The 288,358-nt window shown below is 44.6% G+C and overlaps 2 protein-coding genes across 2 annotated transcripts; both read left to right on the top strand.

Moving 5' to 3' along the window:
- Window positions 1-59,183: 59,183 nt before the first annotated feature.
- LOC146796138 (uncharacterized) lies at window positions 59,184-93,312 on the top strand. Its single transcript, XM_085628525.1, has 3 exons — window positions 59,184-61,435; window positions 86,430-86,786; window positions 87,910-93,312. The coding sequence occupies exons 1-2, from the start codon at window positions 60,308-60,310 to the stop codon at window positions 86,508-86,510; spliced, it is 1,209 nt and encodes a 402-aa protein (XP_085484651.1). The 5' UTR covers window positions 59,184-60,307; the 3' UTR covers window positions 86,511-86,786; window positions 87,910-93,312.
- A 43,606-nt stretch (window positions 93,313-136,918) lies between these two features.
- On the top strand, window positions 136,919-261,179 carry LOC146796137 (GTPase IMAP family member 8-like). Its single transcript, XM_085630177.1, has 4 exons — window positions 136,919-136,993; window positions 214,836-215,734; window positions 218,109-218,157; window positions 259,933-261,179. Exons 2-4 carry the CDS (start codon window positions 214,844-214,846, stop codon window positions 260,583-260,585), a joined length of 1,593 nt encoding a protein of 530 aa, XP_085486303.1. The 5' UTR covers window positions 136,919-136,993; window positions 214,836-214,843; the 3' UTR covers window positions 260,586-261,179.
- The last annotated feature ends 27,179 nt before the right edge of the window (window positions 261,180-288,358 follow it).

The raw sequence follows: 288,358 nt of genomic DNA, 5'->3' as shown, positions 1-288,358 counted from the left end.
GCCTGGTGGACAGGTTCTGATGTCGAGGGATATCAGGATTTGACCAGTTATTTGCTTTTTAGCAATAACTCTATGTTATCAAAAAGAGAATTTGGGGGTGTATGATGCTTTCCCGTTAAATGTTGTCTCTTGTGAATAATCAACACCCCCTCAGCTGTCTGATCCAGTGTATTGCTTTATTTTTAAGTGATTCCTCACCCATGTGCCCGCTCTCGCTTGCCAATTTTGGTAAAAAGATGGTTTTATGCAGCCTGGTCTTAGGGCTTTCTTCCTGTGTGGCAAATTGGCTTCCAGTCTTACTTGGTACGGCACCCTTCCACTGGCTATAACTGTTCATCCCAGGAGTGTTTCAACCCAGTCTTGGGTTTAGTATAAAGTTTACTTTGGTATGTCTAATGTCAGGTACCCAATGGGTTCGGTCCTTATTTGCCTGAAAAAGTTCTGAACTAGAAGCTATAGAAAGGCCTATTGTGGCCTTAGGGGTGGCTGGAAGATCTGCATCATAACAATCAATTTACTAACCAGGCTTATACTACTCCCATAATTTTTGCAAGAACTACAACTGGCTTCCAAAAACTGTTTCATTAGTCCTGTGAGTTTGACTATCATAGACCTTTGGGCCCCATCTCTTCCCAGAGATTTTTGGGGATGATTGGCATGATGCTGAGCCTTGTGTTACATTTGACAAGGAGTGGCTTTTGTTGGGAGGAGGCAACATTTCTGGGTTCTAAGATATCCTCGCATTCGACAAGGAGATTGTCGATGCGATCAAGAACGCAATTACTACCAGCGTGCTCTACAATTTTCTTTGCTTTTTCCCTTTCCTAGTTGCCCCCTCCTCTCCACCTTCGAACGCTTTTTGTTTGCCCATCTGGCGGTTACTGGCGAATGACATACTCAAGATAAGACAATGAACACAAAAACTGTCTTTTTCTATACGGCCCAAGTTTTAAGTTTTAAGTTTCATCAGTAAACTTAATTCAGTACCTTAGTGTCCAGGCATGAAGGGCTTAGAGAGTTGTCTCAGCCCAGCCCAGCTGCTGACAGGCGCAGACGGGCCAGTTCTTGGCCTAGTCTTCGCCAGGCCAAACGCCTGCGTGTGTCCTGAGCAGTGGGAGCCCCGGGCCGGTTATGTAGGTGCCTCTGGGCAGAGGATAACTCGTGTAACAGCGGCGTCAGTAGGTGCAAGTGATGCTGGGGCGTGAAGTCCTGCCCCCACCTCCAACTGGATAAAGGCATCATGCGCAGCGGGAGCCCTGGGCTGAGTACATAGGTGCTTCCTGGTGCAGGATGGCTGGTGTAGCTGCGGCTGGGTCAGTAGCCGCAAATGATGCTGGGGCGTGAAGTCCTGCCCCCACCTCCAACTGGATACAGGCATTCCGCATACAATAGCAATGTAAACCCTTATGTGTGCACGCATAGCAGCAGAAGTATCAGTAAATGCAATACTGATCTACGCTGTAACCTATGCACGCAAAGTGATGTCAATACCTTAAATCCAATGTCTATGTACACCTTAACTTATGCCTGCATAATGACGTCAATATCAGTGAATGCGATGTAGATGTACGATTTAACAACAGAGCGTATAATAATGACAATATCGGTAAATATGATATCAATGACTGCCATGTTACACCTACACATACTTACGAACTTGTATCATTACTGTCAGATTCATCAAGCTGCAGTGGCCTCCTGAGAAGGGCCCTGATACATATTTTTTTTTACAAATGAAGCACTTAACCTGGCAACACCTAACAAAAAAAACATGATACCTTCAGCTTGAGTTTGTGCTATATAAAACTATAAAACAAAATGCACCCTACTTTAAACGATTCACTGGATTTTAGGCATTGGGGCTAAAATTACAACTTTAGGTTGTGATGTCGCTCCTTTTGCACTCATTCAGGCTGGCTTCTAGCACATGATAATTCATGCCCAATTCCCAACCGTTTCTTAGAATTTAGGAGGGACTCACATGGCTCGTGATCTTCTCCCTCGTAAATGGGTTTACGCCTGCCAGGTATCCCTTTGTGAAATCCTGTCAGTCATAACTAAGGTAAATTCAAACATAAACTCATATTTACAAATTAATGCCCTGTTTAAAGGGGGCAATTACAGGACAATATATACTATTTGATGTTCAGAATATCTCTCAGGGATCTGGCCCTTCTGGCACTAGCTTGGACAGCTCTTTGCAGATAGGTTTATTTTATCATTGTTCAAAATGGGAGTCTCTAGCTGGCAGAGGTAGGTACCTTTGTAGGGACCCTTGATGCTAGTCAGGGTAAGGGGGTACACACTTTGGATAACCCCTGCTCACAACCTTGGCAACTTCGCACAAGCAGACAGGCTTATCCCAAAGGCACTTTGTAAAGTACTTGTACTCAAAACACACTGTAATACAGTGATAACACCACAAATAGACACTACACCACGTAGGAAAATAAAGTATCTTTATCTAAACTCAACAAAACCAAAACGACAAAAATCCAACATACATGTAGTAAAATAGCACTTAAAAAATGTTACTTCCAAAATAAAGCTTGTAGAAAAAAATAGCTCCACCTGGGGCTATTGCAACGTCGTAACGGCAATAAATTCATATTACGGCACTGACCACGAGATGCGGAAGATCAAATAGCAGTTCTCTCTGTTCCCATTACTTGGGAGGAGATAGAAGGTGCTATATTGGGTTTGGCTTCTGGTAAAGCTGTAGGGCCTGATAATATTCCATTGGAATTTTATCGAACGTTCCGTAAAATTTTGAAACCTGAATTATTACAAAAAATTTATGAAGCATTTAATGGTCGGCCCCCTCCTTCTTGAACTTTTGCTACCATTGTCGTATTTAAAAAAAAAGGAAAAGAACCGTTGGATCTAGGGTCATACCGGCCAATTTCTCTAATTTCTTCTGACAGTAAGATTTTTTCCAAAATTCTAGCAAACAGATTAAATCATCTAATGCCTTATCTAGTGGCTAAAGTTCAGCATGGTTTTATTAAAAAAAGAGATACAACAGACCATGTTAGAAGAATTATTGCTCTTCTAGATTGGGCGCAGGCCTCGGGATCCCCAGTCGGGGTAGCCCTTTTGGACGCCGAGAAGGCGTTCGATAGGGTCGACTGGGGGTTCCTTTGGCAAACCCTTGCCTGGAAAAAATTTCCAGTAGAATTCATAACTGCTTTAAAAGCTTTATACGATAACCCTCAGGCTGTGATACGAATAGCCTCTGACATCTCTACTACATTATCAATAACCAGGGGCACTAGGCAAGGATGTCCTTGTTCTCCTTTATTATTTGCGCTCTACATAGAACCATATTTGCAGAAACTTATAAATCAAGAAAGCATTCCCCCAGTTATAATTCATCATATAGAATATAAAGTCCTTGCTTACGCTGATGATGTCGCGATTGTTACCTCAGACATTAAATTAGCTTATCCTAAGATTATAGAAGCGGCTCGAGACTTTGGAGCATATTCAGGGTACAAACTTAACATAACTAAAACTCAGCTAATCCATTCTACTACTGGCATCCCAGCCGATCTGACTTGTGCTATTACTGCCTCTTATCTAGGTGTAGAACTGTCTGCCAAGGTCGAAGATATTGTTAGGCTCAATCTTGATCCATTACTTGACTCTACTAATAGATCTCTTGAAAGATTAAATAATCTTCATCTCTCTCTGTATGGTCGGACTAATGTTATTAAGATGCTTTTTTTTCCGAAATTTCTTTATTTTTTTCGAACGATACCGTTATTGTTCCCCTCGATTCTATTTGCTAAAATAGATAGAATAATTTCAAGATTTATATGGGGTTATAAAAGAGCTAGACGGTCTTTTAAATGGCTTTCACTACCTATATGTAGAGGAGGCTGGGGATTACCGAATTTTCGTCTATATTATTTGGCGATATCACTAAGATACATGAGTGCGTTAATTTTTCATGAAACATCATTGGAGGAATTTTTGTATCCATCAATATACACAATGATTCTTGGTGGCCAGGCACGACAATATCTTGTACGCTTCTCTGAGCCTAGTTATTACAAAAGAACGAGATTCAAAACCATACTGACAGTTTATCAAATATGGAAGCAATTTAAGAAAAGATTTTGTTTTAATAGTAATCTTAGCTACTACACACCACTATTCGATAATATAACATTGCCATCAATATTCTCAGATCCAATAATTCAGCGCTGGCAAAGATCTAATAGATTCCGGCTAGGTGATCTTTATCAAGATGGACAATCTGTTTCATTCTTGTATCTACAGGAACAGTTTAAATTACCTAAAGCCGATTTTTTTAAATATCTACAAATACGCAGTTTTATAATCTCCAAAAATCTATTAAAAACTAAAAAGATGAAAAAGATCGACATACTTGACTGTTGCCAGAAACAAAATAGAATTGGTGTGATTCATCAGACTATGTTAAATCACAGAGAAGATAATCTTGAATCATTTAATACAAAATGGCAATCCGACATGGGGATAGAGAGTGTTAATGTTCTGATGCTCTAGCTTTGTCTGACTTAGTTTTACTCAATGGATCTCTAAAAAGTCTATATTTATGAGTCTATTTGATTTATATTATACTCCTGTTAAACTGTTGAAATGGAAGGCTAATAGAGGAGACAAATGTAGTCGATGTAATTTTGTTGGTGCAAATTCTGTTCATATGTTTTATTCCTGTCCCGGCCTAGTTCGATTTATTTCTGAAGTTCAGACTTTTTAAAATAATATCATGAGTTTTTCGGTAATAATTTCTCCTGAACTTGTTATTCTTGGTGTTCAATCAAATTGAGATAGGCTTCAAACGACTGCGGAAGATGGTTTCTTGTTTATATCCATGTCTATTTTTAGATATTGTATAACCTCGCATTGGCTTGATGTTGATCCTCCTTCTTTTTTGCAATGGCAAACAAAATTGTTAAACACGTATCAACTAGAAAAATCGGTGTATAGTCTAAAGGGACGGAAGAAGAAAGCCTTTAGTTTTAGTTTATGGACACCCATCCATAATTGGATTTAATTTTGAAAGCTTAATATGTGTACTTATTCAAATGTTATTGAAGTGTATAATTTGTAATGCTTGATCAGTCATTTTTTTGCTGCGAAAATAATAAAAAATAAATAAAAAAAAAAAAGACCACGAGATACGCAGCTTCGAGCACGGAGTCACATGGACCACCAAACAAGCAGTACGTTTGGATAACGAAGTCTATGATGATGTACGGCATCATGGAGGTGAGGCGTTGGTGCTGAGCTTGGGGCAGGCTCCCTGGCTGCCATAGGGGAGGCAAGGCGTCTTGTCCCTGAGGAGCCGAAGTGTTGAATCCAGGACAGGGCAAGTTCAGTTCCAGTGACAGTGCGAAGTCGGCAAGTTCATGGCGTCACCTATGGAGGTTTTCGGCGCTGCTATAACAGGATGTAGTCGCTGGCGATGAGGGAGTAGGTATGAGCACTGGCGTCAGGAGGCCGATAACTGCAGGTGTCAGCAGGCGTCGAATGGCATCAGAGCTGCAATGCAGCCTGGGCGGTGCGTCGTGCACCTCACGAGCAGTTATCATGGCCTTGGTGAAGGTTGAAGGGACAAGGCAGCGATGCTGATGGTAAGGTAGACAGGGTTTCTTGCTTCTTTCAAGTTGTTTCCAGCTCAGCAAGAACAACCTCCAGAAGCCCAACACTGGAATAGCCACCTCCTGGCAAGTCAGAACTCACTCTCAGCAAAAGAGTTCAGGGTATCTGGGGGTGAAGTCTTTCTGTCCCTGAAACTTCAGAACAGGAGGCCAGCACACACTGGCCCTTGAAGATTCTTCTTCAAGCAGGTTCACAGCAAGATTCTAGTCTTTGTCATTTCCTTGGCAGAAACAGCAACTGCAGGCCAACCCCACAAAGCACACAGGAAAGTGGCCGTACTACCCCTCACAGCTCTCCAGCTCTTCTCCTTGGCAAAGGTTCCTATTGAGTCCAAAATTGATCTAAAGTTCTGGGGTTTAAGCTCACAATACCCCATTTTGTCTATGTTCTTCTTTGTGCAAGGGTCTCTGAGCCCAGTCCAAACCAGTTCTGTTCTCACTGGTGCAATCTGACCACAGGGGGCAGAGACAGCATTTTACAAAGGACACAGGCCCAATTCAGGTGCAAGAAAAACTCCTCCCACTACCCTAAATGCAGCCAAGCCCCATTCATCTCAGCTCTGAGTCATCCAGGAAGGGCCAGGCACACCTCAGCCCCCCCAGTGGCTGTCTACAGTGAATGCACATCCCCATCCCTGTCACTCCAAAACCAGACAGTCAATACACAAACAGGCAGAGACACAGATTGGTTAAACAAGAAAGTGCCTACTTTCTAAAAGTGGCATCTTCAAACACACAATTCAAAAACCATTTTTACTAAAAGATGTGTTATTTATTAAATTGAGAGTTGAGAGAGCCAAAACTTTATTTTTCAATCTTGTCCCAATAGTAAGTTTTACTTGTAAAATGTTACAGAGCATCTCCCATGCTATCCAATGGGACAGATAGCCTTTCAGTAGTGAATAACGAAGTTAGAAGTATTTCACTATCAGGACATGTCACACACACCAGTACATGTCCTACCTTTCACATACACTGCACCCTGCCCTTGGGGGTACCTTGGGCATATCAGAGGGGTGTCTTACATGCAAGAAAAGGGAAGGTTAGGGCCTGGCAAGTTGGTGCAGTTGTCAGGTCAACATGGCAGTTTAAAACTGCACATGGACACTGCAGTAGCAGGTCTGAGATTCCTTTTTAGGGCTATGCAGTTGAGTGGCACAATCATTGCTGTAGACCCACTAGTAGCATTTGATTTACAGGCCCTGGCACACTCAGTGCACTTTAATTGGGATTTACCAGTAAATCAAATATACCAATCAGGGAGAACCAATTGGAAAAACAATATACACAGGGAGCACTTGTACTTTGACACTGATTAGCAGTGCACAAGTGCCCAAAGCATTTAAGCTAGCAAAAATGAAATCCTACAAATCATCAAAAATACAGGAGGTAGAGGCAAAAAGTCAGGGGAAACCACGCCAAGGTGTCCCCTCCAGCTAAAACGTGAGGACAACTACTCCCCCCTTGGGAGTTCCCATCACTAAGGCGGATAAATCTGTACAGACCATCAGCATTGGCGTGTTCTGTACCTGGGCGGTATTCCACGGTAAAGTCCATTCCCTAAATGGAGGTGGACTACCTCAATAGTTTTGGGTTCTCACCCCTCAATTGCATCAACCATCTGAGGTGCTTGTGATCTGTCCAAACCTGGATGAGTTTCCCAAACAAGTAGGGTCTTAGCTTCTTCAGAGCCCAGACCACAGCATAATCTTCTCTTTCAATTGCACTCCACCTCTGTTCCTTGGGAAGTAGCCTTCTCCTAATGAAAGCTACAGGTTGGTTCAAGCCCTTGTCATTCAACGGTGAGAGTACTGCTCCCACACCATGCTCTGAAGCATCTGTCTGAACAACAAATACTTGGGAGAGGTTGGGTGCCTTGAGCACGGGCGCCATGCACATGGCAGATTTCAGGATATCAAAAGGGATCTGACAGTGAGGTTTGAGGCGGTTCACGTGCAGGACCCTCAAAGGGTTCCTGGTAGTCTGCAAGTTAACCGAGTAGGTGACTTCACTCTTGTACTCTACCACCTCAAATAGACCAGTCAACTTGCCTTGGAGGGCACAAGGCTCCAATGGTGCCATCACCCACTCTTTTTGGCCAGGCTGAAACTCAACAAGATTGGTAGTTGGTCATACCATTGTTTCATCTCCTCTTGGGTAACTTCCAGGTTTGACTCAGCGATTTTCCTAAAGCATTAAGTCTGGTTCCTGAAGGCCAGCATATAGCTCAACATATCTTGGGGGGTCTTACCAGGAGTTTTTTCCCAGTCCTTTTCCACTAGACTCAGAAGTCTTCTCACAGGGTGCCAATACAGTAATTCAAAGGGACTGAACCCTAAAGACTGCAGCGGTACCACCCTATAGGCAAACAACAGGCATGGTAGGAAGATGTACCACTTATGTCTCATGGGTTCTGCAAGACCATTTATCATGCATTTCAGGGTTTGGTTGAATCTCTAAACCAACCCATTTCATTAGGGATTGGAAGGAGTGGTGACTTAGTACATTACACCCCACTCCTTTCACAATGACTTATATACCGAGATATGAAGTTTGTATCTCTGTCAGAGACCACCTCTCTGGGGAACCCCACATGAGCAAAAATCCTCATCAAAGCACAACTCACCACAGGAGCCATGATTGTCCTGAGAGGGACAGCTTCCGTGTACTGGGTTGCATGTTCCACCAAGACCAAGATAAATCTGTTGACTAAGGCTGTCTTTGGCTCCAGTGGCCCCCACAATGTCAATGCCCACCTGCTCAAAAGGGGTGCTCACCACAGGAAAGGGTTGGGGGAGAGCCTTACACTTCCCTCCATCCTTGAAACTTGCCTGGCAAGTCTGAAAAGACGGACAATGTGTGCTAATGACCCTTTGCACTTGGGGCCAGTAGAGGTAAGTGACAAGCCTGTGAGAAGTCTTGTTGCACCCCAAATGCCCTGCCAAAGGTACACCATGAGCCAGACCCAGTAGGAAGGTCCTGTACTACTCGGGTACCACCGGCACACGGGCTGCCCCAGGCTCAGCAACCTTGGGCTCGCTATATAGAAGACCATACTCCCAATAAATAAAATGTAATCTAGGCAGACCACCTGCTGCCTGGTCTGCAGCCTGTTGCCTCAAACCAACAAGAGTAGGGCACTCAATCTGTGCCTTGCAGAACTTCTCCCTAGAGGGACATCCTTCCTGCTGCCAATGGGTCAGCTGAGGCAGGTCTCCCAGTTTGGCCACTTGCCCCTCTGTAGGTTTGAGGACATCCCCCTCAGGGTCTCCCTCCTTCTGGACCATGGGAACTTCTGTGGTGGGTTTCCCACGTCTCCTGCCCCTTCTCTTTCTGGCAGACATCTGAGCCACTGTTACAGGCTCCACGTACTCTTGAGTACCCCTACTGGCTGCCATTCACAGAGTGGTCGCACAGGCCCACTCAGGAAAACCCAACATCTTTAAATGACCCTGTCGTTCCACGTCCTTCCAAGGGGAACTCTCCAGGTCATTGCTAAGCAGACATTCAACAGGCATGGACAGACTTACAACGACCTTCCATGGGACAGATAGCCTTTCAAAAGTGAAAAACGAAATTGGCAGTATTTCACTATCAGGACATGTCACACACACCAGTACATGTCCTACCTTTCACACACACTCCATCCTGCCTATAGTGGTACCTTCAGCCTACCTGGGGGGATGTCTTACATGTAAGAAAAGGGAAGGTTAGTGCCTGGCAAGTAGGTGCACTTGCCAGGTTGACATGGCAGTTTAAAACTGAGTATGGACACTGCAGTGGCAGGTCTGAGATACCTTTTCAGGGCTACTCAGGTGGGTGGCACAATCAGTGCTGCAGGCCCACTAGTCGCATTTGATTTACACGCCGTGGCACACTCAGGGCACTTTACTAGGGACTTACCAGTAAATCAAATATACCAATCGGGGAGAACCAATTGTAATAACAATTTACACAGGGAGCACTTGCATTTTGACACTGATCAGCAGTGGCAGAGTGCCCAAAGCATCTAAGCCAGTAAAAACAAAATCCATCACAGCATCAAAAATACAGGAGGTAGAGGCAAAAAATCTGGTGAAACCACACCAAGGATGGCAAGTCTACCAATCATTATCTCCATATTTAAAAGCCTTAAAGTATACTGAAGCACATTAAATTGTGTCCAAATGTACACAGACATTCAATTCAAGCTGCAGATAGTGAGATTCAATAACATTTTAGCCAACATATCTATAAAATGAACAATACATAAAAAGCATTACCAACTCAGTTTAAAAAGCTTCTTTTCCATGGATACCATGGATCGCCTTACAACCAGGTTATAGGCAAGACATGCCTTTCCTCACATCGCAGCACATTCAGAATGAGCAACTGTGTGAGAGCTAATAGTGCTCAATTGCAGATTTGAATGAAAGAAATTAAAAACAAATGCAAAGAAAAAAACAAATAATTTGCAAGACAGACACAAAAATGGCAACAACGTTTTAGTGAATGGTAACTTTTGCTTTCTTTTGCGGGACAAACATGTCTGGTTGTGAATGCAACATTCGGTAGGTAGGGCCCTGGGGTTATTCCTAAAGGCACATTGTGTCAGAGTGGCACACAGTGATCATTGTAACCATGAGCTACACACGCGAGTCACAGAAACAACGCTGCCTTAATTGTGAGCTGTGGTTATTAAGGATTTAATATCGGAGAGCTTGTTTTTACTAGACAGTAACTTTCGCTTTCTTTTGTGTGACAAACAGGTTGGTTCAATTGTGAACGTAGCATTCTGTAGGTAGGGCCCCGAGGCTATTGCTAAAGGCACGCTGTTTCTGAGTTGCACACACAGATCATTGTTACCATGAGCTACTCAGGCGAGTCACAGAAACAACGGCACCTCAAGTGCAAGTTATGGTTATTAAGGATTTAATATAGGAGAGCTTGTGTTTACTAGACAGTAACTTTTGCTTTCTTTTGCGTGACATACCGGCTCTTGCTAATGGCACGTTGTGTGTGAGTTGCACACACAGATCATTGTAACCATGAGCTAATCAGGCAAGTCACAGATTCAACGCTGCCTTAAGTGCAAGTTATAGTTATTAAGGATTTAATTCTAAGAGCTTGCAATTGTTGCGAGACTTCTACCTAACTCTTATTAACATTAAAATGCAGGGGAAATAGGTCACATAAATGCTCATTCTTTTTGCTGTATACTTAATATTACTACGTTTTTATCATCCAATTAGAACTGTGTCAGCTTATGAGCTGCAAGAATGTGCAAAAGTCCAACTGTACTTTAAATCCACCAGTCTTTGGAATCAACATGGTAGTAGCATAATATCCTCCCCTGTGCCATGACTATAGCAGAGGGCAAGAAATATGCAAATTATATGGTAAATTAAATTATGATTCTAAAATCTACAAAAGTTCAAAGAGCTTGATAAAGAAAAAGTCAGAGAACAACGCCTACAAGGTGTTACCAAAAAGAAGTTGACAGGCATTTTAAAATATTTGCACTGTTTTGAAGACTAAGCCAAGCAATTGTGAAAATCATAGTAAACATTGGGAGACACTTCAATATAGTAACTTATTGATGAGTATCTATAATCAGAAATGTATGATTGTACACACACACACAGGAGAAATCTTAAACATATGCTAATAAGAGCAGATTTTTCAAAAACATTGACCAGAAGTCTGATTTCAAATAATTGAAGTGGTTAGTAAGTCTACAGGAGCCGAAGGTATACCTAAAAAACTACTGCAGTTAAAGTTGTGGTTGATTGACTTCGTACAATCATACGCTCCCCAAGCATACAGTAGTTGATTTCTTTTTTTTCGATAAAGAATAATTAAGAAAGACCTATGAGTATAAACATCCTTCTGGAAGACAGACAAATGAGTAATCCTTATCTGAATCACAAAGGACATAAAGAAAAGGCTACTCCAAAGCAAACTAGCAACAAAAGGAAACCTCGCTGTTTCTACACACATATATGTAGGTTCTAGTAATACTAATTGACTGATGTAAATCTTTCTTAGTGGTTTGGAATTATTTATGTTTTCCAAGGCGCAAAGATCACATGACTGTGACATATCTGATAATATCGCCATATTAATGTAAATACATTTGAACTGAATTCGCTAAGCTACAGGCATGTGTCCTTGATTTTTAGCAGGATATCCACCAAAATGTTAATGCAGAACCAAATCCCATCAATGCGCAGGAATGTCTAATCACTGTGCCAATCTTCAGGGGTAACCCATCACTTTACAGAAATACCACATTACTACGATAACTTGGTTTCATAACCTCAAAATTTTCGTAAGAAACTATCAGATACTTTCCCTTGACAACAATATTACATAAACGACAGCCACAGATTACTCCAACATGCATTACAGTAAAAGCATAAATTAACCTCCCCTTGTCCTTATAGGAGATTAAAATGGATCATAATTGGGCTACTGTGCTGCCTTCAGTCTCTGCCGCTGGTTTCACATTTTCTTTAACGTTGAACATTTTAATCTTGGCCTGGAGTTGGCGAAGATAACCTTAATTGAACAAGTTATTATCTTAGCTACATAACAGCCCGTAAATGCTGTACCTTAGATCTGCATAGACTGAAACACATATTTCCTAGAATAATGAGAAGCAATTGTCACAGCAGGGCATTGCATTTGGCTGTTGTTCTGCTGCAGAGAAAGGGAGAAAACTGATGGAGCTCGTCTGCTCACCATCCTGAGCCATAGGGACCTAGAGATGCACTAACTCTCTGTTGAGCCTGTCGTTTGATGTGATCACTCTGGCTGAGGAACACAATAGAACAAGCTCAATGAGTGAAAGAGGCACAACTATGAAAGCAGTCTGGGTGTTGGAGGGAGGGTGAGGAGTGGCACTGACTGCCAAGGAGTGACTCGGGAAAGGGGAAGAGTCAACTGCAGCCCCTGAGAAGAAGGGTTGGGAAAATGTCTTTGAGATCAGATGTAGAGCTTTAGAGAAGAAACCTGGTATGGTAGGAGGCAGAGATAGCTGATGTGTTCCTATTTTATAATGTCCCCAGCAAAATCTGGACATGGCAAGAGGTGCAGGAGAGGTGTAAGGCCAAACAGGGTGTTTGTGGGACACCCTAACATATCACCAATGCAGCATGTTGGCTGCAGGAAAGAAGGGGACCAATGGGACTGGAGATAACAGGCAAGGAATGAAGAAAGACCACAAAGAGGACCCTGATATAGTCGCAGCTGGAGGACATTGCCCCCTTTTAACATGATGATCTCCAATTTTTGGATCACTGATAAAATATCGACTACAAAAACCTTGTCCTACAAAAATATTGAGGAAAAAATATCATAAACATAAATATCGACACCCTATACTTAAATAAGAAATTACACAGTCATCGATAAAAATATATTGTCTACAAAAATATCTATAACAAAAATATCGACAACATAAATATAGCTAACATAAATATCGATAACATTAAAAATAAAACACATACACCAAAAATATCGATATCGACTACACAAATATCGATAAAATACATACAAACAATATCAAAAATAAGATTTAAAATTAAAAAACAATATTTTAAATTATTACATTAAATTGCATATCTCAATTACTTAAAATAATCTCTAAAAAGACATATAAAACATATTTAATTATTTAAAACAAATACTATTATAATACTAACACAAATAAATAAATAAATTAACTATACAACAATAAATAAATATCCAACAAACTGAAAAGGAAATAAAATTAATATATATCAACTATAAATAATTTAAATTATATTTATTTGCAAATATATTTAAATAACAACTATAAATTACATAAATACAAACATTAAATAAACATTATGTATAAGTTAAACTAATTAAAAGGTAACTGCTAAAACATTCATAAAAGGTATCTTGACCATTATATTTAAACTAAACTAAAACAAACCAATAGAAAACGTGAACAATAAAATAAACACTATAAAAACAACAAATTAATTAACGCAATTTTACTGTATATCGGCCAAACAAGGGGGTCCATTAGGATGTAGGGCAGATCGCCACCGCCCGCATGGCAGCGGCGATCCGCCCTACATCCTTCCCCGCCTGCCACCCATTTCCCCCGCCATTTTAGTATGTCACACAGGTGACCGGGCAGAAAAGGGGCCTGCTATGGTGGTGGTGTCTGTTAAACACCGCCATCAATATTAGGAAGGCAGCGGGAAGCTGCCTTTCCTTGGAGGCAACGCCGCCATGGAGAGGCATGCAGATATTGACTTCGGGGGCCCGTTGCGGGCCCCCAGGGTATTGGGTGGGTGGGGTGTGCACATGGGGGGTACCTATGGTATCCCCCTACATTGTCACCACGCGGTGCCTGCCTCTGTGTGCATGACAATGCACATAGTGCATTCCCAGCATTGTGGCGGGCGGTGCTGTGAGCACCGCCCACCACAATGCTGGGAATGGAGGATGCCACCACCACGGTGGCAGTGGCATCCTAATTGCAGGTGCGGGACCGCCGCACCACTGATGGCCAGTCCCATCACCGCTAGGGTGGCGGGCGGACTAAAGTCCATCCGCCATCCTAATCACCACCAAGGAGTATATATATATTCACTTAAAAAACCATAGGTTTCACACACGTTATAGTTAGGAATTATCATTTAAAAAACCTTGAAAATTCACTTAAAAAACCATAGGTTTCACACAGGTTATAGTTAGGTGGTTATTTCTCTCGTAAAAAACCAATGAAATTCCCCCGTTATAGTTAGTTCAGATAACTATAACTCGCACGACCGCCACTCTATCACAAGGATGATGTCATCAGTGATGTCATGAGTGATGCCACTGACCATGTCATGAGTTATGTAATATGTGACGTCATCAGCAGTGGATTGCGGGCGCGCGAGTTATAGTTATCTGAACTAACTATAACGGGGGAATTTCATTGGTTTTTTACGAGAGAAATATCCACCTAACTATAACCTGTGTGAAACCTATGGTTTTTTAAGTGAATATATATATATATATTAGCTCCAAACCGGGTTCCTTGCATACGAATCAGGCACCGACTCCGTGGGATGATTTTTAAAGAAATGCTTTATTTCAAAAGCTGTGGCTCAGACGCGTTTCGGCGAACGAGTCCGCCTTGCTCACTGTGTCTGACCCAGTTCGCATACACTGCTTATAAGCTGATTATGTGCACAAAATACACACACCCCAATTACTTGGCAACCAATCAACAAACAATTAGCATGAAAGAAATACTTTTGTCAAACAAGTCTTTCCTCAGACAAGTGTCACTCGAAAAATATAGCGATATAAAATATTTACAAAAGAGGCACATCAGTACATCATTATTTAAATAAATGCAGGAAAAATTTCCAAAAAACAGTGCATTGTGCGTAAACATTTGAAATACAGCCCAAGTGGGCATTCATAAAGCACTGTATAAGGAATCTAATGTTGATGACCAAAAACAATGAAGCCACATAGTATTAGTCTATAGTTGCCATGTATTGGCATAGGGGGACTTACTGAGCACATATAAACCATTTAGCTGAATCAATAAACAAAAATAGACTGGATTAAGACTCAAAGGATTGTTACAAGGATTTTTGTGAAGAAGCAGTTTGAAAATTATAGATGAACACTTAATGCTTCGTCGGCATTCAAGCCATTAGGAATCTTACAATCTAATTGAATAATATATCGTGACTCCAACTTTCTTAGTGCAAGTTGTCTATTTCCACCCCTGACATTTTTCTTAATACTGTCAGCCACAAAATATACCAAATCTTCTGCTTTACCATCATGTACTCTGTTGATATGCCGAGCCACTGGATATGTTGGGTCTTTGTTATTAATTGCCCTTAAATGTTGCAGAATTCTGACATGTGCCGGGTGAATGGTGCTACCAACGTACATCTTATTGCATGTACACCGTAGCACGTACACCGCAAATTCAGTTTTGCACGTAAAGTGCTCCCTGATCTCAATGGGAGTTTTCCTAAGAGGGGTCACGATAGATTTAGTATTGATTCCGTACTGGCAGGCTTTGCACTTTGTACATTTAAAAAATCCTCTTTGGGTTTTTAGCCAGCTGGTACCTTTTTCAGATACAGGAGCATTTGATACAAGTTCCTGTTTCATGGACTTAGCTCTCCTGAAAGTTAACTGGGGGAACTTGGCACATGAAGGACCTATAACAGGGTCACATCTTACAATCGGCCAATGTCTGTACAGAATTTGTCTGAATCTCTGATGGAAACTGTTATAGCCAGTAATTAGCCTGGGTGTCTGTTGGGCTGTTTCCCCTAAGGTTGGTTTTTGGCCCTTATTCTTGAAAAGAAGATCTCTTCTTTCAATATTTTGACACTTTTCTTTGGCTGATTTGAGAGTTTTAACATTGTAGCCTCTATTCTTGAGTCTTGTACACAAATCATTTGTTGCTATAGTGAGACTCTCAGTGGTGCTACAGTTCCGCTTCATGCGGAGGCACTCGGCAAAGGGAATGCTTTCAATGAGTTTGACAGGTGAAAACTCTGAGCATGTAAAATGGCATTCCCTGATGTCAATTTGCGGTGTGTGCGTGTGTGTATACGGTTTTTCATGGTGTACAGTTCCAAATCAAGGAACACAATGGACTGTTTATCTATAGTGCCTGTGAACTTTATGTTTAAATCATTGATATTGATCATATTCACGAAATCAGTGGCACTCGACTCACTGCCCCTCCAAACAATAAAGATATCATCAATATAACGTTGATATAAAACAACATTATCACACATTTGAGTATTGCACTGAGTCATGAGTACCTGCTCCTCCCACCAGCCCATATGCAAATTCGCATAGCTGGGGGCGAAGCAAGTACCCATGGCTGTACCTTGAACCTGTTTGTAAACAAGCCTGTCAAACAAAAAAATGTTGTTAGTTAAACACCAATCCACCATATTTAACAACATCACTGTATGTTCGTGTAAACTTGAATCTCTTGTGTCCAAGTAATGTTTGGTTGCTCTCATGCCATCCTGATGTCGTATACTAGTATACAAACTCTGTACATCTAGTGTAACAAACAAATAATCCTCTTGCCATTTAAAATCAAAAATCTTGGCGAGAAAATCGCCAGTATCCTTGATATAAGCTGGTAAAGTACGTACAAAAGGCTGCAGAAAAAGTCTATGAACTTGCTGGTATTTTCAAATAAACTCCCAATGGCAGATATGATTGGCCTGCCGGGAGGACACTCTGCATTTTTATGAATTTTTGGTAGCAAATATAATGGCGGTGTCACAGGATAGTCATTTTTAAAAAAATCAAATTCATTTTTGGTTATTAACCCATTCCGTTTCCATTCATATAAACATCCATGGAATCGTTCTTTAGTGCTGATAATATTAGTCGCACTGATCCGTGTATAACAGTTCGTGTCTGATAATTGGTTCAAAGCTTCCTTGTTGTACATGTCAAGGGGCCAAAGTACGATATTCCCTCCTTTGTCGGACCAACGTACCACGATGTCAGAACGTGATTTGATTTTTTGCATTGTCTTTGAATATCCAGCTGGTTCTTTATTTTTCAACAAATTAAATGTATTGCTACTCTCAATTGCCAAGACTCTAAGTTCCTGAATCATTTTATCTGCAAAAATGTCAATATTGTCTCTTGGCATAAGAGGACTAAAAATAGATTTAGGCCGAAAAGGTGTTGACACAGATGTAGATACATTGTAATCCAGAATTGTTCCTGTTGCATCCGAGCTAGGTACCTGTGTTAAACATTCCTGCTCGAGTTCCGCCATGTCTTTTAAGAAGGCTGCTTCTGCTGCAGATAGATTTTCTGATTCTTGTTCAGTACTTGCTCCTTGGTTGATTATTTCCTCATATTTCAAAACGCGGTTCTTTATATCCGCTAGACCTTTATTGACTTCGTCTTGATTAACTACCTCTGCAAGCTCTTTGTATATCTCGTTAATCCGTGTAAGTATTTTCTCTCTGTCCGTTGTGGCAAATTTGATAAGGATTTGTAGCATGTTACGAGATGATTGAGCACTGTTATCAGCCCACTCCTGTAGCATGGCGGGATCTGGATTTTCGTAAGTTGGCGCTACTAAAATCCTTAAACCCCTTGGAATACGATTCACTTCGAGGTATTTTTTCAACGATGTGCATTCCCACCATTTGGCTATTTCATGTCTCCGAAGCTTTTCTAATTCACTAAGTAACTTTTTCGTATTGTTCGCACCTGTCGGCGATAGCGTTTTGCCGCTAGTTGACGGCGTTTCATCTTGGCTTTCTTTTTCACTGAAAATATCAAGGGCTGCCTCCTCGCGGTCCTTGATCCAATCCTCGGCCATTGCTTGTTGAAATAGTTAATGTCTTTAACACCCACAGCCCGTAGATAACAACCTACAGGACTACCTTTCCCATCAGCCACCTGTGAAAGTCTGAGAAACCGCAGTGAATCACACAATGGGCTCACCTGTATCCCGGTTTGCCCTCCGACATCCACGAGAAACAGGGCACTCCCACTGAAGCAATCCAACCGCGTACCAAACTCCGAGATTCCGGCTGCGGGGGGCTCTCCGTTTTCCTTGCACACAAAGATGCTCCAAACTTGACTCCGGCAGCGGGAAGCGCCAAACCAAGGTGGGTCGGTGTAAGAGGCACCGGAACGCCTCTAATATTAGCTCCAAACCGGGTTCCTTGCATACGAATCAGGCACCGACTCCGTGGGATGATTTTTAAAGAAATGCTTTATTTCAAAAGCTGTGGCTCAGACGCGTTTCGGCGAACGAGTCCGCCTTGCTCACTGTGTCTGACCCAGTTCGCATACACTGCTTATAAGCTGATTATGTGCACAAAATACACACCCCCCAATTACTTGGCAACCAATCAACAAACAATTAGCATGAAAGAAATACTTTTGTCAAACAAGTCTTTCCTCAGACAAGTGTCACTCGAAAAATATAGCGATATAAAATATTTACAAAAGAGGCACATCAGTACATCATTATTTAAATAAATGCAGGAAAAATTTCCAAAAAACAGTGCATTGTGCGTAAACATTTGAAATACAGCCCAAGTGGGCATTCATAAAGCACTGTATAAGGAATCTAATGTTGATGACCAAAAACAATGAAGCCACATAGTATTAGTCTATAGTTGCCATGTATTGGCATAGGGGGACTTACTGAGCACATATAAACCATTTAGCTGAATCAATAAACAAAAATAGACTGGATTAAGACTCAAAGGATTGTTACAAGGATTTTTGTGAAGAAGCAGTTTGAAAATTATAGATGAACACTTAATGCTTTGTCGGCATTCAAGCCATTAGGAATCTTACAATCTAATTGAATAATATATCGTGACTCCAACTTTCTTAGTGCAAGTTGTCTATTTCCACCCCTGACATTTTTCTTAATACTGTCAGCCACAAAATATACCAAATCTTCTGCTTTACCATCATGTACTCTGTTGATATGCCGAGCCACTGGATATGTTGGGTCTTTGTTATTAATTGCCCTTAAATGTTGCAGAATTCTGACATGTGCCGGGTGAATGGTGCTACCAACGTACATCTTATTGCATGTACACCGTAGTACGTACACCGCAAATTCCGTTTTGCACGTAAAGTGCTCCCTGATCTCAATGGGAGTTTTCCTAAGAGGGGTCACTATAGATTTAGTATTGATTCCGTACTGGCAGGCTTTGCACTTTGTACATTTAAAAAATCCTCTTTGGGTTTTTAGCCAGCTGGTACCTTTTTCAGATACAGGAGCATTTGATACAAGTTCCTGTTTCATGGACTTAGCTCTCCTGAAAGTTAACTGGGGGAACTTGGCACATGAAGGACCTATAACAGGGTCACATCTTACAATCGGCCAATGTCTGTACAGAATTTGTCTGAATCTCTGATGGAAACTGTTATAGCCAGTAATTAGCCTGGGTGTCTGTTGGGCTGTTTCCCCTAAGGTTGGTTTTTGGCCCTTATTCTTGAAAAAAAAAAAAAAAAAAAATATATATATATACATATATATATATATATATATATATATATTCACTGAAAAAACCATACGTTTCACACACGTTATAGTTAGGAATTAGCATTTAAAAAACCTTGCATATTCAGTGAAAAAACCATAGGTTTCACACATGTTATAGTTAGCTGGACATTTTACTGATAAAAAACCAATGAAATTCCCCCATTATAGTTAGTGCAGGGAACTATAACTCACGCGACCGCAATCCTCTGCTGATGACATATGTGTCTTTATGAAAAAAAAATATTTGTAATATATGTATAGCTAAAATTTAATGGAAGAAGACATGGGCAAATAATTGTCTAAATACAGTATTAGCATCAGCAGAGGATTGCGGTCGCGTGAGTTATAGTTGCCTGCACTAACTATAACGGGGGAATTTCATTGGTTTTTTATCAGTAAAATGTCCAGCTAACTATAACATGTGTGAAACCTATGGTTTTTTCACTGAATTTGTATATATAAAATTCACTGAAAAAACCATAGGTTTCACACATGTTATAGTTAGCGGAAATTTTACTGATAAAAAACCAATGTAATCGGCGAAATTAGCGAAAAAATAAAAATTCAGTTTTTGGCCTTGGGGGATCTTTGGGGACTCCCTGTACATGGCTATGTGTGTGGGAGCTGTCAAAACAGCCCCTTTAAATGTTTTTGTGCTTTGTTTGTTAATCATCTCTCTCAGTGCGAGAGAGAAAATGGCGGCCGCCGCTTCCTGGTTTCGGCCGATTCGAATGTTTACTAAGATCTAAGAGCCAATCATAATCGCGCTCGCGCACGCCACCGTACGCGTACGGTAAGCGTACCGTAAGCGCACCGTAAGCTGGCTCAGATATATATATTGATTTAAAGGCTATTTTCTCAGAATCTACTGAACAGATTTACACCAAACCTACAAAAGGCACTTCCTTGACCTGAGGACTACCTCTCTGCCAAATTTCTAGTAATTCTGTTCAGCCGTTCGGGCTGTAGCCCTGTCGAAAGGTCCTATGGAAAAATGCATGGGAAAAACGTGTTTTGGGACCCCCCTTTTATCTCAGCCCCCGCTTGACGAATCCCCTGAGACTTTCAGGGTAGGAGCGGAGCGTAGCGCCCCACCTATTTTGAAAAATTCGCGAGGATTCGTCGACCGGCGCCAAAGTTATTCAAAATAGAATGTTGCGGATTTCCTATGGAAACGTGGTCCTAACTATAACTACCTACTGGCGACCGCCAGTAGGTAATATATATATATATATATATATATATATATATTCACTGAAAAAACCATAGGTTTCAGGGGCGATATAGTTAGCTGGACTTTTCACTCGTACAAAACCATAGAAATTCCCCCGTTATAGTTAGTTCAGCTAACAATAACTCGCGCGCCCGCAATGCACTGCTGATGACATCACATATTACATCACTCATGACATGGTCAGTGACATCACTCATGACATCACTGATGACATCTCAAATGACATCACTGATGACATCATCCAGTGAATGTGTGTTTTTCTGGAAATTATATATGTTTTATATATGTATATCTCAAGGTCGATGGAAGAATAAATGGGTATATAAATGTCTAAATGGATGATTTGTTTTTGAAAAATTGATTGTATTACTGACTGATTAAGTGTATCTTAGTGAGTAATGTTTAAATATGTAAATATCTGTATCAGTCTCTCACTTTGTGTATAAGTGGCTGCATGGGTTGGTGAGTAGCTACATGAGTGTCTATATAGGTTATTAGTTGATTTTTTGAGTATCAGCATGAGAGTCTGATGTCTGTATGGTTCTGTGGGTGGTATTACGTAGTGCATAGGTGCATGAATGAGTGACTCACTGTTTGTATGTGTTGAAGACAGCATGTGTGCAGGACTGTATGGGTGGATGAGTGTGTGCATGGGTGTGTTAGTGAGTGAATGACTGTCTCAATAGTGTCTCTATGAGTAACTACATATGTTTTAAACTAGTATATGTGACTATTGGTGTATATAAGTGAGTATATGTGAGAGTGAGAGATTGAAAGAGTTCCTATATGAATAAGTATGTGTTTCTATAAGTGATTGTTTAAAAGACTAAGTATGTGTAAGTTTCTGTAGAAGTAAGTGTGGTGGTGTGTGTATAACTGAATATGCAGGTAAACGGATGTTTGATTCTTTATTAGCATGAGTGACTGACAACGTGTGTGAGAAACTTTATGGATGAGTGGCGTTGTGTAACAGAATGTATAGGCGTATGAATACATATGATGAGTGAGTGCATGTATGAGTGACTTTATAGGACTGTTGGTGAATGAGTGGATGTGTATGTGGATCTTACTGAATAGGTTGTTGTAACTGGTATTGGTATGTCCATTGTTTTGAAAATTTTAATTTCTATTTTTGAATGTGTGTATGAAAGGTTATATTAGGGGGAGAGGAGGTCTGCCACTCTATCACAAGGATGATGTCATCAGTGATGTCATGAGTGATGTCACTGACCATGTCATGAGTGATGTAATATGTGACGTCATCAGCAGTGCATTGCGGGCGCGCAAGTTATAGTTAGCTGAACTAACTTTAACGGGGGAATTTCTATGGTTTTGTACGAGTGAAAAGTCCAGCTAACTATATCGCCCCTGAAACCTATGGTTTTTTCAGTGAATTTCTAAGGTTTTTTAAATGCTAATTCCTAGCTATAACGTGCCTGAAACCTATGTTTTTTTCAGTGAATTTCAAAGGTTTTTTAAATGCTAATTTCTAACTATGCCTACAGAGATAGGACATGTGAAGAAAGAAGGAAAAACGTACAGAAAGAAAAATAAAGAAATGCAGAAAGAAGCAACAGAAGTCCTCAAAGACGAAGAAAAGTGCAGGAAGAAATATAACATGCAGAAAGAACAAACAGAAGAGCAGAAAGAAGCCTTGTTGCAAAATCATCCTGTACCCTCAACTTTTTCAGACGGATACTGGTGGTAACTGAGTCTGCCTAAGCAGTCCTAGAGCCAGTGCTATGTTAAAAGACACTCAGAATACAGTGAAAACACCTACATACACTAGGGCACACTATGCGTTAGGGTCCCCCTGTGATTAGCATGACATCCTCTGTAAGCCCCTAGTATATAATAGGCAGGGGATTAAAACTACATCTTAAAACGCACTACAGGGCGTGTTTGAACACGTCACCTCATGCCCCGTCCCCTCCCTTCCCCACTGTGTAAACACACTCTGTAGCCGTTCTGAGTTGAGAGATTAAGTCCCCTTGAATCCTAAGGGTCCCTAGGGTCAAACTAGCCCACTAGGTACCTCCAGTAAGCGCCACAGAGCTGCGTTGCATGGAGGTGTAAAAAGTGGCGTGGCCTCAGAACACCTGTCTGCAACGCAGCTCCCTGGCGCATACTGGAGATACCTGTTGGGCTAGTTGGCCCTCAGGGACCCTCAGTATTGAAGGGGAATTAATTCCTCAACTTACAACTGGCCAGGGGGCGCGTTTGCAGAGTGCTGCAAGGAGGGGGCATGGCCTCCGGCACGATGCCGGTCTTTTATTTATTTATTTTTAAGAAGGAGGGCTGTGTGGCCCCCTTTCTTTTTCTAATTTATTAGCCCTGGGGACCCCATCCCCCAGGGCCTGCACCCTAATTTTTTTTGTTGAAAAAAATTTATTTGGCCCTCCCAAGGCCTTAATCGGCCCGGGAGACCCCAACCCCCGGGTCATGGCCTTTTTTTTTTTTTATTCTTTAGGAGGGGGGCTGTGTTGCTGGACAAACCGTATGTACCTATCACCATGACGATTTGCGTGATATTCATTAAAAGGCGACTATGCATACAATTAATCCACGTAGAATGTATTCACACTGCTAGTGAAGCTCTGACATGTCTGACACCCTACCGTGCCTAATCCCGGTGCCCCCCGCTGGTGGGTACTCTCCAAGTAGACACCCTTGTCGTTTATTTATACAAACATGGGTAGCTATTGACGGGCACATTTAATACACATGCACACCAAGCCATTCAAAGGGGATTCGACAAAAATTCGACCAAACTATGCAATAAACCCCCTCACGGTTAATAAAACACACATCCACCGCCGGATGTGTAATACTTTTTATTTTACTCTCTGGAAAGGAGACAAACCTCACTTGAGAGTCACAGTGTGCTCCTGGCTGAGCCCAATGCTGTGTTACACCCACCATTGCCTGCCGAGTGTCACACACCTCTGTGTTGTATTCCACCATCTAGTGCTTATGCTATGACACTCTCTAGCCCATGTGCACTGTAACACCACCCCGTGAATATGTCATGCCACACTTGCCTTCGCACGGGTTATATTGCCCCATCTAACGTGCCTTCCTCGATGCCTATGTTATAAAGCACAGCGCTATGCCATACTTATTACAATCTGGGATCCATATCTTTGTCACAGTGCATATGCAATGTTACACTACCCAGCACATATTTTACATTACAACTTTAGAGACTACTTAGGTTACACAACACTGCCCTGTGCATATTACACTCCAAGGCGCATATCACATAGCAAGCGCTAGTGCCTGTGCTATCTCGCGCTCTCCAATGAATCTGTCATTACGCACAATGTATTGCATATTATATTTCACGCCCCGGTTCATTTTATATCACACTTTTTGGTGCATAGTTTATACCATATACTATATCTAGTTTTCATTTTCAATCGTGCTCTCAGGACTATGTTCTATATAACACTGCGTCCACCTACCCTTTTCACGGGCATTACATTTTGCGATGGGGGTGGAAGGTCAGGGGATGTTTCTGCCAAGTGAGCCCGGAGTCACAGTCCCAAACGTCCTCTTCTTCCTGAATAAAAGTGAGATTATGCTGCATACTTGTTCATATTTTAAGTAGTTCGCACAGACACACCTTTTAAAAACAATAAAGTTCCTAATACCCACCTTCTATGAACAGTTAGCTTGCTGCCCCATCCACCTCCTCCCTATCCTCTGTTGTCTGAATCCATGGACTAGCCTCCTCCCTCCTGCCATGCATGGTCTGATGTGCTGCCACTGCCCTCCATTTAGCATGAATGATGTACCAGTCCACTCCTCCTGCCCTCCATTGCCCAATTCTATGGGCAATCATTGACCTCCTGCTTAGCCTCTGTGCTTAGCTTGCTGCCCCTATTCTCCTTCCCCCTGCCCTCCGATGTCTTTGTGCATGCCCCTGCTCCATCCTTTTTGACCACCATGTTCCATGGACCTGCCACTCCTATTGACTCTGAGTGTTCTGTTGAGCTGCCACTCCCCTCCCACCTGCCTAGCATTGTCAGATGACTGCAACCTGTCCCTGCCACGTCCACCCTGCCTGTCCACATGCCATGCCCTATCCCCTTCCTCCTGTCCTTCATGGTCCATTTTACTGCCACACCCTTCTGCCCTCCCTGGTCTGTTGTGCTGCAACTGCTCCTCCTGCCTGCCCCGCGCGGTCTGTTGTGAGGCCCCTTCCCCTGAACTCTCTTGTCTGTGCCCAGGTCCTGACCCTCCCTTCTATCCTCCATGGTCCTTTGTGCATGCCCCTGCACCCTCCTTCTTGCCCATCATAGCCATTGTGCTGCCACTAACCCTCCCGCTTGCCATGCATGGTCTTCTGTGTTGCCATGGCCCCTCCCACCTTCCCTGTGTGGTCGGCTAGCTGCTCCTGAACCCCTCCCACCTTCCCTCCATGGTCTGTGTGTATGCAATCAGTCTCACTGTTGCTCTCCATGGTGTGTCTTGTTTCTAGTGCCCATCCTGCCTGACCTCCATGGTCATCTTGCTGCTCCTGCCCTGCCCCCTTGCCCCCAGCCGTCTGTTTCCATGTGCAGACCTCTATTCCCTCCTTCCTGGCTTGTCGGTTCCATTGTAATGCCCCTGATCCGTCCCTCCTGCCCTTTATGGTCTGTTATGCTGCAGCTTTCTCTCCTGTCTGTCCATTATGGTCAGCTAGCTACCATTGCCTCTTTCCCCTCTGTTGTCTGTTGTCCATGTGCATGGTCCTGTCCCCTCCCTATTGCTTTCTATGGATTGTTGTGCTGTACTCCCGTCCCGCATGCCCTGTGTGGTGTATTGTGCTGCTGCAAACCCTGATGCCTGCCCAGTAGGGTCAGTTTGGTGCACCTCTCAATGTCCCTCCTGTCCTCTGTTATCCGAGTCCATGTCCCTACCCCAATTCCTCCTGCCTACCATGATCCAATGTACCATACTTGCGAACATTTTGAACTTGGTAAGAGGGAGATTTTGAAATAAAACTGGGGTATTGATTTTCCCCTTTGAGTTACATTGAAAAAGAGAAGATTGTAGACAGGAACCAGATCAAGTAAAGCCCATTTGAGCTTAAAAACATTGGACGTTTCCTGGCTGAAACGGGTCTGTTGGCATGTATGGTTGTATGACCACTGCCTCTTCCTTCTGCCCACAATGGTCTATTACATCACCACAGCCTCTCTTGCCAGTCCTGTATTGTTGGTTTGTAGCCCCTGCCCCCCTTTCCACTGCCCTCCATAGTCTGTTGTGCTGCCACTGCCCTTCCTGCCTGCCTAGTGTGGTCAAATTGTTGCCTCTGCACTCTCCTACCTGCCTTCAATTTTCAGAGTCCGTGCCCCTGGCCTCTGCCTCTCAACAGTATCCCAATGAACAACTAGATTGCTAACATTCTATATTTATTACAAAAGTGTGGAACGCCTGACGTCATCTTGATGTAATCAAAACTGTAATGCCTAGAGCATTTCCTTTAGAAATTACATATATGAGATGGTCCTATTTGCATCAAAATTATGGTTAGTGCTCTAAAAAACTAAAATGAGGACATATTTTCTGAGTTTTCAAACAGCGACAAATAACTTTTAAATTATTTGCAATCTTAGTTTTTTTATCCAGTTGACCACTTGATTAAATGTTGCATCCAAGGGGAGAGGGTGTGGTGTTACTTCCAGAGCTGCAGACTTGGCAACTGGGGAACCAGGTTGGAGTTTCTGCTTCAGCACAACATTCTGTGATTCTGGTCAAATCACTTAATCTCCCCATGTCTACAACCAAAATGAATTTGATCTTGTGGGATGTAACCAATGCTCATGTAAAGCACTCCAATACCTGACAAGTCTGCACTATATAAAACTGCAAATACACAAAAAATAAGTGTTTTGCACACTTCTGTCATTGGGCTACATTTGGGCTACATGTGGGGGAAATTTGGGCTACATTTGGGCTACATTTGGGCTCTTTTGTCTCTGGTGGCCATTTTAGGAGATTTATTTGTTATGAATTTTCCTAATTTCCTCATTTACTGCAGTCTCCTCAGTAGGAAATGCTTTCAGTTTTTTACTTTGATTCCATCAAGAAGGTATTCAGATATGTCACACATTTGCCATAAATTCTGAATGTTAGCACTCTAGTTGCTCATTAGATCACTGTAGTAAAGCTACTGCTCACCACGGAAGTCTGCTGCTAGTATTAGAAGTGCATGTTTCAGTCTGCATATCAGAATTTTTTAATGAAATAGAAGAGGATTTGAGAAGTCACTCAAAATATGCCTTTATTTTTCTTTCTTCAGCACTAATCATAATTTCTATGGCAAAATGAACCCCCTCATTGTGTTCCTTTTTAAATTAAATGTTTTAAGTGTTACCAGTTTATTCCAATCAAGATGGCTTCAGGTATGCCATACTTTTGTCACAAGTAAGACAGTAAGCGCTCTAGTTGATCTTAAGAACACTCTGGGATGTTCTGTCATTGGGCTACAGTTGGGCTACATCTGGGTGATATTTGGGCTACATTTGGGCTACATTTGGGCTCTTTTGTCTCTGGTGGCCATCTTGGGAGATTTATTTGTTATGAAGTTACTAATTTCCTCATTTACTGCAGTCTCCTCAGTAGGAAATACTTTCAGTTTTTTACTTTGATTCCATCAAGAAGGCATTCAGATGTGTCACACATTTTCCATAAATTCTGAATGTTAGCACTCTAGTTGCTCATTAGATCACTGTAGTAAAGCTACTGCTCACCAGGCAAATCTGCTGCTGGTATTGAAAGTGCATGTCAGAATTTTTTTATGAAATAAAAGAGGATTTCAGAAGTCAAAATGTGTTTTTCTTTCTGCAGCACCAATCATAATTTATATGGCAAAATGAACCCCCTCATTTTGTTCCTTTGTAAATTAAATGTTTTAAGTGTTACCACTTTATTCCAATCAAGATGGCTTCAGGTGTGCCATACGTTTGTCATAAGTAAGACTGTTAGCGCTCTAGTTGTTCTTTAGAACACTCTGGGAAGCTGCAGTAGAACACAAAGGAATCAACTGACAGTCTCTGCCCTCGGTGGATGTACAGGTTTTACTGAGAATGTCAGACTTCATTCTCACATGACTGAGAAAGATAATGTGAATTTACAGAAAATATGCTCTCAGTTTAACTTATAGATCACCTTCCAAACCTCTGTGGGAAAAGCATGAGAAAATAGTTTTCTCTAAAACATGGTTCATGATACCACAGCAGAAGGCTTTTTCACATGGTAAAATCACCTTAGAACACACCACAATTCCTTAAATGAGTATGGTACCATCAACAAATGATTTATAATGTAACTAAAGTCTTAAAATACTCCCAAGAAAACTTCATATGCGCCATCCAGAAAGCGCAACTTCCGCATGCTATGGACAGTGATCAGGCGAATAATGAATTTAACCAGCTTGTGACTGCAACCCTGGATGAGATTGCCCCCATGAGTAAGGGTAAAGCAAGGGAAGGCAGACAACGTACTGCCCCATGGTTCACTCCAGAACTCCAGCAAATCAAGTCCAATTGTGAAAAACTTGAAAGAAGCTGGAGAAGGAACCCGAGCGAACAAGGTAAAAACAGGTATAGCCTAGCACACAAAAACTACCAGTATGCGGTGCGTAGAGCTAAAGCTAAATATTTCCAGACACGCATTGAGGTGGCCGAGAGCTCCTCACGCGAACTGTTCAAAATATACAAAGAAATATCTTTAGTCTCCAGCTCTAACACCCCCCTTAGGGCCACTGTGGAGGGATGCAATAGAGTTGCAAACTTTTTTTCCAACAAAGTTAAAGCTATTTATGCCTCCTTCACCCAACAACCAGATAAGGGCATAGATTTTACAGCAGGCTGCTCGCCTGTGGCCCTTGACGCCTCGTTGCAAACTTTCGTGGTTCCCGCCGCTGACAGGCTAATAAAGATCTGTGGCAGTGTGAAGTCCGGTTCCCCTAACGACCCGGCACCGGCCTGGGTCATCACAGAGGGCCTGGCTGCCCTGGAACCATACATTAGACATGTCCTACAGACCTCCTTTTCCACGCAACGAGTCCCTGAGGAGTGGAAGAAGGCCATAGTACTCCCAATAAGGAAAAAACCGAATGTAAGCATGGAAGTGCTGGAAAATCTCAGACCTATCTCCTTATTGCCGTATGTGGCGAAAGTGGCTGAGAAGGTGGTCAATGCTCAGCATACGGAGCACCTGGAGAGAGGGAACTTACTACATCCCTCACAATCCGGTTTTAGGGCGGGCTACTCCACGGAGACAGCTCTCTTACGGGCCTCTGAGACTCTAAGAGCTGGTGCGGATGCAGGACATACAATGGCCCTGATCATGCTCGACCTCAGCGCGGCTTTTGACACCGTAGCGCATTCCATCCTGCTACGATGTCTGAGCGAAGCTGGGGTCGTGGGCCCTGCGCTGTACTGGTTACAGTCGTTTCTCACTGATAGATGTTTCCAGGTACAGCAAGGGACATGTCGCTCGGTCGAGATGCCACTAGATCAGGGAGTGCCTCAGGGCTCAGCATTGAGCCCTACTCTTTTTAATCTCTATATGGCCTCCCTGGCGAAGGTTGTACAATCATTTGGGGTAGAATTGGTGTCTTACGCCGACGACACCCAGCTGCTGATTTCCCTATCACAGGACACCGCTAACACCCCCACCAACTTTAAGTCCTGTATGCAGGCACTAGCTGAGTGGATGGACTCACACTGCCTAAAACTCAATGGCTCTAAGACTGAGGTGTTGGTGGTGGGGGGGAAAAGCGAAAACTGGTCAGCCGAGTGGTGGCCTACATGCCTTGGCCCTACCCCCATACCTTGTGATGAGGCTAAGAATCTAGGAGTCTGGATGAATTCCTCTCTCTCCTATGATGGCCACATAAGGCGTCTAGTGGGCAAGTGTTTTGGAGTATTAAAGACTCTAAACAAAACCCTGGACCTCCTACCCATAGCGGCCAGAAGGACACTGACGCAGGCACTGGTAACCTCTCGGATGGACTATGGAAACGTATTGTTCCTAGGGGCCACCGAGGGCTGCCTGGGTCGCCTGCAAGTTATCCAGAATTCCGCCGCTAGATTGGTGCTAAGAAGACCTAGGAGGGCTAACTCGCAAATGGCACTGGATGCACTTCACTGGCTGCCTGTGAAGAAACGTGTGTGGTTCAAGTGCCTCCTCATCTGTCACCGTATTGTCTGGGGCAGGTCGCCCGCCTACCTTAGGGATCTAGTCAGTCGCTATGAACCAACAAGGACCCTTCGGTCGGAGGGTGCCGGGCTGCTGACAGTACCCAGAATTAGGAAGGCAAGAATGGGTGGACGATCCTTTGCGTGCCAAGCAGCTCAACACTGGAACAAACTTCCTCCTGCTCTGAGACTGGAGAGCAGTGAAGCACTGTTCAGGTCCAAGCTTAAAACACATCTATATACTGTGTAGGTCACAGGCTCTTGTGGCGATTGCTGGTAGCTCTAGCGCGGGGACACGCCGAGATGGCGTTACTGAGCGCTCTATAAGCTCTTTAATAATAATAATAATAATTAAAACCTTCTATTAACTGCAATGCTTTTTAATGAGGTGCTATCATGTATATTGGTCCCAAGATGGCTGCCAACACTTCTTGGATGAAGTGCTGACAGCCAATCAGATCTCAGGATGAGATGTGTGGTTAGGCTCCGCCCAGATACATATATGATTTTACTTTTGATTTTCTCAGGAACTACTGAACAGATTGACTCCATATATGCAAAAGGCACATCCCTGAGCTGAGGACTACCTCTGTGCCAAATTTCAAGTAATTCTGTTCAGCCGTTCGGGCTGTACCTTGGACTAAAGGTCCCTATGGAAAATTGCATGGGGAAAACGCGTTTTGGGACCCCCCTTTTTTCTCAGCCCCTGCTTGGCAAATCCCCCCGAGACTTTGAGAGTAGGAGCGGAGCGGAGCGCCCCACCTATTTTGAAAATTTCGCGAGGATTCGTCAACCGGCGCCAATGTTATTCCAAATAGAATGTTGCAGATTTCCTATGGAAACACGGTCCTAACTATAACTATCTACTGGCAACCGCCAGTAGATAATATATATATATATATATATATACCGAGTGCCCACAGCGCGCAAAAATTAAAATAAAATAAATACATAACTTAGCATTTAAAAAACCGTACAATTTCACTGAAAAAACCATAGGTTTCACACACGTTATAGTTAGGAATTAGCATTTAAAAAACCTTGCAAATTCACTTAAAAAACCATAGGTTTCACACAAGTTATAGTTAGCTGTACATTTCACTCGTAAAAAACCAATGAAATTCCACGTTATAGTTAGATCAGGTAACTATAACTTGCGCGACCGCAATGCACAATGTGTCATTTCAGATGTCATCATTGATGTCATGAGTGATGTCACTGACCATGTCATAAGTGATGTAATATGTGACGTCATCAGCAGTTTATTGTGGGCGCGCAAGTTATAGTTACCTGATCTAACTATAACGTGGAATTTCATTCGTTTTTTACGAGTGAAATGTACAGCTAACTATAACTTGTGTGAAACCTATGGTTTTTTAAGTGAATATATATATATATATATATATATATACATATATATATATAACGAATGGAATATGGGAGGTGTCTGACACACCTAAGACAGGCCCCAACTCGTGAGGTTGAGGCGCTACTGATTGTCAGACTCTCGTTTGATATAGATATGTATATATATATATATATATATATTCACTGAAAAAACCATAGGTTTCACACATGTTATAGTTAGCGGAAATTTTACTGATAAAAAACCAATGAAATTCCCCCGTTATAGTTAGTGCAGGCAACTATAACTCACGCGACCGCAATCCTCTGCTGATGCTAATACTGTATTTAGACACTTATTTGCCCATGTCTTCTTCCATACATTTTTAGCTATACATATATTACAAATATTTTTTTTTCAAAAAGACACATATGTCATCAGCAGAAGATTGCGGTCGCGTGAGTTATAGTTGCCTGCACTAACTATAACGGGGGAATTTCATTGGTTTTTTATCAGTAAAATTTCCGCTAACTATAACATGTGTGAAACCTATGGTTTTTTCAGTGAATTTGCAAGGTTTTTTAAATGCTAATTCCTAACTATAACGTGTGTGAAACCTATGGTTTTTTCAGTGAATTTGTACGGTTTTTTAAATGCTAAGTTACTTTACGCCATTCGTGGCGTGCGCGCCCACTTAACGCAGTTCGTTCCGTGCACGCACGGTGCGCTTCGCGCACCGTGCGCGCACAGTGAGCACGCGGTGCGCTTCGCGCCCCGCGCGCCCACTTTACGCAGTTAGTGCCGTGCACGCACGGTGGGCATGCGGTGCGCTACGCGCACCGCGTGCCCACGTTCCGCTAGATGGGCCATGTACGCACGATGCGCTTCGCGCACCGTGCGCACATGGAGGACATATGATGCACTTCGTTTTGAAAGGTAATATTTTAATTTTTCGTATATTTTATACACCATGCACAAATGGTGCCCTTCGGGCACCATTTGCACACGGGGTGGAGAGAGTGTGGATAATTTTTTTTTTTTTTTTATATTTTAGTTTATCTCATCGGTAATAAGCCATGCACAATTGGTGCCCTGCAGGCTCCAATTGCACACGGGGTGGAGAGAGTGTGGATAATTTTTTTTTTTTTTTTAATTTTTTACCGTACGCGTACGGTAAGCAAAATCGGCGAAATTACCGAAAAAATAAAAATTCCGTTTTTGGCCTTGGGGAATCTTTGGGGACTCCCTCAACATGGCTATGTGTGTGGGAGCTGTCTAAACAGCCCCTTTACATGTTTTTGGGATTTATATTTTAAAAATCACTCTCAGTGCGAGAGAGAAAATGGCGGCCGCCGCTTCCTGGTTTCGGCCAATTCGAATGTTTACTAAGATCTAAGAGCCAATCAGAATCGCGCTCGCGCACGCCACCGTACGCGTACGGTAAGCGTACCGTAAGCGCACCGTAAGCTGGCTCAGATATATATATTGATTTAAAGGCTATTTTCTCAAAATCTACTGAACAGATTTACACCAAACCTACAAAAGGCACTTCCTTGACCTGAGGACTACCTCTCTGCCAAATTTCTAGTAATTCTGTTCAGCCGTTCGGGCTGTAGCCCTGTCTAAAGGTCCTATGGAAAAATGCATGGGAAAAACGCGTTTTGGGACCCCCCTTTTATCTCAGCCCCCGCTTGACGAATCCCCCCGAGACTTTCAGGGTAGGAGCGGAGCGTAGTGCCCCACCTATTTTGAAAAATTCGCGAGGATTCGTCGACCGGCGCCAAAGTCATTCAAAATAGAATGTTGCGGATTTCCTATGGAAACGTGGTCCTAACTATAACTACCTACTGGCGAACGCCAGTAGGTAATATATATATATATATATATATATATATATATATATATATATATGTTCCATCAAATGCCACTCATAATGCCGAACTCCGTAGACGGGTGCCTCCGTTGCGTGTGAGTGGCTTGCACGCATAATATTTCACATCGATTTCACAAGGGAACGGATCACTCTGCGGGTTTCCTTGTAAAAGCACTTTTATTATCAATATTCCAGTAGACGCGTTTCAGCATTCAGCCCTTTTCAATACTGGTTTTTTATGTGAAGTCACATGCTTGATTTGAAATACACAGGCTTGTTGTCCCATTGGTTCCCCATTTCGTAACCATGGCAGCACAATGTTCAATCCACGCGTGCAGCCATCTTGGAGTGTATTGAGGTATAGTTCTCCAAAATAGGATTATTATGTCTATTTTTGCAGCATAAGTAGCTTTTTCCTCAGTGGTGTCTCGCCTATTGGCTGATTGTGTGGCACGCTGGTTGTTCATCGTAGACGCGATGTTCTCTGTGTTTCCGTGCTTCGTATCCCTCGTTGCCACAATCCTCATTTACAAAAGGCATGTATGAAGACGCCGGTCTTTGTAGCCAGAGTCTTGACATTTAGTAATGTCTCCATCACGGATTACATGCTTTTCATGGGTGCAGCGGTTCTGGCACAAGTAAGTATATGTTCCATCAAATGCCACTCATAATGCCGAACTCCGTAGACGGGTGCCTCCGTTGCATGTGAGTGGCTTGCACGCATAATATTTCACATCGATTTCCCAAGGGAACGGATCACTCTGCGGGTTTCCTTGTAAAAGCACTTTTATTATCAATATTCCAGTAGACGCGTTTCAGCATTCAGCCCTTTTCAATACTGGTTTTTTATGTGAAGTCACATGCTTGATTTGAAATACACAGGCTTGTTGTCCCATTGGTTCCCCATTTCGTAACCATGGCAGCACAATGTTCAATCCACGCGTGCAGCCATCTTGGAGTGTATTGAGGTATAGTTCTCCAAAATAGGATTATTATGTCTATTTTTGCAGCATAAGTAGCTTTTTCCTCAGTGGTGTCTCGCCTATTGGCTGATTGTGTGGCACGCTGGTTGTTCATCGTAGACGCGATGTTCTCTGTGTTTCCGTGCTTCGTATCCCTCGTTGCCACAATCCTCATTTACAAAAGGCATGTATGAAGACGCCGGTCTTTGTAGCCAGAGTCTTGACATTTAGTAATGTCTCCATCACGGATTACATGCTTTTCATGGGTGCAGCGGTTCTGGCACAAGTAAGTATATGTTCCATCAAATGCCACTCATAATGCCGAACTCCGTAGACGGGTGCCTCCGTTGCGTGTGAGTGGCTTGCACGCATAATATTTCACATCGATTTCCCAAGGGAACGGATCACTCTGCGGGTTTCCTTGTAAAAGCACTTTTATTATCAATATTCCAGTAGACGCGTTTCAGCATTCAGCCCTTTTCAATACTGGTTTTTTATGTGAAGTCACATGCTTGATTTGAAATACACAGGCTTGTTGTCCCATTGGTTCCCCATTTCGTAACCATGGCAGCACAATGTTCAATCCACGCGTGCAGCCATCTTGGAGTGTATTGAGGTATATCCAAAATAGGATTATTATGTCTATTTTTGCAGCATAAGTAGCTTTTTCCTCAGTGGTGTCTCGCCTATTGGCTGATTGTGTGGCACGCTGGTTGTTCATCGTAGACGCGATGTTCTCTGTGTTTCCGTGCTTCGTATCCCTCGTTGCCACAATCCTCATTTACAAAAGGCATGTATGAAGACGCCGGTCTTTGTAGCCAGAGTCTTGACATTTAGTAATGTCTCCATCACGGATTACATGCTTTTCATGGGTGCAGCGGTTCTGGCACAAGTAAGTATATGTTCCATCAAATGCCACTCATAATGCCGAACTCCGTAGACGGGTGCCTCCGTTGCGTGTGAGTGGCTTGCACGCATAATATTTCACATCGATTTCACAAGGGAACGGATCACTCTGCGGGTTTCCTTGTAAAAGCACTTTTATTATCAATATTCCAGTAGACGCGTTTCAGCATTCAGCCCTTTTCAATACTGGTTTTTTATGTGAAGTCACATGCTTGATTTGAAATACACAGGCTTGTTGTCCCATTGGTTCCCCATTTCGTAACCATGGCAGCACAATGTTCAATCCACGCGTGCAGCCATCTTGGAGTGTATTGAGGTATAGTTCTCCAAAATAGGATTATTATGTCTATTTTTGCAGCATAAGTAGCTTTTTCCTCAGTGGTGTCTCGCCTATTGGCTGATTGTGTGGCACGCTGGTTGTTCATCGTAGACGCGATGTTCTCTGTGTTTCCGTGCTTCGTATCCCTCGTTGCCACAATCCTCATTTACAAAAGGCATGTATGAAGACGCCGGTCTTTGTAGCCAGAGTCTTGACATTTAGTAATATCTCCATCACGGATTACATGCTTTTCATGGGTGCAGCGGTTCTGGCACAAGTAAGTATATGTCCCATCAAATGCCACTCATAATGCCGAACTCCGTAGACGGGTGCCTCCGTTGCGTGTGAGTGGCTTGCACGCATAATATTTCACATCGATTTCCCAAGGGAACGGATCACTCTGCGGGTTTCCTTGTAAAAGCACTTTTATTATCAATATTCCAGTAGACGCGTTTCAGCATTCAGCCCTTTTCAATACTGGTTTTTTATGTGAAGTCACATGCTTGATTTGAAATACACATGCTTGTTGTCCCATTGGTTCCCCATTTCGTAACCATGGCAGCACAATGTTCAATCCACGCGTGCAGCCATCTTGGAGTGTATTGAGGTATAGTTCTCCAAAATAGGATTATTATGTCTATTTTTGCAGCATAAGTAGCTTTTTCCTCAGTGGTGTCTCGCCTATTGGCTGATTGTGTGGCACGCTGGTTGTTCATCGTAGACGCGATGTTCTCTGTGTTTCCGTGCTTCGTATCCCTCGTTGCCACAATCCTCATTTACAAAAGGCATGTATGAAGACGCCGGTCTTTGTAGCCAGAGTCTTGACATTGTGCTGCCATGGTTACGAAATGGGGAACCAATGGGACAACAAGCCTGTGTATTTCAAATCAAGCATGTGACTTCACATAAAAAACCAGTATTGAAAAGGGCTGAATGCTGAAACGCGTCTACTGGAATATTGATAATAAAAGTGCTTTTACAAGGAAACCCGCAGAGTGATCCGTTCCCTTGGGAAATCGATGTGAAATATATATATATATATATATATATATATATATATATATATAAAACGAATGCACTAATGCTTTGCTTCATGGGTTACACTTATACCCAAGAAAAAGTTATTGAAGATATAACACATTGGAAATGTAGCAAATATTATTCCAATTCCTGTTATGGGAGAGCCACTACAATAGATACCAATGTTGTAAATATTAGAGAACACAACCAACCCCCCCAATGTAACTGAAGTTGAAGTGAGAAATGCCCTAGAGATAATAAGGGAAGCAAGCACAAGTTTCCACCAAACAAGCACCCAAATACTGAAAAATGTTTTGACTAGAGTGCCAGAACATGTCACAGGACAACTACCTTCTATCCCCAATTTGAAAAGACAGATAGCAAATAGTAAAAGAGCTACATCTCAAACTCCACCTATCCCCCAAACTTTTAGAGAAATTCAAATACTACCTGACCATACCATCACCCACAAAGAAGAAGAATTCTTTATTTATGACAACAAAAGTCATGAAAAAGAATTATTATGTTTTCAACTAATACAAATTTACAAAAACCTAAAAACTGTGCAACGTGGATGATGGATGGTACATTTAAAGTTTGTCCCAAACCATTCTATCAGCTGTATACCATCCATGGAGAATATGAAGAGACAAATATCCACTTTATTTACCCATTACTGCCTAATAAACAAAACACCACTTATGTAGAACTACTAACTATAATCAAACAATTTGCAGAAAATTACTGTTCCCAAAGAATCATAATAGACTTTGAGCAGGCAATGATTCAACCCATCCTCAAACTATATCCACACTCTGCAATACAAGGTTGCTATTAATCAGAGCTTATGAAGGCACCTACAGAAATCTACTATGAGCACAGATTATTCAACAAATAGCAACTTTGCTTATCAAATAAAAAAATTAATAGCCCTGGTCTATGTCCCAACTACTGCAGTAACAAATCACTACAACTTACTCATAGAAAGTCCTTTCTATCAAGCTAATGAATCTAAATTAAGTCCCTTCCTGGACTACTTCGAAGACACCTGGGTGGGAAGGTTACATAGGTCAGGGCAGAGTAAACAACCTACATTTCAGATTCCCTGGTGGAACATGTACGCCAGTACTGTGGCTCAAAAAGCCGAAACAAACAATGCAGCGAAAGGATGGCATAATGCCTTCAAAGCCACAATAGGAAGTGGACAACCAACACTATACAAACTAATTGAAGCAATTAAAAAAGAACAGAGCTACCAAGAACTCAGTCTAGAGCAATCACTAAGTAAAATAGACCCTAAACTAAGCAAACAAACTAAAACCATGTGTGAATACCTGCAACATAAAACTAAGGGCATATTAAGAAGGATCTATCGCAGAGTCAACGGCACTTTATCGCAGCCAAAGTAGCATTAAACTTATCGCCCCAATCACAACCACAGCACCAGTTTACCCGCGATAGCAGCCGCAAAACACATCGCCACAGATGACCCCTGCAACTATCGCTAATGAGATGCAGAGTAGACGCTCCCGTTCCAAAAGCTGCGACAAAACCACTCCATAGCATTCTCAATGACCAGCCAGATCTTCGAAGAACACAAAACAGGCGATTAGCAGCAAAATAACATCTTCTCTGACCTGGTGCAAAGTCGGACAACAGCCTGCACCACAAAAAAGAACCCCGCCCAGAGCCACACCTGAAGAACAACAGATGCACCCGGGCAACTGAACATGCAGCCCAGAGGGCCGAAAGGGCAACAACACCCGCTGCCACCATCCCCAGGACGCCCCCTCCCCGGCACCCCCCGACCAAAGAAATGCCACATCAGCTACACCCAAACATGTACAAAATAATCTGCATGATATCGCACAATCACATCTGGTGACATGCATGTGTCGTCACAAAAATGAGCATCAAACATTCACTTTCGAAGCAACAAATGAAACTTTATTCAAATGAACACTGAACTGAAATGAAGACACATGGCGACTCCCCTCGGGACAATCGTAAGTCACAGTCTCCAAGACAAAAATCATGATGAGAAGGTGTGTCCTGCGCACATCAAAGGACAGAGAAAGAGCAAAGGAGAGAGAGGAAGAGAGGGAGAGAGAGAGAGATAAGAAGAGAGGGAGAGAGTGAGAGAGAAGAAGGGAGGGGAGAGAGAGATAAAAAGAGAGGGGAGAGAGAGATAAGAAGAGAGGGGGAGAGAGAGAGAGAGAGAGAGAGAAGAAGAGAGGGGGAGAGAGGGAGAAGAAGAGAGGGGACAAAGGGAAGAAGAGAGGGGAGAGAGAGAAGAAGAGAGGGAGAGAGAGAGAGAGAGAGAGTGTCGCCCCTGCGCAACCAGGCCACACTGCTCACCTGCTGCCACCGGTGTGTCTCCAACCACTTGCCGGTATGTATTGCAGTTCACCAGGTCACACATATGAGACAGACCCGTCATCTGAAACAGAGTCCAGATACATGATTGGCACAGTACACACAATTGCACAAGACAACATCGCCTGCCCATGCACACCCAGGCAGAGGCACCCCAGCCCCTCCCGCCGCCCACTGGAGCATGCGCGCCCATGCACACCCAGGCAGAGGCACCCAAGCCCCTCTCTCTTCCCATCGGAGCATGCCCGTCCATGCACACCCAGGCCTCACTGCTCACCTTCCGCCACTGGTGTGCAGACAAGAGGTCCCACCACGTGCCACTACAAGCCACAAGCCCGGGCCTGCGGACATGGCACCCTCCACATCATGCAGCCCCACTCCGCAGGCCACCAGGTCTCACATTTGGTGCTGGGTCTTAATTACTCCATGGCAGAGGACATACCAGTGCACCAGGCCTCATCGCAGGCTGCACACCCGCTCAGTCCAATAGGTGCCACTAACTCAGTGATCCCGGAAGCGACGCCACGTGGCGGTAGGCCCACACTGTCCGCTGGCTCTGGCCTTTACTGTGGTCCAGCAGGGCACACAAAACCTGAGCTGTACAGACAGCCGGGACGGGGCATCATCGCAGGCTGCACACCCGCTCAGCACTTAAGGTGCCCCTACCTCAGTGCACCCAAAGTCACTGTCCCGTGGCGGGGTGCCTGTGCCAGCCGCAAAGCTTTGAGTGCCACTAACCCTGTGCAACCTCAGTCAGCACCACGTGGTGTTAGGCCCGTGACGGCCACAAGGCATTGGGTGCCACTAACCCTGTGCGCAACAACTCATGGACCCTTTATGATTGAGAACCGTGGAGCGTCCGTCATCCAGTCACCACCGGCAGAGGGAAATGTGACGTCATCGGCCCCTTATGTTGGTGGAATCACATGGCCTGTGATGCCTGTGCCGGGACCACTCTGGGGACAGCACTGACACCCACCGACCACGCACGCAATCTAGGATTCATCCTCGACTCCTCCCTCTCCATGTCCAAACAGGTCAACGCCGTCTCCTCCTCCTGCTACAACACCCTCCTCATGCTTCGCAGGATCTACAAGTGGGTCCCGACCGAAACAAGAAGAACGGTGACACAGGCCCTCGTCAGCAGCAGGCTGGACTACGGCAACGCACTCTACGCCGGAATCCCAGCCAAACACCTACGACGACTACAGCGCATCCAAAATGCCTCCGCCCGACTGATCGTCAACGTCCCCCGCCGCAGCCACATCACCCGCCACCTGACAAACCTACACTGGCTCCCCGTCGACAAGAGGATCACTTTCAAACTCCTCACCCATGCACACAAAGCACTCCACGACACCGGACCAGCCTACCTGAACAGCAGACTCAGCTTCCACACACCCACCCGCCAGCTCCGCTCCACCAGCCTTGCCCTCGCCGCCGTCCCCCGCATCCAACGAACAACCTCCGGCGGCAGATCCTTCTCCTACCTCGCCGCCAAGACCTGGAACACCCTACCTACCCACCTACGGCAGACCGAAGACCTACTCGCCTTCAGAAGATTCCTCAAGACCTGGCTCTTCAAGCAGTAGCAGAACTCCCCTCCCTCTCAGCGCCTTGAGACCCTCAAGGGTGAGTAGCGCGCTTTACAAATACTATGATTGATTGATTGATTGATGGGTGTGGTGTGTGTGCAAACCTGCCCTCAGGGAGTGGCTGTGACATGCTGACAACTAGACCAGTGACCTGCACACCACCAGTGAGTACGCCTGCGATGGGTAGCAATGAGAACCCCCCTCGGAGCGTAAGTGGAGGGGTCTGGCCTGCCATACGACGGACCAGCACAGGGCTTGCAACAATGACTCGTGGGCTCTGGGCGTGGTTCAGTCCATGTCCGGACATGGAAGTGACTGATGCGTGTGTCCCTGTTGTAGTGTCCACGGCACCCGGAACACAATATGCAATGTAGCGCCCTCTGACTGGCATCCCACATGATGAGCATCATTGACGCAAGGGAAATCACTGTCCTTACATTCATCCACACATTCATACATGAATGATGAAAGACATAACACAACAGTGCATTACTGGATGTTTATTGCACATCCAGTGCAGTTTTGCAGCTGGAGCGGTACAGGGCAATGCCAAGCATACTACACAATATGGGGCCCATGTAGGGTCAGCCAGAGTCCATCAGGGATGACAAGTACTGCGGGAGAGGAAGGGTACAGTCCACAGTCTGCTCGCCGTGTCATTGGTCATCAAACAGGATATGGCAGTCCATGTCGCTGTCCAAGGTGAGTGTATAGGAGTGTATCAGGGGTCAGTGGAAGGTCATGGGGCCATGTGTGGCACCAAGCAGAAAAGGCCAGGTGGCAGAAATGAATGCTAGTGCCTCCTTCTGATCACAAACCCATTCACTTCCTCATCCCCGGATGTGTGCTCTGCCCCACCTGTGGGTGTTGCAGTACCGCCTGAGGCACTGTGTGCCACTGATACATCAGCTGCCGGAGTGGAAACGTCTGCTGCACTGTGAGGCAATGGCCCACCAGGGGGCAGAGATGTGGATGGTGTGGTGGCAGCAGCATTCATCATCGCCACGCCTTGTGGCAGCAATGCCATGATGAGGATCTGCAGTGCATGGTAGATCCCAGATACATTTCGCTGGTGTGCAGCGGTGGCTGCCATCCTTTCTGCCTCCATCCGCACCATGTCCTCCATGAGACTCCACATGTATGCCAGTTCATGGCTGGTATCGCTGGAGCCTCTCTGAGTGGACAGGTGCTCTTCTCTCCGTGTCATGACTCCAGCGATGTCAGTCAGGGCTCGTTGGAGACCATGGAACGGGCCCAGACACCCATGGATGGCGTCCAGTTTGGTAGCCATGAGGTCGAACCCCACCGCACCTGCTCAGTCTACTCCCTCTGTCCATCCAGCACACGGTGTTGGAAGGCAGTGTGTTGTTCCTGGGGGTCTTGGGAGACTGCGGTGGCTATGGGTGCCTCCTGCTGGGTGTTTTGGGTGGTGGGTGGGGTCTCCTTGATGCAGCTGGGCAGCCCTGATCCTGGAGGTGAGTCACGGATGATGTCAATGATGTCTAGGAGGGCTTGTGCGTCGATGCTGGGGTTGTCCTCCTCGTCATCAGTGAAGAGTGGCTGGGACTGCTCTGCAGGGGGTCTTGACGGTGGCCCTACAATGTGAAGGGGAGATGGTGTATTACAATGTGTCCACATGTATGTAGCCGCATGGTACATGTTGACATTCAGACAGCATAGCATTGTACATTGTGACAGTCTATAGATAACAGATAACAGAGCTTATTTCTTCCATCAAATCAGGATCCCCCCTCGACCCTTGCCCCCCTTCCATTCTAAAACTCATCCCAGACTCCATAACCCCATCCTTACCAATATTTGCAATTCAATGTTCCTTACAGGCTCCTACCCCTCAGTCTGGAAAAAAGCCATCATCAAACCCCTACTGAAAAAATCCAATCTCGATCCATCAGAATCTAAACAGACCCATCGCATGCCTTCCCTTTCCATCAAAAATTTTCGAAAAAGTTATGAACATTCAACTATCTCAGTTCATTGACCACAACAATCTTTTGGATGACACCCAATTTGGGTTTAGGAAGGGCCATGGGACCGAGACGGTCCTCATTAAGGCATCTGACGAGATCAGGATGATCCTAGACCAAGGCGGCACGGCAGTCCTGATGCTACTGGATCTGTCTGCGGCCTTTGACACAGTCGATCACGCCATCCTGATCAACCGTGTCTCCTCCATCGGCATTCAGCATAAGGCCAGAGCCCTTCTAACCTCATTTCTCTCCAACGGCACGCAGTCAGTCAAACTCAGTGACTTCTACTCCCCTGTAAGTACATTTCCCTGTGGTGTTCCCCAAGGATCCTCCCTAAGTCCGACCTTATTTAACATCTATGTGTCGGACTTGGCCAGGGTCATTAAAGCACACGGGATGAGACTAACCTCGTACGCCGACGATACCCAACTGGTGCTGGCAGTGCACAATGATGGAGGAGCAGTTGCTGCCAGCTTCCAGGAGGGAATGCTAGCCATCAGCTCCTGGATGGCAAACAACTGCCTAAAATTAAACTCCTATAAAATAGAAGTAATGATTTTTGGCAGCCTAACCCCTGGTTGCTCCCCCACTTGGTGGCCAACCAATCTGGGATCTCCCCCAGGACCTGTCACCAAGGTCAGGAACCTGGGCGAAATGTTAAATGACAAGCTCTCGTTCATCCACCATGCAAATGCGATCATCTCTTCATCTTTCCACACCCTTAAAATGATAAGGAAACTCCTACCATTCCTCCCCCCAGTGCCGGCAAGACCCTCATGTGCACACTGTTTATGTCGAAAGATGACTACTGCAATGGACTCCTCCTAAACGCCCCGGAGAAAATCCTGTACAAATTGCAACTGGAACAGAACTCAGCTGCCAGAATTCTGTCTGGTACCTCCAAGTTCAAATCAATCTCTCCAGTCATATGTCATCTTCACTGGCTGCCTGTCAGAAGTCGAACCAAATTTAAAGCACTCTGCAACGCATATAAAGCGATTAACAACTCTGGACCTGATTTCCTAAAAAAAGTACTCTGCCCATGCACCCCCAACAGACCCTTGCGATCCTCCTCAGCTCACCTTCTTACCATTCCTCACACAAAGAAAACATCTTGGGGAGATAGACGATTCACAGTTGCCACAGCTAGGCTATGGAATACCCTCCCCCTTCACATTAAAATCAGTCCCACCCTCCTTACTTTTAGGAAGCTAGTAAAAACTTGGCTCTTCAACCAGTAGTCATCCATCTTAATTGCCCTTCTTTCACTCCACAGCGCCAAGACACCCTAGGGTATTTGTGCGCTATATAAATTGCATAAATAAATACAGATCTGGATGATGACCCAGACTCATTGAGGGTGTGCACTGTGCTCTGCTTGATTGTGCATGTGTGCCATCGTTGCCATCTCCACCCATCCCTCCAGTACCTGGTGGTCCCTCACCCTGTTGCGGTTGTGTTGTGTCCTGTCGAGCAGTGTCCGGTCCTCCAACTCCGGCCACAGTATCCACACTGATGACTGTCGACACCAGCTCCTCCATGTCATCCAGCATGAGATGTGGCGCTGGGCCCCCACCTCCAATCTGCATTGCTGCCTTCTGGCTGGCTGCGAGTTTCTCCTTGGTCTTTCGCTTGATGTCATTCCATCACCTCTTGACCTCGTCCATTGTCCACTTGTGCTCTCCGACGGCATTCACCTTGTCCACGATGTCCCGCCATATTCTATTTTTGGTGCCCAATGACATGTTGGAGGTGACGAACAGTTGTTGATGGTGTTCCATCACCTCCGTGACTGTGATCCTGGTCGCCTGTGGACTGAACTTTGTCTTCCGCTTCTTCTTGTCCTTGCCCTTCCCTGTCCCCGAGGTCCCCGGCTGGTCGTCCGGTGTGCTTGTGGGGCTGCGCTCATCTTCTGCACCTGCTCTGGCTGCATCCATGGTGCTTGGGTGTTGGTCAGTTTGTGTTTGGGTGTTTTTTTTATTTTTATGGTGATTTTTCATGCCTGCCAGGTGTGTGTTGCAGGCCTGGCACTGCTTAGCTCTGATTTCCTCATCGCGCTTTGGCCCATCGCAGGTTTTTTCATGTTGGGGATTGTGTTTTTATCTCCGTCGAGGTGGTTGTATCGCGGACATTGGCCGCGGTTTCGGCAAACTATCACATGGGACCACCTTGTTGTGAATTCCACGTTGACACAGGGTTATTTTCCTGCCATAGGCTGCGATGTGTAAAGTTGTGTTAATATTTTTGGGTGATGTGTAGCACACGTTCTTGTGAATATACCCCATAGTTGTATCCAACTACACAAGGTCTAGAATACCTAGACATAATTGCTAAATCAAAAACTATCAGCGGCACCAGCACTCTTCTGACTGGGGCAGCAGGGGACTACTTCCCCCAATTTCATCAGTGTCAGGAGGCGCCAGGGCCATCACCCACGTGCCCGAGGCACATAAAGCCATCCCAGGGCTCCCGTTGCGCGAGAGCTTGAAACTCTCAGCGGCACCATCACTCTTCTAACCGGGTGAGTAGGGGACTATATCCTGCAATATCATTAGCACCAGGAGGCGCCAGCTCCATCACCCACGCGCTGGAGGCACATAAAGCCATCCCAGGGCTCCCGCGGTGTGGGAGCTCGAAACTGTTGGCGGTACCAGCACTCTTCTGACCCGGGCAGCAGGGGACTACATTCCCCAATGTCATTAGCGCCAGGAGGCGCCAGTGTCATCACCCATGCGCCGGAGGCATATAAAGCCATCCCAGGGCTCCTGCGGCATGGGACGCGCGCGGGCGTGCCCGGGCCAAGGGCGGGCCCATCTGTGCCTATCAAAGGCCAGAGGAGGCTGTGCTGGGCCATCCCCCCTTAGGCCTATCTGTGGAAAACATTGGCCCCAGAACAATTCATCCAGGCTGGAGCCCAAGGTTAGTGCCACTGCATCTTGTCTGCCCTATTATTCTGAGTGAGGCCTAGCAGTCGCTTCTTTTTCTGTTTTGGTGAGTGGCCCCAGCTGTATGTATTCCTCGATTTGTTAATCCATCCTAGTTCTGGCCTGGTTCTTCTATCCTTAATTGGATCCAGTGCCAGGGCGGAACGTGGGCTCTGGATACTTCAACGTTTGACGGTAATAATGCAGAAGCGCACTTGTGCTGGGAATAAACAAACTTTGGCCATGCAATCCCCAACATCCTATCATCTTACTTCAATTGATAAGATGCTTCAGAGGGCCATAGGGGTAGTGTAAACTGAAATTGAACTGACTGAAAGGTGCCTATGTTCACCCCTGACCCAGCCTTTACCCTGACTAATCACGATATGCAACCTACACCACCAACTGAGGTTTCTGATTCCCCTAAGCCTCAGCCAAGGACACGTGCTCTGGTACACAAAACACCCAACACGGATGTGAACATGGAGGCCTCTCCCCCAGGTCCAGTTAAAAAAGGGAAAACTAAATCTGCTGTAAGAGCTGGGACCAAACGGAATAAGTGTGCTGCGGAACTCATAGTGAATGGTGACTCTGGGAAGGGAGGGCCAGGTGACTGTCCCTTTGCTGGTACAGAGCCGCCAACCTGGGTGTCAAAATTGGTGATGGAACTTCAGACTCAAATAAGGGATATTGTTAAGGACACACTTAACTCTCTGATTGCTCAGGTAGACAAGCTCACAGCTATGGTAGAAACTCAGGTGGATAAGGCAGAAGCAAATCATAAGGTGGTTGAGTCCTCACATCAACACATACTACATGTTCCTCCTCCTTATCACAGGGCTGATCATACCTCTGCAATTAATCTGAGCCCCACCCTACCAAATCAGAACAACCAGGGGAATGCAAATATAAATGTGATTATTTCCATCAAGCCAACATATAAGAATAGTACACAGTGTCAGTGTAAGGATCGCGGATATTCTGCAGGAGCGTCTGGAGTCGTGTAGATGAGTCCACAGCCGTCCCCCGTGTCTCCCCGACTCTATCAAACTCTAGAGTGCGAGGAATCCACTGGGGAAAACAGGGAAACAAAACAAGGATAGGTGGGGGGATCCGGTAGGTCTGGATAGGTGATGTCGTCAGGAGGAACAACAGGAGCGTAAGAGATCTCCACAAGGCAAACAAGTAGATTTCCCCGCTGTAAGATAAAGGTAGTTAGTGGTATACCTCTGTAACGCCCACCCTGTGTCCCTACTTCCTTGGTCCCCCAACACCTACCGGTATATCTTCTGCTGCTAAGTAGAAGTCTGTATGAACCAACAGGTGTGATCTAAGTAGTAGTTCCTTAGGGTGCAGCTGTAGGGAATAAGTATATCAAGATTATTCTCCTGGGAAAGTAGAGTATCCCTGTAACACCTGAGGAAGGCGGGGAAGAGCTAGTACCTGGCTTGGTGATTAGAAGAGCGGGAAACCTAACCCCCCTGCTCAATGGTCCTCGCAATATATCACCACCGGATTCCAGGTAGCTATTCCGGATGATGAAGGGAATGGATGTAAAGGTGACTGGAGGAAAGTATACTGGGGGCGTGAAAACCGGCCAAAGGAAAAGACTCCAGCTAATCCAAACTTGGAGTACCTTAACAACAGGCAAAAACAATACTAAATGATATTCAAGAATGACACATGGACCAGCTAGGCGAATGACAGAGGACACCTCGCTAGACAGCGCTAGGAATGAAGAAAGCGCTCCGTCAATGTCAGACCTCTCAACACGAGGAAACGCGAGACAGGAAACCCCTGGAACTCCAACCACCCAGCCGACCCTACTTGGGTGAAGATGCCATAACCAGGAGCAACCCTCGTGAATGTCCTGAAGAGAGAGGACACCTTCCACTGTCAGTAACGACAGGATCCACACGCTACAACCACCAGCGCCGAGGAACGTCCCCGACACCAAACAGGAAACCGGAACGAACAAAACAGGAAGTCAGGCAACAGCGCTTGTGACGGAAATGGGGCTCGATGCAAGAACGCGAAGCGGCGTGTATACGCTCTTTGCCCCTTATATACTTGCCACCTGCAGGGGCTAAATCGCGTGGCATGACAGTACACTCCCCTCACAACACCCCCCCAGGTTTAGATTTGTGAGGGTATCTCTGATGAAACACACGCACCAACCGGGGAGCATGCACGTCTCTCGCAGACACCCAAGAACGCTCCTCCACCCCATAACCCTTCCAATGCAGCAGATATTGAAGCGTTTTACCCATGAAGCGGGAGTCTACAATGGTGTCCACCTCGTATTCCTCAGTGTCTTGTACGGTAATTGGCGAGGGCTTCTTAGGGAGTCGTGTACCAGGTGCAACAGGCTTAAGTAACGAAATATGGAATACAGGGTGAATCTTAAGAGCAGCAGGCAGGGCGATCTTCACAGCCACTGGATTGATCAGTTTCATCACAGCATAGGGACCAATGTATTTGGGCATGAACTTGCGAGGACCACTGAGTTTGATGTGTTTAGTGGAAAGCCACACCTTGTCCCCAGGGGCGTATAAGGGTTCCAACCTGCGGTGTAAATCCGCCCCCTCTTTATATCGCACCTTCGCCAGATCAAGGTTGACTAATGTCTGTTTATGGACCTCGTGTAATCTCTGCACTAGGTCATTGGCTGCAGGAGTCGGGCTGCTAACAGGGATCCCTAGAGGCAACAGCTTGGGGTGAAAACCGTGTGAACAAAAGAAGGGGGTATGGAGGGTGGAAGAATGTGGACTGTTGTTATATGATAATTCTGCCATCCACACCCACTCATCCCACTCCTTGGCCGAGTGCAGAGCTTGGTTTCGTACATATTGCTCAAAGCACTGGTTGACTCGCTCTGTCTGCCCGTCAGATTGGGGATGGTGACTGGAAGAGAGCCTAACATCAATTTGCAGCAAGGCACAGAGACATTTCCAAAATCGAGACACAAACTGGGCCCCCCTATCAGAAATCAGGACCGAGGGAAGGCCATGTAGCCGTACAACCTGTTGCAAAAATATGGACGCTAATGCAGCTGCTGTAGGTAACCCCGTCAAAGGAATGAAATGTGCTGTCTTCGTAAAGTGGTCTACCACCACCAGTAAGGTGTTATTCAAGCGCTTGGTGGCAGGTAGTTCCACTATGAAGTCAAGTGATACTGTGTACCATGGGCCGGGAGGTGTAGCAAGAGGGAGCAGAAGACCCACCGGGTTCTGATGGGAACTCTTGGTTTGCGCACAGACATGGCATGACCGCACGTACTGTTCTACGTCTTGCAACATAGTGGGCCACCAGAACCGCTCACGTATGATCTGGATGGTTTTCTTAATACCAGGGTGACCTGACAAGGGGTGCGAGTGATACCAGTCTAGGACCTGTGTTTGTAAAGCAAGAGTGGGTAACACTACACCCCCTCGGACACACACCAACCCATCTGTACTGACCCACTCCTCCGCCCCCACAAAGTCAGGCATGGCCATCGAAAGTTGACTCTGCCGAATTTGAGCCCCGAAGTCCTCCTCCCCGAACACACCCCCCAAAATGCGCTCCTCCGGGATGACAAGGGGCGCGACCTCAGGCACATCGGGAAGGTGAAACCCTAACCTGGACAGGGCATCGGCCTTGCCATTCCTCCTCCCAGGGCGAAACCTAATAGTGAAGTCAAACTCACAGAAGAACTGCGTCCATCTAAGTTGCCTCATGGACAGCGCCTTGGTGGATTTAAGGTACTGGAGGTTGCGATGGTCGGTGTAAACCACCACAGGGAAACGAGCGCCCAAGAGGTATTGCCGCCACTCCTCAAAGGCTTTCTTGATCGCCAGGAGTTCCTTGTCCCCCACCGCATAGTTGAATTCCGCGGGAGAGAACTTGTGAGAAAAATACGCAATGGGATGGCACACCCCGGTATCAGGATCGACTTGACTCAGAACCCCTCCCACTGCCACTTGGGAAGCGTCCACCTCAACCACATAAGGCAAGGCTGGATCCGGATGGCTCAACACCGGGGCGCGCGTAAAGGCCTCCTTCAAACTCCGAAAAGATTCCTCAGCCGCAGTCGACCAACTGTATGGGACCCCCTTCCGCAAGAGACGCGTGAGTGGGATCGCCAATTCGGAGTAGCCGTGAATGAAACGCCGATAAAAATTGGCGAACCCTAAGAACTTCTGCAGGTCTTTCACAGTAGTAGGCGAGGGCCAGGCGAGAACCGCCTCGACCTTAACAGGATCCATACGAAGTCCAAGTGGGGAAACAATAAAGCCTAAAAAAGGTACCTCCTGAGAATGGAAAGAACATTTTTCCAGTTTGCAGTACAAGTTATGATCACGTAGGCGTTCCAACACACGTCGAACGTGACCCACATGTTCAGTCATAGAGGAAGAGAATATCAGCAAATCATCGATGTAGGCGATGACATGGAGGTCCAGCATATCCCACAGGACCTCATTAATGAAAAACTGAAACGCCGCTGGAGCGTTGCAAAGCCCAAAGGGCATTACTAAATACTCAAACAATCCGTATTTAGTACAGAAAGCAGTTTTCCATTCATCTCCCTCCTTGACACGCACTAGATGGTAGGCGCCTCGTAAATCCAATTTGGTGAAATAGTTGGCATTACGTACTCTGTCAAGGAGGGAGGAAATCAAGGGCAAGGGATACCTGTTTTTAATGGTCACCTCATTCAATCTCCGATAATCGATGCAACATCGAAGACCCCCCTCACGCTTAGGAATGAAAAACAGCGATGAGGAGGCAGGGGACCTGGAAGGCCTAATAAACCCCTTCTCCAGCATGGTGTCCAAGTATTCTCGGAGGTAAGTATTCTCCTTCTCGGTTAGGGCATACACTCTGCTACAAGGGATTCGAGCTCCAGCCTCCAAATCAATGCGGCAGTCGTATACCCTGTGCGGGGGAAGGGTGTCTGCCTCTTTAGGATCGAATACCGTGCTCAAATCTTTGTAACACTCTGGCAGCTCAGTTCTGGTGTCAGTCTGATCCACCATAGAGGCTGCAAGAACTACTGGGACCCCAGTATCACGAGATTTGACAGGGCGAAACTGAAGTGTGGCTGCCTTCCAGTCAATGACTGGGTTGTGTGTCTGTAACCAAGGGATTCCTAAAAGTACTGGTATTTGAGGTGAACAAATCAAATCGAATTCAATATTCTCATGGTGATTCGGGTCTATATGCATATGGAGGGTGCATGTTTTGTGCGTGACGGGGCCTGAAACGAGAGAACGGCCATCAATAGTGATGACCGCATTGGGCACCTCCTTTTTGACACATGGTATAACATTGTCAACTGCCCACTTCTTGTCCATAAAGTTACCAGAGGCCCCAGAATCTATCATGATGGCCACATGCAAACCCAGGTGTTCTACTGAAAGGTATGCTGATACATAGAGGTGTGTGACTGATCTAGATTCAGGGTTAGCGGAGGAGACTGTAAGGTCAGAAACGCCCAGGAGTCCTGTCTCCATGTTTCCTAGGCTTTCTAGTTTCCCGAAGACTTTAGAGGTAAAGGTTTTACGGGGCATGACCGTAGGAAATGACCGGCCTTCCCGCAATATAGACACAGTCGGTTGGTGCGACGTCTCTGCCGTTCTTCAGGAGTTAGGGGCCCTCTCACTATTCCTATTTGCATAGGTTCACTATCCTCAAGAACTTTGGCCGCCTCAACTCCTTTTACTTTGGTGAGAACAAATCGCTGATCTCCTTTCCCCTTTTCCTGCTTCCTTTCCTGAATGCGATGTTCAATTTTCACCACCAGGTCTATCAACTCAGGACAGGCTGCAGGAAGGTCCACTATCTGCGAAAGGGCGTCTTTTAAATCGTCACGTAGTCCCCTGTAAAACAGGGTGCCACGCTTTTCTTCGGGCCAATTGGATTCGACCACCAGTCTCTGAAATGTAGTGATGTAGGCAACCAGGTCTTGATTGCCTTGTCTCAGAGCCAATAGTTCCGAGTCTGCAGAGTGGGTATAAGTGTGTCTATCAAAAAGCTTACGAAATTCCCTCTTAAACTCGATGTAGTCATATAGTAAAGGGTCATCCCGGTCCACTAGCGGTATAGCCCAGTCCGCGGCCGCCCCACTAAGGTAGGAAACCATAAATGCAACCCGGGCCTGATCTGTAGGGAAGCAGGTGGCCTTACATGAAAAATGCAGCTGGCACTGGCTAAGAAAGGCGGCACACCGCGAAGTATCCCCGGAAAACCTTTCTGGAGGGGCTAACGGGATGGAGGTAGGGGTGGTAACCTGTATTACTGAGGTAGGTGGATCTGCTCTCCCTCCCACAGCCCCTATCTCCTGTCTATGCTGGAGGGTATCTATTCTGGCCGATAATGCCTGGGTTTCCGCTTGCAGATTGCCGAACATGCCGGCGACGTCTGCCAGCGTAACCACACCTAGCTCCATGACGCTCGGGCAGAATGTACTATAATGGCTTCGCGTTCTGTAAGGATCGCGGATATTCTGCAGGAGCGTCTGGAGTCGTGTAGATGAGTCCACAGCCGTCCCCCGTGTCTCCCCGACTCTATCAAACTCTAGAGTGCGAGGAATCCACTGGGGAAAACAGGGAAACAAAACAAGGATAGGTGGGGGGATCCGGTAGGTCTGGATAGGTGATGTCGTCAGGAGGAACAACAGGAGCGTAAGAGATCTCCACAAGGCAAACAAGTAGATTTCCCCGCTGTAAGATAAAGGTAGTTAGTGGTATACCTCTGTAACGCCCACCCTGTGTCCCTACTTCCTTGGTCCCCCAACACCTACCGGTATATCTTCTGCTGCTAAGTAGAAGTCTGTATGAACCAACAGGTGTGATCTAAGTAGTAGTTCCTTAGGGTGCAGCTGTAGGGAATAAGTATATCAAGATTATTCTCCTGGGAAAGTAGAGTATCCCTGTAACACCTGAGGAAGGCGGGGAAGAGCTAGTACCTGGCTTGGTGATTAGAAGAGCGGGAAACCTAACCCCCCTGCTCAATGGTCCTCGCAATATATCACCACCGGATTCCAGGTAGCTATTCCGGATGATGAAGGGAATGGATGTAAAGGTGACTGGAGGAAAGTATACTGGGGGCGTGAAAACCGGCCAAAGGAAAAGACTCCAGCTAATCCAAACTTGGAGTACCTTAACAACAGGCAAAAACAATACTAAATGATATTCAAGAATGACACATGGACCAGCTAGGCGAATGACAGAGGACACCTCGCTAGACAGCGCTAGGAATGAAGAAAGCGCTCCGTCAATGTCAGACCTCTCAACACGAGGAAACGCGAGACAGGAAACCCCTGGAACTCCAACCACCCAGCCGACCTTACTTGGGTGAAGATGCCATAACCAGGAGCAACCCTCGTGAATGTCCTGAAGAGAGAGGACACCTTCCACTGTCAGTAACGACAGGATCCACACGCTACAACCACCAGCGCCGAGGAACGTCCCCGACACCAAACAGGAAACCGGAACGAACAAAACAGGAAGTCAGGCAACAGCGCTTGTGACGGAAATGGGGCTCGATGCAAGAACGCGAAGCGGCGTGTATACGCTCTTTGCCCCTTATATACTTGCCACCTGCAGGGGCTAAATCGCGTGGCATGACAGTCAGGGGCCCAGATGGGGATTGGAGGTTGGTAATAAACATAGATCCTATCCAGTAATGCCAGCAGCTGGAGCTAATGTGTCCCGATTGGGGACAAGTTTTAGGACTTGCGAGGGGCATGCTGTACGAACAGAAGCACTTGATGCAAGACCGGCCCTGCCATGTATCAATCTCCCCCGTACTCCACCCCATATGTCATAATCTTAACTGGAGTACCGAAATTTAATATGGGGCAAAGGGAATCCCTCTTCGAACTAAAAAACAATTTTTTTTTTCCATACAAAGATGCAGGCAAAATTGTGTTCACACAAAGGGTGGAATGGGTGGGTCAGAGGCCAAAAGATGTACCCGGGGATAGTATTGTGATCATTTTTAGAAACCCCCGGGTTGTAAGGGCTCTACTAGACCGCAATAAACAAAGGCAGGTGGGGGTGTAAGGTCCTTTCCGTTGGGTTATTTCTACCCCCCAGGACTTGTGCTAGAAAATATAATGTGGAATGCTCACAGGGCTGAGATTAGGCAGCAGACCAAGCAAAGGACCATCCTGGGACAGGGTCAACCAAGCCTACTATTTTTCAATTTACCACTCACAAACAGATTTGCATCCCTAGAGTCAGTAGATTGACTCAACCCAGTATATCCCACGATATTGGAACTAAAGTCTCAGAAGGAGCCCTGGGGGAGTACCACAGAACAGGGGGAGCCTTCTCAGAGTCCCTTGTGCCCTAGACACGAAATAGAACAGTATAACGAGGAGGCTGATGGAGTGGGAGGTGCCCAAATCAACCGGGTGCAAGGGCCTCCTAGTACTCAAACCACACTTGGCTCATCTCTCAGGTCCACGCAGGTATCTAATGGCCTTCAGTGGGCGACTCCAACCCCCATAATCGAAGTTGGTAATGGCATAAGGCCATTGTTGAAGGAGTCTAGTGCACCTCCTCAGCTAAACAACGGCACGCCTAAGTTTCAGGTACTATCATGGAACATTGTTGGCCTCACCTCCAAACTTGACAATCCGGACTGGGGGGCGTTCATTGAACAAATGAGATCTGCATGTTTCAGGAAACCTAGGCTAGGGTGGACACACACAGACTAGGCTATGCGTCCTTTAACATAGTTTTTAGAGATAAGGGGTGGAAGGTCCCGATCCCTTACTGGCCGAAAAATGAGCATAATACTCTATTTTGATTCTTTGCCTTGACAGGGGGAAACCCCTAACCCCCTAATGTAAGCACGATTCAGCAGGTTTGTCTGGGCAAGATTGGTTTCATCTGCTCTTTCTGGAAAACAATTCCAATCACACACTGGTTTTTTGTAAGAAGTTTATGATAGTACTGTCACTCTATCCGTAAGAGTGAGTGAAGGAACAGCCAACACATGTTTCACCCCTTTGCATGGCCATCCGGCCTGGGGTTTCCTCAGGGCAGTTGAAAGGCTTTTAATACAGCTCTGGCCATCTTGGAAAGATTGTCCTATGGATTCTCTAAGTAACAGGCATAATGCCGGTCCGTGTCATGGCAGTCAGTGACTTAATAATTAGTATAATGTCATAAAATTTGAAATATAGCTCAAAATTATATGACGGAATATAAATATTAAATAAAAAATGAACCAATAAAAAAAGATATACATTTCCCACCTATAGTAAAATAAAATAATACTTACAGTTATGTGGCAGTAGAATATCTTCGAAAACGTTAAAATCCACAGCAAACCAATTAAATATGAATCTACTGGATAACAAAGCCCAAAGAAAAATGCAAAAATTCAACTGTACAAAAATATTCCAACACCGCAATCCTCTTAATAACAAAACCCTCAAAAACCCAAAAATAGTTTAGCAAAAAACTCTCCAGCAACCCGGGCAAAAAAGGAAATGTAAATAACTTATCAAACAAGAAATAATATTTTTAAAAAGACACGTCAGTAAATCCATCCGTTCACCAAAGCCAAAACTTGTAAATAAAAAGAAAACAACACCCGCCCATAACACAAATACAAACCCACAAGCATTAATATCAACATTATAAACAGAATTATACATTTAATAAACTTACACTACATAACATTTTAATTATATCCAACACTATGTCAAACACATAAAACACTAAACTACCAAAACAACACCTAACTACACCAAAAGCCATCAAATAACGCCCTAACAAATCTATTTACACTGCTACAGCCTTACCCGTACCCTAAAACTAACCTAAAAGTATATAAAATTAAACTTACCAGAACAGACGAAAAGCAGCTCCCAACCGTAAGGTTCTATCTTCCAAAATAACCTAAAAATGAAACTGATAGAAAGAAAAGTGAGAAAAAATAGATAAATGCCCGCATAATTGAAATGAAAAAAAAAGATTAACTCCCCATAGAAAACAATGTAAAATATAGAAAGAATCTTATCATTAATATATACAACTTTATGTATTGTAATGTTTTTTCCAATGTATAAAATAAATTAAATATATATAAAATATACATTAACTTTTATATTATTCAAAAAGGTAAAATATAATATTAAATTATAAAAAATGTGATAAAAATATTTATGTTGTACAAAATATTTCGATTAAAAATATTGTAAAAGAATTTAAAATATTAAATATTATATTATTAAAAATAATATTCAATATACTAAATAGTAAAATATAACCTTGTCAAATATATATTGTTTGATTTTTCAAAAATAGGAAAATTATATAAAATGGTTTATAAAAATGTTTAATAAAATGTATACAAATGTTGCCTTTTTGGTGCAAAAAAATTAATAAGCCTATAGAACGAAACTGTTTATAAATAAAAAAAATTAAATATTTTGTTTTACCATTCTATGACTATGTTACCAAAAATTTTACTATATTTGAAAACTGTATAAAAATAATTGTATATATAAAAATGTGTTATTTGTTTAACATTTACAAATAAAAAATGAATGTTGCAAATATGTTATGCTTTGTAATAAAATATTCATACTATTTGAAATTTATGATTTATGTTTTAATATTATAATTCATTTTCTAACTAACCAGCCAGCACAGGGGGTAACCAGGGTTCCACCATTTTCTTGTAAATATGGTGCAGCCCTGCTTTTCTGAAGTGGCGGAGTGACGCGTTAAGCCAAGAAGGTTAACGCCACACTCCTCCACTTCCCTTGTAAATATGCCCAATGGTGCTTTAATCCACCTTGGATCAAGAAGCGTTACATGAGTGGTATGATGAGACAGACAGACTGCGCTACGGATGAACAAGTAACTCCTTGAAGCAGACGTCAACATGGGAGAAATGTTTTTATTTATCTTAACATTTCACATATTGCTTGTGAGCTGCATTGTACACCACACATTCAAGGTGTATGATTTTATATACATTATCTAGGAAAGGTATACTCTTCTGCAAGGGTAAAAGTCCAGTACAAAACCTACACTAGACAACACACACCTTTGCACTGTAGCGCAAGGGCGTGTGTGTGGCTTTAGGCAGCATGTTTGTGAGCCAGGGCAGTAGAAGGGAGCAGCAGTAGGCCATTTTTAGTAAATATGCCTCTGTACTACTTTCTAAGCCTTGAACAGCACAGCTCAGAGTTGATAGCTGTGCTGAGTTGTGCTAAAATTTTGTGAATGTACCCAATTATTTTACAACTGGTCACGTGCTATCTTTCCTAAAATACTCATCACCTCTGGTACTTATTTAAATCTCCAGAACTCTCCATCATTATCATGAAACAACCCAAGCGTTCATTCATGTCCTTAGTGGTTCAAAGTTTGCGAATGCTGAGACACTGGCGTGGGGGAGGTTTGCTGATACACTGACACAGGACATTATAACACAAGGATATTGACATTAGAACATACTACAAGTAAATTAACACAACATGGGGACACAGACTGGGGGGACAAGACGTTACTGTTCTGACATGTGAAAACTGAATGGGAGGGGCTGCCACAGACACACTGACATAGAGACAATGATACTGGGATACTGCCACTGGGACAAGGGCACTAGAACACTGACACAGTGGCATGAACACTGACATAGGGATTCTGACATAGAGACAGTAAAATTGGAACATTAACAGGGGTTCCAACAAGTAACACTAACTCACTGACACAGAGGCACCAACACTGACCCTTGGACACAACACCAGGATAGTGAAATGGCACAGGGACACTAACACAAGGCACTGACTGGAGGGACACAACACTGGCATAGTGGCCTCCAGTTGCTGACATGAGTCTCTCACACAAAGACACTGACATGAAGACATTTACATAAGGCTAGTGCCGCTGATACTGACACTTAAATACTGACATGGTCACTGGGAACTGCAGCCTGACAAGGGTACTTTCACACTTACACTGCCTGGAAACATAGACACTGGGACAAGAAGACACTAACACAGAGACCCTGACATTGGGATGCTGCCATTGGCACATGGACAATGACTGAAAAAAACTGACATCAGGACGTTGAAACTGGGGCACAGACACTGGGGCATTAGCAATGAATTGATAAAGATGTAGGGGCACTAACATTGATACTGGAACACCAACAGTAGTCAAAAATAGAGGGATACTGACACTTATGTACAAACGTTGACAGGGGGACACTCAGCCAGGAATACTGTCAAGTCCACAAATAGTAAATCCAAGGCACTGACGCAAGGACATCAGTATTGGGACACTGATGCAGAATTCTACAACACATAGATAATAACTGTAGGAAGCAACACAACACCAGCATCAAGTCAGTAAAACTGGGACGCTGATCCTAAAGCACTGGAACCAACACAGGGAACATGCCAGTGGAAACACACATTGGGCACCAATACTTGTAGATTCATACTAATCAGGGGAGATACTGACACAGGGACACTGATATTTTGGGCCACATGCTGTTTGCTGTCACAGTAATGAAAAAGGCTTTCAATCAACCAAGGTATGCTTCATTTGATGAAGAGAGACTCTTCATTCTCTTGGTGTTTGCGCCTTTTTCATCATTTCAAATGGGCAGCCTGCAGGCTGCCCAGTCAATTTGGAAGCACTCTGAAAGCAGCAACAGTAGCTGATTCTTGTAATTGTTTATTGTGAACACTGTGATGCTTTGCACTGGGATGAGAGCTAAATATTTATGAATATTTATGATGTAATATTGCAATCTTCTGTACTTTTGTTAAATTTGAATGGTAGTTACAATTGTGGCTGTTTTATAACCTTCATAACAAATTGTACATTCTAACATATATGTGGTATATGATTATTCAGGAATACATATTTCATTAGAAATGTAAGAAGAAAAATAATTGTTTAGTTATGTAGTCCTTTATGGTCCAATATTAAAGGAGTAACATTTGTTGGCTAGTTAGTATTCCCTGTCTCTCTTGATGAAAATGGGTCACTCTCTTTTTGTAAAATAAATTATAACTACAGGGGCCAAAGTTGCTTCTTAGTGTACCATTGTAACATTACTGAATGTAAGGCTTATGGAATATCAAGACTGCCTAGTTTTAATTCCACTTTGTGGTTCTTTTTTTCCACAACCCTACATTTTCTATCTCATTTTCCTACTCTTGAAGTTTCTTTTTCATACCTGCAATCCCACTTTGTCATTGTTTCCCTATCTTTCTTTTCTGCCAAACAAATGAGTGCCTTGTGCCTGCCACCTTCTTCCACCCACACAAATTAAGCACATGATCTAGAATCAGAGATGGGAGGCTGCCTGATTAGTTTAGCTCCTTTTGGTCTCTCCCATAGGAGCCAGGTACAGTCAGTGCACTGCTGACTGACAGTGGAACCATCTTTTTTAATGCATCATGTCCATGAATTCACAAATGTGCCAATGTTAAAACTGCCTTTCAAAACTATTCATTTATTGTCAATGGTTGTTATTAAAATGTGCCTAGAAATGCTGCAAGTGACACACAATTCTATGTCAGGACCGGAGGCGAGGATTATGCTTTTCTTTCCTCACTTTATTTGTAGCAGCCATTTGTAGACAAGTAAAACAACTACTATTCCCAGGAAACACAGGGAATAAACAGAAACAATAGAGACTGTCCATGGCAAGAGTGTCCCATCATCTGCACCAATCACAGGTCCCCAGGGTGCTGATCGTCCTATGTCCCTGACTATTCCTCCTCTTTCTTCGCTGCTTGCAGCCAAGATAAGTCCGATTGTTTTCTAATGTGCTTTATGATGCTGTACTTTAGTACTGTTAATTTCATACTGTGGTGTTTGTTTACCCGCGCTCTGCCGGCAGTTTTGTCATGCTGTGCGTTGTACAGCTTGTATTGTGCTGACACTTGTGTTCTTTTTTGCCGTCTCCTCGCGGCTCGGGTTTATGGTGCACGCGCGCTATGAGTGCTGAGGTCGCGCACCCGCCGATATCCGATTTCCGATGTGCTTAATGTTGATTTAATTCCCTTTCAGTGCTTAATCTTGATTTATTTCCCCTGCAGCTTGCGAGTCCACCGCTTCTCGGCGTCTCGCTTTCAGCCGTGGGGCGTCTGAGCTCCCTAACGGCTCTATCTGGTGCCGGTTGCAGGGACTGTGGTTGACCGCTAGAGGGCGCGTGTGTGCGCCTCGCATCGCGGCGAGCTGCTCGGGTCAGCTCAGTGCGAGACACGCAGAGTAGCCTTCAGCAGCATCGCCGCGAGTGCCTGGTCTTGCCTGCCATTTACACCCCTGACCTGGGTCTGTGTTCACTGCCATTAGGCAGTCTGTTGACTTACACCCCCGGTGAACGCCGGAGATTGCTCTGGTCGGTACTCTGCCATTAGGCAGCGACAGGCAGTTCCTGCCTGGGGGTCAGTTTCCCACCGTTAGATTTCACTCCTATGCTCTGAGGTCAATTACCCATCAAGTCTGTATTGCAGACAGCATCTTCGGGGACATTTGTTTGCAGGCCGCCCTACAGATTCCTTGGCACCTGGGCTTTGGGTCCCGGGCTTCAGGCCCATTCCTATTGCGAGCACTGCCCGCCCTAAATTCAGGGTGACACCCAGCCCCCTATATTTTGAGATGCTCCACCTCTCTTGTACTTCCTGTTCGTACTCTCCTACCTTCTCTCATAGTTGTACTTACCTGGTACAGTACTACCCGTACCCTTACAAAGCGTACCTCCCTAACTACCATGGAGGACTATCGCGAGGACGTGTATGAGGACAATCAGTGGGCGGAGGAACCTCTCTCTGCCCTTCAGTGGGACAAGGATTTTTATGACGCCGTGGATGCGTCTAGCTATAAGGCAGTGGACAGGCTATGACACCCCTTGAAGAGCGGTTGTCCTGTAAGATAGATTTAGCCTGTGACAGGCTCTCCAGGGCCACCCAGTCTCTTCCTGTTGTCCCTTCCACTAGCGGCCTGCTGGCAGACCCCCAACCCCCTCCAGCCAAGTGCGCTAGGGGTGCTGGGGTGGACTCGGACACCTTTGCCCGCCTTAAGCGGGCCTTCCTGGCCAGCGCTGCTCCTCCAGCCCCGGGTGGGGATGGTGCCCAGGGTGATGATATGGAACCCTCACGCCCATGGCTTCCGGCCTCTCGCCCTACACCGGTCGCTGATGGGCAGAATTCCTTGACCTCTGATGGGCACAATCTCTGTGCGCATATGTTGAACCTGCACGATATACTGCACCCACGGTCTTCCGACTGGGCTCCCTCGGACAAAGTCGCCCAATATGTGGCCAGTAGGATCCGCCGCCCCCTTGAGCCTGCGACTCGTAATTGTCTACGGGCAGAATGCCCTCAGCCCTCCTTTGAGGGTAAGGTAGCCACCAACCCCGACATTGATCCCAGAATGGCTATCTTCCTCCAGGAATTTATAAAGGACCCCAAAAAGAGCATAGCTCAGGCTTGGCGCACCTGCCAAGACAAGTTGTTAGATATCTTGGGCCCTATCACTAAAAGTTTGGATATGGCCAAGGATGCTAAAGCCTCGGGTTCTCTAATCTCCCCTGACCACCTGTCATCTTGGGCTCAATGCGTAGTGGTGTTTCTTGGAAACGCCAACTGCACGATTTCTACTGAGTGGCACAGGTCCCTGCTCATCAAAGTTGACCCCAAGCTGGGGGACCTGGCCGACTTTGAGGCGGGCGCGATTGCTCAGGGCGGCCTGTTTGGCGAACCTTTTATTAAAGAGTTAGGGAGGTTTGTCAACACTTTTATGTCCCTTGACAAGGCCCAAGCCTCTATCAGAAAGGTTTTTCGCCCTCGGGTTTTCCGAGGGGCCGGACGAGGACGGGCCGCTCATCCAGCCACCCTAACCAACAGAGAGGTCAAGGCTCCTCCGGGCACTATCAAGACCAGGCCCGCTTCGGCAACTTTTACCCCACGCGTGGACGATGTGGCAAGAACACAGGCGGTAGAGACGGTGGAGCCTCCAGCTCTTCAAGTAAGTGTTCCCCCTCCTTCCTTTCCTCCAGTGACTATTCTCCCTTCTTCCCTTCTAAAGGTGGGGGGCCATTTGGCATGTTTTTTTCCATCTTGGATTTCCATCACGGAGACGCCTGGGTGTTGCAAACCGTGCGGGGTTTTCACATAGAGTTCCAAGGGGATCCTACTCAGGCCGTGCCACCTCGCCCGCTTTGTTTTTCGGCAGCAGTGGCCACGTTGGTCGATCAGGAGGTTCAGTCTCTGCTGTACAAGGAAGCGATCACAGAATCGCGTCCGCATCCAGGGGGTTTTCTCAGCAATCTTGTTCTGGTGGACAAGCCAGTTGGCGGCCAAAGACCGGTCAACAACTTACGCAAATTCAATGTGTGGCTGGTCTACCACCACTTCAAGATGGAGGGTATTCATCTACTCCACGATATTCTGTGACCCAACAACTGGATGGCGCGCCTCGACCTCAAGGACACCTACCTCGCGATTCCGATTTTCCAGCCCCACCGACGGTTCCTTCAGTTCTCCTGGCAGGACAGGGTATACGAGTTTGCCACTCTTCCATTCGGTCTGTCCTCCGCCCCTTGGTGTTTTACCAAGGTTCTCCGACCAGCCACCGAACATCTTCGGGCCTCGGGCATAAGACTCATTGTCTATCTCGACGATATCCTTCTGATGGCGCAGGATTCCGTTACCCTCTCTCGTCACCTTCAGATGGCCGTCAACCTCTTTCAGGGCCTCGGGTTCATGATCAACGAGGTGAAAGCCACTCTCGTTCCCTCTCAAAGAGTTGTTTTTCTTGGGTTTTCCATTGATTCTGTGGAATCCACCCTCAGTCTTCCCTCCCGGAAACTGATGAAAATTTGTCACGTGATTCGAAGGGTGCTCGCTCAACCTCAGCTCTCGCTCCGACAGCTTGCTCGCATTGTGGGCCTTCTGTCGGCCTCCATCCAGGCTATTTCCCCGGGTCCGCTCCATTACAGAGTCCTTCAACGCCTCAAGGCTGCCCACTTGTGCAAGGGTCTCTCTTATTCCCACAAGGTGGGTCTTTCGGTGGACGCCAAGGAGGAGCTCCGGTGTTGGCTATCCAACATGGAAGCTTGGAATGGTCGGGCCATTTTCGGTTCTGTACCAGATATCATTATCGAGTCTGAGCTCGCAATTATCTTTATTAGTGCGTCCCTGGACCAGGATTAAAAACAGGGCACTGCAGGGTGTGAATAAACACACTTTTAGTGTCAAACATAGGTCAACATGTTTCAGTCGATAAACTTCAGCAGAGGTGTTGCGCCTTTCTTCAGGACCTAAATTTAAAAGCTACTGCTCAAAGTGATCAAATAAAAAAACACACTATATTTATGTCATAAACAGAACTGTCCAGTGATCCTATGAGATGTCACAAGGTGAAGGACTCACTGGTGACAACATGCAAAAGACGTGCAAAAGGTTTTTATGTGAACATTTGTGTCAGAAAAAGCAAGGTTAGGATAAGACAGCTAAGTCAACAGTATACTCAGACTAACATACATCATAATTCTGTCTAGAAAGGCCAATTCCAGAGAATAAGACAGGATAAAAGATCCCTGCCTTATACCCCCCCATTACACGTAACCTCAATGCCCCTTATTGAACTGCAGTAGGTGGAGAAAAACATTTATAATGCCAATTATGGGGTTAATTTTCGATATGTAGTAAGGCTTGCCCGCTACTGTTAAGAGTCATGCCCCAACTCAACCTGGAATGGAGTTCAGGGTACTCTCTGCCTTATACAGCAATCAAAGGAAAGAGAACAACAAAGTTCCCAAAAAAACAGGGAGGGGCGAGGAAAAAATCTAGGCATTTCAAGAAGAGAAATACGAATGTGAAACTTGTACATAAATGTATTTTTGTGCTGTGTAGTTGTTCTATAACATGCACTGAAGTTTGATAAAATATTTGCCTTAGCTTGATCACAAAAATGAACTTAGACATGAAAGCATGTCTGCAGAGATACGTGCTAGGAAGGAACTGGGCAGTAAGTGATGTGATGTAGGTATGTGTTTACAATCGTGCTTTAACTGTAGGGTTATAGAGACATGGAGATCTTAGCTAAAATAATGCGGCTGTCCTCCCCGTTACAGAGTTGCGATGTGCAATAGATATAACCACCAGATAAGGGTGGAGCCACAGTGATCATGGACTCAACAGCAAACAGGACAATTGCCTTTGACAGCTCAATGTGAGGAGTTCTTAGCACCCTCTTAAATGTGACCCTACAAAAATATTATCGACTGCCATAAAGTCCATGGCAGAGGAAGTTAAAGGTAACGGGTGGGTGATCACAAAGGAAGCTGACTTCCTGACAACTAATGACCCAGTCACCCTGTACTTTTATCTCCTTCCTATAATCAACAAACCCCAGTGGTCACCTTTGGGAAGAGTGGTCATTTCAGGGATTGGTACTCTTCTAGAACCCCTATCCCAGTCTGTGGACTTCTTTCTGAGACCCTTGGTTCGCGAGATGCCTACCTATCTCCAGGACAAGAAGGCTGTCCTACGCCTTTTGAAGGATGTAGTTTATGAAGTAGACACCAACTACTTGGTCTCCTTTGACATGGAGTCATTGTATACCTGTATCCCACAGGACCAGATGCTAGCCACTGTAGAGACCCTACTTTGATGTAAAAATCTGGATGCTCTCACTCCAGTCTCCTTCATTATGGACTGTGCTCACATGGCGATGAAGGAACATTTCTTTAGTTTCGAGGACTATGTTCAGATGTCCGGTACTTCCATGGGGAGTACATTCATCCCTAGTCTGGTAAATTGTACAGGTACTCTTTTGAAACAGAACGAGTTTTAGTGCCTGACATTCCCTATCGCCCCCATATAGTTATGTGGAAGCATTATATAGATGGCATTTTTGTCACCTGGCATGACGAAGCTACCTCTAGTATCTTCTTCCATCAATGTTTGAACTCATTGAATCCTTTTTTGAAGTTCACTTGTGAATTCAGTAAAGAGCAACTCCTCTTCCTAGATTTACTCAATTTCCCTTCTGCTGGAACTTTAGAGACAGAACTATGCAGGAACCAATGGCTTGGAATGCCTTGTTGCCTTACACAAGCTACCATTTAAAATCATTGATGGACGGCCTTCCCTTTGGCGCAATTGTTCCTGTGGCCAAAAATATAAGGAACATGCCAAAACATTGTCATGCCAGTTGCTACACAGACAGTATCTGTCTCCACTAATACAGAAATCAGCAAATAGAGCATGCAATCACAACCAAGATGCAATCCCGGACACTCAGCAACCAAAAGAACCTACAGGCAGATTGGTATATGTAAATACATTCTGCACTTTCTCCAGTCTGATTAAAAAATCGATCTGAAAGAATTGGCATATTGTGAATAAGGGGGAGAAATTGATGAAGCGTCCACTTTTTGCTTTCAAAAGAAGCAGCAACCTAAAAGATAAGCTTGTGCGTATGAGACCTAAAGTTTAATACCATCAGGCAAGACACAATCTGGGGGCTGCCGCATGTGACAGGGCACTTCCCATGCAGGTCTTGCAGTGTTTGGGCACAGACCCCACACTCAACTTAGATCGATATTGGAACAGGAAAACCTTGGGAACATAGGCAACACACAAATTGCAATAGCGAGAGACTGATCTACCTGATCTCTTGCCCATGTGGTCTCAGGTATGTTGGAATGACAAAACATAAAGTGAAAACTCGGATCATGGAGCATAAGAGTACCATCAGATGCAGGAAACAGGCAACCAAACTCACTAACCACTTCATCAAAAGGGGACATCAAGCAGATTAACCGAGGTCGACAGTCCTTGATAAAACCAACGTATCACCAGCCATCACTAAAGCTACTCAACTTCTATTTGTTAGGGAACAGAAGAGGGTGTAAAAACTACATAGTGAAAGAGATAATTTGAAAGAGTAGATCCCATGGTCCTCCATCCCCTGACACAGTGGGACAATTACCTGATTTTCCTTTTGTGCAGCTTGAACAATATTTGGTACTTTGTGGTGGGAGACATATACCACTGAGCAGTCCTCTGGTGTTCCAACCCATATTTTGTTCACATTTTGTGTAAACTCAAATATGATTGGAATTTCTGAAAAGGGGAATATTACTACAGCCCTTTTCAACCCTGTCTCTCTCCATACCTCGGTCCCGTTGCTCCACAATTGAGGGTGAATCACAATTGGTGCAAATTTGTTAATATAATTTGCAGATGCTTAGTAGGAAAGGTATTACATACATTGGTTCAATTCAAGTTCTTCCCCTACTTCACACCTTTTATTTCAAATTCATTTTCCACATCCACCTCTAGATAATGCAGACTGGAACTGCATTTCCCAGCATGTACCTCCAATACTTGAATTGGTCGAGGCACACTTATACAATTGCATGTGCTCCCCTTTCTTTCTTGCTCAAACTTTGAATTGAATATATGCTGCTTGGGGCTTATGAATAAGGGAGCAAACAGGTTGCGCCCTTACTGAAAGGACCCCTTTTAAGGAGGCATCTTGCAATGGGTTGCAGTAAAATTGAGGAGACTACATATCCCTGCAGTCTTGCATCACATGATCGACACACCGTCAGCATGAGTGCGGCACATCACAGGACCTTGCAGTTTCAGACACCAGACGCATTTGATTGAACCAATCAAATGCCTGCATGTAAGCTCAGCCTCTGCCTCAGACAAGGTTCCTATTCCTTGGGGTAGCAAGCGGTTGTTTGGATCTCTGTTACCAGGTATTGGCGATATCACTCTTTTCCTAAACAATAGTTGAGAAACAACACACTGCTGGAGAGGGCATTGGTGGGAGTTTTAGTGGGATCTATTTCACATTGCAACTCTGTAAGGGGGATGACAGCCGCATTATTTTAGCTAAAGGGTCTGCATCTCTTTTAACCCTGCACGCATGACTCTCACATTCCATGTGAGGATGGTATAGTTAGGTGTCAGAGAAACCATGCATTAAATGTAGGAGGTTCCAGAACCCCTGTACCATCTCCACATGCGGGGCCCCATAGCTAGCACAAGTATGCAAAGAGCTGCCAGCAACCGACCCACCAGGAGGAGTACGTCCCTAGTATGCAACAGTTTGAACCTCAGATACCCAATGAACATTATCAAACAGTCCCCAACTCCCACCTAATCATTTCACAGGAGAGGCTACTGAGGTGACTCGCGGCCTCCAAAGCTGACACCCTCCCGAGGGCCATCTGTGACCTGGTCAATCCCCCGCAGACTGTGCCCAGCATCGTTGCCTATGCCTCTGCAGTCAGGAAAGGTGACAAGGAGGGGCCTCCAATTCTTCTCAATCCAGTTCAATACTTCCTCAGGGGCATCAAAAAATATTGAGCAACCGTCAATAATGAGCTTGTGGCGGGCAGGGAATAGCAACATGTACAGCAAGTCTGTGTCACTCAACAAATTACTCTCATTTATGTTGGACAGCCAGCATGTAGCCTGGGAAGATGGCAAATGGGCTGTTGTCAACCTGAAGAGAGGGCCAGATGCTTGAGCTACACGCAGAAAAGTGTCTCCGTCAACAATGAGCTTGTGGCGGGCAGGGAATAGCAACATGTACATCAAGCCTGAGTCACTCAACAAATGACTCTCATTTATGTTGGACAGCCAGCATGTAGCCTGGGAAGATGGCAAATGGGCTGTTGTCAACCTGAAGAGAGGGCCAGATGCTTGAGCCACACGCAGAAAAGTGTCTCTGTATGTGTAAATATGCAGTCAGGCCACCACAGGGTGGTGCAGTGCTCCTGGCAGCAAGGTGGCACCGGCACTCAGTGTGCTTGTTCCAGGACAAAGAATAGAGAGAGTCTCCAGGGGGGCACCATTTTCTGAATCCAGGTTTCCAGGCACTTCACGATGTTGTTACCTTCAATAGCCTCAAGGAGATCCACCACCGTCACATTATTGTGACTGCTCCACCCCTCTGAGTCTTACACTCTCTTGTCCAGCAAATTCACTCTTTCAGTAAGGGGCGCAACTGTTTTTAAGCTCATCGATTGTTGGGCCCACAGCATGTAGATTGCTATCTGTAATTTTCACTTTGTGAGCTTGTGGTGGTCATCACGGAAAATAGTCATCTTGATCACCACCTAGTTTTTTTTGCCTCTAGGGTCTCTCTTCTGGCAGTTATAGCATCCAAAATGTGATCCAGCTTGTCCAGGGCCATGCCCCCCATACTCTGACCCACCTCTTCAAGTTGTGCATCCTCCAGGTATGCTTCACCCAGCCAAGGTTCGGGGACGCAGCGCAGGAGCAGATTTCACCAAACTTCCACGTCAAAAGAGTGCAGCGTCGGCGGTGTCCCTACAAGTATAAGGGGGAATCAGGTCGGGCCAAAATGTAGGAAACTTGAGGCAGGACTGAGTGCGGTTCGATCCAGGGACCGCCTCAAAAGGGAAGGGCGCCAGCACCTCCTCCATTCCATGGTCAGGAGACATCCAGGCAGACCCCCAAATGAGCCTCGTGGTACCTAGCACCAGGGCCCAGCTGCCCAGGCTACAGAGGGTGGCTGCGGTCCCAACTTTGGACCCTCAGAGTCAGACAGAGCCGTCTAGGCAACAGGTCTCCTTTTTGCCACCAGGCACAACACGCATCTGGTCCAGGAAAGCCACCAGCTACCTTGATGGCATCCAGGCTGTGGATGCAGGAAGCAAGGCTCGGGATGAAACGCCCTAGGCCCTCCCACTCACAGCAGCTTCTCCATCGCTTCCTCAGCTGGATCGACAGGCTCCAAACACTGAAGGCAGCATCCATCTCCGCAGCACCTCACCACAGCTCCTCACATGGAGGCAGTCACAGTCCAGGCTCTGTGTTGCAACACGAGGCAAACGTGCCAGTCTACAGAGCACAAATGGGCCTAGACCCACCATGAGTGCCGTAGGCCTCTGACATTGGCGCCATCCGCCTTCCTGGGCTGTTCTCTCTGTGGTCCTCTCTCCAACCAACGGCACAGGTCAGCGGGCAGCCGAGCATGGCACTATGGTCGTATCTTCCCCAGTGTATCAGAGTAGTCCACAAGAGGCTTGGATTGTGCCGAAACAGCAGAATGAAAGGAGGATGGGGCGAATGCAGCCAGAGCTTGCTATCATGTGCCCATTTTCCTGCTTGTCCTGGCCACCAGCACTCGAGCACTGGTTAGCAGTAGTGAAGTGCAAGAGTCCTAAAGCCAAGAAAAAGAAGTTCAACAAAACAGGAGGGGTGAAGGCAAAAAGTTTGGAGGACTAACACCCAAAGGTGTCACATCTAACAAAGTATCTTTCAGGTTGCACACAACGTGGTGTGTTAATTCACCAGACTTTCTAAATAGGATTGGAACCTAAGACTTCCAGGTTTCAGCTCCTTTCTCTGAAATGAAATGAAAAGGGCATTTGTAAAACGCATGGCTGCCCGGAAGCCTCCCAGCGCTAGGCAGGACTACTGAGCGAGTGGACAGACAGAATGAATGATTTAAGGGAATAGAAAGGTTTTAAGCTGTTTCCTGAAGGTGCAGTGACTGGGTTCATTTCGGAGATGGAGCGGCAGAGCGTTCCAAAGTCTGCCTGCATTCAATGAAAAAAGTCTTCCACCACTTCTAGATCGTTTGATTCTGGGGGTCGCGATGAGATGGAAGTCATCTGAATGAAGCTTTCTCCTAGCTTTGTATGGCTGAATTATGGCTGAAATCAGGGGAGGGCCTGTCCCCTCATGGATTTATGAACAATGCAGAATGATTTAAAACTGATTCTCTCTTTTACTGGCAGCCAATGAAGGAGACGGAGGGCGGGTTTTGCGGAAAGCAATTTGGAAGTTCCCGTCAACAATCTGGCTGCATAGTTCTGGATGACCTGTGGTCTATTGATTACTGAGGTAGGGGCTCCCAGATAGAGCGCATTGCCATTGTCCAGTCTGGAGAGCAGAATAGACTGGACCATGGTTTTCTTGCCTTGGGGAGGGAGCAAAGGGAGCACTTTCCTTGCCATTCTGATCAGACCAAAGCAAGTTGCCACTGTCTTGCTGGCTTGCACTTGGAAAGTCAGGTTATGGTCTAGCCAGATGCCCAGGCTCTTTATTTCAGGCTTAGGGGTTGGAACTGGACCCATGCATGCTGGCCAGATTGTTCTGAGGGCCGTGTTGTCAAAGTTGCCCAGGGTCATGACCTCGGTCTTTTCTCCATTTAGTTTCAGGTGGGAGGACCCCATCCAATTTACCACTTCCGTGAGACAAGCTTTCAGTGTCGTTGAGTATGGTATGGATTGGTTTAAGGCTACGACCAGTTGGGTGTCGTTGGCATAGGTGACCATATGGATCCCGAAAGGAGCCACAATTGATGCCAAAGGGACCATATACGTGTTGAAAAGCGTCGGGCTCAGCGACCCTGTGGTACGCCACACTGGAGAGGACGGGGTTTGGAGCTCATGCCCTCTTCAAAGACCTGAAATGTACTACCTTCCAGGAAGGAGTGCAGACATCTCAGGGCAGTTCCGGCTACTCCCAGCTTGCCAAGACGGTGAATCAGGACCTGGTGATTCACCGTATCGAAGGCTGCGCTCGTCTAATAGGATGATGGCCGCCGTGCCTCCTGCACCTAAAAGTTTCCTGCTTTCCTCCACAACCGCCAGCAAGGCAGTCTCCGTGCTCTGCCTAGCCCGGAAGCCTGTTTGCGAAGGATGTAGCAGATTGGAGGTTTCCAGGAACTCGGAGAGGGTGTAATTTACATATTTCTCAGTGATTTTTGAGATCCCAGGTAGGAGGGAGATAGGGCGGTAGTTGCCCAAATCTGCGGGATTGAGGTGTGGCTTTTTAAGAAGGGTCTTAACCATTGCTTCCTTCCACAGTGGGGGGACTACTCCTGTGCAGAGAGAGGCATTGCTAGTTTGGGTGATTGTAGGGCCGATGATAGAAGCAGCTTTGATTAGGATGTTCATAGGCGCCGGGTCTCTTGGTGAACCACTTTTTACTGTGGGCAGAAGTGTCAGGAGCGTTTCCAAGGAGAGAGGGGGAAAACATTCCAGGCGGTAAATGGTGGGGGGGGGTGTCTGCTGGGGGGCACGTCGCTGAAGGGTCAATTAGAGGGAGAGTTTTTAAAATGTTCTGAATTTTGTTATCAAAGAACTCGGCCTGGTTTTCGCTGCGAGTTCTGTGGGGGTCGGTCAGGACGGGGGGTACTGGACATTTAAGAAGTCTTTTTATAATAGCAAAAGTCTCTCTGGGGGAGTTGGCGGCTTGCCGGATTTTTGCCTCGTAATAGGTTGCCTGAACTTTCTTCGTTTCCTCTCTGTAGTCGCGTATAGCTTCCCTATAAATGAACTTGCTTTCAGCCACGAAGTCTTTCCTCCATCTTCTTTCTAAGATTTTACAATTCTGTTTCAAGATGCGCAATTCAGCTGCAGTTTGGTAATCCGGACCTTAGGGAGGACGAGGTTCAGTGAGTCATCTATCCAACTGCAGAGATTATTATACATTGTCACCGGGCAGGAAGTAGACTGAGGTATATTCTTTCCCAGTTCATGGATCCAATTCTCCTGAGGAAGCTTGGACCAGGGGCGAATAAGGGTCTGAGGGGGAGGGACTGGAGGGGTAAAAGTTTGGAGGCGCCAGGAGAGGGGCACCAGATGGTGGTCGGACCAAGGAATATGGATAGGGTCATTTCCCTGAAGAGTCTCCAGATTAGAGAACACTGGGTCAAGGCAGTGTCCCTGCGAGTGTGTAGGAAGGAGAACTTTTTGTACCAACTGGATGGACGCAAGGTCCTTTGCTAGTTCGACTGCCACAATGGACCTAGGATCGTCAAAATGAAGATTAAGATCGCCGAGAAGCATAACATTCGCGGAGGTGATAGCTAAATTGATGGCAATTTCTACCAGGGAGTTACAAAAAGCGCCTACTGCCCCCGGGAGGCGGTAGATCAAAATGCCTGAGAGTGAGAGAAGAGGGGAGAATTGTACGGAGAAGTGAACATTCTTGCAGTCCTGAAGAGGACTGCCGAGTAGGCGACAGGTGAGGTGGTCCTTATAGACAATCAAAATTCCCCCGCCTTTGCCTAGGGTTCTATCTACTCTCTGGATCACATACCCCTGGGGTAGTGATTGTACTATATCTGGATCAGAGCTGGCGCTGAGCCATGTTTCGGTTAAAAAAAGCACCTCGGGGGAGGAGTCTTGTAAAAAGAACTACATTTCCGTGGAGTGCTTGGGAGGGATCTGCTGTTTAACAGAAAAATATTAAAAGCCTGACTTGAGGAGGGAGGTGGACGGATGTGGGGGAGAAGTGTGAAGGGGCAGTGAGGGCATTTTGCAGCTAATGTTCAACACCCTGGACTAAATATTCTGCATTGGAACTCAGGACATACAGTTTTTCTGTGTCATATGTCTCCCTTGTTGATCTATCACAAGTTTATAAAAACTCCTTTTACACAATACATAAAAACTGCACTGCTTTGATGTTTATGCTTCTCTTAGCTCTATGTATACATTTGGATTATAAAAGTGCTTGAGGTATGTAGGTACATAGACACAATCTGTATTGCACATTTTACTTTAAATTACCTCAAAACAGTTAAAGATGGTGTTATTTTTACTAAATTTACCCATACTCATTTTAATGATCTTAGTATGATGCAAATTCAAGCATGCACTTAAGATATTGAAGGCTGTGAATGAGCTACTTGAGCAACTTTTTTGTGCAGGCAAGTTTCCCCCATGATTTATCGTCTCAAAAGGAGGGGTATGTTGTGAATGTTGCTAAAATAATTTATAAGAATACCGTTAGTATTTTAATACTGGGAATACATCACAAACATTGGGCCTGATTCACAAACTGCATCTTTGAGCAAATTTAAACTTTTGAGGACGTTTAGTACTTTCACTATTTACAAACTGCACTTTTCTTGTAACTCACACATTATGTATTAACATACACATTTGTAGTAAGTTCAGCACTATACATGGCCAACCACTGATACTGCAACACCCTCTCATGAAAATTAATGGAGGAAGGACTTAAAGTAAAAGCCTATAGGAAATAATGTTAAATTAAAAGAAACTATTTCAAATAGTTGAAAATATAAATAAATTAACATTAATGTTACAAAAATATATATATGTGAAAACATTTTTGGGGAAGATGGTCAAAGTTTAAAAAGGGGCTGACCCCATTAAAGTCTATAGAAGCATTTTGCTTGTATGTTTGTCAGTAGCAAGTAACATTGTAGTTCGGTGTTAAAATGAGACAAGAGCTACCATAAAAATAAAAATAAATACACCAATAACAGTTTAGTGTACTAACTATTACTTGCTCTCTCATCATGCACTACACATGGCCTCAAAATTGTCACTCATGACATGATAATTTACATCATTGTTGACATCACTGATTATATTTAAATAACACCCTTGTTGAAAATGAGATTAACCAAACCAATGATTCTGACAGTGTGCTATAGGTTTTGTGACAAGGAGTAATCCAACAACCTAAATCGATGGTTGGACTTTCATAAGCTTGCCTGTAAGCTTTCGACAAGAAAGCAAAAGAAATTGGATATTTCAGAAGTGAAGCACTTTTCATGGATGTCATTGTCTTTTTACTTCTATTGGCTGCAGTCAGGGTAGATCACTTGAGGAGAGATAGCTGCTGAGCATAATTGAACAATGGATCCTAAAGCCAATCTGTGCTGTGAAGGGCTAAATGCTAGCAAGTAGCAGTGGTGTCAGCCACAAACTAAAGGTGGTGGGGTGGTTGGAGGGAACGCGGGAGGGGTCGCGGGGGGTGTAGTGGGTAGTAATAATATATATTTTTTTTTAAAGAACTTACCTAAAGCCGCCGGCTGCCTCTCGCGTCGCTCCTCCTTTCCTTTTCCTGGTCCCGGCAGGCCCTAGGACCGCTTCCCAACTAATTCCCATGCTGCAGAGCAGTGCGGGGATTGGCCTGAGCGGGCTACAAAGACACTCCACTCAGACAAGGGAGTCTGTTGGGCTTCTCCAGCCCCGCTGTTCAATGCAGCCAGGCTGCAGAAACGTAAGTGCACACGTGTGTTTTAGTTGGCCTGAGACAGGTCGCCAAACACATATGCGCATTTAGGGAGTGAACATAGCACTTCTCCCTCTCCCATACCTCAGCCTCACCCCCCCTACAGCACTGGCTCACTTCCAGCAAATGACAAATCAAACGATGCAAAACATTGTTTTCTTTTTCATTTGCTGGCATTGAGCAAGGCAGTGGGGTGCAGTCACTGGCAAGTAGAGTGTCAGGTGGTCATGAAGGGGTGAGTCAGGGCCTAGAATAGCAAAATGTAGTAGTTTATGGAATCTTCATAGCTGTGGCTGGCAGTATGCTGGTCCGAGAACCATCTTTACTGAAGAGGGTTTATAATAGAGAATATTTAACCTTTCCTTGAGTCTCCTCTTTTGAAAAAGCTGAGCTCCTCATGTGCAGGATGCAGAAGTGTATTCCTAAAAAGAAATCTATGAATTCCTTTAATATCTCCTAACCCTAGTCGTAACCTTCCCTAAACCAACCCCATAACTCACCTATGAAGTTTAGTGAATGTCAGCCTTTATTTTGCACCCTTAAAAGCACTAGGTAAATCAAGTTAATTATTGCATGAATTGGTTTCACCAGTACACAGAGCCCGTGCTTTAGCAGTAAGTGGCAGCAAAGTATGCAAATGACAGCCAGGCCCAAAAACTTTATTTTGCAATATTTTCTTTGCATACAAGTGTATACATCAGAATCAGAATAGACATGATACAACAAATAAAATATCTGAACACATCACACTAAAACCACATACCGGTTAGGCTAGTATTCAAAAAATTAAAATCAATACCCAATAAACTGCTATTAAATCCTGTTAACCAATGGTCATCTCTTCCCATCAAGGTGGAAATAAAATGCTTAATCTGATTTGTATTTTCACCCTGTTACATCTAGATTCGGGGTCTAATAAACACCAAGGAGATTTATTATTTGTCATCTCATTCTGTTTCACAAATCTAGAGCTCTTTTCTACGTTTCACTGCTGCCCACAGGAAAAGGCCATAACAAAGCATACTAATGGATTCTCAAGCTGTTGAAAATGTAGCAGTGTTTGCCTATAGTGTATAAAATGAGTGGTATGCAAATATTGCACCATTATTATTTTACTCTGTTGCGAACAAAATGAGCAAAAATCAAAACATGCTTGGCTGTCTGTTCAGATACACCGTCACAGGGGCATTGGGTCAAGTTTTGCCAGAAAGCCCAACATAAATGGAGTCAAATGTAAAGGGAATCTAGTCAAGATAAATCGGTGCTGCATATTATGAACAAAGGTCGAGTAATTTTGAGCATCACACCTCAATGGGCGAGACATGTGATAAGCACCAACAGTGGTTTTGTTTGTATTTGTCTCCCATCTAGTAGCAGCTGCATTTTCTAAAAAAATCAGCTTCGGCTTGGCTTAGGGAAAAGTAGCGCAAACTATAGCTGAATCAAATAACTCTTGCAGGCCCAATCATACCAGTGTGGAGCCTACATAAGTCAACCAGGGAATCTCTTTAGCATGGCCCAGATAGAGGCAATCCCTCAGAACTGCTTGATTTAGGATCATGGTCTCCCTCCTCCAGATGGAGTGCCACAATAGCAGTGGTTCTGAACGGATTGCATCGCTTCTGTGCGGGACTCCCAGCTTACTATCGGGAGCTTAGGGGCAATAAAAGAACCTTTTAGCAAAATTGTCTTCAAAGCCTTGCAACTGATCTATATGTTATGTTATGGTAATTTTATGTATCTAGCTCATTAATGCCCTGAGGCATCTAAGTGCTGCGAGTGTAATCAAGACTGCCGAAAGAGTTATCAAGATTTGAATAACCAGGTCTTTACAGCCTTTCTGAAGGAAAGAAGACTGGATTCATTTTTTATGCCCAGAGGAAGTGTGTTCCATATTTTGGATGCTTCCATCACAATGCTCATCCCACCCCATCGTGATTTTTTAAATCTAGGCTGTACCAATAGGTTGGCAGTGGCTGAACGAAGTTTCCTGACTGGAACATACTGTTTGAAACTGTGTTTCCGGAAAGCCAGGCCCAGATTGTGGATTGCTTTATAGGTTAAGCAAAGCACCTTAGAGGTTATTCTTTGTTTCACAGGAAGCCAGTGCAGATCTTTTCAATTTTGAGGCACTGAACAGAATTTGGGGAATTTCAGTAGGAGTCTGGCCGCAGCATTTTGTAGGACCTGGAGTTTGTTTAATTTATATTTTGGTGTGGTCAGAAGCAAACTGTTACAGTAATCTATTTTAGACAGGACTAATGATGTAACTAGTGTTTTTTGTAGGTTAGCTGGTATGAAAAGGTAGGACTTTTTAATTATTCTGAGGGTGTTGAGCGTGGAAGAAGTGAGTTTATTTAGTTGATCTGTAAAGTAAAGTTTGGTATCAATAATCACTCCTAAATGTTGTGCCTTTTCCACTGGAGGGGCAACTGGACCCATAGGAGTTGGCCAGATTGCAGGGCCCCAAAAATGTGATTCTGGTCCAAACAGTAGGGCTTCTGTTATTTCAGAGTTCAGTTTAAGGCAGTTTCTATCCATCCAATCATGGACAGTTATCATGCAATTCTGAAATCTGTTTCCAGTGTTATCATAATTTTTCTCTATGGGGACAACAATTTGAGTCTCATCATCATAGGATGTGAGCGAAAATCCTAAATTCTTATCAGGGCTGTTAATGGGGAAACATAAATGTTAAAGAGAGTCAGACTTAGTGATGATCCCTGTGGGACTCCACAAGGCAGGGAGAATGAGTGAGAGTTATGAAATTCTCTTACTTCACTACTTGCTCCCGATCTTCTAGATAAGGTTTTAGTAGGTTCCACGCCTGACCTGTGACTTCACATGTCATAGGAGACTTAATAGTAGTTGATGGTTGACAGTGTCCAAAGCCGCCAAGAGACCCAACAGGATCAGAGCAGCCTCTTTTCCTTGAGCTAGGGCCTGCCTTATCTCTTCGGTTGCCTCGAGCAGTGCTGTCTCCATACTGTGGCCTGTCAGGAATCCAAATTGTGTGCTGTCCAGAAGTTTATTGGTCTCAATGAAGGAAACCAATTGTTCGCTCAGAAATTGTTCAGCTATTTTAGCTGGTGGTGGGAGACGGGAAATTGGTCAGTAGTTGCATGGGTCTTTGTGATCAAGAGAAGCTTATTTTAGAAGAGGAATCACAACTGCCCTATTCCAGATCTTTTGGAACGTTCCTGGTTCACACATATTTTGAAAAATAGGTGTTAATTTAGATGCAGAGATCTCTGCTGCTAATTTTGTTATATTTGGTGGGCATGGATCATCTGGTGAGCCCGAGGTGGCAGTGTTTAATACATTTATAATATACTCTGTTGGTAGAGGAATAAATCCGATCAGATGTTTGGTTGTATTGAGGTGATGATTGCTCTCAGTAGCCGGTGTTGGCATAGTGCATGATTTACCATCTGATTTTTTTTAATTAATTGTGTCTACTTTCTCTAAGAAGAGATCTGCTAGTGTGTTACAAAAGGGCTGGTTGGCATTCAAAACTTTAGTGTTGTGATTAGTTGTCAATTCGGTCGCTGTGCAAAAAAGCTCTTTAGTTGAGTCTTTTGCACCCTCGATCCTATTTGTAAAATATTCTGCTTTGGCTTTTACAGTGCTATCTTTGTATACAGCTATTGACTGTTTATATTTTCCCCTTTCTTCATGTTTATATGAACTCTCCATTTTCTTTCCTGTTTCCTGCACTTCTTCCTACATTTACTAAGCTCTGGGGAGAACCAGGGATCTGATGGATTTTGAAGCTTTAATTTGACCATTTTAACAGGTGCTACTTGATTTGATGCTGTTTCCAACCATTTGTTATATTGTTCGGCTGCTGTCTCCACATCATACTATGCCCCAAGCTGCTGCCCTGTATGTGGCTATCAACTTTGCTTTTACAGTATAACTTTGTAAAATTTCAGGGATGGGTTTATTCCCCAACTTCTTAGAGAAATTAAAAACACTTGCTTCTCTCCAGGTGGAAAGCTCTATTTGAAACCATATCCTTCCAAGGAAATTTTCCATAAAGAGAATCCCAAGGTACAAAATCGAATTGACTACCTCCACTCTATATTGAGCAAGATGAAAGACCAGGCATTTCTTTAGGGGTGACCCTGTGAATGAGACATAAGATTTAGACTACTTAACACGTAAATCCAGGGAGTCCATAAATCTAGTATATTCCTCTATGAGGCTCTTCAGTGCTCTAGGAGTTTCAGCTAAGAGCACTGCATCATCAGCATAGAGGAGAATCAGGAGAGGGGCACACTTAATAAACACATCATTCCTGGCACACTTTTGTAGGGCCTTCTCCAACCTATTAATATGAAGGGAGAATAGGAATGGAGCAAGGACACATCCTTGTCTCACTCCACGCATGATACCGAATGATTTTCTGCATTCACCCTCTCTACCAAACCTTACGCAGGCTGTGGCCCCTACTTAAAGCTGCCTCACAAAGTTAATGATTAGTTTGTCTACTCCCATGAACTTGATGATTTCCCATAGCTTACTATGGACAACGCAGTTGAATGTGGTTGACAGGTCCATAAACGCCATGTAAAGATGGCCCTTTGTTGCAGGGATTCTGGGCAAACACACAACTATGCGTGGGAATATGGGAATTTTGTTTGTAGGGAATGTCATCCTAAGTACCCATGAGCCTGGGACCGACTAGCTATAATGTCTCACTTGCCCTCATACTCTCTCACAGAGTAAAAAGTGATTAGACACCCCAGAACACTACACTCCCAACTCTCTCAGGATTCGCAGTTACAAGACACACCCTTTCGCTCACACTCTTGTACTCATCTGACAGAGACACAAACAAGTTTAAAATATTTATTTTAACTAACGTGTTCTGGTATGCAGTATATGTGCCACAATCAGCAGACAAATGCATAACACAAATAGGGTTACCATAGTGAATAGTCGGTAAATCATAAAAGGCGCTGTCATGATGAGTGACAGCATAACCTAACCTCCCTCCTCTTGTATAGAAGCAAGATGAATATATATTAGAAGATCTCTGGGCGTTATCAGTAGACCACGTACCTCAGTATATAGGTGGCAGATCTACATCATAGGTCCTGTCATGCTCTTCTCCCTAGAAAGCTCCCTCTACAAGTGTGCCTTACCTATCCGTGTATTCCAATAAGACCAAAGTCTGTGTTCCCAAACAACGGCTGCATCTGCATGCTTTGTCTAGGTGTGAGGGCCTGACCAGAACAGAATAACAAGGGGCATTTTTGTTTGACCGTGTTCACAATGTTATGACTAAATCCAAGGAACCTGCAAAGCGTGAAAACAACTGTAGGTTCTATGTGAAAGTTTCAGAATGTCACATGCAAAATAAACCGGTGTAGTAAGTTGCACAAAGCAACGGACAGTCTGCAGCATGCTCAAGCTAACATAGTGAAAACGACAATGTCCTCATGGGCCATGTGACACCTTCTTCGCAGCCATATTCTTAGTGACCACCATGCTTAAATTAAGACATGGGTCAATAGTCCCTTCCCCTTCCTGAACCCTTATTGGACTATAGAAAGACTTTGACTCTCCTCAGGCCATTCCTCCAATCTATTAGGACTTAATGACCCATCAATTTAGCTGTACCATCTATCAACAATATTGGCCTGGAATTGTTTGGCTCTCCCTTATCCCCATTTTAGATATGGGAATGATTGTAGAATGCTTCTATGAGTTGCGGGCCCACTTTGGCTATTGCCTTAAAAACGTTAGTCAATAGAGGGGACCATAGATCTTGGGGATCCATAAAAATATCTGCAGGAACCCCATCAGGGCCAAGGGCCTTTAAGGGAACTAGTTTGTGCTAAAGCCCGCAAGATCTCATCCTGAAGAACACTATGAAGGGGTTGTTTTCCTTCTCTAAAAGAGGAATAATATAGCTCACTGTCTCAAAGGAGCTTCGAAAAATATTTTGAAAATGTGTCACCCATCCTAAAGGGACCTACGGCATTCTTAAAAAAGGGTACATTTACAACCTTCCAGAATCCACTACTATCTTTTAAATCCATTACCATACTCAGATCTGCCCATGCTTGCTTCCTTAGTATTTTTAATCTATTCCTTTTAGCCTCCTTGTATTTACACTTTAAATTCTGAATCAAAGGGAAATCTCTAGGTACCCTGTGTAGAGCCTCAAGTTGGTTAGATAGAGCCTTAGTACATAAGGTATCAAACCAACGTTCTGGGGATGTTTTTTAGATGAAAACGGCATAATCAGCTAAAGTTTGATTCCACCTAATAGTTTCACAAAGTAAACTTTAACCTGTTTGGGGTTCACATGTGGGTCTAAACAGGCTATGATCTATGCCTGTTTATGATGCAAAACCTTAGGAAGGAAATCAGATTTGTCCCCTTTGTCCTATTTTAATATAAAACTATTTCTCCTCACTAGCAAAGGCTTTGGAACTTTGTCTGGATAATTCTTCATTTTCCCTACTGTTTAGGATCACAAGCCAAAGCAGTGTGATCACTAAGCCCTGACAATGTTGCCTGCATTTTCACTAAGTCTCCCTCTGAACGTGTTTGAAACAATTATATAATCTAGCATACAGCCTTTATCTGCACTCTCGAATGTTGCCACTAAGGTACCAAGAAGTGGGTATATACTATATAAAATCATGAAGTTACACATCATCAAAAGCCTGTTGAAGGCATTATCGTAAGTAGCATGTTTGAAGTGGGCCATGTTATCACCTGCCTAGTCTTTTAACCCACATATAGCGCTCCCCAACTTTTGACATTTGACATTAAAATCTCCCACCCATTTTAGATCCAGGGCTTTGTGATAACGTAAAATTATTTAGTCAATCACCTGTTCCAGGAAGTCAACCACTTGTGCCATATCCGCCGCAAATAAGTTATTATAAAAATTGATTATGATCACAAATATTTGAAAATAAGGCAAAATGTCTTGGAACTTGAAGACTCTTACATTGATGGTATTTGCTAATAGAGTCAAAATAACCCCTCTGGCTTAACCAGACCTGGCTAGTATCGCTGGGGTTTGGAAGGAGCGAAAGTCCTCTAAGGAGGCTGGACCTGCCTCTCACATCTCCAACATAATATATAGTATTTAGAAGCCTCCCTCAGCCAGTCCTGGTTATCCTTTTTTTCTCTTAAGACCTGCTATGTTCCAAGTAACCAACTTTAAAGAGTTTACCCCCCTCTCATATCTCTTTTCTTTATGTGGGCCTCCCCAGGATCCCCTACTGCCACTAGGGTTTTGGCTTTAGGGGCCAGTCAGTCTCAATCCTCAAGACTCTCCAATGGGGCATATCTATTACGCAGTGGTATTGCGCCATTTCTCCTCTGTAAGTTACTTTGCAAGTTGGGATGGCTAGCACATCTGGATTTACCCACCTCTGTCCTCAGTTTATAAAATAGACTTAAAAGGAGAGAAAATATCTCAGAGCTGAAGGATGGGCACTTGGAAGTTGGTTCATCATATTCCCCACTAATCCTAGACAATCTAGGTTCACCACGATATATATTATAATATTATATGTTTGGAAGCAAAGCACACCCATGATACTCTTCTTGCCATTAGGATATGCCTATGTAAATAAGGGCCACCTCGTGTAAACATAGCAAGCCAATATAAGTCTTCATAATAGATTGTGCTATTGTCTCAACCTGACCTTGTCTAAGCTCTTTAATATTTACCATCTCAAGGATAAGGATGTATGGACAAGCTTTAGTTGGCTATTCTAATGTATGCACCCTCTGGGGCCTTTCCTAATGTATTTCCCCCTTCTTTGCCCATTACTGTTGGGGTTATGGGTTTCTCTAGGGGCGGGGGTGGGAGAAATTTTGTTTTACCGTTAGTTGATAATTTTGGGGTTTAAATCTAATCTTGGGCCAACGTGATTTGCCATCGAGGGGGCATTATCCCTTTCACAGTTTAAGTCAGTTAGGGCCCTCCCATGATTCGCTTCTAAATGTGCATTACTCTCCGGGCGCTTCGAAGATTACCATGCTGTGGCCCTATACTTCCACCCCTTGACTATCGGCTACCCTCGTCTCAAATCATGGAACAAAGAAGTTAGATAATGTATTCAAAGCGCTGAAGCGATTACTATCTGGCATGTTCTGAATGGACCCTCTATGAATATTTATTTGTATAAGACGTTGCTCTATTAGATCCAGTCAAGATAAAAGAGGCTGTAGTTGTGCCATAAAATAGCATTCCAGTCTGTGGAAGAGAACATCCATGTCCACAGAGTGTAAGTTCTGGGGTGAGAGTTCAGTTCTGATCGATTTCTTTGGCTTCTTTTGTTTGGTTGCAATAGATTGTTTACCCCCATCTCTTTGTTGAAGGAACCATTAAGGTATTGGACATACAAGCTGGGGGATCAATATGATTATCAATCAAACTGGGGGGCAAATCCCAGTCCTCCTCTGTCCAGCATCACATCCTGTCAAGAGCTGAACATAATTGATAAGCTGACTAGTTCTTACGTCCTCAATAGAAAGGTGTTGTTCTGTAAGCTCAGTCTCCTTATTTAGTACATGTGTTGCCCTCACAAGGAAGGAGTCAAGGGTATTTATTATATCTCCCCATTGTCTGGCCGTTTTTCCTTTTTCTATCCCATTCAGCTTGTATGTGCCATCCCAGAGAACATGCCGATAGGTGGGTCGCCCAGCCCAGGTTCTTCCAGGCTATAACAGGCACAAGGTCGCATTGTGCATAAGAGCCTATAGTGAGTGATAACTGGTGCAGGGGCTGATGGGGCGTGTAATTCCCCAGCGGTGCGGGTGCCTCTGTGTGGCTTTCCCCTCCTTTTGCCGCAGAAACCAGGATCTAACTGCAGCTAGGCTTCCAGCACTTTAAAAAAAAAAAAGAAAAATGCATCCCAGTTGCCTAGAACGTAATGCATTCAAAAATGAAAAATGAAATGTTTCATCATGGGACCACTGGCAGCGCTTAAGAAATGTTGCTGCCCACATTCACAAAGGGGAACCACTTTGTGAATGGAGTACCACCTCCATCATGGAGTTGGCAAAATATGAATGTTTTGCGACTGCATTCTGATTGTAAAACATTCATACATGTCCCTGTGAGTTGTTATTAGGAAGGGACGCCATTGAAATGCCCCTCTCTAATTGCGACCTATTTTGCAAGTTGGTAATAGGTTACCGACTCGCACAATAGGGTTCTCTGTGAATCAGAATTAGGTAATCGATATTCCTAATGTATGAAACTTACAGAGTTTCATTTAGTGATTCCCAGTGGGTCGCAAATTGACCTACATCATGAATACTAATCAAGCACGTCACAATTTGCAACCCATTAGGAATCGCTAAAAGCACAGAGATGGAGGCCTGTTGAGGTCAGCAAACCACCATGTCTGTGATTTCTTTTAAATAAAGTAATCATTTTTTTTAATGCTGCCCGTTTTCCTAAAGGAAAAGAGGTTGCATTTAAAAAATAAAAATAAAAAATATATATTTTCATTTTTAAGTCAAGCCTAGCGGTAACAACCATGCGCTGCTCACTCTGCGAGCTGTAGTAGAGTATGGGAGAGAAACCGCACCCACTCTCCACCCATATTTTTATTGGCTTGTGTCATTGTCTTTTGTAAATGCTGCCTTCGGATTCATTAAGAGGCTTGTTAGTCCCTCCTTAGTACAGCCTTGTCTTCATTTTTAACCTCCCATCGCTACTGGCCCCTTTACTTCGGTTGTTACAAGGGACCTGTTATTTAGGCTGTAAGCATATTTACTTTATTGAGTTGCTCTTACTGCAGGCCGGACATGTGCTGCTTCAGCTGAAACAGCTTGTGTGTTTTTTGAGCTGCACTGCTGACCCCGTAACACGGGCGCCCACTTTCAATCACTTTATCCCTGCATTATCTTGTGTTTGTTTCAGCCCCACCAAGTGAAATGGATTTAGAAATGATTAGCAAATTAATTCATGTAAATTCCAGGTAGCACATAACCGTGTGCTAATGGGCTCAAGCTGAGAACAGCACATCTGTGATACATGTCATCTGCATTAAAGCCACCTCACAGGTTGTTTTCAAAAGCCTGTTTTATTAACAACAACACCACCAATGCCACCACCACCACTATCATGAATACCACCATCACGAATACCTCCAGCAATACGAATACCAGCACAACCATCACCAATACAACCACCACCAATACCAACAGCAATACCAATACCACCACCACCAATACCACAACCACCAATACCACCATCACCACCAATACCACTACCACCAATATCAATACCACCACCACCAATACCGCCACTAATGCCACCACTAATGCTATCACCGGCACCACCACCAGTACCACCACCAATACCACTACAAATACCACCAACAATACCACCAATATCACCACTAATACCACCACCAATATCACCCCCACCAATACCACCAACACCAATACCATCACCACTAATACCACCAGCACCAATACCAGCACCAATACTACCACCACCAATACCCCCACCAACACCACCCCCACCAACACCAATATCATCACCACCAATACCATCATCACCAATACCACCACCAATACCATCAGAAATACCACTACCACAAATACCACCAATACCACCACTACCACCAATACCACCACCACCAATACCACCACCACCAATACCACCAATGTCACCAATACCACCAACACCACTACCACTAATACTACCACAACCAATCCCACCACCACCACCAATCCCACCACCATCACCAATCCCACCACCACCAATACCAACACCACTACCACCAATACCACCACAAATGCCACCACTAATGCCACCACAGGCACCACCATCAATACCACTACCAATACCACCACCAATACCACCCCACCAATACCACCAGCACCACCAATACCACTACAAATAACACCAATTCACCACTTATAGCACCACCCATACCACCACCACCAATACCACCACTAACAATACCAACACCATTAACACCACCACCAATACCACCACCTCCAATACCACCAATACCAATACCATCACCAATACCACCACCATCAATACCACAACCACCATCAATACCACCACCACCATTACTAATACCACCACCAATACCCCACCAACAATACCACCACCACCAATACCACTACCAATATCACCACCACCAAATACCACCACCACCAATGCCACTAATACCAGTAACACAACCACCAATACTACCACCACCTATAGCACAAATGCCAATATCCCCACCACCAATACCACCATCACCAATACCACAACCACCACCAATACCACCACCACCAATACCGCCTCGACTACTAATACCACCACCACCAATACCAACACCACCACCAATATCAGTACCACCACCACCAATACCAATATCAATACCAATACTAATACTGCTCCTAATACCACCAATACCAACCCTACCACCAATACCACCACCACAACCAATACCAACACCACCACCACCAAAACCACCAGCACCAATGCCACCACCAATACCATCACCAATACCACCAATACCACCACCACCAATACTACCACCACCAATACCTCCAATACCATCAGGAACAATACCACCACCATCACTAATAACTATACCATCACCAATACCACCAACAATATCAATACCACCTCCACCAATACCACTACCACCAACACCACCAGTACCGTTACCACCACCACCAAGACCGCCACCACCACCAATACCACCACCAATGCCACTACTAATGCCATCAGTGGCACCACCATCAATACCACTACCAATACCACCACCAATACCACCACCAATACCACCACCAACAATACCACCACCAACAATATCAACATGAATACCATCACCAATACCACCACCTCCAATACCACCAATACCATGACCAATACCACAACCACCACCAATACCACCACCACCAATACCACTACCACTACTAATACCACCACCAATACCCCACCAACAATACCACCAATACGACTACCAATACCACCAAATACCACCCCCACCAATACCAGAAGCACCACCACCAATGCCACCACCAATACCACCACCACCAATACCACCTCCACCACTAATACCACCATCATCAATTCCAATACCACCACCAATTCCACCACCACCACTATCAGTACCACTACCACCAATTCCAACACCACCACCAATACCACCACCACCGATATCAGTACCACTACCACCAATACCAACACCAATACCAATACTGCTCCAAATACCACCACCACCATTACCACCAATGCCACCACCACTAATACCACCACCACCACCAACACCACAACCAATACCAACACCACCACTACCAATACCACCAACTCTAAGGCCACCACCAATACCATCGCCAATACCACCACCACCACCACCACCATCAATACCACCACCACCACCACCAATACCACTACCACCACCACCAATACCACCAGGAACAATAGCACCATGACTAATAAAAATACCATCACCAAAACTGTTGTAAATTGGCAGCGATTGGGTTAGCATTAGCGGAAGCCATCTTGTCCATTTCGTGGAATCCGTTTTGTATTTCTGGCAGCCATTTTGTTTGCCATGTGCTGCCACATGCTCACCATGTGTTCTGTCCTCCCTCAGTGTTGACTGCTCTTGTAATCTGCCTAGAAACGAACTATATTTAGCATCTTCCACCTTCGCACATGCCCAGTTGAGTTTGCAGCTGTCCTTGCAGCTGTTAGTAGTATGTAACTGTCAGGATGTGTTTACTAGCATTGGCAAACTGTTAACTCCTACTTGTCGACTGTGCATTTCTATATGACCTTATATGTACATAAAACCTTCTTCTGTACTTGTACCGCCTTCTTTTGAGCCCCTGTGTGGGTATAAAAGGACCATGCGCCTTCTGTTCGGTGTGCTACTTTATTCATTACCGAAGGGTGCTGTGTGAATGTAGTTCCACCTCATGAGGTTTATTAAACTTTGTATTTTCTATTCCAGTTTCTGTGCCAACTTCTTCCTATTGGTCTGAGGACTCTGTGCAGAGAAGGGCGAACCCCTTGCACTGGTAGGCCTAGCTGAGGTCCATTTCTACAAATTGGTGCCCCACGTGGGGCTCATCGGCGACTCGGATGCCCGAAGGATTGGTCGCGACGAAGGATTGGAATCTCGCTCTGGACGCGATCGCTGCCCGATGAGACCCGAGTCTTGGCAACCACGGCGTTTTTCCTTTCTTTCTGATCTGGCCATCCAGGTGGTGCCGGTCCTCGACTGAGATCTCTTCTGTTGAGTCGCCGTGCAGTGACCATTTGGTCGATTTTAGAACTTGGCAGTTGGAACCTGGACACCAAGTGATTGGTAAGAGTTGTTCTGTGGCGCTTGCTGTTGGTTTTTATGCCTGGGATTGGTAAGGTAGTTTAGTAACACTTACTGCGGCTTTTGTATTTTGGACTTTGTATTGGGCAACTTGGATTTCTATGGGATTCATATATAAATTGCAATTTATATAGGCAGGTAATGAGGAGAATTTTCTCTATCTGAATTGATTTGAACGGCACATCGTACTAAAGGTACCTTAAGTGCTACTTTGATTATAATACTGCATAATCTGCACTATTTTTGGCATGCCTGTTTTTAGCACATTTCGTAGGATGTGTTGCTTTTGTAGTGGTACCAATTTGAGACTCGATGAAGTACAACCGGCCCCCCCGGAGGGGACGCCTAATAGGGATATGTATATTAAGTATGGTCTTTCTTCTATAATGTACAGCACATTATGGAATAAATACACTCGTAAGGATTCTGAGTTGCGTTGGCCTACGCATGGGTCATTTGATTTACGAAAGATTGAGTATGTGGAACAGTGTATGTTTAAGCGAAAGACTAGGCAAGATATGTTTGACTGTGTACGAATGTGGGAGAAAGAAGTGCGTGAACGAATGAAGCGTAAGCAAGCCTTGATTGAAAAAGAACAGCGAAAGAACATTTATGCGAAAGCATTGGAGTTGAAAAACAAAGAAATAAAGAGTTATAAGAGAGAGAAGATAGGGAGCGCAATTTACAGGTAACTGGCCAATACGCTGTTCGGCGGCCCCTCTATCCTATACTTAATAAACCACAAGATGATTTCTTATTATTAGATCCTCCTCCACCTCTGTATACTGTTCCTTCTGCCCCTCATGAGTCAGATGAGGACTCTGGTTCGGAGGAACACAAGGCACGAGAAACTCGTTCTATGTTGACCGCTGAGCGTGCGGCCCAGCTTTGATCTGCTGCTCGTAAAGCAGTTCGTAGCACTGCCCCCGCCTCTGAACTTCTAGATAGTATGAATGGTTGGCAGGAAAGGGAGCAGCTGTATTTTACTGAGGTGTTTGCCGCAGAGGTCCTTGAGCTGTTTAGGAAATATTCTGAGGAGTTAGAGCCCGACGATGTAGCAGATAATTGTAAGCAAATGAGTGATGGTCTTTTTGTTTTCTCCCAGGTGACTGATACAATCAGGCGTTTGGTTAAACGGCGTGTTGATGCAGTCCGTTTGCGAGAGGAGAAAAAGGCTGCAGACGTAGCTGCACAGACATCTCAGACCGGCATGGCACAAGCTTCTATCTTCGGAACAGATAAGACTATATTAGTTCATGTGAAACCTATGTGGGAGGCCGCGCCTTTGTATGTTCATCATAAAAGAATGGGTACAAGTGATGATAAGGTTTCTATCGATGCAAAGGGTTATTTCATTTATAATTGGGTTTACACTCCTTGGAATAGGACGGATGTCATGGCACTTAAAACTGCATTGCCTGATCCGCTAAAAAATCCAGCCGCTTTTTATGAGGAAGTTGAGGGTGCTATTAGCTCTTGTACTATGACTTTGCCTAATATTGATTTATTTTTTGGATTGATATTACCGCCTGATATGTGGAGAACTGTTCGTAAAATTGATGATCGTGCAGCTTTTGGGGCATTATGGAAAGACTTAGAACAAATGCTTATGGTCCGCCTTTAAGAGGTAGTGATAGAGGTGGACGTGGATCTTATGGTTCGTCTTTCCCTTCTTATACTCGTTCGAATTTGTCTGTTGACCAGTGCGCGTACTGTAACAAATTTGGGCATTGGGCTTCCGATTGTCCAGCACTGCGTGCTCAGCAGTGTCCACGTGGTCAGGGACAAATGAGAAATCGTTCAGGATATTCAGGGCCTAGAGGAAGCACAGGTGATCGTGCTAGGTTTGATGCTAATATACGTGGGCAGGATGGGTTTAACACTTTTGATAGAAGGAACCAATATCAATTGTCCGACTATGTGCCGTCTGATTTTCAAGATTCTGCTTATGCATAGGATTGCCTAGGATGGGGTAAGGAATCAGTTGAAGTTCCAGTAGATCAGAGGGGTACCTATGTTACAGCACATGTTTTGGGTTCTACTGATCAGTTTCTGGTTGATACAGGAGCTACCCGTAGCGCCTTGTCTAAACAATTGGTTCCAAGGGCTCCCCTGTCTGGCTTAACCATTACATCGATAGGTTTCGATGGAACCCCTTCCCTTAGCCCACTGTCACAACCACTTGCATTCCATGTGGATAAATGTACTGCTCCATGTCCATTTTTGCTTTCCCCGAATACACCAGACAATATTGTGGGTCTTGAGATGCTCAAGTATTTCAGGGCTACGATACGATGTTCTCCAGAAGGTGTACGCGTTATCTTGAATGACAACCATCCTGTGACAGAGAGAGCTTGTCTTGTTAAAGAGGATATTGCATTAGCTTCACTCCCTAGTACTTTGTGGGCTTCTTCAGACACTGATGTAGGGCAAATGGTTATTCCACCAGTACATATTAGTGTCAAGGAGGGCGCTGTGCTGCCACGTTTGCCTCAATACAAAATTTCACAGGAAGGCGAAGAAGCACTCATACGTATTGTCCATGATCTCATTGAAGTGGGGGTTGTTGAGGAAGTTCCTTACAATGTTTGTAACAGTCCGATTCTTCCTATTCTGAAAAAAAATACTGACACTAGGATTTACCGATTCATTATTGATTTGCGAGAAGTTAACAAGATTGTAGTACCACAATACCCCGTGGTTTCTGACATAATGACACTTCTTACTTTGGTTCCTCCGACAGCAACTACATTCTCTGTGATAGACTTGAAGAATGCTTTCTTTTCGATCCCTATTCATCCTGATAGCCGATATTTGTTCGGTTTCACTTTGAATAATCGATCGTATAGATTTTGTAGAGTTCCTCAAGGCTATACTGAGAGTCCTAGTATTTACAGTCAAGCATTAAAAAGACAACTTGATTATTTCGTTTTGCCTGAAGGTGTGGCTCTCATACAATATGTCGATGACATCTTGTTGGCAGCCGATACCCCTGAACAGTGTGAAAAATGTACTTTGTCCTTGCTTTCTTTTCTTGCTTCCCATCATCACAAAGTGTCATGAAAGAAATTGCAATATTGTAGACCGAAGGTAACCTACTTAGGTCACCTTCTGTCTAAGGAGGGACGTGCACTCACACCAGATCGCATTCAAGCTATTTTAGACACACCAGTGCCCCATACTCAGAAAGATGTCCGTGCATTCATTGGTCTTACTTCTTTTTGTAGGCAATGGATATTAGGGTTTTCACATATTTTTAAACCCCTGTTGGCTCTTTTGACTAAAGATACTCCAATGCCCCCTTCCATGGACGACTGAATGCCAGAATGCTTTCCAATAATTGCAACAAGCCCTTTGTTCTGCACCAGTATTAGGCACTCCAGATTACACCAAGGCTTTTACACTCTATGTACACGAAAGAGATGGTCGCGCACTTTCAGTTTTAGTGCAGACACACGGTGAGAAACAGCGTCCCTCTGCATATTTTTCAGCAGTACTTGATCCTGTTGTTCGTGCGTTGCCTGGATCCTTCCGTTCAGTTGCAGCAACAGCTGTGTCAATACGTCAGAGTGAAGGGATAGTTTAGTCACATAAGCTGTTGGTGCTAGTACCCCATGCGGTTGATGCCCTTTTAAATCAGACGAAGATGCAGCATTTAACTAGTGCTCGTCTGACAGGATACGAATTGACATTGTTGGCCCCTCACATTACACTGAAGAGATGTGCTACACTAAACCCAGCCACTTTGATACCATACCCATACATGATGTACCATGTGTATTGATGAGTGACTACCTATCACAATTGACTGACAGTTTGATTTCTATTCATCAACAGGTTCGAGAAGCTCTTCCTGATAGGTCTGCAGGTGAAGGCCATGGACTTCGACCTGGAGACCAGGTGATGATCCGATCATTCCAGAGGTCGAGCAGTTTGGAGCCGAGGTGGCGCGGCGCGGAGCAGGTGCTCCTTTCAACGAGAACTGCGGTCCGAGTGACGAACAGGAGGAACTGGGAGCACTCCACCCACTGCAAGAAAGTGCCGTCTACCTTGGTGGATCCTGCTGCCTTGATCGACCATTGGGACATCCTGGATACAGAGAGTGGCCAAGCCATATCACCTGATGAACCTGAGGAAGTCTTCCCGGATCACACGATTCCTGGAGTATCCCGATACCAACTGAGACAACGGAAAGAGCATGCATCGTCGAAATAGACTGGTTGAGCAACCGCCCTGGGTTAGTGAAACGGAATGCCGATGTGGCAAGGGGGGGATCAGTCCTGTACATTACAGAGGAGCTGCAAATTGCAAGGATTGTAGCTCTCCAGAACCGAATGGTTCTAGATTTGGTTCTGGCTGATCGAGGTGGTGCATGTCGCATCATCGGTAGCGACACCCATCTTGACCCTCGGTGAAGAAACCAACGGCTGCCCAGGGATAAGAGCTCCAACGATTGTTTTCAACGACAAGCTGATCATGTCCACAATGAGATCAACTGTTGCTAAAAGAAAGATCATTTGTGCTATAGGGTTTGTTGTTGCTATGGTGGCTGTAGCAGTAATAACCTGGTTCGTTGAGAAAATGGCTCCTGCTCGAGAGCTTTTGATCGCCACTACTCCAGTATCAGTTGAACACCACTACTTTACGCTACCCTGCCATGAGCAGAAGCATCGACAATCCTACTTAAATAATACCTTTATCCAGATGTTGCATCATACTCATCATGACACAAATACTACCAACTGTTGGGTGTGTGGGATGATACCTGCACATCAAAAGAAAAGAGGAACACCTTTTATTCCTCTTCCCTTTTCTCATAATGGTTCTTGTCAGGCTTGGTATGCGCTTTTGTTTGCATCTGGAAGACGTACAGTAGGCGGGCTTCTTTTTTGCCTTAATAAAGTATGCTACCAAGATAAAGATGGTTATCCTCAAGCCAAAGGGACCAAATGGGAATGGGAAGAGTATCAACCGGACAATATTTCAACACCATATGTCTTCACAAATATGAGAACTTTTACCAGTAAGGAACAATTTGTGATTTCTGTTACTAGAGCTAAAGCAGATCTATGTATAAGCAGTATTGGGAGAATTCCAGTGGGGAAAAGCGAATGTACTGTAATTCTGACTATTGAAGGTGTAAATAACAGTAGTCTTATAGCCTCACATAATACTTACTTTATCTGTGGTAGCCAAGGATATTATCAACTACCGGCTGGGTGGTAAGGTGTGTGCTATGTGTCCTTTCTATTGCCCCTTGTGTTTCTGGCACCTGCATCATACCACCAGGACCTTAAATTATTCGACGATATCTCTAGAAATAGATACAAAAGGACAATAAATGATGAAGTAAACCAAACTGATACCACTCTGCAACAGTATGTCGATTTTAATTTAGGTTTGTTCTTCTTTGTGGGTGCTGCATTAAACAGTAGGAAAATAAGACGATTGACTAGAGTTGTGGAAGCTGTTACCAATCAGACAGCTATGGCACTTGGGAACATTACAGAGGAGCTGCAAATTGCAAGGATTGTAGCTCTTCAGAACCGAATGGTTCTAGATGTGGTTCTGGCTGATTGAGGTGGTGCATGTCACATCATCGGTAGCAGCTGTTGCGTATTCATACCGGATCACTCACCTTCAGTATATGACGCAATATCAAAACTGCATAAGATTGCTGTAGAAATTCATCCAGAGACTGGTACTTGGACTTTTGCTGGATGGTTTGGGACTTTTGTTTCTGCTTGGGGCTGGAAGCTACTGACTATCCTGTGTGTAATGATTACGATACTTTTTACATGCTGTGTATGTATCCAATGTGGTCCAACGCTTTGCTCCATTTGCATCTCTGTCTGTATACCTGTCAAAAGGTATGTTGCAGAAACAAAGGCCCAACAAATGTTGAATAAAGAGGTGGCCGAAATAATGCTAATAGATGTACGGGATGCATATTTAGATTACCCCAGAGGAATGAATGTCTTCAGCTAATGCTAAAAGGGTCATCTGTTGTAAATTGGCAGCGATTGGGTTAGCATTAGCGGAAGCCATCTTGTATTTAGAGGCTATCTTGTCCATTTTGTGGAATCCATTTTGTATTTCTGGTAGCCATTTTGTTTGCCATGTGCTGCCACGTGCTCACCATGTGCTCTGTCCTCCCTCAGTGGTGACTGCTCTTGTAATCTGCCTAGAAACAAACTATATTTAGTATCTTCCACCTTCGCACATGCCCAGTTGAGTTTGCAGCTGTCCTTGCAGCTGTTAGTAGTATGTAACTGTCAGGATGTGTTTACTAGCATTGACAAACTGTTAACTCCTACTTGTCGACTGTGCATTTCTATATGACCTTATATGTACATAAAACCTTCTTCTGTACTTGTACCGCCTTCTTTTGAGCCCCTGTGTGGGTATAAAAGGACCATGCTCCTTCTGTTCGATGTGCTACTTCATTCATTACCGAAGGGTGCTGTGTGAATGTAGTTCAACCTCAGGAGGTTTATTAAACTTTGTATTTTCTATTCCAGTTTCTGTGCCAACTTCTTCCTATTGGTCTGAGGACTCTGTGCAGAGAAGGGCGAACCCCTTGCACTGGTAGGACTAGCTGAGGTCCACTTCTACAATACCACCAATACCACCAACATTACCAATACCACCACCACCACCACGAATACCTAGAGGCCTACCAGGTGGCTCAGCGTGTTCCATGCCCTTATTTCTCCTGTGAACATTGATCGAGTTAACCTTTCTCTGTCTTCAGCATCCGTACCTGGGGCGTGGAAACATGCCAAAGTTATTCCGCTGCTAAAGAAACCTTCTTTGGATCCTGCTGAGTTGGGCAACTATCGCCCCATCTCCCAGCTGCTTTTTTTGGCGAAGCTGGTTGAATCTCATGTGAATTCCATTCTCTCTGAGTTTATTGAGCAGAATGCCTTCCTGGACCCTTCTCAGAATGGTTTCCGATCGCGTCACAGCACCAAGTCTGCCCTGCTGGCAGTGACGGAAGCAATCCGGGGGAGTCTGGATGTCGGTGATTCAGCGGCCTTAGTCATTTTGGACTTAAGTGCCGCGTTCGATACCGTATCTCACGTGATACTTTTAAAGCGCCTACAGGAAATTGGTATCAGGGATGTGGCTTTGGACTGGCTCCGGTCCTTTCTGGAGGGGAGGTCATTTCAGGTCTCCGTGCCACCTTTTTATTCGCAGGAGTTTGCTTTGCACCAGGGGGTGCCGCAGGGCTCAATTTTGAGCCCCCTACTGTTCAACATTCATGTCCGACCCCTGGCTTCGGTAACCAAATGTAGGGGATTGTCATTGGTGTCGTATGCTGACAACACCCAATTGGTGATCGCCTTCTCTAAGAAATCCAGCGCCAATCTGGACAAGTTCAAAGAGAACCTTTTAGTGGTTGCGGACTGGATGGCGGCAAACTGCTTGCAGTTGAACCCCAGTAAGTCTGAGGACTTATTGTTCGGGAAGGACCGGGAGTTGTGGTCCGAGCAGTGTTGGCCGGATCATCTTAAACCCGCCCCCTTGCCCAAGGAGGCTATGAAGAACATGGGCGTGTGGTTCGACAGTGGCCTGACTTTTGACATCCAATCGAAAGCAGTGGCAGGGGTCTGTTTTGGGCTTTTGTGAGGTCTGAAACCACTTTTGGTTTCTTTCCACCCAAAGTGCGTCAAACCATTGTCCTGGCGACAATCCTATCTAGACTGGACTATGGCAATTCCCTCTATCTGGGCGCCAAGAAGTCCAGCATTAGGCATCTGCAGAGAGTACAGAATGCAGCGGCTCGCATTCTGGTGGCTCTTCTGAAATCTTGCTCGGTTGCCCATGTGCTTCCTAAACTTCATGGGTTGCCTGTTGAAAAGCGTATTCAGTTCAAGTCTCTTTGTGTGTCGCACAAGATCCTGACCCTACAAGCACCTTTAGGGCTGGCCAACCTGTTAGAGTTTTACGTGCAGCGGCGTTCCCTTTGATCTGCTGACCAAGCGTTGGTCAGCATTCCTCGAGTTCTGAAAGCTAGAGCTGGTGGCTGTTCTTTTCGCAGTCTTGCTGCGAAACTCTGGAATTCGTCCCTGCCTCCATCAGAACGATCGGGAACCATCTTGATTTCCGCAAATCCATAAAGACCTGGCTGTTCCCTGTCTAACTTTTAATTTTTCTCCCTTGGCTCACGTCTATGGTCTTTGGTGACGCTGGGAAAGCCAGTTGTTGGGGCAGCTATGCGCAATACAAATTCGACTAATAATAATGATAATAAGACCACCACCATTAATACCACCACCAACACCCCCTCCACCAGTAACATTATCACCACCACCATGACCACCACCACCACCAATTACACCACCACCTATACCACCACCAGTACCACCAGCAATATCACCACCAACAATACGACCACCAGCAGTACCTTCAATACCACCACCACCAATACCATCACCAATACCACCATCATTACCTCCAATACCACCAATACCACCATCACCAATACCACCACCAATACCATCACCAATACCACTACCACCAATACCACCACCACCAATACCACCAAAACCACCACCACCAATAACACTACCAGCAATACCATCACCAATACCATGGATACCACCAACAATACCAATACCACCATGATCACCAATACCAACAACACCAACAACACCACCACTACCATCACCACCAATACCACCACCACCAATACCACTACCACCACCAATAACACCACCACCTATACCACCATCACCACCAATACAACCACCACCACCAATACCACCACCAACAATACAAATACCACCACCAGTAACCCCAATACCACCACCACCAATACCACCACCAATACCATCAACAATACCACCAATACCATCACCACCAATACCACCATCACCAATACCACTGCCACCAATACCCCCACCACCAATACCACCACCAATACAGCCACCACCAACACTAACACCACCACCAATACCACCACCCCAATACCACAAACACCACTACCACCACCAATATCACTACCAATACCACCACCACGACCAATACCACTGCCAATATCACCACCATGACCAATCCCACCAATATCGCCACTAATACCACCACCAATACCAAACCACCAATATCAACACCACCACCACCAATACCACCACCTCCAAAACCACCATTACCATCATGAAAATAACCAATACCACCAACACCAATACCATAACCACCACCAATACAACCACCACCAATACAACCACCACCAATAACACCACCACCAATACCACCACCACCAATACCCCCACCACCAATACCACCAACAATACCACTACCAAGACCGGCAATACCATCGCCACCAATGACACCAACATCAGTAGCACCACCACCAATACCACCAATACCAATGCCACCACCAATACCAATACCACCACCAATATCACCACCACCTATACCACAACCACCAATACTCCCACCACCAATGCTACCACCACCAATACCAACACCAATACCACCACCCCCACCAATACTGCCACCACCAGTACCACCAATACCACCACCACCACCTCAATACCACCACTACCACCAATGCCAATACCAATACCACTGCCACCAATACCAGTACCATCACCATCAATACCAACACTTTTCCTAATACCAACACCACCACCACTGGCACCACCACCAATGCCAACAACACCTCCACCACCAATACCACCACCAATAGCCTCAGTAATACCACCAATACCACCACAAATACCAATACCACCACCATCACCACCAATAACTCCAACACCAATACCACCACCACTGACAGTACCACCACCAATACCAAAACCACCAATACCACCACCACCAACACCACCAATAACATCACCCCAAACACCACCAATACCACTACCACCAATAACACCACATCCTATACCACCACAACCACCACCACCAATACCACCAACACCACAACCAATAACACCACCAGCTATACCACCACCACCAATACAACCACCACCACCAATACCACCACCACCAATACCATCACCAATACCACCAATACCATCATCACCAATACCATCATCACCAATACCACTGCCACTGATACCCCCACCAATACCACCACCACCAATACCACCACCAATACCATCACCCCCAATACCACCACCACAGCCAATACCACCACCCCAATACCACCACCAATGCCACCACTAATGCCACCACCACTATCAATACCATTACCACCAATAACACCTCCACCACTAACACAACCACCACCAATATCAGCAGCACCACCAATACCACCACCACCAATATCAGTTCCACTACCACCAATACCAATACCAACACAAATACCATCAATACCAATACTGCTCCCAATACCACCAATACCACCAATGCCACCACCACCACCAATACTACCACCACCACCAATACCAACACCATCACCACCAATACCACCAGCACCAATGCCACCACCAATACCATCACCAATACCACTAATAGCACCACTACCAATACCACCACCACCAATACCACCAACACCAATACCACCAATACCATCAGGAAGAATAGCACCACCACTAATAACAATGCCATCAACAATATGACCAATATCACCAACAATACCAATACCACCACCAATACCACCACCACCAATACCACCACCACCAACACCACCTCCACCAGCACCCTTACCACCACCCCAAGACCACCACCAATAACACCACCACCTAAAGCACCACCACCACCAGTACCACCACCAACAAAACAGCCACCGGTACCTTCAATATCACCAATACCACCACCACCAATACCATCACCAATACCATCAATACCACCAACACCAATTCCACCACCAGTACATCCAATACCACCAACACCAATATCATCACCAATACCATCACCAATACCACCAATACCATCACCAATACCACCTATACCACCAACACTAATACCAGCACCAGTACCACCAATTTCAATATCACCAACATCCCCACCACCAATAACACCTCCATCAATACCATCAACAGTACCACGAATACCATCAACAATACCAACACCACCACGACCACCAATACCACCACCGCCACCACCAACACCACCACCACTACCATCACCACCAATACCACCACCACCAATACCACTACCACCACCAATAACACCACCTCCTATACCACCACCACCACCAATACAACCACCAATACCACCACCAATACCACTACCAGTAACTCCAATACCACCACCACAAATACCATCACCAATACCACCAATACCATCACCACCAATACCACCATCACCAATACCACTGCCACCAATACCCCCACCAATACCACCACCACCAATACCTCAATATTACCACCACCATCAATACCACCACCAATACCACCACCCCAATACCACCACCACCACTACCACCATCAATACCACCAACACCACCAATACCACCACCATGACTAATGCCACCAATACCACCACCACCAATACCACCACCACCAATACCACCACCACCAATATCACCAACACCAATACCACCACCAATACCACCAATACCACCACCTCCAAAACCACCATTACCATCACCAAAATAACCAATACCACCACCACCAATACCATAACCACCACCAATGCCACCACCACCAATACCACCACCACCTATACTACAACCACCAATGCCACCACCCCCATACCAGCACCGATACTACCAACACCACCAATACCGCAACCACCAATACCACCACCACCACTTCAATACCACCACCATCACCAACACCACTACCACCAATGTCAATACCACCCCTAATACAACTACCACTGATTCCAGTACCACCACCATCAATACCAATACCAACACCAGTATCACCAGTCCAATACCAATACTGTTCCCAACACCACCAATGCCACCAATACCTCCACCACCAATGCCATCACCAATACCACCAACACCACAATAACACCAACATCAATACCACCACCACCAGCAAGACCACCACCACCACCAATACAACCACCACCAATACCAAAACCACCACTACCAATACCAATACCATCACCAATACCACCATTACCAACCACCACTACCACCAATACCCCCACCACCAATACCACCAACAATACCACTACCAAGACCGGCAATACCATCGCCACCAATGACACCAACATCAGTAGCACCACCACCAATACCACCAATACCAATGCCACCACCAATACCAATACCACCACCAATATCACCACCACCTATACCACAACCACCAATACTCCCACCACCAATGCTACCACCACCAATACCAACACCAATACCACCACCCCCACCAATACTGCCACCACCAGTACCACCAATACCACCACCACCACCTCAATACCACCACCAACACCACTACCACCAATGCCAATACTACCACCAATACCACTGCCACCAATACCAGTACCATCACCATCAATACCAACACTTTTCCTAATACCAACACCACCACCACTGGCACCACCACCAACACCACCAATGCCAACAACACCTCCACCACCAATACCACCACCAATAGCCTTAGTAATACCACCAATACCACCACAAATACCAATACCACCACCATCACCACCAATAACTCCAACACCAATACCACCACCACTGACAGTACCACCACCAATACCAAAACCACCAATACCACCACCACCAACACCACCAATAACATCACCCCAAACACCACCACCACCAATACCACTACCACCAATAACACCACATCCTATACCACCACAACCACCACCACCAATACCACCAGCACCACAACCAATAACACCACCAGCTATACCACCACCACCAATACAACCACCACCACCAATACCACCACCACCAATACCACCACCACCACCAATACCATCACCACCAATACCATCATCACCAATACCACTGCCACTGATACCCCCACCAATACCACCACCACCAATACCATCACCCCCAATACCACCACCACAGCCAATACCACCACCCCAATACCACCACCAATGCCACCACTAATGCCACCACCACTATCAATACCATTACCACCAATAACACCTCCACCACTAACACAACCACCACCAATATCAGCACCACCACCAATACCACCACCACCAATATCAGTTCCACTACCACCAATACCAATACCAACACAAATACCATCAATACCAATACTGCTCCCAATACCACCAATGCCACCACCACCACCAATACTACCACCACCACCAATACCAACACCATCACCACCAATACCACCAGCACCAATGCCACCACCAATACCATCACCAATACTACTAATAGCACCACTACCAATACCACCACCACCAATACCACCACCACCACCAATACCACCAACACCAATACCACCAATACCATCAGGAACAATAGCACCACCACTAATAACAATGCCATCAACAATATGACCAATATCACCAACAATACCAATACCACCACCAATACCACCACCACCAATACCACCACCACCAACACCACCTCCACCAGCACCCTTACCACCACCCTAAGACCACCACCAATAACACCACCACCTAAAGCACCACCACCACCAGTACCACCACCGACACAACAGCCACCGGTACCTTCAATATCACCAATACCACCACCACCAATACCATCACCAATACCATCAATACCACCACCACCAACACCAATTCCACCACCAGTACATCCAATACCACCAATACCACCAACACCAATATCACCACCAATACCATCACCAATACCACCAATACCATCACCAATACCACCAACACTAATACCAGCACCAGTACCACCAATTTCAATATCACCAACATCCCCACCACCAATAACACCTCCATCAATACCATCAACAGTACCACGAATACCACCAACAATACCAACACCACCACGACCACCAATACCACCACCGCCACCACCAACACCACCACCACTACCATCACCACCAATACCACCACCACCAATACCACTACCTCCACCAATAACACCACCTCCTATACCACCACCACCACCAATACAACCACCACCACCAATACCACCACCACCACCAATACCACTACCAGTAACTCCAATACCACCACCACAAATACCATCACCAATACCACCAATACCATCACCACCAATACCACCATCACCAATACCACTGCCACCAATACCCCCACCAATACCACCACCACCAATACCCCAATATTACCACCACCATCAATACCACCACCAATACCACCACCCCAATACCACCACCACCACTACCACCATCAATACCACCAACACCACCAATACCACCACCATGACTAATGCCACCAATATCACCACTAATACCACCACCACCAATATCACCAACACCAATACCACCAATACCACCAATACCACCACCTCCAAAACCACCATTACCATCACCAAAATAACCAATACCACCACCACCAATACCATAACCACCACCACCAATACCAATACCACCACCACCTATACTACAACCACCAATACCCCCACCACCAATGCCACCACCCCCCATACCAGCACCGATACTACCAACACCACCAATACCGCAACCACCAATACCACCACCAACACCACTACCACCAATGTCAATACCACCCCTAATACAACTACCACTGATACCAGTACCACCACCATCAATACCAATACCAACACCAGTATCACCAGTCCAATACCAATACTGTTCCCAACACCACCAATGCCACCAATACCTCCACCACCAATGCCATCACCAATACCACCAACACCACAATAACACCAACATCAATACCACCACCACCAACACTACCACCACCAGCAAGACCACCACCACCACCAATACAACCACCACCAATACCAAAACCACCAATACCACCACTACCAATACCAATACCACCATTACCAACCACCACTACCACCAATACCACCACCACCAACACCACCACCAATAACACCACCACCAATAACATCACCACAAATACCACCACCACCAATACCACAACCACCAATAACACCACCACCTATAACACCACCCCCACCACCACTTCCATCACCACCAATACCACCACCACCACCAAATACCACTACCACCACCAATACCACCACCACCACCAATACAACCACCACCACAAATAACATCACCACCAATATCAACACCACCACCAGTAACTCCAATACCACCACCACCAAGAACAGCACCAATAGCACCAATACCATCACCACCAATACCACCATCACCAATACCACTGCCACCAAAATCCCCACCAATACCACCATCAATACCGCCACCACCAATACCACCACCACCAATACCACCACCCCTATACCACCACCACTAATACCACCACCAATGCCGCCACAAATGCCATCACCACCATTAATACCACTACTACCACTAATACCAATACCACCACCAGCAATACCACCACTACCACCACCAATACCACCAGCAACACCACCACCAATACCACCACCTCCAAAACCACCATTACCATCACCAAAATAACCAATACCACCACCAATAAAACCACCACCAATACCACCACCATCAATATCACCACGAATACCACCACCACCACCAATACCACCAACAATACAACTACCAATACTACTACCACCAATGCCACTAATGACACCAATATCAGTAGCATCACCACCAATACCAATGCCACCAATACCACAACCAATATCACCACCACCTATATCACAACCACCAATACCCCCACCACCAATGCTACCACCACCAATACCAACACCAATACCACCACCACCACCAATACCACCACCACAATACCACCACCAACACCACTACCACCAATGCCACAACCAATGCCACCGCCACCAATACCAGTACCAACACTATCAATACCAACACCAATAACACCAGTCCAATACCAATACTGTTCCCAATATCATCACCACCAACACCAATGCCACCAATACCTCTGCCACTATAACACCAACAATACCATCACCAATACCACCACAAACACCAATACCACCACCAATAACACCAATACCAATACCCCCACCACCACCACTACCACCACCACTACCACCAATACTACCACCACCAATACCAAAATAACCAAAACCAGCCAGTACCAATACCATCACCAATACCAATACCACCATCAATACCAATACCACCACCACTACCACCAATAACAACCACCAACACCACCACCAATACCAACATCAGTACCTTAACTACAAATACCACCACCAATGCAACCACCACCAATATCACCACTGCCAATACCACCACCAGTCAAATACCACCACCAATACCACTGCCAAGACCAATACCAACACCACCACCATCAATACCACCAATACTACCATTACCAATACCACCACCACTGATAACACCCCCACCAATACCACCACCACCATTACCACAAAAGACAACACCAATAATACCACCACCAATGACACCAACACCAATACCACCACCAATACCACCACAATACCACCCCCAATAGCCTCACCACCACAAATACCACCACCAATACCACCACCACCACCAATCTCACCACCACCAATATCACCACAACCAATACCACCAAAACCAATACCACTTATACCACCACAATACCACCACAATCAATACCAATACCATCACCAATGCCACCACTACCAAAAAACAACCAACAATTCCACCACCACCACTAACACCACCACCACCACCAATAGCATCACCACCAATACCACCACCAGTACCTCCACCACCAATACCACCACCATCAATACCACTACCACCAATACCACCACCAATACTACCACCACCAATACCACCACCACCACCAATAACAACTACACCAATCAAATACCACCACCACCACCAATACCACTGCCACCACCAATACCACCACCACCAAGACCAATAGCACTACCACCAATACCACTGATACTACCACCACCAATTCTACCACCACCAATACCACCACTGCCAATACCACCTCCACCAATACCAAGAATACCACTGCCACCAACATGACCACCAATGCCAACACCACCAATTCCACCAATACCATCACCACCACCAATGCCAACACCAATACCACTACCAATAGCCCACCACTACTCATTCCACCACCAATACCACCACCGCCAATAATACCACCACCTATGCCACCACCACTGCCAATAAAACCACTAATATCACCACTACCAATATCACCACCACAACCACCACCAATACCATCAATACCAGCACCGCCAATACCACCACAACCAATACCACCACCACCACCATCAATACCAAGACCACAACCAATACCATGACCCCCACCAATACTGCCACCACCAATACCACCAATATCACCACCAAAACCACCACCAATACCACCAATGCGGCCAGCACCAATACCACCATCACCAATACCATCACGAGCACCACCATACCAATACCACCACCAACACTACCACAACCAATACCAACACCACCACCACCACCAATACCACCACCACCACCAATACCACCAGTACCACCACTGGCAATACCAAGACCACCACCAATACCATCACCACCACCAATACCACTACCACCAATACCATCACCATCAATATTACCACCACCAATGCCAACACCACCAGTGACAATAACACCACCAATACCAGTACCACCACCAATTCTAATATCACCACCAATACCAATGCTGCCACCAATACCACCACCACCAATACCACCACCACCAATACTACCAATGTCAGCACCACCGCAAATACCACCATCACCAATATCACCACCAACACTACCAATTGCACAAAAACTGCCAGCAATACTTTCAACAGTACCACCAATACCACCACCACCAATAACACCAACAATACCATCACCAATACCACGAATACCACTAACAATACCAATACCACCACAACCACCAATACCAACACCACCACCATTACCATCACCACCAATACCACTACCACCAATATCACTATCACCACCATTAACACCACCACCTATACCACCTCCACCACCAATAGAACCACAACCATCAATACCACCACCAATACCAGTATCTCAAATACTACCAATACCACCACCACCACTCATAACAATACCACCACCACCAATACCACCACCAAGACCAATACCGACCACCGTCAATACCACCAATACTACCACCACTAATATCACCACCACCAATACTACCACCACCAATACCACTAACACCAATACCACCACCAATACTACCACCGCAAATACCACCACCACCACCAATACCACCAACACCAATCAAATATCACCACCACCAAAAAATAGCAATACCACTGCTACCACCAATACCACCACCCCCACCACCACCAAGACCAATACCACCAACACCAATACCACTGCTACTACCACCACCAATTCCACCACCACCAATACCATCTCCACCAATACCACACCTACCAATATGAAGAATACCACCGCCACCAATACCACCACCAATTCCACCACCACCAATACCACCACCACCAATACCAACACCAGAAATACAAACATCACCAAAACCACCGCCAATACCAATAACACAACCTATACCACCACCACAGATACCAGTACTACCACCAATACCACCACTAATTCCACGACCACCAATACCACCACCACAAATTATACCACCACTAATATCACCTCCACCAGTACCACCACAACCAACATAATCACCACTACCACCAATATCATCACCACCAATACCACCACCACCAATACCACCACCACCAATACCACCACCACCAATACAACCACCAGTACCTTCACCACCAATAACACCACCAATACCACCACTGCCAATACCACCCCCAATACCACCAACACCAATCAAAAACCAAAACCACCACCAATAGCAACAAGCCTGTCACCACCAATGCCACCTCCAACAATACCAATTCCACCACCAAGAACAACACCACCAATACCACCTCCAACAATACCAATACCACCACCACAAATACCAAGAATACCACCACCACCAATACCACCACCAATGCCACGACCACCAAAACCGACAAAACCACCACCACCAATACCACCACCAGTAAACCACCAATAGCCCCACCACTACTAATTCCACCATCAATACTACCACCACCTATACCACCACCACTACCAATAATATCATTAATACCACCAATACCACCACCAGCAATACCACCACCACCAATATCACAACCACCACCAATACCATCAATACAACTACCGGCAATACCATCATGAATCCCACCTAACCAATACCACCACCAATACCACCACAGCCAATAACACCACCACCAATACCACCACCACTACCTATACCACCAATAGCAATACCACCACCACCACCAATAGCAAGACCACCACCATTAAAATCACTACCCCCTATACCACCACCAATACAACAGATACTACCACCACCAATATCACCACCACTAATACCACCACCACCAATATCACCAATGCCAATACCACCACCAATACCACCACCACCAATACCTGTACCACCACCATCAATACCATCACCAATTCCAATACAGCACCATTACCATTACCGCCACCAATACCACCACCAACAATACCACCAATAACACCAATGCAATCATCAATAAAACCCTCACCAATACCACCATTACCAATACCAAAACCTCCAATACCATCACCAGTATCACCAATACCAATACCACCAATACGCATACCACCATCACCACCACCAGCAATACCACCACCAATACAATACAATCACCAATACCACCACTGCCAACACCGCCAACATCACCCCCGCCAATACCATCACCACTAATAACGCCACAAATACCACCACCACCAATACCACCACCAACAATATCACCACCACCAATACCACCACCACCAGTACCACCACCGCCAATATCAACACCAATAGCACCACCACCAATACCACTGCCACCACCAATTCCACCACCAGCAATACCATCACTACCAATACCACCGCCAAAACCAATACCACTACCACCAATACCACCAATAGCAATTCCAATACCATCACCACCATGAATACCACAACCACGAATACCACAGCCACCACCAATACCACCACCACCAATACCAATACTACCACCACCAATACAACCACCAATAGCACCACCAATGGCACCATGAATACCACCAAAACTACCAATATCAGCACTAAAACTGCGACCACCAATTCTACCACCACCAATACCACAACCACCAATATCACCACCACTAATATCACCACCACCACCACCAATCACCAATACAACCACTACCAATACCACCATCACCAATACGACCACCACTAATACCATCAGCAATAGCACCACCACCAATACCATCAACACCAACACCAATACAACCACCAATACCATCAATACAACCGCCGGCAATACCATCATGAATACCACCTAACCAATACCATCACCAATACCGCCACAGCCAATACCACCACCACCAATACCACCACCAATACCACCACCACTACCTATACCACCAAATCCACCACCACCAATACCACCACCAGTAAGCCACCAATAGCCCCACCACTACTAATTCCACCAGCAATACCACCACCACCAATATCACAACCATCACCAATACCATCAATACAACCACCGGCAATACCATCATGAATACCACCTAACCAATACCACCACCAATACCACCACAGCTAATACCACCAGACCAATACCACCAATACCACCACAAATACCACCACCACTTCCTATACTACCAATAGCAATACCACCACCACCACCAATAGCAAGACCACCACCAATACAATCACTTCCCCCATACTACCACCACCACCAATAGAACAGATACTACCACCACCAATATCACCACCACTAATTCCACCACCACCAATATCACCAATGCCAATACCACCACCAATACCTGTACCACCACCATCAATACCATAACCAATTCCAATACACCACCATTACCAATACTGCCACCAATACCACCACCACCAATACCACCAATAACACCAATGCCATCACCAATACCACCATCACCAATACCACCATTACCACCACCAAAACCTCCAATACCATCACCAGTATCACCAATACCACCACCACCAATACATCACCACCACCAATACCACAAATACGCATACCACCATCATTACCACCAACAATACCACAAACAATACAATACAATCACCAATACCACCACTGCCAACACGACCAACATCATCCCTACCAATACCATCACCACTAATACCGCCACAAATACCACCACCACCAATACCACCACCAACAATATCACCACCACCAATACCACCACCACCAGTACCACCACCACCAATATCAACACCAATAGCACTACCACCAATACCACCACCACCACCAGTTCCACCACCAGCAATACCATCACTACCAATACCACCGCCAATCCCACTACTACCATTACCACCAATAGCAATCCCAATACCATCACCACCACGAATACCACAGCCACCACCAATACCACCACCACCAATACCAATACTTCCGCCACCAATACCACCACCAATAGCACCACCAATGGCGCCACCAATACCACCAAAACTAGCAATATCAGCTGTAAAACCGTGACCACCAATACTACCACCACCAATACCACAACCACCAATATCACCACCACTAATATCACCCCCACCACCAATACCACCATTACTCCCACCACCACCAATCACCAATACAACCACCACCAATACCACCATCACCAATATGACCACCACTAATACCATCAGCAATAGCACCACCACCAATACCACCAACACCAATACCACCAACACAATACCACCACCACCAACACCACCAATACCCATACCACCATTACCACCACCACAAATACCAGTACCATTACCAATATCTCCACTACCAATACTAATACCACTACAAATAACAATACCACCACCAAATACAATACCATCATCAATACCACCACTACCAATACCACCCCACCAATACCATCACCACTAATACCACCACCAATACCACCACCAATAGCACCACCAATGGCACCACCAATACCACCAAAACTACCAATATCAGCACTAAAACCGCGAGCACCAATACTACCACCACCAATACCACAACCACCATTATCACCACCACTAATATCACCACCACCACCAATACTACCACCACCACCAATCACCAATACAACCACCACCAATACCACCATCACCAATACGACCACCACTAATACCATCAGCAATAGCACCACCACCAATACCATCACCACCAACACCAAAACCACCACCAATACCATCAATACAACCACCGGCAATACCATCATGAATACCACCTAACCAATACCATCACCAATACCACCACAGCCAATACCATCACCAATACCACCACCACTACCTATACCACCAAATCCACCACCACCAATACCACCACCAGTAAGCCACCAATAGCCCCACCACTACTAATTCCACCACCAATACTACCACCACATATACCAACACCACTACCAATAAAATCATTAATACCACCAATACCACCACCATCACTACCACCACCACCAATACAACAACCATCACCAATACCATCAATACAACCACCGGCAATACCATCATGAATACCACCTAACCAATACCACCACCAATACCACCACAGCTAATACCACCATGACCAATACCACCACCAATACCACCTCCACTTCCTATACTACCAATAGCAATACCACCACCACCACCAATAGCAAGACCACCACCAATACAATCACTTCCCCCTATACCACCACCACCACCAATACAACAGATACTACCACCACCAATATCACCACGACTAATACCACCACCACCAATATCACCAAAGCCAATACCACCACCAATACCTGTACCACCACCATCAATACCATAACCAATTCCAATACACCACCATTACCAATACTGCCACCTATACCACCACCACCAATACCACCAATGCCATCACCAATACCACCATCACCAATACCACCATTACCACCACCAAAACCTCCAATACCATCACCAGTATCACCAATACCACCACCACCAATACCATCACCACCACCAATACCACCAATACGTATACCACCATCATTACCACCAACAACACCACCAACAATACAATACAATCACCAATACCACCACTGCCAACACAACCAACATCACCCCCACCAATACCATCACCACTAATACCGCCACCACCAATACCACCACCACCAGTACCACCACCACCATTATCAACACCAATAGCACCACCACCAATACCACCACCACCACCAATTCCACCACCAGCAATACCATCACTACCAATACCACCGCCAATACCAATACTACCATTACCACCAATAGCAATCCCAATACCATCACCACCACAAATACTACAGCCACCACCAATACCAACACCACCAATACCAATACTACCGCCACCAATACCACCACCAATAGCACCACCAATGGCGCCACCAATACCACCAAAACTACCAATATCAGCTGTAAAACCGCGACCACCAATACTACCACCACCAATACCACAACCCCCAATATCACCACCACTAATATCACCCCCACCACCAATACCACCAATACTACCACCACCACCAATCACCAATACAACCACCACCAATACCACCATCACCAATATGACCACCACTAATACCATCAGCAATAGCACCACCACCAATACCACCACCACCAACACCAATGCCACCAACACCAATACCACCACCAATACCACCACCACCAACACCACCAATACCCATACCACCATTACCACCACCACAAATACCAGTACCATTACCAATATCTCCACTACCAATACTAATACCACTACACATACCAATACCACCACCAAATACAATACCATCATCAATACCACCACTACCAACACCACCCCCGCCAATACCATCACCACTAATACCACCACCAATACCAACACCAATACCACCACCACCAATACCACTGCCACCAATACCACCACCACCAATATCTCCACCACTAATATCACCACCAATATCACCACCAGCAAAACCAATACCACCACCACTAACACCACCACCACCAATAGCATCACCACCAATGCCACCACCAATATCACCACCAGTACCTCCACCACCAATACCACCACCATCAATACCACTACCACCAATACCACCACCAATACTACCTCCACCAATACCACCGCCAACTCTACCAATAACAGCTACTCCAATTTAATACCACCATCAATACCATTGCCACCACCAATAGTATTGCCACCACCAATACCACCACCACCAAGACCAATACCACCACCACCAATACCACTGCTACTACCACCACCAATTCTACCACCACCACCATTACCACCACCACCAATCCCAATACCACCACCACCAATACCAAGAATACCACTGCCACCAATACCACCGCCAATGCCAACACCACCAATTCAAACAATACCAATACCATCACCACCACCAATACCACCACCAATACCACTACCAATAGCCCCACCACTACTCATTCCATCACCAATACCACCAGTGCCACTAATACCACCACATATACCACCACCACTGCCAATAAAACCACTAATACCACCACTACCACCTGCACCAATACCAATATCACCACCACAAATATCACCACCACAACCACCACCAATACCATCAATACCAGCACCATCAATACTGTCACCACCAATACAACCAATATCACCACCAAAACCACCACCAATACCACCAATACCGCCAGCACCAATACCACCCCACCAATACCATCACCAATACCACCATACCAATACCACCAACAATAAACCTACAGCCAATACCACCACCACCAATACCACTAATACCACCAGTACCACCACCGCCAATACCAAGACCATCACCAATACCATCACCACCATCAATACCGCTACCACCAATACCACAACCACCAATACCAAGACCACCACCAATACCATCACCACCATCAATACTGTCACCACCAATACCACCAATATCACCACCAAAACCACCACCAGTACCACCAATACCACCAGCACCAATACCACCCACACCAATACCATCACCAATACCACCATACCAATACCACCACCAATACTACCACAACCAATACCACCACCACCACCAACACCACTACCACCAATACCACCACCAATACCACCAGTACCACCATCGCCAATACCAAGACCACCACCAATACCACCACCACCACCTATACCGCTTCCACCAATACCACCACCAATATTACCACCACCAATACCACCACCAATGCCACCACCACCAGTGCCAATACCACCACCAATACCAGTACCACCACCAATTCCAATATCACCACCAATACCAATGCTGCCACCAATACCACCATCACCACCAACACTACCAATGTCAGCATCACCACAAATACCACCATAACCAGTATCACCACCAACACTACCAATTGCACAAATATTGCCAGCAATACTTTCACCAGTACCACCAATACCCCTGCAACCAATACCACCAATAACAACACCAACAATACCATCATCAATACCATGAATACCACTACCAATACCACCACCACCAATACCACCACCAGCATTACCATCATCACCAATACCACCACCACCAATATCACTACCACCACCTATACCACCTCCACCACCAATACAACCACAACCATCAATACCACCACCAATACCAGTGCCACCACCAGTATCTCAAATACTACCAATACCACCACCACCAATACCATCACCTATATCACCAATACCACCAATACCAACACCACCAATACCACTGCCACCAATATCTCTCATACCAATACCACCACCACCAATACCGCACCACCAATACCACCAGCCCAATACCACTACCACCAATACCACCACCAAAGCCACCACTAATTCCACCACCACCATCAATTCCACCACCAATACCACCACCAATTCTACCACCACCACCAAGACCAATACCGACCACCATCAATACCACCAATACTACCACCACTAATACCACCACCACCAATACCAACACCACCAATATCACCAATACCAATACCACAAATACCACCACCAATAATACCACCACCAATACACCACCACCAATACCAATACAATATCAACACCACCAAAACCATCACCACCACCAACAGCCCCACCATCACATATACCACCACCAATACCACACCCACCACCAATACCAATACCATTAATACAACCACCAATTCCACAACCATCATTACCAATACCATCACCAGTACCACCACTACCAATACCACCACCAATACCACCACCAATACCACCACCACCAACACCACCACCAATAGCATCACCACCAATACCACCAATACCACCACCACCTATACCACCACCACCAATACCACCACCAGTACCTCCACCACCAATGCCACCACCAACAATACCACTAACATCAATACCACCACCAATACTACCTCTGCCAATACCACCACCACCACCACCACCACCAATACCACCAACACCAATCAAATATCACCACCACCACCACCAATAGCAACACCATGTTAGACGGTAGACTTCCCGCATAGTACCCCTATTGTAAATCAAGAACTACCCTTCCCACAATGCATCAGTATGGTATGTAGCTTGTGTGCCTTCCCATACTGCACTAGGATCTGATCAGCTGACAGGCACAGCTTATAAGCTGGGAGCCACTGATCCCCGGTGCTTGGCTTTGTTTCCTGTTTTTGGGCCACGCCCTGTTTTCCTTTAGTTTGCTACTGACCCTGCCTCCTTCAGGATGGTACCGTGATTTGTCCCGTGGTTTGCCCGTTTGCATTAAACCTTGCTACAGTGCGAGGTCGCGCTGTTTGGAAGATATCTCTTTCCTCAGGACGCGCTAGTCGTTACGAATCGATTGACTCCCTTTAATAGCACGAGTAGCGCTGTTTGGTGCTTTTCTAATTATTTTCCCAGCAACGCAAGGACGTGCTGCTTTTTGACCGGACTTTCTCAAGCGCGAGGAAGCGCTACGAGTATTCAGTCTTTGGTGCCTTTGAGAGCGCGAGGACGCGCTGTTATATTTGTGTGGTTTTGCCAGTAATCTCTTGTGCGCGCGGACGCACTGCCTACACGATTGGTGATACGCAAGCGTCAGGAAGTCCTGTGTGCCTCCGCACCTTCTGACAACATTCTGAGTCATCTTTTTGCTTTTGGGAGCATTTTCTACCTAAAGAGAGGACACTCGCCTACGTTACAACCTTTGTTCTTTTGATCATATGATCGTTAAGTCACTGCTGCCTTGTGTTAATGGATTGACCTTGTGGGTGGAACCTCGCTTACAAACAAATCTACGAGACTACTAAGAGCTGTGAATTGTCAAAGTCTTCTCTCATTTTTGTGAGTACTATCTTCGTTTTCTCTGGCTTGTACATTAGTTCTGTGGTGCTAGGCAGACGTATGCCTTTGACTACATTTCCTTTTGAAAACTCCAGATGCTCGCTTTTGCAAGCCCCCTTCAGCTGTTTGCAGTGTAAGTGTGTGAGGGTACACGTTACAGCCCTATATTGAGTTGTGGTAGCCTGTTAGAAAAGGTGTCTGCCCTACCTGTCCCTTTTCTTCTTCTTGTATTGCTGCAGGTTCCTCTTCTCTACTGAATCGCTCCTCCCTCGCTAAATACAATCAAGACGTTCCCTGGTGGCTCATTCCGGTCTCTTTGCTCCCTAGAGATACCACTCTACCCACTTTTTTGTTCCATTAACAGGGGTGTGAGGTATCTCGGGGGAGAGGACGGATGCGTACTTCGCTCCTGTGGATATTGGCAATACCACCACCACCACCAAGACCAACACCGCCAAGACCAATACCACTGCTACTACCACCACCAATTCCACCACCACCAATACCACCACCACCAATATCACCTCCACCAATACCAAAACTACCAATAAGAAGAATACCACTGCCACCAATACCACCACCAATGCCACCACCACCAATACAACACCACCTATACCAATACCACCACCACCAATACCACGACCAAAACCACCACCAATAGCCCCACTATTACTCATTCCACCACCTACACCACCACCACTACCAATAAAACAAAAAGTACCACCACCACCAATACCACCACCACCAATATCACCACCACAACCACCACCAATACCATCAATACCACCACTGCCAATGCTGCCTCCACCAATACCATCAGCAATACCACCAGACCAATACCATGACCAATATTACCACCACCACCAATACCACCACCAATACCAAGCCCACCACCAATACCATCACCACAGCCAATACCCGCACTACCAATACCACCACCACCACCAATATCACCAACACAACCACCACCTATACCACCCCCACCAATGTCATCACCAATACCACCAGACCAATACCTTCACCAATAGCACCACAACCAATACCACCACCACCAATACCAAGACCACCACCAATACCTTCACCGCCACCAACAATACCAGTACCACCACCATCAACACCACCACGAAGTCCAATACCACCATCAATACCAATAATGCCACCAATACCACCACAACCAATACCACCAATGCCACCACCACCACCATCACCAATATCACCACCACCAGCACCAATACCACCACCAATACCATCACCAGTACAACCAATATCATTACCGCCAATACCACCACCAATACCACCACCACCAATATGAGTACAATAACCAATACCACCTCTACCAATACTAATACCACAAACAATACCAATACCACCACCAATACCACCTCCACAAATACCATCACCACCAATAACTCCACAAATACCACCACCACCAATACCACCACCAGTACCACCACCACAAATAACACCAATACCGCTGCCACCAATACCACCATCACCAACACCACCACCAATACCACCACCGCCAAAACTATTAACACCACCACCAATAGCCCCACCACCACATATACCACCACCAATCCCACATCCACACCCACCACCAATTCCAATACCACTAATACAACCACCAATTCCACCACCATCATTACCAATACCATCACCAGTACCACAACTACCAATACCACCAACAATACCACCACCACCACCAATACCACCACCACCAACACCACCACCAATAGCATCACCACCACCAATACCACCAACACTGATACCACCAACACCACCTATACCACCACAACCAATACCACCACCAGTGCCTCCACCACCAATACCACCACCAACAATATCACTAACACCAATACCACCGTCCGGGCCATCCGCAACGTATCCCTGAAGGTCCCGTATCCACGCCGCGTACTGACGCCGCGACCCGACCAGCATCTGAATACGCTGCCGAGCTACGACCCGGACTCATCGACTTGTCCCGCACTGTCCGTCACGGACCCCACGAACTTAAGGTACTTTGTTCTGTTCGCACCGCAGCGTGCACGCCACGGACCCCGGAGTCCGCAACGATTGTTAGACTCGTACTTTCTTTGTTTTTAACGCCAACGAGTCGCACATCCAGGTACGAACTGTACAGAGCCTGAAAAGAAGCGTAATTGACTAAAAGAAGCCTATTTTTGTATTTTAAGCCTTTCTACAAGAACATTGAACTTTGAAATAATACTGTGGTCATTTCTAATCATTATTCTGGTCTTGTGCTAAGCCTTATATAAATAAACCTATTTTTGATACAACCTTGACTGGTGTCCATTTTTCGTGTGTCATTGTATTACTGTATGTGTTCACAAATGCTTAACCTATGACGCCCTGAGAATAGTCTTGACTGCTTGCGCCACACTACCTAAAGGGTGAGCAGGGATTATTTGAAAGGGTGATCCCCTTATCCTGACTTAGAAGTAAGAGTCCCTGCTTGTCACAAGTGCATACTTGTGCCAACCAGAGATTCCCAATTCTAACATTGGTGGTCAGCGGTGAGGATGTGAATTTGCATTTGTGATTCATGTACAGTGATTGAGTGAACACCACGTAGTGAGTTCAGACTGATAACGCAGCCACACAGGATTGATTTTTGTTTTGCTGAAGAATCTCCACGTTAAGAAACCATGCCTAGCTCAGTCAATGGAGGCAGACCGGCCTCTATATTCTCTGGGGTTGATGACATCGATTGGGAGGAGAGGGCACTGCTGAGGTGCACAAGTGAAGTCTTGAAAGGATACCTCTCCAAGTACAGAATTAACCAAACTGGATTGAAAAACAAGGAGCAGTATACCAAGGTGCTGAGGGCCTGGTACGAATCCAAGTTCCCAGAGAATGTGCTGGAGGGGATACCCCAGAAGGTGTTTCTGAGCCTAGCAGAGGCCTGTCGCCAGAGGAGATGGCCGACAGGAGTGCTGCGAGAGCACATGAAGTGGAGATGGCGAAACTCCAAAGGGAAATGGAAAGACAAAGGCTGGCCATGGAGCATGAGGTAAAAATGAGGGAGTTGGATCTCAAGGCCAAGAGTTTAGACCACTCTCCCTCTGGTGGCAGCAATTTAACAGAGTCAAGGGTGCACATTCCTAAAGATGTGGTGAAAGAGTATTATAAGCAGGATGATATTGGGCAGTGGTTCAGGGCCTATGAAGTAGCCATGTCCTCCCACTGGGTCCCTGAGAGAGATTGGGGAGTGGGGTTGTGGGGAAGGTTCCTGAGTGAGGGGCGGGACACACTGCTGGATCTCCCCTCTGATGTCACCACATCCTATCCGCACATGAAGGATGCTCTAATGACAAGGTATGGGTTAACTCCTGAATTGTAGAGGCAGAGAATTAGGGAATGCACCAAGAAACCTGGTACCACTTATGTAGAATATGTGACTTTTTTTCCAGAGCGCTAGATGGTTGGGTGAAGGGTAGCAAAGTAAATGATTACCAAGGGCTGTTTGATCTAATTGCATGGGAGCACTTGCCTTATAATTGTTTTCCTGAGCTACGCCAGCACCTGATCGATAGCAAGCTGACTAACCCTAGGAAGCTTGCTGAGGAGGCGGACCGCTGGATCAGCACCAGGGTCCACAAGGGTCCTGTGGGAGGCCCCGCCAAAGGTGGTCAGGGTCCCCAGCAGAAGAGTGGGGGGGACAAGGGTAAACAGAGGGAGTTCTACAGAGGGCCCCAAAGTAATTCCCAGGGGAACCAAGGGAAAGGTTCTCAGCCACCCCCACCCCCGAAGCAGACCGGGCCCCGACAGGTAACCCTGTTCAAAGAGGCCCCCCCAGATGTTACAAGTGTAACAACCTGTGGCACTATTCCATGATGGATCCCAAGTGCCCCATGTTTGGTAAACCAGCACCCCCTGGTGCTCCACCCCCCAAGCAGGTGGCTAGTGTAGCCTTTGGGAGGGAGGTAGATGTCCAAGGGGAGGGGGTTCCCATACAGATGACCCTAGTCTCATTAGGAGATAGTGAGATGGTCGCTGAGGCCCAACTGCCCCCAATACTCAAAAGTATGGGCAGTGGGTGACCATAAATGGCCAAAGGGTGGGGGCTCTTAGAGATACAGGAGCCAGTGTGACTGCTGTCAAGCAACACCTGGTGTCTCAAGAGCAGGTTGTCCCACACGCATTCTGCCGTATTGTCAACGCCGACAACACAGAGAGTCAGTGTCCAATGGCTCAGGTTCCCTTTGAGTGGGGGGGGTCTCTGGTACTCTGCAAGTGGCTGTGAGAGCGGCCATGCCTGTTGATTGTCTCCTAGGTAATGATTTGGAGAGCTCCCCTTGGGAAAAGGACAAGAAGACGACTCACCTGCGGATGGTGGGTTTACCTGATTGGGCGTGCGTGACCACCCGGTCGATGGCAGCCAGTAGGGGTGTTGAAGGGACCCTGGAGCCTGAAGGAGAGACCCAGGTACCAGCCTTAGGGAGAGGGCGCAGGAGGCACGGGAAACCGGCTCCTAACGTTCCCACGGCCCAGGAGGAAGCAGACATTGAGGGGGATGCCCTGGAGCCTATCGGGGAACAGATAGCCGAACTGGGGGACCTACCTGAGCTGACCCATTGGCAGCAAGAAGGAGGCCCCACCAGGGAGGAATTCTGCAGGGAGCAGAAGGAGTGCCCCTCTCTAGTGGGTATGAGGCAGCAGGCTGCAGCCCAGGCCAATGGTGATAAGTCCGGTACTCACTTAATCTACTGGGAGAACGACCTCCTGTACTCAGAGCCTAAGGTTGCTGAACCTGGGTCAGCCCGTGCGCTGGTGTTACCCCAGAAGTTCAGAGCCTTCCTACTGGGGCTGGCTCACGACGTTCCGTTAGCAGGGCATTTGGGGCAGGACAAGACCTTCGAAAGGCTTGTCACCCACTTTTATTGGCCTCAAATGCGCAGGAGTTCTGACACTCACTGCAGGACATGCCAGACTTGTCAGGCAAGTGGTAAGAGTGGAAGGAAGCTGAGGGCTCCACTCCAACCTTTCCCTGTGGTCAGTACCCCATTCCAGCGAGTGGGTATTGACATTGTGGGGCCACTGGACCCCAAGACAGCCATGGGCAACAGGTTTATCCTGGTCTTGGTGGACCATGCCACCCGGTACCCTGAAGCCATCCCTCTGAGAACAGTGACGGCCCCCGTGGTGGGACGGGCACTGATGGGAATTTTCTCACGAGTAGGATTCCCTCTAGAGGTGGTGTCTGACAGAGGGACCAATTTCATATCGAAATATATGAAATCCCTGTGGCAAGAGTGTGGTGTGACGTACAAGTTCACCACCCCTTACCATCCCCAAGGAAACGGGTTGGTTGAGCGATTCAACCGAACCCTAAAGGGCATGATTATGGGTCTTGAGGAACACATGAGGCGTAAGTGGGACGTCCTCTTACCATGCCTTCTCTTTGCGTACCGTGAGGTGCCACAGAAGTCTCTGGGGTTCAGTCCCTTTGAGCTTTTGTATGGCCATCCAGTACGAGGACCTCTTAGTCTGGTCAAGGAATGCTGGGAGCTATCTCCCAGGAAACCTCCCCAGAATGTATATAGTTACATGCTGGCCTTTCGGAACCAGACTAGGCATTTCAGGCAACTTGCTGAGGCAAATCTGGAAGCCAGCCAGGAGGAAATGAAGCGGTGGTACAACCAGAATGCCACTCTGGTTGAGCTTCAACCTGGTCAAAAGGTATGGGTCCTGGCCCCTGTGGAGCCTTGTGCGCTCCAGGACAAGTGGACAGGACCCTTTGAGATTGTGGAGCGCAAGAGTTCTGTCACCTACTTGGTGGACTTGCAGTCTCCGAGGAACCCCTTGAGGGTCCTCCATGTCAATTGACTGAAGCCCCACTTGGAGAGGTCCGAAGTGGGCATGCTCTTGGCCATGGATGATGGGATGGAGGAGGAGTCTGAGCCTCTTCCTGACCTCCTGGTAGCCTCAGAGCGAGACGGGTCAGTGGATGGAGTTAACCTCTCACCCACCCTGACCCCTGAGCAACAGGATGACTGCCGCCAGCTGCTGGGGCAGTTTCCTGACCTGTTCTCCCTGGTTCCTGGTATCACAGATTGGTGCGTCCATGATGTGGATACAGGAGACAGCTTACCTGTGAAGCACAAGGCTTACAGGGTAACTGCAAGAGGAGGTCTCAAAGATGCTTGCTCTTGGGGTGGTTGAGTCCTCCAGCAGTCCTTGGGCCAGCCCAGTGGTCTTGGTCCCAAAGGCTGCCTCGCCGGGTGCCACACCCGAACTCCGGTTCTGTGTGGACTACAGAGGACTCAACTCAGTCACGAAGACTGACGCGCACCCCATCCCCAGAGCTGATGAGCTCATCGATCGGTTAGGGGCTGCACGGTACCTCAGCACGTTTGATTTAACGTCTGGGTACTGGCAGATCGACTTGACTGATGGGGCCAAAGAGAGGTCCGCATTCTCCACGCCAGATGGGCATTTCCAGTTCCAGGTTATGCCATTTGGGATGAAGAATGCCCCTGCCACCTTCCAGAGGTTGGTCAACCAGGTGTTGGCTGGGCTGACCGAGTTCAGCGCCGCATACCTGGATGACATCGCAGTGTTCAGTGGCACATGGGAAGAACACCTGCGACATCTCTGGGAAGTGTTGATGGCACTGCGCAAGGCAGGCCTCACGATCAAGGCAAACACGTGTCAGATCGGGCAGGGTTCCGTGGTGTACTTGTGACACCAAGTAGGGAGCGGCCAGGTGGCGCCCCTACAACCCAAGATTGAAACCATCCTGGCTTGGGAGCCCCCAAAGACCCAGACGGAGGTGAGGGCCTTTTTAGGACTCACAGGGTACTACAGGAGGTTTGTCAAGGGGTATGGCAGCATCGTTGCCCCCTTGACAGAGCTGACTTCGAAGAAGCAGCCCAGAAAAGTGATATGGACTGACACCTGTCAGAAGGCCTTTGACACCCTGAAAACTGCCATGTGCACGGCGCCCGTGCTCTTGGCTCCTGACTTCTCCAAAGAATTCCTTGTGCAGACAGATGCATCAGAGCATGGTGTAGGGGCTGTTCTCTCACAGATCACTGAGGAGGGCTTTGACCAACCCGTAGCCTTTATTAGTAGGAGGTTACTTCCCCGGGAACAAAAGTGGAGTGTGATTGAGCGAGAAGCATTTGCTGTGGTCTGGGCATTGAAGAAGCTAAGACCCTACTTGTTTGGGTCTCACTTCCGGGTTCAAACAGACCACAGGCTCCTCAGGTGGTTGATGCAGATGAGAGGTGAGAATCCTAAGTTGTTGAGGTGGTCCATTTCCCTACAGGGGATGGATTTCACGGTGGAACATCGCCCCGGTACAGACCACGCCAACGCTGATGGTCTTTCCAGATTTTTCCACCTTAGTGATGAGAACTCCCTGGGGTAGGGTAGTTCTCCCCACATTTCAGCTGGAGGGGACATGTGTTAGACCTGGCACCATTGGCGTGGGTCACCCTTCCATTTTTGTCTGTGCCTCAATGTATTTTTGTGCTGGTGTTAGCTGCTCAGGGCACTGTGCCACTGCCATCCAGTGCCACAGTGCAAGTGCTCCCTGTGGGAAAATGTATTATGTGAATTGACTTCCATGTTTGGCTTATTTGGTTTACTATCAGTCCCTAGTAGAGTGCACCAGGGGTGCCAAGGGCTTGTATATCCAAATGCTGCTAGTGGGCTTGCAGCACTGGTTGTGCCACCCACAGAAGCAGCCGGGTAAAATGTGTCTAAGGTCTGCCATTGCAGAACCTGCATGCAGTCTGGTACTGTCATGCCGACTGCACAAGTGTCCCCACTTGCCAGTCCCTAAACCTTCCCTTACCTTCATGTTAGTCACCCCTATGGTAGGCCCTAGGGCAGGGTGCATTGTAAGGATAAGGTAGGACATGCCCTGAAGTGTGTGGCATGTCCTAATAGTGAATTACAGCCATTTTCGTTTTTCACTATTGTAAGGCTACTTGCTCTCCATAGGCCAGAATGGGCTGCTAGATTATAACACTCTATAATCCTAGCAGGCTCTGGAAGCATGGTAGAAATTCATGTTTAGTATGCCTGAACTCAGAATAATAAGATACATCTTTTAGCAAAGGTTATTTTAATATCCTTCGTTTGCAAATGCTACTTTTAGAAAGTTAGCCTTTGCGTGCCTAACCATTTCAGACCGCCTCTGCTGGGAGGGGCTATCTTCTTTGTGTGTAGCTTGATTGACAGGGCTGGGAAGTTCCAGGAGACAGGCTGGGGCTACCAGGTGGTGAATAGAGAGATTACACCAGGATGGGTGGGAGGAGTGCACTTTGACTCAGAATAGGGCAGTGCTCTGCCACCACAATGCTGGCTCCACCCCCTGGGGGGCGTCTGATGTCTCTGCCCTGCCTGCTGAAAGAAAAATCCAGAGTCCCAACAACAAAGTGCTCCTCACTGAAAAGAACTGGACTGGGATTATGCAAAGGCCCCCCTGGCCTGTAAAGACAAAAGAAACTTGGTATAAATATAGGAGCCCTGCTCCTAAGAAAACAGATCCTGATTGAACCACGAAGAAACTCTGCCTGACCAGAAGGACCTGGAAGAAGCTGAAGGAGGAGTAACTTTCCCTGACCTGGGGGATTGGCCTGCAGTTGGTGCCTTGCTGAGAAAGGAGAGGAAAAGACTAAGAGAGACTTTGCACTTTGTTTTCAACAATCTCCAAGGGCTTGGAAGAGAGCTTGCCCCCTGAACTGAGTCCCAGCACCATTGGACTCATCTGCCTCCCAAAACTGAGTTGCCTGGACAATTCTTGCTTCTGTCCCACTGGATTTGGCCCCAGTACGACTCGTACTCCATCCGCCGCGAAGCCGTGTCTTTGCCGCCCGGCACCGTGCGTCTACGCTGATCCAAAAGCGTTAGTACGCGCCATATCCCTCCCAGCCGTATTGCACCTAACCTTCCCCACCGATTCGAGTCATACAGCCCTGGCTGCCGAACCCTGTATGCTGAACACAAGCTTTGCTGTCCCGCAGGTACGGTCCGTACGCTGCTAACGTACTGCACTGTGCCGGGCTCGGAGCCGAGACGCCGCATCGCACCGATCCTCCCCATATGCTGTACGGCGCCGAGAAGTGTCGCCGCCTATCCGCACCAAAGGTACGGCTCGAACGCCGAACGCCACGGACTCTGCAAGCCGATCCGGGCCATCCGCAACGTATCCCTGAAGGTCCCGTATCCACGCCGCGTACTGACGCCGCGACCCGACCAGCATCTGAATACGCTGCCGAGCTACGACCTGGACTCATCGCCTTGTCCCGCACTGTCCGTCGCGGACCCCACGAACTTAAGGTACTTTGTTCTGTTGGCACCACAGCGTGCACGCCACGGACCCCGGAGTCCGCAACGATTGTTAGACTCGTACTTTCTTTGTTTTTAACGCCAACGAGTCGCACATCCAGGTACGAACCGTACAGAGCCTGAAAAGAAGCGTAATTGACTAAAAGAAGCCTATTTTTGTATTTTAAGACTTTTTACAAGAACATTGAACTTTGAAATAATACTGTGGTCATTTCTAATCGTTATTCTGGTCTTGTGCTACGCCTTATATAAAGAAACCTATTTTTGATACAACCTTGACTGGTGTCCATTTGTGGTGTGTCATTGTATTACTGTATGTGTTCACAAATTCTTAACCTATGACGCCCTGAGAATAGTCTTGACTGCTTGCGCCACACTACCTAAAGGGTGAGCAGGGGTTATTTGAAAGGGTGATCCCCTTATCCTGACTTAGAATTAAGAGTCCCTGCTTGCCACAAGTGCATACTTGTGCCAACCAGAGATTCCCAATTCTAACACACCACCAATACTACCTCCGCCAATACCACCACCACCACCAATACCACCAACACCAATCAAATATCACCACCACCACCACCAATAGCAATACCACTGCCACCACCAATACCACCACCACCACCAAGACCAATACCACCAATACCACTGCTACTACCACCACCAATTCCACCACCACCAATACCACCACCACCAATATCACCTCCACCAATACCACAACTACCAATACGAAGAATACCACTGCCACCAATACCACCACCAATGCCACCACACCAATACCAACACCACCTATACCGATACCACCACCACCAATACTACCACCAATACCACCACCAATAGCCCCACTACTACTCATTCCACCACCTATACCACCACCACTACCAATAATACAACAAATACCACCACCACCAATACCACCACCACCAATATCACAACTAGGCCTGTGCAAAAATTTCGTTCCATTCGCGGAAATTGCGATAATTTGACATTTTCGCGTTCCGCGGAGAGAGCGAAAATGTCAAAATTTCCGCTTTCCGCAGCTTGGCGATAATTTGTTTCTTGCTCGCGCAGTAAAATAATACATTCTCGCGCGCGCGCGCGATCGCCTTACCTGAATCCCTGCGTTCGCCGACAAGTTTTCTTGATCCGGTCGCGTTCTCCATGAGATGTTGGATTGTTTTTAGCCATTTGCGCTGCAGTGACGTCATGCGTCGCGCGATCATGTCTTTCTTCTCGCGATCATGCACCGCGAGACAACTCAAAACAAGATGGCCGCGCCCGCCAGCAACCACATGGGTAAGTTGGCGACCCGCAACCATGCAGAAAATCTCGCGAACATGCGGGAAACAAAATTCCGCATCTTCGCGATATTTCCGCTTGTTCGCGATAATTTTAAACATTTTTGCGATAATTTGCCAAAGTGGATTTTGCAAATTCCGCCCACCCCTAATCACAACCACCACCAATACCATCAATACCACCACTGCCAATACTGCCTCCACCAATACCATCACCAATACCACCAGACCAATACCACAACCAGTATTACCACCACCAGCAATACCACCAGCAATACCAGCAATACCAAGCCCACCACCAATACCATCAACACAGCCAATACCTGCACTACCAATACCACCACCACCACCAATATCACCAACACAACCACCACCAGTACCACCCCCACCAATGTCATCACCAATACCACCAGAGCAATACCACCACCCAATAGCACCACAACCAATACCACCACCAATACCACCACCACCAATACCAAGACCACCACCAATACCTTCACCTCCATCAATACCACCACCACCAATACCACCAATACCATCACCACCACCAATATCACCACCACCAATGTCAATATATTTGACATTGAAGGGAGTGACGCTTGGGGTGTGGAATAATTGAATTGGGGAATTGTGGTTTTATTTGTGATCCTGCTTTTAAAAATATATCCTGCTGCTGTCATTTGCTTTTTGCACAAAGAACGTAACGCTCCAAATTTCACATCCGAGCACGACCGGAACTAGCGTGTCCTCGCTAGGAGGTCAGCACTCTAGTCTTTTTCTGCTGGCGCCTATTTAACGTCGCTCTGGAGCGACCGCGCAGCGGACGCGCGCAGTGGGCGCGCCGGCGGCGCGCCGGCGGCGCGCCAAAGGCAAGCCCGTCTGCGCCTGTCCGCGCCTCGGACGTGCGGGCTGCGCCTTATAACGCTGCTTATAACACCTTGCCCTGTGCGAAGTTGACCACTGCGCGGCTTTGCTACTCACGGACACAATTGTACGAGCTCAATAATTGTGTCTTGACTCCGGAAGCGCCGGAGGTAGGGCCTCCTTTGGGGACTGTTGTCGACTCTCGCCACGAGGAAGGACTGAACTGTGGACTTTTAAACGTTAGGTCTCTCCCCAAGCACTCTACGGAAATTCAACTGCTAATTGATGAACACAACTTGGACATACTATTCATGACGGAAACCTGGCTTGCGCCTGGTCTAGATTTAAAACTTGGCGCTGTATGCCCTTCTGGTTTCAAAGCTTTTCACAAACCTAGACCTAGCGGCAGGGGTGGCGGAATAGGGATCATCTACAAAGAAATATGGGATTTCTCGCCATTGGACATTGACGAGATCACGCAGCTTGAAACTTTGGGCTTCTCTTTAAAGGACAGGTCCGGTCATATCCTGACTGGGATTCTTTGCTACAGACCCCCAGGGGCTGTAAGTGAACAGTCACAACAGCAGTTTTTGGATGTGATTGGCAATCTAGCACTTACCCATCATAGATTGATGATTTAGGGAGATCTTAATCTATGGCCTAATGCAATGATGAAAACAGCATACAACAATATTGTTCAATCATGTGCCAATTTTAACCTACCACAACGTGTGTTGAAGGCAACTCATTCGGCAGGACATGTATTAGATCTGATATTTGCCGCGGAAAATGTAGTGACTCTGGATAATATCCTCCCAGTGGATTGGTCCGATCACCATCTGATCAGATTTAAAATAGTGTCGGTCCCTAGATGTAGATCCCCCTCGTTCATGGAAACTAATAGTGTCCTGGTTAGGGACTAGAAAGCCCTGAGGAGGAAAGCTCAATTTGCATCTCTTTTTGATGCGGCCCCCCTCCCTGACTCAGGGCAGTCGGTTGATGCCAACTACAGGGAGCTCTGCAGCTATATTACGACTACCATTAACCGGTCTGCTCCCCTGAAACGGCTTAGGAAAAGAGGATCCCCTTCTGCACCCTGGTTTTCAGAAGAACAACGGGCTTTCAAAATTCAGTGTAAACATGCAGAGAGGCAGTGGCGTAGTCATTATCTAACTAGTGACAAGATTATTTGGCGGGAATTGCTAGTTAGATACAAACAAGCCATTGTAACTACTAAGGCGTCGTATTTTGCGGACCTTATTTTGAACGCCCCCAACAGTGTTAAATGTGTCTTTAACATCCTGAGAGGCATTACCAACCCAGAGTGCCTGACCAATAAGATTACTCCTTCTCAGGATCTGTGTGATGGGTTGGCAGCCTTTTTTCACAATAAAATAAAGGGAATCCTAGAGGGCTTGCAGCTTGATCCAGTGCTTAGCAGCAAGGCTGGAGTGGAAGTACTGACAGCGGATCCGCCCGACTGCACAGTCTCTAGGATAAACCAAGAGGTTTCGGCAGGACCCTGTTTAGATCATTGGACGTGTCCTTCTTTAGAGGACTTTTCCAACTTGGCTAAGAAAGTATGTTCTGGTTCTCCATTAGACCCCATTCCGCAGAAACTCTGGAAGGAATTAGGATCGGAAACTTTCCTGCACCTTCATCAGATTACTAACGAGTCACTAATTAGTGGTGTGGTCCCGGCCTGCTGGAAGGATGTGCTGGTATCCCCCCTTTTGAAAAAACCTTCGCTGGATCCCGCTTGCTACGGGAACTACCGACTTATTTCCTTGCTGCCTTTTCCAGCTAAGATAGTTGAGCGTCTCATTAGCCAGGAGCTTTCGGGGTTCCTGGAGAGCAACTGCAAGCTGGAGGAGAATCAATTTGGCTTCCGTCCAGGGCACGGTACCGAAACTGCATTGATTACTGCCTTGGACGATTTGCGCATGCGGGCGGATAAGGGTCATTCTGCAACTTTGATACTGCTAGACCTATCCACCGCATTCGATACGGTTAGCCATAACATCCTCCTACATCGGCTTGAGGAGGTGGGGGTCACAGGTTTGGCCTTGAAGTGGCTCTGTTCCTATCTGTCGGACAGACGGCAGGAGGTTTTTCTGCCTCCGTATCAGTCAGATTTTTTGCCTAATAAACAGGGTGTCCCTTAGGGTTCTTCTATTAGCCCGATATTGTTCAACGTTTATATGAGACCTTTAGTTCAAATCATCAAATCTAGTAATATTATGGCAGTCAACTATGCCGATGACACGCAATTGATCATCTCCCTGGAAGGTGATCAGGCGGAATCCTTATCTACCTTCCACAATTGTATGCTGGATATGACGACTTGGCTGAAAAACAATGCCCTGCAGTTCAATGGGGCCAAAACTGAGATTCTACATTGTTCAGTGGGCAAGGTGCCTCGAGCCTTACCTTCTAATTTCTGGCCTCTCCCCTTGGACACCCCCCTGGTTCCAGTGAAGACTGTGCGTAATCTGGGGGTCTGTTTCAATGACAAGCTAAGTCTGGAGTCGCATGTCAACAAGGTGGCCTCGAACTGCCACATGATTATGAGAGGATTACGTAGGATCCTACCATTACTTCCTCTCCATGTGAGAGGAACAGTGGTTTGTTGCACTATCCTTAGTCGTTTGGACTTTTGTAATGCTTTGCTGCTTGCATCTCCAGATTATTTGATCCGGCGACTTCAACGTATCCAGGCAGCTGCCACAAAACTTGCCCTTCTGAGACCGCGTTCCACCTCTAGCACTAAGGCTTTGTCCGAACTCCATTGGCTGCCTGTGCAACAGAGAATTTTGTTCAAATCTCTGTGCGTAGTTTTTAAAGCTCTTCATGGCCTTGGCCCCAGACCGCTGCAAAATCTATTTAGTTGGTATGCCCCCACGCGCAGTCTGCGCTCTTCATCAGCTAGGATGGCCAAGATTCCCAAGACAAAGAGATCTACCTTGGGAGGCCGTGCCTTTAGCTCTGCGGCTGCGCGTTTGTGGAACAGTCTTCCTTTGGAGTTGCGACAGGTCCAGGAATTAACATTATTTCGTAGACAGCTCAAGACCTGGTTATTCCCTAGAGTATAACCCTCCAGCCTCTTCCTCGCCACTATGTCATTAGCGCCAGGATGCCCGTAGGGTTGCAGTGCGCTCTATAAATATTTATACATACATACATACCACCACCAATACCACCACCACCAATACCAATACCACCACCATCAACACCACCACGAAGTCCAGTACCACCATCAATACCAATAATGCCACCAATACCACCACCACCAATACCACCAATGCCACCACCACCAACAATACCACCATCACCAATATCACCACCACCAGCACCAATACCACCACCAATACCATCACCAGTACGACCAATATCCTTACCACCAATACCACAACCACCAAAACCCCCAAAACCACCAATGCCACCACCACTAATACCACCACCACCAATACCACAAATACCCATACCACCAGCACCATTACGAGTACAATAACCAATATCACCACTACCAATACTAATAACATGAACAATACCAATACCACCACCAATACCACCTCCACAAATACCACCACCACCAATACCACCACCGTCAATACCACCACCAGTACCACCACCACAAATACCACCATCACCAATACTGCTGCCACCAATACCACCACCACCAATACCAACACCAACACCAACACCAATTCCATAACCACCAATACCAATACTACTGCCACCACCAATACCAACACCAGAAATACAGACATCACCAATACCACCACCAATACCAATACCACCACACCTATACCAATACCACCACCAGTACCACCACCACCAATACCACCACAACAAATACCACCACCACCAATATTATCACCACCAATACCACTGCCACCACCAATACCACCACCACCGCCAATACCACCATCACCAGTACCACCACCAGTACCTTCACCACCAATACTGCCACCAATACCACCACCACCAATACCACTACCACCAATAACACCACCAATACCACCACTGCCAATACCACCACCACCAACAACACCAATCAAATACCACCACCACCACCAATAGCAATAAAACTGCCACCACCAATGCCACCTCCACCAATATCAATTCCACCATCAAGACCAACACCACAAATACCACCTCCAACAATACCAATACCAACACCACCAATACCAACACCACCAATACCAAGAATACCACCACCACCAATACCACCACCAATGCCACCACCACCAATACCGGCAAAACCACCACCACCAATACCACCACCAGTAAACCACCAATAGCCCCACAACTACTAATTCCACCACCAATACTACCATCACCTATACCACCACCACTACCAATAAAATCATTCATTCCACCAATACCACCACCAGCAATACCACCACCACCAATACCATCAATACAACCACCGGCAATACCATCATGAATACCACCTAACCAATACCACCACCAATACCACTACAGCCAATACCACCACCAATACCACCACCACCACCTATACCACCAATAGCAATACCATCACCACCACCAATACCAAGACCACCACCAATACAATCACCACCACCTATACCACCACCACCACCAATACAACAGATACCACCACCACCAATATCAATACCACCACCACCAATATCACCACCACCAATGCCAATACCACCACCAATACCACCACCACCAATACCTGTACCACCACCATCAATACCCTCACCAATTCTGATGCACCACCACTACCAATACTGCCACCAATACCACCACCACCAATACCACCAATAACACCAATGCCACCACCAATACCACCATCACCAATACCACCATTACCACCACCAATACCTTCAATACCATCACCAGTATCGCCATTACCACCACCACCAATACCATCACAACCACCAATACCACGAATATGCATACCACCATTACCACCACCAACAATACCACCACCAATACAATACAATCCCCAATACCACCACTGCCAACACCTCCAACATCACCCCCACCAATACCATCACCACTAATACCGCCACAAATACCACCACCACCAGTACCACCACCGCCAATATCAACACCAATAGCACCACCACCAATACCACTGCCACCACCAATTCCACCACCAGCAATACCATCACTACCAATACCACCGCCAAAACCAATACCACTACCACCAATACCACCAATAGCAATTCCAATACCATCACCACCATGAATACCACAACCACGAATACCACAGCCACCACCAATACCACCACCACCAATACCAATACTACCACCACCAATACAACCACCAATAGCACCACCAATGGCACCATGAATACCACCAAAACTACCAATATCAGCACTAAAACTGCGACCACCAATTCTACCACCACCAATACCACAACCACCAATATCACCACCACTAATATCACCACCACCACCACCAATCACCAATACAACCACTACCAATACCACCATCACCAATACGACCACCACTAATACCATCAGCAATAGCACCACCACCAATACCATCAACACCAACACCAATACAACCACCAATACCATCAATACAACCGCCGGCAATACCATCATGAATACCACCTAACCAATACCATCACCAATACCGCCACAGCCAATACCACCACCACCAATACCACCACCAATACCACCACCACTACCTATACCACCAAATCCACCACCACCAATACCACCACCAGTAAGCCACCAATAGCCCCACCACTACTAATTCCACCAGCAATACCACCACCACCAATATCACAACCATCACCAATACCATCAATACAACCACCGGCAATACCATCATGAATACCACCTAACCAATACCACCACCAATACCACCACAGCTAATACCACCAGACCAATACCACCAATACCACCACAAATACCACCACCACTTCCTATACTACCAATAGCAATACCACCACCACCACCAATAGCAAGACCACCACCAATACAATCACTTCCCCCATACTACCACCACCACCAATAGAACAGATACTACCACCACCAATATCACCACCACTAATTCCACCACCACCAATATCACCAATGCCAATACCACCACCAATACCTGTACCACCACCATCAATACCATAACCAATTCCAATACACCACCATTACCAATACTGCCACCAATACCACCACCACCAATACCACCAATAACACCAATGCCATCACCAATACCACCATCACCAATACCACCATTACCACCACCAAAACCTCCAATACCATCACCAGTATCACCAATACCACCACCACCAATACATCACCACCACCAATACCACAAATACGCATACCACCATCATTACCACCAACAATACCACAAACAATACAATACAATCACCAATACCACCACTGCCAACACGACCAACATCATCCCTACCAATACCATCACCACTAATACCGCCACAAATACCACCACCACCAATACCACCACCAACAATATCACCACCACCAATACCACCACCACCAGTACCACCACCACCAATATCAACACCAATAGCACTACCACCAATACCACCACCACCACCAGTTCCACCACCACCAATACCAATACTACCACCACCAATACCACCACTAATAGCACCACCAATACCACCACCAATACCACCCAAACTACCAATATCACCACTAATACTGCGACCACCAATACCACCACCACCACCAATATCACCACCACTAATATCACCACCACCACCAATACCACCAACACTACCACCACCACCAATCATCAATACAACCACCACCAATACCACCATCACCAATATGACCACCACTAATACCATCAGCAATAGCACCACCACCATTACCACCACCAACACCAAGACCACCAACACCAATACCACCACCAATACCACCACTACCAACACCACCAATACCCATACCACCATTACCACCACCACCAATACCAGTTCCATTACCAATACCTCCACTACCAATACTAATACCACTAAAAATACCAATACCACCACCAAATACAATACCATCACCAATACCACCACTACCAACACTACCCCCGCCAATACCATCACCACTTATACCACCACCAATACCAACACCAATACCACCACCACCAATACCACTGCCACCAATACCACCACCACCAGTATCACCACCACTAATATCACCACCACCACCAATACCACCACCAGCAATACCAATACCACCACCACCAATACCACGGCCACCACCAATAGCACCACCAGCAATACCACCACCACCAATACCAATACTACCACCCCCAATACCACCACCAATGCCACCACCACTACCAATATCACCACTAATACTACCACCATGACCAATACAACCACCACCAACACCACCAACACCAATACCACCACCACTAATACCATAAGCAATACCACCATCACCAATACCACCAATACCAATACCAATACCACCAACAATACCAATACCACCACCAATACCAATTCCACCATCAATAGAACTACCACCAATACTGCCACAAATACCACCACCACCAATACTACCACCACCACCAGTACCACCACCACCAAAACCACCACAACAAATACCACCACCAATACCACCACGGCCAATACTACCACCACCACCAATACTACCACCACTAATACCACTGCCAATACCAATACCACCACCACCACCAATACCACCACCAATACCACAACCACCAATACCAATACCACCACCACCACTCATACCATCACCAGCAATACCACCACCAATACCAATACCACCATCACAAATACCAATACTACCAAAAGCAATACCACCACCGCCACCAATATCACCACCACCAATACCACCACCAATAGCAGCATTACCACCAATACCACCACCACTGCCAATGCCACCACTAAAACTAGGAATACTAATACCACCACCACCAATACCACCACCACCAAAATCACCACCAACACCACCAATACTACCACCACCACTAATCACCAATACAACCACCACCAATAGCACCACCACCAATACTACCACCAATAATACCATCACCGATACCACCAGTACTACCACCACCACCACCAATACCACAACCACCAATACCACCACCACCAATACCACCATTACAATCAATACCACCATCACCAATACCAACACCACCACCAATACCACCACCACCACCGCCAATACTGCCACCACCAATACCCCCAACTCCACCAATACCACCACCAGCAACAATACCACTACCACCACCAATAACACCACCACCAATGCCAATATCACCACCAATACCACCACCACCAATACAAGTAACACCAATACCAATACTACCACCAATTCCAATACCATCACCTATACCACCTTTACCAGTACTGTAACCAATATCACCACCACCAGTGCAACCAATGGCACCACCACCACCAATACCACCACCACTTCCAATACCACCACCACCAATACCATCACCCGTACCACAAATGCAACAACCACCAATACCCCCACCAATACCACCATCACCACCACGAATACCACCACCACCACCAATACCACCATCAATACTACCATCATCAGCAATACCACCAATACCACCACCACCAATACCACCACACCAACACCAATATCATCACCAATACCACCAATAACAATACCACCAATACCACCACCATCACCAATACTATCACCATCAATACCACCTCCACCAATATCACCACCACCAATACTGCCACCACTGATACCACCTCCACCAATACCATCACCACCACCATCAATACAACCACCACTGCCAACACTACCACCAATACCGCCACCACCAATACCAACACCACCAATCAAATACCACCACCATTACCAATACCACTGCCACCACCAATACCTCCACCGCCAATACCAATACTAGCACCACCAATACCACCACCAGTACCACCAATACCACCACAAACCAATACCACCACCACCAATACCAAGCCCACCACCAATAGCACCATCCCCACCAATACCACCACCAATACCACCACCAATACCACTACTAATACCACCACCACCAAAACCACCTTTAATACCACCACCAATACAACCAACACCATAAATACCACCACCACCAATACCACCACTGCCAGTACCAAGACTGCCACCAATACCACCACCAATGCCACCACCACCAATACCACCACCAATACCACCAATACCAATACAACCACCAATACCACCTCAACCAATACCACTAATACCACCACCACCAATACCACCACTACCAATAACAGCACCACCACCAATACCACTACCACCAATACCACTGCCACCAATAACCCCAATACCACCACCACCACCAATACCACCACCACCAATACCAGTACCACAACTACCAATACCACCACCAATACCAATTCAACCATCACTAATACCAATACCACCACCAATACCAATACCACTACCACCACCAATACCACCAATGCCACCACCACCACCACTAAGACCCCCACCACCAATACCAGCCACACCAATACCAGCAATACCCCCACCACCAATACCAACACCACGAATACCAATACCACCACCACCAAAACCACCACCAATACCAATACCACAACTACCAATACCACCACCAATACCAATTGAACCATCACTAATACCAATACCACCACCAATACCAATACCACTACCACCACCAATACCACCAATGCCACCACCACCACCTCTAAGACCACCACCACCAATACCAGCCACACCAATACCAGCAATACCCCCACCACCAATACCAACACCACGAATACCAATACCACCACCACCAAAACCACCACCACCACCAATACCAATACCACCACCAGAGCATCTCTTATTCACTAGTAATAGCCAAGACCATCCCTCCATGCCTGCCATAAAGCACAGCCCGCCCTGCCCCAAGAGGCTAAGCCAGGGCCCTACTACAGCTGAAGTTTTTTTTGTATGCCAAAGATAGCAATGCCACACTGCACACTCAAATTACGGAGAGGGCAGTAAATAGCCACCCCCCTCCTGCTCTTCCTCCTGAGCCGCAGCTGTGTAATCACAGAGTGAAAAGAGTTGGACTGCTTTGTTAGGGCTTATAGCTCGAATCGTATGTAACTCTCACTTCACACTTTGTGTCTGTGTAATTTACAGCACTCACACATCTTCACTGCACTATTTATCACTACTTTGAAGATGTTGCAGGCCGCTCTTCTCTGATATTTACAATCTAACAAGCGGTTGAGAGGGCCCTTTATTACAATGCAATTAGTCTCGCATTTGCGAGAGTTTAGGCTATTAGTATTGTAAATGATAATGCCTTTTATTTATGTTTTAAAACCCCAAACATAAATAAAAGGCATTGTCATTTACAATGCCAATAGCTCAAACTTTTGTGAATGCGAGACCTATTGCATTGCAAATGCTTGTTTAGGAGTAGGCAGTGGTCCCAGACCACTGCCTGCTGTTAAAAATGTTCTTACCAACATTCACAAAGGGGAAATGGTCCCCATGGGACCCCTTCCCATTTGCGAATGGGGTACTATCTACTTCAAATAGGTGGTAAAATGTGAATGTTTAACAACCGCATTTCGGTGGCTAAATATTCTAACATACCCCTGCGATTCGGTATTAGTATGGGACGCCCTAAACATGCCCCCTCCTAATACCGAATCGTATATATTTGCAATTCCAAACTGCAATTCGGTAACATGTTACCGGATCACAATTTGGAAATGATAGATACCAAAATGCATTTTTCAGGTCTCACTAGTCCCGATGCCGACTTGAAAAATGCTTGATACATCTGGCCTCGGTTCCCCAAGAACGAGTACTGGTGCTCAACAACTCCTACTACCGATTGAAAATAAGACTGCCTTTTTCGGATTTCTTCTTAAGAGTCTCGAGTCTGTGTTCCTAGGTGGTCCTCCTAATTTTAAATGTATTGTTGTTTTAAATTGAGACATCTCAGAAACGACGGCCATCAGACTATATCCAATTGATAAACGTTGAACCATACATTATAATAATGAATATTACTATGCTAAAATGTACCAACGAAGTGCATAAGAAGAACATTAGTTCATAAAGCTACTAGCTTTTGTGAGTTAGAATTGTAATAATTTTACTTGGCATAACTTAATTGGGGACAACGTGTGAGAATGTCAGATATGGTACATTGAAAAAGAAAGTACGACGTCTGGAAAAATACAAGAATAGTTCATTTCAATTGTTATCCTTATGTGTAGCTCCTATAGATTCTACGAATGCATGGATATGTTTCTGGGCGCGTGTGCTACGGACTTGCCCGCAGGCTCCGCCTTACAGCATGTGTGAACACATTCAACCGAACTTGACGCTCGAGCTCGTTATTCGCCAGTCTCAGTCAGTATTCCTTCGTTACACTCTACTACGGGCTGACTGGTGATAACTCGTTGCCTTCTGCATGTGAAAGTGAAAGAAAATTACGTTTCCGCGTCTCCTGCTGGGGAACCTGCTCGTCTACTTCCGAGAGAGGTGCTCGAGAGAAGGCCGACGCGCTTGCAGGGGAAAACGAGATCTGAGCGCCCGCTGTGAAGGTAAAAAAGCACTGCGACATTAAAAGTTGTATATAGCACGGGATATACTATCGACGAGAGTCTCTCTGTCAGTCAGATATCTCGACATCTGCTGACAATCGCTGTCTGATTTAAACAGGCGCGCAACACCCATTGGACTCACAGGGCTTCAGCCCCCCCCGTCGTGTGTGGCAGCCCGGGATGAGACAGCTTCCCGGCGCCCACACAGCCGCACCCGAGCACTTCACAGGTCTTTAAAAGACCATTTGCATGTTAATGAGGCCTCGCTGTTGTTTCACCCCTTCTAAGAGCCCCTGCAGCTCCACTCTGCCTATGGCTTAAAAGATTCAGCCCCCCCCCCCCCGAAATTTTTTCTTAGCCGCCCCCCCCCCCCGAAGTTTGGCTCTAGTTGCGCCTCTGGATTTAAAGCATAATCTACATACATATAAGCAGGATCTGAGGCAAAAAGCGCTGACAGGTTTATGGGGCGCACGAGTTATGGCTCATTAGTGCACCTTGGGTCTCAGTGACCAGCACATTGTGATATTTAGAAAGTCATAGATAGGACTGGTGTTGGTCAAGACTATTTGATTGTACTGAAATTGTATATATTTATTATATTTGCTGTAACCAATTGGTCTGCTGTGTCATTCACATTTTTCGTTTAGCCAGCCTACAAGCATGAGGCAGTGGGTCAGCCCACTTTAGGCACTGGCTAACTTCAGTGAGGGTGACTGCATTCTGCCCTTTCACAGGGAGCACATCTGCACACAGGCACACAAAGGCTTTTACATTGAGGGCGTGGGAGCTTCCCCAACTTTTGTTTTAAAAAATATGGCAAAACAAGCATTGGCAAAGCTAAAAGGCTGGCAGCCAACACCATACGTTTTGGCTTAGACAATGCGCGTTATACTTATTACTGGATATTGTTTACAAGCATTAGGGCCTTGATTATTTCTTTTAATGAGTTATGTCTTCTGTGGGGTATGGTAACATTGCTAGGACTCAGCATACTGCAGCGTGACTTCTCAAGTCCATGGGTTGGAATTCGTGAGGAGTGGGTGCGCAGTTGAAGGCTGAAAGGAGTTAGTTTTTGAGGTCATATCAATCAATTGTGCTTCATTAATAACCAACAAGTCACTGTAGAAATTTGTGGCAGTAGGATTACGATCAGATAAGGATTTAAGGAAGAGTTTCTTACATAATAGAGCTGAAGGGCCTGCTAGGGGCAAGGTGTAGAATGGGACAGAGCCTAGTATGGTCTCTGTTGCTAGTGACTTTGGGTGTAACATTGGTGTATTTTAGGAGGTCATTCCAGGCCTTGGCTGTGAGGTATGAGAAGCCAAGTTCTCCGCATCTGGTCTTCTTGATGTGCTCTTTCCTGGGATGCAGATCAAAGGTGTCAAAGGGGTTAGTAGAATTTGAGGTAAGCTAGGCCAGTGTTGTGGAGAGCTTTGTAGGCATGGGTGAGTAGGTTGAACGTGCATTTTCCTGGACTAGGAGCTAGTGGGGATTGTTGAGGTGTGGAAAGATGTGATTATTTTGCATGATGTTGTGAATGAGTCTAGCGGCGATGTTCTGGATGGTTTGGAGTTAGCATTGGACATGAGCTGGAATTCCAATGTAGAGGGTATTCCCATAATTAAGAGTTCATGTGATAAAAAACTAGGTGACCGTCCATCTTGTGTTCCGTGGGATCCACTTTAAAACCTAGTGTAGCATTTGCATGATGTGGAAGCATGATAAGGAGACAGCGTCTCTGTCTGTGCAGAGACAGAACATCAAGTACAAAATATCGAGTTGCACAAATATTCATTAATCATTAATATCGTGGGTCAGAAATATCGACAGCAAAAATATCGTGCTCAAGAACATCGACGTAAGGTAAGTAATATCGATTTTAAAAATATCTAAGTGTTTATTATTGTTTGCAAAAATATAGTTGTTAAAAATATAGTTTTTTATTATTGTTATATATATTAATATATATATTTTATATGTATGTGATGTATGTTATCTGTATAAGAGTTGTTTGTATTTTTAATATATGTGTTACATTTTTAGTAGTTATTATTTTTTTTATTTGAATTTTGCACTTTCAGTTTCATAGCGGGCTGTGTGTTTACAGTGGAATAGGGTGGAAAGTAATTTAACCAAAAAACAAGGGTCAGAGCTTTTAAAGACCAAGCACCAGACGTCACCAATAAATCTGCCCTGTGTTAATATTATGACTCGGTGCAGTGGGATCTTTTTTTCTAACCACGTTTTCGATTCCAGTGCGGCTTGGACATGGAGAAGGCAACATAGCAATATTGACACCAGAGATGAATTCACGCTTTTCACATACAAAGTGAAGTCCACAGTCAAAAACACTCAGTGATCGCACAGAGACTTATGCAAATGTACCACGCTCGATTCTATTAATATACAGAATTTCACTTGCGGTGCTGTCAACATTGGTCTGGCACTATACTCATTACCAAGCACGCCGATGAGCCCTGAAGAAGTCCCAAGAGGGATGAAACGCGTTGGCAAAGCAATCGTTTGATGATTTTAAAGGAAGATAATTGACTTTCAATAAAAAATTGATTAAATTAGCTACAATCAAGACTTACGTCATCTATAAATATATATTTACATGGGAAGCACAATAACTGTGTTATTTTGTATTGTTTCTTTCATAATAAGCTACACTATATTGGGTACAGAGTAAATATATATCTCTCGGGTGCAGGATCAGTGTGTAGTTGGAAAGTAATTTAATATTAAATTTATTGATTGTCTTTTATTTATTAATATTTGTTTAATTGAGATGTTATAGTGTTAAATGTGCAAAGTGATTTATTATTAAGTAATTGATAATAGGTTATTATTTTAATTAATTAATTGGTAATTAATTATAGTAATTGTGTAATTAATCTTAGATGTGTGTTGTGGTATTTATAGGTGTAAAGGGTGGGAAGTGATTTATTTTTAATTTATGAATTAATAATTGGTTGTTAATTAATTTTAATTAATTAATTGGTTATTCATTTTGGTAATTTTGTAATTAATTTTAGGTGTGTACTGTGGTGTTTATAGGTTTAAAGGGTGGGAAGTAATGTATTTTAATTGATGAATTCATAATTGGTTGTTAATTAATTTTAATAAATGAATTGGTAATTAATTATGATAATTGTGTAATTAATTTTAGGCGTGTGTTGTGTTTTTTACAGGAGTAAAGGGTAGGAAGTAATTTGTGTTTAATTAATTATATATAATTGTTAAATATTGTTAATTACTTGATATTTATTTTGGGTAATTCATTATTTTTGTGTCATTTTTACTTTTAATGGGGTAAAGGGTGGGTATTAAATACATTCCATTTGTATAAGTTTTAGTTGTTAATAGTAATAGTTTTTAATTTTAAAATAAGTTTTAATAGTGTTTTTTTTTATAGTTTAATTTAGGTGTGTGTTGTGGATATTATAGTGTTAAAGTGGGTGTAGTCAATTAATGTTTATTAGTTTTTTTATGAATAATATTTTTTATTTCATAAAAAAATGTTGTAGTGTTTAGTTATTGGTGTGGTGTTATAGGTTAGTAAATAAAATAAATACATTTATGTTTTAATTATTTTTTTTGTTTGCAAATATTTTCTAGTTTAAAAGAATAATTTTTTAGTAAATGTATTTATCATTTTATATAATATTTGTAGGTTTTTGTTATACATAATTAGTATTATAATATGTGTTCTTTTAAAAAAAAATAATATTTTTAATTTTTTTAATTTCGTTTATAATTGATTTCTTAAATATCTATATTTTTTTTCTAAGTGTTTGAGTGTGAATCGTAATTTTGTTTTTCTCTGCTATCCAACACTTTCCCTACTGTTGCGTTCACTGGAGTGGAATAGTAATTTTTAATCCTTCCCCCCCGCCCGCTATCCAGCACTTTCCCTACGGTTATATTCACTGGAGTGGGAATAGTAATTTTTATCTCTCTGCTATCCTGCACTTTCCCTACTGTTGCAATCAGTGGAGTTGGAATAGTAATTTGTATCTCTCTGCTATCCAACACTTTTCCTACTGTTGCACTCTCTAGAGTGGGAATAGTAATTTTTACACCTCCTTTATCCAACACCTTCCCTACTGTTGCACTCACTGGAGTGGAAATAATTTTTTTTACCCCTCCGCTATCCAACACTTATCCTACTGTTGCATTCAGTGGAGTGGGAATATTAGTATTTACCCTTCCGCTATCCAACATTTTCCCTACTGTTGCACTCTTTAGAGTGGGAATAGTAATTTATACCCCTCCGCTATCCAACACTTTCCCTATGATGAGTATAGGCCCCAGCTAGGCCAGCAGGACACAAGGGTTCGCTCTCCTGCAAATGGAATCTACAAGGAAGTTGGCACGGAAACTGCAAAGTACAAAGACAAAGTTTATTAACCCTTAAGGGTGGTCCTACAACCCATACAACACTCTTCAGTATTGCATAGGGTAGCACAAAGAACTTGCGTACACGGTCCCCTTTTATACACAACAGAGGGGCTCATAAGTGGGTGGATACAACATGAGGCAAAGAGTATTACCTTTTATGGTCATTTTCGATACAGAATCAATATGTGGGCGGAGTTAACACATCTCTAAGCCCGCAAAAACATGGTCAAGCGAGGATTAACTGATAACAGATGTGGTCAAGCCTGGGCATGCGCCAGACGGACAAATGGACTATTTATAGACTGTTACTAGGCAGATTACAAGAGCAACTAACACGAAGATAGGACTCTTCTCGTGCTACGCACGTGGAGGCATGACTATACAAAATGGAGTCCAGACTTTAGTCAACATAACGGGAGAAACTCGGTCATAAAAGGGGAATTCATGTCTTTAGTGAATGCTTACTCACATCGTTATTTCAATTTTCAACAGACGACCCTTTCAGCATTCACTGAAGACATCCGGTTTATTAGAATAATCATCGTATATATCAATCTTCATCATTTCCTCTATTTCTTTAGTCAGATGTTTCTGGTAAGTGACATTGGCAATAGCTTTCTTATCAGGAATGCAGAGTGACACACATAGGGAACAGAGTAAAGGACCACATTGGATACAAATACAACAGGAAAACAGAATTGCTACAATGATACAGAGACCAGTTAGAACCTTCCATCCCCATGTGGTGATCAATGCCCAAAACCATCCAGAAAAGGTCCAAGCGCCATTTTCTGTATGAATTTCAGCTGCAATTTTATGCAGTTTATTGATAGCATTATAAACTGATGGCGTGTGGTCAGGAATAAACACGCAACAACTACTTCCGATAATTTTACAAGCTCCACCTCAGTCAGCTAACATAACATCTAACACCATACGATTCTGCAATGCAACAATTCTAGTAATTTGCAATTCTTCCGTAAGATTCCCAAGAGCAGCAGCGGTTTGATTTGTCACAGCCTCTACAACTCTTGTTAACCTTCGAACTTTCCTACTATTTAGGGCAGCTCCAACAAAGAAAAACAATCCTAAATTAAAATCAATATACTGCTGCAGACTAGTGTCAGTTTGGTCCACGTCATCAATCGATAGAGTACGTTTATACCTATTTACAGTCACATTATTCAACAACTTCAAATCTTTATGATAAGATGCAGGTGCCAAGAATACAGGAGGTAATAGAAATGCTACATAACATACTCCGGACCAACCGGCTGGCAAGCGGTAATAACCTTTATTTCCACGCACGAAGTATGTATTATGGGATGCTAAGAAGGTACTATTATTCAACCCGTCGATATTTAAGATAGTGATGCAATCACTAACACCAACAGGAATATAACCCACACTCTGGACACACAGGTCCGCTTGAGCTTGTGCCACTTGAATCACAAATCGGTCTTTTCCCACAGTGTCTCTGGTGTTCGTGAAAATATAGGGAATCGATTCATTGTCCGGTCGATACTCTTCCCATTCCCAAATTGTCCCATTCACTTGCGGATATCCATCTTTATCTTGGTGACATTCCCTATTAAGTCTGAAGAGTAACCGTCCCACTGTAGGTTTCCGGGTGGCAAAAAGTAAAGTGTACCATGCTCTACAGGAGCCATTATGAGAGAAAGGAAGGGGTATAAACGGAGTTCCTCCTTTCTTCTGGTGAGCTGGCATCATGCCACATATCCAACAGTTCGTAGCATTGGTGGCAACATGGGTATGATGCAACATCTGGATGAAAGTGTTATTCAAATAAGACTGACGATGCTTCAACTCTTGATACGGTAGTGTATAAAAGTAGTGCTCCTCAGGCACTGGAGTAGTCAAAACAAGTAACTTTCGAGCAGGAGTCACATCCTCCACAAACCATGTGGTTATCCCAACAATAGCTACTGTGAACATAAAACCTGTTACACAAAGGATTTTCTTTTTCTCCATGTCAGAATGAAAAATCAATATCTTCCTGAAACTAAAAGGTTGTCAGAACTCTTCCCCTTAGGCAGCGGTTGATTTCTTCACCAGCGGGCCAAGACGGGCGTCGCTACACTAATGCAGGGCTGATCCCCCCCCCTTGCCTCATTGGCTCTCCGTTTCACTAACCCAAGGGCCGTGTCCTGAAACTGAAGAATTCACTTCCTTGGTCTGAGATGATATCGCCTTCCTCCAGGAATCACGTGGTCCGGAAAGAGCTCCTCAGTGTCGTTCGGTTCCACAGCACGGCCTTTCTCTGCAGTCAGAATTTCTCGATGGTCGGTCAATACAGCAGGCTCCACCAATCCGGGCGGCACTTTGCAACAGTGCAGGGAATGGATCCAATTATTTCGGTTGGAAACCCGCACAGCCGTCCTCGTTGCAAGTAGGACTTGCTCAGGACCAACCTATCTCGGCTCCAAGCTGTTCGTCCTTTCAAAAATCTTCACCATAACATAGTCTCCAGGTCGGAGACTGTGACCTTCGCCGGTGGACCGATCAGGGAGCGCCTCCCGGACCTGTTGATGAATAGAAACCAAGTTATCCGTTAACTGTGCCAGATAATCATTCATCATTACACAAGGTACATCATACACAGCCTTAGGTCGTGGTGGACCCCAAATATTCATTGGGCGTCCAAAAACAATCTCGTACGGTGTAAGACCAGTTCGAGAGTGCGGTATCGATCTAATTGACAATAATGCCAGCGGTAAAGCATCTGGCCAAGTCAAAGAAGTCGAAGCTTGGATCTTAGCGATCTTGAGCTTCAGTGTACCATTATACTTCTCGACCAGTCCTGCAGACTGAGGGTGAAACACTGCGTGGAACTTCTGGGTGATGCCCAGACCCTTCAGAACATACTTCATAACATCCGCTATAAAGTGGGGTCCGTTATCAATCCACAGCAGTCTACAAACGCCATATCGAGGGAAGAACTCCTTCAATAGCATCTTGGCGGTAGTCATTGCAGTATTGTCTTTCGTAGGGTATGCCTCGACCCATTTACTAAAGGCACATACCACTACTAGAACATACTTCAAATTGTTACAGCGCTCAAGCTGGATGTAATCCATCTGCAAAACCTCAAAGGGTGCAGTAGGTGTCGCAAATCCTCCTGCTGGAGTTCGAGTACCCTTTCCTGGGTTGTACCTTAGGCAAATCATGCAGGTCTGCACTACCCTCTTTGCCGTGCTAGCAATCTCTGGATGCTCCCAGACTTGAGTAAGCAATTTTACAATTGCGGAAGCTCCAACATGTGCTAGCCCATGTGCCATCTGAACCATAGGTTGTACAAAAGCTGTGGGTAACTTCCATCTATCCATCTGCTTATTTCTCCAACAACCCTCATCATCCAATTCTCCATCATTGGACCATTGCTCCCGTTCTTTGTCAGAAGCGGTCCTCTGTATTTCCAGCACCTCTCTTTTCGCATCGTGCCATCTTTCTACCTGCGACTTTACTACATACATGGCAGTAGCACCGGGCTGCATCGCAGTCTCCCGCGCTACCCGGTCTGCCAAAGCATTCCCTTCTCCGACTTTATCAACCACTTTCTTATGGGCACTACATTTAATGATAGCAATTTTCCTCGGATATGTCAATGCAGTCAAAAGGTTGTGAACTAACTCTCCATGCATTATTTGTACTCCATGCGACGTTAGAAACCCTCTCTCCTTCCAGAGTAGGCCGAAATCGTGCGCTACTCCGAAAGCATAGCGGCTATCTGTATAAACATTCACACACAATCCTGTGCTGAGCTCACATGCTCGTGTTAATGCTATCAGTTCCGCTGCTTGAGCTGATTTCTGTGGTATGCGTGCTGTCTCCACTATTGTTTGCAGTGTGGTAATTGCATACGCTGCTGAAGTCGTACCATCTGGTAGCTTCAGGCATGATCCATCCACCCACAATTCTCCATCTACATCTGGAAAGGGCGTATCTTGGAGATCAATACGACCCTTTGTCTGTTCCTCAGTCACAAGAATACAATCATGTGCTTTCCGTGCCTCAGACTGAGCTTCCGGGAACGGCAACAATGTAGCCGGATTTAACGTTACACACTTCTTTAACGTAATATGAGGAGCCAAAAGCGTCAGCTCATATCCCGTTAAACGGGCACTGGTCAAATGCTGCGTCTTTGTCTGATTAAGCAGGGCATCAACAGCATGGGGGACTAATACCAACAGCTTATGAGATAACACAATTCCCTCGCTTTGGCGTATTGACACAGCTGTCGCCGCAACCGAGCGAAAACAACCAGGCAATGCTCGGGCAACAGGATCAAGTACAGCTGAAAAATACGCACAAGGGCGCTGCTTGTCGCCATGCATCTGCACTAAAACTGATAATGCACATCCATCTTTCTCATGCACATACAGCGAAAAGGGTTTTGTATAATCAGGGGTCCCTAACACTGGTGCTGAACAAAGGGCCTGTCGCAATTGCTGGAAGGCAGTGTCACACTCATTTGACCAAGGAAGCGGAATAGGTGTGTCTTTTGTCAAAAGGGCTAACAATGGCCGTCATGCGCTTTAGCACATAATGCAACAGGCACTCATTTGGCCACCATCAAACGTAGACGCAGCTGCAACCAATTTGTTTCTATCACCATAAAACTTGTCGAACCTCTCCGGTCGGTACCGACGGATAGGTAAGTGTGGTGCTAATCTTTTTTGTCCGTGTATTGAGGCTCCAATTGTGCTAACAGAGCATTCACTCACTCGATGGAGTCCTTTCTACTTTTAGTTCCCTTTTTAGCTGAGTGATTAATCACTCTAGATAGAAACACAGGGCTTTTTCTCGAATATGACCGACTCTGTAGTAAGAGTTATTTTCGTTGCAGAATTATTCTGCATCTTGAATCTCTTTGACATGATATGCAGGTCTTAGATTAAGCCATTACTCTGTTGTTCATGACTAGGATGCCATCCTCCACTGTTTTAGTACTTGGACGTTACCTATTTTAATTTTCAGCCACTTTTTGGGGAGACGAATCTTAGGTATGCAAACCAGCAACTTTGTATTTTTTTCCTCCTATTTTATTAGAGCGGGGCCCCTTTCCCTGAGCACAGACCAGGTTGAGGTGAGGGTATCACCCAAAATGTTTGGGTAAGTGCAATTTAATACACTATTAGATGCTGTGAGGCACTAGTCGTGCTTTTGTTTATGTCAGACAATGAGACTGTTTTTTCGCTGTTATTACAAAATGTAGGATGATTGTATCTCTGATCCATCTCTTTGTTTTCCTAGGTATCCGGTTTCGATATCTGTATAGAGTTGACCGGTGCGGTAGGATTGTCTGTGAATTTTTTCATTTTCAGTTGATTCACTTTTTCTCACATAGTAGCAGCAATTTTGAGGTCCTGATGAATGCCCCTGATACTTTGTAGATCTACATGGGCAGAAACATGTTGACCGAATACTATGGATATTGAGCATAATTACAAATTATTTATGCTATATTGCCATATTGCCTTTTAACAGTGGCAGTCGCACTCTACCAATTAAAGCACATTTGAGTTCCACTAGCCATTTTTATTGTCACCTTTATGATTTAGTGCTGCACTTTTAGGACCCCATTCACAAGTTTGAGGACTCATCACATTCTTGTTATTACTGGAGATCTGATAGCAACCCTTGTATGCTATCTCTCTTTACACGTTACCAGGTTGTTCCATCAGGACTTGGTACGTTGTATCGAGATACACAGACCCAAATGATGACAAATATACCACTCCTCTGTGATTGATGGGTTCTGTTCCTAGAAGGGTTCTCTATTAACAAGAGATGTTGGAATGTTCCAGTATACTTTCTCTTTCTTTTTGCCGATACAGCACCAGACCCGGGTTGATTTAGTGTTTATATATGTGTAAAAACCCTAATATCCATTGCCTACAAAAAGAAACAAGACCCAAAAATGCACGCACGTCCTTCTGCGTGGAAGGCACTGGCGTGTCCAAAATTACTTGAATACGATCTGGTGTGAGTGCACGCCCCTCCTTAGACAAAAGGTGACCCAGATAAGTCACCTTTGGTCTACAGAACTGCAATTTTTTCCTCGACACTTTGTGATTGTGAGATGCCAAAAAGGAAAGCAAGGATAACGTGCTTTTCTCACACAGCTCCGGAGTGTCAGCCGCCAACAAGATGTCATCGACATATTGTATGAGGGCGACTCCCTCGGGCAAAACAAAGGAGTCCAATTGTCTTTTCAAGGCTTGACTGTAAATGCTAGGGCTTTCTGTGTAGCCCTGAGGAACTCTACAAAATCGATAAGACCTGTTATTCAGAGTGAAACCAAAAAGGTATCGGCTATCGGGATGAATAGGAATCGAAAAGAAAGCATTTTTCAAATCAATAACCGAAAACGTGGTCGCCGTTGGCGGGACCAAAGTGAGCAACGTCGTGATATCAGAAACCACTGGATACTGAGGTATCACGATCTTGTTCACCTCCCTCAAATCAATTATAAACCGATAAACTTTGGCATCCGTATCCTTCTTCAAGATGGGTAAAATTGGGCTGTTACAGACGTTGTAGGGAACTTCCTCCACTACTCCCACCTTAATCAAATCCTGCACAATCTGTATAAGGGCCTCCTCCCCCTCCTGGGAAATACGATACTGCGGGAGGCGTGGTAACACCGCCCCCTCCTGGACACTAATATGGAGAGGCGGAATCACCATCTGTCCCACATCGGTATCCGAAATGGCCCACAAAGTACGAGGGAGAGTTGCTAACACAGTATCCTCTGCAACCACACACATCCGTTCAGACAGAGGGTGATTATCATTTAATATCACACGCACTCCAGCGGGGGAGCAGCGGATCGTAGCTCTGAAGTGCTTGAGCATATCAAGACCCATAATGTTGTCCGGCGTGTTCGGGGCAAGCAGAAACGGACAGGGTGCAGAAAAGGAATCAACCTGGAATGTGAGGGGTCGAGAAAGAGGGCTTCGGGAGAGCGTACCGTCAAACCCTACCGATGTAACCATTAAGCCAGATGGGGGAGCCCTCGGAACCAATTGTTTAGACAGCGCGCTACGAGTCGCTCCTGTATCCACTAGGAACTGATCAGTAGAACCCAAAACCTTCGCTGATACATAAGGACCCTTCTGATCAACCGGCACCTCAACTGATTCTAACCCCCATCCAACGCATTCCTAGGCATGCTGTGAATCATGGTACCCAGAGCGGTCAGTCCCTGCCACTTGGTACTGGTTCTGTCGATCAAAGACATTAGGTCTATCTCATTGCTGCCCGGTAGGTTCAAAACGAGCGTGATCATTAGAATTCCCTCTAAAATTCGAAAAACCCCCTCTACCTCTCGGTCCACCCTGATTATGCCCCTGACGCGATGCATACAACGCCGGGCAATCTCTGGCCCAGTGTCCCGATTGTTTACAATACGCACATTGATTCCTATTCAAATCAGATCGGCCCAAAGGAGGACCATAAGATCCTCCCCTACCTCTATTGACACCCCGACGAGGTGGACCGTACACTTGCGCTAACATCACCTTCGTTTTTAAATCTTTCGACTTCTTCTCCTCCTGCCCCTTCGCTTCTTGCTCCTGACGCTCATAATACTGAGCTATAGTCAGGAGGGCTGTCGGAGACGCGGTGGACCAAGAACTTTCACTCGCTTTTAGGCGGGCTGCTATTGCCGGTAATAAATTCGCCACATATTTATCAGCAAAGAGGTGTCGACCCGTATCATCCGTAAGTGACTGACCACTAAAATCATGAAATGTCTCCTCAAAGCGCGTAAAGAAATCTGCAACTGATTCATCAACTTTCTGTTTACACGAAGCTAACATATTCCAGTCAATCTTTTTAGGGGGAATGATTGTTTTTAACTTGGTCAAAATAGCAGCGGGGAGATCTAGGATAATCTGAGGTGGTTTCTGCGCGGGCTTCCTCTCCCTATCCTCATCCTCAAGCTCAGACCACCGAGCCTTAAAAGCGGCAACATCGTCCACCTTCCGTACGGATCGCCACATATCCGGTGGTAAAATAAGCCCAAAGAACAGATCTATATCTGCTAAGGTCATAGTACAAGAATTCAAGGCCCCCTCGACTTCTTCGTAAAAGGCCGCTGGATTCTTGCGGGGATCAGGCAATGCATTCTTTAATGCCATAACATCAGCCCTATGCCAGGGAGTATAAACCCAATTGTACACAAAATATCCCTTAGCATCGGCGGAGGTAATATCCGCACTAGTTCCCGCTCCTTTAGGAGGAACATACAAAGGTGCCGCCTCTCGCATTGGTTTAGCATGCACTAGTTTGCTCTTATCTGAGTGGGAGGTAGATGATTGGTCATCACCGACACGTGAATCCGACTGCTTTTTCTCCTCTGCTCTTAGGCGCGCTCTCTCTTTAAGGTCATTCGCCGCGTCCCGCAATGCAAACAGCCGTCGAGCCGCATCAGGCGCATTAGAGGGAGAAAAAACACCGTTACGCAATGCTTTAGCATCTAATACTACATCATCAGGCTCAAAAACTGCCGAATATTTCCGAAAGACAGAAATCACTTCGTCAGAAAAGTGTCCCAAAAAATTCAACTTCTCTCTATCCTGCCACTTTTCCCAAGAGTCCAACAATTCAGCAAGGGATAACTTGCCCTTAAGTGCACGAAAGGAAACTTGCCGAAGCTCACCCATTCGGTCAACCGATAACATGGACCGCGTGTCTACCTTACCCGAAGCCGATCCAGAATCCTGTGACCTCGGGGCAGACGCGCCAACATAAGGGGGCGGAGAGCGATCTAATAAATAAAAATCATCGTCAAGATTAGTAAGGACAGGATAAAGTGGCTGACGGACAGCATATTGACCCGAGACTTGCAGCCTATGCTCTTTCTCTTGTCTCTCCATCTGTTCTCTTTAATCCCGACGCTTCGCTTCCTGTGCTCGCACATGATCATTCTTCCGTTGCTCTTTATCAAACAGCGCTTTCTCACGTTTCTCTCGCTCACGCACTTCCTTCACCCATAATCGCACACATTCAAACATGTCTTGCCGAGCACGCCGTTTACACATACACTGTTCCACATACTCAATCTTACGCATATCAAATGATCCATACAAAGGCCATCGTAACTCAGGATCCTTCTTGGTGTATTTCCTCCATACTGTGCTGTACATTATAGAGGAAAGACCATGCTTCACATACATATCCCTATTAGGAGTCCCCTCTGGGGGAGCTGGAGCAGATTCCTCGAGGTTTAACCGGTTTCCAAAGCAGCAGCACCACTTACGGAGTGCGCTAAAAGCAGGCATGCTCAAAAATAATGCAAAATATGCAGCATTATCAAAAATGGCACTTAAACGTTGTGCCGTTCAAATTTTAAACAACTCCGGAGAAATATCTCCACATTACCTGCCTATATGTGTTGCAACGCATATATTCTCACAATAATCAATACAAGATATGACCGGTCATCACAAATCAAACTCAACTAGCCAAACCCGGCTTCAAAAACTCGGAGCAAGTACCGTACAGCGGTTCTTACCAATCAAGAGTGTCCAGATTCCAACTGCCAAGCTCCAAAATTCGCCCAAACGGCTGTCACGGCAGGACCGACAGAAGAGGTCTCAGTCGAGGACCGGCGCCACCCAGATGGTCAGCTCGGAAGGGGAGGAAGAAAACCTCGGGATGCCAGGACTAAAGTGCCTCTGGCAGTGATCACATCCCCGGCCAAATTCCTCACCTTCGTCACGACCAGTCCTTCGAGCATCCGAGTCGCCGATGAGCCCCACGTGACGGGCGCCAATTGATGAGTATAGGCCCCAGCTAGGCCAGCAGGACACAAGGGTTCACTCTCCTGCAAATGGAATCTACAAGGAAGTTGGCACGGAAACTGCAAAGTACAAAGACAAAGTTTATTAACCCTTAAGGGTGGTCCTACAACCCATACAACACTCTTCAGTATTGCATAGGGTAGCACAAAGAACTTGCGTACACGGTACCCTTTTATACACAACAGAGGGGCTCATAAGTGGGTGGATACAACATGAGGCAAAGAGTATTACCTTTTATGGTCATTTTCGATACAGAATCAATATGTGGGCGGAGTTAACACATCTCTAAGCCCGCGAAAACATGGTCAAGCGAGGATTAACTGATAACAGATGTGGTCAAGCCTGGGCATGCGCCAGACGGACAAAGGGACTATTTATAGACTGTTACTAGGCAGATTACAAGAGCAACTAACACGAAGATAGGACTCTTCTCGTGCTACGCACGTGGAGGCATGACAATACAAAATGGAGTCCAGACTTTAGTCAACATAACGGGAGAAACTCGGTCATAAAAGGGGAATTCATGTCTTTAGTGAATGCTTACTCACATCGTTATTTCAATTTTCAACACCTTCTGTTGCTCTCACTGGAGTGAGAATAGTAAATTTTACCCTTCTACTAGTCAACACTTTCCCTACTGTTGCACCCACTGGAGTTGGAATAGTAATTTTTACCCCTCCGCTATCCAGCACTTTCCCTACTGTTGTACTCACTGGAGTGGAAATAGTAATTTTTACCTCTCCGCTATCTACCACTTATCCTACTGTTGCACTCAGTGGAGTGGGAATAGTCATTTTTACCCCTCCGCTATCCAACACTTTACCTATTGTTGCTCTTACTGGACTGGGAATAGTAATGTTTACCCTTCTGCTATCCAACACTTTCCCTACTGTTGCACTCACTGGAGTGGGAATAGTAATTTTTACCCCTCCGCTATCCAACACCTACCCTACTGTTGCACTCACTAGAGTGGGAATAGTAATTTTAACCCCTCCGCTATCCAACACTTTCCCTACTGTTGCACTCACTGGAGTGGGAATAGTAATTTATACCCCTCTGCTATCCAACACTTTCCCTACTACTGTCGCACTGTTTGGAGTGGGAATAGTAATTTTTACCCCTCAGCTATCCAACACGTTCCCTACTGTTGCACTCACTGGAGTTGGAATATAAATTTCATTATTTTGCTATCCAACACTTTTCCTACTGTTGCACTGATGGTATTGGGCAATTTAAGTTTAAATAGTTTTTCATAGTTTAAGGTTTTAATTTAATGTAGATTTTTTATATTTAAAAAATATGTATATATATTATTTTTTATATAATTTTAGTTTTAAAATAAAGATAATAGTTTAATTATTTTAAAGTAAATATATATATGTATAAATTATGATGTTTGTATGTTTATTTTTTAAAATTAAGTTTATTTGTAATATTTTGCACAAACGTATATTAAATTTAATACATTTTGTTAAAATTTATTTATATATTTAATATACTTAATGTATTTTATTTTATATATATATTTAAATCAATATTTTTACATCTATATTTTTCATTTGATATTTTTGTACATACCTGTGTAGGTTTGCAAGTCAATATTTTTATAGTCTATATATTTTTTTCAATATTTTGAACATCAATACTTTTTAACATCGATATTCTATCAGTGAACTGTCTCTGTCATCTCAGGGAGAGGTTGATCTCCATGATTATCCAGAGGTTCTTAGCATGATCCACAGGGGTGGGTGGGGGGCCAAGTTTGGAGGACCACAAAGAGACATCCTAGGGCAAGTGGTTATTGCTGAAGATTAGGACTTCTGTTTTGTCTTTGTTGTGCTGGAGTCAGTTGCTTTTTCATCCAATCAGTGATGCTTCTCATGCAGTTGGCAAAGTTTGCTTTGGCTGTGCTGATTAAGCCAGTAAGGAAGAGGATGAGCTATGTGTTGTCAACGTAGGATACTATGTTGATGCCGTGGGCTCTGACAGTGTCCATGAAGGCCCCATGTAGATGTTGAAGAGTGTTGGGCTGAGCAACGATCCTTGAGGGACTCTACAGATACGTTTCTTTAGTTCTGGTGAATGAGGGGAAGTCTAACTCATTGAGTTATATCCGTGACAAAGGAGGATAGCCACTTGAGAGCTGGTTTGCAGACACCTAAGTGCTGAAGCTTTCTAATGAGTGGCTTATGGGAGACCATATCAAAAGCTGTGAAAACGTCAAGTAGGATGAGTGCGGCCATTTTTCCTCATTCAAGGATGCTTCTGATGTCATCAGTGGCTGCAATGAGGGCTATCACTGTGCTGTGATTGGTGCAAAAGTCTGATTGATAGCTGTCTAGGAGTTGATGGAGTTCTAGGTGATCTGCGAGTTGGGTATTGCTGGCTTTCTCACTGATTTTAGCTGGAAAAGGCAGGAGCGAGATGGGTTTGTAGCTACTTAGGGTGTTGGGGTCCTCTGGTGGTTTCTCCAGTAGAGCATTGACTTATATATTTTTCAGCAAGACGGGAAGGTGGCTGTGGTTATTGAGGTGTCCGTGGGGGAGATGATGGTTCTTTCAGGCTTGTATATAAAATGGAGGCAATGGTCTGAGAGGGCTCCTGAATTAATGGTATTCGTCAGAGCAGTATTTTCTTCATTTGAGAGGGGCTTCCAGTCGCTTAGTTGCTGTTTGGTGATGGAGGAGGTGTCTGGCTGGGAGGGAGAATTTGTATCGGTATTCTGTGGTTGGAATGTGTTGAAGATCTTAGCAATCTTCTGTTCGAAGAAAATTGAAAGGTCGTTGCAGAGTGCTTGGGATGGGATGATGTAATTGCTGGCAGCTATAGGATTGGAGAACTCCTTGATGATAGTGAAGAGTTCTTTGCCATTGTTGGAGCTGGCTTCGAGTCTGACAGTTAGCGCCTTTTTCTTTGCATCTCGTAGTTGTTGATGATTGAGGTTGAGGGCATCTTTGCATGTGGATCTTGTGGTGTTGTTTTTGTCGATTCTCCATTTTCTCTCAAGTTGTTTTGCACAGGCGCTTGAACTCCCTAAGGTCATTAGTGTACGAGCTGGGCCATTTGTTGTTTTTGTAGGTCTTGTTTCTGGTGGGAGCAGTGAGGTTGGCTGGCAGAGTCAGTGAGTCATTTATTGAAGAGCTTGGTGTCGACATCGAGGTTACCAGTTTGGTTGGGTGGGCACATTTCTGCAGGGTCTTGGTCCAGTTTTCTTTTGATATTTTGCCCCAGTGTCTTGATGGTGCTTTAGTATTTTTTGACAGGGTGGCTTGGTGGGTGGGTATCTTGAAATATATGATGTAGTGGTTGGACCATGTGAGAAGGGTCGTGTGGGTGGTAGTGATCGTGTTTTTGGAGGAGGAAATAGGGTTTTAGTTGAGGCCTGCTGTATGGGTTGGTCCTTTGACAAGCTGGGTGACTCTGATGTTGCTGAGAGTGTTGAGAAGGGCTGTGGAGTTATGGCCTGTGGTCTTTTGCATGTAGAAATTGAAGTCCCTGAGGAAGTTGTAGTTTGTTGATCTGATGGAAGTCTGAAATGTTGTTGCAAAATTCCACTAGGGGGGGTCAGGGGATGGGCAGGCTAAGGTTTCTTTAAGGTAGGCATTGTAATTCATTTGAATTTTGAAGTGGAGGTGTCCCATGATGTCGGTGTCCGAGTCGATGGAAGTGGAGCAGTCAATCCTGTTTTTGTAGATGATCCATGTTTTGGTCAGGAAGACATGGTCGGGTGTTTTGCTGTTGAGTAGGTCCCAAATTTCGGTGGAGTATCTCCGGAGGGATTTGTGGCATGTGTGGGTTGTTTGAAGGTGGTGGTGTCGGCATCTGGGGTGCTACAGGTGAAATTGCAATGGGTTCAGAAGAAAGGGCCTACAGTGGTAGTGGGGGATGCACGGCAGCAGTGAGTTTGCTTATGTGTTTGATTGAGATCATGCAGGGTGGTGAAGGATTAGTGTTGGCGTTCGTTGGCTACAATGGTTGTGTTGTGTTGCATTGGATGGTCATGGGGCCAGGGTTCTTGGTGCTGGGTGCAGTCCAGGTGCCGACAGGGACAGACAGGCTTGTTTTTGGTATGGTTAGGTACCCAGGTGCCTACTGATGTGGTCGCTCTGTGACCTGCATTAAGTAGGTCCTGAGGTGATGGGGCTTCTGTTGGCAGGAGAAACAGTGAGCTGGAAAAACCTGGGAAGGAAAACACAGGCAGTGGCAATGTAACTTTGTCAAAAGGCGCCAACTGGATCATGCTGGAACAAGAAGGAACCAGAGGCCATTAGCAAGTGGCAAGCTATGTGCCCAGGTGCCTACTCCTGGGCACCTCATAAATGATGCAGTGGCAGGCCTGAGTCATATTTGAAAGGGCTACTTAAGTGGGTGGCACAATCTTTGCTGCAGAACCTCTAGTAGCATTTAGTTTACATCTCTACAGCTCATAGGCACATATAGTACCAATGGACTAGGGACATAATGAGTAAATTAAATATGCCAATTGGGGATAAGCCAATTTCACCATGTTTAAAGGAGCGAGCGAGCACATGCACTTTAGCACTGGTTAGGAGTAGTAGAGTGTATAGACCTATGGCCAGCAAACAAAGACCAGCAGAAAATAGAGGAGGAAGGCAAAATGTTTGGTGGAAGACCACCCTAAGACTGACAGGTCTAACATAGAACCATTAATTTACCTCAATATGAATGAAATCCATAACTGATCCTATAAAAGCCCTATGCACATCAGTTTCTGCAATAGGTGCATTAAACAACTGAACTTCTCACAGGGGCTCAAATCTATATAAGGTATACAACATTGCATTTAACTGTATTTGAATATTGCAAACATAGCTCGAGACCAAAGGAGTGCTGATCAGTGGATATTAGCCCTCTGAATCATCAAAGTTTTCAAGGAGGCAAAGTATTCTGCATGATTAGGACTTTTGATGTAGCTAGGACGTGTGGTCTGAAGAGATGTGTCTTAAGCTACTTTGTGAATTGCAGGAGTTCTGAAATTGATGTAAATGTTGTTCAAGATCCTAGGTATATGCATTTACATGGTTTTAACTTTTTTCATCTTGTGCATGAAAATACAGTTCTCTCCAAGGTTGTTTATCAGAATATTGAACACAGAAATATTGTCTGGCAAAGGTATTGTGTCCTAAATTTACTTACAGAAATATCGTCCCATTGGGTGTAGCTTTTCTATTGTAAACTCCAAAGGGGGGCAATGTTTTTATGGATGATATTTACATAAAAGCAGTATGCTGGCTTACTGGTAGAACCACAGATAGTAGCATGTACATGGAAGGGTGACCTTCATGCTCTCTAGGGGGGTGAGATAATTGGGTTTACCGGGTAGTCAAGTATTTTATATCAGAAAATCAATAACATAAACATTGTCGGACTAAATGTGGCGGCCTAACTATTGTTTACATCAGTATTCCTCTGGCATGTTTCTAACAAGAATTTCCAGCGCTGTAGTCTTCCCTAAAGAGCTCACGATAGACCAGCTTCTTTTGCAGTAACTAAAAGGGAGATCACTAATTACAATAAGAGGGACGCCCATGTGCCACTGCCATAGGGTGGATATCTCTGCTTATTGCATTTCTGCGCTTCATGATGATATCCCTCAGCACCATGAGACAGGGACGCGCTAGCATGCTTGTGCTGTAGATAAAGGCAGACTGAGCTGCCAGGATGCCTGAGCAATGGTGCTGTGACAACTGGTAGGACAGGGGCAGAGTAAGTCACATGCCAGGAAAGCCAATGATTCCTTCTAACCCCACATTTGGAGTGTAAAGCTGAAAGCAAGTTTACAACAGTATTAAGACATTAACAGAATGAATGTATAGAACCCATGCATGTACGCTAAATAAATGATCACGTTGGACTGCCATTTTGAAATCAGGCATACACATTGAGCATGTGTAAGCAGTGAAAACACTCTTTTTGACACAAATTATGGTGCCGATCACGATCCGGTAAAAACCGGGTACGAACCGTCGGACGGAGCAAAATCTCCGTCCGACGCGTACCCGGTCGTCAAAATTTACAAACAAGGAATTACGATTCGCACGGAACACCATTTCCGTACAATTCGTAAAAAAGCCCGACCGAACAAAATAAACCTACCAATGCGATCCGGGAAAGGGCCGACCTGACGTCGGGACGCTCGCAGCCTGCCATTCACGAACCAGGAATCACGATTCGCACCGACATCATCCCGCACGGTGAATATTTTCCGGCTGCCAAAAACTGCCGGGAAATCAGGACGACGCGAACAAGGACCACCAGTACGCGACGGACAGTCAGGACGACGCGAACAAGGAGGACCAGTACGCGACAGGACGACGCGAACAAGGACCACCAGTACGCGACGGACAGACAGGACCCCGCGATCAAGGAGGACACGTATGCGACGGAGAGACATGGACCCGAACCTACGTGTCATCCCGGCCCTCATAGCAGTCCACCTCCTCTACAGGTTCCGACGCAGACGCCGCAGAAGGTCAGAACAACTAAGGGAGGGAGGAAAGGGGGGGGGGTGGGGGTGGCAGGACCAGGGCAGGCCACAAAACCCCCACCAAAGTCACACACCACACATGCCCAGGACATACCTGACACCCATGCCCTGGTCACTACGAGGGGGTGGGGGCGTGTCCAGCTAAGCCAGCGACCGCCACAACGGAAGTCCGTCACCACGCGAACCGGCAACACAACCAGACCGGTACGTCCCGTACCCACGCCTCAAGAGCATGGGTACGATACGTACCACGCCCACACCCACGTCACCCCAACAATGGCGGGACGGCTCGTACCCACGTGGCAAAGGCCTGGGTACGGCCCGCACAAGCATCACATAGTGTGGGGATAGAGATGTACGGACCCTACCCCCACCCCCCTATGCATGGAACGTACACCCACCCCACCAGTGTAAGTACGACCCGTACCCTCACCCTCGTATGCATGGAGCGTACCCCCACCCCAACAGTGTAAGTACGACCCGTACCCTCACCCGCGTATGCATGGAGCGTACCCCCACCCCAACCGCGTATGTACGTACCGTACCCCCACCCCAACAGTGTAAGTACGACCCGTACCCTCACCCTTGTATGCATGGAGCGTACCCCCACCCCAACAGTGTAAGTACGACCCGTACCCTCACCCGCGTATGCATGGAGCGTACCCCCACCCCAACCGCGTATGTACGTACCGTACCCCCACCCCAACAGTGTAAGTACGACCCGTACCCTCACCCTCGTATGCATGGAGCGTACCCCCACCCCAACAGTGTAAGTACGACCCGTACCCTCACCCGCGTATGCATGGAGCGTACCCCCACCCCAACCGCGTATGTACGTACCGTACCCCCACCCCAACAGTGTAAGTACGACCCGTACCCTCACCCTTGTATGCATGGAGCGTACCCCCACCCCAACAGTGTAAGTACGACCCGTACCCTCACCCGCGTATGCATGGAGCGTACCCACACCCCAACCGCGTATGTACGTACCGTACCCCCACCCCAACAGTGTAAGTACGACCCGTACCCTCACCCTCGTATGCATGGAGCGTACCCCCACCCCAACAGTGTAAGTACGACCCGTACCCTCACCCGCGTATGCATGGAGCGTACCCCCACCCCAACCGCGTATGTACGTACCGTACCCCCACCCCAACAGTGTAAGTACGACCCGTACCCTCACCCGCGTATGCATGGAGCGTACCCCCACCCCAACAGTGTAAGTACGACTCGTACCCTCACCCGCGCATGCATGGAGCGTACCCCCACCCCAACAGTGTAAGTACGACCCGTACCCTCACCCGCGTATGCATGGAACGTACCCCCACCCCAACCGCGTATGTACGTACCGTACCCCCACCCCAACAGTGTAAGTACGACCCGTACCCTCACCCGCGTATGCATGGAGCGTACCCCCACCCCAACAGTGTAAGTACGACCCGTACCCTCACCCGCGCATGCATGGAGCGTACCCCCACCCCAACAGTGTAAGTACGACCCGTACCCTCACCCGCGTATGCATGGAGCGTACCCCCACCCCAACAGTGTAAGTACGACCCGTACCCTCACCCTCGTATGCATGGAGCGTACCCCACCGTGTATGTTCCAAGCGTACATATCCAGAAATAGGAGGTGTGTGTGCAGAGTCCTCCCAGCAGTGCCCTGAGACAGGAGGGGTGGGTGTGGAGTCCTCCCAGCAGTGCCCTGAGACAGAAGGGGTGTGTGCCCATCACTCCCAGCAGTGCCCTGAGACAGGAGGGGTGGGTGCAGAGTCCTCCCAGCAGTGCCCTGAGACAGGAGGGGTGGGTGCCTAACACTCCCAGCAGTGCCCTGAGACAGGAGGGGTGTGTGCCTAACACTCCCAGCAGTGCCCTGAGACAGGAGGGGTGGGTGCCTATCACTCCCAGCAGTGCCCTGAGACAGGGGGGGTGGGTGCCTAACACTCCCAGCAGTGCCCTGAGACAGGAGGGGTGTGTGCCTAACACTCCCAGCAGTGCCCTGAGACAGGAGGGGTGGGTGCAGAGTCCTCCCAGCAGTGCCCTGAGACAGGAGGGGTGGGTGCCTAACACTCCCAGCAGTGCCCTGAGACAGGAGGGGTGTGTGCCTAACACTCCCAGCAGTGCCCTGAGACAGGAGGGGTGGGTGCTGAGTCCTCCCAGCAGTGCCCTGAGACAGGAGGGGTGGGTGCAGAGTCCTCCCAGCAGTGCCCTGAGACAGGAGGGGTGGGTGCCTAACACTCCCAGCAGTGCCCTGAGACAGGAGGGGTGTGTGCCTAACACTCCCAGCAGTGCCCTGAGACAGGAGGGGTGGGTGCTGAGTCCTCCCAGCAGTGCCCTGAGACAGGAGGGGTGGGTGCAGAGTCCTCCCAGCAGTGCCCAGAGACAGGAGGGGTGGGTGCAGAGTCCTTCCAGCAGTGCCCTGAGACAGGAGGGGTGGGTGCTGAGTCCTCCCAGCAGTGCCCAGAGACAGGAGGGGTGGGTGCAGAGTCCTCCCAGCAGTGCCCAGACACAGGAGGGGTGGGTGCTGAGTCCTCCCAGCAGTGACCAGAGACAGGAGGGGTGGGTGTAGAGTCCTCCCAGCAGTGCCCTGAGACAGGAGGGGTGGGTGCAGAGTCCTCCCAGCAGTGCCCTGAGACAGGAGGGGTGGGTGCTGAGTCCTCCCAGCAGTGCCCAGAGACAGGAGGGGTGGGTGCAGAGTCCTCCCAGCAGTGCCCTGAGACAGGAGGGGTGGGTGCCTAACACTCCCAGCAGTGCCCTGAGACAGGAGGGGTGCAACACGTGTGTGAGGCTGGAAGTACCCACATGCATACTGCCTACAAGGGAACATGTCCCCATGAACTCATGTCAACAGACTCCACACACAAGTACAGTGATCACCAAGGATGCCACGAATGTTGCAGGTGGAGACATGGCCCTGCATGCATGGCCAAAGTAGAAGGGCTCCGTCACACACACAGCTCATGTAGACACAGCTCTGCGCTGAAGATTGGGAACACCCTGCAGGGAAGAGATCAGGGTACACAGAGGGAGGAATTCACCCTGGGACAATAGCACCATGCAGTAACTGCTTACATGAACAAAGAAAGTTAGCTAACACCTTGTGATGGCACACAGATCCCAGGGTCCCCCCAATGAGCAGCCCACTACTACATTTCCCACACACCCAACACATAAACACCACCCAAAACCATGTAGCAGCGCCACCAACACCAATACCAGCATAGCAGTAGTGTCAGAATGAAAAAAAAAATAAAGCTTTATTCAGCATGATCACAGTGTCCGTGGATTGCAGGCAGTTAAATATTCACAAAGCCCATAGGGCAGTCAATAAGTCTCAGCTGGATGGGGGACACAGTGGGATGCGTGTCCCCTAGCTTGCCTGCACAGTTACATGCCGTCGTCTTCCACAGGGGTGAGGCCATCAGGGGGGGGGGAAGCACCAGGCACCGCAGGGACATCAGGGCAAAGGAGAGGCGTTGTGGGTGCAGGGATGGAGGACTCCACCACAGGGGGTGGGGCAGGGCCAAAGGCGGAGGCCAGGATGGCACTACACACCTTTGCAAGGTCCTCCAGGGAGTCCCCTGCACCCGAAGGATCCACAGGCCCCAAGGAGGGGGGACGGTCAGAGGGATGGGTCGCAGCGCCACCGGGGGAGGGCGTAGACAGGGGGGGAGAATCAACCACCGTGACCGAGGACTTCCTTGACCGCTTGCGGGGTGGTGTCACTGTGGGGCTCAGGGACAGAGCGGCCATGAAGGAGTCCTTGGGGGAGATGTGGCCAGGAGAGCTGAGGGGAGGGGATTTGGAGGGAGTGGACTGGGTGGAATGCGGACTCCCACTATGGCTGCGTGTCACACGTTTGCCCCCCGACCCAGTGGGTGTGCCTACCTCACCCTGTGTGTGCGTGTCAGGAGGAGTGCGGTGGACCTTCCCTGCTGGTGTGGTGCCTGTGTCTGTTGATGTGGGTGCATGCCGACGTCTGGGTGTACGTGGGACAGGCATGGGAGTGGGAAGTGTGGATGGGGCAGGGGTAGGTGGGGGTAGGTCGCGCTGCAGGAGACCCACTGCTGCAGTCAGTGTGGAGTCTATGGACCTCAGCAAGTTGCGTTGGTCAGCCTGCGATGAATGAATGCCCTCCAAGTATGCCTCGATGTTGTTGAGGGTTTGCCCGTGGGCATGGAGGACATTAAGGATCGCAGCCTGACCAACCTGCAGTTGCCGCTGGATGTCCACAGACTCAGCATTGGCGGCAGCAGTGGAGACAGGGGCAGGGGGTGCGGTGCCTGGCATGAAGGAGACATGCGGTGACCGGGCACGCTGGGAAGGGACACGAGCAAGTGGGAGGCGGCTGATGGGAACGGAGGGGGCGGTGCGAGGTGTTGTTCCGCTGTCAGCTGCTGGTGCAGCCTCCGCCCACTCGGAGACATCCTCCTCGGACCTGTCAGCTTCGTATTCTGATGTGCCAGTCGACAGGTCCTCGGCCACACTCTCCTCCGCCTCTGTCCCACTCGATGTGCCAGCCCCGATGTCACGGCTGGCACTGGTGCTCGGTCCCTCCGCCTGGTCTGTGTCCATGTCTCCCTCTGTGTCCCCCGACGATGCTGTGGGCAGGGTGGAGAGACAGAAATTAATCAGACACCTGTACACATCTGTCACATGAGTCCAATCTACATAGGTAACATTGCATAGCCTGAAAAGGAAGATCCCTAACATCTACTAAACAAGGTACCGATGTAGGGCATGAAACACACAGTTGGTTGAGCCACCATGCCACTGAAATACCATGGAGAGCATGAGACAATAGCTAAAGACAGGAAACGGAGTCTGACATAGCACCCAGGCCCTGGGGACAATCCAGCACTGCATCTGCACCACACAGCGTTGGCGAAAATACCGATGACCAGGGACCACATCCATGAACTTGAGACACATGCTGCATAGGTAATGCTGAAAACATGCACAACATGACTCGGTCACTGCACCTTGCGTGTGTGTCCAGACAAACATCACACACTGCCCAGACCCAGCAAGTAGAAATCTGGATTTGACATATAGGCTTTGCCCGCCCCAACCACCCCCTACACGAGGCAAATAGTTGAGACACAGGTGGCACCAACATCTTATAGTCTGGGTGATAAACACAGGGGCAGGCAAAATGCAAGATTGGACGCCAAACAGCCAAGGTGCGCCTGTACAAATAATGAGGTACCAGTGCCCATCCTCAGATGAGTATAACAAGACACACAGGCACTAGCAACTGTGAGTATGAAGAAGGACATTCAGGTCAGGCTGCACAGTGGACACCTGTACAAAATAGCACGTCTATATACATGCCAGGGGACAATGGCACAGAGCACAACCTACGCTGTAGACACTGAGAGTGTCCACGTTTATGATGACACATACAACACCGATGAAAAGGTGACCCAGGGGACAGTAGTGGCCACGCAACTCCATGCTCCTGAATGGTAATGACTGCAACCCACGCCACCATCCCTGCACTATGCGTATCGCACACTCATGCACATCATGTCACAGGCCACTACATAGGACATGCGCGCTGTAAGGCATGACACATGAGAGACCAACTCTCATGTCTGGAGTCAGCATCAGTGCCAACTGACATGGAACCCACATGCAGTGAACTTGACAGGGCACAGCCAAGGTCCCAAAACATGTTACACACCACCCCCACACATGATGCTACAGGCATAGTTCTCGTGGACAAAGCGCCAGCCTACATTACCTTGTGAAGGAGTGACTACACACAGACCAGGGAACACATTGCAAGGAGGGGAAGGGTGGCAGGGGCGCAGCGCTATACTGGGGCAAAATGGATCTGCACAGCACCTTTAAACCCTGGCAGTGAATTCATGCTACTGTGCCCTTACAAATGCCGGTGACACACAACACACACATGTACCTACCCCCTTCCGGCTGCTGCTTCGCCTGTAAGCGCCTATCCAAGTCTGGAAAGACCACCGGCAGCACACGCCTGTGGAGGTGGCTCAGATGGCGGCGCCCGCGGTTCTTGTGGCTCTCAGGTGAGTCCTCCAGCAGGACCCGTGCAATCCTCCGCGTCCAGCACCGGATATCCTGCCAGCGTTTCCTCACCTGGGACAGGCTCCGCCTCCGACCATCCACACCCCTCACGGCACTGACGGCGGTCAGCCAGATCTGCTCCTTGGCAGTGGCGCCTACCTGTGAGGAAGAACAAGTGACACCACATCAATACACCAGCCACATGTCACAGAGAGACATTTGATAACAAATGCACAGTGGACACCTGTACAAAATAGCACGTCTATATACATGCCAGGGGACAATGGCACAGAGCACAACCTACGCTGTAGACACTGAGAGTGTCCACGTTTATGATGACACATACAACACCGATGAAAAGGTGCCCCAGGGGACAGTAGTGGCCACGCAACTCCATGCTCCTGAATGGTAATGACTGCAACCCACGCCACCATCCCTGCACTATGCGTATCGCACACTCATGCACATCATGTCACAGGCCACTACATAGGACATGCGCGCTGTAAGGCATGACACATGAGAGACCAACTCTCATGTCTGGAGTCAGCATCAGTGCCAACTGACATGGAACCCACATGCAGTGAACTTGACAGGGCACAGCCAAGGTCCCAAAACATGTTACACACCACCCCCACACATGATGCTACAGGCATAGTTCTCGTGGACAAAGCGCCAGCCTACATTACCTTGTGAAGGAGTGACTACACACAGACCAGGGAACACATTGCAAGGAGGGGAAGGGTGGCAGGGGCGCAGCGCTATACTGGGGCAAAATGGATCTGCACAGCACCTTTAAACCCTGGCAGTGAATTCATGCTACTGTGCCCTTACAAATGCCGGTGACACACAACACACACATGTACCTACCCCCTTCCGGCTGCTGCTTCGCCTGTAAGCGCCTATCCAAGTCTGGAAAGACCACCAGCAGCACACGCCTGTGGAGGTGGCTCAGATGGCGGCGCCCGCGGTTCTTGTGGCTCTCAGGTGAGTCCTCCAGCAGGACCCGTGCAATCCTCCGCGTCCAGCACCGGATATCCTGCCAGCGTTTCCTCACCTGGGACAGGCTCCGCCTCCGACCATCCACACCCCTCACGGCACTGACGGCGGTCAGCCAGATCTGCTCCTTGGCAGTGGCGCCTACCTGTGAGGAAGAACAAGTGACACCACATCAATACACCAGCCACATGTCACAGAGAGACATTTGATAACAAATTAGCTGGTAACAACAAGGCATGTCATGCAGCCAACGCATTGCACCTTTGTCATAGGGACATGATCCTCTGGTGAGGGAAAAAGCAGTACGTGCCATAGTGGGTACACAGGTGGAATGATGGCAATGTCACAATCAATGATCAAGGCTCACACTGTGCATCACACCCACCCCTCCTGTCTCAGGGCACTGCTGTTAGTGATAGGCACACACCCCTCCTGTCTCAGGGCACTGCTGTTAGTGATGGGCACACACCCCTCCTGTCTCAGGGCACTGCTGTTAGTGATAGGCACACACCCCTCCTGTCTCAGGGCACTGCTGGGAGCACTCTGTACCCACCCCTCCTGTCTCAGGGCACTGCTGGGAGCACTCTGTACCCACCCCTCCTGTCTCAGGGCACTGCTGTTAGTGATAGGCACACACCCCTCCTGTCTCAGGGCACTGCTGGGAGCACTCTGTACCCACCCCTCCTGTCTCAGGGCACTGCTGTTAGTGATAGGCACACACCCCTCCTGTCTCAGGGCACTGCTGGGAGCACTCTGTACCCACCCCTCCTGTCTCAGGGCACTGCTGGGAGCACTCTGTACCCACCCCTCCTGTCTCAGGTCACTGCTGGGAGCACTCTGTACCCACCCCTCCTGTCTCAGGGCACTGCTGTTAGTGATAGGCACACACCCCTCCTGTCTCAGGGCACTGCTGTTAGTGATAGGCACACACCCCTCCTGTCTCAGGGCACTGCTGGGAGACATCAGGCATCCCCCCCCCTGGGACCCCCCCAACAGTACATGGCATGTGTGTCACACCAGGACACAATGGCAGAAGTCACAGTCACAACATAGGGACAGTCTGTGCCAGTGGCCTATGCACTCACCTGATACCCTGGTCGCCCATACAGCATGGGGTACTGTGGGAGGATCACATCCAGCAATGCCATGTTCTCCTCCAGGGTGAATGGCTGTGACCTCTCCACAGCCCTTGACATGGTTCCAGGGAATCAGTAGCAGCAGCTGGGTCGACGAATTCAAAGATGTGCAGGCAAGTACTCCCTCATGGGACCTGGCTGCCTTATATGTGCCTTTCTGCCCAGTCTCATGCACAGGAGTACAGAGTGATTGGTCACTCACATTTGCATCCTATGTTTCCACCAATCCCTTCAAACCTAGCAGTCTGTGTGTACTCTATCGGTTTCATTCTCCTGCATGATGTCAGCTCCACAAACACATTGCAACAAAGTATTTTTATTCCAACTGACTTCTGCTGTTCACCTTCCAGAAGAAATTCGAATTTTGAACTTGGTCTCCATGACAACCAGCATGCATGTAGGCCTTAATACTTGTCCCTCATGTGTCCCCTATGTAATTTTGAGCTCCACACACAGGTACGGTGCGTTCCGGGCCCTAGGGCACCCCAAATGCATTGCAACGGCCCGTACACGCGTGACTACGTTCACTATCAGTATGTGTGGCCTCGCGTATGCGTACTCGTAGTGGTACGGGCCGTACACACGGCTGTACGCTCCCTATCACTACGAGTACGCATACGCGAGGCCACACATACTGATAGGGAGCGTACAGGCGTGTGTACGGCCCGTACCACTACGAGTACGCATACGCGAGGCCACACATACTGATAGGGAGCGTACACACGCCTGTACGCTCCCTATCAGTATGTGTGGTTCGCGTATGCGTACTCATAGTGATAGGGAGCGTACAGGCGTGTGTACGGCCCGTACCACTCCGAGTACGCATACGCGAGGCCACACATACTGATAGGGAGCGTACAGGCGCCTGTACGCTCCCTATCACTACGAGTACGCATACGCGAGGCCACACATACTGATAGGGAGCGTACAGGCGTGTGTACGGCCCGTACCACTACGAGTACGCATACGCGAGGCCACACATACTGATAGGGAGCGTACACACGCCTGTACGCTCCCTATCAGTATGTGTGACCTCGCGTATGCGTACTCGTGGTACGGGCCGTACACATGCCTGTACGCTCGCCATCACGATGGGTACACATACGGCAGCACTCCCATAGTGATATGGGAACGTACACAGGCCCTCTTTGCAGCAGTACAGCGGTATTCACACATCACAGTGGTGACAGGCGGCACACAGGTAGGGATAGGGCGGACATACTTCTCCATGGATGGACATACTTGTCCATTAATTGACATCGAGGCATCGTCTGTGCATCACTACATGTGTGGGGCACAGGTGTGAAAGGCCTGTGATGTGGAACATTACTCCTGAGTCGAGAAGGCACCAGATGTATGATGAGATGTGTACAGATGTACTCTGTGATGGTGCGATGTGTGCCAGGCATGCCCTTGACTCCTTTGACATGTGTGCATGTCGTACTGCGCACTTGGGGTGAGCGTCACTGGCATGGCACGGACACCAACACACGGAAGTGTCCCCTGATGCCCGGTACAGGGGTCATGACACCTGACTTGTCACTACCCACGGTGCACAATGTGACTATGTCATGTATGTGTGGGGGCTTCCCATCCGGTTGATGTTGAAGCACCCTCAAAAGCTGCAGCCGTTGCAGCAACCAACATGTGTCTGTGTGTAGATTGTCATTGCACACTGTTCCGCACACCATGCCACATGTGGTATCGGATGTGAGGTGCACATGTATGCATGGGACACGGAGTAGTGTGACAAGGACATGTCAGCATCCTCACAAGGTATGTGTGGTGAGTCATGACATGTGCACCTTCATGGCAAGGTGTGTGGGCTGGCCTAGTGTAATGTCATGTGACCTGTGGATCCAGTGTTCCGCTACCAATCTCTGCAATCGGCATCCTACTGCTGCTGATGTGTGGGCGTATGTCACTCCTGTCTTGCGTCTGGCTGTTCACTTGCACTGGGACACAGCTATTCCCATGGCGTGGCATGGGGAGGTTCTCAATCTCCGTGTGTAGCTGGGTCTTTGAAGGAGTGTCACCTTGCATCCATACGTGTCCTGGCCATGTAGCACATACCTGACTCCCTATGTAGCATGTGTGTATTGCCAGATTAACATGTGCTCAGTACACATGAGTTGTTGTCGTAGTGCACTCACTCTTCGTTGTCACTTCCAAATTACTGCAGAGCGCCGCCTCTTGCCCGAAGAATTCCAGACTTGGCTGCCATGCAGGATAATGACAGCATCCGGCTCTACCGCTTCACCCAACCGTTGATTCTGGAGTTGACGGCGAGACTGGCACCACACCTGCAACCGCAGCACAGGTATCCCACGGCACTGACACCCCAGCTGAAGGTAATGGCTGCCCTACATTTTCTTGCCACGGGTACCTTTCAAAATACCATAGCTCATGTTGGTGGCATGTCCCAGAGCACGTTCAGTGGTGTGCTGCATGATTTCTTAGAGGCCATGTTGATTCACCTGGATGACTTCATCAAGTTCCCAACCCCTGAACAGATGACTGAGGTCAAGCGTGGATTCTATGCCCTGGGAGGGATGCCCCATGTCATTGGGTCCATAGATGGGACACATGTAGCTTTGGTACCACCACACGCACGGGAGGTGGCGTACCGCAATCGGAAGCACTACCACTCCATCAATGCCCTTGTGGTGTGTCTGTCCAACATGGTGATTTCACATGTCTGTGCTCGTTTTCCAGGATCAGCACACGATGCCTACATCATGAGGCGTAGCGGGATGCCTGATATGATGATGCAGCTGCGCAACGAACGGGCATGTGTTGTTGGTGGGTACAGTCTGTCTGTCCTGTATTCTGTATAGCCTACCAGCACGACCGCTTCACCACTTCTAACGATGACCATGTGCTTTCCATGTAGGGGACGCTGGCTATCCCAACATGCCTTGGCTGCTCACACCTCTCCGCAACCCCATCACGCCGGCCCAGCTCCGCTACAACACCGCCCATGGCCGGACAAGGCGAGTGATAGAGAGGACGTTTGGCATGCTGAAGAGCCGATTCAGGTGCCTCCACAAGACCGGCGGCGCACTCCCATATGCCCCTGCGAAGGTCTGCAAGATCTTCATGGTCTGCTGCATGCTACACAACATGGCAGTTGAAAGAGCAGTGCCACTCATCCTGAATCAACATGACGAGGACCATCCACCCGTGGAGGACGAAGGGCTTGGCAATGGGGCTAGTGATGTGGAGGATGTGGAGCCGCAAGAGGACATCCGGACTCGGCTCATATGCAACTTCTTTGCATAGTGGTGAGTACCAGTGTCTGAGTGTGCACGCATTGGTCCCCGTGTGGCATGCGTTGTGATGTGTGTCTCCACCTGCATGTATGGCACGTGAGTCAGAGGTGTGTGTGGGTGTGTCACTGGAGTGATGGTGCCAGTGATGGGTGTACTTCCTCAGTCATAATTGTGACCTAGCATGTTGTCATCCATACATGTGTCGAGTAAATGCACATGCAAGTGGCTGTGCTTTTTGTGGCTGACTTCTTGTGTGTTTCTCTTCCCCAGGTACCTGCGCATGCCGTCTGCTGGTTGCATTGTTGTGGCACTGCTATTCCTCATGGACATGACATCGTGGGCTGACTCAGCGTTACAGGCACGGAAACGTTTGGAAGTCTCCATGGGGTAAGGGATGCATCTGGGGTGTATTGGGTGTGGCAGTTGTTCACGATGTGTGCACACTGCCCCTGTCGGTGTTTGGTTCCTCTGCAGCCATGTCGCATCCCCATGGGACACGACATGCAGCTGTGTACACCTGAATAGATGGTCTGCCTGGTTGACAGTCATCAGTGATGGGATAGGGGATTGTGATGATGGCATCAATGTGTGTGACACTGCCCTCGGACACATTCGGTTAGCATTGGCTTGACATGGTGTGGGACTTCGACATCCGCGGATCTTTGGTGTATGGCAGGCTCTCCGTGTGCAGCTGTGGGTATTTAGCTGTTAGCCGACGCTTGTGTGCCAGTTCCATGGCGAACACGCATGTGTGCTGCTGAAGGGGGGTGCCAGTGTTGGACCCACATGTTACTCCACATGATGTGTTCATGTGTACTTCGAGTTGCCTCTGCAATCCCGAATACATGACTAATAAAGGTGTCCCTATGCCTCCAAGGTGCCTCTTCTCAGTCAATGCTGATGTGTTGCCACGGTGCATCCTGCTTGTCTGGCATGGTATTCCCTGATTGTGGCTATGTGTCAATGTGTCGAGTGGCAAGATGCAAGCTGTGTGTGTGGGCTGAGACTGTGTATTGGGCATGATGTCCATGACTGTGTGGGTAGTGTGACATGTGCCATCCCCATGCATCCAACGTTGGCCAGGCCCCCATTCTCTGCATCCACCGGACTCAAGCTTGCAGGACATGTTTCTGCCACCTGTCTACACATACCTGGGTGCCCCCCAGGACACTGGACTGGATCCCTGACCTCTGCGCATGACTGTTGCTGTACTCAATGTGTGTGTCAGCACGGTTGTTCGGTAACCCCCTCAGCTTGTTGGGCCCATCACGGGTGTGTATGGTGCTCCATGTCTGTCTTGCCTAATACACTGTGACCCATGTGTCCTGTGCCAGACTCAGGCCCCAGGGTGTGGGTGGTTGAAGACAAAAGATGACTCAGGCATGTTTTGACTTTACAAGACACATGTTAGGTAATAATGCTACCAGCAGGCATCTACTCTTCATAGTGTGATTTATTATTGGGGGGGGGGGGGAAACAAAGTGAGTGTCTTTCCGGGAATTTTGAATCCAAAGTTCAGTAGGGGAGTTGGTGTCCTTGCCATTGGATGTCCTCAGAGTCCATGCCACAGTCTTTGTCAACATTGGTCAGCCAGTGACCAGCAGGGCCATGTGGCAGAGAATGTCTCTTGATGCTGTGATGCTGTTGCTCCAGTGGGCCAGGTGCCAGGCCAGGTGTCCTGGGAGATGGTGATGTAGCGCCGACCCTCACGGTCCTTTCCGTGGACGACCCGGCCTCCTGCGGGGAACCTCACCAGCAGGCCGTGACGACATCTGGGATGCTCCGTTGGATGTTTCCTCCTCCTCCTCCTCCTGATCCCTCCCTGTGGGTGGTGATGTTCTCCGCCTTCTGACACAGGGAGGGTCGGCCATGTTGTCGGCCATCCGACGGAGTGTAGCGTGAATCCCCTGGAATGCCGTCACTTGCTCAGCCTGTCTGTCCTCCATCCTCCGTTGGTGTACCAGTAGACAGGCATGTAGCTCCGCATGTTGCTGGGCCTGCTGGGTCTTTATCTCATCGAGGCTCCCCTTGATCTCATTGAGGGTGGACACAACCTGGGCCATGCCCGTGGTGTCCTGCCGGTATGAGTCCAGGATGTTACGGACATGGGAAAATACCGGATCCCCAGCCAACTGGTCAGGCTCGTGCCTCCGCCGTCCTCCACTCCCACCACCCCTGCCCACTTGCGCCTGGCCTGCCCTTGTGGGCACATCGGGTCTCCGGGACCCCTGAGGGGTGGCATTGGCGTTGTCGCCTGCCTCCTCCTGGGTGCCCGGGACACCGTGTCCCTCCTGGCCAGCCTGGCTGCATTGTGGTGTTGGGGCAGGGATCCTGGGTGTCTCCTGGGATGTGGCGGGAGTGGGGGTGGTGGTTGGCACAGTTGTACCTGACGCAGGTGCTGCAGGCGGTAGGACACCAGAGGGGCCAGGTCAGTCGGGGTCGTCCACAGAGTGGTGAGAGTGGTCGCTGCCGGTGGGATCGGGCTCCTGCAGATCCGGGTCCTGTGAGTGTTCCCCCCCAGTGTTGGGGGGTGCACCACGACGTTGACCTGTGTGTGAGAGAGACAATGTTAATTTTGGTCCATGCAACATCCATGTTTCATCATTTCCTAAGTTGGCACATTTCCTCTTGGAATTAGGATCTGTCTTGCATTCCACTCACAGTGCACTTGTGCATGGGTGTGTCCCTTGGGCACCACTTTGGCACCTTTCACTATGTGTGGCACAGTCTTACTTGCTGCGTCAAGTGTGACTGCAGTCAGCCGTGGAGTGGGCAGGTGTTGCGAGCCATGCATTGGCGCCTTCCGTGTAGCACTGTACATGTGCACATGGATTTGTTCCACACACTTATGTGATGCAGGTAGCTGTCATTGTGCTCGTGCACAGGTTGTGACATGGTCCTGTGTTTTGCCATGGAGAAGAGGGGGGGTTCTGGCATGGGCCACCCTTGGCTACATGCACGCAGTCTACCTGCTGACGAGCAGACATTCCCACACACCACACAGCTGATTTGCTCTCCCTGTGTCTCCCTCCCTCTCTGTCCCCCTCTCCCTCCCTCTCTGTCCCCCTCTCCCTCCCTCTCTGTCACCCTCTCCCTCCCTCTGTGTGTCAGCCTCCTCCCTCTGTCCGTCTCCCTGTGTCTCCCTCCCTCTCTGTCACCCTCTCCCTCCCTCTCTGTCACCCTCTCCCTCCCTCTGTGTGTCAGCCTCCTCCCTCTGTCCGTCTCCCTGTGTCTCCCTCCCTCTCTGTCCCCCTCTCCCTCCCTCTCTGTCCCCCTCTCCCTCCCTCTGTGTGTCAGCCTCCTCCCTCTGTCCGTCTCCCTGTGTCTCCCTCCCTCTCTGTCCCCCTCTCCCTCCCTCTCTGTCCCCCTCTCCCTCCCTCTCTGTCCCCCTCTCCCTCCCTCTCTGTCACCCTCTCCCTCCCTCTGTGTGTCAGCCTCCTCCCTCTGTCCGTCTCCCTGTGTCTCCCTCCCTCTCTGTCCCCCTCTCCCTCCCTCTCTGTCCCCCTCTCCCTCCCTCTCTGTCCCCCTCTCCCTCCCTCTGTGTGTCACCCTCTGTCACATCAGCCCAGCTTCCTGGGCACACACTGTTAGCAGATCTTTGAGTGGCCCTTGGCTTGTTGATGTGAGTTTGTTTCTGATCTCCAGGCACCCATTGGGTGTGATGTGTGTCTGTGCGCTGCTGCTGTGGTGGTGTGTGCTGCCACTCTTTCACAATGTTGGCTGTTCATTAGCTGCTGTCATGTGCAAAACAGTGCCTTCACCCCCATGTGTTGATGCAAGGCGTCCGCCATTTGCTGGCAAGTCATTCCTGTGTTGGGACACACTGTTTGTCTGGCTGTGACCTAGGCCATATGGGCAGAGTGCATTGTTGTCTGCTTCGGAGTCGCACTATGTGATTTTTGGGGCCCAGCCTCCCGCCATCCGGGTTACCGTGTCATGTGTTGTTGTCTTCTGTGACTTGCCATTGTCCAGCTGGGTGCATGGGGCATGGTGGCAGCAGTGGCATGTGCGTGCTCATGGAGTGTGGTTGAGTAATGCGATGGCTTGTGGTGGTTGCGTGCCTGTTAGTGATTTTGGTTGTGGATGCCGTTCCCCCCATGTGAGGTGCGTTGTTTGTGTACTCACCCGGGTCTCGGAGTCCTTCTAATCCTTCGACTGCCTCCACCGGCAGTATGGCCATCACCCTCTCCTCCCAGGGATGGTACTGTACGGGTCTGCGGGAGGGCCCTCCTCCGGTGGCGTTGGCCTGGTCGTGTTCCTCCTGCCTCTTGGCTCTGACCCTCCTCCGCAGATCGTACCACCTGTTCTGGCATTCCTGCCTGGTCCTCCTGGTGTCCGCAACAGCATTCACAGCATCGACGATGGTCTGCCACATGGCTGTTTTTGCTGCCAGGCTGGTGTTTCTGACCAATGTTCCAAAGATCTGTGGCTCGACTCTGAGGATTTGATCAACAAGGACCTCCAACTCTCGGTTACTGAACTTTGGATTCTTGGTAGTGGGCATGGTGAGGGGTGTGGGTGGGGATGGTGGGGGGGTGTGTGGATGTTGGGGGGGGTGTGTGGATTGTTGTGTGTGTGTGTGTGTGAATGTGATGAGGGTGTGTTTGTGAGGGTGGTTGTGTGAAGGTATGCAAGTGTAAGGTGTGGTGTAGCTTGTTGTATGGTTCTGTGGTGTCTGGCAGCAGTGAGTCTGTTGCAAAGGCTCATGGTTTGTGTGTGTGGGCCCTTTTTATTGGTCCATGGGTGGGTGTGGCAGTGTTTGAATTTTGGGTGGGTGTGTTATAAGTAGTGGTGGTGTTTTGGCCCTCTGTTTGTCTTTGGCAGTTGCAGGTCAGTGAAGGTGTATTTGTATTGTTTGTTGGCCATGTTTAGTGGCTTTGTGCCATTCGAATAGTGTCTTCTTGTGTTGTTTTGTTTTGTCCTGGTTGTGTACGTGCGTTTTGAGCGTGTGTACGGTGTGTAGATGGGCCATTTGGTTGTACGGTGCTGTCCTTGTGTGTGGGTTGGTACGACTCGTACATGCGGTTGTGATGTTGGGGCCTGGGGTGCGCTCCGTACTTAGGAGGTTGTGTTGGGGGTAGGACCGTAACGTACTGGGGTGTACATAGACGGTGGTGCGACACGTACAGGGGTGGGGGTACGACTGGAACGTACTGGGGTGTAGGTACACGGGGGTATGACACGTACTGGGGTGGGGGTACGACTGGAACGTACTGGGGTGTAGGTACCCGGTGGTGCGACACGTACAGGGGTGGGGGTGGGGCTCGAACGTACTGGGGTGTAGGTACACGGGGGTATGACACGTACTGGGGTGGGGGTACGACTGGAACGTACTGGGGTGTACATAGAGGGTGGTACGACACGTACTGGGGTGGGGGTACGACTGGAACGTACTGGGGTGTAGGTACACGGTGGTGCGACACGTACTGGGGTGGGGGTACGACTGGAACGTACTGGGGTGTAGGTACACGGTGGTGCGACACGTACAGGGGTGGGGGTGGGGCTCGAACGTACTGGGGTGTACATAGACAGTGGTACGACACGTACTGGGGTGGGGGTACGACTGGAACGTACTGGGGTGTAGGTACACGGTGGTGCGACACGTACTGGGGTGGGGGTACGACTGGAACGTACTGGGGTGTAGGTATACGGTGGTGCGACACGTACTGGGGTGGGGGTACGACTGGAACGTACTGGGGTGTAGGTACACGGTGGTGCGACACGTACTGGGGTGGGGGTACGACTGGAACGTACTGGGGTATAGGTACACGGTGGTGCGACACGTACTGGGGTGGGGGTACGACTGGAACGTACTGGGGTGTACATAGAGGGTAGTACGACACGTACAGGGGTGGGGGTGGGGCTCGAACGTACTGGGGTGTACATAGACGGTGGTACGACACGTACTGGGGTGGGGGTATGACTGGAACGTACTGGGGTTTAGGTACACGGTGGTGCGACACGTACTGGGGTGGGGGTACGACTGGAACGTACTGGGGTGTAGGTACACGGTGGTGCAACACGTACAGGGGTGGGGGTGGGGCTCGAACGTACTGGGGTGTAGGTACACGGGGGTATGACACGTACTGGGGTGGGGGTACGACTGGAACGTACTGGGGTGTACATAGAGGGTGGTACGACCCGTACTGGGGTGGGGGTACGACTGGAATGTACTGGGGTGTACATAGAGGGTGGTACGACACGTACAGGGGTGGGGGTGGGGCTCGAACGTACTGGGGTGTACATAGACGGTGGTACGACACGTACTGGGGTGGGGGTACGACTGGAACGTACTGGGGTGTAGGTACACGGTGGTGCGACACGTACTGGGGTGGGGGTACGACTGAAACGTACTGGGGTGTAGGTACACGGTGCTGCGACACGTACTGGGGTGGGGGTACGACTGGAACGTACTGGGGTGTAGGTACACGGTGGTGCGACACGTACTGGGGTGGGGGTACGACTGGAACGTACTGGGGTGTAGGTACACGGTGGTGCGACACGTACAGGGGTGGGGGTACGACTCGAACGTACTGGGGTGTACATGGAGGGTGGTACGACCCGTACTGGGGTGGGGGTACGACTGGAACGTACTGGGGTGTACATAGAGGGTAGTACGACACGTACAGGGGTGGGGGTGGGGCTCGAACGTACTGGGGTGTACATAGACGGTGGTACGACACGTACTGGGGTGGGGGTATGACTGGAACGTACTGGGGTTTAGGTACACGGTGGTGCGACACGTACTGGGGTGGGGGTACGACTGGAACGTACTGGGGTGTAGGTACACAGTGGTGCAACACGTACAGGGGTGGGGGTGGGGCTCGAACGTACTGGGGTGTAGGTACACGGGGGTATGACACGTACTGGGGTGGGGGTACGACTGGAACGTACTGGGGTGTACATAGAGGGTGGTACGACCCGTACTGGGGTGGGGGTACGACTGGAATGTACTGGGGTGTACATAGAGGGTGGTACGACACGTACAGGGGTGGGGGTGGGGCTCGAACGTACTGGGGTGTACATAGACGGTGGTACGACACGTACTGGGGTGGGGGTACGACTGGAACGTACTGGGGTGTAGGTACACGGTGGTGCGACACGTACTGGGGTGGGGGTACGACTGAAACGTACTGGGGTGTAGGTACACGGTGCTGCGACACGTACTGGGGTGGGGGTACGACTGGAACGTACTGGGGTGTAGGTACACGGTGGTGCGACACGTACTGGGGTGGGGGTACGACTGGAACGTACTGGGGTGTAGGTACACGGTGGTGCGACACGTACAGGGGTGGGGGTGGGGCTCGAACGTACTGGGGTGTACATAGACGGAGGTACGACACGTACTGGGGTGGGGGTACGACTTGAACTTACTGGGGTGTACCTAGACGGGTGGGGGTATACATACACGGGGGGTACGTGTCGGACGTACGGGGGCTGGGGGGAGTGTTGGGCGCGTATGCGGGCACATGTCTCCATGGTTGCTATAGGAGTTCGGTGCGGACGGTGTTTTTTCCATACGGTTGTAAGCTCGGACGCACGGGATGGATCGTGATTCCTCGGTCGGGCTTGGCTTTTCACGTTTGTAAGGTAAATCGTCCGAGGACGTGTCGGACACATTTTCCGACCCGAGAACGTGTGGGGAATTATTCCCAGTGCGGTTCGTATGGACTTTTTACCATGCGAATCGTGATTGCCAGTTCGTACGGCACTTGTACGATTCGTACGGTAAAAAGACCCGATACGAGTCGTACGGGGACATTTTTTACCGGATCGTGATCGGCACCTCAATGTCTGGGGAAGAATCACCTGGCACTGCAGCCAGAAACATTAATTTTAGTGTGCCAATTTCTACAATGTTCAAATTCAAGAGGAAATGGTATTTAAGGCCTAGAAATTGTCAACTAGTGTGAGATTTTTGTCAAATGTCAGCAACCATCTTAAAGTGGGGAGAGGAGTTGGCCTAATGGTTAGGGTGCTCGACCTCGGACCTGGGGGGACTGGGTTCGAGTCTCGGTAACAAAGCTAAAACAGCCTGTCATTCTGGGCAAATCACTTAATCTCCCCGTGCCTAACAAAAAAAAAAAAAAGATTAATGTGTGTCCTCATGTAACGTAACTGGTGCTCTGATACCTGATTGGATTTGGGTCAAGTTCACGCTATATAAAACTCTGCAAAAAAAAAAAAGTCAGGCATAATTTTGTGAATTTATAATAAAGGAGTGGGACTCCATTTCATGGTCAGGCAAAGCATTTTTCTTCATAAAAATGTTCATTTTCAGTGGGAAATCATAATATTAGCACAAAATAAATAAAAGTGATGTCTAGTGATGAGACAAGCAGTGAAATAGTAATAAATATACATATAGAAATATATAATGATGAAAAAATTGAGGTAATTTCTCAAGTATAATTTTTCAAAGGCCATTGCCATTCGATATATTAGATCAACACAATTTTGCACGAAGGTGGGAAAATTGAGAAGTTAGATAAATGTCTAAAAAAGAAAATAATAGAGAAAAAGTGAAACTACAAAACAAAGAAAAGAAATTATGTTACAGATGTGGATTGCAATTTCCGCATTTAAGAACATGTCCAGCACTAGTACATTAATGTAGAAAATGTGAAAAGCCTAATCAATTTGCAAATGTATGGAGTTACAAAAAAGACAAAAAAGAAACTTGGAACAAAAAAGAAAGTTGGAACAAGCAAAATGTATCAGATGATAAAAAGAAAGCAGGAAGCACTAAATTTGTCAGACAAATAGAACATATTTCATGTGATTCCGAGGAAGAGGTGGAACAGTCTGAAAGAATGTATATGATGTGTGGAGAAGATAAGTTCAAACAAAAATAACATGTTAACAAGGGGAAATCTAAGGAAAACAATGTCTGTAGAAATAATGGTTGGGCCTCAGAAAGTTCCATTTGTCCTTGACAGTGGAGCAACATTATGTGTATCACTGAGTATCAAAAAATGAAGGAACAGCCCCTCTTAAATCCATCAAATGACAGTGTTTTTCAATAGGGAGCCAAACATTCTATTTCTTGCTTAGGACATTTTGAGGAAGTTCTACAATATGGACACATGGTCAGTAAAGAAGTTATATCTGTAGTAAAGGGTGAAGTTCCTGGAACATGTCTATTTAGCAGTATCACTGCTCAAGTCATGAGTCTGTTAGTAATGACTTCTAATGTTATGACAGACCACCTGGTATTAAAAAAAAACTAAGAATTGCTCAATGGATTGGGGAAATTAAAAGATTGAATAGTCATGCTACATATCAATGAAGCAGTGAAACCAATGACTCAGATGCACAGAAGAGTTCTGATACACTTGCATGCAAAAGTAGAAAAATAAATAAAGGCACTACTTCAACATGACTTAATTGAACCCGTCACTGACCCAACACTATGGGTATCTCCTATCGTAGTGATTCCAAAAAAAGATACTGAAAGACATCAGGATTTGTGTTGATTTGAGAGCACCTGATACAGCAATTGAAAGAGAAAGATATTCAGGCCCACTTTTAAATGATCTGATAACTAATATCTGTAATGCTGCAATTTTTTTCGAAGTTGGATCTATGTAAGGTGTATCATGAATTGGAAATAGACAATCAATTCAGATGTATCACAACATTCTCTATGCATCTCGGATTATTTAGATACAAGAGATTACATTGTGGTATATGTTCAGCAGCTGATATTTTCCAGGAAATTATAAAGAGCATAATAGTACCTAGAAAGAATAACATGAATTACAGTGATGATATTCTAGTCTTTGGAAAAATGCAAGAGCATGACCAAGCATTAGATGGATTATGTCAGCAACTAGTAAAGGCTGGTTTGACGCTTAATTTTTAAAAAGTGTGAAATAAGCAAATCTGTGTTAAAACATTTTAATCACATATTTTCCACTTAAGGAATGAGGCCAGACCCTTTCAAAATAGTGTCACACAACGCAATACTCAGACCTAAAGATGTATCAGAAATACATTCATTTTTAGGAAACTCTAGCTAATATTCACTCTATGGGAAAGATTTCGCCACCATAAGTAGTTCACTCAGAGAACTAACAAAGAAAGGACGAAGGTTCATTTGGAACGATGCATCTGAATATGTTTTTAAAAGAATAAAAGAAGAAATATTGTCTGCAGCTAATTTGGAATACTTTGATCAGAGCTATGTACAGAATTGGTGGTAGATACCAGCCCTGTTGGACTTGGTGCAATATTGGTACTGCACAAGCCTAGCAGAGAAACCCCATGTTATGTGATTTCACATGCTAGCAAGAGCTTGTCTGATGTTGAGCTAAAATATTATCAGCCAGAGAAAGAAAGCTTGATGGTTGTCAGGGCCTGTGAGCACTAGCATGACTTTGTGTATAGAAAACCTTTTCTGGTTATAATAGATCATCAAATGCCTATTTCTATCTTTGAAAACCCCCAAAAGCCCCCTCAGATGGAGGCACTGCCAAGCATATTTGGAATTTCCTCACTGCCACAGTTTCTAATGGTGATGAGCCTGTCATTAAAAGTGTGGTGCCGAGGAAACTAAGGGGGCCTGTTGCTTCAGGGCCATTAGGTGCATGCAGGACGGGGGCACATGGTGTGACCCCCTGTTTGTATGCACCCCCAGTTCCAGCATGGCATGGACTGCACAGTCCATGTCAGGCTGGAGCGCACTGTGGTTGTTCCATGGCGCTGCCTTTCTAAGGCTCAAATAGGAGCCTTTAAAAGGCACCGCTGTGCGACCGCCACCCCAGGACTACTACCAGGATTACAAATGGTAATCCAGCGGGCGGTTGACTTTGGCAGTGTGGGAGCAGGGCACTGGCATGGAGGCCCATTCCCACACAGCAAAGTCGTGATCAGGCCATCAGATTTTGCAAGTTCATATCTGATCATGTAGATATGTCCACACATAGGATATAGTGCACTCTACCATAGGAATGTTAAGGCCTGCAGTAGGGGTGGTTTACCTTTACTTCATTCAGAGGCTGTGGGCATGGCACACAGAGATGTGTGCCATGTCGACTCTTTGGATTTCTCTGCACCAAGACATGCAGTCTGTAATGGCAGTTTGCATGGTCTTGGTGAAGGGTCCCTAGGGTGGCACATTGGGTGCCTCAACCCTAGTAAACCCTTTCCAGTCCCAATGTCCTAGCTACTAGGGGTACAATTTACTAGGGACTTATAGTGGTTGCTGAAGTTGTGCCAATCATGGTACAGTCTTTAGGAAAGGAACACTGGTACTGAGACCTATTTAGCAGGGACCGAGTGCACATCAGTCAAAGTTGCATCAAACAAACAGGGAAAAAGGGGGGGGGGGGGGTCAGGCAACAAAAACCCATTTTCCTACAAGCACAACATATTGCTCTAATGCATGCTAAGGCAAGGCCATTCCCATAGATGATGTTGAGGAAAGTGTAAGGGAACATAATAACCCACCACACGTTTTTTTAAACAAATCTTATTGGTTTTCAAAAGTAGCATATCACATGTTACATCTTTTTGCATTGACTGTTTTCATCTCACGGTATGACCGTTCAACAGCTACACTAATAATACATTATTGTATATATCAAAGTCAAATTACTTAACTGTGAACTGTTCCTCCCTCTCCCCTGTGAGTCGCATCCGCAAGTGTGTCTGGATCTATTCCAAGTTGTTCAATGTGGTGGGTCTAGGGCAGTGAGGTACCTCCATAGAGTATTTTTTTGTTTTCCTTTTTTTTTTTCTTCATGGTTTTGATACACTTTTGTGTCGGGGTACAGGAGTTCCATGCTCCCATCCATTACACCTGTTTCCTTAAAATGTCTATTGGGTTCCAGCTGTTGGTGAACCCCCAGGTGTAGTGGCTCCTGTGGCTTCATCTGGGTGTTTCAGGCTATCCACTAATAGCCCACCACACATGACTGAAATTCAAGTAAGAAACATCCTACATGTCTTAAAATAAGCAAGCAAAACCTCATGTGTGCCCACAGGCACCATGCTAAAAGATATTATTCCCCGAAGAAGCAAAAGCATGGATAATCTAAAAAAGACTAGAACAAGGAGAGCTTATGGGGAAACACCAAGAGCAACCATAACATATGAAGAAATAGACCCCCCCCTCAATTTAAAAACAGCATATAATGACTAAGATTTACTACTAACTGACACTGAAAATAATGAAAAAAAGAATTGTTGTCTATACCGCTAAATATGACTTCCTAATACAATGCAATAGATGGGTAATAGATGGAACGTTTAAATCCTAGCCATTAGCATTTGCCAAAAAGTATACTATACATGGGCAAATGGGCAACAGCATACCACAAATGCTCCTTTAATATATGCACTACTGCTAAACAAGCTAAGTGCAACCTATGCTAAATTATTAACACAAAATCAAGCAAAAAACATTTACAATCCCCCCAAATTATTATTGATTTCAAAGAAGCCATGATTTGAACAATTTTAAAAGTTTACTCACACACTCAATATAAGGGTACTTCTACCATTTTAATCAATGTACATGGAGTCAAACTGCACTGAGTTCAGAATATGCAACAAATGCAGAATTTACACAAGTAGTAAACAATTTATAGTATTAGCATACCCTACTATCACACAAGTAGTACCCAAACACAACAACATGTTATTAGAATCTCAATAGTACCATAGAAATTTAAAAAAATGTTCAGGACTAACAGATAATTTATAACACACTTGGGTTGGCCCCTGTACTAATGAGACCATGAATGCAAACAGAAGTTTAATATTCCATTGTTGAAATATCTATGATAGCACCATCTCTCAAGAATCAAAACCTAACTCTGCAATGGAAGGGTGGCATCAATCTTTGCAATGAACAATTGGAATAAGCCACACTATCTATAACAATTTCTCGAATTACTTTAAAATAACGGCTACCTAGAGCTAAGGCTACAACAATCCATACCACAACTGAAACCAAAGTTATACAAACAAACTAAATAAATGCATGAAATGCTAGCAAGCATAGTGTGTTTATTTATTCATAACCAAGGCGTGAGCTATCTTGAAATAGTAGCCTGAATATACTGTAAATATATCACCAGAAAATAATGAGAACTCAAAATAAAAATTGTCTAAAAAAATTAAATAACAACCTAAACAACTTTATCACTAATAAAATATTGTTTACTTTTTATCACTGCAAACGAAATATGAATTACTCCGAAAACAATCATAATCATAATGTATGACATTCATAAAATAACCTAATAAACATGCACTAGTCTATTCTATTCAATAAAAACTTCATTCAGCCGCATTCTGGCCATAAAAGTACATTTACACAAGGAGTAACCCATACATACAGGACAAATACATGATAAAAACAGAGAACTGATTTTACATATGCAATTGTTTTAAAAATGGTTACTGAGCCCTTATATACATGTGGTGTAACGTTATAATACCTATTGTACCAGCAAGTATCTTACTAAACATAAATATTATACAATATCAATACTAAGTTAAAAAGTAATCAAATAAGTTTAAAAGCATTTCATCATTCGGCTCTACAAAACCCAACGCATTTCTATGGCTGATCCATATTTTTCCTTCTGCTTTTAGCCCCAGCTAAAAACTCGCAACCCCATAACATATTAAGGGTGATGAAAGCATTTGCAGGTATATCAGGGCAAGTCTTACTTGTGCAAACTGGCAATTCTTTCAAAGTGGTAAAATGTGTTTAGACCGTAAATCATTATAAACATGCAATAATATACAATCCACATAGACCAACAATATAAAATGTGACAAAATATAATAAACCATAATTACAGAATGGCAAAATATATTCAAACCCAGCACAAAAAAATCAGTCCCTCTCATACACATAAATAATTTAAAAAATGGATTTACCATTGTGGAGCTGAAGTCCTTCATACACAATATGACATTCAAAAACTCAGAATCCTTCAAAAATGTGTACAAAATATTGCTCAAAATAAGTCTAAAATGAAGATGAAACTGGAAACCACTTATTTGGACCATATAAAATCTAGGGATCCCTCCAAGCACCAAAAATCAATAAAATGCTGTGGAAAAAACACAAAAACATGGAAAATAAACAAGTTTTCCCAAAAATCTAAACTAATATTCCTTGGGAAAAAAGCAAATAAATGCATCTACCATAAAATCCTTTGGGAGAGGTAAGCCTTCAGTAGTAAAACAAATAATTTGGAGTTTTTCCCTTCCAGGGCATATAAAACTGAAAAATACATGGCCAACTTCTTAATCTCGGGACACAGTTTATTTTATATATAATGACCAGCCAGGTTGGAAGTAGAACCGGAGCAGAGGACATAGAGTTTAGGAGGTAAAGAGCCGTACGGCCCTGAAGAAGTCGTGGGGTCTTCCCCTGCCAACTAAACACGTATTGGCTGGGCGTTTTGGAATAAAGAAAAAAGAAATAACAACTGAACTATACTCTTCTTTATTTATATAGGTTGACTTGTGAATATTCGCTTGTAATTGGAGCGTGTGCAGAGGGTAAGAATTGTTTGAATATTGGCCTCAGGGTCAAATTATTTGAGGGTCTAGGTTGTTTTCCCACACCTTTAGCACCGCAGGAAGAAACACCATTTCATACTTACAAAAATTCTATAGGTGCAAATTCTCCTAGTTAATGACACTCCACCAGTGTAGTATAAAATAATAGAAATTCAGCTTCAATTAAAAGTATCTGAAGAAGAAAACACAAAATAACCCGCCCTTGAAAAAACATATCCTGCATAATTAGTAACACACAAATAAAAATTAGTAAAAATAGTAAAAAAATTTACTTATTTCTGTACACTAAAAATGAACATAATAAAACATAACTAGGATCACTAAAAAAGGCCCTACGTGAACTATAAACTTACCAGCAATTTAAAATACAAATACAAATGTTACTAACAATCTACCACGACCCTACACAAATGTACCTTTACTGGAGAAAAACAGTGAGCAATTAGTAGCTGAATTGCCAGTGTCTAAAAATGACAACAACAGACTACATAGTAAAGGTTGCTGTAAAACAAAATGGCAGACTCATTGAAATGAAAAAAATACTATTTAGACCATGGAAACCAAGCAATAAGTAAATACAAGTATGCAATATTTTTTCATACATTTTAGAATATATAAAAACTGTTTAAAAATTGTAAATATATGCAAATATTTTTCTTTAAAAATATTATAAGTACAAACGTAAACATATATATGAAAATACAGATAAATCAACAAAACATTAGTTTCTTACAGTATTTCTTACATATATACAATATAAAGAATGAAACAAAAAGATCTGTGTTTAAAGTACAGGTAACATTGTATGAAAACTAAACATAACATTTATTTGCATATAAATACATATTTTGGTAATATATACACAGTTTATAAGAGTCTATGAAAAATGGAAGATGCAAAAACAATAATTGATGGACAGAATGCGAACTAATGGTAAATATTTACCCTGGTACAGAGATATGAGCCTAAAGCCATAATTGTTTTGATCACCATGCCATTCCAGTTTGGACCCCCAGCCATATGCAAATCAGTCTTGACCCTGCTCCCCATGGGAAAAGTCCAGGCCAAACTGCCAGGCCAGACCCTCCTCGAACCGGATCAAGCAATCAGGCACTGGTTAGGGGGGACCATCCCTCATCAGCCAGGTTCGCTTGACTACAAACTCGAATGGCATGGTGAGGAAGAAAAATGATGGATTTAGGCCCAGATCCATGTACTGGAAGTGAGTGTTTAACATTTTTCTGTATTTTGTCCCTCAAATGTTATTTTTGAAAAATAAAAGATATACAATTGCAAATAAAATTGTAACATTAAACTGTGTTTTTAGTAAAAAAATAAATGTGAAAAAATGTAAACTAACTTTCTATAATTGATAAGCAAAATAATTTTAATTCAAAACTAAGACAAATGTATTAGCATTTTTGGAAATTATAATTTCTCTTGTCTGCTTTGGCATTAGTGGGCATCAGTACTATAACTATATCAATGTTAAAGTTGCAGCTGCACCAGCATACATAAGGCAAACCGATACTTTATTGGCGGCTTTAATAAGATCATTCCTTTCATGTTTGTTTGTAAGATATATGTCCCCAATTGCAAATATAGAAACTTTAAACAAATTGGTGAAGTGTTAGTCCTTGGAAGGGTTTGTTTTACAGTACCTATTTCAAAGGTAACCACATTGGGGAAAGTGTTTGACTTGGGAGAGGGGTAGATTTACTGTTCCTCCTCCAAACTTAACCACATTGAAGAAATGTTGGTCTTTGGGGGGGGTTTGGGAGAGTATGGATCATTAGATTCACTGAACATACCCTAAACTTAACTACTTTGGGGAAAGTCTTGGGCTTGAGGGGCGACATTTAATATTCTATCCCTACTCCAAATGTGACTTCTTTGGGGAGTGTGTTGGACTTTGGGGCATTACATTCACTAATCCCACTCCAAATTTAGATACACTGGGGAAAGTGTTGGACTTTTGGCAACTGTACTTCATTTCTTTACAAAAAAAATCCATTGCAAAAAAAAATGTCTTAATACATGTCATGGTAATTCATAAACATTAAAAATCATATACAAAGCAGGAAGAGGATAAAGTACAAGATTGTCAATTAAAACCATCCAATTCATTCAGCATTTAGAGGTAATAGAAACACATATTTCCCCATCCATTATAGTTTACGGAGAAGAAAGTGCTTGTGCATTAAATTGAGTAGTTTGATATCCAATTCATTGAATTCATTGATTCACTTCTTAATATAATCAGAAGACATCAAAGGATAAAAATGGAGTTACACTGTCCCTATCTGTATTTCCCTGGTCGCTATTGATTCACCAGTCCTGCAAGCGGAGCCCAGATTTTCTCCCCAGCTCTTTTTTCCTTCGTCCTCTTAACTTATATACTGAAGATTCTATATTGTAGATAGCCAGCATCCTTGACTGCCAGCTGGAAAAGGCCGGGGGGTCACTACTTATCCATTGGGAGGTAATACATAAAGGGACAATGGCCATTGCAATAAACAAAAATCCTATCTCTGACCTCGCCCTCTTATTTGACTCTATGGGGGTAATTAGGATGTCAGAAGGGCCGCCACTGCCGGGCCGACGGTGGCGGTCCTTCCGCCATCACACAGAAAATTCCCACCGCTGAATTAGGATGGCGTGGGAATCCCAATCTGTCCGCGACGGAAGTCCGTCCGCCACGGTTCCCCAAGGCGGTCCTTTTCCGCCCGCCTTGTGGAACCAAAACACAGGGCAGCATTGCGCCGCCAAAGGGATTAAGATATCCCTTTCCGCCTGTCTTCTCACGGCAGTCATCCCACCGCGAAAAGATAGGTGGAGGCTGTATTCGGGGGCCCGTTGTGGGCGCCCTCTGTGTTGAGGGGGTGCACTGGAGGGTACCCGTGGTACCCCCCTGCATTTCCCTGCACTGCATGGCAGGCACCGTGTGGTGCCTGCCATGTAGTGCAGGGAAATGCAGTGACTACCATTTTAACATTGCGTACGGTGCTGCAGCCAGCAGCACTGTCTGCAATTTTAAAGGCCCTTGATGCACCCGCCAGTATGGCAGGCGCACTCTAATTGCAGTGGTGGGACCTGTCAGGAATCAGACTCACGTGGTGTCTGCAGTGCACCATAAATGGCAAAAACCAAAGAGACAGCGAATTCTTGTGAAGCCGCAAATGGTGAATTTATATCGGGACATATAATGTTTCTATGTGCAGTTAGACCTTTCAAGATGGCCGCTGCTCTTGCCGTCATTAGCTGTGCATCTTTGACATGACGGTTGAGCGCGCGGCAAACCACGCACTTCAATCGAGATATCCTGAGAGAAGCTAGTGTTTCCCGTCAGCTCCTGTATCCTGAGGAAGACGGCCCTAGAACTTGTAGAGAGATATTTTCAGAGTAAATTACAGAGCCGAATCTACCGCTAGTAGTCAGAGTCAAAGGAAGCTGATTCCTGAGTGGCTGAGTACAAGATTTTCCTGTGAACTATTAGAAGCAGAGACTGAGCCAACGTCTAAAGTCAGTAAGCGCGTGCTAGCGCAGTACTCCAGTTTCCTCTCCTCCCTTTGGCGACCTTTCCTTTTCCTTTCCGCCCTATTTTCCCCTTCCCTGTGCCTTTTTGCGCGCTCCTTTTCCAAGTGAAGTTGTGGATTCTATCTACGCTGTGTGACTCAACCTTGACATTCTACGCTACAGAGTCTGCACGAGAGAGAGAGTTATCCTGCTATTCCGCAACTATGTACATACCTAGTTCATTGTAAAAACGTTGGGACCTTGTTCTCAAGTTTGAAGATATTGTAAAGTCTGTAATAATCAAAAAGAGAGTACAATGAATATCATCATATAGAAGAGCAGCAAGCCTGCAGGAGTATAAGGTAGGAGTAGAGGGATATATAAGGTCATTAGGAAGAATAGAAGAGTAGGATGTCTTTATAATCCCTTTTACCTCTGTGCATTAGGTGTATCTCGTTAAGATTTGCCAGTGAAGAACCACACCCTCTAGAAGACTCAGCGGAGTAGGCAGAATCATCACCTTGAGGTCATACACCTTCCTGAGGCAGTCTCTTCTCTTCCACTTCCCCTTTCCCCCGTGCTAGTGCCATTACCTAGTCTGGTGACTGTACTGATGCAGGGGTATTGGGAGTAGTCGTCATCTCTGCTTCTGTGGAACTTGAGGTACATTCTGACAGATTGAAGTGCCCACGAGTTTATTTCCACCCAAGCAGAATGGCGGAAGGTTTTAGTTTAAAATCCTTAGGGGAGATGTTAGAGGCTATTCAAAGGGAATTAGGAGCGGTAAGGGAGGAAACGGTTTTGCTAACACGAAGAGTAGAGGGGTTAGTAACGGGAGCCACTCCTATAGCTCAGACCTCTTCCCCAATTTGTCTTCAGAGTCCAACCCTAGAACAGTTGCACAAGTAGTCCATTCTGTTTCCACTCTAATTCCATTAGCTCCGCCTGAAAGGTGTTCTGGGGATGCACAAAAAGCGCAATTATTCTTGACACAGTGTTCCCTTCATTTCATGTGTCGACCTGCGTTATTCCCTGACGCGCAATCCAAGGTCGCTTTTATCCTCTCTTATTTGAGCGGGGATGCGGCTAACTGGGCAATGCCATTGGTGACCAAAGATTCCCCATTTTTGTATGACCTGGAGCGTTTTAAGGCCGAATTTTTGAGGATTTTCGACAGAAGAAAGATCTCTCAAGTCACAGACAATGAACTTCTAGAACTTCGTCAAGGAAGTAAGGATTTGGTAACTTATTTAACCCAGTTTAATAAGTTGGTTGTGGAAACAGACTGGCCAGAAGAGAAGAGAGCGGCTCTCTTCTATAGAGGATTGCGAGAAGAAATTAAGGATACATTAGCACAAATTCCTAACCGACCTACTGAATTATCCGCTTTAGTGGATCTGGTCTTAGAAATTGATTTTCGTTGTGTGGTAAATAAAATTCCTTTACCTGGACTGAATTTGATACAGAAACATTATAAAATAGCTCAGTAAAATGAGAGGCAGAATCCGTGATATTAGAGGTTCGGAATGGGCTTTATTCCAGTGATCGATTATAATCGGATGCTCCAAGTTCCATCACCACGGGGGTTCAGGAAGTGAAGTACATACTTTATTGACAAGAAATAACTTTTATAGTACATACATTATAATGAAGCGAATGCAGTAGGCGTAACAATTGATAAGGAAATTGACGTTTTACCTGCGTAACCGAAAATGGGTGTAATAAGGAGTAAAAAGGAACATAATTGGTTATGATGTCACACATAGGTGGATCTATAAGATAATACTTGGCATAGATGCGCGCGCAGCAGCATGACGTGTAATTGACGTGTAACTAGGGGGTGAAGGGGACTTGACATTAGCTCTACATGTGGAGACGAAAAGTCTGGGGGGTCAAGTCAACCTAATCCCAAATCATATCTAACATCCTATGTTTAAAGAACTATGTTATCCACAAAAGAAGGACTCTCGGACAGAATCTATTCTATACTGACTGTGCGTGCGTGTACAAGCGTCTAAGTGTCTACACTGAATGCGAGGGGGTAGGAATATTCCATGGTAACAGGGCTATGAATTACTTGCATGAGGACAGAGAAGCCGGGCCTTTTGCTTGGTAACTGGAAGAATGTTTACTTAAACTACTAGGCAGGAATGCATCGGCTGAGGGGGAAGCAGATAATTCGAAGGTGAAATACAGTTCTTGGCAGAGAATAGGCTGATGTCAGGCTTCGTGAGCCGCGCAGAGAATGAGACAAAGTTCATGGTCACAGATGCAGGCTCAGACTCGAGGTTTCAGAGGCAGAAAGCAAGAGGAGTTTGATGACAGGATCAGGGCCTACTTGCCTGGACTGTAAAATGGCATAAGTGAACCATATAAAGCCAGTGGCCTTTCATATTTAGGAATGGAATATCCGGCCTATTCATGGCGGATCTGACAGAGGACATGTTGACGGTGGACGCACATGTATTTGCGTCTTCATAACTGGAACTGGAGGGAACATACATGTACTTGTGACATGCACATAGAACCGTTGGGGTCCAAGATAGGGGACATAACTGACCAGAAAAATCCATATTTCCACAGTTGGACAGAACGGAGAGGTGAAAAAAGAAAAGAATTTGGTTTCCAACCTCCTAGATTTGATCGAAGTCGACAAGAGACCAATAAGGCGCCTCCTTCTGATGTGGAACCAATGCAAATTGGAATGGTAAGAGGCCCTTTGAGTAAAGAAGAGAAGGAACAACGAAGACTGAAAAGGTTGTGTATGTACTGTGGAACTTCAGGACACTTTGTAAAGGAGTGTCCAAAAAAGCCTAAGACCATGGTGAAGGGAAACGAGCAACACCATCAGTAGGTGGGAGCACACTGATGGTGTCAGAAGATAAAATGGCTCCGAATTCCCATTATGTGATGAACACTTTACAAACCATGACACCTCATTTGATTTTGCATATGACTATTCAGTTTCGGGAGCAAGAAATTACTGGAGTAGCTATTATGCTAGACTCCGGAGCCACAGGAAACTTCTGCGACATAAAATATGCACGAAGAATGGGTATAAAAGGGATCAGTAAAGAGAGAAGTGAATTGGTTCGGGCAGTAGATGGAACTAATCTCTCCTCTGGGCCCATCACTCAACACACGGAACCTTTGAAGTTGATTCAAGCAGACGGCCATAGTGAAGTGATTCAATTCAATCTTATTGATGCGCCTCAATTTCAGATGATTTTGGGGCTTCCATGGCTCACTATTCATAACCCTACTATAGATTGGGAAAACCGAACAGTATTCATAAATTCCCAATATTGTTTAGAACATTGTTACCATGATTCAGAGGAAAATACCGAACCCTCACAAGCATCCTTGTTATCCGGCGGAGGAGAATCAATTTGTGTCATCAGTACTACAGAAATTCCTTCCGAGTATCAAGAGTTTAAAGAAGTCTTTTGTGAAAAAGATGCGGAAAAATTACCTCCACATCGTCCATACGATTGTACCATCGAATTAGAACCGGGAGCGGTTCTGCCTTGTTCAAGGATCTATGCCCTAACTGAAGGTGAAAATCGCTACCTCAAGGAGTATTTGGATCGATATTTGGCTAATGGATTTATTAGACCTTCACAGTCCCCAGTATCCTCTCCTTTATTCTTCATCCCCAAGAAGGATGGATCTCTTAGGACCTGCATAGATTATCGCGCCCTCAACCGAGTGACCATAAAAAATCGATACCCGGTACCCTTGATCTCCGTCCTCCTTGATCAAGTAAAGGAAGCTCAAATTTTCACAAAATTAGATTTAAGAGGGGCTTACCATCTGATTCGTGTTAAAGAAGGCCATGAATGGAAAACGGCATTCCGAACTAAATATGGGCTATTTGAATATCAAGTCATGCCGTTTGGCCTTTGTAATGCCCCAGCCGCTTTTCAACATTTCATCAATGATATCATGGGAGATTTGATTGACAAGATAGCAATCGTATATTTGGACGATATCTTGATCTTCTCTAAGATTCCTCAAGAACATGCTACACACGTAAAGAGGGTTTTGGAAAGACTGCGTCTTCATCAATTGTATGTGAAACTGGAAAAATGTGCCTTCAGTGTGCAAACAGTTGAGTTTCTCGGATTTGTCCTTTCTTCAGCAGGAGTGACCATGGATCCGAAGAAAATTCAATCAGTTATTAACTGGCCCTCTCCAAGAAACGTTAAGGAGATACAGCGATTCTTGGGATTTGCTAATTTTTATCGCCGCTTCATTCAAGGATTCTCACAGAGAATAATTCCTATCACCAAACTCTTAAAGAAAGGTCAAAGATTTCAGTGGACTGAGGAGGCAGAGATGGCTTTTGAGTTTCTCAAGAAGAGTTTTACTACTGCTCCCATGTTGCTGCATGCAGACCCTGCAGAACCCTTCTTTGTGGAAGCAGATGCTTCAGATTTAGCCATTGGGGGAGTGCTGTCTCAACGCCACCGGACAACCGGACAACTTCATCCAGTGGCTTTTCGTTCTAGGAAGCTTACGCCTGCCGAGATTAATTATACAATTGCAGAGAAGGAATTGCTGGTGGTTAAAGATGCCTTTGAAGAGTGGCGACATTATTTGCTGGGAGCTCGTCATACCGTTACAGTTTACTCCGATCACAAGAATCTACAATTTTTGAAATCTGCTAAAACTTTGACCCCTCGTCTCTTAAGATGGTCTCTCTATTTTGCAGACTTCGATTTTGTGATTACCTATCGCCCAGGAAATAAGAACGGAAAGGCAGATGCATTGTCTCGAATTCAGACAGAAGTTCAAGAGCCTCCAATGACTCAAAAAACTATCATCCCAGAAGCCAAGATCATCTGTACACTTGATTTGGTAAATTTCAAAGAGGAAGTAAGTAAAAGATTGACTCCAGAAGAGATACAGAATTGGGTTCAACAGGATTCTGAAAGAGAAATCTTCGAACAGTTACCCTATGTTCAAGGTGCCCTGTATTTACCAACTACAGAACTTCAACACAAAGCAATGCAAGCATGCCATGATCAACCTTTGGCAGGACATAAAGGTGTTCTAAAGACTCTCGAGCTCATTCAACGATATTTTTGGTGGCCAGAGATTCGATCCAGTCTCATACAATATGTGGCAACTTGTCAAACCTCTGCCCAAGGGAAGGCCATGAGACAAGCCCCATCAGGACTTTTGCATCCCTTGCCCACTCCTTCCCAACCTTGGCACACGGTCACTATGGATCTCATAGTGGATCTGCCTTCAAGTCATGGGCATAACACTGTGATAGTTTTTGTTGATACCTTCACTAAGATGAGCCATTTCATACCTTTTAAAGGGGTTCCTACCGCTAAGGAGTTAGCAAAACTTTTCAGTGAGCACATTGTCAAGATACATGGAGTCCCAAAAATCTTGATTTCAGATAGAGGGTCTCAGTTTGTGTCTCATTTTTGGAGAGCCTTCATGCAAGGGTTGGGAGTAGAGACCAGATTCTCGACCAGTTATCATCCTGAAACAGACGGGCAGACCGAAAGAGTTAACCAGGAGTTGGAACAATATCTGAGAATGTTCCTTCTGGATCAGGAGGGTGAATGGTCTGATTTTTTATGGATGGCAGAGTTTGCATGTAATAATGCAAAAAATGTATCTACTGGGTTTTCTCCTTTTTTCCTAAACTATGGTAGACATCCAAACCCTTTCATGGGACAGGGAGACATGGGGGTTCCAGCAGTAAAAGACCTCATGCAAGATCTTGTCAACACTCGCAAATCGGCAGAATCCAATTTAGTCAAGGCCAAAGCGAGTTATAAGAAACAGGCAGACAAACATAGAAACATGGCACCAGAATACAGGGTGGGGGATTTGGTGTGGTTATCTACACGTAATCTCCATCTCAAGGGTAATCGGAAATTCCAGCCACGTTTTGTGGGACCTTACCTGATTGAAAAGTTGCTAGGTCCTGTCACCGTAAAATTAAAATTGCCCTCTAATACAGGTATTCATCCAGTTTTCCATGTCCCTTTCATTAAAAGATGCACTCCAAACACGAGAATAGTGAAGCCTCCAGCGCCCCTAGTGATAAATGGACATCCTGAATATGAGGTCAAAGATATATTAGATTCCAAAAGAACTAGAGTTGGGCTTTACTACTTAGTGGATTGGAAAGGTTATGGTCCAGAAGATCGTTCCTAGGAGTTAGCTACGAATATTCATGCTCCTCGACTTTTAAAAAGATTTCACATTCGATACCCTTTCAAACCTGGGCCGATGAATCGGCCTTTGAGAGGGGGTACTGTCAGGAATCAGACTCACGTGGTGTCTGCAGTGCACCATAAATGGCAAAAAACAAAGAGACAGCGAATTCTTGTGAAGCCGCAAATGGTGAATTTATATCGGGACATATAATGTTTCTATGTGCAGTTAGACCTTTCAAGATGGCCGCTGCTCTTGCCGTCATTAGCTGTGCATCTTTGACATGACGGTTGAGCGCGCGGCAAACCGCGCACTTCAATCGAGATATCCTGAGAGAAGCTAGCGTTTCCCGTCAGCTCCTGTATCCTGAGGAAGACGGCCCTAGAACTTGTAGAGAGATATTTTCAGAGTAAATTACAGAGCCGAATCTACCGCTAGTAGTCAGAGTCAAAGGAAGCTGATTCCTGAGTGGCTGAGTACAAGATTTTCCTGTGAACTATTAGAAGCCGAGACTGAGCCAACGACTAAAGTCAGTAAGCGCGTGCTAGCGCAGTACTCCAGTTTCCTCTCCTCCCTTTGGCGACCTTTCCTTTTCCTTTCCGCCCTATTTTCCCCTTCCCTGTGCCTTTTTGCGCGCTCCTTTTCCAAGTGAAGTTGTGGATTCTATCTACGCTGTGTGACTCAACCTTGACATTCTACGCTACAGAGTCTGCACGAGAGAGAGAGAGTTATCCTGCTATTCCGCAACTATGTACATACCTAGTTCATTGTAAAAACGTTGGAACCTTGTTCTCAAGTTTGAAGATATTGTAAAGTCTGTAATAATCAAAAAGAGAGTACAATGAATATCATCATATAGAAGAGCAGCAAGCCTGCAGGAGTATAAGGTAGGAGTAGAGGGATATATAAGGTCATTAGGAAGAATAGAAGAGTAGGATGTCTTTGTAATCCCTTTTACCTCTGTGCATTAGGTGTATCTCGTTAAGATTTGCCAGTGAAGAACCACACCCTCTAGAAGACTCAGCGGAGAAGGCAGAATCATCACCTTGAGGTCATACACCTTCCTGAGGCAGTCTCTTCTCTTCCACTTCCCCTTTCCCCCGTGCTAGTGCCGTTACCTAGTCTGGTGACTGTACTGATGCAGGGGCATTGGGAGTAGTCGTCATCTCTGCTTCTGTGGAACTTGAGGTACATTCTGACAGGACCGCCGCATCTCTGGTGGGCGGTCCCGAATACCGCAACGAATGTGGGCAGGCTGAGGTCCGCCCACCATCATAATGACCCCCTATGTTATTTTCTAATCCCAGTATTAGAAGAGCCGGCGTAATTGATACTGAACCCCTAAAACTGTAGTTAAGAAAACTTCAACATCCTGTAAAATAATACCCAATTTGAGGAAAGAGTAAAACATGTGTATAGTATCAGCCGCCTGCAAACCACATCTGTTGCATTTCCCTCCCCTCGTCCCCCCCCCCCATTTAGCTATCTTTGCTGGAGTGTCATACAGATCAAAGGTAGACATACAATGTTGACTCCTGAGACTTCCAGTTATCAGTATCTGATTCAATAGCTCCAATGAATCTTCAATGTTAATTACTCCTTCCCCAAACCTGCTCTCCCATTTTGCATTCTGAACATCCATATCATCTGGGAGAGATTCTAGCAGATTTTGATAGATTTTCCCAATCCGGGACTTCCTTTGTGCTATTTCTACCAAAGGTATCTTATCTAAACTAAGAGCCGATCTGTGCTTATTTACCCCCAGAAAGCTCTGAATCTGCAAATACTTGAAGAAATCTCCCTTGTCCAACCCAAGCTCTTCCTGCAGATTCATAAATGATACAAATTGGACTTCCCTATAAAAATCACCCAGAGCGTAAATTCCTTTACTCCCCATCTAAAAGTGACTTGATCCTGAAAAATTGGAGGCAGGATACCTGAAGCAGAGAGTGGGGTATATACAGTCAGGTTTGGGATCTTCAGTTTCTGCCGTATCTGTCTCCACACCTTATAAGCAGCTTTCAGTATTTTAAATTTGGTCTTTTTAAAATAGATGGGCTCCACTATCCTGACCAAACAGCCCTTAGCATCACTCCCCAACCCTAGTTCATATATAGTCGGTCTAGCTTCCATCTGGATTTCAGCCTTATCCCCCACAAGTAAGATGCCTATATGTTGAAGAATAGATGCCCAGTAGTATAGAAGGAATCTAGGTATCGCCCATCTACCCGATGTTTTGGGAGGGTCATCCATTTAGCCACTCTTCTTGGTCTGCGATACCCCAAAGAAATCTAAGATATATCCTCTCTATCCTTGCTAGGCAAGACAAGGAAAATTTAAGAGGCATGGTCCTGAAAAGATATAAGAAAGTTAGGGAGGATCGACATTTTGATTACTATACTTCCTCCATATAGGGAAAGGTGCAGATGGTCTAGTCTCTCCAATTTTTTATTAACATTTCTATTATAGGGGTAGTATTTAGATCGGGAATTTTATCCACCACAGCTGTGATTCTGACCCCTAGATAAGTTGCTACTGGAACAACTGGAAGTCCTGCAGGGCACATATTCCCCGAGAAAAGGATCTGAGTTTTGTCCATGTTTAGTTCATACCCTGAAAGGATACCAAACTGTTCTGCTAAGGTCTGCACCTCTGTAAGTGCCGAAGCGACTTCACTGGTAAGTACCGCAATATCATCCGCATATGCCAGTGCTCTATAATCGACATAATTTACCCTCACTGCCTTAATGTTCACATTCAGCTCTAGTTTTTTGAGAAAAGGGTCAATATATAGAGCAAAGAGCAAAGGAGAGCACAGGCAGCCCTGCCTGGTACCTCTGCTGATATTGAACAGATGTGACTCCTACCCTGAAATTCAAATCACAGCCTCTGGAGATAAATACAGTGCCTTGACAGCCTGAATAAATTCCCCACATATTCCCTTCCATCATAGGACAGACCACAGAAACCACCAGGAGACCCTGTTGAATGCTTTCTCAGCGTCCAGCAGGACTACCTCCATCGGTGATTCCGTGGCCTGGGCCCAGTCAAGAAGGGCTATGACACGGCATACATGGTCTGTCATATCCCTCCCTGGTATAAACCTGTGTTGGCGCATTGAAACCAGAGGAGTAATGATCTTTCCTAACCTGGTTGCAAGTATTTTCGAATAAATCTTACTATCACTATTTATATAAGTGATATTGGTCTATATGAGGCAAGAATGAGTTGCTGGCTTGCCCTTTTTTTTCAAAATAAGACTATAGTGGCCTTCTGCCATGAATTGGGATATAGCCCTTTTGGGCCTGTTGGAATAAATGTATAATACCCTGCTGCAATGGTTGCCGAAATGTTCTATAGAGTTCCAAGGGAATGCTGTCTGGGCCCACGGCTTTACCCGGAGCTAGAGAGGTTATGGCAGCTTCCAATTCTTTCCATGTTATCGGGGCTGTGAGGATTTCATTTTGATCACGAGTGACCTCTGTTGTTTCTAGATCTTTAAAAAAATCTTCCGGGGATTTGACCCCTGGCGTTGTCACTCCTTCAGCATATAGTTGTTTATAGTAGTTTTGTAATACATTCAAAATTTCTGCCGGGGAAACCTGCCCTAAATGGTCTTTAATTTTACAGATTCGATTGGTAACTTCCCGCTGTTGCAACCATTTTTCCCAAACCCTAGCTGTGTTTTCTCCAAGTTCATATAACTCGGCCCTATATTGCGTGTATTTAGCTGCCACCTCTGCACCAAAATGCTGATGAATTTTAGATTTAGTAATCACGATTAGCTGCTGACTTTCCTCTATACTTTGCCCCCATGATTCTTCTCATGAGTTTCAGCTCAGCTATCCTTAACTGCTCAATGCAGTTCCTAATTTCCTCCTGTAGTGCTTTCTGTCGGGATAAAGAAAAACTCAAGGTCTCGCCTTGAATACCTACTTTAAAAGCGTCCTAAACATTAATTTCAGAGGCTGTATTTCTGTTAACATCAAAGAAGTTCCCAATCCACTTAGCCATATGCTCACAGTATGATCAATCAAACAAAAGCTTCCTTTCAAAGGTACAAGGCCTCTGTGCTCTTGAAATACCACTCAGTGGTGTTTCAATTACTAAAGGATTGTGGTCTGAGATAATCCAAGGGAAAGTCTCAATTTTAACTCTTTCAGCCAGTTGTTTAGAGATGAAAAAATAGTCCAGCCGGACTAATTTCCTATGAAGGGCCGAATAAAAAGTAAACCCTGGATCAGCTGATCTAAGCTTATACCAGGTATCAGCCAGCCCATGTTCCTTCACCAATCCTTGAAGGGCCTTATAGACTGTTACTTTTCTTCCTTGATATGGCACGTCAGCATTAAGATTGAAATTGATGTCTTAGCGGATATTAAAATCACCACAAAGGATCAAAGGATATGGCCAATGGCCATAAGGCCAATACTATACTTAAATGGTTTAAAACATCGGGATCATCTAGATTAGATCTGTAAACAGAGCAAATTGAGACGGGCATTATTAACCATAAATTCGATAACAACCCAGCGCCCCAACCTACCCTCTTTAACTTGTTTATAGACTCCCATACCATGTCTTGCTAAGATTGCCACCCCTTTGGTTGTTGTACCCTGCTGAGTGCAAGCTATCAGATCAAAACCCAAATCCCTCAGCCACCCACATTTACTCCAAGGTATATGGGTCTCCTAAAGGCATATAAAATCAATCTGCATAAATCAAAGATTCTTGGCCAACATGGCCCTCTTTTTTCTGTCATTAAGGCCACATATATTTAACAAGCAGATACGCATTTTATCCGTCATCCTTATGTTTGACATTCTCAATACCAAATCTTTCCATAGAGTACAATTGATTATACACAATTATAGAAGTCAGTTCAGTTCAGTTCAGTTCAAAAGCTTTATTCGGTATGTAAAATACAACCATATAAGCAGAACAAATAATAAAACACATAAAATACATAGCAATCCAAAGTGTCTTATGCACTGGGCACTATACAGTTATATATTCAGTTCAACCAATGCCATATCAAGCCAATGATCCTTTAAAGTTATTTGGCAAGTACAAAATCTACACAAAATTATAAGCATGTTATAACGATGCTTAAGATACTATGTGCAAAAATGCATTGTTAAAGTGCAATGTGCATCCATAAGCAGCTCAAAATTAAAACTTGAAAGTTGTTAACTATACATCTTCAGTATAATTTGACAGAGTGCAAATTCCGCATAAAGTGACTAGTGCGTTACATAAGTGCGGAAAGTGCAGAGTAAAGAGGCGGTATCAAAGTGCAAAGTACGTCCAGAAACATCTCATATTTTAAGAGTACATAAAAAATATGAGTAGTGCATAAATGTGCAAAATACGCAGTATGATAAAAACTAAACAGGACAGACTATAGACTTCCTTATATTCATGCATTTTAACACATATGATGCAACAAAGAAACAAATATCAGGACTTTCTAAAGTTAATAAAAGCTTCATTGCTGATTGAGTGGATCGAACCTTGTACTTTAAAAAGATAGGTATAAGGTAAAACTTCCTAAAATGACAATAAAATTTGCAGAACAATAAAAAGTGACAGCAGCTTTGTTTTGAAATGTTATCGCAGGGACACAATATATTAGATTTGATTTTCATGTGCGGAAAAGAAACTAAATGGTGAACAATCCCCAGCCTTAATCGGGTAAGGACAAATCGGTGAGAGTTACGAGTCACAGTAGTGAGATATACCTGAAACCCTTTCCTAAGGTTCAAGCCAATATAAGAGGTTACTGTACTTAAATTACTGGACTGACTCTCTCTAGCCGCATTCTTATATGCTAGAAACCTTAATTTTAAATCTTTCTTTGGTATCAATGCGGCTGCTTCTGGGTTCAGACGAATATTACAATCATATAGAAGGTTGAACCAGTAAGAAACATAGCTCAGCCATGGTATACGTGATGAGTTGTCAAGGTTCAAACAATCTTTTATGATTGATTGTGTAAATATTGTTTCTGTTTTGGACCAGATAGAGCGCCAGAGTAATAATGGGCGTAATGCAGCTAAATCCATAATGAAGTCGATACCGACTTCCATGTGGGTTAACATATTTGGAGCTGAGGGAGGGGCACATAACAGTTTTTTTAAAAACTTATTTTCATCGTTCTGTAAAGAATTGACTGGATGGTGGCCCCATACACCTGCCCCATACAATGCTGATGAGACACACCTGGCTTTATAAATGGCCTGCATTTCTTTTATCCTCTTTTGCCCTAATTTAGCTGCAAATCTAAAAATGCTGCTAGTATTTCTTTTCATCTTCAATCTCACGTTCTCATCCTCATGAGTCCAGTTCCCGTCACCAGAAAATGTTATCCCCAGATAGCAGAAATTATTGACCAATTGCATCTTGTCTTTGTCAATGTAGAAGGTGGATTTTGATTTCACCTTCTTTCCACAAATCATAGCAAAGGTCTTGGTTTTGTTGACTACCAATTTCCTGTCTTTAATAAATAGCACAAATCTATCTATTAGGCGTTGTAAACCAATCTGTGTTCGCGATAAAAGAACAGCATCGTCTGCATATAATAAAATTGGGGTAGCACTTCCGTCGATCATAGGGGCATCTGATGGCAATTTACTTAAAATCGAATCAATTTGATTAATAAATAATGAAAATAAAAACGGTGCCAAGACGCAGCCCTGACGAATCCCTCTAGCAACTTTAAAAAAGGGTGTACATTCCCCCAAAGGGCCATAACGAACTTTACATGATAATCCTGAGTAGAGCCGGGCCAAAAAATGTACACATTCTTCTGGGGCTCCAAGTTCTAACAGGATATCCCATAAAATTTTGTGGTCTACAAGGTCAAAGGCACTACTCAGGTCTGCGAAACAGAGGAACAGATTGCCTTCCTTAGCAACAGTATATTTATGTATAAGGAGGTCTAGATTAACGCACTGCTCCAGAGTCCCCAGGCCTTTTCTAAATCCGTACTGTGCCTTTGATAAAATCGAGTTGTCCGTGGCCAAGGTCTCAAGTCTTTTTAAAATTATTCTACTCATGATTTTTATGGACGAGTCCAAAAGGGAAATGGGGCGATAATTACTCGCCTCAGACTTGGAGCCTTTCTTAAAAAGGGGAATGATTATAGACTGGCCCCAAGATATCGGTAACTGGCCCTCCACTGATGCATTAAAGAATCTAGTCAGAATGGGGGCCCACAGGTGTAATTTGGATTTATATAGATCCAGTGGGACCCCATCCGGGCCAGGTGCTTTGCCACCTTTACTATTACTTAGACCCTCGTAGACCTCATCCAGACTTATAGTAAGGGGTAATCTTGGCCAAGTGTAATCATTTTCCTGTGGGGGAACTAAAACTAACCTATCGGGATTAAAAATGTTTAAAAAATGATGCATCCAGGAATTACAGTCTACATGAGAGGTTATTTCAGGGACTGTATCGTTTTTCAGAAAGGGACTGTTTATAGTTTCCCAATAAAGTTTACCATTATTTGTGTCTGCAGCAAGGTTGAGGTTGTTCCAAGCCTCCTCTTGTAGGGCTCTTTTCCTCTTGACGAGTGAAGTTTTATAATCAGCACGACAATTTTTAATGTTATTAGGGTTTCGGGGTTTGGAACTCAAAGCTTGTTTTAAGTTGTGAAGAGCCTGAGTACAACTTTTGTCGAACCAGCCCATATTAATTTCTTTTTTCCCCTTGAATGTATTCGTGAGTAGGCTATCAATTGTTTAGTTGATTGTGAGTAAGTGACTGAGGATAGCATGCGAGTGCACCTCATCACCAAGACAATAGTTTATCTCCTTACTGCACTTTCTTAATACATCCTCCAACAATTTATGTGGGATAATCCTTGTCCATTTAATCCTCGATCCATTGGGTCTTACAGCCTCAACATGGTTAATACGATTATTAACATCCATACATTTGTTGCCCCAACAATGCAACGATAGAGAAATGCTATTGTGATCACTTAAAGTTTGCTCATTAACCCATAAATTGGAGTATGTAATATTATTGGAGAGCAAAATGTGGTCTATATAAGAAGCAGCACCTCTTCCAGTGAAAGTTGGGCAGTTGATGTTTTCTCTATTTTTCGTACAATTTAACATGTCCAGGTCAAACTTGGCTAACAACGTGTTTAAGACCGTGCCATAGGCGCAGTGGGGGAAGTGTAGATAATCAATTTCCTCCATATTCCCACATTCCCTTCTTAACCCACATAAATTACTCATGGCAAATGGGCAAGGGCTTATGTTGAAATCGCCCAACCAAAGGATAATTGACTGGTAGCCTGATAATGCCTGGGTCCTCTCAATTTCCTTTTCTAATTGAACCAAAATTTTCCCCCTATCAGCAGTGAAAACATTATTAATATTATAAAAATTGATTAATAACAAATCTTTGCCTTTTTCGAACTCTAGACATAATACCTGAGAGTAAACATCCACTGAAACGCAACTTTTAATTTTACAAGAGTTGAGTTTAGTAGATATTAAAAGCAAAAGGCCTCCTTTAGCTCTGCCAGCAGTTGAGCTCACCGCATTTAAACTATATGCGGAATAACCCTCAATAAAAATAGGCTCTTCACACCAAGTTTCCTGAAGACATATTATGTCGTAGCCTATATTAATAAAGTCCCTCCAGAAGGGGGAATCCAGTTTTCTATTCAAACCTGCAATATTCCATGTAACGATACTGTAACCTAAATTTAGGTCGCAGTTAACGTCTGTACAGTCGTTTGGAATATCTTCAGGAGGGGATTCTAAATTTAAAAAGGTGTCTGCCATGGATGACTTGGTTGTAATCGGGGTCCGTTAGTGCTCGGCGATTACACTGTCAACCTCTACTATATTTAGTTCAGATAGGGAGGGCAATTGAACTGCCTCTGCTGTACTGGGTGAATAGCAGGTAACCTGTTTATCGTGCCTCATTACTCCTTTCCGTATATTAGGTCCAGTACTTAGTGTGAAATTTGGAGGAGGATTAACCTGTATTGGAACAGAGTATGTCAATCAATATCCTCCAAGGAGTCGAAGACCTGGAATCTATTATATGTAGGGATACGGAAATTCTGGCGGGGTCTCAGGATATTAGCGGGGCCAGTGTTACATGAATAGCTGGGTTCCGATAAATGCCTGTAAAAATAGCCTAATGGCAATAATGTGATGTTAAATTCCCAGGTTGATGGTAATGGCGCATTTATGAGTGTATTTTTGGCCCACTGACAAGTTTTGAAATTAATTATAACACAATCTCCCTCGAAACTTTTTCTGAGGGGGCCTATCCATCCCACTCTCTGTACTAAATTAATCTGACTGGCCCCTTCCATAGGGAAGTTACAGTTAGTAGACAACCAGTGAAGAATTTTATTCCTCAATTGATCATGATTCTCTACTTGGCCCTTTTTTAGTTTAGGGATGTTGACCAGCACTGCTACATACGCGCTGCATTCCGGGGGCAGATTAATGCAGGGTGGGGGGTTATTACTATTTAATGGAGACGTATTTACTTCCTTAACTTTACGAGTATGTTCTGTTGGTAAGGTTGTTATATTAGGCTGCCCTCCCTGTTTCGTATTTACTGGTGTATTCCTTTCTGTAGGTAACTGTGAACTAATAGTTGGAATACCCCACGGCTGACTAATGGGAGGTTTAGTTGGGGGCACATTAGTTGTAACAGCTTGCCCAACTGCAATACCCTCTGATGTAGCATGTGCTTCTGCACCTAGTGTCTGAGGAACTCGCATCCCAATTTTGTCAATAGATCCTTGTAGTTTGTGAATCTCTCTCGCTAAATAGTCCACTTTTTCGTGTAGTGGCCTAATGAGTTCAGCTAGTTTATCAATAACTACTTCCATACTGGGGGTTTCCAGAGAAATTTGTTTAGCCCTTGTACGTGTTGTAATCTTACTCTCGATATTAGGTAATTTTTTCCCCTTTTTCTTTGGCAAGGTATTCTGCCCTGTAGTTTTTTTCCGCCCCCCTTTTTGATTTGCCGTTGGTGATATTAACGGAACAGGGCTATCCTCTATGGCACACAGTCTGGGGGTATTTGAAAGTTTTGACTGAGTGCTAACATTTACGTCCTCCCTTTCCAAAGTAATTGAAGCTGTATGTAACTCAGTATTGTGTAAGGAGTTCTCACTAAGATTACCTTGGTTAATTGGTAGTAGTGCACTTGAACTCATGGATAGTCTTTTTTCTGTCCGATCTATTTCTTGGGTAAGAGCACTAACTGCTTTTACTAGGTAAGTGTCAATGGTATTGCATGCTGAGTCAGCTGATACTTTGGCTCCCCGCCTGACCATGATCAATGGATATGAGAGGGAACTCTTTTGTATCACAGTCACGATTATCACGATGTGCAGATTTAAATTGATAACCAAATGTCACTCAATACATTACATGTCCTATGTTCTCCGATGACTGAACCAGGGGGGTAGCCCGACCCGACCTCCTACGACCTCTGACGGCCGCAGACGGCCCCGCCCTTGTCCCGGGCTTCTCCCGGCACTGCCCGCGCGCGTCCCGCAGCGCGGGAGAGAGGCTGCAATTTATGGCGCCTCCTGGCGCGATGTTGCTGCTTCCGGGTTCCTGTCCCTGCACACTTGGGACGCTGGGGATTGTAGTGCCTCCACTCTGCGGCGGCGTTAGATGGCGGTGCGGCGGCGGAAGGCAAGGCAACCCTCGACTGGCACAGCAACACTCGTGGGGCAGGTGAGCACTTCTGGGCTAATGGCGAGCTGTTTTGACCCAGTCATTTCATTCTTCCTTATACAAACAGAAGTGCCATGACACATGAAAAAAAGGAGAAACTCAACCCATACCTGTTTGACCCTCCACCTCCTCCCCTACCCACCCATCCAGCCCCTAACAAACCTCCCCCCTCCCCTGCCCGAACCAACCCTCACAAGTGACTAGACCTACCAGGTTCGGTGATGGAGTGGTGACCCTCCCGTCTTTCCGCCCCTCCTGCGAATCTGCCAATAAGTATAAAGGGAAAAAAAAGCACACCCCCTGACTTTAATAGAATTAATCCAAGGGATTGCAGAAACTCCTTAGCTTGGATTTCTGATGAGAAAAAATGAGGAGATTCTCTCCAAATTACTTTGAGCCTGGCTGGATTCAGTAAAAAGACCTGACCCCCCTTGTTTTGAAAAGGTTGAATCATCTGGCGAAGACGCCAGCGATGTTCCACTGTAGAGTGGCAATAATCTGACCTTACAAAAAAAGTATGCCCACTGAAGGAACACTGTCGATCTGACAGGACTAGATCATAAATTGCCTGACGCAGAAGAAAATTTCCTATGTAGATCAAAATGGCTCTGGGTTTATTTCCTGCTGAAGATAAGGATTTCTTCTGCCTAAACGGGAACCTGTGCGCCCGCTGTATTTATTGAGCCCAGTCCCAATTTCCTATCTCAGGGAGAGCTCCCTTAAGGAGATCAACTATAAACTTTAAGGTATCACCCCCCTATGCCTCCTCCGGAATATCCAGGACCCTCAAGTTATTCTGTCTCATTCTGTTTTCAAAGTCCTCTAATTTCCAGCGGGCATCTGACATCGGATTTTCCAATGATACTGTAGTTTCTCTGTGAGTTGAGGCTGCATTTTCTAGAGTATCTGCTCTCCACCTCGTTCATTTTTTTTTACAAACTCGGAGCAGGTCTTAGAAATTGTTGGACTTAGCCCTTTTTGCAGGGTCATCCCTAAACGTTTTGCCTTTCTCCTAGCCTTGTTTCCTGACTAGAGTGGTGGTTTCTGCCTGGCTTAGGCATAAGCCCTAGGTCCCATTTCTAACAGAAATCATTCAAATGACTCCCTGCATCTTCCTACAGGCTGTCTGGACTCTCCGACACTAAATGTGTGCTTCTTCCCAGTGGGCCATGGTACATTGGTATATGGATTCCAAAGAGGTAGGTATTTCTGCCCCTGTCGTGTTGCCTGCTGCTGAACTATTCCCTTCCAATGCTGGAGAGACAGAATTGTCCCAGAGGAAGCCACGAGCCTTTATTTCATTGTTTTTTTTACCGCTTCCACCATGAAGATTCCTCCCCTTCTTGACTGTAGCAGTGTCTGCAGGAGCCTTATTATGCCCCTCATTTGAGTTACTAGAATCCGACACGTGGCCCTGGCAATCTGAGTCAGCCCAGTCTGAAATGTCTGATAGGAAGAAAAATGTGTCACTGCTTTCCATTTTATGCCCGACTGATTACAAGTTCTCCATCTGGCCCATCCACATCTACCTTATCAATAGGAGCAGACGCCTGAGACAGGTCAGATCCCCCTACTGCAGCTAAATCATCTTTAACGAGTTGAGGGCATTCTCCCCCTTCATGCCCTGCCTCAGCTGGTGTCTGAATTGCCCCTTGTCCCACTGCATTTTTAAGGCTTAAAGGGTGGCTCACCTCAGGATTCATGGCGGTCTGCTGTGGAGTTATTTTAAGAAGGCGTACCATCCGTTAAGAGAAGATTGCCAGATCCGTTATTTGCATCTTGCAGGGCTGCATTCACTGAGTTTACAGGGGAAGGGACATCTGGCGCCAAAGATACTTTCCTATTCGGCGTCTTCCCTGACTCCTTCAGGGTAGTGCGTGTTTTAAAAAAAAAAAAGCCAGACCAGGTTCCTTCCAATTCTGGTGCTTCTGTAACTTCCTTTGCAGTAGAGCCCAATTCTGCCTTCACTGCAGCTTTCTTTCCGGCTGAGCCCGCCTCCAAGCGGATTTTAACAACTTTAGCCATGTTAGGTGGAGGCATTGCCGTGAGATTGACCACAAGTATCCCTTTTCCAGCAGCAGTGATGTTGTTCGCAAGGGAGACCAGCCGGTAGGCAAGGCAGCTCCAAAAGTGGCAGACTTGGGCTGCACGAATAAAAAAGTGAGCAGTGAAGAGTCCGAAATTTCTCCCGCTGCAGTCCGCTTGGTTCATGGAGACGCTGATTGCTCTCTGGGGCATGCTGCATGGCAGGAGAGAAAGAAAACACGGTCACAGGACGGACCAGACAGGAGGGCTCCGAGCGGCTGCGATCACACAGCCGCCATCTTGCCCCAGAAGCAACTGTACTTCCTTTTTTTTTTTTTTATTTCTTTATTGATTTTTATATCATCAGACAGCCAAGACACAAACAGTACATTGAATACAAACAAGTTAACTATATCATCAACTAAATAAACACATGACCTATAAAAGATAACATAAAATTCAATTCATAGCCAATTAGAGAGTGGGGACCATAGTTTTAACCCATTTGCCCTTCTATTCTTGCCCTTTGTTTTATAAACAGCAGTTTCCAAATGATAAACAGACAATAATTTAGCTTGCCAATAGCTAAAAACGGGTGGTTCAATATCAAGCCACTGCGTTGTAACACAACACCGAAAGATTGACATGCATATAAATAAAAATCTATCCTCCAAATCTGTTCTTAAACTGCTGCTGCTAGTTTGTACACCCAAAATAACAAGTTCTGCAGAAATTTGTGTTTAAACACCTAAATGATTTGACAAAAAATTCTCTATATCTCTAATAAATTGACTTAATTTTGGGCACAAAAAAAACATATGTATAGTATCTGCAGCAGTAAGATCGCATCGATTACATTTATTCACTTTACCATGTGCCCATCTCGCAAGTTTAGCAGGTGTATAATATAAATCATAAATGGACATAAAATGTTGGCTTATTAATGATCCATTATATAGCGTTTTAATAGATATTTCTATGACTCTATGCATATCAAGTCCTTGCACATTAAGCTTCCTTTGCCATTTATCTTCCAACGTCGATAGGTCATCCTGATAATTAGCCAACATTAGTTGATAAATATGGCCAATTCTCGGTCGTTTCCGAAGTGCTTCAATAATTTTAATCTTTTGGAACATAATTTGGTTTTCAGAGCACTTTCTATCTAAAAAACTACGAACCTGTAAAAACTTAAAAAATTCTATCCGGGAAAGGCCATATTTTTGTTGTAAAGATAGAAAAGAGACTATGTGTTGACCGTCCATTAGATCACCCAGTTGACTTATACCAGCCCGATACCAACTGTGCATAATTGAGTCTTTAAATATATCCGGTAACAAAGGGCAATTAATTAAGGGTGTATAGTAGTTTAAGTTAGAGCTAAATCCAATTCTTTTTGAGGCGGAGTCTACATATCTTGGAATAAAAATATCTGTCGATATAAATAAAATTGTCCGCTTAAATACTGATACTGTAATTGCTTCTGCCAAAAAAACTTTAGAGAAACTTGATAACCTTCATTTATCATTATATGGCCGTAGCAATGTTTTGAAAATGCTTATTTTTCCTAAATTTTTGTATTTATTTAGAACTATTCCTCTTTTATTTTCCATTTCTATATTCAACCGGATAGAGAGAATGTCTTCCAGGTTTCTCTGGAGCTATCATAGATCTAGAAGAGCTTTGAAAAAGTGTAATTTACCAAGAGATAGAGGGGGCTGGGCAATTCCTAATTTTCAATTATATTTTTGGTCTATTTTTTTACAGAATATGGGTGTCTTACTGGTTAATGAAATATGTTTGGATGAGTCAGTAAGACCTTCAATTTATGAGATGGTATTAGGACAGGAGGCACGTCAATGTTTAGTTCGCATTATTGAACCGAGCTACTACAAAAAAAACAAATTTAAAATCATTATAACTGCTTTCGAGATTTGGAAGAAAATAATAAAAAGAATTGGGCAACTGTACTTCCTAATGCAAATTGTTTTTGTACACACATCCGTGAGTGATTCACTGCACCTCTTCATAATACACACAGTGCTGATGAATGATCCTAAATAGAAAAACTAGAGCAGAACATCTGCTTAGAGAGATAACAATCTGGGTGCACAAACACTGACAATAGATCCTGCCTAATACAATTAAACACCACAAAATCTCTCTTAAACCTTTGCTGTTTAATTCACAATAAGAGTTGCTTTAGGGGTTGTGACTCCTTTCTCCCTAACAAGGGACCTTGGGTCTTCCTTCATAGAGGATATAACCAAAGCGATCCTGTCTGCTACTATATGCGTACAAGTGCCCCACTCTGCTTTGGGATTGGTGCAAACATATATCTCTGGAAATTGTTTTCCACACTCCAAGAACATTAAGTCAATAATTAAATTCAACCCACTAACAAGAGCAAGCAAGTGAATAATACACATGTGCTCATGTGTATGTCCTGGTTCTACAAGCAATTTGTGGTGAATGAGATGGTTCCATAAATATTTTGTTGAGAATGGTAGGACTTCATCCTATGTGCTCTAGATAGAGACTGGGAGGGGTACCTACTATAGACTGAACTACTCTTAAACGGAGATGCCAGCCACAACGAGACTTGGAGAGAAAACAAATGAAAGGGGCAATGGATGTCTTTTTCGTTTTAGAAAATATAACATGGCGCAGTCGACCTACACTGCTCTTTAGAGCTGCTTTGCCAATAGTTGCTCAGGAGAGGTCAGCTCTGACTTCAAACATTTCTCACAGCAAGATGTTGTTTAAGTGCAGCATTGTCCATCAAACTGAAAAAGAAAAATAGTATACACTGACAGAGAAAGCAAAACAAAATATAATTGCAAACACTTTAACCTCTTTGGTTCTGGGACATGATGAGAAGGTCCGTTAGTTGATTTAGTCAAAACAGAAAGAATAAGATCAAAGATTCTCCCATTTCAGGAAAGAAACAAAAACTAATTCTGGGCTCCCTCAAAGGTGGGCAAAATAGATTTTTTAGCCTTAAGGTTGTCTTCACATAAACTTTTTGTCTTCACTCTCCAATTTTTCTGACTTTATTTTATCGGCCTTGGGACTCTGTGCACTTTACTACTGCTAACCAGTTCTACAGTGCTTGTGCTTCCTTCCTACAACACAGAAAAATTGGCATGCACCTGATTGGTATATTTAATTTACTTATAAATCCCTATTAAAGTGGTATAGCATATACCTAGGGCTGGTAAATGAAATGCTACTAGAGGGCCTGCAGAAGATATTATTCCTGTCACTTATCTAGCCCCTAAAACTTATTCCAGGTCTGCCATTGCTGCCGGCATGCAATTTCTAACTACCAATTTGACTTGGCAAGATAACCCCCTTCTCACGCCTAAAACTCCCTTTTATCATAAATATGTCACCCATAAGGTAAGTAGGTCCTAGCCAGACCAAAGGGCAGGATGAATTGTAATTAAGAAGTTGGGCATGCACTTTTCAGTTTTATATGCCCTGGTAAGGAAAAACTCCAAATTATTTATTTTACTACTGAAGGCTTACCTTTCCCATAGGATAACATTGGGTTGTCTTATTACATTTAACAAGTGCTAACTTATGATTAGGAGCAGGTCGCAAATGCATGTTTGCTATCTGAGGAACTGTGATTTAAAATCCTCTTAAATGGTAAAGTCAGATTTTGAGTCACAGTTCTGAGAATGCCACTTTTTAGAAAGTTGGCATTTTCTTGTCCTAACCATTTGGTGCTGGCAGCCTGTTAGTTGGTCACATGAATAGGTGTGTGTGAATGTTGGCCTTTGCATATTCCTGCTAATACAGCCACACAATAGGGAGATTAGAAGTGACAGCATGGCCATCACTGGCAGGATGGGGAGGCAGAGCTGTGCACAGCTCCACGTACACATCAATAGCCTGACCCTGCTCACACACAAAAACATTTAACACTAGGTTTTTTGTGCCTGTAGCCAGGCTGGAAGGCAGAACATTCCAGACACTTCTTTGGGGGAAACCTCCAGATGATTCTCCCACTTCATAGGAGGCACCAGACCCACTCATCACATCACTCCTGGACCTCAGGAAGGCCTCATGGTGGACTATTGGCTGCTGTGGTCTACTGTGTACTCCACACAACTGCTTTGCTGCACATGGAAAGACTACGTTGTTGCCTGGACTCTGCCTAAAACCCTCAGAGGTGTGCTGTGCTGGTTGAGCCCTGTTTCTGCTGTTGAACCCAGGACAACCAGAATGACTCCAAGGGCTAGATGGCTGGACTCCTGATGAGAGACTCAGGGACAGAAAAGGCTCAAATCCTCTTGAGCGAGAAACTGATAAAAAACTCGCCTAACCTGTTATGTCAGGGGAAGGGAGCCCCAAATAAAAATCTAGTAACTTTGGAAATGAAGACTCAAAAACGGCTAATAAATCAAACATTAAGGCTGTTACGAAAGGATCAAACAAATTGCAACTTGCGTATAGTCCTACAGACAGCAAAAAAATCTCTAAAACGGATGAAATGGGAAAAAAGGAAGGAACAGAATGAAGCACTATGGGCAAAACTCCATTACGAAGGAAAGCAGAAAAATAGCTTGAAGTTTTGGCAAATGGTTAAAAAAAAAAAAATCCAGACCATCGGGGTCTAAATTCCCACATACCAGAGGAGGTTTGGACAAAATACCTGTTAAAACATTTTAGCAATGAGGACACCATAGTGGGTGCTGTAACACACAAATCTCGTTCCGAAATCATACGGCCAAAAATCGAAGGGAAAGGAATTAATCACGCACCCACAAGGACCCACGAAAAGCACAACAATGGGCTTATAATCTCACCAAAACTTGATAAACCAGTACCAACGGCAGAAGTGTTGACAAGTGTCGAACAATGGCAAAATCTAATTATTCCAGCCGACATAAAACGACAAATAACAAGAGGACGACCTTCAGGAGCACCGGGCCCAAATGGTATTCCTCCCATGTTGTACAAGGAAGACGTGGAATTTTGGAGCAAATCGTTGGCACCCTTATTTAACACTCTAATTTTCACCCAGATACTCCCTGAGTCCTGGCATGGGTCAGTAATTAGCCCAATTTATAAGCATGGTAGCAAGAAGCACCCAAACAATTACCGGCCAATTGCATTACTAGACGTAGAGGCTAAATACTTTGCAGGCATAATCTTGGAAGAGTTAACAACATGGGCAGCTGAAAAATCTATTATCCCGATTACTCAAACAGGATTCTGCAGAGGCCAAGGTACCACAACTAACATCATGGCATTGTCCCTGTTGATGGGACAAGCCAAAGAGACCAAGTCATCCTTATATCTCACGTTCATCGACTACACAGCTGCTTTTGACCATATAGATCGCAACAAACTCTGGCCGAAATTAAGCCATTGGGGAATACCGAAACATCTCTTAGCCGTTCTAATACTACTTCACTCTAATACATGGATCAAAATCAAACTTGGCACAGGAAAACACCTTTCGAAGCCTATTAAAACAACGAAAGGATTAAAACAAGGGTGCGTACTGGCCCCCTTCCTATTTAACCTCTTTCTAGCTGACCTACCGGGGGAACTAGACAAATCCTCCAACCATGCGCCCAAACTGGGGTCAGTCACCCTTTCCAACTTACTATATGCAGATGACTTAGTGTTAATAAGTCGCACTCCAATGGGGCTTCAACATCTCCTGGACGTCGCATATATCTTTTCTGAAAGAAACGCCCTTCAAATAAACTTTAAAAAGACCAAGGCCATGGCTGTGAATTATAGGAAAAAAAGGGAAGTTCGTTGGTACCTGAACGGAGAGAAAATAGATCTGGTAAATACTTACAAATATCTGGGAGTAATCCTGGACGCAAAAAACACGTCTAAGCCACAACTTGAATCCCTACGAGGGAAGGCGACTATGATCCATCTGGCCATCAAATCATTAAAGGCCAAACTTCCGGACCTAACACTTCAACCTCTCCTTCAAAAACTACGCGCAAAACTACAGCCGACCCTCACTTACAGAAGCGAATCCCTACATGGGAAGGACGCCACTCTATTGGACATAGTTACGGCCAAAGCATACAGGGCCATTTTCAATCTCCCCAAATACGTTTCTCCTGCTCATATCCGGTTGGACTTTGGGATAATCAAACAGACAATAGGAAGGCGGAGTGCATATGTAGGGACTTCGCACAAGATTCGCACTGCTGAGACAGGCACCTTAAGCTCCAATGTATGGGGGGAGCTATTTAGACATCAAAAATCTTTGGCCAGAGACTATCTACTCGAACCAATTCAAGTCTTGGGCTTGATTGACTTATGGGGAACTCCAACTGATCACCTTTCTTTTTAAAAAATCGCAAAGAAATCGGCACGAATCATTTCAACAATTGAAGACAAGAATGATCTAGCGAAAAGAGCCCATGGCTGGACAACGCTGGGTGATTATGGGCCAGTACAACCACAAGCATACTTTAGTACTGGCATGAAAATAAAAACTAAAGAAAGGTTTTTGAAATTACGTCTTGGAGTAATCCCTATACTCCCACACTTGCCACCCTGGGAGAGGAAGAATTCCTTAGAGCAGTGTCGACTATGCAAAACTGGCAAAGAGGACATTGTCCACGTAATCTGCATCTGCACCAAACTAAATGATTTAAGGCGCCATCTACTACGTCCATTCTTCAACCAGCATGGCGTGCGGACTTGCAGACAAGCTGTAAAGCTGTGTTTTAACCCGAAGCACAATAAACTGAATTGCCAGGTTGTAAAATTCTTTGATCTAACGGGAAAAAGACTCAAGAGACTAGATGACAACTAAAAAACCTTTTCTAACTGATCTTAGATAATCTTTTAAAGTAATATATTAATGACTTTTTTAAAAACTATTTCTCTCTTTTGATGTTTTACAATATTTGTAAAGATTTTAATTAATCATGTACTAATAAACAATTATCTTATCTCTTGAGCAGATTCCTGGGCCCAGCCTGAGTAAGTTCCGAGCATCCTCAAGTGGTGCCCCTCCAGTCCTGTACCCATGATGGTGGTGCTAAAGGTGCCCAGATAGCCACAATTAAAGACATGTGACTAATAAACTTTTTGGCCAAAAGGTGCTTTGAGAACCAAGAGGAGACTGGGTCCTACCTGCTCGTCGATCTGCCCAAGGTGCATCGTCAGCCAGCCTGATTTTGCAGCAGCCTCTGCTACGTAATTCTCCACAGCAGCAAATCCTGGTCCATAGCTCCTCGCAGAAGCAATATCTAGCCTTGTGAAGCCTTCATCGGAAACAGCGTGCAGCTTCGTCCTGGTGGAGATTATTGACTTTCAAAAAATAGACTAAGTCCGAATGAAGTAATCATAACCACAACCTCGTCCAGCGGCTACCCGAGAACAACGACGCCTCTTCGTACACCATCAGCTGGCTGGCCCCTCTGAACTTTACCTTCTCAGACATCTTTATCACAAAATTTCCTCCAAGTCCAAAGAAAGGGGAGATCATGCCAAACCCACTTTTTGTATCCGAACCATGATTCTTATTGGTCGGCCATAACTTTCGACTTTGCTTTGGCCTCCCATGATTAGAGGTCTGGGGTTGGCGCTTTCATCTTCAAGGTGCTATTTTCTACTTTAAACTTTAAAAATTCATACCTACTCATTCTACTGAGTGGATTCTTGTTGTTTTAAACTCCGGTTCCACTGAGTGGATTCTTGTTGTTTTAGTGGCAAATAATTTCTTTAAATTTACTATATTTTTCCAAATTGGTGTGGGATTTGTCGTGTGTTGTGTTTTCACTTTATTACTGTTTGTGTGCTGCATAAATACTTTGCACATTGCCTTTAAGTTTAGCCTGACTGCTTTTGTGCCAAGCTACCAGAGGGTTAAGCGTGGATTAATTTAGTGACTTTTGTTGTTCAGCTTGAAAAGGATTGTGGCTGTAGCTTGAGAAGGGCTCACACCCTCCTCAACAAACAACGCAAATTGTGACAAGGCTCTTTAGTTTCTGTGAGTCCAAGTGTCTTTCTCTTTCCACCTCACAGTCATGCATCACAAACAGAAAACAAAACAAGTAAGTGCCTAACAAGAACTCACATTATTCAGACTCAAGTCACATAAGCACTTTTCAGTACAGCATCCATTCAGGTACTAATAAGAGTGGTTTGATGTCATACCTGCATACACACCATTCACATTATCTGCCAGTCACTCACCCATTAGTATTTTGGAGTGCCTAGTACAGCAGATCAGAATTGAGGGGCATCTTTACTCTAAAAAAGGTGCATATGGAAGTTTTTAGTTTTACAGAAATTCAATAGGAAACAAGTTAAATGTAGATATCAATGATTGTGGTCATATCTTATTGCTTAGCAAAGTAAATCATAATTATTGCATGTATCTCAATATGCCACAAAGGTAGGATAAATGATACAGTTTTGTTGCTCATGATGAAGTAAGAGATAGAAGATGAAAATAAATATAGTGTTGACCTTCCATACATAATGTTATGCTTCCTAACAAAACACTTTTTGTCAGTTATTGAAAGCACCCTCCCACATCTTAATATTAGTTAAACTTTGTCTAGTTCTTGCAGTTCAATTTGTGTTTGCAAGTGCAAGGCACTACCAGCAATCTGTGTTTTAACAAATACTTATTTATGTTTCTACACTAGGTCACAGGATGGATGGGCTACACCGTAAAGAATCTGAACTGCGACTCATTCTTGTGGGAAAAACTGGAGTTGGCAAAAGTGCTACAGGAAATACTATCCTTGGTGAAAATAAATTTGATTCAAGCCCCTTTTTAGCATCAGCAGCGAAGACCTGTAGGAAAGAGATGGTGAACTGGAAAGGGAGGAATTTTGCAGTCATTGACTCACCAAGCTCTTTTCATAAAAAGCTCCCTTATGAACAAACCATTGAGGAGATAGGTTCATGTATCACCATGTCATCTCCAGGTCCACATGCCATTGTGCTAGTGGTCAAGGTAGACAAATGTGTAACTGATGAGAAGAAAACCATTGAGATAATCAAAGATGTTTTTGGAGTTCAAATTGTGAAATATTTGATTGTCTTGTTCACAAGAAAAGAAGATTTGGAAGATATCACTATACCTGATTACTTAAGTAGATCGCGTAGAAGAGAAATCCAGGAGCTTATCCAAATGTGTGGAAACCGATACTGTACTTTTAACAACAGAGCACCCCAAGAGGAGCTGGTGGAGCAAACCAACAAGCTTCTCACTATGGTTGAGAGAATGGTTGAGCAAAACAATGGGTCATGGTACACCAGTCAGATGTACCACCGTGCCAAAAGTGTGTTGCAGGAAAAAATTGAGGAGTGCAGGAGACAAAGGAGAATGCAGGCTGAACTGGAGACAGAAAGGCTAATTCACATGTTTCAAGAAGAGACCAAGAAGAAGCGGGAGGAAGCAAAGGCAAAGGATGAGAAAACAAAAAGGGAATTTGAGAGACTAGAAAATATGAAAAAAGATGATGCTGAATATTGGAAGGAAGAATATTCAATTATTAAGAAGCCTAAGGATTTAAAAATGTTTACATCTGAGACAAAGGTAAAAAAAAGCCAACGGCAATCATCTCAATACCAAATATGTGCAAGCAACACAGAACCTAAACTTGATATTATAGCATATGATGTGCATAGGAAAGAAACCTTGGAGCATAAAAGGGCATTCATCAGCGAGAGACAACACAAAAGTAGAAATCCAGTTAGAAACACAAAAGAAATCCAGAAAGGCTGAGTACACTGCCAAGCAACAGCAAACACGATGTAGGAACAGTACAGAGGGGTAATGGAAAGAGAATAAGACGTTCAAAGCAGCTGAAAAAATAGAGAAAAGAGGAGAAATCAAAGTGCAGCAATATAAAATGGTGAAAACGTTAATACCTTGTTATCACTAAAAGCCAAATTCCAAAAGTAGTGTAGGAGTGGCAGAGAAATACTAATTATCCCTTATATGGAAATAGCTCTAAAACCCCTCCTTAGGGTGAATGTGTGTGATATAAACACACATTGTTTCAAATTACAAAAAGGAAGTCGGTTAAAAGGGATGTTTCCTTCTAATTGTAATTTGCAATGAGATCTATCAGTGATTTTGCAATCACGAACTATTGTAAAGTTGCAGCCTCTTTGAAAGAGATAGTAAAACGTGCCTATTGTAAAGTTGCAGCCTCTTTGAAAGAGATAGTAAAACGTGTGGAAATAGGAAGCCATCAAGGTTGGACAGCATCCTTTAGGAAACTGTGGTGGGTGGCCTTGGATATCCAAGGGACCAACGCTTTCTGCTCTAATATTTCCTAAAATAAAAAAGTAAACATCCCTGATTTAGTTAAGTAACACAAACTCCTTAAAAACAGTTTCCTATTAGCCTCACACAGAGTTGGTGGTCTGCTGTTCCTTTCGGGCCACTATTACTATTTTTGTATCTAGTCATATGGGACAGAAAATAGCAATCTGCAATTAATATTACTTGTTCAGGTTACTCTGTGCCCCACTACGACTAGACAATGTGTGATCCAACCTATTGTTGCAAAGGACACCTCGCAAGATCAGTGATAAGTCACTCTTTGTACATCAGGCACTACTTCTCTGGACTGAGTGGCTGTGCGTGATGTGTAGGAAGAGAAGACTCCTCCTGGGCACACTGAGTGCTGTGAGTAAGCCTATCCTTGGGTTCCCATCATTCATATATGCGATTTTGCAATCCTGTAAAACTGAGAAGGTAAAAAAGAGACATCTTTCCCTGCAACAGGCTCCTACTTATGTTAAGGTCTATAAAACAACATAATGGTGCACTACTCTGATACTGCAATAGCTACCTGCAGCTTTCCGTGTCAAGGAACCACTTTATCACATAATGTGTAACCTCTCTGCAAGCAATCCATGAGTCTGTCTCTAGCAAACAGTGGTCTGGTACAAACAAGATTTTATACCTACAGTCTAGCACAACATAAAATCTCAGATGCATTTTCAGTCAAGGGTCAGCAGGCTTCGCTGCTTTTATCATCATTGGCAGGTTTATCAGGATATTAAATAGATGATTCACTAGATTTCTATGCTGTAGCAGTCCCTAGCTCCTTGAACCTGACTGTTTAACTGTGGGCCCTTGTTTCTAGAATAAACACTGATGTGCATTGTCTAGTTGTTTCTTCAACATGCATTGTTAGGCAGTGTATCCTTGTTGCTTCAGCTAGAAGTGCAGCCTTGTATCCTGAGCAGTGCCTCGAGGCTAGGTAGCCAGTCTGATCATCTATGCCTGTGAGACAATATTTCTGTATTTTTATATTATTTCTTTCTGCTTGTGAGAACCCATCAGCATTCCACATAGTCCTACTAGGCTGAATGTTTCTGCTGGCCCGTGCATCAGCATGTGCATACTTAAAAAACAATCCTAAGATGTTCACCAGTGTGCGTGCTCACAGGAGGCCATACTTGAATATTTTTTGTAAAAAAGCTTGTCAAGATGACTGCCCAAGATTTCATGAGCATGTCTATTCACAAAAGAACTGCCATCTTGGGATGGGTTTGCCATAAAATGTAGACAATGCAAACAAGCCTTGACAAAGTCAATAGCTCTGCTGATGAACTGTAAAGACCTATTAGCTTGGCCAGAGCTTATTTCCTGATGCGGTCATACATTCTAGGAGGTCTGAAAACTGCAATGTTTTCGTTTTATCCCTTGATTTAGGAGCTAGATTATTCAAGCAAGGGCAAATGTCTAACATGAGTTTCCGATCTTGCCATTAAATTTGATATTATGTTATCCTTTCTACCGTTCCCAGATGCTACCTCTTATGTTCTGCTTTAGGCTCTACTTTTTATTTACGATTTTTGCTACATGTGAACAACATCGTCTGTGCTCTCTGTCTACTTTTCAGAATGTTCTGTAATGTTTTTGATTAATTAAAGTCTTAATTATATTTTAGTTGCCTGTCCACACAGATTCAACAAGACAGAGGATGTCTGAGCCTACTGGTAAGTAAATGTATGTTTCACTTAACTGCTTAGGTTATTTCTCAATAAAAGGACAGAATGATTTCCATATAAATACTCTATGAATGTTTTCTACTAAATCAGAACCGCACCACCCTTTCCTACATAATTCTTAAATGTCCATAGTATTCTACTTAAATCAAATAAATTTAAGAGAAGCCACTTGATCCAATCGGTGATTTATAAAAAAAATGTATTCCCAAAAAATCCTTCAGCCAACGCGTTTCGTCCTATTCTGCTAGGACTTCTTCAGGGCAAACAAATGATCTATGCGACGAATGCCAGTAATAAAAGTAACAATCCAATATGGCATAATCAAGTTTCTCCAACGAAAGTGTAATTCTCAGCTATTTCACTTGTTACCAAGTTGAGAATAATCAACAATGATGATATCAATTAAACACGGGTGGTATACTTCCAGTCCCAGAGATGAAAAGTGCATCCGGTATGGTAGCCAGACAAAAGATGATCAAAACCATATTACTGCAGTCTTTTATGGAACATATTAGTGGCTTCTCCCCACCCCACAGCGGGAGGATCCTAAATCAGGACTCCTCTGTCCCTCGTCTGGTACTCCCGAGAGCCGATAGCAAAGACACTCCAAAGAAACACGCCGCCATTTCAATGTAACAGACGCAAGACGTATAAGCGTAATGACTCTATGAATGTTACTGATATGTACTGTGAGATGACGCCTGATCTGGGAGTTTAATCTGTGAGGACAAATTAAACCAGGCTACTAAGCAATTCCATCAGTTGTTTTATGTCTGGCTAAGTTGCCGGTTTGACTGTCTCACAGCGCTGTCAAAATCTATATAGGGATTGTGAGATGAAGGTAAACCCCCTCCATCCTTGGTTGAGCAATTGTCATCCCCTTAATAAACAGCCAATATTATGCAATTGACAACCCTGGAATTTTCCTGCCATGCAATAGCTCAAAACACGTTTAGCGGACTCAATTGGTTCCTGATAGCCAATTCGGGCGCGCAACATATCCCTAAAGCAGTCTACATGGCTCAATACTTCTCTGATCATCCTCTTTATATATAGACTATGAAGTGGGCAGCAATGCTGGGAGACAATTCACCCGAGAGATGCCTTTAGGTATCCTGGATGACCCTGTTTGTCTTGATGGAATTCAGACAGCCCTTCCCACCTTCCCAGAGGGTGACTGAGTACCACAACCACTAGGGTGAATGAGTGGACTGCCATGAAGGTCGTTCTGAGGGGTGAGTTCCTCGGCAACGTTATTGGTATCAGAAGTCAGTTTCAACTGGGTCTTAAAGGTCATCTAGTTAACATACAACACAGCGTCCTTGCTCTGGATGGGCACCGAGGAACTCCTAGACGTTAAGAAAAAGCTTGGAAATCTCTGGAACAACATTGAGAGACTATCACCAATGACTCTTCAGAGGGGGGACAGATCTGGTAAATGGTTAGTCGGAAATGGGATATATTGCTGATTGTCGTTCTTACCCATCCTCGTGGTACTGCTCCCACGACACACAGCTATAAATACAGAACTGGGGCCATATTTACAAGCCCAGTGCACCACCGGTACGTCATTTTTAATATGGGAAAAAGTGACTCACCAGCGGCGCAAGGTTCCTGTAAATAAGACCCTGGGTATGCATGTTCAGGCCTTGTATAGAAACCCATACCCTGAGATGACAGAGCGTGTAACCACATACCTCGGAAATCTGAGTTTTCTGATAGTCCACAAGCTTGTATGTTAGGAACTATAGAGGAGTTACAGGAGGCTATGCGTTCAATGTCAGTGGTTTACCAATAGACTCCTACCAGATTCTTGCTCCCCAACTAAGTGAGAGGCTGCTCAAAGCTTTCAGGGAGGCTAGGGAACTGTGCGCCCTGCGACAAAGTACAGGAAGGGATTATTTATAAGATGCTCAAACCACCCTTTGACCATGATTAGCTCGGACGTTAAAGCCCTTCAGAACAGATGGGAATTTATTGTGCACAACTCTTTGCAATGTATCATAAAAGTCTAACTATGTATAGGACACTACGAAAGATGCATTTTCAAACATGGAAAATGTGGAAAAAAACAGTGGCTGAACTGAGGTAGCGGACCAAAACATCAGAAGACCTCACTCCAGTATGCTCAAATCAACCTGCACTCCCATGCCAGGTGAAGAAAGTCAGCTCCCGGGGCCCCACATCTTGCACACCTGTCATCTGATCACAAGTGATACCTATGCAGTCTAGCAGGGATGTAATATAGCCAATGAAAAAATGTAAAGTGAATAATGCATAGCTGTCTACTAATAGTCATGCGACCAGTCTGATGGCAACAGTAGAAGCATTGTTTGTCAGTGAGCGGAGTCTGCAATTCATCATCCCAACAGGAAAGCCAACCTCGGGCACCTCTGTGTGCACCAACTGTGCAGTGTGGTATAACGTGGAGACTATATGTTTTGGAATCGTGGCCTGCAGTAATACATGCAAAGTGTGGAGCATGGGGAAGTCCCAGGGAAAGTCAGGGGGGGCCACTGATGCAGCGGAGTTTACCAGCTCTAGTTACACACATACACACAACTCTCATTTGGGCCCATATACATTCAATCATTCAATGATCTAACAAATATTGGCTGGTCATCAATTTTGATTTACCTTAGAGACCAGTTACACCAGCATCATTACCATTCCCAGTCTCCTTATGTAAATGTACTTTGTCGATAGATCTAGTTGTAGATTAGAATAGGGAGGAAATAATAACACATAACCTTTATTTTAAGAACCACAGACTCAGTAGAAGTTTTAAAGATTTATCTGAATTAATTTTGTGAGTCAAATCAGAATACAGGTAGATACACCAAATTCTCCATCAGGAAAAATAGTACAGTTAGCTTATAATCGATTCACATTAATTAAATTCTTGTGATGACAGTACCTGAGGAGAGAAAGAACAGAGAGCAAATATGGTGCATAACCCCACAGAACTATATTTACCTAGAATGGTGTGAGGACCTAGACATCAGAGTATCAAAGATTATGGACAGGTTCAGGACCTGGAAGGTGACCTCTTCTAGTGTAACGCCAGCGTTACACCCCTCTCTGGTGCTACCCTCCTCAGCTCGGGCTAGTCCGGACCCCTTCCTAGATATGCCTCCTCGGTTATTCCGCGATTCTTCCCTAGTGTTGGATTATTCAATCAGATTGCAGCAAATCGGGCAGCATCTCAGCATAGCATCAGCACCTCGGCATCAAGTGTGCCTAACTAACTAAAACTTACCTCTGTTATACCAATTCAAGTGTATGATCCACACCCAAATGTTTCAATTCCATGTACACCCCTCACTTTGATTGGGCCAGGCAGTGGGTGAGGGTATCACACCATACTAAGTACAATAACTTTCTTTAGTTCTCTTGTCTAATTCCCCACCCCTTAATTTTAATACCCACAAGCTTTATTCCCACAAGCATTTCATATGTGGATCGATAAATCTGTAGTACAATGTTTCAGCTTCGCCCTTTCGTAGGTTCAAGAGTTGAGCTTCCCATGTCCTTGCTGGGCACAAGTTTTTTGGTAGCCATTCAATGACCTCATTGGTCTCAGGAAAAGGATGCAGCACACATGCGTAGTTGTCGCAAAGGGATAGGGATATCAGTCACCCTCCAAGGCCCAAATACGAGCTATTAATAAAGTTAGAGAGAAACATGTTAGAATACAAAATTAAATGAATTCACTGTATACCACTTACTTCTACTCTAACCCCATTTACTTACTATCTCTTTTGCATTAATAGCTTAGTAAAACTTGCACAGGTTAGTTTAAGCACGACATGTGCGTTAATGCGAGGGTTTCGAGCAGCCATGTTAAAAGCTATTGCGCAGCTGCAAAGATTTCCCATGAAGCGAAAGGAAACGTCATACTACGTAGATGCAGTAGACGCATGTGCTGAAAAGTTCCCGCGTTTTTGGTGGCCATTTTAAGGACACTCGAGTTACTGGTTAGTAAAATACATAAAAAAGCTTCCCCTTGATACAATATGTAAAATGTGGTGCAACATTAGTACTCACAAACATGTTGATTATAGTATTACAGGTTATTCAAGAGGATTGCATACAAGCAAGTTTTTTTTTACAAAACCTTGCTCCATTAATCCCCTCTCTGATGGCATTTTATGCCATCACTAGCTTCTATTGAATCAGATGCCAACTTTAACATTCTACCATTTCGATTTCTTCAAATCTTTAATTTCTTTCTTTATCCTTTTTAAGTTGTGATCCTTTCATTCTTTTTTAGATATTTCCCTTCAATTCTTCAAGTTGTATTTCATCTAATTTTCTTTTTCTACACTTCTCATTCACTTCATACCTTTTTCTTTTTCCACTGCATTTGTGGCAACACATTATCATCAGAACTAACAAAGTTATGCCCATGATCGGCAATATTATTTGACCTAAGATACTTTTACTTATGTTAGAAACGCAACCACTGATATTGGAAAAACTATTGGTTATTTTCTTCCATACACTGTCAACCTCCAGTGGTTTCAGTTCCTCTTCCAAATGTGTCATATTTTTAATATACCTTCCAATCTCTACACTTTTGTTAGGAATATAAGTGCAACAATGTTGCGCTTTCAACATTGTACAGACTCCACCCTCTTTTGCTAATCAGATATCAAGGGCAAGTCGATTTTGCAAAACCATAGATCTAACAGCAACTAATTCTGTATTGATCAATAACAATCCTCCAGCTGTGTCAGTAGATAACCAATCAACTACTGTCGACAATTGACAGATTTTACGAGAATTCAGCAGAACACCCACTGAAGGTATCAATGCACCAAATATATCACCTACTCTTTCAGAAAAACTAGGTCTTTTATATCGGGTCATTCCATTACTGTCATTATTGCTTCCAGTGATTCTTTTAACATGATACACTTTAGGGAATATTATTCCAAAATAGGAACTCCCGTACCAATGATCAGGCAGCCGAAAATAGGCTTTGTTTCCACAAATATAATAAATTCCAGGAAATACTAGATCAGTTCCTCCTTTTAGTCCCCAACCCCCAATTACGAAGGAGTTATGTTCACACTCACTGAAAACAATAAATGCATTGTTATATTCTGTTTTTAGTCTATGGAGACAGATTTTCCCTTTTTTTTCAAAATCCAGAGACATAGCAGCATGAGTCTTGCCAGTTACCAAAAGGTCTTCCTTCTCAGCCCATTTAGGTATCTGAGGTTTTGGTTCTTTGGAAATCCTGTCTCCTCTGTTCTACTAAATTCAAAAATATATTTTCTTCTTCATGTAATTTACATGTTAAGTTGTGTTTGTGTGCATCAGCTATGTCTATTGCCTTCATTGTTAGAAAATATTCACCCATGAATTGTGAGTCTCTAGTACTAAGGACGGGGTTTATGCTCTTTCGCATAGGGACTTCTGAAAATATTACATCTACAATTGAATAATAATACTGCAGTATTCCAGTTCTATAAAACAGATTAGCCAATACACTACATGAAATACCATATGTCAAAGGTAAGTGATGATAAGATACCCCTTCAGCTACCGAGTTTGGTAATTTAATGCAAACGTAACAATCACTAACTTCCATGGTTTCTACATAATGTACTAATAGATTTGCAAATACATTTAAATCAGTTTCGTTTTTCTTCACGGTGTAGTGTAAATCTAACTCATCTGATGTTTCTAAATGTACTCTATCTCCTTTAATGTTTGCTACTTTTGTATGGATATTAGTACTATTCTGTTTGTTTATAACCATAAAATAAGGAATGGCTATTGCAAATATTACCCACATTATGAGAACTAATATTAAGCTACATATACAGATCCTACAGCACTTCTTTATGCAGCTTTTTTTTGGTTTTCCAGTAATTTTATCATCAGACATTTTTGGCAAGAAGATTTGTCTCTTCTTTAATTCAAAAACTTGGTATGAGATAACACCTTAAGCGTCTTCTCTCTTTAAAGTCGGTCTCACTTCTTCATCAATTCGTTCAACATTCAGTTCTTCGTCACTTTCTTCATTTAAGTCGAGATTTTCAAAATCTTCGAGAATGACATATGTCCATTCAGGATCCTTGAACTTATTATTCAATGTCTTCAATCATTGGCTCCTTCGTTTTGGTATTACAGTGGAAGGTCCAGATTGACTGGATACTTCGTTTACTTGATCAGGTTTTTCACTGATTATCTTAAAGCGGTATTTCAGTCTCTTGATAATCCTTAGCCAATTATCACCTTTTTGACTTTTCTTAGTTCTCACTGCACTGTCAGTTTCTTCAAGGCTTCTTTTATTGTATTTTATTTGCGGCACGATTTGATCATCTTCGTCTTCAGATTTCCTCTCTATCTGACCTTGTCCAGGGCTTATTGTTCTGGCCTGTTCTGCCTGGATATGTTCATCTACCTCAATCTGACCCTGTTCAGGATTGGTGATGTTTGGTTTTTCTTCTGTATCCTGAACCTGTGTTTCTATGCCTGTCTGGTCCTGTTCAGGTCTTCTTACCCCTTGACCTTCTTCTGTTTGAACGTTTTCTCTACAAGTTTCAATTTTCTTTTTTAATGCAATTTTACGTCTTGCACAGTGCTGGGCAACCTGGTCAGCATATCGGTTACCGGCTGTCACATAGTCATCTCCTGATTGGTGAGCAGCACACTTAACCACGGCTACCTCTTTTGATAATTGAATTGCCTCAATTAATTCTCTCACAAAATTTCCAATTTTAATGGGAGTTCCTAAGGAAGTCAGGAAACCCCTCTGCATCCATAGCTGGCCAAAATCATGCACAACCCCATAACCATATTGGCTGTCAGTAAATATGGTTATTCTCCAATTTTTCCCAATTTTGCATGCTTTAATTAAAGCGATTAATTCGGCTACTTGTGCAGATCTGACTTCTGGTAAATAGGATGCTTCAACTTTTCCAGTTAATGTACACACAACGTAAGCAGCACTCAATCCTCCCTCTTCATGTTGCATGCATGAGCCATCTACAAATAGTTCATGATCTGTATTTTTCAGGGGTTCCTCTTGTATGTCAGGACGCGGTTTGGTGCTAAGTTCAGCCACGGCAAGACATTCATGTTCGGCCTCATCTTTCACCTCTTCTTGGTATGGATCAGGTAGTAATGTGGCTGGATTAAGAACAGTACACCTCACTATAGTCACATTTTCAGCCCCCAGTATTATTCTCTCATATTTTGTTAGCCTACTGGGAGTAAGGTACTGCATTCGGGTTTTGGTCAGCAAAATCACAACTGAATGGGGAACATACACCTTTACAGGGTGTCCCATCAGAATTGACTCACTTTGTTCTATGCTCACACAAGTTGCAGCTACACCTTTCAGGCAACCTGGCAATGCACATGCCACAGGGTCTGGGGTAGCAGAAAAATATGCCACTGGTCTTCGCATTAGTCCATGTCTCTGTGTCAAAACTGAGAGTGCACAATTACCTCTCTCATAGCAGAACAATGCAAATTCTTTTGTATAGTCTGGCATTCCCAAAGCAGGTGCTTCGCACAAACAATTCCGTAACTTTATAAATGATTCCATGCTTTCATCATCCCACTCTATGGGGTCCTGTGATCTCTTTCTGGTCATCTGTATCAGGGGTTCAGCCAGTAAAGCAAATCCTACAATCCACTGCCTACAATATCCTATGACCCCAAGAAATATTCTTATTTCTTTTTGGGTTTGTGGTAACTGAATTTGTCTTATTATTCTGATTCTTTCTGAGGTCACCTTTCTAATTCCTCTCTCTATTTGATGTCCCAAGTATTTGACTGAGTTTTTACAAAACTGAAGTTTCTCGGGGAACACTTTGTGTCCACCCTTTGCCAAGTGATTTAGCAATGCAATTGAAACAGTGACACAGTCATCTCGAGTGTTCGACGCCACCAATGGGTCATCGATATACTGCACCAGGACTGACTCTCTGGGCAACAAAAGAGATTCAAGACTTCTTTTGATAATCTGATTAAGATTGAAGGACTGTCAGTGTACCCTTAAGGCACACGATTCCACACGTAAACATGATCTTCTAATTTAAATGAAAATAAAAACTGACTATCTGAATGCAATGTAATAGAAAAGAATGCATGACATAAATAAATTACTGTGACCAACCTGCTTTCGATGGTATTTGATAAAGAATCACAGCTGGGTTGGGCACTACTGGACAACATGGTACAACAATTTTATTAATTTTCCTCAGGTCTTGAACCACCCTATACTTCCCGTTAGGTTTCTTAATGCCAATTATAGGTGAGTTACAAGAGCTACTCATTATTTCTTTCAAGATGCCTTGTTCGACTAATCGCTCAATCTCTGCTGCAACACCTGCCTTTATTTCAGGACTAATTTTGTAATGTCGAGTATTTGGATAAACAGCACCTTCTTTCACTGTCACTTTTACGGGATCTACATTTGCCATTATACCTATTTCTTTTCCAGTAAAATCCCATATCTCTGCATTTACAGTCAGTTTGACTTTGGCAGGTAATTCATCTCTGGTTATCATTGAATACATTTCATTTACTTCTGTCCCTTGTTTAGCTAACATGAACTTGTAAATTTCATCTTCATCTGGAGTTTGTATTGCGACACCATCCGGTGTGCAATATATGGTGCAATTCATTTTGCACAAGTCCCTTCCAAGCAGGTTTACAGGACTTGAGTCACAGACCACGAATTTATGCATTTCTTTAACATTTCCAATTCGCACCTCCATTGGTTCTGTGATCGGGGTTCTAATCTGTTTGTTCGAGACACCTACTACTTGGATGGCTTCACCCTAGAGGGGCAGGTTAGGAATGTCTGCTGTTCTTACAGTAGACCTGGTGGCACCAGTGTCCAACAAGAAAGTGATATCATTCCTTCTACTATACCTTCTATGTATGGACCTGACTGATCTACCGGTATGGATGCGCTAAGTACGCACTCCCCTTCCTCCCCCCTAAGGCACCGTCATTCCTGCTCATAATCGAGTAGTGGGTCCTGCAGAAGAAACTGCGATGTTACAAAAAATTTCTTACCACTTCCTTCTGGAAATCCGGCATCCAAACTGTACTTGGCTTGACTCACAAAATTTGACTTAGGGGCAGGTGGTAATTGACTCTGAAGATCTTTACCCTGTTGCGGTTGACTCATTAACACCTCATTCTGCGTCTGTGGATTTAAATTTTGATTCGGGCCATTATTAACTTGTACGAATTTACACTTGTTTTTCCGAAGCCCCAACTTCCCGCACCCGTGACAGGGAAACCTTTTCTTTGCCTCTCTCCTGTTCAATCATCCCTGTGACTTACCCCCATTATTTTCGCTTTGACCTTGTACCTTTCCTTGATTTTCTGACTGTTTATTCAATTGAAGCTCTTGCTGTTTAGCTAATTTTACTTGAGCCCACATTACCTTTTCTTCTAAGGCTTTTCGTGCTGCTTAATCATTTGAGATATATCCAATCTTAACCCTGTCACAAATTGATTCAAAAAATGAGTCATGTCCTTGTTCTCTATACTTTCAATCCCACTATACTGTTTGTACACATGTTCGTAGTATGCATGTACAGACTAATTTTTCTCTTGGGTTGTTCTGTCTATGTTTACCCAATCAGTTTCTTTCGAGGGAATTTTACTCTTCAGAAAAGTGAACACCTGGTGATATTTTTTCATTACATCTTCTGACGGTGTTCCTGTCTTTGAATCTCTTGGATATTCCTCACTAGGCCAATCTATAGTAATTTTACACTCCGTCCACAAATCTGCGGGTACTACTATGTCAAACAGACCATCCAGATCTTTTAACAAAACCTTTGAAAACTTCACAAACCTCTCAACTTGTCTGTACCACTCCACTGTTTTCTCTCTCAGGTTAGGGAAATCATTTGTAAACAACAAAATATCCCGTCTAGTCCATGGTACATGTACATACCCCCCTCCGGGTACTTCCCTCATCGGATACAACCTCTCAGCCTTTTCTGTTTCTCTCATGGCATATTCAGATGTCGTTCGATTTACCTTTCTCTATGCCCACCTAACCTTCCATTTGTCAAGATCTCCCAATAGAGATAGAATAATAATTTCCTAATCTGTAGCTTTCTTCCGGACACATTCATGGTTTCCAAATCCTTGTCAGAAAATTATGCTCTATACAGTTTTTGTAACACCTTTGACTTCCCTATGTCAATTCTCATTTCAGATGCCAGATTTGTCATTTTTTCATGGCATGTTTTTGTGTTTCATGTGATGCTTCTACTTATAAACAATAACTCTTCCTCACTGTATGTGTTTAATCTGTCTAGACTCACATTTCCGACTACCATTTCTTTCAATTCTACTCGCAATTTGAAAATGTCTAATACTTTTGGCTGTGACTTTGGCTTCTCTAGTTCTTGAGTCCATCTCTCTATATCTTCTGGGGTTACTATAGTGGCACTTCTGGTTCCTGTTGAGGTTTTCAATCTAACTTCCTTTGAACAACTGGGCAAATTTCTGATCGGGGTTTCCATTATTGGTTCTCTTATGTGTAAATCCATTAATTATATTACTGACTCACATTCACTTGCTTGATCATCTATTATTACCTTTTCTTTTCCAGGTTCTATGCTTGAGGTAGGCATTACAGGAACATGGGGACAGTTTGACATTTCACCATACAATTGGACTACTGGACCTATTGTTACTGGTATGGTCAATGCTTCAGGATGTGCGTTTATCTGAGCTATTTTCTGGATCAACTCATCTCTATTCTTATTTATTGCTTCCCATTCCTTTTCTTGAAGTACCTTGTTTGCTGGGTCATGTACTATTTGTGGAACCAATGGTGTTCTTATCATCGGGGCACTAGGGTTCATTCTATCGAATCCTTCATTATAAGGTGGAGGACTTTTCATCAATATGTCTTCTAAAAATCCTTCTTCTGCTTCTCTGCTATCTATCATGGTTAAGTGCTTGGTTTTCTCTGTACATTTACCTCCCGTCTGCTCTTCTGATTTTAACACAGGATATAAACCTTCTGCCACCATGGCCTGTCTCCATTGCTTCATTTGACTATCTCTAGTCTCTCTGGGAAATTTTGGATAATATTTGCTTAGGGTCCTGTTACTTCAAGGTCATCACGTTCAAAGGCTTCCATTTCCCATTCTTCTAAAGCCTCATACTGAGTCAATCTAGGTTTGGGTTCTAATTCATTCATCAGAGTTCTTAAATTCTACAGCATTCTCCCATTAAAGCTTCCGTACTCAGGAAATGCTAATATTCCATCATTTTTTGTGTATTCTACCCAATTTTCTGACCATACACAGGAATGATAGCCTCTTTTCACCATCATGTATGATGCAGGCGTATTTGGGGCAGGAATGAGAATCCTTCTCTACTCTTAATGGGTTTGACCTTTTTAAAATAATTATTGACCTTTTGCATAAATGACATTTTTCTCTTTTCTCCATACATTGCGTGCTTGAGCTTGTTAAGGTACTGTTCGTAATCAAACCCTATAAATCTTCTGTCTGGACGAGTCCCTGTTAATGTTGGATCGTACATGCAAACTCCTCTATCTATTATTATTCTTGGGATTTCTATTTTGATGACCAATCAGACGCTTGCTTTAATTTGAATGATTCTCCAATACCAGCGCGGTTTTAGTCTGAGGACCAATCAACTTCTACTCTGCTCGCTCACTCAGCCAATGCTTGCGCTGCTTTTTCTGTGACGTCAGTATTACTCCTTACTACTGACCCCTCCTTTACAAATTTGCATCAACGATACACCCGCTGTTTCAACCAATCCCAGCGCGGCTCTCAGTGACGTCAGTGCAGCACGCTCAGCTGACGAAATGCGAAAACTTTTTTTCTCACACAATTTCATTAATTAACTTCGTAGAAACATCCGCTATTGTGTCTGACCCACTAATTCAAAGGATAGTAAAAAATGTTTCACTGCTAGTAAAACCCTTCCGCTTACTCTTCACACACTACGAGTAAAACCTTTCTGCTTACTCTTCACACAAGCATCAGAGAACCTGCTACTCCTTCAGTATTACCCTTTCTAGGTGATATAATACCAAATTTTCACCAGAGAACTCCTTGCTCCCAATTATTCTTACTAACATACAAGAAATTATTCCCTAACTTAGTGCTTCTAGTCCTGCGTTACTTTCAGCACTTTCTCAATCCAGACCAATAACCTCACTGCAGTGTGGCTTCCATTCACCACCCACTATTCAATATTCACGGGAATTTCCAGACAACATAAAACAATACATAACTGGTTTGGTTAAAACACAAATCAATAATTCAATTTACAAAATACAATCCTCGCCTAACTAATTAAACTAACCATGCCTCTGCTACCAAGAAAAACTGATGCAGCGGAGTTTACCAGCTCTAGTTACACACATACACACAACTCTCATTTGGGCCCATATACATTCAATCATTCAATGAGCTAACAAATATCCGCTGGTCATCAATTTTGATTTACCTTAGAGACCTGTTACACCAGTATCATTACCATTCCCTGTCTCCTTATGTAAATGTATTTTCTCGATAGATCTAGTTGTAGATTAGAATAGGGAGGAAATAATAACACATTTAACCTTTATTTTAAGAACCACAAACTCAGGAGAAGTTTTAAAGATTTATCTGAATTAATAATTTGGTGAGTCAAATCAGAATACACGTAGATGCACCAATTTTTCCATCAGGAAAATTAGTACAGTTAGCTTATAATCGATTCACATTAATTAAATTCTTGTGATGACAGTACCTGAGGAGAGAAAGAGCAGAGATCAAATACGGTGCATAACCCCACAGAACTATATTTACCTAGAATGGTGTGAGGACCTAGACATCAGAGGATCAAGGATTCAGGACAGGTTCAGGACCGGGAAGGTGACCTCTTCTAGTGTAACACCAGTGTTACACCCCTCTCTGGTGCTACCCTCTCCGGCTTGGGCTCATCCGGACCCCTTCCTAGATGTGCCTCCTCGGTTATTCCGCGAGTCTTCCATAGTGTTGCATTCTTCAATCAGATTGCAGGATATCGGGCAGCATCTCAGCATAGCATCTCGGCATCAAGTGTATCCAACTAACTAAAACTTACCTCTGTTATACCAATTTGAGTGTATGATCCACCCCCAAATGTTTCAATTCCATGTACACCCCTCAATTTGATTGGGCCAGGCAGTGGGGTGAGGGCATCACACCATACTAAGTGCAATAACTTTCTTTAGTTATATTGTCTAATTCCCCACCCCTTAATTTTAATACCCAGAAGCTTTATTCCCACAAGCATTTCATATGTGGATCGATAAATCTGTAGTACAATGTTTCAGCTTCTTCCTTTCGTAGGTTCAAGAGTTGAGCTTCACATGTACTTGCTGGGCACATGTTTTTGGCAGCCATTCACTGACCTCATAGGTCTCAGGACAAGGATGCAGCACGCATGCGTAGTTAGTGCAAAGGGATAGGGACATTGGTCACCCTCCAAGGCCCAAATACGAGCCATTAATAAAGTCAGAGAGAAACATGTTAGAATACAAAATTAAATGAATTCACTGTATACCACTTACTTTTACTCTAACCCCATTTACTTACTATCTCTTTTGCATCAATAGCTTAGTAAAACTTGCACAGGTTAGTTTCAGCACGGCATGTGCGTTAATGCGAGGGTTTCGAGCAGCCATGTTAAAAGCTATTGCTCAGCTGCAAAGATTCCCCACCAAGGGACAGGAAATGTCATACTACGTAGATGCAGTAGACGCATGCGCAGAAAAGTTCCCACATTTTTGGCGGACATTTTAAGGACACTCGAGTTACTGGTTAGTAAAATACATAAAAAAGCTTCCCCTTGATACATGTAAAATGTGATGCAACATTAGTACTCACAAACATGTTGGTTATAGTATTACAGGTTATTCAAGAGGATTGCATACGAGCAAGTTTCTTTTTATACAAAACCTTGCTCCATCACCACCCTCGCCTTGTGAAGGAAGCTGATGTACAAAAACACTCCTAGGGGAGTTGCCATTGCTCCAGCAAAGAATTCATCATGGATGAAGAACATTCCTTCAGCATACAGGTCTCCCCGAGTTGTGACACCCATCATGCACATCATATTCCAACATGCCATCTTGAGTATCACCAGGTGCAAGGGATGATAAGGTAATGGGATGAGTTGGGATAAAGATGAGCCTATTTAGTCATTTGGCCAGATTGTTCACGACTGCAGTCATGCAAGCAATGGTAGAGGATGCCTCATCTGTATTGCACATCCATACTCGCAGGAACACAGTTGTGGGGACAGGGGCCATGTATCTTTGTTCTATGGTCAGATGCAGCATGAAGGGGGTTGTTGAAACCAATATGCAGCGTAGTGGGCATGGGTGCACAGGAAATAAAGTTCAATGCTTGGTGCCTCAAATCCTCCCTTTTCAAGTTAATGTGTGAGTACCTTCCATTTCAGCCTGGGCTGTTTTCACCCCGGCACGTCTGATAAGCTGTGTTTTTAGGGCTTTCAAGAATTGTTGGCCCAGTAAATGACAGAAATTCAGAAATTGATAAAGAAATTTTTGTAGGATTACAATTTTCATCAGTAAGATGTGAGCCGCTAGTGAAAGAGGAAGAATGTCTAGCATGTGATGGAGTCTATCATTGTATCCAGAGCAGTACCATAGTTTGTCTGAAGTAGCTCATTCTTGTCTTTACAAATTGTCACTCCCATGTATCTAAGTTCAGACTCACACCACGTCAATAAGTAATACAGGTGGTACTGCTGAGTGGCAGGGCTAAGGGCGAAAATCTGAGATTTCTTTCAGTTAATGTGAATAGCCGTCAGACCTCCAAAGCAGATGAATTCATGCAGAATGCTATTGAGGCTATCTTGGGGGTCCTTGACGTATAGTGTGATGTTGTCAGAAAATAATGACACCAACTAATGCCTGGTAGATTAGCGGATGGCATACTACCGATAGTATTCTCTTAATTTGGCCTCAAGTGGTTCCACTGCCAGTGCAAATAGCAGGGATGACAGTGGGCACCTCTGCCTGGTGCCTCATGAAATAGAGAAAGGGGGAGAACAAGTTCCGTTTATCTGTGCCCTCGCCTCCGGTCTGCAGTATAGTAATGTGATCAGGGACAGGAAGGAGGGGGGAAACCCATCTGCTTGAGCACCATCAGCAGACTATCACACACCAGGAAATCAAAAGCCTTGGTGACATCGAGAAATACAACCACTGCTGCCAGCTTCGGATCTATATCTTGCAGCACAGAGAAGAGTGTGTGCAAATTATGTGATGTAGCATGCCCTGGTATAAACCCAGATCGGTCAGACCTGACCAGGAAGTTCATCAGCAGATTCAAGCAGTTAGCTAATATCTTCACAGGTATTTTAGCATCATAATTAATAAGCAATGGGGACCAGTAGGATTCCCATTTTTCTACCGGTTTTCCGGGCTTCAAAAGGTATATGATCACTTCTTTCATCGAGGGTGGGAGGAGGTCTGATTTCCTCGCTTCTAAAAACTCAGTTTTGAGTATAGGTGTAAGGGAGCCACTATAGCTTCTATAGAAATCTGCAGGCTGTCGATCTGGACCTGGAGCCCTGCCAGATTGCAACTTTATTATGGCCTCCCTAATTTCATCCTCTTTTATGTCTGCCAAGAGGAACTCTCAATGCGCATCACTCAGCCAGTCCAGCATCACATCCACTAGCTATGTATATATATATATATCTACATTTTGGGTCCTGCGCAAGGAGTAAAGAATAGAGTAGAGTAGAAGGCAGACAAGGTGTTGAGTATCTGAGACATGTCTCTAATTAGGGAGCTATCTGCACTAGTGACCTCTAGCTGTCCCTTCAGCCTCTTGATATCACCCTCCAGCATCCCAAGCAGGGGCAGCTCCTCCACAATGGCGGAAGAGCATTGCCCCACTGCCTCGCTCAGAGCCAGCAAATGAAAAATAAAACGATGTTCTGGCATTGTTTTATTTTTCGTTTGCCGGCTCTGAGAGCCAGCTTGTGCAGGGAGGGGCGGACACGGAAGGAGGAGTTCTATGTGCACTCCCTAAGTGCGCATATGTGTTTGGCTGGCCGTCTCAGGCAGACCAAAACACACATGCACACTTAGGTTTTTCCAGCCCGGCTGCATTGAACACCCCAACCAAGTGGTATATATGTACTAAAGCTTATCAGAATTTGGAATTTCTGACATAAGTTTAATAATGTCTGACATAGATTGTGTGCATCAAGGTATGCGTGCTAGATGTTTCCTTATAAAGAAGATTAAAAAATTTAAAAAGTATGCGGTAAAAATGAAAAACAAAGAAAAAAGAGTCTTATCATAACACATATAGGGGCAGATTTACAAGCCCCTTGCGCCTCATTTACGCCGCCGTTGCGTCACTTTTGTGACGCAGCGGAGGCGCTAATCCTGCGGCATGGTGCGGGGTACCTACAACGTGACGCATCTGGGAGATGCATCACGTTGTAAAGCCCTGCGCCACATATAGGCATTCCTGCGCAGGGGGGGGGGGGGCGTTCCAGCGCAGGAACGCCTCCTAAAAGTGGCTGAGTGAAATCTACAAGATTTCACTCAGTCACTTTTAGGCCCATGCTGCGTCAAAACCCTGCACCTGCCTGAAGCACGCGTAAGGATTGACGCAGCATTAACAAGATAGGGCCCCCCAGAGCATTGCTGGAGCTGTGTCGCGCTTGCGAGGCAACTCCAGCGATGCGCCACTTTTACAGCACAGATGCGTCACACATCTGTGCTGTTTTTGCCCCATGGTGCGCCACATTTTAAATGCGGCGCATCAATGGTGGCGGAGCTGTGGTGCACAATAACTGGCGCATCCCTGCTGATATGCAGGGATGCGCCAGTTATTGTAAATATGCCCCATAGTTCATTCAGACTTTTGTGTTATATTAGTTGAATTCTTGTCATTGGTCGACTTACTTGTTGAGTTCATTCCTCATTGGAGTGCACACACGGCCTACGAGTGATCTTTACAAAAACTATACAGAGCATTTTCATAGTTGACAATCTGCATGATTGATGGACCAGCAGTTGCTTGCTCACCTTGGGCACTCAATGGTAGTTGTGGCTCCTCTCAAGGGGGCTCATGGCTAACAGCGAGTGAATCCTTTCATCTATAGCCGCGTCGAAAAATGCCACCATGATACTGCTCTGTCATAGATAGCATCCTCTAGAAAAGACAGATGCATTGCTTTGCATTGTTTCTGGCACTCATGCAGAGGTTGAAAACTGCTTCCATATCGAGATAAATCACTGGGGCCTGCTCCTGATATAAGTCCAAGATGATTTCGGTTGGACAGTTCATGCCCCAGAACTCAGGATTCACATGTGTAGGATCCATTTAGGGAAAGGTAAACATCCAGGATATAATTGTGAATTTCTCTAGGATAGCTCGGCCTATGTATGAAATTGTGTGCATAAGGGTGATAACAAGGAGGGGCTCATTTATCAAGAAATCACACAGCACAGTGCAGCAAGCCCCCTTGCTGCGCTGTGTGAAAGGGAAAGGGCAGGAATGTGCCATATTTAACATTATAGGGTTAATTTCTGTATTTTTCTTGTGCTGGTGCATATGTGCTGCCTAGGGCCAATGCAGGCACCAATGCGCCATGGTGCAAGGGTGCCGGCGTTGTAAGGAGGATTGTTTTTGTGCAGGAAGGAACACCTTCCTGCCCAAAAACAATCCTCTGAGACATTTTCCTCTTTCTATGTTAGAAAGAGGAAATAATGAATTGAAATAAAAAATATTTCTCCTCGTGTAAGCAGGATTGTTTTTGTGCAGGAAGTGACACCTTCCTGCACATGAACAATCCTCTGAGGCATTTTCCTCTTTCCATGTTAGAAAGAGGAAAAACCAAGGAAAAATACAAATATTTCTCCTCGTGTAAGCAGGATTATTTTTGTACAGGAAGGGACACCTTCCTGCACAAGAAGAATCCTCTGAAGCATTTTCCTTTTTTTATGTTAGAGAGAGGAAAAAACAAAGAGAAATACAAATATTTCTCCTCATAAACATCACCTGGGAAGGTGTAGCAATTTGACGCATTTCCAGGTTTACCAGTAATGGTAAATCTATGAATGCACCAAAAGCCATGGTTGGATTTCTAAGAGCACCATGATCCACCGATAGAACAGCTCCCTGGGGCAGGGTAATGCAACACAGCGATATCTGGTGCATTGTGTTACTCTAGATTTATAGAGCCTCTGAGGGCCATACAAGGTGGCCTTGTGTGACTTGGTACATATAACTTAGAAGTTGTGTTGCCCTTGTGCCCCTTTGCAGGGTGCAAGGATGATGCAACTGAATAATATATATGTCCCTGAATTTCATTGTAATTTGCTGAATTTAAATAAGTATCTTCATTATTTAACGTACCATATGCCTGTAAATCAGACATAATTCTTTTAACAGTTTCAATGTCCCAATCATGTGAAAGAGAACTGGGAATTATAACATCATTCATTGAAACTTTTATCATACAAGGCAATTGCAATATCTCACTGGACACCATATTCTGTTATGGAACCTTTTCCCAGGCTATGCTCTTGAGCACCGGATAAGCTGTAATGTTTGCCGCATGGAAACCTTTTAGTACTCCGTGGGATGAGGAGAGGGGTTGGAGTTCACGGACCATAGGTGAGGCATTTGTTCTTGCAGGGAGTTGTGGCCATTCAGTAGCAGTAGAATGACGAGTATCATTAATAACCACACGATGAAAAGAAAAATTCCCCAAATGATCGAGGCATAAGACCACGCAGGAATCAAATGCTTAACAAGCATAAAGCAATTTCTGGCAGCAGTGAATGACTGCAAAACCGGTTGAAAAGTCTTCTGTATAAAATGCAGATTTATTGTCAAAATCGGTCTCTCAAGAGACTAACAATTTTGAAAATGACTCTGGATATTTCGCAGAAGACTTTTCAAACACTTCCATTCTTTACTATGAAATTTCACCTGACGTAGCATCAGGTGGAATTCTATCGTAAACCATGAAATTGCATTGGACAGTAGCCACTGTCATATTGGTAGTATCCACCATGTTGATTGCACTCAATGTTCTGCTTTGAGGGTTAAGTTCAGTTATCCTCGGCTGAAAACTCAAGCTAGAAATATTACTGCTTTGTTCATGGGTAGTGTTTTCAGAGTAGGGAGAGGCCTTGAGGCACTGCACTGAATCCTTCCTGGTGTCTGTGGTGGTCGTATGTAGAGGACTGGCCATAATGCTATTTGACGTGATCAATAGACACATGTCTGTTTCTCCTTGCGCCAGGCAAAGGAGGCAAATTAACAATTTTATTGCCTTTTACCCCATTAACAGTGACAGGGGTCTATAAGATGGTTCAAAAGCTTGCTTGTTGTGGATTTTCTCCCAAACAGGGTGCCTAACATTGGGAACCCAACGGTCAGCAGCAGCGATAAACTTCTCTGCACAGGTGGTGGCGTCAGAGTGGTTTGTGTCAGACAGCTTGTATCTGACTTCTTGGGTACTCTGTAAAGTGTTCAAAGATTTCTCCAATTCAAATTTATCTTCTTCTGCCACATTCCCAGAATTATCTAAGCCAGGTACGTGCATAGGAACTCCAAAGCGCACCTCATATAGAGTGTATCCTCCTAATACTCATCTAGTCAAGTTATTTATTGCTCTCTAAACTCTATGCAAATTCTGGTAACAACTAAGACATGATCAACCCAGCAGTTAAACCTTATTTAATTGTGCCATTGGCCCTCTTCACAACACCGTTTGATTCAGCTTTGAACGGGTTGCTGGTTTGCAGACAAACTCCTAGAGCAGACACCGAATTCCTATAAGCCTTACTGCCAAATGCAGAACCGTTATCTGGATGAAATGAATGAACTGTCCCCATTGACACTAGGCACAGCAATTCTTTACTACTGCTGAACTGCTTGCATTTCAATGTGGCCAAACACATAGGAACCTGGAACATGAATCAATATGTACTTATCTCGGTTAGCTGAATATAGGGGACCGATGTGGTCTTAATAAATAACCCAGATGGGGATATTTGAGATCATGAGAGGAGTTGTCGAGGGTCTTTTGACTGCGGAAGGTTTAATATGCTGACAATCGTCACATTACCTAACATAGTCCTTAGTCTGTTTAAATAGACTAGGCCATCAATAGCGTTGCTGTAGCATAGCTACAATTGCATTAATTCCTGCATGTTCAGAGGCCAACCTTATTATTATTATTATTATTATTTTATTTTTATAGAGCGCGTAGTCACCCGTAAGTATCCCAGCGCTAAGATCAGTACAACTGGGGAATCAGCGGGGGCAGGGAGGGAGGTCGGTTAGGGGAAAAGGTGGGTTTTCAATTGCTTCCTGAACCGTGCTTCATGTGCTTCTTTGATTAAATCTAATCTAGACAGACTATTAGTTATTATTCTGCCTTCCACTCCTGGTATCATGAGGACAGGAATATTATCTGAATTGGTGAATTAAGGGTGTAGGAGCATTGGGGAGGAAAGCCTGTAGGAGGTTTCCCCGCTTGCTTGGTTGCATTTATGACTGTTAAAATGTGTTGATCTTCATTTGAGATCTGTTTAAGACTGCTATTCTGACAGTTTGGATTGCAGCCTTTGCCTCTAAGTTTGCTTTAGTGTGAATGCCATAACGCTGATGTCCCAAAGTGTGCCTCACATGGACCAATTGAAGTGTGTCTTGTCTTGTAAGACAGCTACTTTTCCCCAAACCTGTTTATTCTTTGTAGGTTTTCCCTTTGAATCCTTGAATCCATTCAACCGCCAGTGCTGCACATCAATATTATAACCTTGCACACAAAGAATGAGTCGGACACTATAAGTGCGGGAACAGATGAGTTAGTCTTCTGTAGTGTAAGTAGCATGGCACCCAATTCTGCATGTTGTGCATTACTATCACCTAGTATTTTAGTGTGGGTGCATTGTGGGGTGAATTCACCATCCTTCACTACACATCGTACCTCTGAGCAGGTGCAGAGTATTTGTATTTTATTCATACCGCAGGCTGAGCAGAGCCATCCGTATCGAAGACTCAATGGGTCCTGTGCCATACTATATATATAGGTGGGAAGTTTTCAAAATACATTTTTACTGATGAGAACCAGGCTTTGCAGGTGCACTTTCTTGCTGCTTTTCTGTCACAAGGCACTTATTTTTCACAACTTCCATTACGCCCATGTGACGACCTATCTCCACAGACTACTTTACATTTTATCTTATTTTGGCAATGTTACTCGTTCCTGAGGAAACATTACTTGCTGCCCATTTTCAGGGCGGTCAACATTTGTTAATGCAGAGCTGCCTTTATTCACCTGCAAACCTTGCCCATGATCAAGATCTGCTTCTCTGCTGCCACATATATTGAACGTGCTATTAAGCAGAGGGCTACAGTTTTTATATAATGTTTTAGGAATTTTATGTGGTTTTTATGGATTTTATCTTTATTTTTCTGATGGATCGCAGTGCTTTTCATCATAGTACTGACTATTCTCAATATGTTTGATTCTCTGCTTAAGATAACCCAGGGGGACATAACGGACCCCTCACAATCTTCAATTTAGGAGTTTTGTGAGATTTTTGTTCCTTTGGTTTTATCTGAGCTTTGTGGTATTCCATTTGACGATTGATGCTGTATGATTATTTATTTATTGCTATGCATAGGAATGAGTATTTAAAATGTTTTCTAATATTATATGTACTGTTCTGCATTGTGCACTTTTATGGTTCAAATGAGCCGTAATAAAGTTGATTTATGATTATGACTCAATGGGTAAAGTGGCTGAAGTCAGAGCAACATCCTGTTCCTGCTTGTGTACAAAGAGAGGGAACATACTGAAACTTTACATCCACTGCACTTAAAGAAGTGGCACACTGAACCATCTCGGGTGACCGGCACGAGCATTAGGGATGCTTACCTCTGTTGCCGCCTCTAGTGTTGGTATGTGAGAAGCAAAAATGATACATTTTCCCTGCACCAAAGGACGCTCTTTAAAGATAGCTTTTTGCTAAAGTCGTCAGGACTTTTTTGATGGAAGCAAAACGTGCTTCAGCCAGGGAATACAAGTAAAACTTGCAAGCACGAGGGACAGTCTGTCCTTCACTGTAGGTCACATAGGTGTAACCATAGTGACGGGGTATGACTCTGATAACCAGGTTGGTTTTGTTGACCCTAGTGTGCATATATTTAGTCTAAAGATGTCTGTTTGCAGGGCACACAAAATATCAGTATGTGCGTTCAGCCATTATTTGGATGAAAATGCAGGAGAAATCAGGTCATACAAGGGCTTCACTCTCTCAGCGTAGTGAAGCAAATATGAATGTCCAAAGTTAAGAAATCCTAGCAGCGACTGCAACATTTTCAGTGTGTTGGGAGGTTGCAAGGTAACACATTTCTGAGGGAAATCTGTAGCTAAACCTTCGCTCTTGCTGGATGACTCGCATCCAAGGAAGGTTACAGTCAGGTAGGCAATCTTTGATTTTTTAAATTAATTTCGTAACCATGTAATGTCAATATGGTCACCACTCTGTCTACCCTGGTCAGGTGTTGATTCAAATCATAATCAGTTAAAAGGATATCATCAATGTATGAAAATACCTTAAGATCGGGTTGTAAGATCTCCATGGTTAGTGCCGAAAAGAAGCCAGGACTGTTCTTATAGCCCATAGGCAAGTGTAGGAATGAAAACTTCACTCTGTTGAAACTGAAAGCAGTTAGATACTCATGCTCATGTGCTATGTTTTGACTTAAAAACCCATTGGAAATATGCAGGGTCGTTATAAATTTTTTCAGAACCAGGTTTGACATTAAACTTGTGCTGTGCGCATTTTGTACTGCATATGTTCGCGAGTGCAAATTAAAATTTCTATATTCTAAGACTATTCTTTAAGAGTTATCTGACTTGGAGACAGAAAAAAGGGGCATGTTTATGGATGAAAGAAAAGGTGCTATTATGCCCTGGTACTGCAACTGATCTAATATACCCTTAATATGATGCTTTGCTTCTGACTTTAAAGGATGTTGCACTTGTGTTTGTGGTTCACTACATAAGGCATAACATGTGGACTAAAGTGTTCATCTCACCCGCTTGATTTCTATATAAGGCTGGAGCTTCTCTCATGTCCCTTTCACTGGCATAAATTTTCCTGACATCCTTAGGTACTATAGGGGAGAAGACTATCTTTATGACTTCCTCCCTCTGGGGTGCTTCCCTAATAAAGACTGCAGACCAGTTTATGTGTGTATGAATAGTGAAAATAACTACTCAAGGTTTTACCGTAAGATACAAATACCACATTGGGAGCCAACTGTTGCTAACGTTACAACTTTGACATAATTCTGCAAGGTGTACTTTCACACCTACAGTTGACACTGACACTGGTGAACTCGGTTCAATGCACCAACTATGAATGTAAAAGACAGAATATTGTTGTCCCGTAAAACACTATTCAATGTGTAATTGAAATAGAAGTAATTCTTTTGGGTTACTAACAATCCTATAGAGGGAGCAGGGCCACTGTAGAAAAAGCATCAAACCGTATTTCATTATTCACAATATCACACACACTGTACTAAGAAGAATTAACACTTTGAAGGTAAAAGTATTTATTACCACAGAAACAATACATCTAGACAACTATAAAGAATAAAAACAGCATGAATGCATTTTAATAAATAACAAGAATAAAATGAACATTTATAGCATTGTTAAAATGGCATTAAAAATGTAATCTAGAACGTAACATCCTAACGTCTACGTCTATCAGCTATATATACTAAGAGACCATGGAAGGCAGGAGCAACTTGCAGTCTAGTGTTTCTTAGGGAGAAGAGATGCACTCGATACCTAGTTGACAGCAAAGGCTGTCTTTATCAGTGGAGGGACGAAGACAGTGTTCCACGCGAAGGGTAAAGCCATAGCAGTCAGTTGACCTTCCTCCAGAACTTAGTGTTCTAAGCTTCAGGCTTCAGGTGAGATGTAGAAACTGTGAAGTGCAAAGAGTGCAGGCAGTAGGTAAGACAGTCTCTGACAGAAACTCAGGTGCTGATCTGGGTGAAGAACCTCTCCTTAAAGTCATCAAGTGATTGTCCTTATATACTAAAGCTTATCAGAAATTTGAATTTCTGACATAAGTTTAGGAATGCTTGACATAGATTATGTGAATCAAGGTATGTGTCTTAGACCTTTCCTAGTGAACATATTAGGTAAAAGGACGTCGATTCAGCATACACTATTTTGGTTATATGGCTGTATGTGTTCTGAATTAACTTTGACATGGAGGAAAGTAGACATTTGACCCAGATAAACGTTGCATTCATCGTTGTATGTGTCATTAATCGAATGGCTTGATGCTTTGATAGTTCTTACAAAGATACGGTCAGGCAACATCTGCGTCTAACAGCAGACATCAAAACGATACTGCATAGATAGGGGAAGATAGCAAATTCTATTATGTGAGAGAGTGAAGATGATGATCTTCATTAGTTAGGATTTTGTTGAGGCCAACATAAGATTGAGTCAAACCTTAGTGACTTTAAGTCACTATGTCTGCCTGAATGGCAGTTGGCTATCGTGCAAAACAACAACTAATGGCTGGCAGAGGTAAAAAATGGGCAGAGGAGGAGAACTCAGTCCTTTCAGGCATCAAAGAGAAAGGTTGAAGATTTGTCCAAGGTATTCCTTCGAGATAAACACTTGCTTAGGCTAGCAGGAAAAAAAACATTAATACAGACCACTGTAGGAACATCCATATAGAGTTGTGATCCCACAGTCATATTGGTTTGCGGTTATGTTGGTATTAGGACATCTCAAATGTGGAAGTGAACCTGAAAATGAACTAGCAGGTGATGGGGTGGAAAGATCTGTAGCCATGAAACATTTTGTAGTGACTCTCTGTCATTACATTCTCACCAGGAGATACCTATGTATTAGAATCCCAACATCAGAACCCCTTCACTAACATAGAAGATACTTCCTATGAGATACACAAGCCACCCTGTTTGTTGGGAGTCTATAAATGTTTTTATAATGCTCAGGTGTGGATAAGTTAATAATAACTATAAATTAACTATAACCATTATTTTCTACTAAAAAAAAATACATTCAGCCTTAGTGTGTACATGTATTTGGACACATTGGTGGCTACCTTGAAATGGTTTTTGTTATACATTATCAAACACCATTTTAATACGGCACTGGCATGGGTAGCCACAAAGCTAAGTATAACAAAAACCTAAGATGGCTGCTGTCAGAGCAATTTTGGATGTCCCCAGGTAAGCAAGAGTTACTGGGCTGTAACTGAGGAGATTATTACTTTTTACTACTGATGTCCCTGGGCCTGAAGTATTTTGGCTATTGTAAGTTTGAGCACAAGGTACACAATTTCAGCAATTGACTCTTAAGTTAGCAAAGCAAGTACTCCAAGGCTTCTCAGGGTGATAGTATGAAGATATAGATACAGAACTCACCAAACACACAATAGAAATCAAGTATCACTGTCCAGCACAGTGATTTAGCTTTATGAAAAGGGAAAAGCATTTTATAACTCCAGCTAATATAACTCAAATGAATTATGCAACGAAGCATGGGGTTCTAATGAGTTGTAACAAGTGGGCCTAGAGTGAATGCTAATCGAGCAGTTCACTGTGCTTGTGACCTGCAGGTACCCGGTTGCTTAGCCATTAGAAATGATGCCTACAGTCTCATTTCTAGGCTCTGCATGTCTCTGGGATAGTGTCCCATTAGCATTTATCATCTTTGGTGGAGCAGGCCCAGACACAAGTTCCTTGCCTGATGAGCTGTATGTGTGAGGCACACTTTTTATTTTGGCACCACCATATGGACCACAAACAGTATGGCCTCTCAATGGTGGGGCTACAGTCTCCAGTGGTACAATTCAGGCCCAAAACATAAACACCCCCAACCAAAGGGTGATAAAAGCCCACCCGCAGGTCCCTAGTTAGTCCACTGGGTGCTTTAGAGGGTCAGAGATTAGCACGCATCACAGTTCTCAGGAGTACAGAACAAGGAGGACCGCTGGATGCAGTCACATTCTCCTTCATTGTAGCACTGCACGAGGCAGGGGGACCCAACCATAACTTGGATTGGCTTCTGTGATGTCTCTTGCCTTTGGGCCTGAACAAGGGGGCAGCAGTCACATTTAAGAGATTCTGTTCAGTGGACTTGGCCCAAATAGGGCTTGCAGGATGTCCCACTCCAGCACGCAGGTCAACTCCTGTAATATCCCTCCTGAGTGTCTGTGACCACAGACTGCAGCATGATTGGCTGAATTGAGGGGATGCAGAGAGACCTTCCCCAGCACTAGGGAAGCTTCTGTAACATCTTCCCAGTCAGTCTGTTCTTCTATGAAGTTCTCTCTTTCAAATCACCTCAGCTGGGCTTCCCCTCTAGGTAGATGTCCTCCTGCAGTGGTGTCTTCGGCTTCCTTCTCTTAGCTGGCCAAGTAGGCTCCTTTCCAAATCAGATCCACAGCTCTCCTCCTGTAAGTAGTTGCTAATTTTAAGTTGCTGTTGTGAGAAGTTGGCCTGATATATGCTGTCCACTAGTTCTAGTGGGTACCTTGTATCAGTACAAACAACCCCTTCTTGAGTATAGGTTAAAGACAACCTTTATTGAAAGCTATCCCAGTGGTAGCTATGGAGAGCAGCCTTCAGGCTAAGTCTTGAAGGAATGTAAAGCAGCTTGTTTTACCAGTCTATAATCTCTTGAGTCACTAAATGAAAGATATCCACACCAACTATATACATAAAATATATGTATTTATTACTAAACACACCCTCCTAGTCTCTTTATGAGACTAAAGATCAAAACACATAAGTTACACTTCAATAATCACAGTAAAATAGCACAAATACACGTCAGACCCTAGGGGCGAGCCAAACCATATACTAAAATAGTGGTATAAGAACCACGACTTAACCAGACACAAGGCCGAGAGCCTGTAGAATCACTGGGACCCCAATGAACCACCCAAGGTAGTGACACAGGGGACCCACGGGGGCTGTGTGCAGTGTGTGAACACAGCTGCGAGCTCCCATTATCTTCTATGGGGAAAGTCGCGGTTAGATTTTTAAAGATTAGGGACACTTAGAAATGAGTCAGGACCAAACCCTTTTGGACTTATGAAGTTCTAGGGCTAGCACCCACGGGAGCACCGGAGTACTTGTCCTACCTCACCCAGGGAGACCGGGTGCATAGGTGTCTTTTGGTGTCGGATCTCGTCGTCGATTTCAATGGGAGCTGGCGGAGAACTGCTGCTGCCGTGAAGATGCGAAGTGTACGAAAAGATCCAAGCCTGGATCGAAGATGAGAAGAACCTGAAAACAGAGGGAACAGAGTCTGGGCCACTTGCCAATGACCAGGAAGGTGATGAGCAGATGCCCACCGATGTTGGGTGATTTCAGGTGAAGGAGGTGAAGATTGACTCTTCAGCCACAAGGACCAGGAGGCGTCGAGGACAAGGAGCTGGATTTGAGCTGTCCCATGAAGGATGTCGAGGGCTGCAGTGTCGGTGCCCAGATTGGACATAACAAGCCTTGGCAACAGCAACCCATGCAGAGACGAGAAAGGTGCTTCGGTGCAGACCAGCAAGGTCTGTGGGACTCACCACTTGGATGGGAGTCAGGGCACGTCTGGAGCAACCAGTAAAGTCCAAGGAAATACAAAGTTACCCCCTCAGGGACCCACCAGTCAACGGACCAGGGATCGCAAAGGGACCTTGAGACGAAACACAAAATGGCGGCCCATGGGTCACTCGGAATTACCAGGCTGACAATCTTCGGTGGATTCAGTGCTTGAGGTGGGGGCTACAAGTCAGCCCAAGCACGACTTCAAGAGATGTCAGGAAGTCAATGCACTTGCAGATATGCACTGTTTCGAGGAGTTCCGGTTCCACGCTACTCACGAGGGCTGCGGGTCTCAGCTTTGCTGGTGACTTGGGTTGGCCTCTGAAATGTCTGGAAATACTCTTCCTGGGCTACAAATACTTTGGAGTCCGGTGGGAGCTTCAATAATGCAGACTGGCAAATTGCTTCATTGGTGCCTGCCAAGCAGGGGAGTCACTCCTTGACCCCAAGGGAGATTTCTTCAGTCCTCTGGTCTTGAGCAGAGCGTTGAAGGTCCAAGATTCAGTGTCAGAGTTTCGTCCATGGTAATCTAAAGTCCTAAAGACAGGGGTCCCATATTTATATTAAGGTAGGGGGTTGGACATAATCTGGGGACCCACCTATGGGAGGGTTTGGAAAGAGGGGTGGCTACACCCCTTTCCTTTGTCCAGTTTCACGCCAGAGCAGGGGCTGGAAGCCCCTGAACTGGTTTGAGCTGGACTATGCACAGGGACACCACGTGTGCCCCCAGTGCAGGACTTCGAAGCAGTCAGAGAGTGCTCCCACCCAGCCCCAATACACATAAGCCTGTCTGGGAGGTGGTTACTCCTCCCTGTGACAGGAAACCTATTGTCCAGGCCTTCCTTGCCGGAGTTTCGGTCAGCAGCAGGAGGCCAGACCTATGTCTGTGGCTGCAGCATCCATTTTGTGATGCCAGGGCTCTATTAAGTTTCTACCGGGTATACCAGTGCTGTCATGTCTCTCCCTCTAAAAGGGTGGGATCATACTCCCACACCAGTTACTGGTGTGGGGGTATGATTCCAAGGTGTTTGACACCAAACACAACATGTTTCCGTGCAGCCAGTCCAAAGTTAGCATTTACCGTTTGGTTATAATGCACTTAAGAGTATATGGTCAGGCTGCACTACAAACAGCATGAGAGTAGGGGCTCTGCTCATGCAGACTGGCAAATTGCTTCATTGGTGCCTGCCAAGCAGGGAAGTCACTCCTTGACCCCAAGGGAGATTTCTTCAGTCCTCTGGTCTTGAGCAGAGCGTTGAAGGTCCAAGATTCAGTGTCAGAGTTTCGTCCATGGTAATCTAAAGTCCTAAAGACAGGGGTCCCATATATATATTAAGGTAGGGGGTTGGACATAATCTGGGGACCCACCTATGGGAGGGTTTGGAAAGAGGGGTGGCTACACCCCTTTCCTTTGTCCAGTTTCACGCCAGAGCAGGGGCTGGAAGCCCCTGAACTGGTTTGAGCTGGACTATGCACAGGGACACCACGTGTGCCCCCAGTGCAGGACTTCGAAGCAGTCAGAGAGTGCTCCCACCCAGCCCCAATACACATAAGCCTGTCTGGGAGGTGGTTACTCCTCCCTGTGACAGGAAACCTATTGTCCAGGCCTTCCTTGCCGGAGTTTCGGTCAGCAGCAGGAGGCCAGACCTATGTCTGTGGCTGCAGCATCCATTTTGTGATGCCAGGGCTCTATTAAGTTTCTACCGGGTATACCAGTGCTGTCATGTCTCTCCCTCTAAAAGGGTGGGATCATACTCCCACACCAGTTACTGGTGTGGGGGTATGATTCCAAGGTGTTTGACACCAAACACAACATGTTTCCGTGCAGCCAGTCCAAAGTTAGCATTTACCGTTTGGTTATAATGCACTTAAGAGTATATGGTCAGGCTGCACTACAAACAGCATGAGAGTAGGGGCTCTGCTCATGCAGGGGCACCCTCTCACATAAGAACCAAACACTCTGCCTTCAGGATTGATAAGGCCTGCCATAGGAGTGACTTATAGGTTTATATGTGTGTATAGATATAGTGATATAGGTAACCTATATCACAGTAAGGGGTTCAGGCACCACTTTATCCAGGCTGCAGTAGCAGATCTGTGGTGTCATTTTGGGTGGCTTTCCAGGGGTGGCATAATACATGCTTCAGCCCCTGGTAGGCTTCTGGAGAACCTATGCCCTGGGTACATAGTATACCATATACTAGGGGCTTACAAGGGCACCTCAGATCCAATCTGAAGTGTACCTAAAGTACATGGAATCATTTTAGAGAGGAAGCAGCTAGGCTGGGGCCCTGATTAGCAGGGTCGCAGCCAGACTAAAGTCGAAAAACAGTGAAACACCAGCAAAAGTGGGGGTAAACATGTGAAGCAGATCCTACTCTCCTACAACTGTTTCCTCACCAATTGGAGACTGGTGGTTTGGGGCACCAGTACTAAATCTTAAGAATTTCCTGTGAGGGACACATGCAATGGATGTTAAGAATTTCCTGACTTCCACACACTTGCACTCCGTACAGATTCATAATGCCAGACAATTCATACTTGGTACACACATACTATGCATTCAGAATGTCAGCGAAAGGCCCAGTGACGGCTCTGTAGTGGTAGTTTTGAGAGAAAGGCCGGTAGGCTTCTGGCTTGATACCAGGAAGAGGAGAAAGGCCTCTCTGCTACAAGAGAAACAAAAGCACCATGCTGTCAACACTGGGAAGTGTCTGTGAACCAGCACATAAACAGTAGTTTATGCCAAAAAAGAAAGTCATGCTTGGCATGCCTCTCCAGAACACAATCAGGGTCTTCAGGACCTTACACAGACATTGCCTCAGTAGGAATGCATGATTGTCACATGCACAGGGCACTATAAATCAAAAATACCGTGGATATTTGCAGTTGGGTTAACCAAGGGAGGGGTGCACATTGACAAAACCATGCATGGAGACATTCCTGCACCAAGAGCTGCCTGTCGGTTCACTTTGGTGTCCATCTTGGAATGTTATATCATAACATACACCAAAAAACAATCTAAAGCAGTCACTGGTGTGCTCCCAGTTTCTGCATACACAAGTGGCCATCCTTATTATGTTAAATATGTTATCTTGTGTTGTTGTACAACACTACTTTTGTGGTGTTTTTTATGTGTGTTTGAGCTGTGTCTGGGGCACATGTCTGATCTGTGTGGTATGTGTGCGTGTGTGTGTGCAGTTTATGCACTGAAAGAGAGATATACATATTCGAATAAGTCATTCTAAGTCAACCAAGATGATGCCAAGTACGAGTCTGCACTACTTATTGTGAAAGACACACCAAATGATATCAGGCTACCTTGAACAAGGCCAAACATAAATTAAAATCCTAACCTTAAAAAGTCAAAATTCAAATACAAGTTAAACATCTGCACAAATAAGTGAAACAACAATCTGTCTCATTGAGCTTGTGAACAACAGGGAAGTGTGATAAAACAATAGCAAATCTTAGTGTACCAGTACAATTTAAACTCCACTATAAAGGCATGGTTAAGCATATTTTCACATTTCTGTGTAGGTTTTGATAAAACATACACATCTTGCTAGCAGAGGTACATAGCGGTCATTGTTGGTATTTGTAGTTGCAAGGCCGACATTGTGTTTTGCCCTGCTGTAGTGAAATAGATATCTGCCTCAGCCAACAGGGTCACTCTGAAAACAGTAAAAAACAGTAAAAAACCTTGACACAACTTTTAAACTATTATTGAATCTAGTATTACAGGGAGCAAGATGGCATCTGTGTGAGTTTCAGCCACTCTGCCGTCCATGCTGTGAGGGAAAATCAGCCGTCGGCTATGCTGCCTGACCCCGGGACGCAGCTTCGCAAGGCACTGGGACTGCTTGGAAAAGCCCGCAGCCGCTACTCGAACGCTTTGTACTCTGACAACTGTATTGGCTGCTTGCGGTCTATTTTGGGGAAAAAGACTTGGGACGCCCTTGTGTGCTGGTCAGCTGCTGTCCTTCTGCTTTGTTTCACCCCTATGGATGGCGCTGCACGGAACCTCGAATAGGCTCAATTTTGCTCCAGGCGGAGCATGTCTTCCAGTGGAGCAAGAGGTTGTAAAGCCAAAGCCGCTCTTGCCAGTGCCTGTCAGGATGACGTGGAGGGGCCGGACACCCCACAGAAAGGTAAATGGGTGGCCGGGGGCTCCAAAAGGATAGCGGGGAGACCGGGAGGGTGGGGCTCCCATGGAGGGTGCAAGCTCTGAACCATCAGTTGCCAAACTATTTCCTATTGCCAAACTGCCGGCTCCTACAAGTGAAATTGCATTATTACCGGAGGACGAACTCGGTTCTTTACTGAGGGACATACTGGGGCATTTCAAGCCGCAACAGTCGGGCATGCCTGCAATAGAAAATCATACTCCTGCTCAGACCGTGGTGCCCAGGGAGCAATCACCTGACACAGAGGGCCCCATGTGCTCTGCCGATGATATTGACCCGGCAGGTCCCCTCTTGTTCTCCATTGAGGGGAACACCAGCTCAACAGTACCGCAAGCCCTCGGGGTCCCTGCTTTTGACAAGTTGGAATCTAAAACAGCCGGACTCACAAACCCTGTCCAAAGCCTGGAAAGCTCGGAAAACAACCCAGGGTCCCAGGTTCCTCAGACTCCCAAATCTACTGGTGAACACTTTTTCTCGGTGTTGGATGGTTCTGACTCTGCAGCAGAAGATTGCTCATCTAGTCCAAGTGATGGAGATCTATCTGACAACAATGATAGCAATACCCTCAAAGAAACTGGAACTGTTCAGCGACAGAAAAATGTGCCCTGTAAGGCAAAGAGACGTAGCCAGCTCAAATGGGAATATTGAGATCTCACCTTTTTTTTCCTCATGGTGAGGAATCTACCAAAGCCTCACATTGGGAGAACACAAGAATCACACCGGAATCAATGTAAGAACCCTCTCTAATGTCTATACTGACCTCAATTAAACAGTTTCAGGAAGAGGTTTGAACCAACAGTCGCCTTGCCAAGGGTGGTGCTAAGAAACTGCAAGGGGGCGTGAAGAAGCTGAACAAAAGCTGCACTGATATCGGCGATCGGGTTACCATGGTCGAAGGCGGCACGGAAAACTTGGATACCAAAGTTACTGTCTTGAAAGACCTAGGCTCTTCTCAAGGCGCTTGTCTGACAGATTTGATGTGGAAAATGGAAGAGTAGGAGAACAGACAGCACCGTAATAACCTCCGCCTACCAGGGATTCCTGAAGGGGTGGAGGGGGACGTTCCGTGGCGCTTTATTGTGAAACTCCTGCGAGGTGCCTTTCCTGAACACTCGAATTGAAACTGGGAACATGAGGTCCAGCGTACCCACCATTTCCCCTTTAACTTGTAGAAACGGCATGATGGCAGCAGCTACAGTGGGGAAAAATCCAGGGCCTTTCTGGTGTTCTTTGGGAAATTTTTGCTCAGACAGTTGGTCTATGATCAGGCCCGACCCAATTCCCAGAAAAGCTCTGATGGGGGTGTGCTTCTTTGCAAAGCCTGATTTTTGCCACGATACAGTAGAGCGGGTGTGGCGCTTCAGTCAGCTAATTGCCCCTTTCCAGCAGCAGGGTGCCCAAGTATTTTTAATGAACCCGGCTAGATTAAAGGTTATCCTGAACGGGGCTACTCGCACCTTTGTGTCAGAAATTAAAGCAGAAGAATTCCTTGGGGAAATTAAGTTAAGAAAGGGGCACAGTTAAGTAACACTGTATCTGACAAGCCTAGTACTCAATATCTGCACGCTTTTGATTGGGGGCTTTCTCCTCTATTTGTCTTTATTGCTTTTAAAAACCCTGGTTGACAACACAGCATGGATGGGTCGCGGATACTCACATTAGATGGCCATCATTCAGGTTTTTCCTAATTGCTCTATTTTTGCAGGGGGGGCGGACTTGATGCAGGGAGGCAGAGTAGTGGTGGGGGGACACTGGGTGCTAATTAGTATGCTATTTTGAGTTTGAGCTTAGCGGAAAAAAAACAAAGTTTGAAAATGTTAAATGGAAAAAAAAATCTTTATGTGTTATTGTATTCAGGATAATGATTTTTCCGGGACCTGGAAGTGTGTGGTAGCACTGGTGGGCCATCAGATTTATTTTGGTTGTAATTTTTATGCTGTTTATTTCTTTGAACTTTGTAATGTTTTAACATGAATAATACAACTACCCTTAGAATTGTATCCGATGCTCGGAATAGACAGAAAGTGTCACAAGGGTTGCGATTACTGGGGGCTGACGTAGTTTGCCTCCAGGAAACACATATTGAGGGACCGCAGATACACCTTTTAAACTCTTTGGGATATTGAGTAATTGGGGAAACAGCTCAGGGTGCGCGGGTGAGAGGCGTAGGGATTTTGGCCCAACGGAATCATTCACTTAAATCCGCTCATATGAAGTCTGACTCTCTTGGTAGATGGGTCATAGTAGAATGCCGGCTTTCAACCAATTTCTCTTTTACTTTATGTTCCATATACGGGAGCACTACTGATGACCCTGGGGTAATCAATTGGATCTCAGGGGAATTAGCCAGCTGGTCTCTCCCAGTTGTTATATGTGGGGATCTCAATATCAACTTACCCAGCAACTGGAGAGTGAACAATCAGTGGAACTATACAGGCCGGAAGCCAAAAGTATACCAAGCTTTCAGAAATTGAATGCAGACTCATGGGCTCATCCATGTGTGGGCTAACCTAAAACCAAACCAGACAGGTTTTACATACTACTCAGCCCCGCACCTCTCTTTGGCGAGATCAGATTAGTTTCTGGCTTCGTCATCTCTGATCTGTTACTGTGCTATTGATACCGCCCCCGATTTCTGTCAGATCATAACCCACTTATTCTAGATATAAAAGGTTTGGTGTCCCGCAAAGAAATTTAGTACTGGAGTTTCGAGAGAGTGCTCTTGTACGGTATTGGATATCAGACATACATGAAAAGCTGGATTTAGGAGTTCCTTGAGATAAACACTGGGTCCGCCCCAGTTACTGTTGTATAGCATGCGCTAAAAGCGTGTATCCGTGGGGACCCCTTACGGTACTACTTAAGGAAAAATAAACAAGAAAAGTCGCAGATCTTGGAGCTCCAGAATAAGCTGACAAAGGCAGAAGAGAAACTAACCTGGGTAGTCCAGATGGGGGCTGAAATCAAAAGTCCACAACTTGATGCTGCAGCTATTAAAGTTGAAATCGGGTTGATACTAGCAGAGAAAGTTGCTGTAAAATGGGCCTCTGCTCACGAAAAAATATGAGTGTAGCGAGCTTATTGGCCATCAGTTGGCCATTAGAACAAGGCAGCAGGTTACCTCCAATGAAATACACTCGATACAGGTTTCCACAGGGGATATTACCAATGACCTGATTAAAATTCGAGGGGCTTTCCGAGAATTTTATAAAGGTCTGTATACAGAAGAGGATGCCGGCCCACTGGATTCTGGGGGGTAAGGGATCACTAATTACCTAGATGCAGTCCCATTAACCCAACTTAGTGTAGAAGACCATGATCAACTTGAAGATCCTCCTTCATGGGAGGAAATTGCCACAGCTTTATCAAATCTACCAGATGGTAAAGCGGCTGGCTCTGACTGCATCTCTGTGGAATTTTATAAAATGTTTTCTTCTCTGCTAAAAGATCTTCTTACAACTTTAGTAGTTTTTATCTTTAACGGTGCTTCCCCACTCGCCTCATGGTCATCAGCCAAGATTATAATCTTTCCAAAGAAAGATAAATGACCTTTAGAAATGGGTTCTTATGACTCTAAAGTTGATTAAAAAATGTTCGCGTCCAGATGATCCTCCATAATTAAACATCTTGTCTCCAAGTGGCAGCATGGGTGCATTCCTAAAAAACGACCATATTCGGCGGACCATCACCTTGTTTGACGCTGCACAGATTACAGGGGACCCGATTGCATTAATTCTACTCCATGCTGAAAAAGCATTTGATCGGGTCGCCTTGAAATATCTCTGGTGCATCATGAGGAAAATGAATTTTGGGCCTAAGGCTATTCAAGCTATTCAAGCCTTATATCTGAACCCCACAGCCAGAATTTCAATAAATGGGCAATTAACGGAGCAGATCGAAATCTCACATGGGACTCGACAGGGCTGTCCCTGTTCTCCGCTGCTCTTTGCCATATACATAGATCCTCTCATTAAAAAACTTGAAGACTATCTAGAAATCCTGGAAGTAAGTAGATTTGATCTAGAAACTAAAATCATGGCTTATGCTGATGACATAGCCTTCGTGACTCTGGACCTTGAGAAAGCTTTTTTAGCTATAGAATGAGAGGCTCAAGGATTTAGGAAGATCTCTGGGTACGCATTAAACAAAGATAAGACGCAGATCATCCTAAATAAGGAAATTAAATGGTCATATAACATGATTGTCCATAGGGCTAAATACTTAGGAGTAAACATTGTGGCCAACACTGACCGAATTGTTAGCAAAAATCTGATTCCTTTGGCGGCAGAAACAAAAAGAGCACTCAATCGGATCAATAAATTACATCTGACCATAGTGGGCCGGTGTAACGTTCTCAAGATGATTATTTTCCCCAAACTTCTTTATTTTTCTAGAGCTATCCCCCTCAAATTTACTAAGGTAATGTTATGGAGATTTGAACAGCTTTCTTCTCAATTTATCTGGGCATACTCTCAGCCAAGGAGATCGTTTAAGTATCTATCCTTCCCACTCCCAAATTTAAGATTATATTATTGGGCCACCGTCCTGCAGAATTGTACTATACTACTGCCTGATCAACCAACTATTTTAACAACAGGGCCCCCGTCTCCCTTTGAGTTACTCCTTGGGTCCGAGGCCTGGGGTTGACTGTGGCGCAGGTTGAATTTGGGTACTACAAGAGGATCAGATTCAAGACCCTGATGGTAACTTTAGGGTCTTGTCCGATGTGAGCAAGCTATTAGGTTTAGGTAGATTGAACCACTATACTCCTATAAATAAAAATGCTAACTTGCCTGCCATTTTTGGGACATCACATCTTCAAAACTGGTTCAATGCGGGCATAATAAAACTGGGAGCCCTGCATTCTGCCAAAGGAATCCGTCCCTTCAACGATCTTAAGACCCAATTCAATCTGAGCCATAATGAGGCTTTCAAAAATCTTGCTATTAGGGATTTTTTGGCACGTAAGGCTGGTGGGCCCATGGGTTCATGCAAAACGATCTTATTGATAAACCAAATGAGCCTACCTTGCCTCGTATTGGGTACATCTATTCTATATTGAATAGTCCAAAGCCTGACGACGTGGCTAAAATTGCAAGCAAATGGCAACAAAAATTGCACATTTCCATTAATATTTTTCATCTAGCCCTACGATTTGCTCAGAGGGACTTGTTTTCTGCCAAATTGCAGGCAAAGTTGTCCAAAACTGGCTTTTTCCTATACATCACTCTCAGTAGAATTGCAAAATGGGGGACAGGTAAAGGCACGTATTGTCCTAGATGAAGTGAATTTAGCGCAGATTCTGTCCATATGTTTGCCACTTGCATAGATCTTGGGCCACTCCTTGATAAAATTCAGGACTTTCAAAGGGCAGTCCTATTACGTGATATTCAGCAAACTCCTACGACCATTTTGCCGGGCATACAAGATAAGATCGATAGAAAGAGTGGTGGGGCTTTCATTTTTGTTGCTATGACAATTCTAAGGCTTTGTATAACATCCGCATGGATAGATTCAAATCCCCCCTTATTCTCCCAGTGGTTGGCTAGACTTGTTGCGACTTGCAACCTTGAGAAGACTATCGATGCAAAAAAAGATATTTTGGCCAAAAAGAAGGGACTAGTTATTTGGGAACCCCTAACTAGGTGGCTTAACCAGACGATCTCCTAGCGTTAATTTATTGACTGATGTAGTGTACACTTGCAGTTTAACTGTTAATAGTTCTATTTTTACTGACATACTGCATACATCAATCCAGTACGATGACGTTTGTTTGTTTGGAAGCTATTGCGCAATTGAGTCTGCTAGACTTTTATGTGCAAGGGCGAAAGCGAGCTCCATGTGTTGTTTGGGTTGACTAAAGGTCTGTTGTGTGCTGTCTGGAAACCGGCAGATTCAAAACTTATAAAGATCAGTTCTATGTTGGGCGGTGAGATTTTAGCAGACAGCAGGTGTCTCCCATGTTACACCACATTTTCTTTTGATAAAGTTGGCAGGTGTGCTATGGTGCATGTATTGCATTGTGTGGCAGGGGTCTGAAAATCATGTTCAGGATGTGTTCAAATATATCATTCATCATGCCGGAGTGCTGTGGGTCGGCCGTTGGGTAATCTTGATGTGGACGTATGTAAGTATGAAACGTTTTCCTTTGGTCAGTGCTTTGTCTAGTGATAATTATATGTACCATTCTGTGTTAGGATACTTGTTTTTGACCAATTAAGTGTTATGTTTTTTCTTTGTGTGTAATATGTTTAGTGGGCATTACCTTGCTGGTCTGATGTTGGTAAGATCATCAGCTTGTAGATGACAATTGTTATCTCTTTCTAATATGATTGGATCAACATAATCATAGTGCATGACAATAATGTTACATCCATTATATGGACCTAACCACTTCATAATAAGTATGAGTAACATAATAAATAAGTACAATTGTTAACAGAGTTAAGTAAATGATGTAAAGGTAAAAATTATAATGATATACTTATGTGACGATGTATAGGCATAGGATATCATTGTACATAAATATTATTGATCTCAATTTAGAGTCACACAACCATTTTTGGGGTAATTGTTGAACCAATACCTAGACGTATGGATGGAGTGGAGGGTGTATTGTCAACTGTGCCACACTCTTACTCTTAGCTGCTCTATGTCTGTGTGTTAATCTCATGGCGGCCTGGTGTAAGTTGTGCCTGATGGCTTACTGTACATTCCTCAACAAATCTGATACACTATTACATTCTATATATGAACTTTACTGTCAATGTAGGTTTTATTTCTTACTAGGTGCCACCATGTGTGTGTTTGTTAAATGTTATCATGGCTTCCAGCACTCTTTTATGTTTACAATACGACTTACACTGGCCATCTAGCTTGGTAGTATTGTTGTGCGTGAATGTGTGAACATTTCCTTTTCGCCCTATGTCATATTGTTAGCGAGCTGGTATCATTTGTGTTATGTATCACTGCGAAACCTTTCACAGAATAATTGGTACTGGGACCTCTGTTATTTAGTAGTATGATACATAAATATAGAGACATAACATAATGGGTCTTTCCTTAAAAGGACTATCAGGTCCTTCATAGCAGTGGTGACTGCCAGTTACACATGGGGGGGCACCCTTTTAATAGGAAAGGTGATCGTGTGTCTGACAGAAAATGAGACTAGAGGGAACTGTAAGACTTGTCAGCCTCAGGGTGGTCTTCTCCCAAACCTTTTGCCTGCTTACCTCCTCCTTTTGCAGATTATTTTTGTTGGCCTTGGGACTCTGAGCACTTTACCACTGCTGTCCTGTGTTAAAGTGCATGTACTTCTCCCCTAAGCATGGTAGCATTGATGTATACAACAATTGGCATAGTTGCTTTACTTGGAAGTACATTTTAAAGTGGTATACCATGCACACAGGGCCTGTAAATTAAATGCTACTAGTGGGCCTACAGCACTGACTGTGCCACCCACACAAGAAGCCCTTTAAACATGTATCAGGCCTGGCACTGCAGAGCTGTGTGTTCAGTGTTACTGCCACTTCGACTTGCCATTCAAAACTCTTTGCCAAGCCTTAAACTCCCACTTTATCACTCATAAGTCCCCCCTAAGGTAGGCCCTTGGTAGCCCATGAGGCAGGGTGCTGTGTGGGTAAATGGTAGAACATGTACGTTTAAGTTTTGCATGTCTTGGTAGTGAAAAACACATAAAATTAGTTTTTCACTACTATGTGGTTGAATCCCGTCATAGGTGAACATTGGGAATTCCTTAATACACATTTGCGCTGCAATTCCTGATTAGAAAGGGGGTGGCTTAGCCATGTTTAATGTCTTTGGAATGGTAATGATAAATCCTCTTTAATGGGAAATTTGGATTTAACATTCCTATTCTAGAAAAACCATTTATAGAAAGTGGAAATTTCTCTTGTCTTGCAGATATGTCTGCCTGCAGCTGGTCTCCAATACATGTCTGGGGTGGGTGACAGCTACACTTTGTGCATTCCCTCTACAGCCACAAACACAGGAAGGTTAGGTGCTTCTGAGTACTCCTCTGCATTCTGATGGCTCTTCCTAGGCAGGAGGGTGGGAGGTGCCATGTTCCCCCCACACAAAGGGCTGATTACCCCTTAGTAGTCTGAAACCAGGGCTGGGATAAACGGACCACTGTGCATTTCAAACACCCTTCTTTGAAGTTACCACTTCAGAAGCACAATTTGTTATAAGCACTGGTTCTTACCAAATCAGACACTTCTGGAGCTGTAACTGAAATCTGTCAGAAGAACTGTTGTGCTGATTTAAGGACTGACACTCTGCTGGACTGCTGATCTAGAGGACCTGCTATTCTTCTGGGTTGCCCAGCTGTTCTCTGACTCTGCTGAGAGAGAGCGGGACTCTGCCTTGCAACTGAAGTGATCTTCAAGAGCTTGTTGGCTTGCCTCCTGTTGTTTGAGACTCACTGCCTTAAAAGTCTCTACCCCTGCTCCTGTGCCTGGTTCACTGGAAATGGACCCAGATACTTGCACCAGAGAAATCAATGCATCTCCAGTCTGCGTGCAGTAGAACTGGCACATCAACCCTGTTGTGAGTGTAGAGTTGGCGCATCACTCTCGGAACCAGAAACCCCAATTGCCAACAGACACCAAGGAACAGAGTGAAAAATTTAAAGTTGAGTGAATTTACTCGGAAAACGTTATTGGTCCCTCTCTATTACTTAGTTAAAAGAAAGGTTCTTGAGAGACTGTAAAAGGTAGACACCCAGTTCATGTCAAAATGTTGCTGTGTACTCTTGATGGCTCTAGCTTCTCCTCTGCATTCATCAGGATGGAGAAACGGTTCCCTATATCCCTGTCACTGTCCCTATCCTTGACTGTCAGTACAGCCTTATCTGTTCTCTTTTACTTGAAAAGGAATAATTTGCAAGCACACATAAAGCTAAGCAATGATGTCAATATTAGTTTTTCCCAGTACATAACCAGTTGTTCCACACTAGTATGTAAATTATAGTGATACGTGTGAAACACACTTGACGTCACTGCAAATGTCACATAAAGTCACACCACCAATGGACTCTACTCATCACCATGTGTGCAACCATCCACAACATCAATTCTCAGAGATTCTGCCTTAAATTAAAACCACCTGCCTGAGCCTGGTGTTATTTTGCTGAATTCAGAAGCGTAACAACTGTGGTTATCCGACACGTCGGGATAAACAATCTAAAAACCTAGAGGTTGCATGACTAACTTCAGAATGTGATGGCCATTAGCAGCCCGTGATAAAGCTCATAATCCTGATTGCAGAACAATGGTCCGCTGAACGGTAAGGGGCTAATTTGCCAATGGCATTTATGCCACCCCTTAACATTTGTGTTGCATATATAAGCTTTTGATGTCAGTCCGTCAACGTGTGCTCAGCTTATGAAATCAATTCAGTGTTGTGTGTTTACTAAAAGTGGCGCATTATATGACATGTTATCAAGAAAAAGATCTTTATTATGGTTTATGGATAACATATTTTATGTAGCCAAATATCAATAAAAGATGTGTTGTTAACCTTATAACCTCTACTGGTACTACTACTGTTACCTAAAGAATGCCAAAAATAATAATAATAATAATAATAATAAGCATTATTTCACTTGATACCGTGACCATGGTAATTATTACCAACAGCAAAATTTTAATTTCTTAAAATTAGACAAATATTTCCTATGAACTACTACAAAAAAACTGAATATTTACAATTATGCCAAACAAAATAAAGCATGAAACCATTATGTGTTAAATTCCAAATAATTAGAATATGTTACATGTTTCTGATTCTTGTCCATTCAGTTTAAACACAAAGACTCTGGAGCTATGGTGTATTTACAATTTTGTGCATTATATTTTCCACAGCAGCTCAGATAATGGACAGCAGAGACAATAGTAAATCAGAACTACGCCTGGTTCTTGTGGGAAAGGTTGGAGTAGGAAAAAGTGCTACTGGAAACACTATTCTGGGAGAAAAGAAATTTGAGACAAAGTCCTTTTCCACTTTAGTGGATCAGACTTGTAGAAAAGAAATGGTGAATTGGAAAGGCAGAAATATCGTGGTCACTGACACACCAGGCATCTGCCAAGGTAAAGGATTTCCTGAACAGACTGTACGAGAAATTGGTAAATATATTACAATGACATCGCCAGGACCTCATGCTATTTTGCTGGTTGTCAAGATTGGTCCATATACAGAGGAAGAGAAGAAAGCAATTGAAGTAATCCAGGCTACGTTTGGAGAGCAAGCTTCAAGGTACATGATGCTTGTGTTCACAAGAAAAGATGATTTAGAGGATATTTCCATAAAAGATTACATAAATAGTTCGAGTAACACACACATCCATGAGCTGATTCACATGTGTGATAATCAATACATCGCCTTTAACAACAGAGCGCCCCGAGAGGAACTTGAGGAGCAGGTCAATGCACTACTCATGATGATTGGGAGCATGGTGGAGAAAAACAATGGAACATGCTACACCCGTGAAATGTTTTGTCAGGCTTTACAAAGCTAGAGGAGCAAAGGAAGCAAGGGAGAAACAAATGCACATTTTCAACAATAGTCCAAAAGAATTACAAAGACCATGATCATAAATCTTTGAAAACAAAGGGATAGAAAAACAATACTATAAAAGAAATGGCAAAAATGATGTGGCACAAAACTGAGAAAGTGCTACAAAAAAGTATTAAAGGGGAAATAATTAATATTCTATTGCGAATGGAACTAAATCGGTCATAATAAATCAATAGAAATATATTTTGTGAGTGAGAAAATCAATTCCTCGTCTGAACATGAGTAAAGTAGAGCGATCATCCGTGGAAAGAAAAAAGCAAAAAAGGAGCAAAACAAAACAGAGAAAATGCTACTGAAATTGCAAAATTTGATAAAGGAAAATTACAAGAATTCATGGAAACATAGACAGAAAAGTCAACATTTCAAAGTGAAGAAGATGTTAGAAGATGAAAACAAATGGGGTGACACAAGAATATGGTATGATGGAAAAGAACGACAACATTTTAAAAATACAAGTTAAATTCATCCAAAGCTTCAAGGGGATATACAATTTGGGACAAAATGCACTTCATCTGAATAAAAATTAGTGAACATTATCTAATTTCACTGATAACCATGGAGAATAGTTCATGAGTTGAGGTTTTCTTTTCTTTAACAGTAGGATTTCATAAATTGCTTATAAGATCAATGTGAACAAATGTGGAACAATGCAACATATACATATTTAGGATGGCTATTTATTATTAGGAATGCTATTGCAAAACGTATATCGTAGGGTATTATATTTTGGACAAATCTGCCTAGATGGGGTCGAGCAATTTACTTGCGGAAAATGGGTGAGGTTTGGCAATAAACATGAAGTTTTCCTATGAAATAGAGATGAATAATATTAATTTTCCTCTGGTTAGATTTCAAATAATTGAAGACCTAAAGGGAAAGTGATGTCTGAACTAAAAGGAGTTCAGTTGGAAGTTTCAAGCCGCGTATGAGCTCACCCTTTAGAAACACTTGTTGATAGGGATCTTCAATTTTCTTTGTAGATCTCGGTATAATTCTCTTGTCGAGACACGGCAGCATTAGAAATCAGTTTCGTTTTGACAAACTGTGGCATTCCACACACTTTATCTTCTCACAAAGTGGTCGCCACTTAATGGGTGAGTGCTGAGAATTGGCCAGCCTGTAATTCCTTATGCTTGTGTCTGTTAGACATCCTACTTGGCTGCAATCAGCTTCCACCCCTGTACATTTCTATACGTTTCTATTTAATGAAGGAATACCTCCATGGACATGTAGACTACATTTGCAATATTTTTATTATAGCAGGGGCAAAAGGAGGCAGCTCAGTCAAGTGCCTTTACACACTCTTATCGGTGACGAGATGAGGCCTACAGTTTGGGCCCATATGTTCGATCGATCATAGAGAAGTTTCACCAAGCGGATATATCTGGGCCCAATGCCGTATCACGGAAGGACTTCAAAAGCATAAGGCCATTCAATAGTGCCAAATGCCTTCTCTTGATCGCGTACTAAAAGCCTCAATTGTGGCCAAATATGAGGGACGTATTGCATTAATGGAAAGATGTAACTCAAATTAAAAGTGAGCAGTGGGACAAACCCTTTCTTATTGTCGTGTGTCAAAGAGGGTACTAGTGGAGCCAGCCTCTCTGCTAACACCCTGGGTAGGATTCTGCTATTTGTATTTAGTAACACCAATGGGCGGTAAGAGCCCAGAATGGCAGGATCTCTGTTGGGTTTCAATAGGGAGACAAGCTTGGCCTCGCAAAGAATATCCGGGAGGTGGGAGGAAAGCAGCACTTCATCGTAGACCCGCTGAAGATGTGTGGCCAGAAGGTCAGTGTAGGCTTTCTAGGATTCAGATGGAAGGCCATCTGGGTCCACCATCTTCCCTATGGCAAGGGTCAGCTCGAATCTCTGCAGAAGTAATGGGAGCATCAAGGCCCAACGCTGGTCTGGAGTCAGTGTGTGGAAGGAGAGCTCCAACAAGAAGGAGTCGATATCCGATACAGGTGCGACCAACTTCGACGGGTAGAGCGAATCATAATGGAGAAGTAGTTCCTCATGAATTTCATTCTATGTGTAACGCAACACGCCTCCGGTAGACCTCAGTGCAGTGCAGTGCAGCCCGTCACTCCTGGCGAATCAGCAAACCGAACGATCAGCAGTCGCATGCACCCTAGCCGAGTGTGCCGCATAATTCAGGCATTGAAGTTGCTCAAACAGATCTGCATGCATTTTCTCTCCTTCAGCAAGATCTGATTCATGGGAAGGTTTAGTGACAGAGTATGCCTCAAGGGCCAGTAGGGTTCGTTCTATCTTGGACAGTTCGTCTTTCACTTGTATCCACATGCCATAGCCCAGATCCAGACAGCAGTCCCACAATGTCACTTTTAGTGCATCCCATTCCATCAGGGCTGATAAGGTCATGTTTGTGTTGTGGTCAAAATACTCTATATTAGCGGTATTTAGGGAATCACGGAAAGGGGGGGTCTTCTTCCAGCATGGCTGATTGTAGCCGCCAAGAAGGGACTGAGGAAGGTCTAGTGTCCCAGGCAACATTTATGCATTGTGGGTTGTCATCAGAATAGGTGTGACCCAAATAATCGGCATGTGTGATGTAAGGTAGTAAGTTGGGTGTGCACAGTATCCTGCCTATATGAATGTGCAACTTATGTGTGTGAGAGTTAAAAGAGTATACTCATGTTATGGGGTTGCAGGACCTCCATGTGTTCACCAATCCCCACTAGCGTATCCAATCCCTTAGAGTCAATGCATTTGTAGAGGCCATTGTACACTGTAAGGGAGTAAAGGAGTGGTCTGGGCTCATGTCAAATACACGATTAAAACCCCCTCACAGGCATGGTAGACCACAACATTTTGAAAGTACCTTAGATAATAACTGCAGGAAAGAACCATGGTTGACATTAGGAGCATAAATATTGCCTAACAGGAATAGACGACTATTGAGTCTTCAATTAATATATACCTGCCTCATTCCCGGACGATTGGGCAGATGCTCCATCCCGGTCAAAGCCATTAATGGGATCAGAAATCCGTGTTGCTTCCTGGACAGCTTGCCTACACTCCATCATAATTTGCTTCAAATTCAGCACTGCCATAGAGCTGGGAGGACGAAGTTTCCTGTGCCGCTGGCACAATCCAAGTGTTCTTTGTGGTTCTCTGCTCTTCTCCCACACCACTTGGCTGAGGACCAGATAACTGGCCAGATGCCTCAAGCCAGTCCCAGGAGTCTTGTGGTGTATCAAGGAACCTTGTTTTGCCCACAGTCACTACAGTGTAAGGAATATTTTATATCTAGTGTTTGAAGTTGCTGCCTCGCTGCTAGAAAAGAACTGCACTGGCGTTGTACCTTTAAGGTATAGTCAAGAAAGAACATTACACATGTGTTTTCCAGTCTGCGATCATGTAGCTTCCGGGTTTCACGCAGTATGGAGGCTCTGCTGTGGAAATGCAATCCTTTGAAAATGAACGGTCGGGACCTGGAGGTCGCCTTGAGGGCTGAAATGTGCCCTCTCAATAGAGAAGTACAACAACAAGGAGGACTCCTGTAATAGTTCCTTGATCCATCGTTCAATAGATGCAACTGCATGCTGGCCCTGGCCCCCCTCCGGGAGACCTATAAGGCAGATGTTGTTGTGCCTTGATCGCCCCTCTACATCCTCCACCCTAGACTCTAGGCACTGGATCCTAGTGTTGTATTCTCTGTTTTTTTGGTTTTTTGTCCTCATTAAAGAAATAAAGTGAGTGGTCATAAAGCAGTACCATGGCACCCTCCTGGACCCAGTAGAGGGGATATGTAACCCTGCAGATCTCTTTCTTCCTCCAGGGTTTTTAGAGATGCCAACCGAATGACACTTGGGAATGTCAAGGATGGTATCGCACCCATAGTTTATACATAAACCATTTTCCCAGGAACTCACTTGCTTCATAATCATAGGACTTTTATACATGCTAGAAAGTTGCAGAACCCAAATTATTATCCCAATTATCCCAGAGCCCCCAAAACCTAGCTCTTTTCTTTGCTTCACAAGCCATATCCAACTTGTGGATTCCTTTAACAGTGGAAACCCAATCTAACAACTTTGGAGAATTAGTTGATATCCAATTTAAACAGATTTCCTCATTTTATATTTTTATATCTGTTATAATCCACCGCCCCCTATTGTCTAATTTAGAAGAACCTAAGATAGATTTGGCAGATTTTTTAATTATAATGGCAACACCTTTAGTACAAAAGGGTTGTCTGGTATGAAGTGAGCCATATATCCATCTTTGCTTAGCAACTGCCAGCTCCCACTCCTCAGGTATAAGGTGAGTATCTTGTAAAATCATGATATCAAAGTCTGCCTGCCTTAAGTATTGGGATATCCTACTACGCCTACTTGGGACCCTTAAGCCATTGACATTCCAAATACAGATTCTAGTTTCAGTCATTTATATCGGACCAGCGTGCCCTAACTCTGGGCCAAGGGAACTCACTCTGGTTACTGGCTATTCCTATCTGATTAACAACTTCCTTGAAAAAACTGTGTAAATGAGGACTTTTTCTTTTTGTTCCCCTACTTTGCTCCCCACCCAGTGAAAACTAAAAATTACATTCTTCTTGTGTATCTCCACTTCCCCCTCCCTGGGAACCCTCCTATGCCACATGGGGTTTGATGTAAAATAACCCCTGTGAGCCCATCTCCCACCTGCCCGGCAACCTACTGTTGTATTCTCGTAGCTGTCGCTCCAGCAATTTAGTGGTGGGTTGGACCTCTGCCTTTTCCAAGGCCGCTACTCGGTCAGTCAATTTTCTGTGATCTGCGTGAAGTAATATGAGATCTGACATCACATTATCAATTTTGGATTCCAAGGAGACACTGGAGCATTCTATAGCCTCTAGTACTGCATCAAATCTATCCCAACGGAGGGAAGTTTGGTTCAGGGAGTCCAATTGGTCAGCTTTCATAGTTGACGAAGAGTGTGAGGAGGCCCTAGAGTTGGTATTGCATGTGTGGACCATCTTGGCAGCACCTCCATTACCTTTCACAGCCAGGCGTGAATCCAGCTCCTAAGTATGAACAGTGAGTATGATGGCACTTCAGCCGCATTGTCAGCAAAGAGCAGCCAGTAGCAGTCAGAGCACTCAGGGCTCCAGGCACTGTCAGTCAATCACAGGCATAACCAACAGTGTGATGAGCAAAGTCATATTGTTGCAGGTTGGGAAAAGTACTTGCTGTGCAATATAGATGATTAAATGGTGCAGTATCGAATTGGAAGGAGGTTTCCCCAGGGTCCGGTGAGGGGGAATCAAGGCCTCGGCTTTTTAGGGCATGTGCGGTAGGCTCCAGTCTAGGCCGCAGGACAGCAGCAACAACTCATGGGGTGACAATAGCTGGCTCAGCAGCCCCGCGGCCTGAGGAGCCGGCAGGGAAGAGCGCTGCACATAGGGCTGCAGGACACAGTTAAATGTTGGCGGTACACAATTTGTAGAGCGGGCAGGGGAGGGGCCTGGCCCGAGCACAGTCAAACCTTGGAGCTCCAGAGCACCTGGACTCAAGCCACGGGCCTCCTCCGGTGCGACAAAGCCATCCTGCACCCAGTGCTGCTGGAACATATCTCACAACCGGTGCTCAATAGGCTCCACACTGACCCCGCCTTCTGCTCCTGTTGGCCGCCAACAATGCCAGGTGCCAGCAAGTCTGCCGGCCAGCAGGCTCCCAACAGCACACAAAACATTCCCACACTGCACTTCATCACCCGCAACAGGCCTCCAGGCCATGATGTCGGCGGGCCGCTAAAGATGATTCCCCGGTAGGTATGCAGGTGGGGGCACTCAGGCAGGGCGGCGAGGCCTCAGTAATCTGTGGATGCTGGGCCTGGTGAAATAAAGGTAACGGATAACAGGGATAGGTGGCAAAGTAGCATGAAGATGCGTCTGCCTTCCAAGAGGGGATGTGGTCTGTCGGATAGACTGCTGACTTTGGTGCTGGAAACCAGGGTTCGAGCCTCAGGGTCATGACCACATCCTGTGATTCTGGGCAAATCACTTAATACGGTGCTCATGTAAAGCGCTCCAATACCTTCGGGTCGAGTTCGCGCTATATAAATATGCCACAAAAAAACAAACAAAAAAGCAACGCCCCCTGGGATGAACTCCGTGATACAAAGCAATCACATTAGCGCACTTTTTACAAAAGCTTGGGACACAAAAAATAATGTTGATTTTGTTTACAAAAACCAGGAAGGCATTTTGCCACTTTCCCTTCCTCCATCAAAAATGCTTGACAGAACAACTTGAAGAGCAAATTCATGAAACTGAAAAACATGATCTTATTTAAAGCTAGTCTTTGGATGCAAAAGGTGCCCATAATGCAACTGTTGGCATAGTCTTCAAATTGGTCCTGTAGGTTCAAGTAGTTCAAACTCTTTTCAATACTGTAAAAGCTATGTGGTTTTATCTCATCTTTTTTTATTAAACTCCTGAACTAATTCACATCAGCTGTTATGGTACACAGCAGTAGGCCAACATTGTGGTTTAGCCTCTGTCATCCATAATCACACTAGATGTTAGGATTTATGGGTATATGATCATTTCCAAACAAACTGCTGCTGACAGTTCCAATTATTCACTTTTTCTAGTCAAAGTACAATTAGTGAATACTTCAATTAGGAACCCAGGGAATAATCGGGGAAAAAATGTAAGACACAAGAGACACAGGTTAGCAAATGGCGACACGTCAACCCCTATCATCTCTGAACCGCCGCGCTATAATCTTGACACAACAGACAGAGAAACAACTATTAAATGTCAATAAACATTTTAACAAACTTCAATAATTCTAAATATTCTCATTTTGTGGTGAAGTACTGTGACTAGCCCAGATACTACCAGGTTACAGGTCCAAAGTCACATACAGCAAGAAAGAAGAGTCCCGCTGTACAACAAGATAGAAAAAGTTCTTATGGGGTCAGCAGTTCTTGAAGAGAGTAAGCAGGGTCAAAGCTTCAGGGTGGGTGTTTGTGGTGTTACACACCCATATTATTGCCAGACCGCTCTCTGTATGCTGAACGGCTGTGAACATTATTCTTTAAGGCCGTAGCGTACTCAAGGTCGCTCTGATGCTCAAACTGTAAGAAAGGAATATCGAGTGAAGTTGTAGATTCTTACTGTGAGAAGGTAGAAAACTACTGGAGCTGATGATGTGGAATTCTCAAATGTTCTCAGGGGTTCATTGATATTCATGCTTTAGTCTTTATGTTTAAATCTCTTTATTGAAGTTTTCATCATATACCACCACAATGAAAAGAGGGGAGAAAAGGAATCTTATAGGCTTAGACACTATGCCATTGACATCGCTAAATACATGCCCTGAAAGTGTCAGGTGAGATCCGTCGGTACAGCTGCGGGTGCCTTGTAGGGTAGGGAAACCTGCCTAGATTAAAATAAAATGACAACAATACGTAACCATAACAAACCCATAACCATAGCTTTAGTCTTTAGATCAGATACCATTCGGACTCTGAGAGGTACAAACCTCTCTGCCCATATTTCCATTATGTGACTTTATGCTATCTATTGCCTCGATATGGAGACCTTTTACAGAAATCTCCTCTATGCTGACACCTTCCTGCTTTCTCTGATTTTACTATATTTTTCAAGCTTTCCAAACTGTAGTTTACGATTATGTTAGGTGACTTTGGATCTATTCATGGATACGAGGACATGAGGATCATAACCTGGCGTTCCTATATAAAAGAAAGGAGATCGTAACAGCCCTGCACAAAATAAACCTATCTCCTTACTAGATTCTTTAGTTAAAGAGGCTTGCCGTATCTCTCTGTGTAGATTACAGGATTTGGCTGACTCAATGAACATTATTTCGGACTTACAATATGGATTCTGTCCAGGAATAGGGACAATCGTGCAGGCTAGTAACCTGAATCTATTAACCTGGGAAATATGTGCTTATTAAACCAGATAATTTGTTTCTTGAATTCGTAGATCTAACATCTGTATTTAATTGTGTCGTGCATAACAAACTATGAATTATCATGCACAATCTGGGCGTGGTCATAACAATAGTTAACTTCTTTAGACAGTTGTAATCAACAAACAGGACCAGAGTACGCTACGGCCTAAAAGAATAATGTTCACAGCCGTTCAGCATATAGAGAGGGGTCTGGCAAGGGTGCGTACTTGCCCCTTTTCTGGTTAATTTATAGATTAACAGTTTGGGCAGTGTCCTAGCAAGTAAATGTAATGATCTTTCTCAAGTCAGGCACCGACCCATCCCGTATGTCCTCTATGCTGACGATGTGGTGCTTATGCCCGCACCCTGCTGGGCTCACAGCAGTTACTTACTCAATTTGTTAAGTGTATGCAGAACTTGGGTTTGCAAGATAACATAAGTAAACTTTCATAATGAAGCCAGGCATAAGAGCCACAAAATGCTGTGGCATTTTAATTGAGAGCACTAAAATTACTCACACACCAACTTTCTCATATTTAGGGATTTTATTCAACAAGAGGGGACTTGTAGAAGTGTGGTAAATTCCAGGAGACTCCAATGCATTAAAACTATTTCATCTCTGCTTAACTTCTCTAGGAAATTGAGTAAGAAATCACCAAGAGAGATGATGATCATAGATAAAGCTAAATGCCGGATTACCATTATGTACGGGTCGGAGTTGTGGCGACACATTATTGTTGATTCACTGCAGCTTGAAGAAAATGCCTATTTAAGGAATCTCCTTGCTCTTCCCAAAAGTTGCTCCACCTTCGTTTGTCAATTGGAACCAGGGTTCCCCTACCTATCAGACATGATTAAGAATCAGCCTGTCCTGCTGTGGCATAAAATGTGGTCATCTGAATTCATGGAGTTAAACCGAAACAGCATAAAGGATTGTCTCAAATCCTTGCACGCCTTTAAAATTCCTTGGCATAAGTATGTCAAACATTTTCTGGCAGACATGGGTCATATTATGTATTTTGACCACCCAGAGTTGCTGAATAATATTCCTCGGAAATCATTAAAAGCAGAGTGCCTATCTTTGCTTGAGGAACTGAGGCTGTCTACAGAGTTAATGAAACCTTCTGTACTTGAGAAGCAATTGATCCTGACCACATAAGACATGCAACCTTATTTAACAAATATACACAATAGCTGGCATAGATTTATATTGACACGGAGAAGGTTGGACATTTTCCATCGTTTAACTAGTTTTTCTGACATAGATAATTGGTCATATCAATTGGAGAAATACCTTTGCAACAATGTATCTATACAGAATACTATGCACATTGGTTTTGTTTGTAAATATTACTCTGATTTGAGAAATTGTATTACTAAGCCACTGCAAAGGTCTCTAGACTTTGTGCCATGTCGACCAGCTTTCCTGTATCTACAATCTGTTCTGAACTTGTACATTGCGTTGTTCTGTCACAATATTTATGGGCTGTTATTACCTGCAGGAAGTTGTTACATTCAATTTTTTTATCCTTTTTTTTTCTCTATTTAATGATATAAGGAAAATGCACTTTGGCTGTTTTATTGTACAGTACTCACTTTTAACATATATTGTTTAAGATGGTGTCTTTTCTCTTTTTAACCTGAATAATGTATATTTTGTATTTATGTACGCTTTTATGATTCATATTGTAATATTGAATAAAGTTTATTTTCTATTTGATTCGACCTGTACACTGATCATCAGATGTTATTTCTTATCTTTTGTATTGCTACAACTGAATCTCTTGTTTGCCTTATACTACTAAGAATTAATTTAATTTGATGTTTTGGTTTCACTTTAGTGATTCTGCATCTTTATGATATATTCTTGAGATTCATATATATCAGTTTTGTTCTTAATTTGTAATGAAACTCATTTAACTTTATTGTGTGATTCCTGATCCTCAATGAGTGGCAAACTGGGCTAAAACGTAAATTGAAATGTTTGATTGATGTTAATTCCTCTTTTTCTCTCTGGCAACTAAGAAAGGTCCATCACAGGATAAATGGTAAGATCGGCTCAGTGCTGCATCACAGCCTATGCTCATGTTGTATCCCACCAAGTGGCTGCTGTTCTAATGTTTTGCATTTTTTGCAATCTAGTGCCTGCACAATCTGTTTTTATGGCTACCTTCTGCAACACAGTTTTAGTTCTAGACGTTTGGAATTCACACTATGATGCACCATTCTCTAAAAGGCCTACTGTTTGCTTTTGAACATTGGATGTTACTTATGTATGTTGTAAACAAACCTGACACATTCTCTGCACTCATATAGACTCAGGTATCAATATGTGTATTTCACAGCACACCACCGACATTTTGTGCTTTGTTCATTTTCACAAGTGCTGATTAAATGATAATACAGAACTAATAGGATATTTCTGCTTTATATGCTACACCAATTCTGCCCTTTTATAAGGACTCTTTAAAGTTTCAATGGAATAATTAAACTCATACATGACAAATTCCTATGTGGATCACTGGATCCCCCTACAAACAAATGGACATGGGCACTTATCAAAATCACTTAGCTGAATTTCATGGTGATTAGTAGGATACTTCTCAGAGGTGTAGCAATTTTAAACCATTACTCTTTCTTCTACCTCAACCAAGTCTGTGACTTCCTCTCAGCTGTAAAGTGTGTTTTCTACAGGTAAGTGTTATTCATTTATTCTTGGGCTCAGAGTAGCTACTTACTTTAAGAGGCCAAGCTTTGTGTGAGGCTTGGTGCATGGACTGCAAAGAAAAGTCATCAATAGGAGGAGCTAATCAAGTATTTCTGATTAGTGATAAAAATAACATTTGGGAATAAAGCTCTGATTCATTATTAGCATCATCTGAATTGGAGCTTAAAGTGAGTGTAGGTAGAACAAAGAGCACATACTCACACAACTAAATTATTAATGATGGTATGCCTTTTCTTTTAAATTAATTACCAGTGACAAATGAGATAAGCTAAACCTGAATAATACGGATTGATGTACAACATTGTGGGCAAGCTAGATATAATTATAGATGGGTAACTGCAAATAACAAGGTTTCTGAGTGACTTCAGATAGACATCGAGAGTGAAGCTCAGGTTGTCTATTAAATCTTTGATGCCACTCGAACCTCAATGATAAAAAAACATCCCTGTTATTCATTTTTAGCCATCTACAATTTTATATCATAGAGGGCCAACCAAATCATCTGCCTCTGCTTCTAACATTTGCAGAGTGGGAGAGGAGCAATAAGGAGCCATAAATACCATAACCTGTCCTCCAAACAGCCAACAAAACCCAGGGCTCCTGCCACCCCCATCCCCTCAGCCCCACCCTTGGTATGTACTCTCCGTAATGTCTTGTAAATATGAATAGTGGAACCCTTCTGGTCCCTGATCAACTCTGTAGAAGAATTACATAATTGTTTGGGTCTTTCTGGTTGTGGTTAATAATGTTCATGATGCAGTGCATACAGTTAACGGTTGCACTCTGAAGAATAAAGACGTCATTACAGAGCTCCGTGTGTGGCATGTTCATCTTCACACTACCGGACTGGGGAAGACCCTACAACTGGCTATGAGTAAGGAGAGCTATAACCCCAAAAAATGACAGTGCTCACTCTAAGAGTTTGTAGAGATCCAGAAAACTGCTCATGCATGCCACGTGCGCCTCAGTCGAAGTGAAGCAGTCGACATTTGGCTTTTGTGGAGTCAAAGTGCCACTGCAGCCAGTGCAAGGCTTTTGAAGAAGGTGAAGGTCCTATGGAAAGTTCAGTCTCAGTTGGGCCGAGTCTGCTGATAAGGCCGAAAGAAGAGATATTGCGTCACCACATAGCACAGAGCTGTCAAGCATACAGAACAAGAAATGCAAAAGGCAGCAATAGCCAGGTTCAAAAGTGTGCCAAAATCAGAAGTATCCAGCCATCAAGAAATGCTAAAGGCAGTGAAAGCCAGGTATGATGCAGAAGGTTGAGAACTGTGATGACCATGTAAAGGAGACAAAACAGTTACTGCAAAAAATAAAAATGAGGCCAAACAAGATTAGATCAGCTGCGACGACACTGATGCAAGCATGCAGCTGAGGCCTAGAGATGGTATGAATGGAGTTGGTTAAGGTGGGGAGCAGACAGCAACTGAGCAAGCCCTACTCTCAGCAGCAGGAAGTTCCACAGACGGTTATGATGCCGCCATGTTCTTGAAACCACCACTTCCATTTGATACTGCAAAAAACAGAACTTTGGTGCCAGATGGATTGCCTGTATTGAATCACTTGATGATTTCATTGCCACGCTAGAAGAAACAGATGATAAAAAGATCATCAAATACTTAAAAAACCTTGCAGGTGACAAAGTGAAAGAGGCAGCAAAAGATAATACCACAAGCTGATGAACCCAAACCAGACAGCAAGCTGGAGAAATGATGGATGAGTTTGCTGAAAGACTTGAGGCCTTCATCAAGTGTTGCAAGTTTAATTAATTCAATGATGAAGAAGCCATCTGTCTCAGAGTCATCGATGGTTGCCTCTCTGACTTATTTATACGACGCATGCTGCACTAGACACTCAGTCTACAGAGTGTGCTCATGGCTGCAAGAGCAGAAGAACGTGCAGATCGACAAGCTGCTGATATGGAAGCTGGAGTAGCGAATCAGCATTGAACATGAAAAGTAAGAAGAGACACTAGGTCATGGGCCATAAAGTGTGTCTCTGAAGAAAATTAATTGTGTTTCTGATGCAGATTCTCCTTTGCACATGAAGGTAAATGGCACCCATTTAACAAATATGCAAAAGCTGCGGGAAAGAAAATAATTTCATAACGGTTTGCAAAATGAAAGAGAAACCAACTATGTCACATAGAGAAGTGAAAATGGATGCCAGAAAGTGCAAGAAACCCTCTAGCCATGCCATTAAGACCAAACAGCAACACCAACACAGGCAAGCGGAAACTAAACGAGATCGATCGTCATCAAATTCATCTTCTAAAGGTTCTTCAATGTCATTGTCAAGTGACAGTGAAGAAGATGGTTGTGCAATGATGATGTTGACTGATGAATAACGTGAGCACATAGGTTTGGCTTCATGAAGAGAAACAAGATTGACACGTAAAACAATCGATTTCTTTTGGACATTGCCCCAATGTCAAACTAAAGGTGAATGGTTGTCCCATACCTTTTATCATCGAGAGTGGAGCATTGATAAACATTATGCCAGCAGAGAAGTACAATAAACTGTTGCCAGTGCCCTGTCTAACACCTTTGCAGACAAAGGTATACACATGGGCTGCCTCCATGCCATTGCAAAGTTGAGGATCATTTGTAGCAACAATGTGACACAAGAAAACGCAAGTACAAGAGCCAATTATTGTTCTTCAAGGAACTTCATCAAGTGCATGTTTACTGTTTCAGTACTGCTGCTGACATGGGTCTGATCCCCTTCACAGCAGCAGCACACATAGAAACACCAAGTAGGCCCCCGTCCACAATGTGAACAAATGGGTCCCCCTCCATATCACCAATGCCACAACCTACCCATGCACATGTGCTGAATCCAGAAAAGCTGCGGCTCTGTGAGACATATTGACAATGTAAGTGACACTGCATGACCGATACATGGCTGCAGTCAAAATACATGACATGGTGCATGAGACGACATTGGGGTGGCTGAGTGTGGACCACATCCGTAAAGGAGCAGGTCACACTCTGACACATCCACGTGCCCCTATAACCCATGACGTCAAAAACACATCTGCAGACAATCAATGCACAAGATTACAAAATCTGTCCAAGAGCACAAATGACTCAAGTCGCAAACATCCCAGCACCCGAAAAGCACACAAGTCAAAGGCACACTGCCTCAAAGGGATAAGTGGCCCCTAAATCAGAGCTGCAGGGGTGACTCGCCAACAATGCAGCACACACACTTGGCAATCACAGCACATCAACATTGACAACAATGTGGTACAAAGTGCAACACTTACACCACAGGACAGAGGACACAACTGGTGCCGCTTGTGCGTAGAAACTGGCCAATCACATCTGGCATTGTATGACACTGTGAGATGATAATGTACGAATACAACCACACATCCGTCATGTAGTCGAAATGTCCACTGTCTCCCATCAAATAGCCAGCTTCACCAACACAGTCACAATGTACATTGTCATGCAGTCTATATGTAAACATCTAAAATGCGTCAACATACATGGGACACACTGTTAACCTGCATCTCCCCTTCACATTGCAGAGGGACAATCAACACCTCCTGTAGAGCAGACCACACATCTCTTCAGTGATGATGAAGAGGACACCCTGCACATTTGCTCAGACACCCTCCAACAGCTAACGGACCGCCTCCACACCACACCCCCAGGAGCAGGGCAGCCCAGCTGCATCGAGGTGACCCCATCCCATGCACAGGCCACACAGCAGGAAGCACACACCACCACGGTTGCCTCCCAGGAACCCAACGACCAACACATGGAAATCCAACGCCGTGTGTTAGGATGCCAGGAGGAGATGGCTGATCAGCTGCGGGTGGGATTCAACCTTGTGACAGCCAAATTCGATGCCATACGTGGGTGTCTGAGTCCCATCAGAGACCGCTTAAAGTTCCTAATGGACACCCACTGTGTGCACCATGCTCTCCAACAATCCTTGGCTGACATTGCTGGCGCCAATACTCGGATAAAAGAACTGTCCAGTCAGCGATGACAGCACAGAGTTGGCACAGATGCGGAGGACAATGGAGACCATGCAGCTGATGCAGGCTGGAAGTATGGCTACCATAGCAGAACGATTAATGATACGAAGGTAATGGGATGCACACCATATGCTCAGTCCTGATTCCAATGTTTATCCAGAAATCCTCAAAGAGTGCGTGCGTTACTGGTATAGTGCCTTGCCCTGGTGGCACTTGTTGTACAATGAAATAAATGGGGCGTCATTACGCCCCAGAACCAGTCGCACAGCTGCATGCACAAGTACCACAATGCTTCAGATGAATCCTTGTTTTATCAAATATTCATTCATTCTCTTCTCTGACTCGACTCCACTTTATCCACACTTGGAGAGCCATACAATTTTCCAGGTTTCCTATGTTTCTGATGAGACCATCCGGACTTCTATCACAAACACGATAAACGCATGATTCATCCCAGGCATGTTCTTTATTAAAACCCAATGCATTTCGGACTGCACGAGTCCTTCGTCAGGGGTAACTACAAGTAAAACATGTTGTAATTAATGATAAACATGTACATATGACATAATGCTTCTATTCAACAAAATACTACAAACAGCGATAATCTACTGTACTCTAAAAATTATTGTGCGTAAGTGTGAAGACTGAAAATGAAATGTACAAGCATCCCCATCGCTATCATACCCCCGTAAACACCCCCTTCTGCGCTGTGCCGCGAAGCTTCTTAGCTGACTACCTACATATCCCATGTGTTTGTAGTGGAAACCCTCTTCATGACCGGCCACTCGCGTTAAACGCATATAAACAGCCCCTCTCTCTATAACACACTCTTTCTAAACCATCAGTAATTTACTATTGTAATGATTTCTCCACTCCTCCATAAAGCGTTACGCCCGTAGAGTCCCAACTATACTACGCCTTTCAAACGAGCATGCCTTATTATGTTCAACGTGTTGCGCACATACCTGCCCAGGGATATTACAAATTCACAATCCTCATCTCGAAAACGAAATGTTAACCCGCCTGTAGAAACGCTCGGATTTTAAACCTCGCGTGTAGATTAAAGTCCCTCCCTGATGCAAGCGTGTGCTAATTAATCACCTGATCTGGCCGTTACCGCTTCACAGTTAGCAAAAACGACAGTCCCCATAGTGCTTTGCTTTTCATGATCTCACCCAGCATTGGAAGCAGGTGAAAAGACTAAATGGATTTGGAAGCTTGATCCACACAATGGCAAATACATTGTGTTCTTTTTGAACTGGGGGATAAGTGTTAAGCAGTTTCTTCAACAAATAGAGAAAGTAGCATTTGTAAATAGCACTTTTTTATGCACGTTTATTAATTGAGGATGGTTTTATTTGGGAACGCATTTTTAAAGCACATTTATGTTGGTATAGTAATTGAGATCATGAAAAGCAAAGCACTATGGGGACTGTAGTTTTTGCTAACATGACATATCCCTGGGCAGGTATGTGCGCAACACGTTGAACATAATAAGGCATGCTCGTTTGAAAGGCGTAGTATAGTTGGGACTCTACGGGCATAACGCTTTATGGAGGAGTGGAGAAATCATTACAATAGTAAATTACTGATGGTTTAGAAAGAGTGTGTTATATAGAGAGGGGCTGTTTATATGCGTTTAACGCGCGTGGCCGGTCATGAAGAGGGTTTCCACTACAAACACATGGGATATGTAGGTAGTCAGCTAAGAAGCATCGCGGCACAGCGCAGAAGGGGGTGTTTATGGGGGTATGATAGCGATGGGGATGCTTGTACATTTCATTTTCAGTTTTCACATTTACGCACAATAATTTTTAGAGTACAGTAGATTATCGCTGTTTGTAGTATTTTGTTGAATAGAAGCATTATGTCATATGTACATGTTTATCATTAATTACAACATGTTTTATTTGTAGTTACCCCTGACGAAGGACTCGTGCAGTCCGAAATGCATTGGGTTTTAATAAAGAAGATGCCTGGGATGAATCATGCGTTTATCGTGTTTGTGATAGAAGTCCGGATGGTCTCATCAGAAACATAGGAAACCTGGAAAATTGTATGGCTCTCCAAGTGTGGATAAAGTGGAGTTGAGTCAGAGAAGAGAATGAATGAATATTTGATAAAACAAGGATTAATCTGAAGCATTGTGGAACTTGTGCATGCAGCTGTGCGACTGGTTCTGGGGCGTAATGACGCCCCATTTATTTCATTGTACCATAGCAGAACACCAGCAAGATGTAGCTGGGATCTTCCATGCCTTGCAGATCCTCATCTTGCCATTGCTGCCACTGAGCCTGTACCAGATAACTGCTGCAGGAACTTTGACACACACATCTCCACCCCCTGATGTGTCATTGGCACACAGTGATGCGGCCCTATCATCTTCGTTCCCTGATGTGTCAGTGGCACCCAGTGATGCAGTTTTATCAATAGCAGGGATGCCTCCAAGGTCGCTCTGATGCTCAAACTGTAAGAAAGGAATATCGAGTGAAGTTGCAGATTCTTACTGTGCAAAGGTAGAAAACTACTGGAGCTGATGATGTGGAATTCTCAAATGTTCTCAGGGGTTCATTGATATTCATGCTTTAGTCTTTATGTTTAAATCTCTTTATTGAAGTTTTCAACATATACCACCACAATGAAAAGAGGGGAGAAAAGGAATCTTATAGGCTTAGACACTATGCCATTGACATCGCTAAATACATGCCCTGAAAGTGTCAGGCGAGATCCGCCGGTACAGCTGCGGGTGCCTTGTAGGGTAGGGAAACCTGCCTAGATTAAAATAAAATGACAACAATACGTAACCATAACAAACCCATAACCATAGCTTTAGTCTTTAGATCAGATACCATTCGGACACTGAGAGGTACAAACCTCTCTGCCCATATTTCCATTATGTGACTTTATGCTATCTATTGCCTCGATTTGGAGAACTTTTACAGAAATCTCCTCTATGCTGACACCTTCCTGCTTTCTCTGATTTTACTAGATTTCGCAAGCTTTCCAAACTGTAGTTTAGGATTATGTTAGGTGACTTTGGATTTATTCATGGATACGAGGACACGAGGATCATAACCTGGCGTTCCTATATAAAAGAAAGGAGCTCGTAACAGCCCTGCACAAAATAAACCTATCTTCTTACTAGATTCTTTAGTTAAAGAGGCTGGCCGTATCTCTCTGTGTAGATTACAGGATTTGGCTGACTCAATGAACATTATTTCGGACTTACAATATGGATTCCGTCCAGGAATAGGGACAATCGTGCAGGCTAGTAACCTGAATCTATTAACCTGGGAAATATGTGCTTATTAAACCAGATAATTTCTTTCTTGAATTCGTAGATCTAACATCTGTATTTGATTGTGTCGTGCATAACAAACTATGGATTATCATGCACAATCTGGGCGTGGTCATAACAATAGTTAACTTCTTTAGACAGTTGTAATCAACAAACAGGGCCAGAGTACGCTACGGCCTAAAAGAATAATGTTCACAGCCGTTCAGCATATATAGAGAGGGGTCTGGCAAGGGTGCGTACTTGCCCCTTTTCTGGTTAATTTATAGATTAACAGTTTGGGCAGTGTCCTAGCAAGTAAATGTAACGATCTTTCTCAAGTCAGGCACCGACCCATCCCGGCCGTCCTCTATGCTGACGATGTGGTGCTTATGCCCGCACTCTGCTGGGCTCACAGCAGTTACTTACTCAATTTGTTAAGTATATGCAGAACTTGGGTTTGCAAGATAACATAAGTAAACTTTCATAATGAAGCCAGGGATAAGAGCCACAAAATGCTGTGGCATTTTAATTGAGAGCCCTAAAATTACTCACACACCAACTTTCTCATATTTAGGGATTTTATTCAACAAAGAGGGGACTTGTAGAAGTGCGGTAAATTCCAGGAGACTCCAATGCATTAAAACTATTTCAGCTCTGCTTAATTTCTCTAGGAAATTGAGTAAGAAATCACCTAGAGAGATGATGATCATAGATAAAGCCAAATGCCGGATTACCATTATGTACGGGTCGGAGTTGTGGCGACACATTATTGTTGATTCACTGCAGCTTGAAGAAAATGCCTATTTAAGGAATCTCCTTGCTCTTCCCAAAAGTTGCTCCACCTTCGTTTGTCACTTGGAACCAGGGGTCCCCTACCTATCAGACATGATTAAGAATCAGCCTGTCTTGCTGTGGCATAAAATGTGGTCATCTAAATTCATGGAGTTAAACCGAAACAGCATAAAGGATTGTCTCAAATCCTTGCACGCCTTTAAAATTCCTTGGCATAAGTATGTCAAACATTTTCTGGCAGACATGGGTCATATTGTGTATTTTGACCACCCAGAGTTGCTGAATAATATTCATAGGAAATCATTAAAGGCAGAGTGTCTATCTTTGCTTGAGGAACTGAGGCTGTCTACAGAGTTAATGAAACCTTCTGTACTTGAGAAGCAATTGATCCTGACCACATAAGACATGCAACCTTATTTAACAAATATACACAATAGCAGGCATAGATTTATATAGACACGGAGTAGGTTGGACATTTTCCATCGTTTAACTAGTTTTCTGACATAGATAATTGGACATATCAATTGGAGAAATACCCTTGCAACAATGTATCTACACAGAATACTATGCACATTGGTTTTGTTTGTAAATATTACTCTGATTTGAGAAATTGTATTACTAAGCCACTGCAAAGGTCTCTAGACTTTGTGCCATGTCGACCAGCTTTCCTGTATCTACAATCTGTTCTGAACTTGTACATTGCGTTGTTCTGTCACAGTATGTATGGGCTGTTATTACCTGCAGGAAGTTGTTACATTCAATTTTTTTATCCTTTTTTTCTCTCTATTTATTGATATGAGGAAAATGCACTTTGGCTGTTTTATTGTACAGTACTCACTTTTAACATATATTGTTTAAGATGGTGTCTTTTCTCTTTTTAACCTGAATAATGTATATTTTGTATTTATGTACGCTTTTATGATTCATATTGTAATATTGAATAAAGTTTATTTTCTATTTGATTCGAACTGTACACTGATCATCAGATGTTATTTCTTATCTTTTGTATTGCTACAACTGAATCTCTTGTTTGCCTTATACTACTAAGAATTAATTTAATTTGATGTTTTGGTTTCACTTTAGTGATTCTGCATCTTTATGATATATTCTTGAGATTCATATATATCAGTTTGTTCTTAATTTGTAATAAAACTCATTTAACTTTATTGTGTGATTCCTGATCCTCAATGAGTGGCAAACTGGGCTAAAACGTAAAATGAAATGTTTGATTGATGTTAACTCCTCTTTTTCTCTCTGGCAACTACGAAAAGGTCCATCACAGGATAAATGGTAATATCGGCTCAGTGCTGCTTCACAGCCTATGCTCATGTTGTATCCCACCAAGTGGCTGCTGTTCCTAATGTTTTGCACTTTTTGTAATCTAGTGCCTGCACAATCTGTTTTTATGGCTACATTCTGCAACACAGTTTTAGTTCTAGACGTTTGGAATTCACACTGTGATGCACCATTCTCTAAAAGGCCTAGTGTTTGCTTTTGAACATTGGATGTTACTTATGAATGTTGTAAACAAACCTGACACATTCTCTGCACTCATATAGACTCAGGTATCAATATGTGTATTTCACAGCACACCACCGACATTTTGTGCTTTGTTCATTTTCACAAGTGCTGATTAAATGATAATACAGAACTAATAGGATATTTCTGCTTTATATGCTACACCAATTCTGCCCTTTTATAAGGACTCTTTAAAGTTTCAATGGAATAATTAAACTCATACATGGCAAATTCCTATGTGGATCACTGGATCCCCCTACAAAAAAATGGACATGGGCACTTATCAAAATCACTTAGCTGAATTTCATGGTGATTAGTAGGATACTTCTAAGAGGTGTAGCAATTTTAAACCATTAATCTTTCTTCTTCCTCAACCAAGTCTGTGACTTCCTCTCAGCTGTAAAGTGTGTTTTCTACAGGTAAGTGTTATTCATTTATTCTTGGGCTTAGAGTAGTTACTTACTTTAAGAGGCCAATCTGTGTGTGAGGCTTGGTGCATGGACTGCAAAGAAAAGTCATCAATAGGAGGAGATAATCAAGTATTTCTGATTAGTGATAAAAGTAACATTTGGGAATAAAGCTCTGATTCATTATTAGCATCATCTGAATTGGAGCTTAAAGTAAGTGTATGTAGAACAAAGAGCACATACTCACACAACTAAATTATTAATGATGGTCTGCCTTTTCTTTTAAATTAATTAGCAGTGACAAATGAGATAAGCTAAACCTGAATATTACGGATTGATGTACAACATTGTGGGCAAGCTAGATATAATTATAAATGGGTAACTGCAAATAACAGGGGTTCTGAATGACTTCAGATAGACATCGAGAGTGAAGCTCAGGTTGTTTATTAAGTCTTTGATACCACTCAAACCTCAATAATTAAAAAACATCGCCGTTATTCATTTTTAGCCATCTACAATTTTATATCATAGAGGGCCAACCAAATCATCTGCCTCTGCTTCTAACATTTGCAGAGTGGGAGAGGAGCAATAAGGATCCATAAATAACATAACCTGTCCTCCAAACAACCAACAAAACCCAGGGCTCCTGCCACCCCTATCCCCTCAGCCCCACCCTTGGTATGTACTCTCCGTAGTGTCTTGTAAATATGAATAGTGGAACCCTTTTGGTCCCTGATCAACTCTGTAGAAGAATTATATAATTGTGTGGGTCTTTCTGGTTGTGGTTAATAAAGTTCATGACGCAGTGCATACAGTTAACGGTTGCACTCTGAAGAATAAAGACGTTATTACAGAGCTCCGTGTGTGGCATGTTCATCTTCACACTACCGGACTGGGGAAGACCCTACAACTGGCTATGAGTAAGGAGAGCTATAACCACAAAAAATGACAGTGCTCTCTCTAAGAGTTTGTAGAGATCCAGAAAACTGCTCATGCATGCCACGTGCACCTCAGTCGAAGTGAAGCAGTCGACAGTTGGCTTTTGTGGAGTCAAAGTGCCACTGCAGCCACTGTAAGGCTTTCGAAGAAGGTGAAGGTCCTATGGAAAGTTCAGTCTCAGTTGGGCCGAGTCTGCTGATAAGGCCGAAAGAAGAGGTATTGCGTCACCACATAGCACAGAGCTGTCAAGCATACAGAACAAGAAATGCAAAAGGCAGCAAAAGCCAGGTTCAAAAGTGTGCAAAAATCAGAAGTATGCAGCCATCAAGAAATGCTAAAGGCAGTGAAAGTCAGGTATGATGCAGAAGGTTGAGAACTGTGATGACCATGTAAAGGAGACAAAACAGTTACTGCAAAAAATAAAAAAGAGGCCAAACAAGATTAGATCAGCTGCGACGACACTGATGCAAGCATGCAGCTGAGGCCTAGAGATGGTATGAATGGAGTTGGTTAAGGTGGGGAGCAGACAGCACCTGAGCAAGCCCTACTCTCAGCAGCAGGAAGTTGCACAGACGGTGATGATGCCGCCATGTTCTTGAAACCACCACTTCCATTCGATACTGCAAAAAAACAGAACTTTGGTGCCAGATGGACTGCCTGTATTGAATCACTTGATGATTTCATTGCCACGCTAGAAGAAACAGATGATAAAAAGATCATCAAATACTTAAAAAACCTTGCAGGTGACAAAGTGAAAGAGGCAGCAAAAGATAATACCACAAGCTGATGAACCCAAACCAGACAGCAAGCTGGAGAAATGATGGATGAGTTTGCTGAAAGACTTGAGGCCTTCATCAAGTGTTGCAAGCTTAATTAATTCAATGATGAAGAAGCCATCTGTCTCAGAGTCATCGATGGTTGCCTCTCTGACTTATTCATATGACGCATGCTGCAGTAGACACTCAGTCTACAGAGTGTGCTCATGGCTGCGAGAGCAGAAGAACGTGCACATCGACAAACTGCTGATATGGAAGCTGGAGTAGCCCAGAGTGAATCAGCATTGAACATGAAAAGTAAGTAGAGACACTAGGTCATGGGCCATAAAGTGTGTCTCCGAAGAAAATTAATTGTGTTTCTGATGCAGATTCTCCTTTGCACATGAAGGTAAATGGCACCCATTTAACAAATATGCAAAAGCTGCGGGAAAGAAAATAATTTCATAACGGTTTGCAAAATGAAAGAGAAACCAACTATGTCACATTGAGAAGTGAAAATGGATGCCAGAAAGTGCAAGAAACCCTCTAGCCATGCCATTAAGACCAAACAGCAACACCAAAACAGGCAAGCGGAAACTAAACGAGGTCGATCGTCATCAAATTCATCTTCTAAAGGTTCTTCAATGTCATTGTCAAGTGACAGTGAAGAAGATGGTTGTGCAATGATGATGTTGACTGATGAACAACGTGATCACATAGGTTTGGCTTCATGAAGAGAAACGAGATTGACACGTAAAACAATCAATTTCTTTTGGACATTGCCCCAATGTCAAACTAAAGGTGAATGGTTGTCCCATACCTTTTATCATCGAGAGTGGGGCATTGATAAACATTATGCCAGCAGAGAAGTGCAATAAACTGTTGCCAGTGCCCTGTCTAACACCTTTGCAGACAAAGGTATACACATGGGCTGCCTCCATGCCATTGCAAAGTTGAGGATCATTTGTAGCAACAATGTGACACAAGAAAACGCAAGTACAAGAGCCAATTATTGTTCTTCAAGGAACTTCATCAAGTGCATGTTTACTGTTTCAGTACTGCTGCTGACATGGGTCTGATCCCCTTCAACTTTAACATGAATTCACAGGCAGATTTAGTAAGTCAGTTCCCATCATTGTTTCATGGACTAGGAAAGATTAAGACCATGAAAGTGCAACTCAATATCAATGAAGACATTTGCCAAGTTGCTCAACGACATTATGCGATTTCTTTTTACTTGCAAGAAGCTGTAAGTACTCTAAATGCTGTTAAAGCATGATATCATTAAACACTCTGCTGTCCCACACCATGGGTTTCACCCATAGTGAGAGGGCCCAAATAGGTCAGTGGAGGTGCCATGCACATGTGTGTCAACATGCATAAGGAAACAAGGCAATTGAGAGAGAACGGCACCCAGGTTCGCACGTTGCAGACATGATTACTAAGCCGAATGGTGGCAAAGTCTTTTCTCGTCTTGATCTGAAGAAGGGATATCAACAACTCGAACTAGAGGAGAATTGCAGGTACATTGCTACCTTTTTCTACCCATATTGGTTTGTTCAAATATAAAAGTCTTCATTTTGGGGTATCGTCAGCTGCAGAACTCTTTCAGGATGTAATTCTCCACATAATACAGGCTGTCACACATGCTTTTAATTATAGTGATGATATACCGGTATTTGGGGCCACTGGAAAGGAACATGACAAAGCCCGTGCACAAGTATGCCATTCGCTTGCTGACACATGTCGGAATTTGAATGCAAGAAAGTGTGAATTTTGCAAAACAAAACTGAAATTCTTTGGCCATATTTTCACTGAAAAGGGGATGACACCATATCCTGCTAAAGTACAAATCTTTTCGTCCACTACTTCACCACAAGATAGGATCATGCTGTGATCCTTCCTTGGCATGGCCAGTTTCTGTTCCAGTGCATTCATGATTTTGCCACTGTCGGTGCCCTTTTGAAAGACTTTACAAAACAGAATGCTGTGTTCAAGTGGTCATCTGAATGTGATCGAAGCTTTAAGAAAATCAAGCATGCAATTGAGAACGCTTCTGAAACTACCTACTTTAATCCAAAACGTCATACTGAGATTGAAATAGCTGTCAGTCCAGTGGTGTTAGGTGCAATCCTAGCCCAGCACAGTGGACACTATAATTCGCAAAGACACATTGTGGCCTATGTAAGCAGGAGTCTGTTGCAGACCGAACATTAAACCTTAGAATGCCAGAAAAACACCCATCCTTCTTTCAGCTCTCTGATCTGAATTTGATCTCTGGGATAATATAGAGGATTTTCAGAGCTCTAATTGGTGATTGTGGACAAGCACAAGGATGTGATAGCGGGCCAGGCTTCTGCCTATTCCAGTGACAACGACATAATGTAATGAAATGTAGGATTCCCTCATGCTGACAAAATTAACAGAGAGCCTAAAAAGGAAAATTACAGTTTGAATAACTAGGGCTCTCGCTTTCTTTGAAAGTATCTCCCATTGTGGCCAGTGATCAATCTTATGGGTTTAAAGATATTAAATACAACAAACACAAGTTTATGCTAGACTTATTTTTTCATCTGTTTAATGCCCTTTGAAAACTGAGGCGCATATTCACAAGAACGTGTGATAACTATCGCAAAATTAACTTAACGCAACTCTACAGATCGCAGTCTATCGCAACAAAATAACAGTGTTAACATTGTATTCCCAACCTGGCAGCACCATGCGAAAGTAGCAGAATAACGCACCAAATGACCGCCTAAATATGAACGTTTTACCAACAACTAAAGGGTGTTGCGATGGGGGCAGTTTATGCCCCAGATATAGCGAACATCTACGTGTCCGATTTCGAAATGCAACACATCCACAATATATCTAATCCCTACACAGCCAACATCTCGTGTTGGCTTAGATATATTGACGATGTCTTCCTAATTTGGAAAGGATCCAAAGAATCACTGACTGAATTTCATGACTGGATAAATTCAAGGAATCCCAATTTGAAGTTCACATTAGAATGCAACAACCAATATATGAATTTCTTAGACATTTCGATCAGAGTAGATACGGAAATCAAATTATACACCACTCTTTTTACCAAACCGACTGCGCGGAACACCTTATTAAAGTATGAAAGTCATCATCCGCAGTCATTGAAAGATGGACTCCCTTTTGGGCAGTTTCTCCGTCTTCGGAGGAACTGTTCCAAAAGAGCTGACTATTTTTTAGAAGCAAAAAAACTGAAAGATAAACTACATTCACGTGGCTATCCAAACAAGCTACTCAAAAAGTCACTCAAAAGAGCATGGTACAATGATCGAAATGCCTTGCTGGAAGTAAAAGAAAAAAATGACCAACCCCAATTGGTCTGTGTTACCACCTTCGGCACAGCCACAAATAAGATCAAAAAAATTGTCAAAAAACATTGGACACTTTTAGCCTCACTTCCGGAACTATCAAAGGAACCGTTGTTTTCTTTTAAAAGAGGTTCCAATCTCAAGGACCGACTAGTCCATGCCTACAAGACTCAAGATCAAAATATAGTGGACAACATGCGACAGCTATCACCGATTATCGGTCACTTCAAATGCAGTAACTGTGCAGCCTGTGCAAACACAGTTAATCTTAAATCGTTTGAATTGAATGGTGGAAACTTCAAAGTGAAATGTTTTTCAAATTGCAACACGAGCAATGTGGTCTATTGTATCCAATGCCCGTGTGGCTTGAAATACATAGGAAAAACAACGCAAATGGTCAAAAAGCGAATCTTGCAACATCAGTCGAGAATCAGATGCAAGGTTGAGAATGCACCCTTAGTAGACCATTACACCAAAATGAAACACACCGAAAAAGAAATGCTTTGGTAGGTCATAGAGGTAGTAAAACCCACAATTAGACAAGCAAATGTTGACCACATACTCACAATGAGAGAGAATCGCTGGATTTGTCGTACGGACAATATCAAACAAGGTCTGAATTCAGCCACTGAATGGCATACTCTATCTTGCCTGGTATAAAACAGACACCTTATTTTCATGAAGGATGTTACAATAATCAATATGATCTACAATTATGACTTTGTTTCTGAAATTTGTACTTTTAAGTCTATTCACCCATATTGAGGATCCAAACACACTTTCCTTGGTATCATGTATAAATCAAAAACTATGAACTATGATAACACCTGACTATCTCCATGGTAGAATTAATTCGATCCATTCTTTATCATGGCCACTTGTGTTTATGCCTCTTTTGGTAAATATCACCTTAGCTCTATGACAATGTCAACGACAACAGTTTTCTAGATCGTATTTAATCTATGTTAAAATATGTTCATGCTGAATACTGTAAGATAATTTGCAATACACATGTTTTTGATTTCCTGAGCAATGTAATTGATCACTTCTGTTGGGATAACCATGAGATGTAAAAAGGTGAAAATATTATGTCTTGTACAGCACATGTTACAGATTTTTAGAAATGAGTCTGTGTAACATTGATTAAGAAAATGTCTTGAATACTATAGTGCATTAATTGTATATAGCCGTTGAATTGTGATATCTTAGGACCATTTTATGTTGATTCTTCCTGAAGGCGACAATTGGTCGATTCAATGCTCCGAACGGAATAGATTTTTGCAAAATACATCTGCCATAGTCAGGCTATGAGTTTTCGTAACCCATTTTTTTCAATAGAAGCGACCCAGAGCTTATTTGACCCTTTAGCTATATCATGATCAAATATATAGCCTTAGTCCAGCTTCCCCTTAAGTGTGATATCATGTTGAAATTAAAAAGTTTCCTATAGCCTTCGGTGAGTCCAAAGAACTTCATTTTAAATCTGTATATGATTCAATGACTGTTGGACACTCAAAGATGGCCGCCGTCCTTACGTAGGTCAAGAGCAACTGACCCAAATCTTTGAATACGGTAGATTCACTATATATTCTACCGCATAGTGACATCAAGATTAAACATACAGTTAAGGTTTATTGTGTTTCAAAGTGCGATATTATTTCTTAATAATCAACAATGTGCAAGCCCCCGGTGATTGTTAAAAGCCCGTAGAAATGTAATCTATTCGTGTTTACAGAGGTCCATGCATTTAAAAGATGGCCGCCGCTTTTACTTAGTGCATTCAACCACCGGCCCTAATTTGCAAGAGGTCCGCCCCCTAATTAGTAAGCTTTAAAAACAGCTGATCTTGTCCGGTCAGATTAGGCGTTCCCGACTGTGGCGGATTTTTTCGAGCCTAATCGACAATTCAAAATGTAAGTAGACCATTAGGAAAGCTAGAGATTGTCTTTTTGTTTTTTAGTTTAAAGCGGGTTCGCATGAGGTGGAACAAACCTGAAATGTTTTCAACATATTATTTGAT

The sequence above is a fragment of the Triturus cristatus genome, chromosome 10, assembly GCF_964204655.1.
Source record: "Triturus cristatus chromosome 10, aTriCri1.1, whole genome shotgun sequence".
Taxonomy (NCBI): domain Eukaryota; kingdom Metazoa; phylum Chordata; class Amphibia; order Caudata; family Salamandridae; genus Triturus; species Triturus cristatus.
This window is presented reverse-complemented; position numbering and strand designations above follow the sequence as displayed.

What these genes read in the sequence shown, in the direction of transcription:
- LOC146796138 (XM_085628525.1), top strand. Translation starts at nt 60,308, where the DNA reads ATGACACCCCTTGAAGAGCGGTTGTCCTGTAAGATAGATTTAGCCTGT. An exon ending in TGGAGCCTCCAGCTCTTCAA is followed by an intron (nt 61,436 to 86,429) that starts GTAAGTGTTCCC and finishes TTTCTATTCCAG; the next exon opens with TTTCTGTGCCAACTTCTTCC.
- LOC146796137 (XM_085630177.1), top strand. Translation starts at nt 214,844, where the DNA reads ATGGATGGGCTACACCGTAAAGAATCTGAACTGCGACTCATTCTTGTG. An exon ending in TGTTTACATCTGAGACAAAG is followed by an intron (nt 215,735 to 218,108) that starts GTAAAAAAAAGC and finishes ATTATATTTTAG; the next exon opens with TTGCCTGTCCACACAGATTC. An exon ending in GAGGATGTCTGAGCCTACTG is followed by an intron (nt 218,158 to 259,932) that starts GTAAGTAAATGT and finishes TATTTTCCACAG; the next exon opens with CAGCTCAGATAATGGACAGC.